At 40.2% G+C, this 282,282-nt stretch overlaps 6 protein-coding genes across 8 annotated transcripts; 2 read left to right on the top strand and 4 right to left on the bottom strand.

Annotated features, from left to right (window-relative positions):
- The first annotated feature begins 60,814 nt into the window (after positions 1-60,814).
- Positions 60,815-155,209, top strand: LOC128736410 (uncharacterized). Its single transcript, XM_053830893.1, has 16 exons — positions 60,815-61,109; positions 84,878-85,795; positions 96,832-96,968; positions 105,554-105,741; positions 105,823-106,286; positions 107,278-107,408; positions 114,265-114,465; positions 124,672-124,701; positions 152,495-152,686; positions 152,891-153,040; positions 153,123-153,358; positions 153,417-153,821; positions 153,887-154,301; positions 154,368-154,758; positions 154,826-155,039; positions 155,104-155,209. Exons 1-16 carry the CDS (start codon positions 60,815-60,817, stop codon positions 155,207-155,209), a joined length of 4,473 nt encoding a protein of 1,490 aa, XP_053686868.1.
- Positions 155,210-166,086: 10,877 nt separating this feature from the next.
- On the bottom strand, positions 166,087-168,800 carry LOC128736408 (arylalkylamine N-acetyltransferase-like 2). The gene is made up of 2 exons (XM_053830891.1): positions 168,166-168,800; positions 166,087-166,294 (listed from the first exon to the last, which is right to left on the bottom strand). The coding sequence occupies exons 1-2, from the start codon at positions 168,798-168,800 to the stop codon at positions 166,087-166,089; spliced, it is 843 nt and encodes a 280-aa protein (XP_053686866.1).
- Positions 168,801-179,539: 10,739 nt separating this feature from the next.
- Positions 179,540-182,326, bottom strand: LOC128735249 (zinc finger protein 569). The gene is made up of 5 exons (XM_053829744.1): positions 182,063-182,326; positions 180,793-182,002; positions 180,312-180,736; positions 180,146-180,253; positions 179,540-180,091 (listed from the first exon to the last, which is right to left on the bottom strand). The coding sequence occupies exons 1-5, from the start codon at positions 182,078-182,080 to the stop codon at positions 179,723-179,725; spliced, it is 2,130 nt and encodes a 709-aa protein (XP_053685719.1). The 5' UTR covers positions 182,081-182,326; the 3' UTR covers positions 179,540-179,722.
- A 4,598-nt stretch (positions 182,327-186,924) lies between these two features.
- On the top strand, positions 186,925-190,175 carry LOC128734541 (COP9 signalosome complex subunit 3). Its single transcript, XM_053828791.1, has 7 exons — positions 186,925-187,317; positions 187,377-187,531; positions 187,600-187,690; positions 187,758-188,488; positions 188,564-188,746; positions 189,171-189,250; positions 189,315-190,175. Exons 1-7 carry the CDS (start codon positions 187,263-187,265, stop codon positions 189,328-189,330), a joined length of 1,311 nt encoding a protein of 436 aa, XP_053684766.1. The 5' UTR covers positions 186,925-187,262; the 3' UTR covers positions 189,331-190,175.
- A 6,089-nt stretch (positions 190,176-196,264) lies between these two features.
- Positions 196,265-267,613, bottom strand: LOC128734130 (cAMP-dependent protein kinase type I regulatory subunit). 3 transcript variants are annotated; one of them, XM_053828160.1, is made up of 6 exons: positions 224,461-224,529; positions 223,012-223,530; positions 207,305-207,664; positions 199,393-199,612; positions 199,172-199,326; positions 196,265-199,043 (listed from the first exon to the last, which is right to left on the bottom strand). In XM_053828160.1, the coding sequence occupies exons 2-6, from the start codon at positions 223,021-223,023 to the stop codon at positions 198,822-198,824; spliced, it is 969 nt and encodes a 322-aa protein (XP_053684135.1). In that variant the 5' UTR covers positions 223,024-223,530; positions 224,461-224,529; the 3' UTR covers positions 196,265-198,821. The 3 variants fall into 3 exon arrangements, with proteins under 3 accessions (XP_053684135.1, XP_053684136.1, XP_053684133.1); XM_053828161.1 differs by lacking the exon at positions 224,461-224,529 and adding an exon at positions 224,071-224,085; XM_053828158.1 differs by lacking the exons at positions 223,012-223,530; positions 224,461-224,529 and adding an exon at positions 266,873-267,613.
- A 3,864-nt stretch (positions 267,614-271,477) lies between these two features.
- Positions 271,478-274,040, bottom strand: LOC128737137 (uncharacterized). The gene is made up of 2 exons (XM_053831701.1): positions 273,937-274,040; positions 271,478-273,824 (listed from the first exon to the last, which is right to left on the bottom strand). The coding sequence occupies exon 2, from the start codon at positions 273,816-273,818 to the stop codon at positions 271,782-271,784; it is 2,037 nt and encodes a 678-aa protein (XP_053687676.1). The 5' UTR covers positions 273,819-273,824; positions 273,937-274,040; the 3' UTR covers positions 271,478-271,781.
- Between the last annotated feature and the right edge of the window lie 8,242 nt (positions 274,041-282,282).

Here is a 282,282-nt window from a genome sequence, read left to right as displayed (position 1 = left end):
CCCTATATGTTTTTGGTTGAGACTTTGTTTTTTCAAAAGCAAAGTTTCTTGATTTTTTTACATTCGAGCGAATAAGCGAAACCTTGACTTTAAAATTCATTTAACCAGAACATAACTTTCTCCTCTCCCTTTAATAGAGGCTGAGGCATTGTTTGACATTATAATTTTCGTTTCTCAACAAATTTTCATAACAAACCTCCAGACACATTGTTCCGCTAATCGACTGCGGATTACGGATACGAGAATTTATTTCCCATTCACGAAAATTGTAACATGCTGGTAATATCATTAGGTTTTTGTGGATTTACTGTCCAAAGAAACCGATAATTATTGGTATTGTTTCAATCGGACATCCAAATAGTGGTAAAATTTCAATAAGAGTTGGATCATGTAAGAATAGTAAAGTAGGACCTTGTTTAGCGGCATTTGCGGATGGTGTACAGGAAATGGACAAAATCCAAAGTTTTTTCCGATTATTAACCAATATGCAATAGAACACAAAAATAGGAACATATAGTTACTTATTCAATCAAACATTATAATGGTAGGTATTTTGGAAGGGATAGAAAGTAATACGAGGAAAATTTGCTTTTTGTTGAGATTTAAAAGCTTAAATTTGATGAGTGATTCCTTAAACCAAACTGTAAACTTTCGGCGTATTTTGGTTCTACCAAGAGTCAGATTTTATGAGTGAATTTTTCCATGCCAATCATTTGCTTGCTAACAATCATGTTTACCCATATTTGAAGGTAATGATATATATTTGTGTTTAGACCGTTTGGAGTGCTGCGATAATATTGATATTCTCAGATATTATTCAAAAACCGAGAGGTGGGCAACAATAGGGTGGTGAACACAATTGGCAAACTACCCTATATTTGATCATTTTTTTGAAAGGCTATTTTGTCTCCGTCTTGTTTTATCAACTACAAAACAGGCACAGGCTTTTGTCAAATTGTAAGCAAATTTTCCCAATATCCTAAACAAAGCTCACCTGCAATTTTTTAGATATTGTTTCTGAATTGCCGAAGATTTTGCTAGTAATTTCATTGAAAAAATTTTAAGAAAGGAAAGATTTACACTGCTTTGATACTGAACAAGAGATCGTAATTCATATCTATCATTTGATAATGACATATCATTAGATAATAACATGGTAGTTAGCAGAATCAAAGGATAACATCAATTAATTTTTGTTTTCTTTCTTATCTTTTCAGGTATTCTACTAAGACGCTCAAATTTAAAACTAACATTTTAACTACTCTAAAAAATGGAAGGAATGGAATGGAAAAAAATGGAATGGAAGGATGGAATTGTCAAAAATTTTAGCCTTTCAAGTTCATTTTTAAATACACCACTTTTCGTTGAATATTGAACATATTGCAACACAATACGATGATATTGCAACACAAAATGATTCCAGGAATCGTCCACATTAATAAAATTCTGAAATTACCGTTCTGCTTTCCAAATGCTTTCTGCATTATTGCGGTACGGCTTGAATTTTCACACAAGGCTACAGGAGCGCCTATATAAAGACACGAACGAAAAGATTTGACCGAGCTTTGCATTTCAGCTTAAGCCCCAGTTTGGTTGCATCCCCCAGCCAGCAGCAGCAGCAGCAGCTATACCAGCTTCCGAACTGTTGCGAACAGTGTAGGTATAGAAAGATCCTGTGGGAAGAGGTAGAAGCTTTGGAATGTCCTGGATAGGAGCATCTGGGGTACGTGTACCTTTTTGTGGTTTTCCACCTGAAATGTTGAAACAAATTATACTTAGCTTCCAAGGTACGTTGAATCAAATTCCGAAAACTTCAATTAGTTCAAATAGCTACATTATTTAAAGTAAGCTGTTCACCAAAAAAATATTTGTACAATAAAAAGTCCAGCTACGCTAGTGGATAAATATAGTGTTCACATCATGTACAGTGTGACACAGAAACCTTCTTTTTCAGTTATTCTCTCTATCGGATAGCTTCTCCTCCTGGTCGATACAGCTTCATTACGGTTGCAGTGCAAATATCGACTGCATCTTAATACACTTTGTGAGCTGCTCGATTTCAGTTACACTCGGTGAAGAAAGCTGAATAAGGCAGACAAACGAAGTATTATAACTGCTGCCACGTTGAATCTAATTTCGGTGTGGTTTTGCAATACTTGTGTGCACTTCTTTCGTATTCTATAGATATTTGTTGCCCGTAGTCTCATATCATGTTCAAACAAATTATGGAAAATCTGATGCGATTCCAGTAAAACCAATATTGTATCTGGATTGCATGTAGTTCTATTTTGCTTCTGTATGGGTCTTACTTTGAAACCCGTGTTCAGTAAGCTTGTTTACTCGCAGTACACATTTGTGCATAACCGATCTCCGAACTACTAAATTAGTGCTTATAGATTTATGCATAAATTTTAACCATTTTTTATTTTTTATTAGAAAACGAAAAGTATAAAAGCTCACCTCAGCGATTGGCGAGAAAAACATATCATAGACACACACGTTTGACAAGCTTTCATAACCGAGTAAATTGATTGCGGTTTCCTCATACTAAACCACGTTGGTTCAGCAACTGCAAACTAACCGTATAAGGACAAGTTATTCTTTATGAGATGGAAAATTTCGCAATGCTATCTGAATGAAAATCAGTATTATTGCAGCAGCAGCTGCCGCTGAAACTGTTTGGACGAGTTTTGGATTAATAATCGACTTTCGAGCTTCCGAGCTGCGAACATTTGAGTGCGGTTTCCAGTCGGTCATCGGCAGCAGTGGAAGAATCTCAAATGCATCTTGGCACAGGCACGATGATAATCCTCGTTATGAATATTTATTGGTTTCGGACGTGGTTAAAACAGTGTTTATGCTTTCAGGTCGAGTTTGGGATTTATATCCCGAAGCTAGCGAGAAACAGTCTAGGTATTGGGCAATTTTTTGAGTTGCGAACTGGTAAGGTAAATTTATTTGCATACTGCTGTTTTTCCGAAATTAAAACGGATTATTTCTCGAATTGAGAGAACAATATGCGCAATTCCAGACCCGCCGGATATAGATATATACCGCTCTAGGCAGCTCACCGCATTTCTACCGACAAGTGAGGCTATATCGAGATGCAATTATTACGGTATTATGCAAGTGCAACAACTCTTACAGCAATCCTACCGATGACGCAGTTCCCGTTTCCATCTTTGTACCTTGCCCGCAGCAGAACTCCTCCAACAAGCTGCTGATTTACTACCAAAACGTGCGCGAACTTTGAACCTCGAAATTGATGATTTGTTTATTGCTTGAAGTGAACTTCGATATAATCGTTTTAGCGGAAACCTGGCTTGACGGGAAGATTCACGCGCAGCTATTGGTTGTATATTTTCCGTGTTTACAAGTGATCGTAACCAGCACAGCAGAACAACAGAAAAGCCAGTAGCGGTGGTGTGTTGATCGAGATGTCTAATAAACTAATAATCTAATAATGAACCCCGCATCTCCTTCGATTGTAACGTGTCAGATCTTCTGTTCTGTGCGCATTTCAAAGATCGCGCTGCCAAGGCACTTAACCTTCCTGTAGTGATTTTCGAACCCATAATCTTCTTCTATAATAAACAGGATACTCGACGAATACAAGGAAACCTTTGCAAAAACCCAAGAAGTTCTAGTAACTTGTCAACACTAAGAAAAACGAAGATGGCTTGTTTGTAAATCTGGTTCTGGATGATCGTAAAGCCAATAAAGGCAGCCTCTTTGCAATGCACTTCAAGGCAGGCTTTGAATCGTTTCCCAAATGTTCCTGTTGTTAGAAACTCTCCCAACGAAGTCATCGTCCTCAGCTTTCTTCATGTAATTGGGAAGATTGTCGAAACTGCTATCGGCAAACTAAAATATTCGTTAGTGGTCGGACCTGATGGTACACCGTCTTGCACCCTTGAAAAGTGTCCTACCATTGTCGCTAGACCTCTTTCACTATTGTCAAATGCTCCAATCCAGCAGTGTGAGTTTCCTACTCTATAGAAAGATTCAGTTGTACTCCCTGTACACAAGATAGATGATAAGTACAACGTTCAAAACTGTCGAAAGATTACATCCTTGTACTCCAGCTCTAAATTGCTCGAGATAATCGTGAACGTCGCTTTATTCGCTGGCACTCAATTTCAACACTACATTTCTTCAGATCAGCATTGGGTTTTCTCAAAACGTTCAGTCTCTACGAATTTTGTTGATTTCGTCTTGTTCTGCTTGCATTACACGAATGAAAGATTACAAATTGATGCAGTGTACACGGACCTGAAAGCAGAATTTTATCCGATGGATCACGGTATCCTCCTTGCAAGGCTTGAGAAGTTGGAAGTTTTTGCACCGTTCTGCAAGTTGCTACACTCATACCTAACACACCGTAGGCTGAGTGTGAAGATCGGGTCTGAGTTTTCCGATTCTTTCTGCAACATGTATATCGTACCACAAGGGAGCAACCCTGGATCACTGAACTTTTCTCTTTTTGTAATTGAGCTATCACTGTCCTGTCTCCGCGCTGTCGGTCTTTATATGCTGACGACGTAAACATCTTTAAAATAATTAAAACAGGCTCCCAATAAAGCCTATCGCTTTTAGTTACAACATGGCGAGACATTTGTTACAACGCATCTATTATAATCATTATCTTAATTTAGTCCTAGATAGCATACTAACCTTCCGTGTACATTATAACGACGTTATCATCAGAGCTAATACGCAACTTGGATTTATTTTTAAAATCGCTTAGGACTTCCGTGCCCCGAGACTCTTGAAAGAAGACGTCCCAACCCCGCCATTCTAAGTCAGTTGAACCTGTATGCTCCTGAGCTAGGAATTTTCTGCACCTGTAAGGACGGAATGAAAACTACAAACTGTACGACCGTATACAATTTATGGCAATGAGGTTCAACGGAGCCTACGAATGGTTCGACTTCCCCTTGACGGCTAAAAACTATTGAATGTATCTTCTGTCGTATGTACTTCCTACTTCTAGTAGCATAGCACCAAGGTGGCTCTTGTCGTATCAAGAATTGTTCTCCACTTGGTCCGGGTCTACTCGTTGCCAATTCGTGGAGCGCGTTGAGTCTCGACACATGCAAGTCGGCTTCAACCGGGTTGAGCCACATTGGACCTCTCTATTCCTGGTGTCGGTGGGGTTCTTGAAGGAAACAGGCCACTGCGCAGTCGTCCGGCATCCTTGCGACGTGACCGACTCGTGTTTCACACGCCTATAGTATTCTCTGCTTTCTGTTCGTTGATTATTATTCGTATTATTATCGATGGTGACCAGAGATCCCACTTCCAGTTCATCGGCAGCAATAGTCACTGTCTGTGGGAGGCGAACTTTGTTTCTCATGAGCCTCTTCCGCCCCTATAAAACCGGCCTGCTATTGCCCCGCGTATTCTTTTGTCATTGGGGATGGACTAAATCTGAGATGACACTTTGTAGGCAGCGTGGTAATTACAGCAATCTTACCAATCGCCCTTTTTGTAGATATGACAAGCCACACCTTTCATTCACCACACCGGTTATTTCTCCTCCACCCAAATCCTTAAAATTATCCAGTGAAGTGCCGTTGTTAGCCGTTCTTCGCCATATATGTAGAGTTCTGCCGGGTGTCGGCCCTTTCCGGCGGTTCTATTATTCTTCAGTTGATCGATTTTTTACCGGATCTCTTCCAGATTGAGAACCGGCATGCTGTTATCGTCTTAGGCACTCCTAGGTTTACTTCCGTTCCGTCTCCTTCTGTTATATCGCTGCTGAAATACCCATCGAAGTACTGCTTCCACCTGTCGACCTTTTCCCTCCTAGTCCCTACACATATCAGGTTTCGGTGTGTGTCCTTTACGAAATTGCGTCAGCATTCCATAGAGCTTGCGTGTCTCATTAGTCCGGAATAGTTGTTCCAGTTCCTCTCGATCTCTGTCCTCCTTCTGGCGCTTTTTCCTCCACCCGTTCTCGATGGTTGAAGAACCTAGCTCCACAGAGAAATGTAGATCTTCAACCAGTATGCGCGTGTAGTTCTCGGCAGCTCGCGGCTTACCTAATTACCGGATGTTGAACCGAGGAGGATAGCTTTGTTGCGGGTTTAATAATTAACGTCGGTAATTTTGAGTGCACATTTACTGCTACCAGGCAATGATCCGAGTCGATAACTGCAACCCATAGGAAGCATACATATATTGGTGATGCTACAGAAAAACCGGCCATTGATGAGAATATAGTCGATTTGGATCAATGTTTTTGTTGATCAGGGATCTTTGCGGGGAAAGAAAGTGCTTTTGATCTCTATGCCTCGGATGTTGATGCGCCGCTGCCCGTTATCGTTCGTGTCGGTGTGCAGGTTTTGGGGCCTGATCACTGGTCCATATATCACTTCTCTGCCGATCTGGGCATTCATATCTCCGATAACGAACAGGTGCCATTCGCTGCCTCCTGCTGCACATAGCCCACGGTGCTGTGACATATTTTTACCTTTCTTATTTCTCATAGTTAACAGTTGCGAAGTTCGTTGCGCGTTTGTTTCAGCGAAGCCTACTTCAATCTCAAGGCTGGAGTTACAATCAACCACGATGGAGTTCACCTCCGGGCAGGAGCAGCTGTAAGAAACCACACCGTAAATATCATTTAAAGTGTATTTGAATCGTTAGTTTAAGAAACCCCGCAAGCGCCATTTGACATGAGTCAATTTTCATGAGTTTTTGACAGTTTGAATCCTCGGGGATTCCTACATCTTCTCTCAAATTCTGGAAAAAGATTGGTTCCATAAACCTCTTTTATTTGGAGTTGAAAATATTTCGAGAAAAACAGTTTTTTGTTGTTTTCCTCCAATTGTGTCAAAAGCACACGTCGGGTTTCTCATTCAAACGGTTCATTTAGGAGTGACTCTAGAACCGCGCTTTCTTGATTCCAATCGGATCAAAGGAGTTACCGGCAGTACGTTGGTATGTTGCATTTCGGGTAACAGAAATTCTCGAGAATGGCAATGAGGGTATCCGACGCTGTCCGACGAAAATCCCTCAATCAATAGTAACAGTCGATGGTTTAAAGCTCCAACCCACCTATACCAGCCTCCGAATCTGTGGCTAAAGCAAGGAATACAGATTACGAACGCTTCGGAAGAATTACGGTCAGTTCTTGTTCAGCAACAAGACGTCACCAGCTAGCACCAACTCTTATATCAATGTACGAAAATTATCGTAAATATCTCTTAACAAAATCGAAATCGTAACTAAAGCTTGATAAAGTGGGACCAAGTTGACTTTCTATCGAATATAATGATAATAAGGCTTATTCGCGACAAAATCTGGACACCTCAATTTTTCAATAAAATAAATTTGCTAGAAGTTTAATCCATGAAACAATTTGATATCATTTATGTGTGTATTGATAATTATCAAACATATTAACATTAGTTATTTGGTCTGCATGAAAAATTGGTGAACTTTGGAGTTTACCCTTGACATGAGGGTCAGTGCAGACTTGTTGGCTACCAATTCAGCTGCGTTTATCCAAGATTTTCGAAATTTATCTATAGTTTTTGCTTGTTGTTTGTGCTGGGATAGCTCTCTCTTCACCAAAGCCCAATACCGCTCGATGGGGCGTAACTCTGGACAGTTAGGTGGATTCGCCGCCTTCGGTACAATATGGACTCCATTAGCATCATACCATTCCAAAACATCATTGGTGTAGTGACAGGATGCCAAATCCAGCCAAAACAGCGAGGATACATCATGGCTGTGTAGGAACGGTAACAATCGTTTCTGCAGGCATTCTGTGATAGTGATGTAACTTTTGCTTGCTCGACCACAGATACATATGGCCTGCCATACTAAATATTTTTTGGGGAGCTTGGCTTTCTTCTTTGTCCTAAAATGCTCTGCAATACCATTCCGTTTCATGGCAGTGTAAAAAGACATACCAGGAAGCTGTTTAAAGTCGTCTAGGACATACGTTTCTTCGCCCATTATAACGCATGGAAACTTCGTTAAATATTCGTGATAAAGCACACGAGCGCCTATTTTGGCCGGCGTATTTTGCTTATCATTACGGTTTGACACAGTCCTCACCTTGAAAGACTTCATGACTTGTCGTTGCTTAGAAGTGTGCACGAATGTTGGCGACAATTTTATTTTGCTAGCAATGGTACGTACAGAAAGATCTGGTCTCCTCCGTAATATTTGTTTTACCGTCGCATCCTTCTGGTGGTTCCTCAGATCCGTTTTTGTTCCACTTCCCTTCTTCCTAGCTGTTGTCAGGCGAGTATCGAACTATTTTAAAATACTATGAACTTGGAGGAAATCCCAGTTTTCTTAACGAGAGATCCGGATTTTCATTGCGACAGCACACAATTGCTTTTCGCACCTGCTCTTCTTTCGACGCCATTTTACGCTGAGCGCTTGTAATATAAACAAGTGTTATATTTTCAGAAAGAACAGACATTTTTATCTTTTATATTTATCTGGGTGACGAGTCAGTTTCTGAAAATTGAATGGTTTACGAAATGGAAAATTTTGAATGCACTTGGTTTCACTCAGTTGCTTAATCCAACCAAACATCCGGACAAACCTACCGAATCGTATGGCCACGAGGAGTTAACGACATCCAAAATCAATATATATTCAAAACGATCCAACAAGCAATTTATAAAAATAAAATAACTGTTCTTGCAAGTTTGCAACTTCCGAAACAAGTGGCCTAAACTCGAGCAACAAGCAAAATTCGCAAACTTTCTCGATTATTCTTCTGAAAAGCCATCCCGGAACAGTCTCTTGGTGGACTGGAAGCACCAAAAATTCAATCGCCAGTTTAGATGAGGCAGCGATTTCATGTTTCGGACATGAATTTTTTTTTAAAAAGGATGGTTCATCAGTAAAAAAAATGGCTCCGTTGCTTTTAGTAAGAGCCACTGCATACGTACAGCAATTCTCCTAAAAGCAAAGCCATGGGTATAAAATAAACGTCCTTCAAAACTTGACTTTCCTTTATCGACAAACTTCGCAGCCGGTTATTAGAGTACAGGAAAATTACGGGGCTAGTGCAAAGATCCTATTAACTCTGCCGCGGCATCGCCCAGTCGAGAATCGAACATACGACGACTGGTTTGTTAGGCCAGCATCGTACCCCGGACTAACTAGGTGGGCACGAAGCCGTGATCCTATGTCGGCATTATTTTGGGCCAGTGTTGATCAAGCAAGATTGAAGTAAAGCGCTGGATGGCATTGTTCATGGGACTGAGTCGTTCATAATCTCTCGAAAGAATCGTCTAAGATGACGATTTGACGATTCGGTGCACGGAGGGGTGTTCCCATTGAGTTTTCTTAGCAACCAGGGTACCAATTTTGCGGGTGCAAATTAGCAACTACAACAAGAATTGCGACAGATCAACAACAACTTGATAGCTAATTTTACTAACGAGAATACCCGCAGGCGATTTAACCCTCCGTCAGCACCGCATGTGGGAGGATGTTGGGAAAAAGTGGTCCGGTCAATAAAATATGCTCTTTCTGCCTTGTCCACTATTAGAAAGCTGAAATCTACCTATCACTGCTGGTTGAAGCTAAGTCCATAGTGAACTCCAGACCTCTACCCATCTGCCAATTGCTGCGTTCTAATTGCTTAGCATCTGTGGGGTTAACTTATAGCTTGCACGACAACTAATTGATAGCGATCAGAAATCAGTTCCATCTGGAATATTTGTCAACAGCTGTTGGATCAGTTTTGGTGCTGTTGGATACGGGAATACCTCCTCACTATTGCAAAGTGAACCAAGTGGTTCAGCGATTGTAGTCCAATCTAGGCAGGTGACTTTGTAGTAGTGGTCGACTGTGAAGTGAAGACGGCTACTAAAATATTCCACCGACCTTTAAAATCAATTGTATCCCTGATTTGTAAAACTAAAATTAAAATAACAGCAAATGTTAACCTGAAACGGAGGTTCGCTAAAAAAAACAGTCCCAAAAAACTTCGTTGGGTATACCAGCAGTTTTCCATACAATTTCAATCATATTTGGCTGATTTATTTTTTGATTGATTATTCACAGCGTCCTGTTAGACAGCTAGCCCCTGCTGATACAAACTCTCAGCAGGACGAAGTTTAATGAATGAAACGAATGTGAACGAAACGCTGCTAGCGCTGTAGGTATAACATGTCTTATTTATAACAGTTCGCCGGATGTGCGGTGCAAAATGCCAAACTCAATGCACATCTTTGCACGAATGTGGATCAGTAGTTCACCGCCAAACAATGGAACATCGGAAAACCATCAAGCCGGATGTGCAACCTGGAACGAAATGGTGTATCCATTCATATAAAGGAAAATAAATTTTCCCATAACTTTTCTACCTGCTCTTCTCGGTAGGAAATTTATGAGCTTTTCGCTCTGTTCAATTCACAAAATCGTTGCTCTGAATCCACTGTAAGTTGCAGGGTTTTATTTCTAAAGTCGGAAAGCTGTGGTAGGTGGCGAAAAACAAAAAGAATAGAAAAAAGAGCTGGGAAAAAGTTATTCCATACAGAGATGGTAACCCATTTCTGTCTTTGCTTGGTGTGTCAGCAGAGCAATACATACATGGCCACCCATAAGTTTGTACGGTAACCGAAAGGAATTGCGAATAATTTGGACAGGAACTTTCACGTGTGCCCTTGTTATGGTGTTCGACCCGTTTCCGGACCGGTGCATGTGCTACTAGAGATCATCAACAATAAGCCTGTGACTGCTCGGTTCGGTACGTATGCAAAACAAACGCAATGGTGTGGTAAATTGGAGATCATTCCGCTCCAACTGGTGCTCGCAAAAGGTCGAAACGAAATTCACAACTTTTCGAGTAAATTGGAACGTGCGATGTCGAACTTGCGTCCGGTCGGTGTTTGTCTTCGGTCCAAGACTGCCGGCAGCAGTGTAACTAACCAGAAAACCCTTTTCCGGTGAAATAATAAACTATTGGATCGAATCGGAATCGGGCTTCCCGCCGCCGGAGCGGAGGTTGGCAACTGCGGACGAACCGAACAGACCGGGGAAGAGTAGGTTTCGGTCCATGCCAAAACTGTATTTAGTGGAGGGGCAAGGGTTACGGTTCGATGCAAACTTTACCAGCTTCAATGAAATGAAAATTCTTGCTTTTAGAGCTAATTTAATTTGTGGGTAAGATTTTTGTTGTTTTAATTTCGAAAAACAAGCCGACGAGGCTGATTACCGGTTATGTACGGGTGGAATGGGTATGTACGGGAATCTGTTAGCATATGCTGGTGTGGTATTATTTGAATAAATAATGATGTTGAGACATTATGCCTTTACATCATGCAGGACGACCGTAAAGCAAGGTTTCCATGTTTTAATAAATTTATTAACTGAAAGCTTCCTGACACGCACATTCAATTACGCAAGCGGTGCCTTGATGTCGAATTACGTTACGATACATCAAGGTGCTATTCTACAAGGTTGAAGGTGACTTAACCAGTAAAAATGAATTATAATTATGCACAATAGAGTTGGGTTTCATTACTGAAAACTTTGCGATTTGAACTCTTACATTTACACTGCGGTAACAACTGTCGTAAAAGACATTGTCAAACTATTTAAATTTTAAGTGTGTCCAAAAAAATTTGGACAAAATAAGAATTTACGAGGTCAAATTTATGTTTGAGAATTGTGAACTGAAACTAATTCCTATCCTCGCTAAATTAAAAATAACTCAAGATGTAGTGTCATAACCTGTCTGACACGTTGTTAACAAATCTAATACTTTTAATTAACGCATTAATAGTCTATCAACAAAGCGCACCTCAATAATAACAAAGCGGAATACGTAAAATTACTTAATATTTGGTAAGAACAGAAAAACCTTACAAAATGGGTATGATGACCTTTAGAAACTCAAATTCTAGGCCTGACAACATTTTAAAATTGAATTTGGAAAACTTGTGACGCAGATTATTTGAGAAAATATAAGATCTTGCTGCAAAACACGTTAACACAATATCGATTATTCACTTTCAACATGATTGGCATCGACAAAAACATCACAGATAACATAAACATAAAAAAATAACTTTAGCTCCGGATTAATAACACACTCATTATATGAAAATAACAGACGATAAAAATAATATTAACAATGCGGATCGTAAAAGAAATACATCGTAAAGAAAATTCTACTTCCAACCCGTGGACAAAAGGTCCGCCGTGGTAGGTATTCAAACCGAAAAAAACGATTTTTCCCATCGTCGCCAGTCGCTTCTGCTCGAAAGTGGTAGCAAAGCGATAACATCCGAAAGTTTTCCCTTCGTGCAATTATCCAGATTATTTGCACACCAGATCCCTTCATTCTTAGGCTGCTGCTGCTGCTGCAGTAGTGGTAAGTAGCGGTAGAACAACAGTGAAGGGTCGGTCGGTTCGGCTCGGACCGGTCCGGTCCGGTCCCCGTTGGAAGATAACAAAACTTGTCAGCCCAGCCACTGTCTGGGGAAAGTTTAATTCCCGAATTTGCTCATCCGAATAACGGTTGCGAGAATAATTAAAAATAGATTAATGAGCTGTCCCTTCGTCTTCACGATGTTGCTCCAAGAAGGGACCACTTTATTTCAATAAATTGTTAAAACATTTTGCGGGATTATGTTTACGTAAATAATAGTAAGCTAGCATCGAACGACGTATGTCGGATTTCATGCGTCCATGCATTTAGAGGTGAAACACATGCAGCTAAGGTCAGCTGCTGGTGGGAACTTTTCTACTTGAATTCCATTCTGCCTGAGCCTAGCGGTAGGAGTATGAGAAGATCAAATTTCGAAATCGGCATGAAGCACTTAAGCTTAGGCAAGTAGACTGACATTTATTAATAGACTAGCTGACCCGACAAACTTCGTATTGCCACAAATTAGACTGTGTTGTACATAAATCGTAAATCTCGGATGACTTTTTGGATGTACCATTTCGCGAAAAAAATTTTCGTGGAAAGTACCATTTCGCAGGGGTGACCCAACTGAAGGAAAGTAATAGAGGTCAGTAGATCTAGGAAAATAAATAAACCTAGATAGAGGTGAACTCCACGGGCCGGCGCTTCCGACGGCAGGTCGCCGGCAACACCCGCGGCCTGCGGCCGTCTCGCTCTGAATCATCTAATGTTACTATTGATAGTTTTTGGTGGTCTTGTTATTGACTAATGTTTTATGAAATTTTTCGAGTTCGATTAGTTTAAGAGTTACGCAAAAATTTCTGTTTTATTTGTATGAGAGTCCTTGTCCCCCTACCACAAAGGTTAGGAGTTTCAAACCACCATAAAAAAAATCCTGCCTCCAATACCCCCCACATGCCAAATTTGGTTCCATTTGCTTGATTAGTTCTCTCGTTATGAGGATATTTGTATTTCATTTATATAGGAGCCCCCCCCCATCTCAAAGTGGGAAGGGGTCCTAATTCACCATAGAAAAAATTCTTGCCTCCAAAAACCTTCACATGCCAAATTTGGCTCCATTTGCTTGATTGGTTTTCGAGTCATGAGGAAATTTGTATTGCATTTGTATGGAAGCCCCCCCTCTTAAAGGGGAGAGGGGTCATAATTCCCCTTCTAAAGAGGGGAGAGGTCTCCATTCACCATAAAAAAATTCTTGTCTCCCAATTACCGAAAATCGGCAAAGAACACTTCGTGGTTTTGAGTGATTCTTATGTAAAAAATCTAAGGAATACGACGAAATTGAAATTTTTGAAATCAAATTGTACTCATTGAGAGAAAAATGCAGATTTAGTTTTTAAATCGAATTTAAAAATATTTGGCACCACTGCCGCTAAAAACTAATATTTTTTCGGATTCCTTGGACAATTCCCTTTGGAAACATGATAACATAGTCTTTCTAAACCTAGTATTTCCAGTGTTACAAACGAAAGAAAATAAGAGGATTTGACGAAAACGTGTCTTTTCGTTAAAAATGAAGGTACTCCCATTAATCGAGGGAACGTCCAATAGGCACCAAGCTTAGGATTTTTTCTTGCTGACCTGAAACGAACAATCTGACAAAATTTGGTTCAAATCCGAGAAGGTCGATTACAAGTTTGTACTTTTCTCGGTCACTTGACGTGGAATGACCCATATAACACTGCTTGGCTGAAGGCGGATCTATTCTTGATCCTACATTTAATTGACGATTTCAATTGACATTCAATTGGCAATTAACCCATGAAAACTGATTATACTTACTTACTTCAGTTGCGACGGTCCATCGATCCTGCGCGGAACGAGTTATGGTTCTCCGGTATTATCGGTCCCGGGCTGTCGGACTCCAATCTTCTCGAACACCAGCTGACCATGAGTCGTCCTCGACAGCGCTCAATGGTCCAAAAGGGCGAAAAGTGTTTTTTTCCTATCGTCTTTTGCAAAAGAACAAAAGTGCTGAAGACCTTAAATGCTAAAATGAAAGCATTTAAGGTCTTCAGCACTTTTGTTCGTATGAAAACCCCCCAAAATCTAAAATTGTCAATAGTTAGTCATCGCTTACTATAATAAAAATAAAAAAAATGCTTTTTTTGTGTTAGGAAATATAGACATAGTTTCTATCGGCAAAGTTGTAAATAATGATAAAATAAGCAACTTTACTGAAGAAATAAAATTTCTATCTCTGCCCAATGCAATGGTATAGAGCATTTTCATTGAAAGATTTGAACGAATTAGTTTCTCGTACTTAGCTTTTGCTAGTTGCATTTTACAAGAACACATTGTTCTAGGCAACTATTGAAGTACTCAAAACACACGTTCTCTGGGATATTTATCCGCTATGTTATCGCAGGTTCAAGCTTTATTTTCGCTTAACTTCACAAGCCTGTACGGTACAATGAGGCGAGCAGATATATGAAATCAGTGCTTCACTTTAAAGCTTAAGTCAAGTACTACAGAGTGAACCATACTCTTAAAGCACGCACACTTTTTAATCATTTGATGAAACACAAATAACAAGTGAAAAGCTTCTGTAAACTTCTAGAACATTGTATTTATTTATTTATTAAGTCGGCATCAACAGACTATAGTCCCAATGATGGATAAGTAGCTTAATCTAACACACACAGTCAAGAAATTACTATTACAAACACTAACAATTTTCTTAGTCGTCATTTGTTGAAAAAAACATAGAGATTGTAAGATTGTAAGCTCTGAAAATGAAAGAAACACAATTCGTTCTCAGAAAGTTCGATAAAGATAGAAGTAATTCAAAAAAACTAATAAAACAGGTGCTTTCCGTATTCTAATAAGGGTGGATGCGGACAAGCGGCATTTATACAAGTTTATAGTGCTTGATTTAAGCTTCAAGATGAAGTACTGATTTTATGTCTCCCCTAGCCCCATTCTACCCTATTGGCTCGTAAAGTTAGGGAAAAATAAAGCTTGAATAAGTGATAACTTTGTAAGGAAAGGTCTTAAAGGTTTGCAGCCTGTCGCAAAACATGTGTTTTAGGTCCTTCAATAATCGCCCAAACCAATATATTATTGTAAAATGCAATCAACACAAACTAAGTATGAAAAACTAAATTTTAAATAATTTTTAAATAAGGAAAATGCTTTAATGCTCTGCACTCAATAGAAATAGAAAGGTCATTTAGCAAAATTATTTGCCTTTATATTTTCGACACCTTTGCCGAAGAAACCATGTGTCAACCTACTAACGCAAAAAAGTGGACGTGTATGCTTGCTGTACTCTCAGTTGGGTGGATAGGGATAAGCGGCACCTATACAAGTTTGTAATACTCGACCTAAGCTTTAAGATGAAGCACTGATTTCGAAAATCCACTTTCCGCATTTTACCCTATAAGCTCGTGAAGCTTTAGAAATTCAAAGCTTGAATATACCATCCGACAGATTTACGGTCTTTTGCAAAAACGTGTGTTTTGAGTGCTTCGATAATTGCCTAGAACAATGTATTCTTGTAAAATGCAACTAACAAAAACAAAGTATGAAACACTAATTTTTATAGCGTTTTAAAGAATATGCACTATGATTCAGCACTCTATAGAGACAGACATTTTAATTCTTCAGCAAAGTTGCTTGTTTTTACATTTTTTACAACATTGCCGAAGAAGCTATGTCTATGTTTCCCAACACAAAAAAGTTAATATTTTTTGAAACGGTGGTTCTAAAATTGATGAAGGGTAAGGTAGGGTACAGTAATGAAAAGTTAGGGGCGCTAGACAAAAGACTGCACAACTCCCCTTATTAAGCTAGCAACATGGGTTGGGTTATTTTTAGACAAAAATTGTGCCTCTTCCTTCGGCATTTCAAGGTTAAGACTAAAAACACGAGGTCTGGTCTATTTCATAGGAACTTTCCCCGAAAACCTGCGCTGAGAATCGCGACTAACACGCTGACAGACGAACAGCGTCACACGCGGTACCTTGTAAGTCGCAAGGGCCTGCATAGTGGTTGTCCCGCCAGTAAAAACAAAGTTAGTTTAAATTTCTCGGTCGGTGCTTTCTACAGTAGACGAAGCTGCAATTCGTCACTCCGCGGGTTACATCGTTATCACATGTCACGAGCGTATCAAGGTATATGAATTCCTCAACTAACTCTATCGTTCCCCATCCAGCTCCTCCTTCGCACCAACACCGTTTGGACTCCCACGTTCCCTGTCAGTAACCATGTACTTCGCTTTGCCGGCGGTAATGGCAAGTCTCAATCTCACTGCTTCTCGTTTGAAAGGCATAAAGATCTCTTCCACTGCTCTACGGTTGATTCCGTTGATATCGAGCAGTGTTGCCACATGTACAGATTTATCTGGAAAAGTACAGATTTTTCCGATTTTTTTGGAACAGATTGTGTACGGTACAGATTACAGATTTTTGTCATGAAGTACAGATAGGTACAGATTTTTTTGGGAGTCAAAAATTCAACTCGAAATCCATAGAGGAGCACCTCCTGGCATGAATACAAACAAAACAAAACGCATCTGAGTTTAAGTTCAGTAGGAATATGTACAAACATCATCATATAGAAATAGGTAATTTGCAACTTATGTATTCTTTAAACTATTTTTCTATGTAGAAAATTTACTCAATGGTAGAAATCAAAAATAATAACGAATGGTACTCGCCTCCGGCAAAATGATCTAATATTACATCATTTTGAAACAGCCTAGTTTCAGCAAACTAACAAAACGAACTACACAGTAACGATTGCAAACAGAAGCAGAGTTAGTTTTCCTCGAAAAGTTGTGCTTTCGCCATTGTATTTTGTAATTTTCCCGATTTTACGGAAGTTGCATTCAGTTGCGTGTAACAATTTTCATCGAAACAGAAGAGAAACTTTTGCCTGCTCGTTAGCTCCGGGCGATGTCCATCGTCTGTTCTCGAATCAAATCGTGCTTTCCAAACATTCCATGTGCAATTGAATGCAGCGAATGTTTTCGGACCATTATCGTTACAAGCTTAATTTTCATCAGCTGACCGAGCCCTTTTCCCGGTTTCATTTCATCGGGAAAACTTTGTCTCAAAATGCTCCCTAGATAGTAGAGAAGCGCAGCCAAAAGGGGTTTGTAGTCCATTTGAGCATACCACTTTGTGTTACTCTGTTCTTCTATGATTCTTTAGAATTTGTTAAAATCAAATCGGGAACAGATACCTAATTTGTTCCTAATTTGAACGAGAACATTTCGAATGTGAATTTGTACAGCAAATTATTTACCGATACTGTATTTCATGTGGGTCAAGTTTTTCTGTCTTCGATTTAATCTCTACCAGATAAATCTACAACAAATCTACAAGCTGATAAACCATCCGTTTCGATGTGGCTCATGTTTATTTATTTTCTCCGTCTATTTGCTTCGACTGCATCAGTGAATTATTTACCCTTGGGGAAAATCCCCATGTGGTTTATCCTTCACTGTGTGCCTGTTCATGTTGCAAACATATATTTTCAGTTTGCTCTTGAAAACTTCCAATGCTCGTTCTGCAATGTGATTTCACATTGCAGCTAGGTATTGGCTGGAGGGAAAAACGGAAACAATAAAAAACAGTCAAAGTCGACCTAGAAACTGAGGTAAATAACTAAGGCTCGGTTACCAAAAAAAAATCCTCACCATCCGAATGAAACTACCAGCACGGAAGCATTAGGAAGCCTTGCTAGAAGCAAGTCCCATCGCACCGTCGATATAAGTCCCATGCTGTACAGAAGCGTTCGGGATATGAAGAAGAAAAGAAAGCGGGGTGAAAAACGAGGTATCTTCCAAACTGGAAAGCTGCACTGCATAAATTAGTCTTCGCTTGTTGAAAGGAACTTGACTCTGAGTCCGTTTCTTGCTCTTGACTGTTACTCGGGAATCACGCCGGTGATTCCTGAACAACCCACGCATGAAGAGAGCTGAGCCCGGAAAAATGTTGAGACAGTGGATTGTCGTTGTCATGAATATTCAAAGTCTTGCAAACTTCAAATTTTATTCTATCATTCTTAATTGGTCGACCTTCCGCTTGTCTAATAAAAAAAAAACCTGAAGCTCATGGCCATGAGAAGGATGCTGATAGTTGGGCAAACATGGGACAATACATACATTTTTCTTGCCATGTTTTCCATCTTGAAACTATGCACTAAAACTAAAACACCCTGTATGTACATAGCAATGCAGATGTATGTCTCGATGATATTTTTCTTTTCGTGCATCATCAGACCTTGCCTTTTCACGGCCAAGAGCAAGCAAGCAGCAACGTTGGCATGCATTAACGACGGGGTCGTTCTGTTTGCAAGGTTTCGACCCGGAGGCATACAGCAGCTTGCGTCCCGGGGTACTCATGATATTTCAACAGAAAAGCGACTTTTCTGCTGTAGACTTGACATTCAAAGTATACGGTGGCCGTGGCCGTACGGTGCCATTCGGACTGCATTCATAAGACTGGTGTTAATGCTTTCTAATGGCACATGAACTTGACGGTTGAATGGAATTGCAACATTAATGGATTATGTACACCATGAATTGATTTGAGTGCTTTCACCGTTCCATAGAAAATTTATGATGACGGGTTTCGTCGCGAAAGAATACTCGGTGACAAAATCGGGAGTAAGACACGGTCATATTAGTGACGCATTTCGTGAAGTAGATAAATCAATTTCGTATTACTTATTATTTTAAAGTTTTACGAGCACGGAAAATGGCAGATTCGATAAAATTGAAGGTAGAGATAGTTATGAAACATAATTAGATTAAAGTTTTATTCGAAGCTGACCCGCTTTTCATGCCTTGTTCGTATCATGGACATACAAATAGTTTTTTCAAAGTGTACCATTAATCGTATAGTCAACAATCGTAATTATGCTCCAGGTATTGTAAATGGAATAGTAAAATTCAAATCATGCGTCCGTGTCTAAATACACAAAACCATATTAGTTTACATACATTTCACAGTAAAACGCTGCATAAAAAGTTCACCAACTGGAGTAAACTCTCTACAACAAATTAAACGCAGGAGGACATTATTTAGAGCACCCAAGAAGAGAACAACAAATTCCGTAAAGACAGTAATGTCAGTAAAGTCAGTAATGCTCGTTGAAATGGGGCCTTAACTGACATAAGGTCTTTAAATATTATTATTTGTGTGCATGTTTTGAGTCTCTACTGCTCATATATTTGGTTTTCAACGGATTGATTTTAATCTCAATTTTCCTAGCTTTCACTGTTAGTTTGTCATAGTTTAGCACTGGAAGGGTATCACTCGTTCCAGAGCAGCTTTGACCAGCCACGTCGATTTATCCGTAGATCCGTTCTCGTGTATTATCTGCCACAGCCGTTCACGCTCAACTGTATCGTATGTTGCCCTGAAATCCACGGGCACGTTGTACCCCCGTCATCCTGAAAGATTTGTCAGCGAATGAAAATTTGATCCGTAGTAGCATGGGCCCCCATAAAGCCCGCCAGATACTGTCCTATGAAATTGCCTACTGTTAAGAATTTTTTCCCTGTATGGACTCATCACTGCGACCAGTACCGTTGATCTATTATGATATCGCTCGGGTGTTTGCTGTATAACATGCTCTGCATTGCTTTGCCGTAATCGCTAGTGAATAAATGATATGCTTTTTAAATTTTATGCGTGCTTGTGTGTAGTGGGGTTTACCCTTCCTTCAATACTAGATCTACTTTACCCACCTTGCTCCTCAATACCAGTACTGTCTCCAATTACAGCCATCCCTGGCGAGGCTGGCCTGTACATTTAACTATAAGAATGACTTTTTGCACTGTCAAGTGAGCTTTTATGGGGTTCATATAGAATTCAACATGAAGGAAGGGTAATCAGGGAGAATAAGCACATGCTAAAGTCACTTGACATCGAATGGCCTAATCCTACTAAGATTCAAACCCACAACCATTCACTTGTCAAAGCAGTCTCGGTAACCATGCGGCTAAGGAGCTCCCTTACTATTACTACTGAGGATATACGACATAACCAAATATGGGAAAGCATGTTCTAGAAAGCGACAATCGGTGAAATATCACCGTCATTGCAGCAATCTACCTGGCCGCTCTTTTTGTAGATGGGACAAGCCACACCTTCCCCTCCAACTATTTCACCAACTTCCACATACTGGAAATTATCCAATAAAATGCGTTTACAAGTGGTTCTTTACCATGTTTTGCCGCGAATAGATCCTTTCTAGTGTGTTCATCTAGCAGCTTTTCTAGCAAATTTTGCCCCAAACGTCGAAGCACCTTGCTTCATACAGAAAAATCCTGTGCCCGTAGGTATCGCAACCGACGGACTGTCTAGTTGCCGAATGTTTAGCCGAGGAAAACAATTTTGTTTTGATAGGTATCAATTCCGAGGACAGCTTTGATTGCAAAAATACCGCTACAAGGAAATGATCCAAGTTATCGTCCGTACCTCGTCGTCGTCATCGTCAGCAGCATGCAGCCAAAGTGACTCGTACGGATTCAAGAAGTCGTCTTCATCTAACTCGATCTTGGGACACTCATATCCAATTTCCTAGGTGTTCCAGAAGTCTTAAATCACTTTTGACCAGGTCGAGTAATCTTGCACGTTAAGTTACTTTGTTTATGGTTTCATTGCACTGTCGTCCGGGATCCTTACGACGTGTCAATCCCACCGTAGTCTGCCGACTTTCGCTATATGTACAAAGGGAATCTCTCCAAGCAGCACCTGTAGTTCGTGATTCATGCACCTCCGCCACTCTCCGCTTTAAGTTAGTACTCCGGCAAATATCGTACGCCGCACCTTCCACTCGAACACGGCAACGCGTATATCCTCCGTGAGCAGCATTACAGCTTCAAGTCCATAAAGAACTGCAGCCGGTCTAATACGCTGGTCTAATTCTTAACCGTGGTCACTAGCGATCCCAAATACACGAACTCATCTACCACTTCCAGCAACGTCAACGTCCGTGGGAAGCGCACGTTTGAGCCTCTTACTTTCATGAATTTGATCATCGACGCGTTAATTTTAAGCCCATTCCTCCAAGACTCCGCTTTCACTCTGACGTAGATAGCCTCCGCGGTCGCAAAGTTCCTAGCAATACTATCAAAGCTCTCTGCGAAACCTGGGAGTTGGCTACCTTTGATGAAAATCGTGCTCCTCGTTTCGTTGCCTCTCAACTCTCTGCGCCGTTGGAGACTCGAGAGTGCCCTCGAAACACGCACTTAGCACATCACTAGTTCCAGAGTAGCTATGATCAGCTGCGTCAGTTTGTTCGGGAAACCGTGTTCGTGCATTATCTACATAAGCTGATCTTGATCGACTGTATCGTACGCTGCTTTGAAGCCAATGAAAATTCTTCCGGTAGCTAATCCTCCTCCCAAATCCTAGAATTAACCTAGTGTAGAGCCATTGCCAGCGTTTCTTGGGCATGTTTACACGGAAAGAAATTTGATTCCGATGCCATGAATAAAATCATGAAATCATTAAGTTTAAACTGCTGTCAAATCATCATATTAGGCAGCACAAAATCATGAATTTGCGTTGTGTTGCACTGCAAGAAGCTCGTGATATCGTGATTATTAGTCATGGTATATTTTCATAAAACATAAGCTAGAAATCTGAAATCACGAGTCATTTTTCTCGTTTTGCAGATTAAATTTCTGTCCGTGTATAAAGCTCTGCTGGTGAGCGTCCCTTACCGACTGCTTTATTGATTTTCAGCAACCCAACATCTCGTTTGACCTCTTGGCGATCAAGTACTGGGACACTCACTTTATGATCAGATTTTCTGCCTCGTCCCTACACATGTCAGGTTTTGGTGCGTGGCCCTTACGAGTTAGATACACCTTCTCGTAAAATTTGCCGCCGCCGTCCATACGAAATAGTTGTTCTAATTCGTCACGATCTCTGTCCTCCTTCCGGCACTTTTTACTCCTCAGAATCATGGTTAACGTGAGTTTTGTGGCAATGAACTTGATGGATTTCACTAGTACCTGCATGTCATAGATGGAAGCTGGAACTCAAATTGACGCTGGCTATATAGATATTACGACCGCATTCGACACAGTAGATCATCGAATACTCTTTCACAAGCTCTCTAAACTCGGTGTATCTGGTAGACTGACTTCATGATTGAGCTCGTATCTTACAGACCTTATGACGTGTCAAGCTGGATTCCACAGATTCACGTGCATTCTGTAATACTTCTGGTGTTCCACAAGGCAGTAACCTGGGACCTTTGCTATTCGCCTTACACTTTAACGACATTACTATTTTGCTTGGTTCCCCCTCGTATATGGCTGCACCCTGGTATATGCCGACGATCTAAAGATCCATCTCGTTGTGAAATCTATCGCTGATTGCTACCGATTGCAAGCGCTGTTGGACACCTTTGCTGATTGGTGTAATAGAAACAAGCTCACAATAAGCAATGCCAAGTGTGTGGTTATAATATTCCATCGATGTAATACGCCCATCTCATTTGATTGCCGGATAAACGGAGCTATTCTCGGACGCGACGATCAGGTCAGCAATCTTGGAGTTCTGTTGGATAACAAGTTCTTGTTCGACCAACATTATATTTTGTCATCTCTAGAGCTTCGCAACAACTTGGGTTCATCAGAAATTTTCTCGAGACTTCACAGATCCCCATTGCTTGAAGACATTGCACTGCGCGTTGGTACGCCCAATACTTGAGAATACCCAGGCTTCATTCTCGGTTTTTTGCTCAGTAGATGCTCAATTGACTACAGCGCCACAACTAAACAGAAGTAGAAAAAGTAGTGTAAAGGGCGACTGTAGAGCTTATTATTATCTACACTATTGTTGAAGAAAGTATGGTTTATCTTTTGTATTTACGGCGCTATGGGGCTGCTACACCGTTGGCAGTTAAAAGAGCGCTCATTTGGCTACCAACGGGGTAGCAATCGCATAGCGCCGTAAATACAAAAGATAAAACCATTCTTTCTTCAACAGTAGTGTAGATAATAAAAATCTCTACAATCGCCTTTTACACTACTTTTTCTAATTCTGTTTAGTTGTGGCGCTGTAGTCAATTGAGCGTCTACTGAGCAAAAAACCGAGAATGAAGCCTGAGAATACCTGTGTCATCTGGAATCCTCGTAACCGGTGTTGGAAAGCCAGAATAGAATGTGTTCAACGAAGATTTGTTCGTACCGCCCTGAGACATCTACCCTGGCGTCTACCTAACTATCTTCCACGCTACGTAGACCGATGCCAGCTTTTATATTTGAAGACATTATTGAGTCGTCGAAGGATTCATCAAGCAACTTTTGTGGCCAAGCTCCTTAACAATGAACATATTGATTTCCGAGTTTCTCGTAGACAGCTTCGCTCATCGAATTTACTGACAACCAGGTTCCATTAGGGACCATGTACGGTTTTTATGAACCACTGACGTCATGCAACTGCACCTTCACGCTGGTCGAAGAATTATCTGACATTGGAGACGTTTCTTCACGCACCTTTAGTAGAAGACTGACAAAACCTAGGATGCTGCAATAGTTCCAAGCCTTTTTTTCCTCTCCACCGCTTGTTGGCATTCCCCATCAAACCAATCATTTCGTATACTCCGGGCCGGGGTTCGTCACCTAGGGTAGGGTTCTTCACCAAGGGTGCTAGAGGCCTCTCCGATAGCCGAACGTATTCGGCCACCGATCTTTTAACGCTTCTCTCCTTTGCTATAGATTTCCTGCAGAGCTACGACGCCGAGTTGGCTGGGTTCAAGCTGTTCGAGCAGCACCCGTACCCCGTAGGTTTTGATAAAAACGTGGACGATTTGAATCATTATTTGTTTGTCATGTGATCTCCAGGAGGGTTTGGTGATATTTTTGGGGAAATAGAAAGTGCTTTTGATCAGCAGGTCTCGTTGACGGTTTTCGTATTCCAAGCAGCAATTTAACTTTTATTACGTTCCCCTAGTGGTTCTCATAGCCAATTTCATAAAATCGCTACTAAAACTAGGAGCTGCATTAGGATCTTCTGATGACCGCTATAAAACTTCCTTTCGACCATGAGGCCCACTCCTCAGATGGTTTTTATAACCACTTGTCAGACCAGTAGGATTATTAAGCTCTTGCTGAAAGCAGCAATAAAACCGACTATGTTTTTCGCTGCTTAACGGCAACCACCATAATCTAATGAAGCTATTCGCTTTGTTCGACAAAACTACAAAGCATAAAGCATGCTGCGTAAAAAGCTAAATTGCCTAGACAGCTTTATTAACTTGAAAATACAGGGTTCTAGGAAGCTGAGTGCAAATATTTCAGGGAATGATAGAGGACCACATTTGACCAAAAAATCCTTCTACGCATATGTTCACATCTCAATCGTTACAGAATTATTGAACATTTTTAGTTTTCGGTTCTATTTTCCTTATATTAGTCGTGATACAAAAACTATGCTAGCTAGCTCAATTCTGTTACTTTCATTCGAAAACTGAGAAAATTTTGTATTGAAAATTTGTCACGAATTCACGACATTTAGTAACTTTTTAGAAACAAAAGGTTTTGAAATAGGTGTATCTCAAGGCGTTTTATCAACTTTCTTCTAAAAATGTGTGATAAAACTGATTGCTTTTATTTACCAATTTGAAACTCTGGTACCGTTCTACAATTCCTTTTTTGACGTGAAACGCCTATCTCTTTTAGTTTCGTTGCAATTTTATTTTAAACGTATCGTATTGGGTGTTGAATTAGTATCGGAAAACTGCACGAACTCATACATCACGCATAGCATACTAGATTACGGCATGCGACAAACATAATCTGACACGTATGAAAGCTTAACAATGTTTTTCATAAATTTAGGGTCCACTTTCACTTTTACTTACATAATTCTGCAAACCTCAAGCCCCTCTTGAAAGCGTCGGTCCGTTTTAGTAGACCTCCTTGAATTAGAATCATTGTGTAACAAAACGAGCACTTCTGGACTGCACTTCTGTGTGCACTGACTTGCATTAGTTAGCCAACGATCAAAAAATCTACAACCAGACTCCTGCTGGGCTGGCGTTGTTACATAATTAGCGAAGCCATAACTATTGTGAATATCCGCGAGTTCCACCGAAGAATACATTTTATTGCTGCAATCGTTTTCAGAAACGTCCCAGATAGACCCGAGAAGTCTGTTTCGTTATTGTTTTCCATATGCGTCAGGCCGTGTCCGTCGTATACGGTGATCTAGAGTGCTATGCGTGATGTATGAGTTCGTGCAATTTTCAGATACTAGTTCAACACTCAAAACCATATGTTTAAAATGAAATTGCAATAAAACTAAAAAAGATAAGCGTGTCATGTCAAAGAACGAATTGTAGAACGATACCTGAGATTTATATTGGTGAATGAAAGCAATTAATTTTATCACACGTTTTTAGGATAAATTTGATAAAAACGCCTTGAGAAACACCTATTTCGAAGCTTTTTACTTCTAAAAAGTTACTAAATTTCATGAAGTAGGCGGTTTACGAGCATTTTTAATACAAAATTTTCTCAGCTTTCAAATTATTGAAACAGAATCGAGCTAGCTTGTATAATTTTTGTACTAGAGCTAATTTAAAACAAACACTTGCGATTTGATGCGTAGAAGGATTTTTTTTCGTCAAATGTGGTCCACTATTACTCCCTGAAGTATCTGCACTAAGCTACCAAACACTCTGTATATAGCTGTGAGCAGAAAAAGTAAAGTTTTATTAACCTGTTTTATCACCCTGATCGATTTGATTTACAGCGACCATAATAAAGTATCCGAAAGAATATATGATAAAATTTACAGCAGTTTCCCTAGTTCGGTCGAATTTTTCGAATTAATACACATTCCTTACCATAGACTTCACTACTTCATTCCTTTTTTCTCGCTCTTTTTTGATATTTTTTTAAGTTGTCTGATTCAGTAAATTTTCAAAAAACAACTTAACCGAAGAGAAACTTGACAAAACATTACTTACGACTACAGAAAATGGATACCTGCTTTATTGTAAACTCATATTTTTGACGGATGCAACGAACATTACAGACCAAAACAAGCTCTAAATCAGAATATTACATTTTAATTAACACAGTATATGAGAAATAACTACATTATTTGATGCAGGTCAAACTGTAGTACCAAATATAAGCCCTTCCAGATACATCTATCTATAGCAGGTCCACATGCTAATAAACAACCAATTTCAAATTGCGAAACATGTTTATTTATTTTCTTCGCCTGTTTGCTTCGACTGCATCAGCTCCTGTTTGGCTGTCTGTATGAGAAAAACCCCCATGCGGGTGATCCGTTTCTCTCCGTGCTTATGCATAGGTATGTTTCGAATAGATAGGTACGAAGCACACCACTCACTGTGGTTGATTTCCCCCGTGGAAATAGATTGCTAAACGTGAACTTTTATGACAATTACCTATGTAGCTCTAAAAATGAAAAAAGAAACGGAAAAAGTTGATATCTTAAAAAATTGTTTCTCTAATTTCTGGGAATTGGAACTAATTTTCTCACGAATACTTAGTTGAATTCAAATTTTTTATTGATTTTTTAGATCCTAAAATGCCAAAATAAATTAATGTTCATTAGGTATACGATCATTTTAACAAATTGGCCATCTTATGTTCAGCTGTAACTGATTCGCCATTCGATTCTTCGTTCAGAAAATGTTCAAGAAAAGCAACTAATCGATTGTTAAGAAGAACGCCTACCTTATACAGTAATCATGCCACATGAAAGTTGGATTATTTCTTCATCCTAACCGGTAAATGGTTACATATTTGCAAATTATGTGGATGACTCTTCCTTTCTGTTGTCGAAAACAGCAGGCCAATCAATTGCAGATACAAAACCGAACTCCAGCAGCTAGATGAACAGGCAGTTCGCATAGGAAATGTATAAGATTTGGTCCACTGGAGAGCGCAGACCAGTGCCAGCGGGAGTACAATATAAATAGCTCTTACTTAGCATTTCCTTATTTTCCTCGAAAAGATACCACTACGGATAGTAAGGATGTCAGTAGCTCAAATAATTTAGGTAGCAGTGCAAATGCAGCAAATTATTCTGGCTTTTCTTATTGACAACCGCCCATAAGTTTTAATAACCCGCGAAGGAATTTTAATTTATTTTAATCATGATTTTTTTTATTATTTTTGAAAGAATAAACCTAATTTTAAAGACAGTCAAAACAAAATGTATTTGAATGTTACTATCAATTAAATTCAACGCGTATTTTCGACCTATTTCAAAACACACATTAATTTGCATAATGGAAAGTGGAATTTCAGCGTACTATCAGAGACGGGCTATCATTGATGAAAATTATTGTCCGCAATACTGTTGGGACTATCAGCAGCCAATAATTTGCCGCTCTTCAATCTATTCGAAAATCCTACGTGGACTGACACTGACAGCCGCTTTTATCAGCTTTGTCACCTAGTTGCTAATTGATCAGCAAAATTGATTCGTTTCAGATTGGTTCGCTTTCCTTGCGCCATTGCAGAGCGGACGTGAGTTGCTGTTCACACGGGACATAGAGCATTTTGATCGCCCACATGGCCATCGTATCCTGTATCGAATCCGGAATTTGTGTTGTACCCACAGCCGCGTTGTTGCTCTTCACACAGCGTGCACACTATAGGTACTGCGATGATGATTTTGAATCTCGTCGAATCATTCACAATTCAGGTTTATTTGATCTATATCAATCTACTGAATCGGTGTTTCTCTTCCCAGCATCATAGAGAGTTTTTGACGTCATCGTTTCATCTTGTATGTACACACAGGTGAATAAATCATTGTTTAGGACAAACTGAAACTATTACTGAAATCGAAAAACTCGTCTCCAGGAAATAGAGTTAAAATTTCAAAACTCCAATATTTAAAACAAATGATTGACTCTGATGACGAAAGCTGTTATCAACGTCACACTGCCCACTCATTGCTAAACGAATGGTTTCGGTTCGGTCTTCGCCCACCGACCTTGTCACAATTCTCAACACACTTCTTGCAATTATCCCGTCAGGTTGCTAGCTGGTGAGACCGCTATTTTCATAATTTCAAACCCTGCTGTTGTAGAGTGTACATGTTTCATAATTTGAAAACGCGAAATTACCATCCGAAAGCAGTGAAAACCTGGAACGCATAAATCCAAACGAATCACAACTCACGAGGTCACGAGACCGAGAGCGTGCCAGCGCAACCAATATGGCGCCACCACCGATCGACCGACCGGCTTCAAATCGCGATGCCTCAAGAATATAGTGTGTAGGACTTCAACACGTTCGGAAGGTTCGGAAGCACAACGAAGCGTGTAGGGCATAAATATCGGTACCTCTACGGTTCGCATTTGTGAGAAATGATTCCGCTTCGGTTCCTTGCGCCACGACTTCGATGCTTTAATTTTCCGTGCGTGGCTGCCGTGACAAAGTACCATTTGTTCTCGCCGACCTGATGAGTCTCGGTAGAGCCACGGCGGAAAGGATGATTTACAGAAATTTCGTATTCATGAGATGGTACATCGTCGCAGTGAAGTAAAGCTTCCCTACGGAATACCGGCTGCTTTCGAATGAAATTAGAAAATTACATCACAACTCGGCAATTTTTTCCTGGAGCTTCACCTACTTACTGCAGTTAATATCGTCTCCGTCGCTAAGCCACCAACGGAATGGAAAGTTAATATTTCCTCAATTTCACTCTGACGTACGGCTGTGATGACGTATTTTTTCCCAGAACCTGCTCACTTCCTGTCTGTGTCTGGGAGGATTTGCACTAAAATGTGAAGAAAAAATGCTATTCTCTTCTAATTGCTTCATCATGGCGGCGTACACGTGTTATGCGGTTTCCCCAGAATTCATTTTGAAGCCTCGTTCGTGGACAAATGTACTCATTAAGAAATGATACTGATTATATTCTATCTATGCTGAGTAGCGTAAAAGTTTTTGAATTTGAAAATTCTCCTTTTTAAATTTCTAGTTCTAGTTTGCCAGACAAACGGATTATTCCTACAATTGAGAAACTGGAAAACATTGAAAATTTGCTCTAAAATTGAATGTGGCGACTCCTTCCGATTTACAGAAAATTTTCTTTGGTCCTATGGAAGAATTTAACATCGCTCTCAATAGACGATTCATTTAGTTTTATGCACTTTTTTATTTCATTACTTTTCCATCTTTAAAATGATGTTGCTTTTTCAAACGTTTTTCAATATAACAACGTACATGCAATTGACAGCCATCCCGGATAAAATCAAGACCAGACTGTGTGTTCATCCTGTAGCGCGTAGCGGTACGAGGCTATCGCTTCTGTCAACTCCACCGCAGCAGCAGCAGCAGCAGCAGCAGCGGTGCAGATAAGCGATATGCCCGTTTAACGCTATTATCTGCGCGTTCATTACGAGAGAGAGCAAAAAGAAGCGGTTGTCCATGTGATAAAAATGCAAATTTAATATCCTGCAACACTTTTGCGGTGGTCGCCGGGCACAAAAGCTTCCTCGAGTATCCAACAATGTCGGTTGCCTTCCCCTCCCCCTCCCCCTCCCTTGCTTGTGTTCATGTTGTAATGCGCTGTTCAGGTCCTCCTACATTGACGCTTCCAACTATGCTGGCATTTTTTTTTTGTTTTTTTGTTGAGAGCACAGGAAAACTACACGATATGTACAACATTGCTCGCAGTAGGAGAGCTGTTATGCCAGGTTCAGTTATGTTCTGCATAATTGGTTGCCAGATCATTCTTATCATCTTATGAACTAAGATAATATGGAGTTTTTCACTGTCGAATACGGTTTATGAAAATTTCAAAAGTCTTAATAGTAATAACTTGCTGACAAAGTTGTGGGTACACTTTTAGCTAAGACAACCTTTGCCAAAATCACCATTCGCTGGTGGAAATTTCAACTCCCCACCCCCCCTTCTCACTGTATAAATTTGAACCAAAGACAATTTTGTTTTCATAACTTTTGCAACACATATTGAAAACCCTACGTCTCTCCATAGTTGGCATTCAAGAGATAACTGCGAATTCATTTATAGTATGTGTACTTAGTTTTGGATAAAAATAGTGTAAAATTTACTGAAATTGTCGTAACAATATCGTTTTACACTATTGACCCTTCATATTTGGGTTAATTTCTGCAGATTTTGGGTGTAAGCTCGCTAAGCTTACGCTTCAGACCTTGCAGGTTCATCAGCCCAATCATTTCCGGTTATACCAGAATGGTGAGAAATCTAAAGAAATCAGATGAATGGTTTGGGTATGGAAAGCGATGGCTGTTTTGGATTTTGAATTAGCCGCCCAAAGTGTTTTATAGCGGCAAGATAGGCTTGCCTATCAGTTCTTTCTGAAGCGCAAACTGAGCTTCGCACGTAATTGCAAAGATTTCAGCTTGATAAACGATGTGTCTGGTGAAAGTTGATTTCGCCGTTGCGCCTGTTGACCCACCCGGATAGTTCCGGGAGAAGTCGATGTATTCACCGACGCTTTGTGGAATTAGATCATGCCCGCTGCCATGTGGCATCGATGCCGATCTTGTGGTACTCCGTATGCCTCTAGTTCCACGTTGGTTGAAGCACTCTACGGCCTCGCTGATGATGATGCCAATAGGCATCATACCCGCTAAGTTGCAGATTGACGACGAGTCTCAAGCACATGAGACGATAGGTGCTTTCCAGCTTGGCTATATAGCTTTTCGGAACCTAACGTCGATGAGCACACCGGTCCGCCATACCTAAGTATGGACTGGACCACGTTGGCTAATAGCCTTCGCTTGCTGCCATATACCGCAGAGCTATTAGACATCATTTATTAATTTATTTATTAGGACAGGTGGCCTTGCCGGCAGCCCTCTTGCAGGCATAGTCGACGTGGCTCCCGAACTTGCACTTATCGTCGACCATGACTCCCAGAAGTTTTAAGGGCCGCGTCGATGAAATAGTGCAATCCCCGGCGCTGATATTTGCTTGCTGTACCGACTTGCGGTTGTTCACCACGACAACCTCCATTTTATGGTGCGCTAGCCCCAGTTTGCTGGATCGCATCCAATCTTTAACAATGCTTATAGAATGGGCAGCCGTCAACTCAACCTCTCTGATAGATTCACCGTAGACTTCCAAGGTGATGTCGCCGCAAAGCCAACTATCACCACCCTACCGGGAACGTTAGCTACCTCGTCATACATGACGTTCCACAACACCGGGCCCAGTAGGAACCTTGCGGAACCCCTGCGGTGATTGGAATGCACTTCTGACCCTCCTCCGTATTGTAGCATAGCACACAATTCTGAAAATAATTTTCCAGATTTCCAGACTGCCCGGCTTCGGTAGGACCAGGTTCTGTCGCTTCCATCTGTCCGGGAAGTGGCCATCTTCCAGGCATCTACTCATTACTGCTCCGAATAATTCGGGAGTCTCCAAAATAGCCGCTTTAATGGCGAAATTCGGGATTCCGTCTGGTCCCGGTGCCTTGCTCACCTTTAGGGATTTAGCGATTTCAATGAGTTCCTCATTCGTAACAGTCGCTTGCTCCCCAACCTCTAAGCCGCCGTCGCCCACGTTACTTTGGATGTTCGGTATGGAGGCTGACCATTCTACGCTATGGTCTGAGATACTAGAACGTCGGCCGTGGGACGACTCAGCGGCTTGAGGCCAGGGCCTTGGCTCGTGGCGCGGAAAGAGGCCCTCGATGATTCGCTCCAGCATTCAGCGATGGCCATCACGCCCTTGGTCTTTGCCGTTACGACCCTGTAGGCATCACCCCACGGGTTCGCATTAGCACTAGCACATAACCTTTCAAAGCAGGCTCGTTTACTAGCTTTTATCCCACTCTTAGGCGCTGCGCGTGCTACAACAAATGCTACTCGACATTCAGCCCTACCTTCGTCCGAACGAGCTCTTTGCATAATTCTGCTCGCACGGAAGCACGCTCCGCGGAGTTCCACAATTTCAGCAGTCCACCAGTAAGCCGGTGACCTCCCATACCTAGGTCGGCTTTTCCTAGGTATGGCAGCGTCACACGCTCGACGCTCGCGACATTACCTCAGTCACATGTCAGTATGATCAGCGTTCGGATCGGGCATACCGCGATCTCCGCACTCTCTTCGGATTGTTTCCACAAATACTTCGGGATCTAAGTATGATGTCTTCCATCCACGGGTGGTTGGAGTGTCAGCTCTACTCGCCGCCTGCCGCCTCGTTATCTGACCGACACCATAGCGGACCGCCTGATGGTCACTGTAAGTGTAGCCATTGTCTACCCTCCAGTCTCCTATCAGACCAGGACTGCCGAAAGTCACGTCGATGATAGACTTCGCACCGTTCCTACTGAAGGTACTTGTGTTGCCGACGTTGGCCAGATCTACGTTAAGCTTTGCCAGAGCCTCAAGCAGAATCCGACCCCTATGGTTCGTGTGACGACTTCCCCACTCTACCGCCCAAGCGTTAAGGTCTCCCGCCACAACCACCGGCCTTAAACCAGTCAGCACAACTGATACTCGATCTACTATCCGCGTAAACTGCACGATAGACCAACTCGGCGGAGCATAACAGCTGCAGTAGAACACTCCACCCACTTTGGCAACCGCAAATCCCTCGTCTGCAGTTGAAACAACCTCCTGAACCGGGAACCTGCATGTCGTCCATATAGCCGCCGTCCCAGACCTATCCGAGACCCAGTTGCCGTTTCCGGCAAGGACGCGATATGGATCCGAGATTATGGCAATGTCCATTGCTGACTCAGAAACTGCTTGGTGTAACAGCTGCTGAGCCGTGCTGCAGTGGTTCAGGTTGAGGTCGGCAAAAGCTTTCGAGTGGCAACAAAGCAAGAAGGTTTGTAGTGTATGTGTAGGTGAGTTATTACGGCCGGCTATTTTTAGTCACGCAGGTAAAGCAGTCTGCTCCGGATTATTTTTAACTGCCAGTTCTTGCCAAGCTGCAGTAGTGTGCATGCTATCCCAAAATGGCGACGTTGCGGCAATTGTGTGCGATGGCAGAAAAGTCTTGTCAGCTATGGCGTTACTCGCAGCAACAAAATGGTATCATGGGCCGACGAATAGGGCTTCAGTGGCTCAGCAATAGCCGGACAAAAAGTTGCCGGTGGTCTAGGTGGCGGAAAATGGCGTTGCGCTGGCCGACGTCAGAAATGTGACTCGCCGCAGCTACCGGCTATTCGCAAAACAGCCGATAGCTTCGAATCCGGCGTGGGTCAGCAGCGTTACGTTGCGGAACGTAACGAGCAAGGAACCACGATTCTGAGGAGTAAAAAGCGCCGAAAGGAGGGCAGAGATCGTGACGAATTAGAACAACTATTTCGAAATAATGGCACGCGCAAGTTTTACGAGAAAGTGAACCATACTCGTGAGAGCCACGCACCGAAATCTGACATGGAAGCAGTTCTTTGATGAACAGCAGTAGTGAAGTAGCGAAAGGAGGCGGAACGGAAATTAACTTGGGTATGTCTATGGATGACAGTAGTGTTCCAGCACTCGAGCTCCAAGCGGTCAAACGAGAAATCGTGTTGCTGAAGATCAATTAAGCAGCCGGAATGGGCGAAAGAGTAACTACCGGAAGAATTGATTGAAGGAGCGGTTTGTCGCATCTACAAAAAGGGTGATCGGCTCGACTACTGTAACTATCGTGAAATAACGCTAGTAAACGCCACACAGTGTTCCAGTTTCGACTTCTTTGCGACAGAATTCCTGCAGAGCTACGACGCCAAATTTGTAGGATTCAAGCTCCAGCTTCGAGAAGCACCCAGTCGCCACCTGCGAAATTCAACAGTCTGCATTTCCAAGTACCGAGTATCCATTCGTCGTCCATGTTTCGTCGCCTAGGTCTGTGCCAAAAATTCCATCGTGTTTGCTTGGTCAAACTACCAAGTCTCGTGATAGGGCTGCTACCTTAGCTTTAGTACAGAGACACCACGTTTCTAAAGTCAGCCGCCCGCTCTAGATCAGACGCTGTTGTGAGCCGCTCCTAGCTTGGTGTGCTGGATTAAGCAACGTAGAACCGTTCACCAATCGACGTCATTGATTGTTTTTCGTAGCTATTTTCAGCAAGTAACTCCACAGATGCTGTCCGAACAGGTACACAGCCCAAAGAGTTTACCGTTACCTTCATCATTCCAGAGAATATGTTTCCAGCGCTCCATCGTACGACTCGGTGTTCTCTTTAAAAATAATTAAATATTGGTTTAACGGGGTATTCGCTTCTCAAACAAAGGTAATCAGCTATGTACATCGCTGCTGCACCAATGCTTTTCGATGAAATATATTAGAGGATTTTTTACACTTGTTATAGCTTTGAAATATGCGCGATATCAGATAAGAGAAACTTTGATTTTGTTTCAAGCATAAAATCCAACACAAATCCGGGTAGAACGCTTTAGATAGAATACAAATGTCATTAGTTATAACTACACCATACGATCGTTCCATTCGAGCTCATCGCATGCGGTAGATACCTACTAACTTAAAAAGGATAACACAGCCAGCAGTATGAATCATGCTAGTACATATTAATATCCTTCTGAGTGTGAATGCTCGGAAAAGTTGAATCGTTTATCATATAGGTAGATAGATAGATACCTGCATGAATCCCTCCTACACAGTAGCACGAAGTGCGTTGGCGTGTCTGGTTAACTCATAGATACTTTACGAGTGCATTCCCTGCTGCCTGCCCGTATGGGGTTATTGCCTTCAGTCATACATTAAAGAAGTTTGTATTAACCCAGCAAGTAGCAGCAAAAAAAGCACTGAGGTACGTTGGCGTTTCGCGCTCGTGCTACATACATATTGTTTGACGGGAACAGAGCTCTTGTCTGATGCAGAAATGCGATTCGTAAAAGCGAAGCTCTCGAAAGCAGTGTGCCCAGATTCTCTGATGGAATCTAAAAGAAAAAAATTAATGAATAATAAGAAAATATTTGTGCAGAGCAAAAAATGGAGGTTCCAAATCCAAAAGCTTTGATAAAGAAAAAAAAAACAAAACCCATGTAAAAATCTAACAATTATGGCATTACTGCTAGAGTATTTTGGGAGAAAAAAGGTAAAAAGATACTCAGCACCTGTCTGGTATTATACCAGCATGTTATTACCTCTTCGTACAGACGAGACTACGCAGATGAAGAAGGGATGAAGAACATTTTCATTAGAAAATTGCGTCGGAGGGAATAACTTTAGCTGCAGTCGTTCAGTTAGTTCCAGTGAGTACTGAATGAGCAATAGGAAGGAGCACCATTTATTTTGACTAGTCTTTTTTAATAAATTATGAGGTATTTACTCAAAGAAAATCACACCATGGCGTGCTCAAATAAAAAGACCAATAAGTATTATAAGTATTGGTTCACTCAATTTGTACATTTTAATCTCTTTGTGAATAAGTTTAATCTTGAAACATGAGTTTCAATTTTTTCTAACAACCCACTCAAATCAAGCGAGAATTTTCGCAGACACAATTTGACCAAAGTACGGTTGCAATCCCTTTTACAAAAGGGCCAATTTTTATTGCCTTCCGCATATCCACTCCCACGTTCCGGACTTTCCAGTCCTTTCCTACCAACAGCCGATGGGATTTAGTACACCATTAGAACATTGCAGGGGGAGCAGGAAAAGTGCCTTCTTACAGTTTGATTCGAGCACCATTCTGCGTCAGTCCCGAATTATATGTTTACATATTCGGAGCAAATTGGCCTGACGCTGCAGACTTGGCAGCCAATATGTACGAATTCGTACTTATTCTCACCCCATACTTACGTGACCCCCCGAAAGTCGTTGCGGTCCTGCGTTCCATAGGATTGGAAAAAGAGTCCCACGTGACGTAGGTTGCGTACAGATGTTATTTTGTCGTAAACAAGCTGAAGCGAAATTTTCCACCACTCTGATACCTAGTAGCATTTGGTAAATCTCTGTGCTGTAAATGTGTTGGGAATGCCGGTAGCATTGGCGCAGGAAATGATTGCAGTAGATTCGTTAATGCTTAAGCTCAACGGATGTACCTACTTGTCGTCTTTTGGGCGCTTCTAAAGCCCATGTATAAAATATGCAAATATTAAACTCTAATAAAATACTAAATTTACTATACTCCAGTATGACACTATCAACGAAAATTTCATTCCAGCAGCGACAGCCTTCTGTTTCATCGACCTTCGAACGTAGCCCATCTGATAACAGCGAATTTTCCTATACAGTTGTGTAACCTTTTTAAAGCTTAACTTTTCACCCATTGAAATGGCTCCGAAAGATAAGAGCACGCAGCATCATTTCATAACTGCAGACTGACGGCACCCTTTTGCCGGGTCAAATCCATTCCGGGAAGGCCTTTATCTGCGATTCCTATCGACCCTGCGGATAATGTTTCCTTTAACATTTCTTTATGCAAAATGAATGTCATTTGTTTTTCCATTTGCGTTTGCTGATAAATATTTAATTATTCTTCTGAATTCTGAATTACGAATACATTTGCTGGGGAATAAACAATGTTGATGTACGTTGTCCTGTTTAAACAAACAATTTTGCAATTTGATCAGAGTAGAATTTTCTGTTTGATCGATTGACCCGCTCTATTACAAGTATCATGATAAATTGTTTCGCACCTGATTGGGATCATCTGCACTGTGCGTGCATGAATGAATGAATGACGGTTTTCTTTATCACGAATTCCCTCAGCCAACACTAAAAGCACACAATAGTTGGCACTCTACACCCGTTCACTGAAAGTTTCCTTCGATAAACTTCGTTGTGGTTGAGCTACTACGCCCAAGGAGATACGTGAGCTCAGCTACAATAGCGTAGCAACTTAATACTGCAGCATGTACACTGACATCTAGATACGTAGGTAGGTGCATCCGATAGGGAGCATTTGAAGACAGTCACCCACAGAACTAGACGAACCAAGTTGACGTGATTTATGAGCTGCCAGTTGGAGCGAAATGAGCCTGAAACCGAAATGAATTCGCTAATTTTACCGAGACATCAAACATTTAGCAGACTTCTGCAAGACGTTCATCCGTCTACTTCTGAAAGTAAAATAAATGCCAACGAACTTGGTTTCGCCATTATTTCCACTTCGTCGTGTGGCTTCGAATGAAACATGCCCTCCTTCCGGTCCGCGAACGTACGAATCCGATTTCCTGGAAACCATTCTTGATTATATCAACTTTTAATTTGGCCTAATTGATCCAACAGCTAGCATTCGTAATTTGGCCCCGCATGCTACGGAACAACGGACGGATTGCAGCTCAGCGAAAAGTTGCTCGTTTCATTCTTCGGGAAGTAAAACTCTTGCATTTGGACCACACCGACTTTGGCAGCCAACAATTGTAAGAACCCGTTACTTTCACAAAGTTGATTCGCTAATTTCGCGTTCGTAGTTCAAAGTTTTTTTTTTGTTTTTTTTTTCGAGCAAAACTTTGTTAACAGTCCGAAACATGCTTTTTATTCGAAATGTAGAAACACGCCATCTTGAAGAATAGGTTGTGCCACTTAGATGACAGTTAAATTGTGAGTGGTATATTTTTACCAAATTCAAATAGGTTACTGAATCAATTGAAATCAAGCTGGATTACAATGATGTTTATGCGCCATTACAAAAAACTTAACCTAACTTAAGATTCTATTGAAAAATTGATCAGTTCTTAATATTTCTTAACCGTATTAAACTTTTGCAAAGACCATTGTTTCAGTATTTCTTCTCAACTTAGCCTATTGCGGGAACTTTTCCACTAATACAGGGTGTTCAATAAGTACGAATACACTTTAAAAATGTGTTTAAAAAATGAAAATACAAGGTATTCTTTTCTGGGTAAATTTTAATTGAAGCAGGGTTTATTGAGAACCTTTACGACATATTTAGTGGTAGCATTTGAGATGTTTCTCAAACGAATCACACGCGGCACGCACCTGCTCCATGGGCATCTCGTCCCAGATCTTGGAAATGAGCTTCCTAAATTGGTCCATAGCGCTCATTTTATGTTCGCTCTGCTTGGCCAGCATGTACGACACATACACAAAGTCTTATCGAGAAAATCAGTCAAATTCTCCCGACACCACGCGTGGACGATATTCGTCGTGTGGGCCGGTGCGCCGTCCTGTTAAAAGACTTAATGATCTTTCTCGTAGAGGTCACGAAGTTCCGGGGCCCCAACCTTCTCCAGAACCTCGGTCTTATAGTACGCGGCGTTGATTTTCACATTTTTCTCGATAAACACCAGTGGAAGCTTCTCACACTTGGATACGGAGGCGGCGCTCTGGAACCGCGGGATGTTTATGTGGGACGGGGGGATGCTGGTCAACGTCGGCGCCCACAGCCGACCATTTTGGACATAGTGTGGTTGTTGCAAGACGAAGAGTTTCTAATCAGAAAACACGAACTCCTGACCAGCGTGCTGCGAAAGTATCAGTTTTGCTCTGCCCAGCCTCTTCTTCGTTGTAGCCTCCGTTACCCCGTGAACCTTGCGTTTCTTGTACGGCTTGCATCCCAGGTCCTTCGCCATGATGGTGTGGGCAGTCCCGATCGACACATCCAGGTCAATAGCGGTTTTCCGGATCTAGTGGTTCATTTTTCGACGAACCCGTTCCCTCACAACCTTGATGGCTGCTAGCGTCCTCGCCGAACGCGGCCGCTCGGATCTAGCACGGTCCTTGGCAGAGACCGTCTCCCGGTACCGACAGATGGTGTTGTAGATGAAATTCCGCTAGACACGGTGGGATTTGAACCGCCGAAATATGGCGCCGGGTAGCCGCTCACCTCTCGCAAACCACTTTACTACGTCATTGCGATTCTCCTTCATCACGCGCGGTAAATAAATAACAAATGACATCAAGTCGACACCTTGCGCGTCGGTTAGCCTATGTATAAAGCTAAAGCTGACACCAATACCAATACACAGAATGCACATGATACGCACTTACACATGAAAAGTCGTATTCGAACTTATTGAACACCCTGTATTGCCCATCATTGCTTAAGCAACCTGTTTTCCCACTTGTTCCACAGGCAAGTTCTATTTTCGCTTAATTCCCTACTCGTTGCTTGCAGTTCCACTCTTCATATTCTTCTTCATTTTACTCATCATAAACGAACAGTATTTCTTAGTCGATGTTAACTCCCGAGTATTGACCGGATTCCATTCTTTGGGGACGACAGTGACGCCATTGTTGTTGTATTATTGCTGTTTGTTAGAATTTGATTCGTGACAGCGTACTAACATGATCCAAAAAGGCAATTTATCTCATATTGCACCGGAAAAGATATTACACTCTTCTGAGGACCCTCGTAATAATAAATTCTAGAAGTTACCAAAGCAATACTGTTCAATCCACAGTTGCTTGTCAAACGGTAAACATTTTGGAGACCTCTTTTTTTACTTTACAGTCATGTCACTGTTACAGTCCTGATGGTTCTGATGGTCAAACGAGGTACAAAATTCTCGTCCAGGGTTTGTTCGTTAACGTCCCTGCCCTGTACACGCCCATAATGATGCAATCGTATTTCGTCTGGACATAAGGATTACAAAACGCTTTCGTTGACCACTTTGAGTTCCGTTTAAAAAAAATCGTCGCTTTCAAATAAGTTTTAGAATCAACTGCCTTTGGTTTGGTGTGAATTCCGGGTTTCGGGTTGATAATCAAGCACTCTTCGAACCATTTCAGGACAACACTCACCGTTAATAAAAAATAGACCATTGAAACGGCAAATGCCAGTTGCCTTCCTACATCTCTGAGCCTATTTTTAAAGAAAATCGTTCGACGAATTTTTAAGTTACGCCCTTTTGAAGTTTTAAAGAGCAGATTTCTCATATAAAGTAAACAAAATCTTCAATGGTTGTCTTGGTATTGATTGTGCTATATTTTTGATAATAAAATCATGTCCGGAACTGGTCATTCTGGTTCAAGGTATTTAATTTGACCCACATGGATCTATTTTTAAAGTTTTATTGGGATGTTAAGGTATCATAAGATGAGTTTTTGTTCATGTTCAAAACTGGTAATTTTTTAGGGACTCTCGGAGTCCCCCAAACATATTAAACATAACCAAACCCGACACTAGATAGCAGATTTAGTTTTCATTAATCTAGTTATTAAATTCTAGTGTGATTTAAGGTGTCGCACGATAAGTTTTTGTTCATGGACGAAACTGACCACTTGTCTGGGTGTTCCCGAAGCTCCTTGGAACTTGTCCAGATGTAACCAACGAGGTGCTAGATAGTCCATTGACCTAGTTTTTAAATTCTAGCGTAATTAGGAGTATCGAATGATAAGTTTTAGTGCATGTTTGATACTAGCTATTTCCTCCAGCGGTAACTTAATCCGGAACATTTCCAGTTAGTCCCAATACAGCGTAAAACTCCTAAAATGGTGGCCAATGGGCATATGTTGCATAAAAAATCAATACCGGCTGTGAATTACGTTCATTGTGAAAGCGTCATTGAAGATACTTTATATGATCAATCTGCCCATTAAAACTTCAAAAAGGCGTAACTCAAAAATTTGCCGAGCGATTTTTTAAGTTTTTTATTTAATTCCCTTTGGCCGGCCGCCAGCACAGCTAGGGCTATATGGGGCGATTTTTTTAACAATTAGCTCAGAGATGTAGGATGGCAATACAGACCAACTGGCATTTGCCGTTTCAATGGCCTATTTTATTTAAAAAAAAACGGTCTTTTGAACACCGTACTAGGGTACAGGAGGGTATTTCCAGCCCATTAAGCGGTAGCCTGAACAATATTCAGGAATTACGTTGAAACTATATTTATTCGAGACAAGATTTTTATACCAGTTGATAGTATAATATTTACTGAATATCGGCGTGTATTTTGGTCTTAATGAAATGCTACTGAATTTGAGTTATAGTCGCGAGAAATGATGAAGTCGCTGCGGCTAAATTGGGCCCATTTTCTATAGTGGTGTCTGTGTTTATTAAATCCGACCGGCCGAAGTAGCCTGCACAGGGATTAGATGCTTTGCAAAAACAGATCAAAAGAGACCGATGCAAAACGTTTCGGTATTGCCCACATTCCGGGCTCATTGAAGATAATTAGTTTTGCAGTGACAACAGCTTGCTGTTGGCGCTAATGTATCATTGAATCTTTCATATACATTAGCACCAGAAGCAAGTGCTTATCACTCAAATACTAGCTATGTCAACACAATAGAAGCTTTTCAGGCGTTTCAGGCGTCACATATCGGTAGTAGTATAAATAACGCACCATACGTTGGAATTAAAAACAAACTGCTGCTAATGGCTAGTGAATGAAAATTGATTTATATTTTCATATCAGAGGGGAATTTTTGTGTTCATCCATGATAAAAAGAAATAGAATTGTTCTGTGATATTCACAGCTATTTAGTTTCTAGAATAAGTAAACGCGATCATAATTGTGTGTTTTCCAAACCATCATCAACAGTTAATACGCGTAAGCGATTGCTACTGGTTTTTTCAGCCTGATTACGTGCCGGTGGAAAAACAGTGGTTTTCGTGTTTAGTGAATAAAATTTAGCAAATTACTTATATTTTTATGAAAATAGTTATAACACATTAAAGCTACATTCGTTTCAGTATTGTTACATAGCGACAAAGTTTTTATTTGGGAAAGCGCAGCAAAAAAAGGTAATGTATGCCGAATTTAGTAGCGTGCTGGGAATACCCTCCCGTACCCTACCTCGATTGCTATTTTATGTCTCAATGAAGAAGAAAGATTTTCCTGGAGTTGTGAAGGGCTTTTACACCGAAAAACTCGGCAACAAGGTTATGTTGTGGCAAGTTACTTATTTAATTCCGATTGGGAAGTATGGTGGGAAGTCTTTTGTTCTGGATGACGAAAGCTACTATCCTGTATCCTCTATCGAAGTCTCAGTTACCCGGAAACAATGGATTATTCACTAAAGATAAATTGACTGCTCTTTCAAAGGTAATATACAAGTTCAAGGACAAGTTTGAAAGATTTTGTTGTACATTCGATAACGGAATTTCGAAAGCGTGGTTTAAACCAAGCCGTTTGACCATCAACCAAGTACCGATAGACCGAAATTCGACAAATCTGCCTCACTGCCGTCCTAAGTCCTACCAAGAATCATTGCGGTCTATTAAGCTCCACAGTATACAAGGATAATTGGAAAGTCAAGGACACCAAGCAAGTCATCAACAGGATCAAAAACTGCATCAATGTGGTAATTGGAAAATCAATGTGGCAGCCGTCCAACGGTCGTGTTGCAATGTCATGACTAAGTTGCATTTAACTACGTTTGAAATAAATCAGTTTGAACAAAAATTTTCTGCTTGTTTTCCCCGACCCATTCTTTTCACTTTTTAGTAGACACCCGTTATTTAAGGCGGAACCGAAAGTGGCTAACGTTATTGTGTTAGTGCGACAAACACTGTACTGTACATCTCATGTGTTCGTCAAAAACCTAAACGTTTATTTGAATATTGTATCAGTATTGGTAATATATGTCAAATAGCGGAGCTTGCAAACATAAACAGCTGATCCGCAGCCAACCGCAGCCAACCGCACTGACTACAAACATCCCGAAAAAGGGTATGTTTTTTTTATCAAGGCATTCCGATTCAATCAAAATTAACAGCAGCAACTGAATAATGCGTAGGATCACTAGGATGTTTAATTAATCCGCTTGCATCGGATTGCGTTATTGATTCCTGCGTTTGCGTTTTGTTTGTTTACTCTTACTCTAAGCTCATCGATACGGCGAAAGTTGAAAGCTCGTTAAAAGCTCATTGATGTGACGAAAGTTTGATACTGTATTGCTGCTTTTCCGGAAATCGCTAGTTCAACGAAATATGTGCGCAACCAAATATATATTAACTAATTCCAGATTATACGTTTTATGAACACTTAATGATCTATATGACCAATTAAATTTATTTTCCATTAGCAATTATGTTTTGCTGAGCGTTTATTGAGACATAGCAGATCGATAAATTGAATTACAAGTTTTAGGAAATTATAACAGCGCTGGAAGCACTGATTACGTGCTCTGCCAATACAGATGCATTTTTAAGGCACAAAACAATACATGCTTCGAATGGTAGCCATTTACACAGCCATCTTTGAGCCACTTTCGGTTTCCCCTTAATCAATTTATATAGATTTCTATTTGACCAAATTTTGATCGTAATACCATTTGGCAACACATCTTGTTCTAGGCGATAGTGTTGGCGAGTCTTTCATCCCGTTAGTACTAGCATTCATTTCGAATTTCGCTTGTACTTGATAATAGCGGGTAGATTCTCAATGCTAGCAATTAGGACTGTCCTGCACTTTCTATTTCCATTTCACTTATATGATTCTACCGCTTCAGTTAAGCAAAATTTGGAAAAGTTAAATAAGGACAATTTGTAGAGCTTATCATTATCCACAATACGGTCGAATTAAGTATTGCTCCATCTTTTGTATTACGACTCACTCCGGTTTCCCACCCATCGGTGCACAAAGAGTCAATCAAGAAAATAAATATTTTTTCTTGATTGACCGACAGAACGCACTACCTATAACCAAAAATCCCACCGAAATTCCAATGCACCGACTCGACCGACCTTATTTCCTCGACATCTGATCTCTTCACCTGCCACAAAATGCTGCCACTGTCACAAAGTGGATAGAAAAATGTCATTCGTTGAACAAGTCCGCCCTGTCGTGGCCGTGCCCACGGCTGGGCTGCTGCTGTAGATTACAGTACAGTGAATGTTTTTTCGCATGTTTCAAGCTGTTCGGAAAACATGAAAACATCATTGTTTGCAAACCATCATCGCAAGCTGGTGATTGGCATTCCCGCTCTAGCGCTGTGTACGGCGATCGCTGCTGCACGCTGCACCGGGCACCTAGTAGGTACATGTTGGAACAATAAAAAAACTAAAGCCAGTGTCAACCCAGGCGTTGTTATGCAGCTATGCTACAGCAGTGTTCAGGGCAGTTTATTTAATAAAAATGTTATTTTTTATTAAAAAAGTTGTAGTCAGATATTTGATCCAAAGGATTCTTCGATATTTTCTTTTTTCTCTCGTTTTTCTCCACATTCAAAACAGATGACTCGTGACGCCGGTTTAACGTAGATGGACAGGGTTGGGACTTTTTCGACATGGTAACATTTTGATACGATAAGTTGGTTTTTAACTTTTATGTCCAATCAGGAGGAAAAATTAAATAATTTTAAAAAGTTTTACTGCATTTCATACCTTTGAAATAATTCCTGTCTTGTTTATAATATGATGATGCATGCAACTGAACTAAATACCGCAGACGTAATCCGAATGATGATTTATACCGCAACGAAATAACCGCTCGCAACTGTCACCGTCAGTTCCATTGCACATTCATATCGTTGGCCAAATATATAATCACACTTAGTGATATGGCTCAGCTTATGCCAGAATATGTTATTGCTAGCCTGTCTATCCTGGAGCTTCATCGTAAAAGTCGACCCTAACACCTGCTGTTCACTATTTTCATCATGTGCAAGTCAGTTTCGTTGGTGTTTTCGCAAGTATGGAATCCCATTTCAGGCCAGGCCACCAGCCAGTCGTGTGCTCGACGAGGTGAGTAACTTCTCACTTCGGAAACTATACGAGCATCGGGACGGCCGCCGCCGCAGGGTGTTGGGACTATCGGACGGCAAGACGGGATACTCTGCTGGCATGAAAAGAAGGGAAAATAACAAATCACTCTTCATCACATTTCTCCACAGACCATTGCACTTTCTGGGAACGATGCTTTAGAATGTGGCCAGCCAGCTGTTCCAGCCGAGGTAGTGCTGATGGAGCTTGTTGTGTTACGATGAAAAAGCCAAATGGATGATGCCTCGGTTACATACGTTCAGCGGCGGGCAAAAAAAGTTTACAACTATAAATGAATTCTGTTTAGGTTGCACGTATCCGATCTTAGCTTACTTTATCAATAGCCAATGTTAAGAGCTTACTGATTTCAAATCCTTTTAGATTTGAACTAAAGGAATGCAATCTAGTTTGTATGATGTGTTTCAGATTTTAATCTCGATTTAGTTGATAGTTTATTTTAAAAATCCACAGATTGCTTCACGCTGCGAATAGAGTTTGAACACGGTAAAACTCGGAAAATTACAAAATTTGGTAAAACTTTATCTTATTTCTATTCAAAGGATTTTAAGTACTGAATAAATGATTGCCAACATTTTGATTTAAATTATTTGGTTTTTATCTTCAATCCTATTTTGAAATTTAAATAATTCGGTTATTGGAACCATTGCACACACTTTTTACATTAAGCTTTGAAGTATTCTAAACTAACTGTTCCATTTTCTTCTATCTACAGGTAACATAATTGACAATCCAACCCTCACCCAACTGACGGTGAGTAAAAACTTTGAATAGTTTGAGCTGTACAATTGAATTGAAAATAAATCGGTTTCTGAAGAAATACATTCATGGTCTGCCTGTTTCTGTGACGAAGCAATTTTGCTAGTGACTTTCCTTTTATTGGCAACAAAAGAAAAACACCTACCGAATTGAATTCTCATGATAAAAAAAAAGTTCATTCGCTGTAGCGGTTTTTTATCGCTATTGACTGGAAAAACAAATTCCGAAGACTCTTTACCCATGTTTCTAACAAACTAGTTCGATTGCCCCTTCAGGAAAATCAAACAAAACCCGTCACAAGTGTCGTACGTTCTATCGTTTAACGAAGACAATTCAGCTTGAAGTGTTGACATTCCACACGGAGCTACCCAGCGGGTCTCCTTGAGTCAAAGTTTTATCCATTGAATCCCAATGGAGCACAACTTTCATCTGTGTTTTCACCATTCATAGAATGGTAAAGCACAGCGACGAAGCCGCTCAAGTTTGCTTTCGTCTACTACCCAGCGGCAAAGCAAATACCAAAACACACTGAATGTGAATGTGAAACTGTACTTACAAATAAGTAAACTTGGAGCCGAAAATGGCCTTAAACCAACGAGTATTGTTGTCACAGGAACGAGTTCTTGGGATTACACCCGAAGGCGAAATGTACATTCGGAATAAATTATCCCAGTTGCTGATGATAAAATAACCAGATTTGCAGATAAAGTTGTACCACTCGGTTTGAAAGATTAAATAATGAAAACTCCAATGAGGAAAAGTAGAACCTCGCTTTTTAATCAAAACTGTCTAATAAATATATGACGAATAAATATATGACGAATATTTGACGACTTTGTTTACTATATTGGGACACTTTGTGAAACCGAAAATAGAAGTGTAACGTTTGAATGAAAGATTTCAAATGGTAGTAGGTACAGTAGGATTTCCAATTTGGCAACAAATTGCGTGTCGCTTATGTTGCCAAAATCGAAACCGTGCCAAAATCGAGACCCTTTTTTGGTATGAAAAAATTGAGTGTTATTGTGTTAGAAATTGACTAAATATTATTAATCAACGATTGAATCCATTCAATCAAGAGCTATCTATGCGGTGCAAGTAAGTTTTTGGCTAGCTGCCGTAAGACGTAGTCCTACGACAATAAAAATATTATTGTTCGAAATGTTATTTAATTGCAAACTTTTTTTCATGAACACATTGAGGGAAACATTTTTTCGTCATTTAAAGCATGTATGCGGAAACTAACTGATATTTAAAAATATTTTTAGAAGCGAAATATTTTGTGTTGCCAAAAACGAATACTTTTGTTGCCAAAATCGGGACATGCCAAAATCGAACCATGCCAAAATTGAAATCCCTCCGTAGCTGCTAAACTATTGAACGAAACAGAACAATTTATATGTCGTAGGATAGATAAAAGAACCAGCAATTTTATGGAGGGCGTAAGAGGGGGGACTCCTATATAAATGAAATGCAAATTTCCTCAAAACTTGAGAACTGATCAAGCAAATGGAACCAAATTTTGCATGTGGGGGTTTCAGAAGGCAGAATTTTTTTCTATGATGAATTGAGACCCCTCCCCTCTGTAGGAGGGGGGCTCCCATACAAATAATATAAAATTTTATGTAGTCTGATAAAATCTATATTGGACAAACAAAGAGGAATTTTGGAATACGATTTAAGTAGTATATTTCAGAAGTAACAAAAGTGAGGGTAGAGCTATAGGAGAAAGAATTTTTTTTCTTGAAATTTTTAAAGAAAATCTATCTTAAGAGCCCAATAATCAGGTGGGTAGTAATTTTTCACCGAGAACAAATTTGATAGGATTACCAACGAATGGCCGAATCACAAAAGGCCGAAGTTGGCGCTGGCTACTTTTGCTGATGCTCGTTTCTTTAATTTCGATGCTTGCTCGCCTTCAATAACGATGTTGGATACCACACAGGACACTCTATCTCCTTATCCCAACCCACTGCGTGATTCGAAGGGCCTCGAGAATGCCCTTAAAACACGTACGTAGTACATCAACTTTGATCAGCCGCATCAATTTGTCCGGGAAACCGTGCTCGTGCATTATCTGCCATAGCTATTCGCGCTCGACTGTATCGTATGCTGCTCTGAAATCCACGAAAATATGATGCGTGGGCTCGCATTTCTGGAGGATTTATATCAGAGGGTGAATATTTGATATGGTTGGTAAATGGTTGGATAATACGTAAAACAGACCCCATTGTGGTCTTACTTACTTACTTATGTGTCCATGTCCGCCGGTCCGGCAGAACAAAGGGATGAAATCAGAGATCTCCACTGCTGACGGTTACCCGCCATGGCTTTTACCTGTCGCCAGGACAGGTTCTCGTCTACAGCCCGGATGTCGTTGGCTAAGCTCCGTCGCCATGAGCCTCTGGGTCTGCCGCTTCTACGCTGTCCTTGTGGATTCCAGTCGAGTGCTGCTCTGCAAACCTCATTCGCTCCTTTCCTCAAGGTGTGTCCGATCCACTTCCACCTACGCTCACGAATTTCTGTGGCTATCGGCCGTTGATGACACCGACGATGGAGTTCCTCATTGGATATCCAATTATCAGGCCACCAGGCACGAATAATATATCGCAGGCACCGGTTAATGAATACCTGCAGTTTTTGCGTTGTCTCCGCTGAGACGCACCACGTTTCGCAGGCATACAGCAGTACGAATTTAACGTTTGAATTAAAGATTCGGGTTTTCGTACGTAGAGTGATCTGGTTTGAGCGCCAAATATTTCGCAGACCTGCAAAGGCACCCCTGGCCTTCCTGATCCGTGTGGCTATATCAGTCTTGGTACCACCATCGGGCGTTGTTTGGCTACCAAGATATTGAAAGACGGCTACCATTGTGGTCCCTAGTCTCTTATCTAGCAACTCCTACCCCTACCTCCGCGTGGTACCAGCCGGAATACGAGCAATCTTAGCGGATATCGTGGTAACCAACCCCAGTGAAAACTAAGGTCGTATACCAACAGGGGAGGAGGCACAGTGTGTCTCGACATTGCAAGATGGCAGCCCCATCACGAGACTCGGTAACGTAAGCCGTAGTACGACTACCTATCTAAACCTAAAAAAAACTAACAAGAGTCAATAAATATCTTCTGGGAATATTTGGCATGGACCAAGGCGACGAAATAAGGACATGGAATGGAGACCTGGTACCTGGAACTTCAGATCGCTAAATTTTGATGGTGGCGGCAGGGTGCTGCTCGATCAGCTAGAACCCCGAAAGTTTGGCATCGTGGCACTGCAGGAGATCTGTCGCAAAGGCGAGAAGGTGTGGAGGATCCGTGGCGGCAAAGCCCGATTTTTCCAGAGTGGTGAACCGACCAACGAGCTGGAAACGGGGTTCGTAGTATTGGGCAAAATGCAGGATCGCGTAATGGACTGGAAAGCGATCAACGAGAGGATGTGCGTATTGAGGATAAAAGGCCGTTTCTTCAACTACACCATCATAAACGTGCATTGTCCACACGAAGGTAGACACATCGACGAGAAGGAAGGGTTCTATGCGCAGCTGGAGGCAACGTACGACAGCTGCTCACCACGGGACATCAAGATCGTCATCGGGGATATGAACTCCCAAATCGGCAGGGAAGTAATGTATAGGCCGGTGATCGGGCCCCATAGCGGATTCCCGAGGCTTGGTGATCAAAAGCACCTTCTTTCCCCACAAAGATGTCCACAAGGCCACCTGGAGATCACCTGACCAACGGACCTCGAACCAAATCGACCATATTCTCATCGAGGGCCGGTTTTTCTCCAACATCACCAACGTACTCTCCCTACGCTGTGCGGATATTGACTCTGACCACTACCTAGTAGCAGTACATGAGCGCTCAAAACTATCGACGGTTTATACCTCGCGACAAAGTCGCCCTCCTCGACTAAATATTCAGCAACTAGACAACCCGCGAACTGCCGAAAACTACGCGCGCGTACTGGATGAAGCTCTGCCTTCTTCTTTGGAGCTAGATGCTTCAACCCTCGAAAACGGATGGAGTAGGATACGCTCGGCCGTCAACGAGGCCGCAACCGCGGTGCTAGGTGTGGAAACCTCGAGTGCACGAAATGATTGGTTTGACGGCGAATGCCAAGAAGCGATAGAGAGGAATAAAAGAGCTTGGGAAAACTATCTGAGCATATCCACGAGAGAGAATTTGGCCAAGTATTGATGAGCGAGGTATGAGTTGACCACGATCCTGAGGAGGAAAAAGCACCAGAAGGAGGACAGAGATCGTGACGAGCTTGAACAACTATTCCGGGCTAATGACACTCGCAAGTTTTACGAGAAGGTGAACCAAACTCGCAAGGCCCACACACCAAAACCTGATCTGTGTAGGGACAAGGAAGGGGATCTAATCAGAAACGAGCGCGAGGTGGTCGACAGGAGGCAGCAGTTCTTCGATGAGCACCTCAACGGCGATATAGCAGGAGACGCATTAGAAGTTAACCTCGGAATACCTACAAACGACAACAGCGTACCGGCTCCCGATCTCGAAGAGATCCGACGAGAAATCGGTCTGCTGAAGAATAATAGAGCCGCCGGAAAGGACCGACTCCCGGCAGAACTCTACAAAAATGGCCAAGAACCGCTAGCAACGGCACTTCACTGGCTGATTTCAAGGATTGGGGAAGAAGAGTGGATGGAAGGCGTAGTCTCTTCCATCTACAAAAAAGGGCGACCGGCTAGACTTCAGTAACTACCACGGCATTACGCTGGTCAACGTAGCCTACAAGGTGTTCTCCCAGATCTCCCGTCTATCTCCAATAGCAAGATAATTCGTAGGGCAGTATCAGGCGGGTTTCATGGGGGCCCGTGCTACTACGGATCAAACTTTTACTCACCGACAAATCCTTCAGAAATGTCGAGAGTACAACGTGCCCACGCAACATATTTTCGTGGATTTCAGAGCAGCATACGATACCATTGAACAGCTATGGCAGATAATGCACGAGAACGGTTTCCCGGACAAACTGACGCTGCTGATCAAAGCTACTCGGGAACGAGTGATATGCTACGTGCGGATTTCGGGGACACTCTTAAGTCCTTTCGAATCGCGCAGAGGGTTACGACAAGAGGATGGACTGTCCTGTATGTTATTCAATATCGCTATTGAAGGTGTGATCCAGCGAGCGAGCATCGAAACGAGAGGAACGATCTTCAGCAAGAGTAGCCAGCTCCTAGCCTTTGCAGACGACCTCGACATCATTACTAGAAATCGTGTGACGGCGGAGGCAAGTTGAAAACCAAATATATGGTAGGAAGAGGCTCCCGAGAAAGTTGCCTAGCACGGACAGTGACTATTGACGGCGATGAACTGGAAGTGGTTGATGAGTTCGTACATTTGGGATCTCTGATGGACACCGCCGGCAATAATACGAGTAAGGAGATCCAACGACGCACTCAGGCTGGAAATCGAGCCTACTTTTCCCATACGCCGCCGCACAAAGCTGACGATGTACAAAACGCTAATCAGACCGGTAGTGCTCTACGGACTTGAGACAGTAACTTTACTTACGGAAGACATACGTTCACTTGCCGTTGTTGAACGAACGGTGTTGCGGACTATTTTTGGCGGAGTACAAACGGAAAGCGGAGGTGCGGAGACGTATGAATCACGAGCTACAGGCATTGATGAAGAAATTCCCTTCGTACACCTGGCGAAAGTTGGGAGACTACGGTGGGCCGGCCACGTCGCAAGGATGCCGGACGACTGTGTAGAGAAATCCGTTCTCTTCAAGAACCCCACCGACACCAGGAATAGAGGGGCTCAACTTGCAAGATGGCTCGAACAGGTTGAAGCCGACTTGCGTGTGTCGAGACGCGCAACGAATTGGCGACGAGTAACCCTGGACCGAGTACAATGGAGAGGAATTCTTGATACGGCAAGAGCCCGGTACCCGGTACCACAAACACAGATATTGAGTAGAAAATTCAATCAATTTTGGATACTTACTTGCTAATAATAATTAAATTGCACGTTGTGACAAATAACACAGTTTTGAGTTCCTACTATCAACTTGTTGGTTGATAAACCCCTTAGAATCTGAGTTAGTATAATGTTGAATCAATAAAGATACTTGATTACAATTATTTGCATACAGTATCGTTTAACAACTTTATTTAATAAGTTACGCTATGTGTTAGACTCCATCTGCTGTTTTTGACCAATTAAAGGCATACAAACAAAACAAATCGGGCCATCTCAACCAAATTTTATCCATCTCAAGGAATGTTATTTTTCTTATTCCATCCTTCACCGAAGTTTCCGCTTAGCATCACAAATTGATTCCAGCTACTTTGGAAAGCAGCCAGCTTAGAGCACTTGTCGCAGGAGTCGGCCACATAGGGCTACAACAACAACAGCACCCGGAGGAAAATTTCAATGAATAAATTACTCAAGCAATTAAGGTGTTTGCATTTATATTATGTTTTCCTGCTGAATGCATGTAGGGCGACTTGTGTCAGGTTAGCAAACTGTCGGTGGGACAGCACGTCTGAGTACTTGACAGTTAGGTACGAGAGTGGAAGGTTCCCACGGAAATCATCGTTGTTTGCTCTTTGGCATGCTTTCCTTGGAATGCACTTTATTCGTTGCCATGCTAAGACAACAGCGAAGTATAGGTACCGATTGAAAATTCAATTTTAAAGTTTTCGATTTTTTTTTCTCTGTTAGGTACCGCATCAAGTTTACACGATTTTAACACAAGCTTCATTGTGTACTTTTGTAGAATAGACAAACACCGTTTCCACCCCCGCAGCAAGCCGAATTAATAGCAGGTAAATTTTCCAGAAGTCACGCTCCTTCGTTGCCGCATAATGATCCAGCATAACCCGGTAATGAAAAACGACTAGATCCTATTAGTACACCACCCCCATCTAAGGTGATTTCCACTCCGATGCAAATTTCACTTGGATAACCACAGCAAGCGGAACGTGGGAGACTCCATTAAACCGGGTGTAAAACGTTTCGAGTGAACGCGACCGACCAGGGCCCGTAGACCGGTCCTGCCTTCACCTATCAAAAAACCTGCTGCAGCTCTTGCCACTGGTTTGAATCCATCAACATATTTTTACGCTATAGTTATGCAATAAAAGCGCTGTCGGTTTGCAGAAAGGAGGATTCTTTTATTCGCGTGAGTAACCCGGACTAACGTCCTTCGTCGTCTCTATCCTGCGACCGGTGGCAATGGCGGTAAGTTCGTTGTCACGGTACGTTCGATGGCGATGGCTGGCGGCGTGGTGTATTTCATGGTCGGCCAAGCATTGTGGAGGTTCCTTCGCTCGCCGGTCTGGATGTACGTACCGGACCGGTGCATGGTGTGGTGACTGGAGGATGATCCAGTTTTTTTACGCCAACAACGACGAGCCGTGTACATGGCCGTCGTCATTAGGAAGATGGTTGCGAGCTGATGAGCGGGCGTTGGGGGCTTAGTCGCTCATTAGTAACGCTGACGGATATATATGTAACGGCACGGCACGTGTGCTGGCAAGAATGTGTCGAAGCAGATAAAACACAATGCAGCATTATGCTGCTGGCTGGTGGCATAATCCAGTCAGATTTGACAGCAGCGTTAGGTTGCAATAATAATCAGGTTAACAGGACATTAATATTCCTAGCTTCATTGTTCCGATGCCGTGTTGCATCTTTTATCTACTGAAAGTACGATGGTCGGTGCAGCGTTTTATTGCTTTTAGAAATCAGCGAAACCATTCATCATGTGTGGGTGCGAATAATGATTGAATAAATTTTTACGTGACGGTTGAAGGATTACGCAATCAATGCGGTTTATTGTACGCAACTTCTTTTGTGTTTTGTATTGTATCAACACAGCCGCGGTTTGGTTTTTGTATTTATTTTAATGGCCACATTGAATAAAAACAAAAAAAGCACTATTACCAGTCGGTAGTTAAACCGTTTTTTTTTTTAAATTTTACTGACAGCAGCCAGTTGGGGTTACAGCAGCAATTAATAATCACAGTAACTATGTGAATCAAACTTTTTCAAATATTTAAACCTAACAATTAGGCTTGTTGGCTAATAACATAAAAATACATAATATCAAAGTTAAAACGTTATTGAACATTATATTATGCTTCAACTAAAGACAATACGTTTACTTGTATGGCAACTAGGTATAAAGCCTTGGGTGCCAGTTTTTTATGCTGATTAACAAAATAAAACATCAATTTTATTCTGACAAACATGTTTTAAACAAATTGGACACTTAATGGGATCTTCAGTAAACTGCCGCACAGTGAATCAATTTGTTTGGCACTTTGAGATGGTTTCAGAATACCCTAGATATTTTGAGGATTGATAAATTAGACGTAATAGAATTATAGCCGCTATGTTGCTAATGCTTCTGGGGATTCCCAGTTGGAAATGGCTATGATCTGACAAGTTCGAATCTCGACTGGGAGAAACTGATGGGAGAGTCAATTGAATAATGTAGCACTAGCCCCGAGATCGTCCTTTCAGTAAATGTTAATATATTTCGGGTAACTAATTTTTCGAGTTTTCCAATATTCCCATAAATTTTCCAATTTTCCTCGTCTTTAGGTATATGCATATTATACCGCTTAGAACTACGATATATCTGGCTACGTGGCTACTGTTACTTATGACCGTTTATTTCCATTAAAGATCAATTTAATTTTATTCTTTTAAGACTAGTTGCGTTAGAATATGCTAAAAATTAGTGGAGATAGAACCAAGCGTGTAACTTTTGTGGACTCGGAATTCGCGGCAGGATGTCCCGCAGGGGAAAGATTTGATCCGTTGTAGACCGACCCTCCATGAAGCCTGCCTGAGAACTTCCCGCGAATCTATTGGCTATTAGCGACAGTTGGTGGAAGATGACTTGGGATAGCAATTTGTAGGCGGCATACAGGATAGTGATCGCTCGGTAGTTCTCACAATCCAGCTTATCGCTTTTCTTGTAGATTGGGCAAATAACCCCGTCTATCCACTCCCTCGGTAGTCGTTCCGCAAATTTTAGGCCCTTTTCGTTCGTTTGCGTGTGTGCGCTGAGCCGTCCAACCACCACACCGGTTTAAATTCCTCCTTCGAACCAACTGAGTAATACAGTCCTCGATGATGATTTTTACATCATGTCTTTGACAGCGGTCGTCTTCGCACTCCAATTGCACGTAAAATTCGTATATGTCATCATCGGTACTTCCGAGGTGGGGGCTGTGTACGTTAATCATGCTAATATTGAAGAATCGGCCCTTGATTCTTAATCTGCACATTCGAGGGTTGATCGACCACCACCCTATCACCCGCTTATGCATCTCGCCCATCACTATAAAAGCTGCTCCCAACTCGTGTGTATTACTGCAGCTCTAGTAGAGCAGGTAAGAGCATCCCTACATGTACGTACCATCATTCCTTTCCAGCATAACTCCTGCAGCGCTACGATATTGAGCTTGCGGCTTTTCACTTCTTTAGAAAGCACGTGGGTACTTCCGAGGAAATTTAGAGATCGACAGTTACATGTTCCTAATTTTCAATCGTTAGTCCGTTTTCGTTGCCTGGGTCTTTGCCGATTGTTCCGATTAGAGTTAAGGCTTAAGGATAGGAGTTGCTGTGTAAGAGGCCGTGGACCAAGCGCGCAAGGCGTGCATTTACCATCATTTTTTATCATCTATTCATAGCATTTCCACTGGCTTTACGCCCTCTTATTGTTGTCTTTTCTTCGTGTTCTGGTTATTTTTTCATTACCTTTCATTACCTGGACCTTCAATTGGACCGCCACTCTCCGCTTTCAGTTTGTACTCCGCCAACTATCGTACGCAGTGCCTGAGCACACGGCTTCAAATCCATAAAGAACTACCGGTTTAATAACGGTTTAATTCATATATTGTCAGCTTCGTACGGCGGCGTTTGGTTTTTGATTGTAGCGTTTTGCGCAGGGTGAAGCACAGACTAACAGACGTAACACTGAAGCCTCATTCCATTGTCAATAAAAAAGAACATTTCAAATTTTCGCTTAAGCCAAGACTCAAACAACAGTCGCTGCGCGAGAAAGCCGCTCGCCTGCGCTGGTGCTGATGTCAGATAATATACAAGTAAATTTATAGCATTGCTAAATTTATAGCAACCTACTCTGCGTAGCGCGAAGACTGCACTATGTAGACTGTGTCAATGAAACGATGTTTTGTTAGAAAATTTGTTCGAAGTGTTACGTCTGTTAGTCTGTGGGTGAAGTAGGCCCGATTTCCCGTTTGGATGCACCGCTGGATTTTCTTGTGCCCTCGTTTCGATACCCACTCATCGAATTACCTCCTCGAGAGCGATGTTGCACAGCATGCAGGACAAACCGTCACCTTGTCTCAAACTTGGGCGCGTCTCGAATGGATTCGAGAGTGACCTATGAAAAACACCACTCGATCCTATGAAGCTCTGATCAGTCGATTCAGTTCATCCGCAAAACCATGTTTCTTGCATGAACTGCCATAACTGGTCTTTTTTTACGAGTAGGGAATCTGCCGAGCACCTTAGAAGATACGGTACTATCAGACACCTGAGAAGACAACTCAGGGAGTGGGGTTAGGTATCCCGACCCCCTAATGGGGCGTGAGGATCCAGACCCACTAAAACCCTACTGGAGTCTCCAGCCTCAATTCCCCCACCTTATCGGTATTACTTCAGGGAGGGGGTATTGCGCTTAACGCACTTTCTTAGATAACCACTGGACTATGGTAGTTAAGCTGTTTTGTAGCTCAAGTACAATCTTGGTAGCAGCCGCTTTGATCGCTACCCAGACGTTCGAACAGGAACACATCCTTTTGACTAAGTTATCCGGAGTAGTGTTCTGTCCGCTCACTGCCATCATGTTGCTTCTAGCGCCAGCGAAACGAGGACATATGAAGAAAGCATGTTCTGCAGTTTCCTCAACATCCACGCATTCGGGACACGGGGGGGGACTCCGCATGCTCAAAATTGTGCAGATACTGTCTAAAACAACCATACCCTGACAGAATCTTTGTCAGGTGGAAGTTGACTTCGCCGTCGCGCCTGTTGACCAACCCGGATAGTTCCGGGATAAGTCGATGCGATGTGTCCACCGGCCTTTTGTGGAATCAGACCATGCCCGCTGCCATGTGGTCATCGAGGCCAATTTTGCGGTACTCCGTATGCCTCTAGTTCCACGTTGGTTGAAGCACTCTACGTCCTCGCTGATGATGATGACAATAGGCATCATACCCGCTAAGACGCAGATTGCGTCATGTGACTTGAGAGTGCGATACGCACTCGCCACTCTCAAGCACATGAGGCGATAGGTACTTTCCAGCTTACCTAGGTAGCTTTTGGTTCCTAACGCTGATGACCACACCGGTCCGCCATACCTAAGTATGGACTGGACCACACTGGCAAATAGCCTTCGCTTGCTGCCATATACCGCAGAGCTATAAGACAACATACGAAACAATGCCGAAATAGCTGTGGAAGCCCTCTTGCAGGCATAGTCGACGTGGCTCCCGAACTTGAGCCTATCGTCGACCATGACTCCTAGGAGTTTTAAGGACCGCGTTGACGAAATAGTGCAGTCCCCGTCGCTGATATTTGCTTGGTCCACCGACTTGCGGTTGTTCACCAAGATAACCTCCGTTTTATGATACGCTAGCTTCAGTTTCCTGGAGCGCATCCAATCTTCGACAATGCTTATAGAGTGGGCAGCCGTTAACTCAACCTCTTTGATAGATTCACCGTAGACTTCCAAGGTGATGTCGTCCGCAAAGCCGTCAATCACCACCCCTACCGGAAACTTTAGCTTCAACACCTCGTTATACATGACGTTCCACAACACCGGGCCCTGTATGGAACCTTGCAGAACCCCTGCGGTGAATGGAACGCACTTCTGACCCTCCTCCGTATTGTAGCATAGCACACGATTCTGGAAATAATTTTCCAGAATCCTGTACAGCGGCACTGGCACTTGGACGTTCCGAAGCGTGTTGGCTATGGAGTCTCAACTAGCGCTATTAAATGCATTTCTCACGTTGAGCGTGACAACTACGCAATAGCGGATACCCATCCTCTTACGCTGGATTGCCACCTCAGCTGTCTTAGTGGCACACAAGATGGCATCCACCATAGATTTGCCTTTACGGAAGCCGAATCGGTTCCTTGACAGACCGTTTGTACCCTCCGTGTATGAGTCTGTTAAGAATAACCCTCTCTAGCACCTTGCAGGCAGATCAGCCTATATGACGAGAGGACACCCGGAGGTTTTCCCGGCTTCGGCAATAGGACTAGGTTCTGCCGCTTCCATCGGTCCGGAAAGTGGCCATCTTCCAGGCATCTACTCATTACTGCCCCGAATAATTCGGGAGCCTCCAAAATAGCCGCTTTAATGGCCAAATTCTGGATTCCGTCTGGTCCCGGCGCCTTGCTCACCTTTAGGGATTTAGCGATCTCAATCAGTTCCTCGTTCGTAACCGTCGCTTCCTCCCCGACCTCTAAACCGCCGTCGCCCACGTTATGGTCTGAGATACTAGAACGTCGGCCGTGGGAAAACTTAGCGGCCCGAGGCCAGGGCCTTGGCTCGTGGCGAGGAAAGAGGCCCTCGATGATCCGCTCCAGCATCTCTGGTGATCGCTCTGCGGGCGCCATCACGCCCTTTGGTCTTTGCCGTTACGACCCTGTAGGCATCACCCCACGGGTTCGTACTAGCACTAGCACATAACCTTTCAAAGCAGGCTCGTTTACTAGCTTTTATCCCACTCTTAAGCGCTGCGCGTGCAGTAACCAGTAAGCCAGTAAGCCGGCGACCTGGCATACCTAGGTCGGCCTTTGCTAGGTATGGTGGCGTCACACGCTCGTGATAGTACCTCAACCAAATGATCAGCGTTTGGATCGAGCATACCGCGATCACCGCACTCTCTCCGGATCGCTTCCACAAACACTTCGGGATCGAAGTATGATGTGTTCCATCCACGGGTGGTTGGAGTGTCGGCTCTACCTGCCACCTGCCGTGCCTGATGGTCACTGTGAGTGTTACCACTGTTTACTCTCCAGTCTCCTATCAGACTAGGACTGCCGAATGTCACGTCGATGATAGACTCCGCACCATTCCTACTGACGGTACTTACGGTGCCGACGTTGGCCAGATCTACGTTGAGCTTTGCCAGAGCCGCAAGCAGAATCCGACCCCTATGGTTCGTGCAACGACTTCCCCACTCTACCGCCCTAACTGGGCTCGATCGACTGAATCGTATGCAGCTTTGAAATCAATCAAGATATATTGCGGGACACGTTGTACTTCCGACATTTCTACAAGATCTGTCGGATGGTAAAATGTTGGTCCGCAGATGCGCGAGCCCCCATAAAGACCGCTTGGTAGTTCATTACGAAACCTTGACCCTCGATTATCTAATTTTCCGCTCTTTCCCCTTCACAGCTTGTCTCCCCTGAGATACTGTCAACACCATTGTTTTAATACTTTTTTCTACCGTTTCCTCCGTCGATTTTTTACAATACAAACTACCGGTATAAAATATTAATTCCAAAATTTACTTAAAACATATATCAAATCTGATTTTTCCTGGAAAAATTGATATTGACGCTAATTGCTATCCAAAAAATTGGGCCTTAATATGGGCTTAATGATATAAAATTCAATTAAAATCCTCAACACTCAAAATGAATCGCAACCAATTTCATTCCAAACTATTGCAGAAGAATTGTCCACAGTGAGTGCCTGCGTTCGCACTTTCCTTCGGATACACTCAATTAGAACAAATGGGAAATCGATTTTCCATGTCCTCTAAACCGCTGCACTATGGGCAAAAACGAGTCAATAAAAACGGACGCGATTCAGAAATACCCGGCCAGCTGATAAAATATAAGTGATCTTATTGTAAAATTGTTCGGTGAATCGCGTGGTGCATACCCCTTCCCTATTTGTTGTCGGTAAACATCCCATTTTACTCATTTTTCCCTATTTTTAAGAATATTTATTCTCGCTGAAATTGGAAAACCTAATTATTTTGTGAAAAGAGAGCTTTTTTGACTCAGTTTTACCCCGTAGTGCACTGGTTGGCGGTGCCATGCTTGTAAATATCACAGTGCAGCAAAATAAAAGCACGAGTGAAAGAAAATCGAAATGAATTGCGACAATTGAGTAGCTTTTGCTATGTACATACATATATGGGTTCATATATGGGGGCGGTGCACGCAAAGCGCCATTGCCGTTAGCAATTACGTACGTCTGGTTGGTTGCCGTTGGCCGTTAGCAGCAGCAGCAGCGTGGAGCTTTGGTAGTTCTAAACAAGAATATTCATACTACAGGCTGCGGAAGGTAAAGCGTAATTGATTGTAGTGACACGGTAAACGTGACACTATTTTGTTTCGCACGTTAAAAAATTTAAAAAATCCGAGTTTGGGTTCCCCAATTTTTTGGGAATCTTCCTGCGGCATTTTTTATTGCAATTAGGAGTCACAAAAATAAAATTTACATGAACAAGCGTCTGGAAAAAGTGTTGCTGCCTTTCCTGAAGCAACTCGGTTGTTCTGTGCTGTGTTGGCCGGATTTGGTATACTGCTATTGCTGGTGGTGTGCAAAAACAAGAACTAGCGTTGAGGAAATCAATTATCATTTGATTTTTTATAAATTGTTCCAATTTTTAATTCACTCAAAACACCTTAAAAGAATTTTAAAAAGCATTTTTTGTGTTTAAAATATTGTTTTCGCAACAATAAACTATTCGTTTTACCCATTCCCTCCCTTCAACAACAATCGTGTATAGTTTGATTCGTTGCTAGCTGTTTTATTCTTCATTGCTGCGTTTCACCAACTAAGCCAGCCTACCGTCCGAAGGCTTTTGCCTGCGCTTTACTGTCCTTTCATGTTTCGATAAACAAATATTCAATCGAAAATTGATTCATTTTATTTTGGTTCCATTGTCTACACTAGTTACTAGTTACCAGCTTCTGTGCATACCGACCGGGACCGAGAGGGTGGCGGACGGTGAAATTGAAATTGATTTTTACTGCCTTCCTCAATCGCGAAACAATTCAGCTTCGAACGGAAAAACCGTGGGCTAGTCAACGATGGCAAAAGTGGGCACCCGAACGGAATTTGTTTCGCCGAGCAAAGGTTATCGACCGGAAGAAAACAATACTTGGCTTTCAGGAAAATCGTCACGATTCATTAAGCAGAAGCGGATTACAATAGACCGTTCGTTCGGTTCAAGACGCTCACGGCCTGGCGGCGGCGGCGGCGGCGATAACGATGCCGCCTTTGGCCCGGAAATTGCAAGTTCTTTCGCGGAGCGCAAACGACCGCAGCGGATAACAGCACGTGCTTCCGAGCGAAAAAAGGCGCCACCGATCGCAACAAATGTTGGTAATTGTCGTCGAAGCACCGCACCACCGTCGGGCCGTTTGTAAATCCTTTCGCAGAAATGAGTGTTAATTAATTAAACGGATTTGGCTGTTTGCTTTTTCGTCCGAAACTATGCTGGGCATTCGGTTTGCTGGCATTAATTGATTGTCAAAATAAATAAACGTTTTCCAGAGTTCGTGGGCGTTGCAGAGGAACATAAAAAGTAGCGATTTTACTTGAGACTAAAGTGTGAGTTAGGCAATTACTTTGCTCCCTTTGCTGCAGAAGGTTTCCACTTAACTTCGCGCTAAAAGTAAATGTCTCAACTAAAATTTCGCGAATCTACTGGTTTGGTAACAAGGTCCGAACTACGAACCTATAAGTGTTGCTTCAATGACCCTCCTCAATCTTCCGAATGGCGGAAAATTAACACTATTTTTCCTTCACGTCTCATCCTGGAGATACTATAAACACGTTTGTTTCATTGCTTTCTTCTACAATTTCCTTCAACTATACTAGGTACTATAAAAAATCATAAAAAAATAAAACTAAAATTCAACAACGTTTAACCTCGTATTTGAATCAAATGTATAATCAATTTATAAGTGGATCTCGAAAATGGTTCAGAGCTGGCTGATGATTGAATTCCAGACACGAACAATGCTAAAACATTGACCTTACGAATAAATCTAGTAATTTCGTTTGTTTCAACCAAACTGCAAATAAAATTGATCCCTCACTCAAACATATCGATTTCACATTTTCCCGAACAGCCTCGAGCCTTATTGATATCAACAACTGTTTGCCAATGGTTTGTCATCAAGTTAATATCAACAGGACTGGCCAATGTTTGTTTCAACTGTGTTCATTATTTCAGCGCAGACTTCACCCTCCCCGTGGTTCGTACCAACCTTTATGATTGTAATCAAAATACTGCCGCCCTGTGATTGGCCGACCAGTCGGAAGCAAATTACACAAAATCAGCAGCTGCAACATCAGCCGGTCTACTTTCATCAAGCCTGGGTTATTCGCATTTACGATTCAAAACAACGCTGTTAGGCAAATAACAAACACACACACTCACACGACGACGGAATCACTTGGTAGCACAGATAGATAAGCAATCTGTGAAAGGTAAATGTAATTTAGTGGTCTCTGGAACTGCCTGCCGCGCTCCTGCCGTGAACAGCTAACGGTCCTTAATGGATGTAATCCGCAACATTCTCGTTACAACTATCATTAGGACCTGTCGGCACGTTTTGACTTACAGATAGCTCGGTGGATAATAAACGGGAAAATGTGGTTTACTAGCTTCTAACTTAATCGCTGTCCGTCGTCGTCCGTCTGAATTGCGAATTTCATTTAATGCAACGAAAAACTTCGCGCTTCCTCCGTGTACCGTTTCGATGGAGGCGGATGATTATTTAACCTGTTCTGGCTTGCTAAATAATTAACCGATGAAGCCAAACAATTTTCTTGCTCCATCCAAAACATCTTTCCCCCAAGTAATTAAACAACTATTTTAGCATGCCACTCACAACAAGTAATTTACGTAAACAACACCATCATGGCACGAAGAACAGACGTCGGATAGTGCTGTATTTATCGCTTTGCGTGCCTGGCGGTAATCAAGACTAATCGTCAGTCAACTCTGCCAGCACTATGATACCCGCAAAAACTTTTCCGCCAATAATCAATACGGATTGCTCGGTAGTGTCAGACGAGCGACGTCGGGAGGAGTTTGACATCGTCAACTAATACCGTTTATATTGCGATCGACACGATATTTAACCAAAATCTGCATTAAATTGCTATATTAAGCATATTCGAGCATGAAGTTTGCTCGTTTATTTGTATTGTATCCATAAGCGTTGTTCCGCATCCCGCAATCGTTTGCAATGCTAATGAACTTCACCAACAGCGACTTTTCCCCGGGATAAATCAACACAAAAGTGTCAATTCGTGATCGGGACCCACCGCGCCGTGCGTCGGCACTGATATGCAAACATGCGATGATTGTTATTGTTAACGTTATCCCGAAGTTAAGTAGAAAATTATGCAGCATTTGATATTGATAGCTATTTCACAATATACCGTAAGATTAAGTTTTTTAGTCAAAACCAAATTTCATACTAACTTGACGTTTTAAATGATAAATGCGATACCTATAATTTAAAAACTTGTTTATTTTAAAAAAGTACAAAAATATGAATGAATGGAGTTACCGAATGCTTTCAATTCATAGCTCGAATTATTAAAATCTTCATTCCATAAATCATACATTTAATAGCCGAACCAAAACAAAAAGCTAAAACTACAAAATTAGCATCTGATTCAATGAGTCCGAAACATTCGACAAACAAAGCAATGCAGTAAAATACATTCAACTGAATATTTGATGTTGAGCTCATATGGTAAATCAGTGGCATACAAATGCTAGCCAAAAATAAACAAATCGGAAAGATCATCATAATTTACCAAACTAGAGAATATTTATTTGGTTGACCATTGTTTGTTCTGCCACACACGCATACACAAACAGGCTCATTCTAGTTCCCGCGCAATTTGTTCGATTCAATTCATCGATTGTCCTCTGTTCAGCGTTTCAGTAACAACTGCGCTCATTTTTCGCCCGACGGGAAGTTTGATGCTCGTTTCATTGGAAACAGTTTGATCTGGCATTCACATCCACAAAAAGGCCGCCTGCCACACCGCACAGTTCTACCCACAATACTACGCACAATCATCGCGATTGTCACGGCTGATTAATGTGTTTAATTTCATTGATGAGATGCCCGAACGTGACACAACTTAAGCGTGCCGCCGCAAACAAGAAAGCATCGAACTCCGATTGAATAAATATAATCGTCGATGAAACTCGATAGGCTTTAACTTTTCAGCAGCAGTTTGTCAATCTGTGTTTACATGCTTTTGATTTTCCAATCAAAATCACGAGCAGGAAAACTGGGACAAATTTAATACACCAATCAGTGTGATTGGACAATAAAAAAGCTTAATGTGTTGGATGGAGTTATGGAATCCTGAAAAGTAGTAAAATACTTTGATCATTGAACAAGTGATTTACGCTACACGTAAACTTGTGATCCGATGTCACCTGCCATGCCATGTCTGCCAGATTAATAAAAAAAATGAAATTGAAATTTTAAAATACCTCCTATTTGAATCTACATATATAAAATAGCAGTTAAACATGCATGTCCTCCCAGATGGCCACGGGGTACGATGCTGAACAAATAAGCTAGTTGTCGTATGTTCAAATCTCCACTGGGAGAGGGTGTTAGTGTCAATAGAATCGTAGCAGTAGCCTCGCAATTGTCTTGTACTCAAACGGATAGCTGCGAAGTCAGTTGTATAAAAACAAAAGGTCAAAATTCGCTAACGGAATGTAGCTCCTATGTTTTGCTTTGCTTTATAACATGTACGTAAACAATAACAAGAATGTGTAATAAAATTTATGTGCAGAACCTTGGTAATAGTGTGATATTGAATTTTGAGGTCAAAATCGGTCGGAAAACTCACGTTTGAGTGAACGTAACAAGTTTCAGATTATAACGATAAAAAAATAAGAGATCGCCAATTTTCTTTCTTTTAAATTCGTTTCAGTTTAAATTAAGTCAATAAGTTTGTCTTCATATTTGACTAGCATACTTCCCAAACATTTACTTAATTTCTTCTCTACGATCAACTTATTACTCAATTATTTTCCAACTCGACTTGCCCTGTTTTCATATTGCTTGCTTATACTTACTTTAGCAGCCGAGAGCCGCGGTGGCTCTTGCCGTATCAAGAATTCCTCTCCATTGCACGGTGGTCCGGATTCGAAAAAGTGCGGACATTAGCAAATGAGAAGCTTAATAATAAAATATGGCGCATCTTTTTGCACTATTAGGGTGACCGTGAATTCACCCTAAGGGTGATACTATCTTTTGTTTTTTTAAATGATTTCAAAAAAAAAATTTTTTCTCCAAAAAGTTGCAGAACACACTAAAATAAGCAACTTTGCTGAATATAGTAACCATCTATCTCTTACCGGTTGCGAAATATAATGATGTGTTAAAAAGGAACACTTAAAAATCAATTATGCTCAATAACCTTGCGCACGATTTTTTTTGCTTTCGAATGTTGTATAAAGTTATAAAATATGCTAAAATACACATTTTTTCTAAAAGCTGTTTGTCGCTAGGACGCATATTTCATAAGTTATAAAAATAAATGAAAAATAAATAGCAATATTAAAAAAAAAAATTTCATTCGTGCAATCTTTTATTTTTATTTTTTTTTTACTTTAAATAACCCTCCACTATACCCCACACCAAAGAGCTCAAATGAGCTCCATGGTAATGGACGCAACTATCTCAACTGCGCAACTGCGCAGCAAACAAAATAAAAAAAAAACAAACTTAATAAACTAACATTAATGAGTTGAACTTCGCGCAAACCAGACAACCATTAGGTGAAAGTATTATATTTTATCTATAAAAAAATATTTCCATCAGGAGATCTCTAAAGGAAAAATGTGTTATATTTTGTTAAGGGGACATGAACGAGCAAAATTTTTGAAAAAATCATTATTTTATTATTTCAGATTTTGATTCTGCAGTCTTTTCCGCTTATTTTGGTACTACATTTGTAATGATCCGACCACGGGAAGTGGCCGAAAAACGATCATACACATAAGCATTCCAGTGCGGCGTGGAACAACTACGGCGGAATAAAACGCTCCTGGAAAACCACGATTTTCAAACTTTATGTACCTTTTTCTCAGAAACTACACAACGTATTGGAACAATTTTTTTTTTTTGTTTTGTTGGTAGCAGCTTGGCAAAGACTTTTACAACTTTTGAGTTTCGTAAACAAAACACAGCCAGAGAAAAAAGAAAAAGAAGAAAAATATATGCCTGAAAAAATAAAATTTTGTCTTTTTCTTCTTTTTTCTCTGGCTGTGTTTCGTTTACAAACCTCAAAAGTTATAAAAGTCTTTGCCAAGCTCCTACCAATAAAACAAAAAAAAGTTTGTTCCAATACGTTGTGTAGTTTCTGAGAAAACGGTACATAAAGTTTGAAAATCATGGTTTTCCAGGAGCGGCGTTTTATTCCGCCGTAGTTGTTCCACGCCGCAATGGAATGCTTATCTGTATGATCGTTTTTCGGCCACTTGCCGTGGTCGGATCATTACAAATTTAGTACCATATCATTGAAAGAAAAATGCAAATTTAGTTTTCAAATCGAAAATAACAATATTTGGAAGCACTGTTTCTCAAAACTGATATTTTTTTCGGATTCCTTGGATAATTTTCCTAGAAAATGCACAAGAAAGTTTGTTTCTAAACTTAATATCTTCGAAGATATAAGCAAAAGAATTTAGCAAAAATGGGGCTATTCATTAAAAAGAGGGGGGCTCCCATTAATCGAGGGGGGGTTCAATCGGCACCAAACTAGGGATTTGTGCTTTTTCGCCCAAAACGCACAATCTGACCAAATTTGGTTGAAATCCGTGAAGGTCGATTACAGGTGACTCGGACTCTTCGCGTGGAATGGCCCATATGCATCTTAGTGAAAACCAGTCTTCAAAGAAAATGTGTATTTTAGCATACTGAATAACTTTGTAGAACATTTGAAAGGAATAAAAAAAATCGCGTGCAAAGTTATTGAGCATAATCTATACCTATAAATATGGATTTCTGTCTGTCTGTCGGTATGTTCATTATAGAATCGAAAACTACTGAATTGATCGGTGTGAAAATTTGCATGTAGGGGTTTTTGAAACCGCGGACGGTTCTCATGATAGTTAGAGACCCCCCCCCACCGTTTTAAGAGGGGGCTCCCATCCCAAGTAACAATTTGAGTTTTAATGCACTCTTATTGCGGTTTTATGACCAATTTTGGTCACCAGAACCGTCATAAGTGTGTAATAAAACCAGCAATGTTCCTTGGGATACAAATGAAACACAAATTACTGCATAACTAGAGGACTACTAATCAAGCAATTGGAACCAAATTTGGCATGTTTTTGGAGGCAAGAATTTTTTCTATGGTGAATTGAGACCCCTCCCCTCTATAGAAAGGGAATTATGACCCCTCCCCCTTTTAAGAGGGACGGCTCCCATATAAATGAAATACAAATTTCCTCATAACACGAGGGCTAATCAAACAAATGGAACCAAATTTGGCATGTGAGCGATTTTGGAGTCTTGAATTTATTTTATGATGGTTAGTGACCTCTCATCCCTGTGATAAGATATAACTAAAGACAAATAAAACAGAAATGAATGATAGGTTTTGAGCGCTAATAGCTCAGCGGTTTTCCGATCGATTTTCAATATTCTTACACCAATCGTTCCGAAAATCTTCTAAGAATTGACCCAAATGAAGAAAAGTATAGATTCTTGATGTTGAACTATTGAAAAATTGAAAATAATGAACCTATCTTTTACCAGAATTCTCGCTTCGTGATTGGTTGTTGGAAATGACGTCATCAAAGTAGAAACGCGTTTTCACGCTTAGGCTTATAATTCAGGCAATTTTCAATAGATTTCCAAGATATTTACACCAATTGATCGGAAAATCGATTTGGAAAATATTGAAAGTATAGAAAACAATTGATTTTCAATCCGCGTCATTGAAAAATTAAAAATAACTCTAACTCGGTCGTACTAGAAATTGTCGCTTTGTGATTGGTTGGAATAATTTCCAATTATTATCTAACAAGTCTTGGTACAATTCAGGCATCACCCAGAAAGTTGATCGAAAGTTCCATTTAATTCTACTATAACAAAGTTACAAGAGAATTAAATGGAATCCTACCCTTTCTCGTTGACTGCCAATTGGCAGTCTGCAGTTCCCGGTCGGTCGTATTCATCGGCTGCTGAGGAAAGGAAAGTGTGCTGAGCGTGTGTTGGAGCTGGAGCACTCGTTTCGCTGCCGTGATGAAATATCTGGCTGCTGAAGGTCTGGAATTGGCAGGAAATATGCTGCTTGCGCAACAAAGTGACTAGAATCATCCCACGTCACTTGCAGCTGGCCACTTGGAGTGGTATTTCATCGTGACTCAGGACCATACACGAACAGCTTGGTTGATCGTACAGCTGCTGAGGCTCTCCGGTTGGTCCGTTGCAGCAAGCCGTACCTGGTTTGCGGTTATCGGTACTCCAATTTACCGAACAGAGAATTGCGTTAGTGCAAGTTTATTGCAAGCTGGAGTTTTGATAATCAAACCATCGTTCCTTTTAAGGGCCACACAACGATTGAAGAGTTTATTATATTTTCTTGCCCAGTTAATACCATAATAACACAGGCAACGAGGGAAAAATTAATTTTTCGCCATTGCGGACGACCAACAAATGACGGAAATAAGTTTTCTGTTCACGGGCGACATTTTCTGCGACTTCTAAAACGTCTGCAGCTTGTAAATGCTTTATTATCAGTGTTCTTTTGTAAGCCGCAGAAAAGTTGTGCAAAATTTTGAAAACTCGCGCTTACCGTCTACCGATTACCAGAGGAAAAGCGCTGTTCAACGCAGAAACAGATCATAAAAATTTGTTTACTGTTTGGTTTAGTTATTGACTTGGTTTCGTTTTAATAAAATAGATTCAATCAATTCATGGATGTAACTCCAAAATCGGTTGAGGATTCAATGTATACAATGTTACTACTTTGATAAACTTTACGTATGTAGCTTGTATACATGAAGAATCGTATTATTGCATGCATGGATACATCCTACTATCGCTACAAAGAGACTTACATAGTCCTACGTCACCTATGCGGTCGTGTCTTGTGCACAACCCCTCTGATTTTTTTCATTTCTTTTATAACTTATTAAATTTTCATCGGAAACTGTTGTGCTGTTGTATCGTTTAAAAGCTTGGCGATATGTTAACTAAGTGCAATACGGTATCGTTTCAAAACTGTAGAAGGAATACCATCCAGTCCAGCTGCGTACGAAGTCTTCAGTTTATTTAGTTTTTATTTATTTTTTATTAAACCTTATTTTCCATGCCCGTCCAGTTAGCTCCGGGGTACGATGCTGGCCTAACAAGCCAATCGTCGTGTCGCAGCCCTGTAATTGTCCTATACTCTAAACCCCGGCTGCGAAGTCTGTCGATAAAGAAGGGTCAAGTTCTAAAGGTCGTTTATACCCATGGTTTTGCTATTTACCTTATTTTTCAGCACGGTCATGAAAATGATTTTGTTAGAAAAACTTTAAATATGATAGAGATAGAGGATCCATATTTCGTCAGGAGCCATATTTCGCCAGTTTGATGAATCCAAAGTCTTTTTGCATATTTTTGGTAGACGTAAAAGAAATTATTTGACGAATTGGTAAAATTGAGGACATCAGAACCAAATCTCTCAAAGTTTGCGCTAAGTTGTTCATCTTGACCCCTTAGAAGATGTCAGAAAGTTTCGTAGTGATACACATTTCCTACATGATTTTATTAATATTTGAATATCAAAATGGGTACACGGGTACCACGTTGCCCACATTAGGGTTAAAAAACTTTTAATTCTTTAACTAGCTCAAATTTTTCCCTAAACATACACTTCACAGATTTGTTTATTTCGATTGTTAAGTACATACAATTAGTTCTGTATTTTAGTGAAACCATCTCCTGAGCACTAGGCAGGATTTTTATCATCCGTTGATAAAGGTAAATAAAAAATGTGGTTCGAGTAAGCGGATTGAATTGACACCCTGCTGCCAAACCCGTAAAAAAGCAAAACCTAGGTGTTACATGTGCTACATTCCTACAAACTTGACCTCCGGTTTTTATGCGACAGTTTTATACGACTTCGACAGTTGCAGGGCCACTTGCTACGATCCTATTGACTCCAACAGCCTCTCCCAGTCGAGATTCGAATATACGACGATTGACTTATTAGGCCAGCATCATACCTCGAGGGCAACAGGGAGGCAGTACCATCCCTTAAAATTTCATTCTTCAAGTGGAGGGGGACAAGGAATTTGATTTTGTAATTTTTATTTAAGTCGATCTTTGATTCTATTTTTAATTGAGTTGAAATTTTTTCATGGAGAGTTTTTCCGAAGAAACGAACATTTAATGCAATATCATTTCGAGTTATTTTCTCCCATACAAACGCTATTGCCCGAAGATAAACACATATACATTCATATTACATCATGATTGGATGCTTTACGCTATCGTTCGTTTTTTTTTTCTTCGAAATTTTGTTTAAGCTGCTACAGGACCTGCTGTTCGTCGTGCTGTTGACAGCAATAAATCGTTCAGGTTGAGGGGACAAATCAATTCAATTGCTTTATTGGTGTCGAACCGGATCGCAAAATATGTCAAGCATTCATAACTCTCCCGGGTGGTACCCGTGACATTCTGAATATGATAATTGTAGCGAAATTTTATTTTGAGCAATGTTGATTGAATTATGTTTGTAACGCAAAAATTATAAACTAAATTTAAAGCCTGTACTTTAAAAGATTTGGCATTGAAGCTAGTTTTTGAACCAAATTTTGCTAATTTCCAAAATTCCTTCTTCGTTTGCTTCCACAATCATCGGTTGTCAGTTTCCAGTTACGCATTCAATCGATCACGGGAGCACCTCATTTCGCCTATGTCAGTCCCATCAGAAACGGAAGGTGAACGGCACCAATTCTCAGCACATTCCCTCGACAGTTGTTGCGAAAACCGACACCGCGCGCTGCTTCAACTCGGTTTGTATACCCACATCCGCTCGATTTGTGTGGGAGAACACAACAACCTAATTCGATTCACCTAACGGTGGAAGAGAGCTCTGTTGTAAAAATCACTTTGCTCTTTGAAAGCCTCAATATTTAAAATATTTCTTTTGGCTGGTAAGCTGGCATTCAGATAAATCATATTTATAAGCATAATTTACTTTACCTTGAAAAATCCATGAAAACCTTTCTCATTTAACACTTTAACTAAATCACGCTTTTCAAACGTCTGTTTCCTATTCATATTTCAATGAACACAATCAATAGTGATTAACAAGCCCATTATCTTCCACAGAAGACAAATAGCGTGTAAATCGGCTCAGTCATCTCCGAGAGTCAAGCGTTCTTTTTATCACCATCTCATTCACCTAGGATTGCTCACTTCGCCGAACTGGGTTGAGTGGTATTAATTTCGTGTTTTTCAATCGATGCTCAAACCTTTGCTCTAGTAGGTACATAACAAAGATAAAAGAAAACTCTGCTGATGGTGCTCTGCTCCTCTAGCAAAATGGCGAGATAAAAAGAGTTTAAATCCACCGGGGGAACGGAGCTTGTTTGGCAGCGCCACTTTTATGCAAACACAGTCATCCAGTTATCGGTGGATCTCGTACACATTGAGCAGTCAGTCGCTTATTGAACCGAGCGCACTTGCTGCTACTCTATCCAGTGTGCAACATGGCTCCGTGTTCAGGACACGAGAGATGCGGCAATTGACACACTGAGAGTAGCTATTGGCTGGCGGGAAAAAAGCGAGATCCAAGGTATGAGTGGAATTTAAATTGAGTTTTAATTAAATTTTTAAACTTTTGCATATCGCCCCGCAGCCAGGCTTAAACGGCCAACAGAGAGGTAGGAAATGCTCGAGCTTCTGATGAAGGGAAAGCTGCGGAGAAAACAGCAGAGGATGTGCTATTAATTTCGATCCGTAGAGGGTCGTCAGGACACCCGGTTTAAGCGATGCAATCAGCTTACATTTAGGTGTTTGCTTGTTTATTTGTTTGAAAAGCGTTGTAAATTATATTATATCTCCCGGTAAAAATTGTACAGCGCCTCAGTTCGTAAAAACTGTTTTTTAACCTTTTTACGTACCCGATATGAAAATATAGATTACTTTTAGTCAGACTGTTGACTCTATTTTCACTGATTTTTATTACATTAGATGGGTTTTAATGACTATGTTCGTAAACCTAATCCGTTTTTAGACTATTGCCCTCAAAATGGAACTTAGAAACTGGTGGACAACGTTGTTTGCGAGTTTGATCTAACTCTAGTCTAACTGTCAATGTCCTGCTGAACTTAAGAATTGGTCTATTTGAGAACTCCAATATCGTTTCGGCAAAGATTGTGGACTGCTAGCAATTGTACCACTATTTCGAGGTATTAAAAATGTAATTCTAATTTTTTTACCATTTTCAACCAATTAAGTGCCAAAGTTACAATATTTGAAAATCTTGTGTCAATAGTGACCCCGTTTTAAGTAGAATAACTCAATTGTGACCACGTGTGCTACTTGGGTAATATATGTAATGGCCGAATCACAAATGACCGATTCACGGATGGCTGAATCACGAATGGCCGAATCACAAAAGGCCGAAGTTGGAGCTGGTTACTTTTGCTGATGCTCGTTCCTTTCATTTTCATGCCTGCTCGCCGAATGTGCCCTTCAATAACGATATTGAACACCGCACAGGACACTCTATCTCCTTATCACAACCTACTGCGTGATTCGAAGGGCCTCGAGAATGCCCCTAAAACATGTACGTAGCACATCAGCTTTGATCAGCCGCGTCAGTTTGTCCGGAAAACCGTGCTCGTGCATTATCTGCCATAGCTGTTCGCGCTCCACTGTATCGTATGCTGCTCTGAAATCCACGAAAATATTATGCGTCGGCTCGACATTTCTGGAGGATTCGTCAGAGAGTGAAGATTTGATCCGTAGTAGCTAATCTCTACCTGTTGGATTTAAATAGCTACACCCGAGAGTGCCTTTCTGATGTTCAGGCCATTTTTGAAGTCCCCCAGATCCAGCTTCCTTGGCAATGGTCAGTCTGGCCAACTGCACGTAACGGCACTAAGTGTACTATGTCTGCTGACAATTTAGAAAACCAGCTTTGCTACTATTAGAAAGACTAGGAAGGGGTAAGCTCTTCTTCGTTTACGTAGACTTTCCAAGATGAGACTAAAGCTATCTTCAAAAGGAATGAGTCATATCAATAAAGGGTAAATCTAGAAATAAATTATCCAAGAGTTTGCTAACTTTGATTTCTGTAAATTACCAACTGGAGCTGATGATTTTTCTCTTGCACATAACAATAAAATTTTATCCTTTTTAATGCAGTAAGAAAACAAAAACCTATTAAATATAAAAGAATAAATTATTTTTTATTGTTGCCAAACATTTTTGGGATCATAAAATTCTTTGATGAGTATGAGCTCGGTATTCTCACCTATACTTATTTAATCATAAACCTTCCAATAACATATTTATAGCGTATGTGCTTCCATTTTACGCTACCTTAATTTTTCAAGGTTAACAAAAATAGTTTACACTTCAGTCGTACAGCGGATGTATTGGTTTATTCAAGCTATAGAATAAAATATTTACGGAGTTGTTTGGGGTGTCTTCACCAGTCCTGTTTGTAGGTCGCAGTAAAACCAATTTTGCACCATTTCAATAACTGCCTATTCCATTCGTTTGGGTTGTTATTTACAGCCACGGTGGCGTACAAAATTTATTTGGCAGGCGTATTCGCACACACTGCCTATGCCTGTGCGCCAATATCCGGCACAAGAGTGAATCCAGTTGCAAATTAAAATTTAAGTTATTTGTGGTCTGATCGTTCGGGAGCTAAAACTTCATTTCCAAAATGGCCCTCTATCGATCAGGTGCAGTGGGGCAGCGTTTTCAGTGTGTATTGCGAATGGGCAGCGGGTTGGAAGCAATCCTGTTCCATAGAATTTGGTCATGCGATAGGTGGTATTTCCGGATAGATTTGAATGGCAGGACTGCTAGGGATCGGCAAAAAGGGGAATAATCTAACGGAGAGCAACATAATAAGATTAACGAGTGTTACTGGTTTTCAGATAAAATGAACAATAATCACATCTACTAATTCAGTTTTTGTTCAACGAAGAATGTAAATTGCTGGAACATTGTTAATTTTTTGACGGACAAGTAAAATCAAACAAAGTTTTGTTTAAAATTTTTATTAACTTTTTGTTGAGGAAAAGATTACAGACGTTCATAAAAAATGTTGTTAAAAAATTATGAGAGAGTCAAAAATAACGAATTGTAATTTTCTACCTGAATTGAAAAATTGGGGTACCCGTAGAGTATTAAAGTATAAGAAACACGGTTCGAGTCTAATTTAAATTAAGTAAAAAGCCAGCTTTACCACACCTCCTTTCGAGTTTATAGGCACTTCGTCCACAATAAACATCACATTGCCACATTTAAAAGCTTTTTCTACACGCGTCGAAAATCGCAATATTACTGGGCAATTTCTTCAACTGATTACACACGCTATTCCTGTTAGCTTTCATTTTCCACTTTCGTGATTTTCAAGTGTAGTTTTCATGCACCAATAAACAGGAACGCGCGATCCCGTTAGCGACGCGACAGACCGGGTGGTGGGTGCTGACTGAGGCCGAGTAAAACCGACATGTGTGCAATCAAAGCGCACGCTTTTTGATGGTGGCTGGCTACTTTCGGGGCTGTGAAAGAACTCCGCATAGATTCATGAGAGCTAACTTTTTACCTACTCCACTTTCAGTAAAAAAAAAAGTTTTTTCAATTTATTACCCCATCAACCAAGCTGCTGCGTGAGCACGACGAGGCCGGCCGCCTGGTTGGTGAAGGAAGAAAAATAACGAGAGAAAAAAAAACCTAAGGGAAAATGGAACTGTGCCTCCCACTGGCCATTAGATTTGGAATGGTTGAAGCAAAATTTATACTATTTGCTGCCAGATACCATCATCACAGTTTATTTTTCTCTTGATAGGGTCAGATTCTGGTACATGCTAGCTGCCAGCTAGGCATTTTTATGGAACCTGCGGTTCTGGTATGTTTTATTCAGGGCTGGCGCGAGTTTGGTACGAAAAAGCAACAAATTTTTTTCACCCTAGCTTACATTTCTTGATATTCCTGTCACTGTCTGCTGAGCTTGCTTACCGATGGAACCATAAAATATAACAGCAGCCACTTAAGATGCATAAGTCAAATAAGGAAAAATTATTAGAGTTTTGATTGGACTGTCTGCCAATTAGGTAAAGAATTCCATTCATTGTAAGACATAAATCCTTTTATATAATTTATTTCAAATGTTGATACCGTTCATTGGTGTTATAGGACTCCATTAAATGGAAATTTTCAAATCATTTTTAATGTTTTTTTTTAATTTGTAGCATTGCCTTACTTTTGCAAAATATTTATTAAAATTTGCCTCAATCAACTTTACTCAAATCTGTTCTTTCCGTTTTGTTAATTCATGTTTCATTATTATTGTGCACACTAAAAATTTTCTGAAAATTAAATAAAAACTCCGGGAAGAATAAGAGAGAGAGGAGAGAGAGCGAGAGAGAGAGCGAGAGAGAGAATACAGCAACTGCAAGAATGCAAGCAAAGAGAATTTACACAGAAAAAATCCAGACAGAAAGAATCCGGACCGTGGGAATTGACAGAGAGGTTTCAAACGGAGAGACAGCGAAAGAAAATCCAGATAGAGAGAATACAGAAAGGGCGGATCCTGACAAAAAGAACCGAAACAAGGAAAATTTTGACAATGCAACGCACAAAGGATATAGACCAAGAGAATCCAGACAATGAGAATTTAGGCAGAAAAAATGCAGATAGAGATAATCAAGACAGAGAGAATGCAGTCAGAGACAATGCAGACTGAGGGGATGTAGACGAAAAGCATCGAGCCAGGGAGAATCCAGTCAGAGAGAATCTAAAAACAGAAAGATTCCAGCCAGAGGGATCAAAGCAAAGCCTTGGGCTTAACCGTCTTTGGACATTACCCTTCTTTATCGACAGACTTCGCAGCCGGCTGTCAAAGTACAGGAAAATTACGGAGCCAGTGCAACGATCCTACTAACTCTATCTGGCAAGCACAGCCTAGCCTAGATTCGAACATACGACGCCTGGCTTGTTAGACCGGCATCGTACCTCGAAGCTAACTGGGCGGCCAGAGAAAACAGTGAAGGAGAATCCAAACAGGAAAAATCTAGACAGAGTTAATCCTGCCAAAAAAAAAACGCTCTGAGACTAAGAACATTCAAACCGAAAGAATACTGACAGAGAGAATCTGGACTGAGAAAATCCAGCCAGAGCGAATTCAGTCAGATAGAATCCAGCCACAGAGATTCCAGTTGGAGAAAATCCATACAGCGAGAATTCAGACAGTGACAGACTTAGAGAAACAACTTAAAGAGTATTTAATCAAGGAGAATCCAGAGCGGTTTCAGACAGCGAATTTAGAAACAATTCTATCTAATAGAGTCTAGACAGTGAGAATCAGAACTAAGACAACCATTTAAAACTTTGACATACTAGCTGATTGCCCGATCTTACTTGTCTCTCAGCCACTTGTACGTTTTACCTTTGTTATAGTATATAACAAAGGTTTAAAAATTGGTCGAAAAACACGAAGTTGATGCGAGGCCCGGAGGGCCGAATCACATATACCAATCGATAGAGCTCGATGAACTGAGCAATGTCTGTGTGTGTGTGTTTATGTATGTATGTGTGTGTGTGCGCTTAATTTTCTATCGCCTGTTTCTCGGAGATGGCTGAACCGATTCGTTTGGTTTAACTTTTGTTTGAAAGGTACTATTGCCTAGTATATCACTATTGAGTTGATTCGTGGTCCGACGTTTCGTTTTTAAGTTATAAGCAAAAATGTGAAAACTGCCTGACACGATTTTCTCCGGAACCACTTGACTGATTTCAACGATCTTAGTATCAAATGAAAGCTCTTGTTAACACTATTTTTTTTTAAGAAAGTTTTATTGAAAACAAAGAAGTAGTTTAAAAGTTATGCTTTTAAAACCTGTTTTGACAAGGTAATAATTATCGCCTGTTTCTTAGAGATGACTAAACCGATTTAGGCGCTATTAGTCTCATTTGAAAGGTAATATATCCGGATAGATCACTATTGATTTGTTTTTTGATTGGTCGTTTAATTTAAAAGTTATGAGCAATCGTATAAAACACATTAAAATTTACAATAATTTATAACGATTTCATCTAAGATAATTTATCTAGTTTAAATAATTTAGGCATCAAATTAGAGGTTTTCATGTTGCAAATATACCTACAAAATTTTAGAACAATTGGTTTAGCCGTTCAAAAGATATCAACACTCACGCCAATTTTTGTAACACGGTTACTCGCGCGCACAATAATCCCAAAACCAAAAAAACGTGAGCACTAGAATTATGACTGGGAAAACTTGATTTTAGGCTTATTGAACCTATGGAAAAGTTTCTTGAAATTGAAAGCTCTATCGTCTGGTAGAATTTAGATTTTGATTAATCCCCATAAAAGTGAAACAAAAAAAATATTTTTATTCAGTTTCAATATAACAGATTGATGTGTTCTGCCAAGTTTTAGAGCATATTGTTACAAAAAATTTTGCTGAAGACAGTAGCCAAATATCTCTTCAGCGAAAATAGAAAAATCTTATTTTTTGTACATGAATATATAATAGTAGTTTTTCTATTCTAGCTCTTTTTGTAATTGTTGTATGACTTTTTCACGTATATTTTTCACGTAGTTGTACAAATAGTAAAAATACACAACTTTGCTGAATATAGTATACCTATATGTTTGCTTGTTAAGGAACTGTAGAACTTTGATTATAAAAAATACCTTAATTTTGACCCCGAATTACTCGACTACGGATACATTTTAAATATTTTACATTTGCTGGTAGTTTTGCTGTATACAGACACCATTTTTCCATATGTAGAAACGAGAGAACATTCCAGTTGGGGCAAACTGCGGTACACCTCACATGCTGATTTCTTCGTTTCTGTGACGTCGGTTTATGCTGATCTATTTTCCCAACAATTTAAAGTATGAATGCATTGAATAATTATGATATTTTGTATGTTAGTTAAACAATGATTTGTAACTTTATAACAATATGGCATTCAAAAACCTACACGTGTTGTACAAAATACAACAGCGTGAGTAAACCGAAGGTTAATAAAAATTGATGAAATTTATTCAAGAAAACTTTATTGATGTGAATTAAATAGAATGACATTACAGAGAATTATGCATTGTTCAAAAACCTTTAAACTACCTTTACCTTTATTAAACATTTATTAGACCTTTATTAAAGAATAATATTTACTCTTACAACTTACTTTTACTTGTACTTACTCAAATTAGTAACAACTTACTTATAGTTACTCAGAAATTTCATGAAAAGAGGATCTATCAAAATTTATAAGTGCTCCTATGTTGTGCAAATTTTGTAAACTTATTCAATTTCCAAAAATGTTATGTAAACCAACGCACTACGTAACGTTAACCAATAGATGAATTATATTCCGAAGACGTGTCGATTTCTATCTCAAATAGCAAGTAAGAACGTATAACAAAGGTTCCTTTCACCACTAGGTGGATTAAATCGGGTTTTTACTTGTAACCAAAGATCGCATAATGCAAGAAACAAAACCCTTTTTCTTCATTTGAATGTGTCTACTCCCCAAACCACTTGTAAATCTATCTTCTTCTCCCTATTACCCGACACAAAGCATTTTTTACGTTTTTGAAATTCCCTCTTGTTAACTAGCACCAACTTGTATATCAATGAACGAAAATTTTCGTAAATATCTCTTAACAAAATCGTCAATAAACCTTGATAAAATGAGCCCAAGTTAATTTTCTAATGTGTATAATGATAATAACTGACATACTTACGATTTTCAGCAAAAAATCATATAGCATTACGAAGCGAATCGCGCTTGATCGGATATTATCGTATATAAATACTTGTATAGTCGTAACACTTATAATTATTCCTAATCACGCATATTCCCTCCAAAATAGTACGAATAAGCCAACCAAGTTTTATTAGCATGTATATCTGTACATAATGCTGATTTTTATCTTTTATATACATATAAAAATGCTAGCTGGGATACATTTACATTCACGTTTTTCGTTCCCTCCTTTCTGTCGGTTTCTTCCCAGTTAGTTCCTCCTTCTGTCACGTAGCTAATTATACGTCAATGTGCTCTAGGAAAATCCCTACAACAGAAACGAAACCCGGTGGAACCCCTATCTTTTCACACAGTCGCTTGGACAGCTACAATCGGTCTAATCTAAATGTAAACCTGTAACCCGTTTTACTTATTTGGATCTAACCCCTGGATAGGAACCCCTTCCCCTCTTTGTCAACCCCCCAGTGCTGATTCTCTTATGTCAAGGAATATGGTTTCCAAGCTTTATGAAGAACCGTCCAGGCGTTTCGGATTTATGGTATCCTCCCTGTTTGTCAGAAGGTTAGATCACTGCGACCATTATATTGATCCATTGTGATATTCCCCCTGTTAAGGACCCACCTTACGTCAATGCCCCAGTGCTAGTTCCCTTATGTCGAGGAATTTGTGTGACAAGTTTGTTTAAGAACTGTCTCGACGTTCTGGAGTTATGACGGAACATACAAACTCACGCTCACTTTTTTATGTATAGATAGATAGATTGTAATTTTGTAAGTATAACTGCCTGTGTTTTTCCGAAATTGAATTGCCATCATCTAATCCACGAAAAACGGTCACTGTCCCCACAAACTTACAGACGTAACACTGAAGCTTCATTCTTTCACCAACAAAAACGATAATTACAAATGTTCACTTGAGCCGAGATGCAAACAACAGTAGCTGTGCGAAAATGCCGTTCACTTACGCTAGCACTGGTATCACGAGTAAATTTACAGTACGGCTAAATTTATTGCGAAGACTGCACCTCGCTTTCGCTGTCTATTATTTCCTTCATCGTCTACTACACTAAATAATCCATAACACATAACACTAACCAATGTAACAATCTGAACAAATTCTAACGAAACATCGTTTCAATGATAATCCTAAGTCTCGTAAAAAACCAATTGCTCCACCAGGTGCAGTCTTCGTCTCGCTATGTATTTAGCTATCTATGCTATAAAATTACTCGTTTATTATCTGAGAGCAGCACCAGCGCACAGTGGGGAATCGCTGGCCAGCAGCCAAAAAATGAAAGTTCATTTCGACTCTCCGTTGTATTTTTCCTGTGATTCTATACTATTGAAATGTTCAAATCCAAAATTTTAGATCAATATGACAAAATTTGAATTTTCTATGAATCTTGAAAGTATGCTATCTCAGCATGTTTTAGCGTTTTTTTGAAAAATAACCCAATATTTCAAAACATGCTAGAGGTCTGATGGTAGCTCGGAATTCAACAGTGTCTAAGGAAAAGTTCTTCAAAAAATAGTGCTGAATAAAACCCATTAATTGAGTATGCAGTAATTTTATCATAGTATGCCACAATTTTAATTTTCATTAAAAAAGTGCCATATTTTCGCGTAAAACACGCTTAAAAGTTTTGAAGCCAAGGTTCGCTACTATTGACACTACCGGCAAAAGTTAGCGTAAAATATGAGCTTTCAAATGGATATAGTCTCATTTAGCGCAGAGTAGCGCAGAGCACAGATGTTACGCTTGTAAGGCTACTATATCAGAATTCAACAATATAGACAAAATGCAAACACTCAAAGTAAACGTAGGATATCTTAATTATGGGATATCTCCTTTACATGGTTGGATAAGCTGCTTCGAATGTATGGTCCATATTGCATATTGACTAGATTTTAGAGGTTGGAGGAAATCTGTAGGATACAGCGATAGTAATGACGGAAATACAGCTCGAAGATCTTATGCCAATCCGGGTATTCGTTCTGGAATCACGGGTATAGATATGAAATTAATTAAAAGGTTGAGAAATTTTCTTATAGCAAGTTCTTGAACACATTATTTCAGAAAAATTCGAAACTTATTTTTTGTATACCAAAAACCAGGGTATTGTCCTCATATAATACGTCCACTGCAATGCAAAGAATTTGAATTCGCGGTCATAAATGAATCTAGACAACTATATTGCTGATAGGACGAATGACAGAAGAAGCACAAAAAATAAGATTTTTTTTCAACAACTCGGGTCATTCGTGACTTCTGCGGGGTTGGGAATTGAACCACGGTCCTCAGTGTGAGAGGCGTGAATGCTAGCCACTACACCGGTATTGACCCTCACGAAAATAAGGTTATTGATTTATGCTAAAAGTAGTGATAAAAATTCAAGACAATATTTTACATGCAAAAATGAGTGTGAAAATACAAATCGTGATAGAATTATTCGTCTTCTTATTTCTCCGGATAAAGCTTATAGCTTCTTCGAAACGGAAAAATGTAATTAGAAAAATCTTTCTGAGAACGCTATATTACTATTGAAGACGAAACGTGAAACGAGTGATTCTGCAGAAGGAGAAGAGGAAGAAGAAGAAGAGAAAGAAGATGGTGATAAAAAAGATTAAGAAAACTAATAAGGGGAAAAGTTTTGATTTTTGATTAATTTTAACTTATATGGATTTTGTGTTGATTATTAAAGCTCATACTTGCTTTGTATTGTTTTATATAATGTTTTATCCTCTAAAAATCCGAACGGTACTCTCGCGCAACAAGCGTTGTTAAAATGTCGACTGAAGTGGAAGTTTGAAATATCGTTTTTATTGGCGATGAAATGATGCTTGAGTGTTGCGTCTGTTAGTCTGTGATAAAAGTATCACTACATTTGAAATAGAAAATTAAAACAATTAAGGCTAGCTAAATGCCGCGAGACTATTATAAATGAAGTAAACGATTTCCAATTGAAGCAAAGTTTTATCACAGATTAACTGACGTAATACTGGAGAAACATCATTTCGAATTTCTACTCCAGCCAAGACTCAAACAATAGTCGCTTCTCACGCATCGGTCGCCTGCACTGGCGCTGCTATCAGATAAAATACGAGTAAATTTATGGCATAGCCAAATTTATAGCAAACGTAGTGGGCGTAGTAGGCGTAGTGCGAAGACTGCATCAGTTGATGCTAGGTATTTTTTTGCAAATTTAGATTAATGCTTTATACGACGTTTTGCTAGAAAATTTGTTCGAAGTGTTACGTCTGTTAGTCTGTGGTTTTTTGTTCACTTTCAAGTAGTAATTTCAATTTTATTATACTTTTCAAGTGGTTTTTGACTCTAGATTTATAAAACTACTAGTAAAACTTAGAAATCCTCAAAATATTCTGACAGCAGCTATAAAATCGTAATACTGCTAAGTAGCCCACTCTTCAGCAGGTTCTATTACCGCTTTAACAATAAGATTACAAGCCCATGTAGTCTTATTATGCTTTGCTAAAAGCAGCAATTGAACCGATCATGTTACTTACCACAGTAAGCAAGCTAAACATTCAGTTGTTAACTTGAAAATATATAGCCGAGGTCTCAGGTCATCCTGATCGATTTGCTTTATAGGGACCATAAAAATATCCTAAAGAATAAATAATAAATTCAGCAGTTTCCGTAGTTGTGCAGTAGAGATGGTCGGGTATGAAAATTTGAATACCCGAACCCGACCCGTACCCGATTAGGAAAAAAAATAAAAACCCGTGCCCGACCCGAACCCGCAGGTTTATTTTTTTTGATACCCGAACCCGACCGCAACCCGTCGGGCACGGGTACGGGTCCGGATACCCGACAATCTTTAGTGTTAAACGAGGTCAATAGACCCGACCCGACCCGTACCCGGTTTCAAAACCAAACCCGTACCCGACCCGAACCCGCAAATTATTTTTTTTTTCAATACCCGAACCCGACCCGTACCCGGCGGGTACGGGTACGGGTGCGGGTTTCGGGTAAATTTTCCGCTACCCGACCATCTCTATTGTGCAGCATACGCGCAGTAAATTTTACAGTGATTATCGGAATGGCGCAACGGCAATTATTCCAGTTGCGAATTTGCAACCAATCTGTTCTTAACTTTCTAGTAGAAGTAGACTGAGTTTCAGGAGGACCCTATTCAGCAGATTTAAATATACCACACTCAAAATAATTTTCACGTCGAAATTACGTGAAAAGTTATGGGATTATTTTCCATCCAACTTTTCCCGTACTATTTAAGTGAATTTCACGTAATTTGCATTAGTATGCGTGCATTCACGTGGAAATCAGATAGATGTTATTGTATTTTCCAATAATGTTCAACTGAAAGTCACGTAACTCCCTGTAGAGAAATCGCGAATTCCGCGAATAAATTGTGCTATTAATTTTATTTGCTACAGATACGTATTTCGTATACGTATACGTGTCTGTTTTCTATGAACTATGAAGCCTGCAAGTCTTAGGTGAACTACGTATCCGCCGAGAATAAAGTAAGAATAAAATCTTCATTTATTTTATTTTCGTATGCTACTAAGCCGCTCATAAGAAAACTTCAGTAAATTTGTTGAGCAGGTCAGCTGTTCGAAACCAATTTCACAATCAATTACATTATACGTACTCTAAAACCAATTTTAAATTTCTCTCTCTCTCTCTCTCTCTCTCTCTCTCTATCTATCTATCTATCTACCTCTCTCCCCGCCTTCTCTCTCTCTCCCTCTTCTCTCTCTCTCTCGCTCTTTCTTTCTTTGTTTCTCTTTCTGTATCGGATGTAGAGTACTGAATACAGATACTGGCCACAGTAACTCAGTAACTCGCGAGTACTTGCCATCATTAAACCAGCGACAAACGTTTCACGTAATCAGTGAGTTTAATCACGTTGGTTTAATAATTTAATAATGCGAGTTATTGAGTGACATGGCCAAATAAATTGTACTATTAATTTTGTCTCTCAATTCAGTGCTCTTCATCCGACTAAAGAAATGACATTGGAGCTCAGTCACTCACCACCACCTGTCATCATTAAAACTAATTTGCTCATCAATGATTGTTGTGCGTGACTCTGTTCAATGTTGCTCGAAAAAGTACTCGCGAGCTACTGAGTTACCATGGCCAGTCTCTGTATTCAGTACTCTAGTCGGATGTCGGATCTTCTCCAAAAAGTGGAGAAAAAAATTTCTGTTGCAGTGCTTTGCTGCTTTGCTTTACCGCCGAATGAGAGTCAGTTTGGTTTCTTTTTTTGTCGGAGCGCTACCGAATGCATGCTCTCAAGATCACGGAGTAATTCGTTTCAGTCTATGTAATTGCCTGTCCAATATTCTCTTTGGGATACGGAGCAAATAGTCTCTTGTTCCGTTTGTGAAGAAAAGATTAGCTCTGCTAGTAGTTGTGCTCCTTCTGCACAACATGAGTAGTTGTAAGAGAAAACAGCATTCAGGCATCATTCGGAGGGAAAGCAAACGGCTGAAAACGAAAGCACTTGGTCGTTGTGAGCAGTAGATTGCTCTGTCTCTGTATGGTTAAGATGAGCAAAAGTAAGCCTGATTCTAAGCGGAGATGAAAATTTCTCTGGTTGTAATTTAAATATATACTTTACCCCTGCGAATTATATTGTTGGTACCTTTCAGCAGAGAAATGTTATCGCAAACGTAATAAATACTCTTAAAATCAATCTAAATACCCATTTTCCGTTCCAAAAACATTCCATTTAGCTCTCGCCTGTACTCGCTTCTGCGTACATAATTATATTTTCATTAAAATTCACATCCGTGCTGCGAAGCGATAACAATTTATAACTCAATCTGGAATACCGCCGAACGCAATCTCAGTAATTGTGTGAGTGTTACATTTGACTGAAATCTCCATCCACCTCCATCATGCTCACACGCAAAAGTGAAAACATCCCGAACGGGCTCGGCTCGTATGTCTAACCAAATAACCGTCGTACCATTATTCTCAATTGATTGTGAATTAATTTCACCAGTCATCTATTTCGCCTCATAGCTTTACACCATCACGATGCAAACAACGTGTTTTGGGCTCTATATTAATATGCTTCCACTTTTCCCCCGTTCTGCGCTTCTTTCAGATTCACCCTCCCGTCAGTCAGTCCCATCGGAACCATCGGCATCAACCGAAACAGTTGCGTCAGCCGATCCATCCGGTCTCGACGGTCTGCTATTGGCAGCATCGAGCCCTCCCGCTGCCATCACGCATCACAGTATTTACAGCGGCAGGACCACAGTGACATTTCGGAAGCGCTCTCGGCGAATGAGCAGTTTCCATCGACATCGTCATAAAAAGCAAACGCCCACCACTATCACCAGAGCACCAGAGTGTCGTCCCCTCGTCACCGTGGATCCCATCGAAAATACCGGAGGCAGTGACATAAACGCAAACACAATGCACAAAGGTAGTACCAGCACGGAAAGTGTACCAGCTCACTTCCGATGTTCCTTCTCCTACACCTCTGAAAGCCAACAAAACCTGAAAAATGACGAAGGTGGTAGTAATAGCGATAGTAGTAGCAGTAGTAACCAACAGCTCCACGGGCTTCCAGCTCATCGCAGCCATTCGCGGCAGCGGAATCCACTTGTAGCAAACACTGCCACAGCTTCCATCGTCACTAGTTGGAAGCATTGTTGCGGCTTGAGTCATGCGTTTGACAACCACCGGACCAGCAGGGGCTGGAGGGATTTTGTTCCACTTCCTACGACGACGGTGGGGACTGCAATGCTGATGCTACTATTGCTCACGTGCCGTATGGCAACGACCATGTCCGTGCTGGCAGTTCAGGCCGCGAAATCAGGTCAGCCACCAAGCAACGACGCAGGGCTGTCTACAGGATCCAGCAGCCCAGGACCGGTGGCTGCAGCTCAGAAGCAACGCCACCAGTGTGCCGTATCGGAACACACATGCAACAACGGACGTTGTGTGCCGCTGAACAAATATTGCAACAATGTAAACGACTGCGGGGACGGAAGCGATGAGCCGCGATTCTGCACGAGTAAGTACACACACTGGGTTGTAGCGTATACTTTGCTAAAAGAGTCAAATTCCACTGAAACGGAGAACGGATTAGTGCCATATTGAAGGGTTATGTGGTGGGAGATATAGAGTGATCCCCGCAAAGAATGTGTAACTGGAGCCGGAGAAGCGAACTGGTGAACAACGAACAATTTTAATTTCGAAAGCATTCCTTGGGACTGTTTATGAAAAGAAGGGGAAAATTCCAATCAACTGTCGTAATTAAAAAATAATCCATAAAATTTGAATTCTTGAAGCTTGAATGCTTCAATCTCTTGAATGCTGCAATTTACTGAGCCCGAGCTTTTGTTGTTCACTGACAAATAGAACACAAAGAGAATGCGAGGACTACAACTTTGGGTATGTTAGTACGGCTGACAATGTTTAACATGCTCTTCATTTTGATTACTGTGTACTCACACAATTTGCAAGTAGTGTTTCAAATCTGAAATTGGGGAATGAATAAAAATATTATTTGCTTTAACAAAATTGAAGCTCTTTGTATTTTTTTAATAAATGTTGATATTCCCATCAGTTTTAAGCTTCAGTTTTAAAAGAATTTCAATTACTTTTACTGGAGTTGGAGGACTACTTTACTGTACATATTGCTCATGGTTTTCCGCTAAACTCAGCAAAAAGGAAACAGAAATAACCGTGTCCGTGCAAAAAAAAGACCATGCGTCTCCATGGTCCAATTATCGCAATATTATTCGTTTAAAAAATTGAATGTCAAAATTAAAAATATATAAATTTATTATTTTATAATACAAATTTTTATATGTATTTGGATTTATTTGAATTTTGTAAAAGTTTTATTGCTGTATTACGCAATGTACTTAGATGATACAAGTCAAAACATACTCATGGCTAGGTATAAAACTATAATAAAACTGTTAATATAGCCAGTTTTTTGTGGTTGATTAGATTACCATCATAACACTAGTAGGTTGCGCCACCTTTCTTATAAACTCTTGAGAGTGGGGGGTAGCAATACAACGTAACGTACAAAATTGACAAACCGTAATAAATCTGTTAATTTTATAGTCCAAACAGATCTTCTGCTGTTATTATTAAGCATATAGTATTAGAATTTAACACCAAAAGCATCTTGATATATTCAAACATTTTTTTGCCCACACACAGAAAATCATTAACGCAAAGTGTAAATTGTAGAATGGAAGTTGTTATCAATCGGTATTTATGTGTTATAGGAAGCAACTAGAATGATTTTGCAAAAAATTGAAACTGTCTAATGGAATATATTTATTTTGCATAAGTAAGGCCATTGCAAATCATATTCAAAGTTTTTGTCACCCCCCCCCCCCCCTTGAAAATTGGCTTGAAAAATCGGGGGGGGGGGGGTCAAAAAAATAATTTGTAGGATATGAGTCAAATTTCTTTTTATAAAATCAATTGCCTGTGGTCTCTACAATCTGAAAAACTCGAAAAATGAGTCTCCGAGTTGAATTAACGCTTCTAGCACGAAACAGAAATGAAAATTCGAACAATGGAATTTCCGAAAATCGTCCAAAAAATTTTTCTTTCGTTTTTGTCTTTTTTCGTATATTTTTACATAGAAAATAATAACGTATATATTATAAGCAAGAATAGATTCGGTTTTCATGTTTAAACCTTAAATAAAAATTCTTAAAATCCATGTTTTTTTTGCTCGATTGAAAAATTCACTTTGTTTTTTTTTCGTCCCCCCCCCCTTTTCAGTGGCCGAACACCGGAAGGACAAAAACTTTATAAAATATTTGTAATGGCCTAACTGGTTTTTAAAACTGCAACATTTCCATGGCGCATTGATTTTATCCACCATGCACGATAAAATTTAATGCGCATATGCTGCACAACTTCGAAAACTGCTAAAAATTTATTATATATTCTGTCGGATAGGGAAGGAAAAACTGTCATTAACTATTGATAGTTATCAGTAAGCAATAATATCACTAAGTATCAGTAAGGTTTCGCTGTTATAAATGTTTACTGGTACAGTTACGTCGTCCCGTTGAAAAACTCTGTTAGGTTAAAGTCGGTTGTTGGTTATTGCGTACGATAGATGAAGATAACACAATATGTTATCGTCGTCAACAGTCTGCAACTGAGGTGTTTCGTGGTGTTTCAAACAGTCGTCTCTATTCAACTCGATCTTGGGCCACTCGTAGCTAATTTCTCAGTCATCTCAGAAGTCGCAAATCACTTTCGATTTGGACGAGCCATCTTGCACATCGAAGCCCCCTGTTCCCGAAGCCGGTGGGGTTGTTGAAGAGAACTATTTCCGTAGCACTGTCTTCCGGCATTCTTAAGACGTCCCGGCACACCGTAGCCTATCGACTTTCATCAGGTGCATAATGGGTATCTCTCCAAGCAGTGCAAGTAGCTCGTGATTCACACGTTTCTGCCACTCTCCGCTTTTAGTTTGTACTCCGCCAAACACGGCTTCAAGTCCATAAAGAACTATCACTCTAATAAAGGTTTCGTACATTGTCAGCTTGGTACGACAGTGTATGCTTCTTGACAGTAGCATTTAGCGAATGGGAAAGTAGGCTCGATTTTCCGTTTGAACGCGCCGCTGGATCTCGTTACTAGTGGTGTTGTCAGCGCTCACCAGCGATCCCAAATACATGAACTCATCTACCACTTCTAGTTCGCCGCCGTCAACGGTTACCGTCTGTGGGAGGCACGTGTTTGTTTCCTTTCAGCCTCTTCCTTTCATATATTTGGTCTTCGACGCATTTATTTTTAGCCCAATTCTCCTAGACTCCGCTTTCAGTCTGGCGTAAATTGCCTCCGCCGTCGCAAAGTTCCTGGATATGATATCGAAGTCATCTGCAAAGCCTAGCAGTTGGCTACCCTTGGTAAAAATCGTGCCTCTCGTTTTGATGCCCGCTCGTCGGATCACCGCCTCATGAGCGATGTTGAACAGCATGCTGGATAAGCCGTCATCTCGCTGTCAACCCTCGCCGTGTCTCGAAGGAACTCGAGCGTATCCCCGAGACGCGCGAAACACATCACTCGTTCCAATGTAACTTTAATCTGTCGCATCAGTTAATGCGGAAAACCGGTTTTGTGCATTATGTGCCATAGTTGGTCTCGATCGACTGTATCGTATGCTGCTCTGAAATCAGGAAAGATGTGATGCTTGAGCACGCCTACATTTTTGCAAGACCTGCCGGATGGAAATAATCTGGTCCGCAGTTGCGCGAGCACCCATGAAGCCCGCCTGGTAAATTATAATGAATAACCCGGTTATAAAATTACAATTTCCTATTTTTTTGTTTCAATGCCGTGATGGGTAAAATTACTTATAGTAACTGATAGTTATCAGTAACATACTGTAAACTACTGATAGTTATCAGTAACGATTTTTAATGATCATCAGAAGCTCAAAGTTTTAAGAAATTGGTCATGAAAACCATTAAAGGAACGTAATAAAACTTAAATGGCTTTTTACGGTGGAAGGAGATGGCAAAACACTTCGATGTACTGACGGTAAGCATATTACTCGAGCACCAATTTTTGAATCTGTCCACTAGGCGTTGCTTCTTGAAGATTTTTACATCATCGGCATCAAGAAACCAGCAGTCAAGTGACAGCAAAGCTGATAGTTCATTTACAAAAAAAGAAAAAAAAAACCCGATTTAATCCACCTAGTGGTGAAAGGAACCTTTGTTATACGGTCTTACTTGCTATTTGAGATAGAAATCGACACGTCTTCGGAACATAATTCATCTATTGGTTAACGTTACGTAGTTCGTTGGTTTTCATAAAATTGTTGGAAATTGAATAAGTGTTCACAATTTGAACAAAATAGGAGCACTTATAAAATTTTATAGATCCTTTTTTCATGAAATTACTGAGTAAGGGTAAGTTGGTTGTTACTAATTTGAGTAAGTGCAAGTAAAAGTAAGTTGTAAGAGGAAATATTATTATTTAACATATACATTGCCTAGTATAGGTCTAGTTTGTAGGTTTTTGACCTATGCATAAATTCCTGTAATGCCATTCTTTTTGATTGACAATTAATAAAGTTTTCTTAAATAAATTTCATCAATTTTTATTAACCTTCACGCTGTTGCATTTTGTACAACACGTGTAGGTTTTTGAATGCCATATTGTTATAAAGTTACAAATCGCTGTTTAACTAACGTATATTCTTCAATTAACTTGTTATGAGGAAAATGTCATAATTATTCAATGCATTAATGCTTTAAATTGTTGGGAAAATAGATCAGCATAAACTGACATCACAGAAACGAAGCAATCAGCATGTGAAGTGTACCGCAATTGATCCCAACTGGAATTTTCTCTCGTTTCTTCTTATGGAAAAATGGTGTCTGTATGCAGCAAAACTATCAGCAAATGTAAAATGTTTAAAATTTATCTGTTGGTAGTCGAGTAATTTGGAGTCAAAATCAAGGTATTTTTTATAATAAAAGTTCTACACAAACAAACATAGAGGTACACTATATTCAGCAAAGTTGTGTATTTTTACTATTTGTATAATTTTATAATACATGAAAAAGTCATACAACAATTACAAAAAGAGTTAAAATATAAAATACTGATTTTACAAATTCATAAACAATAAATAAGATTTTTCTATCTTCGCTGAATAGATAGAAGGTTACTGTGTTCAACAAAATTTCTTGTAATAATATGTTCTAAAACTTTGCAGAACACATCAATGTGTTATATTGAAACTGAAGAAAAATATTTTTTTTTATTTCACTTTTAGGGGGGTTAATCAAAATTTAAATTGCACCAGATGATAGAACTTTCAATTTCAAGAAATTCTTCCGAAGGTTTCATAAACCTAAAACCAAGTTTTTTCAGTCAAAACTCTAGTGCGCATGTCTTTTTGGCTTTGGGCCATTGTGCGCGCGAGTAACCGTATTACAAAGTTGGCGCGAGTGTTGGAGGGTTAATATCTTTTGATCGGCAAAACCGATTCTTCTAAAATTTTGCAGATATATTTGCAGCATTAAAATCTCTAATTTGATGCCAAAATAATTCAAACTAGATAAACTATCTTAGCTGAAATCGTTATAAATTATTGTAAATTTTAATGTGTTGTTTTCAATTGCTCATAACTTTCAAATTAAACGTCCAATCAAAAAACAAATCAATAGTGATCTATTAGGCTATGTTACCTTTCAAATGAGACTAAAAGCGCCTGAATCGGTTTAGCCATCTCTAAGAAACAGGCGATAATTATTACCTTGTCAAAACAGGTTTTTTAAGCATAACTTTTAAACTACTCGTTTGATTTCAATAAAATTTATCCGAAAAATTTAGCCTTAACAAGAGCTTTAATTCGATACTAAGATCGTTGAAATCGGTCATTTGGTTCCGGAGAAAATCGTGTCACGTAATTTTCACATTTTTGCTTATAACTTTCAAACGAAAAGTCGGACCATGAAACAATTCAATAGTGATGTACTAGGCAATAATACCTTTCAAACAAAAGTAATAGCGAACAAATCCGTTCAGCCATCTTCGAGAAACAGGCGATAGAAAAGTTGCGCCCCGCACATACATACACACATACACACACACACACACACACACAGACATTGCTCAGTTCGTCGAACCCTGTCGATTGGTATATGTGGCTCGGCCCTCCGGGCCTCGGATCAATTTCGTGTTTTTCGACCAATTCCTAAACCTTTGTTATAGTATAACAAAGGTAAAACAATGGTCTAAGGTTACTATCCTGTGGTACGCCAGAGATGTTGCTGAATGCATTGAACGACTTGGATGTTCACACTCAACCTACGGTATATTATGTACAAATGTAGCCGCTTGCAAGGTGGATATCGTGATCAACCCGATCAAACGCTGCTTTCAGATCGGTATACACTGCATCGATTTGCCCTCCTTTATTCATGTTCAGCAACTTTGTTTGTGCAGCACGTTCCTCACAATCATGTGAAGGATTTGTACCTTCTACGAAAGAAAACAACGAGATTCATAAAGATAAAGACTGATCGTTTTGGGAATAACCCATGCTAGTCTGAAGAGGCATAGTGTTGACAGCTAGCAAACAAACTGTCATTCACGATTACCTCAAGACTTTAGAGCTGGAGCGTAACGATCTAATCCATCAATAGTTTAAAACGTTGCGCTTGTTATCCTTTTTGTGTACAAAGAACATACAGCAGTCCCCCGAATAAGGCGATTCGAATAAGAACGTTTCCAATAAGAACGATCTCGAGTGATTCCATCAAGGCGGTGCAACATCTTATGGAAAGGACCTAATTGGTTTCAACATGGAGTAACTCGTGATTGTGACCGAAGGACCGTGTAGGACCGTGTTCACTTGATCAACAGGTTTTCGCTGGATTATAGTACAGCCAGAATTCGATAATTGGGCCACGACTATCGAGTCGTGTTCGTTAATTGGGCTGACTGACAGTTTCCTGAGGGGTACGTAAATTATTTTTGTCTCTGATTTTGAAAACTTTCGTGACTCGGAATACATATTGAAAACCTGGTTAAGTTTAAAATTGGAGTAAGTAAACATTTCGGTCTGCTGTTTTTGCATTCAAGTATGATGCTTGATAATCAACTGTTGGAATGACTAGTTTGTTTTTAAACAGACAATGGCTGTATCGTTGGGAAGAACAACAACAAAACGCAAATATACCACATTACCCCTAGCCAAAAAGTTAGGTGTAATCCGTGACGTTGAATCCAGTGGATTATGACATGAGCAACAATAAATACGATCTTGAATCGCATTTCTAGACCCCTCAAATGATTCATTTTAACAGTGAATTTTGACATTTCCGCCAAACTGGCGAACGCCCAATTAACGAACCACCAATTAGCGAATCTTTTCTGTATTTCGAAATAGTCTCACTACGCGGCGCTGCGTATATGTAATATTTTTATACAGGCTGTATCTTTCACTACTGGTTATTTCGACAGATACGGTCATGGGGAAGGCTATTCAGTGCTCAAGTTTTTCATGGGTCGGTGGAGCAACTCAGTTTGTTAGTGATATCCAGCTTTTCTGCTGGTTATGATTTCTTTTAAGGACGGAAAATGTGCTCTCGAATAGCTGTTGCGAAAGAATCTTCAAGCCAGTTTTCCATTGAAACCCACTCGAAGCCCACTTACGTTACTTACTTACTTAATCAGCTCTGCTGTACGAAGAAGTCGTCTCCATTCCACTCGATCCATGGCCGCAATTCGCCAGCCACGTAGTCTGCGTAGGGTCGGCAGGACGCCTTCCACTTGATCGATCCATCTTGCTTGCTGCGCGCACCACCGTCTCGTTATGAACCGGGCTGTCATCCGACATCCACACGACGTGCCCAGCACATCGCTGGCGACCGATTTTTGCGGTGTGAGCGATGGGTGGTTCCTTAAGCAGCTGATGATTCATGGTTCGTTCGCCTCCTCCACGTTCCATCGTCCATCTGCACTCCGCCGTAGATGGTCCGCAACACCTTCCATTCGAAAACACTAATGGCGCGCTAGTCCTCCACGAGCATGGTCCATGCCTCATGGCCGTAAAGGACTAGCGGTCTAATCAGCGTCTTGTAGATTATTTACTTCGTGCGGTGGCGAACTCGTTCGAACGTGAGGAGATTACCGTCTGAGTTCCGGCACATATTGGCCTGCGGCACATAGCCATAGCCACTTAAGTTCTTATAGTAAATCAGCAGCGAATTAGGAGAGCTGCGGATCAAACATAAAACTGGAAACGGGGACTGCATTATCGGTAGAATTATTATAAGAATTATCGCACTTGCCTGGTCTTGAATTTGGACGCGACGGCTGGTAGAAATGGCCCGACTGCGACGGGGAGATCGGGGGCTACCATAATACCGAGACCATTGCATCGAGGTACACCCTTGCCTTAGATGTCGGTGGAGTTATGGTCAACTGTTGCCTAGAGCAGCATGCTGCGTCAATTGGACATGACTTGGTAGAGAGATCAGCATGTGAGGGGACGCTTGGGTCACTGAAAACATAAAGCGTATCAGCAATTCCTCACTATTATACTCATATTTGCCAAGGTCTACGTTTTGTGGGCTTCTTTCTGCACAACCACACGCAAGACCGAGACAACTCATATGTGGTGGTAGGAAGAACTCGACTGTGGCGGGGGAGTAGAAGCCTCTAGGATGCTAGAAACATTGCGTCTCAGCATTCGAATCACCGACGATGGAGTAACGGTGATACTCGGAAAGCCAACAACAACCACATTTTCGAAGATCCTGGAGCTGTAATGGCGGCTAAGGTCGTTGCAGGAATTAATGTGATTTACCCCCAGTTATTTGCCCGAGTCCGAATTACCGCGCATTTCGTTTAACTCCTGCCATCAGATTTCGGCCTTAAGCTGCCTTTAGATTCCAATTTCCAACAGTTTTTTGGACCTTCTTCTGGTTTCGCTTGACAATAGCCCATTATTCCTCGATTAGGCAGAGCTCTGGCGTATTGAGAGGGCTCATGTCCTTTGGCATCACTTGCATGTTGTTGGCGACACATCACTCCATTGGCTTTGTGTCCTAATAGTAGGATGACAAATCCGGTCAAAATAGCACGGAAAAATCGTTATGCTTCAGGAAAGGCAGTGTACGTTTTTCCAGATACTCGGTCACGTAAAATTTTTCTTAGCAAACTCCAACAGTTCCATATGATTGAAAATGGCTGCCACCTTTTCCCTTTTGGTTGCCGTATAAAACTCCTGCCAGGCAAGCTGTTTGAAGTCTACCTTGACTTTGGTTTCGTCGTCCATCATCACGCAATCGAGAGAAAGTATTGTCCGCAACGTCATGTACAGCTTTCGGGATCGTATTTCGTCCGTATTGTTTTCTTTATTGTTTTGTTTACGAACCACTTTCTGCTTATAAGTCGGCAGTTTGGCTTGTTTTTCAACAGAAACAGAATGGTTGTAGACATTGTTGGTGACATCTCGGACGGAAAGGTTGGGGTTCGACTTGAAAGTCACTCTTCCTGTTATCGTTGCGGGTTCAGGCTTTCGATAGTACCTCCATTCAGACTTCCTGCCAATATTTTTATTACGTGATGCACCTGCACCTATACCTGTAAAATAAGGCGTGATCAGGTGCGGTTTGATTACACAATCTTTATTGTTGAATGCTGTCTTCAATTTCCGAATGTTTGCAGCATCATAATGATACGTTTTTTACAAAACTTAATTACCTTTGTGTGCTTAGGACTAAATAAATCGTACTTCCGGAGACATAGTCCGGTTATAAAATGCACACGCATAAACTTTTCTCTTTGTCTTCATGTGTTTTAAGATTGGCTCGGGGAACTGTTGCTACTTGAATGCCATTTTACGAATTGATTCAATTTGTAAACTGTAAATATCAGCATTTTTAAACTAAGAATAACAAAACAGTAAATAAATGTAAATAGGGATACGATTATAGCCCGTTATTTTTCGGACAAAGACACACCTACAGAATCGAGCCTTAAATAAATAGCTCACTTTTGGAAGAAAATTATAGTTTTTCCTCTGTAAGCAAAGCAAAAAAAGCTAGGAAGAAATGAAAATATGAAACCCAAAGAACGGCTCCGTCAGCCGAAATGGTGTGCCAGCTGTCTGGTATGCTGGCTGCTGGTGAAACGGTGGTATTTAAACGGAACGAATGTAATTTCATTTTTCCATCTCGTTACACTGTTTATTTAATAAATTACCTCAACCCTGCCGAAAGGAAGCTGCCAACAATGCGAAGCGCTGTGTTATGTTGCAAAGTTATACTGGCTTATTTTGCATCTGGCTACCTAGCTAGATCTCCGTACTCCGAAATGGCTAAAAAATACTACCAAGATTTTTATACCGTAAAGAGAAAAATAGTGCAGCATTAAGTTTGTTTTGGTACCCGAAATAATGGACGAACGCGACTAGCCTAGTCCGGCCATGGTTTTATTCAAAGCAGGAGGAACGAACAAAAAACTGGCAAATTTAAAAGTGTGCAAACATTTGCAACAACGATATACGCAGCATAAGAAAATGAGATTAAAGGGGAGGACAAATTTGTTTATTTATATTTAGCAACGAGATCCAGTCACTAATGTATGTATAAAAATTATATTAAAACCTACAAGAACTGTTAACAACATTGAAACCGAAAATTTAAATGCTCCTTGCTTTTTATTATGTTATTTTGTTTTTATTTCGATCATGTTAGTAAACTTCCGAACTATTCTACGTAAATAAATTAACCAAACCTACAGAAAAAAAAAACAATTTTCAGATAAATCCAAGATATTGTTTTACTTGCGAACTAAGTCAAAATAGGATATTAAAAGTGAGCATTAAAAAGCCGCAACCATTCATGCCAAAACCGTAAACGGGATAAATACTTGCAAAAGAAAATGTTCACAGTACCAACAAATCTGCACAGAATTCTCCTAGATCTCGGACTCTTTATACATTCTGTTGCATAATTTTCAATAACACAAACAATCCGGCCTTTTTTACGACCCAAGTCGCTACGATACACTCTATAGTAATCCGCACAGAACTATCGTAACACCACCACCCATCCACAGGGTGTCATAGTTTTTTATTGTTCCTCCTGTTGCTGTTTTAGGTGGAAATAATTCTCTACTTTCCGGCCATTTCAGCTGTTTCCTTCTTTGGGCTTGGGTCGGTTTTATTAATTCATCTGGCAGCTAAAGCTTGTATTTTTATGCGTTCCTTCTTGCCGTCGTCCTCAAATCCATTTTCAAGTGTGGCTTTACGGTGTGCTAGAAAAAAATAAAAAAAACAGAATAAGTTTTCCAGTTGATTTCGAGCAGCGAAACAATGGCCCTATCAGTCAGACGAAGCACAAAAGGTTGAAGCGTATAAATATGGCAAAGAACAGACATCTGAAGCAACGAAAATTTTTCGTGAGTTTTTGTTCATGAGCTTTTCGAGAAATTTGCAATTTATAATAAAAACTAATAAAAAACTCTCTTAATTTAATACATTTTTAATTAATTATTACGTCTCTAATATTTGTTATCTCATATTTATTCCAGGATGCAATCGAACATACTATGGTAATATTGGTTTGACGTACGACTTGGAACTGCATCGACCAAAAGAGGATCGTATTCCTTACGTTTGCATTCTGACGTTCACTGCCGCTGGTGGAAATCATGGCGATATTGTGCAGGTAATGCGATTTCAATATTATTTGAAGATATATCGTAAAAACTATGATCAAAATGTAATAGAATAAAAAAATACACGAAGCGAATGCTACAGTGACCGTAATGACCACATATTGCTAATAGTAAAATGACTAACCGTAACTTCTTTGCATGATTTGTTGTTAACGCAACTCGTCAATATCAAAATTTCATGAAAATTAAACGTTTTGAGCACGTTCACGATCTGCAGAATTTTGTAAAAGGAAAAAAAAATGTTTTTGCAATTGGAAGCTATATGTTCCATCGGTGGTGTAATTGATGACGCACTCGACCGTAGTTTGAGAGTTATGCGCTCCAGTGCCAAGATTAACACAAAGAAGCGCTTTTCATTTTGAACTTGGTTGATAACATAAAATATCGAAGAAATCAATTTCAAAAGTGAAAACTGAGTCGCAATTTAAACTTAGTACAGCCCGCAATAGAACCTGTAAATCGTTCTGTCTTTCTAAATCGATACACGTTTCTATTGCACTTTGTTTGTAAAATCAATTACCGCTTGTATCGAAAGCAAAAACTGCCATATGTACGGCTTCTCTTTTACGATATGCAGGAAACTACTGTAATTAAACCGTCTGATTGTAGAATTAATTCAAAACGAAAAGCACAGATAGCGAAACTGATAACGTGTTTCCTTAAATAGAATTACACATCTGCGTTTGCTGAAAGCAGTCCTTCGTGCACTAGGTACACATATGTGCATGCAATGCACCTACCAAGCATAGCACTCCGACGTAATGTATTTTATGAACGACATCGACATAAGTACCTACAGGTACACAAAGGCAAACCTATCAATATCGGTATAAACAGCACTCATGTAAGCCGCTTTCAACGAACAATCACTTGCCCTGGACATGAGCTTGAAATGAAGCACTTTAAACGGAATAATTCAATTAGGCAAAATGCAACAGTGCCGTTTAACGAATCTTCTTCAGCAGTGCGGTAGGCAGCAAGATTATCTGGGATGCAAGGGGATGGCAAGCAATCGGAAAAATAGATACGTACAGGGAGCTCCATGAAATCAAAGCTAAATTTAGAAATGGTAAATCCAGATTGGTATCTGTTAATGATTTTGGAGAGATTATTCATCTTAAGCTGATTACTGCTTATACAGATGAAAATTTTATCTGACATGTCCTATTTGTATAATAGGGCTATAAAAATAAATAGTGTACGCCTACAGGGAACATAGATTATAACAGGTGCACAGTTGGTTAGATTTTTCTAGGAATGGATAATTCCATCTCAATACCACCGGTTGTAATCTACGCGATTTCAAACGAAATCGGATAATTACTCATCCCTCCCCACATTCCATTTTCCCAAAGTTTAATACGGACTGATCAACCCCTCTTACAATGCCACGCTCAAATGTCAATTTTTCACGCTAAACCTTACTGATCTAGAAATATGCTTATAAATTTTTCACATTGATTTTTTGGTACGCAATCAAATTATTGCTTACTTTACTTTTTCAGCGATGATCTGATTTTAGAATCAATGCCTAATTTAAGCCTCCATGTCTGTCAGCCTTGGGCTGCCATATTGTCATTCTACGGGCCCTAAGCTGGTTACGTAATTCGTAGCAGTCCCTATTGGCATTGACGATTTTACTTCATGGCTCATGTACCAAGACAGGAAAATTCGTCGACCACTTCAAAATAATTACCACCACCGTTCCAACACCCGAAGGTCTACTTAGCTCAATACCACAGCTCTACCGTTAACACTGATGATGCCAATGTCATCCGTGAACCATAGGAACTTATACAGATTTCGTGCACGCCTGGCCTTTGAATGCACGCTCCAATGCAATGTTGAACAGCAAGTTCGATGGTCCGCCAACTGCTTCAAACCATCGAACATCACAAACGAGATCGATATCTAACCCGCTATTCTTTCACTTGTTTTGAACCATCAAGGGTAGCACCTATCAGTCTAATCAGTTTTGTTGAAAAACCATGCTCAGGCATAATACGCCACAGCTCATTTCGCTTGACTGAATCGTACGCCGCCTTGAAATCTATAAACAAATCGTGAGTCTTCAAGCTGAGTTCCCGGAATTTATCGTGGATCTGTCGCAAGGTCCGTCGTCGAAAACCACAACGTCATTTCCTGCAACGTCCTCAGTCTATAAAACAGAACGCGTTAGAGAATTTATCAGGCCCCCCTCCTTATTATTGAACATAACAGGAATTGACACGTTCATGATAGCGTTGACACGCTGAACGTTTTAAAGAACCTTCTCCTATCGTGCCTCTCGAGCAATACTTCACCTTCACAAGAACGCAATCGCAGTGTTTCTAACGACGTTGAAGCATCTTTCCGGCAGCTCTGGTATCTCGTTACACTCTGAAGTGTTACAGCCAGACGTGTGCATCAGCCAACATGTGAGCTCTGACTCAAATCCTCTCGTCACTCACTCGCCAGTATTCTGCGTCACTACCCTCACTGGAAGGGACTGCAGCAGTAGCTTCTAACACTTCTCACGCTGTATTTAGTACTGTTCCCATCGTGGATGTACTTGCACTGCTCTTAAGTTTTTTGAAAGTACTCTACATTTGAATACGTTTGATCCCCGGAAGGATCGCACGTCCGGTAAGTGCCCTAGTACGTAGTCGATCTGAGAGCAGACCTCTCTATTAGGATGTTTCCAGGTATGCTTCCGGATGTTCCGTCATACAAAATAAATGCTACAATTAGCCATTTCTCTGGCTGCAACAAAGTTAATTAACCTCAGTTCATTGTCGTTTGTGGTAGATTGGAGGCTTTTTCTACCAGTAACAGAGCAAAACAACTCTTCGTGTCTGACCTATGCACTTGTATCCCCGATGACTATCTTTATGGCATGTCCTGGGCACTCTCGATACGTCCTATCGAGAAACGCATAGAACTCATAAAGAAACTTCATCGGGTTTACAGTTAAAGAATTTGCCCTTAATCCTCGCGTCAGATTCTGTAGCTCTCTTGCCAGGATACTAGACTTGACATTCCAAGTAACGAGTTTCCAATAATCGTTGTCCATTTTCGTTCACCAGGGCCCACACCGATTATTGCTTTGTTGTTCGTTTCCTAAAATATTATATTATATTCCAGTTGGTCACGACGGTACGACACTGGTCTAACAAGCCAGTCGTCGCATGTTCGAATCTCGACTGGGAGAGGCTAAAAGATTTAATAGGATTGTACCACTAGCTCCGCAGTTGTTAATCCATTAAGCACCACACTTTTCCCAGCAGGGATAGAAAGTTGACACTTTCAGGAAAATTCTTTTTTAGGTCAACTAAGAAAAAGCCGGTGACATGTATTTTTAATTTTGACCATGTGTCTCGCAACGCTACGTTGCGAAAACGCAACGCTGGGCGTTAAGGGTACTTAACGGTACGGTTAAGGGTACACTTTTCTACCGTTAAATCAAACTTGGGATTTTTTTTTTTGGGATTTTGAGAATCAATAAAGATTAAATGAACGACTAAGAGTATTACATGTTATGTTTTATGATAGATATCGAAACATTTGGGTTGTAGACCATCTTTGCACTACCCAGCAAACATTTTCGTACCTATATCAAAGTAACAAATATGATATATGTACCGATATATATCTAGAAAAATCGCATTCGATGCACGAAACCAGCATATGCGTACTGTGACAGGAGGCGATATACATACTGCAAATTATATGAAAACAATTCACATTCATAAGTATTTGTATACGATGAAATCCGACTCAACATGATTAGTTCCACAATGCTATACAATTCTGTGACGAAAATCGTATGTGAATCAGTTACTATCATTTTGTACGAATAAATGTAAACTAGGGTGCGCTTTATGAAGCTTTATGTACGATTTCGGGTTTGTTTAGCGATATTTAAGATGATTTTCACACATTATTATACGATTTGTGGTTTGCTGGGTAGACGCATAGTATGCATTTTGAATGCTAAATTAAATTACTAAATTAAATTAAATTACTACCAACACGTTCCGGAAAGGTTGTAGCATTAAATTTGGATCCATGAAACTTTCGTTGCTGTCACTCAATTCCTCCAGATATTCCGGAGGCAAAATTACTTTAACGATTTTATTACGCTCTTATCACAACGGCTGCTCCATCTGCCATCAGTGTTTGAAGCTGCGAATTCTATGTTATGTAATTTTTTATAATGTTTCCGGGATATTTTGAACAAGCGATAAACAAGATTTACATTCTTTTGTTTACTAAAAAGCACCGACATCAAATAAAACACCACAGCGAACGAACGAAAACAAACGTTCCCGTTTCAAATTTTGAATATCGTTTCTTCCTAGCGTTGCGTTTTCGCAACGCAAAGCTTAAAACCTATTTTAAAATTACAAAAATAATCAAAATTATGAAACAAAGTTTTTTTTGGCAAGCAACCGATTCTTACTAACACTGATTAATAGGTCAGACGTTAATAGAGGTAAAATCGAGTTTCATGAGCATTTTTTCTTTAACTATCTGAAAAATATCAAAACCTGTTGCTTAGTCACAGTTGTAATTATGTGACATGTAACATCTGACCTTTGAGCAAAAACAGGTCGATTAGATTTTTTCCAATCTTTCTTTGTTTCTCAGGGTCCAAGTTAATATCTTAAACCGGGCCTTCTCTAGAATCGAATGAAAGTACGTTGCGTTTTCACAACGCTGGGAGGAAATGGGTTAATTCATCATAGCTGGCGAGACACCGCGTTTCATAAATCACTCTCGATCAGTCGCTGTTGTACGCCGCCCCTAACCTGAGATACATCCGCACACATGAAAAGGAAACGACGATCCACCATCAGGAACCATTCCTAACCTGTTTGTATTTACCAGCACTCAGCAGAAGCAATGAGTGCCTTCTTCTCTGCAATCAATTTATTAAAAGACATTTTTATTGTCGAAAAATGGCAAAACAGTGACGAAAGAAAAACAAAAAACGCAGAAAGAACGATAAAATGGCACCAAAAACGGCAAAAAGCTCGAAAAACGCCAAAAACAGACAGCAAAAAAATTATGAAATGGTGGAAAAGAGAAGAAAAAAAAGACAAAAATACGACAGAGATGACAAAAACAACAAATACGAAGAAATAATTACGAGAAAGAAATAATATAAAGACGAAAAAAAGATAATATAAAGACGAAATATAATATAAAGTGTAAAAGACAACATTAAGATGACGAAAACACGACGAAAGAATAACGAAACGACAGCAAATAGACGATAAAAAGACGACGAAGGGACAATGAAAAAGTGACGAGAAGGTGAAAGGATGATGATGATGAAAAGTTGACAAAAATACGGTGAAAAAACACCGAAGAATGCCAACGAAGCGACAAAAATTCCAATAAAAAATTACGCCAACACGTTATAAAGGACCATATGACAGCAAACCGCTGAAAAGAAACGATAAAAACGATGTGAAGATGCCAGCAGGATAAAATGTTCCTGCTACAGGATCACCACTACCAACAAATGATCGGATATATGCAGCACATCTTTCTGATATTCCTCAGGACAAACTGGCTGTTCAAAGGATCCAGAATGTTTCCAGGATGATAGTATGAGGATATTTCTTCAAAAATTTTAAGGCTCCATGACAGTTCATTGTTCCTGGTATTAAAATCAACACTGAATATTAAAACGATGATGTTTTGTAGAACCATTCGCGTCAAAAACATTACACGAATGCACCAAACTGCTTCCACCAAGATTCTGCGCCGTCTCACTAGGCAAAAGCTACAACAGTTTGGGGTGAGGACAATTTTCCGGATTTTATTTCTTCAAAAAAGTGACCTGCCTCTTCGCCTGGTTTGAATCCTCTCGACTTCTATGCATGAACTTGCATGCTAGGCAAACTAGGCAGTACCAGAGGATAGACTTTCAAGTAACATTTGGAGAAGATTTGGAATGAAATCCCTCACTATATCGTGAGTGCCAGCTGTAACGCTTTTTAACAACGATTGTGACTGGTAATGAAACCAAAGGAAGAAACTAATTTGGACTAATTTAAGGCAAATGTTATGGATGTACTTCACACGAAATACGTTCAAAATTAAAATTTATGTAAGCGTCTTATTTTTGTGGTCATTTCTGACAGTTACTACTACTCACCCTATGTTCACTTAATCCTACTTACTAAACTGAATACAGAGAATATATTTTCAAGAACAGAATTGTTATTTCATTTAAGAAAACTGCTTTTGAAATTCATAGAAGTAATGACGACGTATTTCCCCTTAAACGCTACTTTTACGTTTTAATCCTAATTTCCTAGCGATCCGACCTGGTTAAGTGGATGAAAGACAATTGTACTAATAAGCAATAAGTATTCAATTCAGAACAAACTGAACGCAATAAGACGCCACTTGTGCAAAATCATCGATGCCATTCTCCAGCTTTTCTCGGTCTTCCTTCTTCTGTTAGGGAGCTAAACCACTGCATCCAACTATTGTGGTAGGACCCGTTTTCCTCGGACAATTGACGTGGAATAATCCATATAGGTTCTGCTCACCACATATTCAAAATCCTCGTCGTATGCCTTACCAAACTATAGGAAAGGGGATAGAAGTGACCAAACTGCCAATGTATCAACTCTTTATGTGCCGGGTCGAAACTGTTGGAGATTCTCGTAAGAAAGATGCTGTTTAGCAAAGTGAAATCTTACATCTCTGTAGAACAACATGACCGTTTCCCCAAACGTTCAATCAACACGAACCTTCTGCAGTTCTGTTCATTTTGTCTTCGTCAAATTGATGCTGCTCAAGTTGATACCATTTATACGAAACTTAAAGCTGCATTTGACCGTATTGATGATTTAATTCTGCTTCGAAAACTGTATCACTTAGGACCTTCTGAAGCAAACTCTCAGTAAAGTTATGCTGTACTGAATCGTACAGTCATTGCAATCGATCAGGAGTTCTACAGGGAAGTAACTTAAGGTAATTACTGTTCCCTATATTCTATAACGACGTTTGTTTTGTGATACCTCCTCTCCTGGCTGCAAGCTATTGTATGCTGATCAGGGATGGAAAAAACTCGCTTCTAGCGGTCAAGATCATAGGAGCGATCAGATTAAGATTCATTGACATCACTACTTGTAAGCGACAAACACTTTGTCGCGATCCATATAGATTATGACAAACCTCATGTCAGATCATGTTCATTGCATGATTGCGTTGAGAAATATACCAGATACAGACGATTGGTTGTGTGCATCGTATGAATCGCAATACAAACAACATGTGTGACCTTTTTTCTCGCAGCTAGGTAAAATGTAACACTATGATCGACTGCTGAGACTGTTTAGAGAACAAAATCTTGTGATCAACGCCAAAGATTCACTGTTTGTCATGATCTGTACGAATCGTGATCTGTGCGTATGACGATAACTCACAGATTTTATCAAAATCACTGATCTTCCATCCCTGATGCTGATGATTTGAAACATTCCTCACTGTGCGATCTGCTGAAGATTGCAAGCAACTGCAAGATCAATATACAAAACACACTTATAGCTAGGTATATAATAAACCATAATAAAAGTGCTATTAAAGCAAATCTATTATTCTTGCTTTATATTACCACGATAAAACTAGTTAGCTGTATCACGTCTCTTATAAACTTATCATACGTGTGGCATAGCAATACAATATGGTGCACCGATCAAAATGAATCTTATTCAACGGAAAGTGCCGAAAATTGATTATTTATGGTCTACATAAAAAACTGCTTAAGATTTTTCAACTGATTCAATTAGATTTTTTTCATTGAAAACATTGAAATATTGAACTTGTTGAAAATGGCTCGTAAACAACAAACAAGTTCTCATAATTTATAATATAGACAACAATTTCAGTGGTTAATAGTTCAAAATCATTTCCGATCTCGTGACTACATCTTGCCAATGTATTAATCCTCAAATTTCATTGCTTTATAAACAATACCCCGATAAGCTGCGCCATAAATCACTGCAGTGAATGTTGCTTGGAAGAAGATGACTCAATAATTCCTTCCAGAATTGAAGTCACCTTCTTCCAAAGCCCAGCCGACTTCATTCAAATCAAGCAAAACCGTCTGCCATTGACAACATTCACGTAGCCAAACAATCGACCGGCCTGGCCAGCCAGTGAATTAAACTCCCGCACAGCTCTGTAGCGGGGCATTGACCAACTATCTACTCGATTTGCTCGCCTGGCGTGATGTATCGGAATGAGGGTACTTTGTTTGCTCAATCGACAGGGATGAAACCATCTCAATAGAGCAGCACTATGGCAGTCGTTTGTCGTTTGTCAATCGATTGCGGTGAGGCGTGGAACGTCGATTGATTGATGAGTTTGCCAATATCGAACAGTGGCTATAGTTTCCGAGCGTAGTCTTGCAAACAGACACCAGGGGAGACAGATGCTTTTAGATTTATTTTCAATGAGAAATAAATTGATTGTGGTCGTTGAGAACAAGTCTGCTTACTGGGTGCTGTCGTATTCAAAAGGTAAATATAATGAGGAGTAAATTACTTACCGTGTTCTTGTCGTTTCGCAGGTCACACTCGAGAGTTTCACTTTGGGTAAGTTCGTTTCCTACACGGACAATGGCTGTCCGGATGGATACCTACAAGTGGCAGAAGCGGCACGAACTCCGGTCGGGGGCATGTGGTGCGGCACGACCTGGGGACCGGCGATTTTCTATAGTGAAACCCGGTCACTTATTATGACTGTTAAATTGCTCAGGTAAAAGGCCTTTCAATTAGCTGAGAAAATCCTCAGCACATCACACACACACTAAAATGTTTCTTTCTCCACATACGACAGACTATCGCGGGATCAAAGCGGATACAATTTTGACTTCCGGATACAGTACAAAGTGTTATCGCGGGACAGCGCCGTCGTCCGGTACGGCGGCATCAAGCACGAACACATTCCGCCCTGGACCAACGTTACCTACATCCCCAATTATCCGATAATTGACGATTTCACCAACTCGACGGCACACTCAGAGCAACAGTATGGCAACTACGACAGCACCGGCACCAGCGGTGGCCAGCGCCAGCGTGGAACGGTCGAGTTAAGCTTCGATAACTCAACCGGAAGAGGTTCGTCCGCCTACCCATCGTCTTCGTACGGTCCCAGTCGAAGCGGAGGCGGCAGCAGTTCCAGCGGTGGTCTGTTCAACCAGAACCGAGAACGGCCGTATTCAATTAGGAATCTTACTTCGCTGGCATTCCCACCGATGAATGCCGGCCAGGAGAACTACACCGAACCCAAGTATTACCTAGGTAACGGATGAATGAATGGTTCGCTCGAAAATTGTGATTCAATTTCAGTGGCCCTGCTCTTGGGTGGTCCTTCAACGTCCTCGCGAAATGTTACAGAAATAGCACACAAAAAACTCTAACGGTTGCATTTTTTCCCCTCTCTCTCTCGATGGCTCTTATCTTATATTAGATCGCACAGAGTTTTCATGAATTCTTTTTTGATACTTGGCAAATTCCGGAAGCAAGAAATAAATCTGTATTGAAATAAATTTACTCAGCAGAATATCTGCTTAATGTAATAAATTAATGTCAGCTAGCGTACACTTCGTTGAATCAAAATTTAGGCTGTCTTTTTGTTGTTGAATAATAAGTAGAGTTTAAGAGCATTTTTAGCTTTATTTATTCCTTGTTGCCTACTCCTAAACATTTGTGCTAATGAAAAAATAAGTTACATAAGTTATTCACAAAAAATTATCCTTTCGAAATTATTACCTATATAACTCTAAGAAGCTCTTGCGTTCCAGTGGATAACAGCCTGAATTCCTATAGCAAAGCAAAATAGAGTCTTGCCTCCGGAACTTGGCCTTCTGTTTTTATTCGGCGGATTTCGCAGTCTGCAGTTCGAGTACAGGATAAAAGCGTTGTTGATCCTGTTGACGCTCACAGCCTCTTCCAATCGAAATTCGATTCGAACATACGACGTCTGACTTGTTAGAACAGTGTCGTATCTCGAGGCCAACTGGCAAGCGGACTATATGTGTATGATAATATGAGAACCAACATGTGCTCCTCATCTTGATAGCTACTAACCAAGCCACCCCAGTGCATGATGCTGCAGATAATTGAATAGAGTACTCTTCTCCATTGGATACAGTTGCACAGTCCCACCATCATCAGCATCCGTGTTCGTTTGCCGATGGCTTTGATGGGGCTGTCGGTGTATTCGAGTGCAGCAATAGACGACACTCATCTTGTTTCGTATCGCATTTTCTCTTTCAACCAATTGCAACAGGTGACCTGATGCCTGGAACGTACTGCTCCCGGATATTCACCAACTGTGATAAGAAAGCCTGCCGGTTACAATCGCCCAATTTTCCGGGCGTCTATCCGAGGAATTTGACCTGCTACTTTGCGGTGCGACAGGTGAGTGACATTCAGACTACCTAATAGATTCGTTCGGTAGGAAAGAGAGCGTTGATAATTTATTGCATAGCAACATGACGAAGCTATATTTTCAGTCCCAAATCCACTTATCTACATCCCAAACAATCTGTTCGATCCAGCTCACGTAGGAAGCAATTTTGGTGTAAATTGCCAGACTGTTGCCAAAACCACAGGCATCTTGCCCCCAGGAAATAATCCCTATCAGGTGATACAAGCAGCCCTTCTTTTCGATACGGACCTGAAGCGGTCCACCGGAATCTCCTCTGCAAGTATCCCTCCCGGCGCCACTACCTGCACAAATTTGACCATCGGTTACACCGTTAGACAGTTTCCCACTCTTCGGAAAGGCTTCGGCGCATATAGCCGAGTTGTAGATTTCCAGTGAGACTTTGTTTAACTTTCGGGCAGGATTCTCCACTGAAACAATAACATTTACCTCTTAATTTAGCAACTATCTAGCAGTTAACTCTATATTTTAACTTACGAAAGCCAAGCCGTCCAAATCCACTGGCGATAGCCGAGGTATGGTTCAACTTAACGGATGTCGCCAAACAAGCGGGCCTAATGTAGGTAGAAAAGCGCACATCGCGTTTCAACCTAATCAGCGCTATATCATGATACGCTCGGGTACTTTTATATTCTGGATGCCTTACAACCTCGTCAATGTCAAAATCTATTTGATGGTCATAATCGTTATCCAAATCATGCTCTCCTAATCGAACCACTACCGGTTTTCCTCTAAAATAACGGTGAATGATGATAATATTTTCATAAAACACAGCTAATTTACTGCGCAATAATACCTGGCACTGTCAGCACTACAATGGGCCGCAGTCACAACGTAGCGTTCGCTGATCAATGATCCTCCGCACAGAAATTGATAATCCTCGTCCTCGTCGTGATCCGAAAACCAGCCAATCAACGCTTGATGAGGAAATTCACCCTCCTCAGCCTCTACACCGCCAACAATGACGTCAATCGTTTTCGAGCATTGAAACACTTCCTGGAACACCGGAACTGGTCGGGCTATTAGCGGTATAATGGCCGTTTTCGTCACCGTTAATTTGCGATATTCTAAACATTCTGTCAAATAATTCCCCTTCGAATTAAGCACCGTTGTTCACTATTTTAAAATAATACTTACTCATTTCAGCTGTCCATTGTGCTGGAATTGAATTTGTTTACTATTTGAGTGCATCTATCTATCGTTCATAGAACCTACCTTCGATTTGTACTATGCACCATAACGTTACCAAGGCAAGCAGCATTTTTTTCACCATATTAACATTTCAACTTCGAATGATGATTGCTCCGCGACTTCAGTTCCACTTATGACGCCATGCTGTTTCGACGTCTTCATGTACGCTTCTTCCACGATACCTGTAGTAGGTAGAGTGAACCTGTAGAGTGCTGATTTGATTTATTTACATGTTTATCGAGTGTCTACACCTAATACTTCTCATCTCGTGTTTGACGGGGAACTAATAGACATATCGCAGCATGTACAAGCAGCAGGGCAGCAGACTTCCATCTAATTTCAAACTGGATGACACCGGTATCAGATCGCATTCAGAAGTAAAAATAGAAACGAAATTATTTTTTAGTGTTCAGGATATCCGTAAGTGTCTGATGATTTGCATGTTTTCTGACTTTGACTTCTGACTTATAGATTTTCGCTCATTTTTAAACTAATTTTGTTACGATCCAACCACTGGAAATAGCTGAAAAATCATACTCTTATGTATTCCAGTGACTTGTGAAACAAATTCGAAGTAAAAAGAAGCTGTTCCTATAAAATCTTGTTTTGCAATAACTGTTTTGCAATAAACTTCGGAAGCCAAACAACGTATTGGAACCAATTTTTATTGATCTGTTGTTAGATGTTTGAAGAAGACTTTTACAGCCTTTGAGTCTTGTAAACGAAACACAACTTCAGAAAAAAGAAAAAGACGACATTGAGGTAGTCGAAAAAAAATAAAATTTGAATAAATGTCGTCTACAAAAGTCTACCAACAAGACGAAATGTTGGTTCCAATGCGTTGTTTAGTTCAGACAAAAAGGTACATGAAGTTTGAAAACCCTAATTTTATAAGTGTCAGCTTCTTATTGTGTCGAACTAGTTCGACACAGATTTACCTCCCGTGCTCAGATCGTTACAAAATTAGTATCAAAATATGCAAAAAAAAATTTTTAGAATCGAAATATATACTTAAAATTGCGAACGTTTTTGTACACTACATACATATATTGGGGTGTACTAGGGTTAGAAGTACGAGAAATGAACATGTAACGAAAAGTGGTTACGATTTGCACGCTTATAACTCCAAAGAATCAAGTGGAATTAGAAATGATACTTAATTCCATTCAACTCATTGAAATCAAGAGGAAGGAAGAAAGCGTGGACCTCCCGTACCAAAAACTTCCCTTGAAGATATTGTTTAATTTACAGATTACATTATGCAGTATGCAGTAGTTGGGAGTATCTTTGCTAATAAAGGATACTCCGGACCCTCGGAGATGAACTTATGGTTTTTAGACCAAAAGCCAGGCTCTCTGCAAATAGATTAAATATACCAACTACAGAGTAGAAAAGAGGGTAACGCCTAGACAAGGTTTACTTTGTAGCCATTCCATTACCCTGCCACATATATAGTTTTAATAATCGTAATTATGATCCAAATAAAAATACACATTGTAAAAAAAAAACGATCTCACCAATATTTGCCGTTCCTTTCACCCCAGAACGACAGATGTACATACTTGCTATCAGATGAGCAGTATTTTTTCCATTTCATGCTGTTTCACGTCAGTCATTCCAAAAGACCTTCAATATGTATTCCCGGGTACCCTCATACGCTTATAGCACCATCACATACGGTCCGAGAATTAAACTTCCAGATTACCATCATACTCCGAACAAGCCATATGGCAGCTTCTTTGGTCGTTGCAGGACTTTTGGCAGAAAATTCTTCAAGAAAACCATCGATCACAAGGGCCGCAACCTGTGCTAATAACTCACATTGTAGTTTGACCGATAAATGTAATCCATGCAGGTCCTTGAACATCGTCTAGTAATGTTTTAAATTAATATAATAGGTAGCACACAACACAAATTTTTCAAAAAATATGCACAAATTTACATTAACGAAAAAAATTGACGTCCGGCTGTACGCGTTGCTTGCTTCGATCTTCTCTTTTCACTAAGTTAGAAAATAAAATAAAAATTGTTCGAGCCATTGAAATAAGCATAAATATAAGGCACTGTCAAGAATGAACGATTTCATTCCAGTTCCAGTCGCATATAAGCACGTGTTACGTGTTACGTCATAACAGTGGTGAATATAGATTTCGATGAATTTCCTAGATATAATTTTTGGTCGATGAGTCAGGTCACTAATTCAAGTTCACACTTAGTGTGTCTAAATGATTAGGTGCAGTTAAGCTGTCCAGCTTAATTTCGGAAAATTTATAGCCTGTAAATCATTGTGTTACTGATAACTGGCTAGAGTAGATGTAAAAAGAAAGCTGTGTCAAAAGTAAAATAAAGTGAATCGACGTTCGTCACAACAACAGGCTTTGGTTTCACAGGGCCTGTACGACAATATTCTTATACACTTGCGATTTCGTTTAATTGGAATATTCGAATCTAAAAAAAAGTACCAGAATCTTTACGTCTCAAAAGGTCAGGAATTATTTATTCTATAAAACCTTGACCAAGTTGATGTCTTGAAAGTAGATAATCTCGTAAAAGAGTACAACTTTCTGTTCTCTTGATGTCCTGAGAGTAAACCGTTAAAGAAAATAGAAACAGAAAACATCGAGGGGGTTGCTGCGCTATTTTCTTTAACGGTTTACTCTCAGGACACCAAGATTCAATTTATTCGAAACTAAAGACTTCTATGGTAATGTGGTAGACGGAATATTCGAGCGTGTGACGTGAACGTGTGTGACATGTGCAGAAATTTTCAGAATGGAGAACTTCATTCAAAGAATAGCGACGGAATTCTTTACATACTTTCGGTTGTATTGCTGTCCTGTCTAGTAGAAAAATAACTGAAAAGCGGAATGCCAAGCAAACTTATAAGATTCAGAAAACGATAATAATAACTCAGACTATATCTGGTCATTCTGAAAAATCTAAAACAGTAGGCACTACGAAAAAAATATAGGATTTGAGTATTAGTGCTGGATCATTTTTCAACCAATTCAGAAGATGTTTGCAACAATCCGCCAGATATTTTTCTCCAAATTGAACAATAGAGTAGGGCGGGGCATAAGTGCGATGTTTGAAGTTGTCATCAATTTTCGTGAGATATAAAGAAGGACAACAACATAATATATTTTATAGTGATGCAGCGACTCAATGTCTTTACATTCAACTATAAGTCATCTCACGAAAGTCACTCACTATAAGTCATGGTCTATAAGTCGATTCGGTTACATTTCATTTTCATTATATAGGGTACGGGAGGGTATTTTCAGCAGGTTTGGTTTCTAAATTCAGCCTATTTGCCTTTTCTTTCGCCAATAAAACTACTTTGCCGACATACAATTTTAATATGTTATAACTATTTTCTCAAGACTGTAAGTAATCTGCTATTCTTTATTCAAAGAACGTCAAAACCACCTGTTCTTCCACTAGAACTAGGCCACAGACCGAAAAAATAGATGCAATCGCTTAATGGGCTGTAAATACCCTCCCGTGCCCAATAAAAGATATAAAAGATTATTATAAATGTTACTATAAAATTGCTGGACATTTTATTTAGCCAACGACATATAAACAGTTATGTTTCATTCAGTAGTATAGTAGCTATTAGCATTTGAAATCTTTCATTCAAATGTTACACTTGTATTTTCGTCTTCACAAAGTCCTACCCGGTATAGTAAACAAGGAAGTAGTCCTACGTCAAAAGCGCCAGAAGGAGAAAAAAATCGCGAAGAATTAATACAAGTATTTCGAGCTCATGACATACGCAAGTTTTACGAGAAGGCAAACCAATCTCGAAAGAGCTACACACCGAAACCGAACATGTGTACGAACGAGGAACGCAATCTGATCTCCAAACGAGTGCGAGGTGGTCGACAGGTGAATTATAATAGTCCTTCGATGAACCTCAATGGGCGAAGTGGCAGGAAGAGGCGGGATGGAAGTTAACCCAGGAATGCCCGTTGAAGATAGTATCGGGCACTACTGATCTCTAAAAAGCTAAACGAGAAATCGGGTTGCGGAAGACCAACTAGGCCGCCGGTAAGGACCGCCTACCAGCAGAGCCACGAAACACTGATAGTGGTTCTACACTTGGTTCCTTCCAAGACTTGGGAAGAAAAGCCACCGGAAAAATATATGGAGGGGCAAAAAGGGTGATTGGCTCGACTGCTGCAACTATCGCTGGTTAACGCCTTCTACAAGGTACACGCTCAGATCCTGTTACGGTGGTCGTCACTGACAGTACAAGGCTTTGTAGGGGATTAATCCATGGCAGCTCGCGCCACTGCCGAACAAATTTCCACCTTCCAACAGATCTTCAGAGTTGGAGCCACCTATCGTCTGTCGACTCGGCGTGTTGAGGATAGACGAGGAACAGGGCTAGGTGTTCCTCTCCTATTCTCCTCTCCACCTTCTTCGTTTCTTTCTTTTTCGGCAGAGAGAGCCTGCTCGGTAAGAAATGGTCCACTGCATAAGTGACCGGCTTGATGCAGCAAGAGCAAATTAGAGTGGAGGGCGCCCTGGTACTCCACAGGCTCCGTTGCGGCAGAGAATTTATAGAACGTAATAGCCATGGATAACGGCTATTAAAACCATTCTCCTTTTAGGGGCTATGGACCCTTTGCTTTGGTTCTTAGTAGTCATACCTTCTACAAAGAACTGTCATTGCAGGCGGAGAGTTCACACTCAGCATTCGCATGACTGCCTCCTTCTCCTTCCCTGTCCGCATACGACCCTAGTTTTCACCAGTTGTCAGATTTTCACTAAGGAACGTATCCCGGATGGTACCACGAGGAGGTAGGGATAGAAGTTGCTGAATAAGAGGCTGTGGACCTCCGTGGAATCTGTTTTATAGCTGCATGTATAAAATAGCCGTAGACCGCGAGGTTCTGGAGCGCATTATTCAACCATTTACAATCCCAAGACACATGACCTTGGTACACGAAAGGAAAAGGCTCAAAGGAGACAAATGCGCAACGTCTGCGGACGGTAACCGTCAGATAACTTTACTTTATTGCTCCTATCTCACGATATTTGGATCTTGATATATATACACTTTCAATTTTTAATTCACAAAGGTAATATAAGCTAGTAAAACAACATATGTTAGTAGTTCACTTTGCCAAACCTCAACAAATTCGAAAGCATTGCGGAAAAACAACAAGAAGCCGCTGCGGAAATAAATGCTCACCGTGAGTTGTAAATTTCGAAAACTTGGTGCTCGAGCTGTTATTGTGCTACTACGCCATACGTACCACACGCATTTCCGACTGCAAAAAAAACCATTACGGCTCGTACCATAAAGTCCATCGAAGCTGTTCCCAGTGGTAATTCATTGCGATTGACATTATCACAATTTTCACAATTTGAGCCAATCTGTGGAAACAAGCCAAATCGACTTCTATGCCGTGTTGGTACAATCATGTTCGCAACTTGTCTATGATTTCCCGTCGCTGCGAGTTGGATTTACATATTCCCATTATCCCTGGTGTGTTGCCCTCTATCTATTTACCTTCCTCTTGCTCTCTTTCTTCCCCATTCGAACTTGTCCAGTTCGAATAGTTATTGTCTCGAAACGAGTGTAAAATTGCGCCAATTTAAAATTCGTTTTCCTTGCTTTCACAGCACGATGTCCCACCGGGCAAGCATGCCTTCATCGTCATCAGCCAGCCGAAAGGGAACCTCGTGTGGATTTCCAACGATGCCTCGGCTGTTATTGCCAGCGGTGGCGGCAGCGGAACAGGAGGTGGTGGCAGCGGCACGAGCAGCGATAAGGAAAAGTACAAACCTCGGCTGCACACCTGGAACGAGTGCGACAGTGTGCAGGTAAGTTGCGGATCTTTTCGGTTAATAGCCCGGATATACACAGAGAGAAGGACCTATTCCGGAAGGTTCGACTTGTCGCTGTCCGTTACTTTCCCAACCCCACAGACGGTCTTCGACCGAAGAGCGCTATTTAGCTTTTGCCGTATCCGTGCGGTGTAGACCCACAGCCCACAGCTCGATAGCGTCTACAGTTTCACGTGTTTTTGTTTTGTTTTAAATTAGTACAAACTTGCTCCATTATTAACGTAGTTATCCAACATATTTTCTGAGTTTGAATGCCATGCTTATCTTCAGTTGCCCTGTTAGTTAGCTTAATGTTTACTTGCGAAAGAAGGGAGCTTCACTATCAAGCCAAGCAAGCCGCACTCTTCAAATCGAGAAACCACCCACCTAACTTTGTGATAACACGAACTGCAACAATATGGAGATGCCAGCCACGTAATGTAATAAAAAGAGCTTAACTGTGAAATCGTTGTACCGTGTGTAAAACTGCCGAGTGTTAGGGTGTCCTTAATTTGAACAATGCTGTTTCACGTACTCAACTCCCATTCGTTTTCATATGGAGTCTGACAGGAAAAAATGAAATGTTTAGCTGTAGAGCTTCACCCTACGCAGGAAGATGTCGTTTCCTTCCAAACCACAGGTTTTAGGTACCCTCATGTTTTATCAGGCAAGCAGAAAACCGTCCGTACGAGCATAAGAAAGCCTAAAAGCTACCGCAAACAGCACACCAGCCGATTAGGGTTAAGCTCATAAGCAATTCTGGTCTCACATTTTCGGAACCATTGAATCAGTGTATGTGTGCCGGGAAAGTATTCGGGCTATGGGATGAAACACTTTCCACTTTTTCAAAGTAGAAAAAGCAGCAGAAGAAACGATTATATTGTTTCGAGATTTTGGTGCACAAAACCAATCGAATATCGAAGGGATTTTTACGTAAATAGTCTTTTCAAAAACAATATCTATTCCATTAAAATTTTATTTTATGTCAATTCAATCAAAACGATCAGATACACTCAGTGAAGACAACATGTCAAAAGCAATATTTTCAATTTTCGTTGCGAAACATCAGATATGTAATCACAAATGTAACATGTGCAGGTCCAACTCTGTATTAGCGCAGAGACAATTCCATGAAATGGATTTTGTGTAATTAAAACATCCAAATACAGATGCATTACTACGCTGCTGTATCAACTCCGGAAACAGACAAACTAATAATGCTAATGGTTTCGACTTAGTTGGAAGTACCCAGGCTGCAATAATTAATCGCCAGTCTGGACCAGGAAGGATATAGCAAGCACATTTGATTACATGTCATGATGAAAACCTAAATTGTACCTTCTATCCTGCACTCATATGCTCTTGATAATTATATCTTGATCTGACTACAATGGACCGAGCAAGTCGAGCAGATGCCGGCAGAGGATAGTTTCATCCTTCTTTGTGATGAGACTTCATCGGTACGTACTGTTAATGCAGAAAGAAGCCCAATGTGACGGTTCCAAAAGGATGCAGCTGACTTGTACATGTTGCGTTCTATCTTTCTACTCAAAACCATTTTTTTGGAATAGGTATTAGAAATATTTTGGAAACGAAGATAGTATCTGATGCGAAGTATGATTCATTGGATGAACTGGAAAATTTTTATATACTCAATTTTATTGGGTTGTGCATAGCATAAAACATTCGGGTACCAATCGAAAGAGCGTAGATGTGAGCGATTTTCTACGGACCTACGAATCAAATGCTCGTATTTACAGATTTTCATTTTACGGGACAGATTGAAAATTTCTTTCACTAATAAAAATTACAAGTACGCTCCACGCGGTGAATAATATCCCGATAAGTATCACGTTATTCAATAAGAGCCTATATGAAACTTCTAAAACATTTTTTTCTAAGAGATTGAGAGAAAAGAACAATAGGGAGGATTGCAGTGAATTAAAAATGCCAAAATGGTGTTGATGGCAAGATATTCATCACTTGTCGGATTTTGTTTTCTGACCGTAGCATATTCACAACAATAGTAATAATGATGTTTTTCTGGTTGGAGGACGGGAAAACGCTGGAATAGTTTGGTTTCTATTTCTCTGCATATTTTGCCAATTCCTGATATGATTTCTATAGTGCGAAAGAGCCACAAAATCCTTTACTACTATCATGCGCGTACGGTAGTTCATTATAACCTAGGAACTGTAATCCTTGTTTTATTTGTATTAATTATCTTTACTCTTTTTCTGTAATTTTCAAAAGCTGATTTGCATTTAAAACGTCAGGAAACACAGCAAAAATATAATGAAAAGATCACTAACATACGAAGAAAAGACAGCGAACAGATGAAGAAAAGGCGGCGTTCTTTTCCATATTTTTTTCAAAATAATAAACGTTAGTCATAATAGACGATAGGCATAATGGATGATAGGCATAATGGAGGTTAGGCATAATTTATACAACTTTGCTTTCTTAAATATACGCACCTGAGCCAATCATAGCTCCGTCAGAATACAATAAAAACCGGGGCCGCCGATTAAATCATTTGGCATAAGGCTGTTTGACATAACGTCATTGGCATTATCCCGTAAATATGTGTTATGATTTTTCTTTTACGTTGAAGGTGTTTTAAACACCATGCATTATGCCTTCCGCACATTATGCCTATCGTCCATTATGCCTTTCGTTATTTGACTCACCCTTTGCAATGCTTTTTTAAACTGACTCGATTGGACCTATTGCAAGCTAACGGTAAATTGCTTAACGCCCATTCCCAACTAACAATTCTACAGCCGTTTAGCTTTATTTAACGCTAACTAGTTTTCAAAAGTTGCAAAATTTTGATAACGCGTATACAGTATTCTCCCCAATAAGGACGCTAATAGAGACCGCGTTAATCGAAACCGTGTTAATGGAGTCTACGTAGCATATGGGAATTGATTTAATTGGTTCCAACATGGAATAAGTCGTGATCTTGACCGTATAGAAAGTTGGTGTCTTCGACAAAGTTGTTCAGCAGATCGAGGGCTTTTCGTTGGATTGTAGTATTTCGGAATTGCCTCACTACGTGGTGCTAGCGTATACGTAATATTTTTGTATAGGTTGTATCTTCCACTGCTGACTATCTAGAAAGTTGCGGTCTTCGGGAAGGTTGCTAAAATGACTATCACCTTCAAAATGGCATGAGAAATAGCGCAAAACTGACTCACTACGTGGCGCTAGTGTATATGTGATATGCTTAGACAGACTGTATCTTGCGCTGCTGACTATCTAGAAAGTTGCTGTCTTCGGGAAAGTTACTTAAATGACTGCTATCTTCAAGATGGTTTGGAAAATAATGCAGAATTGACTCAACGGACGGCGCTAGTGTATTTGTGATATTTTGTGTTTGCCATAAAACTCATGATTTTAGTAATGTACAAGAAATTGCTTTCTTCGGAAAGGTTGTTCAAGTGACAGTGGTTATTTAACTAGTAACTAGGCGAAAAAAAAACAAAGAGATTTTTTAATCACGCAAAAAATTGAGATTTTCAAGAATTTTTACTTGAAGTCTTATCGTGAAACCCGAATCCAGACTAACAGACGTAACACTTCGAATAAATTTTCTAACAAAACATTGTTTCAATGACACCCCCAAAATTTGGAAAAAACACTAGCATCATCTGGTGCAGTCTTCACACTACGCAAAGCAGTTCGTTATAAATTTAGCAATGCTATAAATTTACTTGTATATTATCTGACAACAGCGCCAGCGCAAGCGAGTGGCGTTCTCGCGCAGCGACTGTTGTTTGAGTCTTTGCTTAAGTGAATATTTGAAATGATCGTTTTTATTGGCGATGGAATGAGGCTTCAGTATTACGTCTGTTAGTCTGTGCCGAATCTATTCTTACTTTTCATGTATACGTTATTATTTTCCATGCAAAAAAACTTCCGAAATAGGGTCAAAATCGGAAGATTTTTTTTGCCGATTTTCGGAAATTACATTATTTGTACTTCCACTTTTGTTTCGTTCTACAAGCGTCAGCACTCCGTACACTCTTTTTTCGAATTCTTTAGGCTGCAAAACCCAGAGATCATTGATTTTATATAAAAAAAAATTACTCAGGTTTAACAAAAAAAATTTTTGCCCCCCGATTTTTAAAGCCAATTTTAAAGGGCGGGGGGACAAAAACTTTAGAAATAATTTGCAATGGCCTAAATGTTGCTATAGAATAAAATTGAGCGTTGTGCGTTGAGCGTTCAGCATTGCAAGGTACAGCCTGTATAAGAATACTACACATACGCGAGTGAGTTCTGCGCAATTTTCCATACCATCTTGAAGGTGTCAGTCATTTGAGCAACCTTCCCGAAGACCGCAACTTTCTAGATAGTCTGCAGCGTAAGATCCAGCCTGTATAAACAAGTTCTGCGCTATTTTTCATACCATCTTGAAGGTGTCAGTCATTTGAGCAACTTTCCCGAAGACCGCAACTTTCTAGATAGTCAGCAGCGCAAGACATAGCCCTACAGGCTAGAGTATTACATATACGTTAGCGCCATGTAGTGTGACAATTCCGCAATAATATAATCCAATGAAAACCCGTTGATGTACGTTGTTCAGTTGTTCAATTGTTCAGTGTCACCACAAGACACCAACCTTCTATACGGTCAAGATCACGAGTTATTCCATGTTGGAACCAATTAAGTCAATTCCCATGCTACGTAGACTCCGATAAAGACGTTTGACCGCGTTAATGGAATCACTCGAGACCGTCCTTATTGGAAACGTTCTTATTCGAAACCATGTTATTCGGCGAACTGCTGTATTTTGGCCACTTATTCCAGTATGTCCGATAAAGTTTAATGCGCATATGCTGCACAACTACGGAAACTGCTGAAAATTTATTATTTATTTTTTCGAATATTTTATTATGGTCGCAGTAAAACTTTCACTTATTTGCACACGGTTATATATTTTCAACTTGATGAAGCTATCTGGGTGATTTAACTTTTTACGCAGTAAACTTTATGCTTTATAGTTTAGTCGAACTCAGCGAATGCTTCATTAAATTATAGCGGTGGCCTTCAATCAGCGGAGAACATAATCGATTCTATTACTGCTTTTAGCAGAGCGTTATATACCTGCTTGAGTTTACCTACTGACTCTTCAAGAGGATATAAAAACCTTCTGAAGGGTGGGTCCCTTGGTCGGCAGGCAGTAATATAGCGGGCTTCAGAAAATTCTAGTGGTACTCATAGTTTTACTAGCGGCTTTATGAAATTGGTCGTGAAACCCACTAGAGGAACGGAATAAAACTTGAATCGCTGCTTGGGTTATGCCTACCGTACATTATGCCTTTCGTCCATTATGTCTAACATCAGTATGCCTAACGTTCGTATGCCTAATGGGGTAAACCCAGATAAAAATACGATGAAAAGTTTATGAAAGACGGCAAGAATAATCTGCCAAAACAGCGATAAAAGAAAAACGAAAAACAAGAAAAAGTTGTTTAAAAATTGTCAAAAAGGCGACAAAACATGACGAATATACGAGAGAAAGAGGACGAAATAACGACCAAAAGACAGACAAAGAACAACATCTTTCTTATCATGGTTACAAACAGCACGAAGCAAAAATGAAAAAAAGGTTACGAAATGACAAGTGCGAAACAAGGTCGGAAAACTACGAAAAGATGATAAGAAATTGAAAAATATGATAAAGTGACGATGAAAACACAGCAACAAAAAAGAAGTCAAAAACGGCAGAAAGCTGCGAGAAGAACAATGGAAAGATGACGAAAACGTAAAATGACGATGAAATGAAAAAAAAAGTTAAAAAAATACGACGAAAGGACGATGAAGAGATTACAAAAACACGAGAGAAAAACTACGAAAAGCCGCCGCAAATAGAAACGAAAAGACAACGGAAAAATGATGAAAAACTGTTGACAAGTAAGTGAAAAGAAAACGAAAAAAATTGAAGACGGCGATGAAAAGACAACGAAAAATGGCTAAAGAAGAAACAAAATATGTCAGAAAGGAAAATAAAAACGATGAGAAGAAATTATGGATAACGGAGAGACGAAAAACACGACAAACAGTAACAAGAAATACCAAAAAAGACTACACATGAGAACGTAAAGACGCGATCATGAGTAGCCACAAAGGAGATTAAAAAATGACAACAAATCGCTCAAAACAGACAAAAACCGATGTAAAGATGCCAGAAACGTTTAATGACTACGTTTCTGGCATCTGGCAAAACGAAAAACGGCTAACACACGTTATAATTATACCATCCTCATGTTTTGTTGTCTTGACATTTATAATAAGGTCAGGCATTAATTAATTAGTTATAAGTTATAACTACCTTTATAAGTAAATTGTACCTTGCAGCAATTTTACGAACCCTACGCAAATCCGTTTTTTAATAATTTTTATCCTGTACTTACTAAATACATTGAAAATATGCTTGTCTAGCAAGGAGGGGTGCAATGAAGAGGCAGTAATGAAGCATTGATGGTTCAAATTGCTAAATCGCAAACATGTGTGGCAAACGCAGAAAATAACCATGCTAATAATTTTCGCTTGGGACTCTAAATAGGTGGAAACTCCGCAATATAATTTTCCATTCTTACCGCGTCACGCTTTTTCTCCCCTGAGATACTGTCAACACCTTTGTTTCATTACTATCGTCTACTGTTTCCTGCGTCGATTGTAAAAAAAAAAACTATCTTTATAAAAGAAATGACAAGAAGTAAACAGGAAAAGGCGACAGAGTACATATAACAAAAACGAAAACGAAACCGAATGACTGGAAATGAAAGAAACAACACGGATGAAGAAAGACGAAAGAAAGATTGAGAACGAAAATGGAGAATAAGCGTCTTAAAGTATCATGAACCGATTTGGTTCAAAAACAGTCTCGACCTATTGGGGAACAGTGAGACAAAATAACACTTTCACACTTGTGTGTGGTTCTAGCTAATTTTGGTTATAACCAAAACGTCAGACATTTTTTTCCATTCAATCGTACTATTATCACAAATTCACAAAATATTCGCTTAGGAAATGAACCGTACACAAAAATATGACGCAGGTACGCGTGCAACTTTCAACCACAAACAAACAAACATAACACTCAATGTCACATTTTTCGCACGCTGTAGTAGTCATTTCAAATTAATTATTGGTTGGAAAAGTCTCCGTTTTAGTCACGGTGGCGCTTTTTGACGAAAGGAAGGGAATGCCCCATAAAAAATACTTGATATTTCGAGGGATACTCCTTTTGCTGTTTGATATTTGGCAATGTCGATCATAAATGGTGCTAGTGTTCGGACAAAATGTGTGATAAGATAATATTTGTTGATTTTACTTCCAAGAGTTATGTCTCTTTGTCTATGTTTCAACCTTCATCAGTGTTCAAGAAGGACTATGTGTTTGCTTGAAAGTTTCGGAAACAATTTTTATACAATTATCTGCTCGTGCACGTGGGAAACTACATACCCGCCCAAAGCATGGAATTTTACACAGTTTTACCTTTGTTCTTATGGATAATGGAGCGGAAAAATACCCCAGGGTAGTACTCTAGGACTTTTACTATGATAGCTATTGGTTATTTTTCAAAATTATGGTCATAAAATTCCTTTGGGCCTAAGGCTGTATTTGATTTTGCAGCCCACTCAGCCCCAAGGTACGACGCTAGTCTAAGAAATCAGTGGACATAAGATCGAATCTCGGCTGAGCGGTGTTGCTAGAGTCAGTATAATCGTAGCACTAACGTCTTAATTCTCCTGTACCCCAATGACCGGCTGCGAAGTCTGTCGATAAAAAAGAAAGGTTCAAGTCTTAAAGGTGTTAATACCCAAGGCTTTGCTTTGTTGTTTTGATTTATTAATAATTCAATAATTTTGAAAATTGCCCCTATATATTTGTGAAGAACCTAAAATTTGTAATGCTGAATTTGAAGTTACTTTTTCTCGTATTGCATTCTTTTAAGAAAGTTGCAAATTGCAACCTTCTTAAAAGAATTATAACTCATTTATTGACATAAGTATTTCTGATTTTGGATTTGTTTAAATTACCTTTCTGATTCAAACTTAGAACAGTCTCAAGCTTCGAACACTTCAGAATAAAATGCTAATATGAATATGACTAATATGATAAAATATTATGCCCTTTGTTTACCAGCGGATAGAGGACATTCTAACGAAATTTAAAAAAATATTTAAACTGAATTCAACTTTCCAAACACAATATCCTGCGAAAAATACATATTTCGAATGTTGTGGCCCAGCATTAAATTATTTTCATACTCAGCTAGCTTTATCTGCACCGAAAGTACTACCCCCGGATAATACGCTGCTAACGTTATCTTAACCTAGCAGAATAAAGTTTTTCTTATGAAACAATGGAGCAACATCGTCGTTAGGATCATTAATTAGCATCAATTTACTGAATGGTGCAACCAAACTTTGCATTTCCAGTTTAAGAGCTATTTTTAAATTATATTTTAAATAAGACAGAAAAATATTAATATTAAAGGAGAGAAATACTTTAATATCATATTTGGTTTAATACTAGGTATGTCAATAATCACTAAAAAAATTGAAGAAAAACTCCATAATAAAATATTTTCATTTTCACCAGACATAGTATATTTAGTTCGTAGAATTATAAAATTTCTGATTTAGTTTGAAAAAAAAACTAGGCCATTAAGGTGTCGTCTGCATAAAAGAGAACTACCAACACTACAGGCCATTTATTTCCGTTATCTCGCTTTGCCGCTCGTGTTGCAAACCTGAGTTTGGAGTAATCCGAAACGTGCCTGAAATTAAACATTCAGCAAAATCATGAACAAACAGTGCGCTTGCTTTTCCCTTTTCCACTATGTAGCTGCAAAATGAGCCACGTTGACTGCGACGGAGAGCGAGAAAGAAAGAGCCGGCAAGTGGAAGCCTAATTGCCTATTTTGCCAATTCTTCGAGCGTGCTGCTGGCTGGCTTTAGTGCTGCGACAACACAAGCCGACCGTCATATATTCGAGCTGCCACCATAACTGATGGAACAAAACGATGCACTTTTGCATCGAAAATTTTCTGTTCGACCTACTAACGTGCAGCCATCATTTACTGTTTACTGTTAAATCAGCAGCATAAAGTTGTGTAATGATTGCATTCATTGATCTGTGCTTGAAAAAGCAAAAAGATTAGTTTGTCAGCAATAATTTATGTAATCAATTAATTAACTGCAGCCGCACTTAATTGATTATTGAGCTACTACGCATGCTGAACAATTTATTCATGACTTTTACAAAATAAATAAAACAATTGTTGGGTTAGATAAATAATAATAGATAGATGATTAATAAATCATATTTAAACGTCTAATAATAATGTAAATTATTGTATCAATTCCCAGTGAAAAAGATATTTTGCTCTAATTTTAACGTATTTCTGGTCAAATTCGTTCCCAACGCTTAACAAATTATGGTTTATCGGTAGTCCAACAAATATTATTAGTTCAAGTTACAACGTGTCTTCACCGATAGTGAATTAATGGAGTGGCATGGTCATCAATAGTATTTCAAGAATATTTTTGTCGCAAATAAACAGCACATGATTTGTAATCGAATCTTTTTGCTTGAATAGCTAATTGGTTTCCAACGGTTAAGCTATCTAACTGTCTATTCCACATCCAACAAAAAGAAATAATTTGCATCTGAAATGGAACATGTTAGGATTCAAAAAATAATGGTATATTTGTAAGACGGTTACTTTATTCAAGTTGAGCGAGGCAGATAAAACACAATACTTCATAGCTCTCAAAAAAGCATATTAAAATGTTTCGGATTGAAATGGAAAGCATTTTGGCAAAAAAAATTGTCTCGTTATGGACATATAGCATAAACCTTGTTAACTAAAAATGTGTTGCATTCCGTCGAATCACATTTGATAAATCAAAAACCCAAAACATAAAATCAGCAGTTTGCATCGATATTTGAACCTTCCTTCTTCGTGCGTATCTTCGATCTTCATTTCATTTTTTATTATTCTTTATTGTTTAGTCGAAATAATAGATGTTGTAGAATCTAGATCGCGTTAAAATGAAACGCTTATTCAAATAAAATCCTTATGTATCCTTACATTGTATCGTTCGTTCTCTTCCATACCATCACCAACCGTACAAAATAAACCTTACGCCAACAATCAAACCTCCCAATAACATATAACAGGACAGTACGAATCCCAAGTGGAAATCGACGGTAAATTTCATTAGCTGTTTGTGTCTTATTTGTAAACTTTGCACACTGCCTTGCCTTCAAATGTTGTACTTCTTAGTATTAGACACTCACAATTAGACACTAGCAATTCGAAAATGTAGTGCCAAATTCTCTAGAAGGCTCTCTCTCTCTGCCGTGCACTTTTCTCATTAGCAACATTTTCATTCTAGAAGTCAATAACTCCTCCTCAATAATGTGCATCAAAAAACAAAGTTTCGTGTTTAATATTACTTAGCAGTCACTTTAGCTATCAATATTCATTTTTTCCTTCTCCTCCCATTACTTCACCCTCTGGGAATTAATCGTTTGGAGAGTAGCCACCGCACCCCTGTAGTACCACTTAAAACTACCGTAATAATAAATCCACTTGCCAATGATGGTTGCTCATTGAATTTTCAAGCGAAAAAAGTATAGATAAAATCGAATCCATATTGAAATTTTTACTATTGCCAATTGTGTGCTATACATGTGTGCACACACATCACAGGTAGGTAAACTATATCGACAGCAAAAAATGAACAAGAGTCGTAATAATGAAACACACAATCGAAATGGATGTTACCATCCTGCTGATGGTGGTGGTCAGCAGCAGCAGCAGCACAGGGGATTGCAGTCGAGTCGCGTGAAAATAATTTAGCTTTACCAATTGACTGTGCGATGCGCTGGGAACCGCGCGAGGATCAGCTTTTTTTCTGTTGCCACCCTATAGTGAATGAATTTTCTACCCACTGCCAATTCACCAATGGGTTTAACTGTTGATTGATTGTTACTGCCGTCATGAATCGTGTATGATCAATTAAAAAGTAATTTTCGGAATAAGCGGATTCGTAAACGAACGATGAAACATACGGAATTTAATCACTTGCTGTTGGTTTTTTGCAGCTATATTCATGTTTTTATGCGCTGTGAAATTTAGCCACTGGAAATATAAGTACATAGTTATATAGTTATACATTCTACTGAGCATTGAATAAATTGATAGCATTTTGTGACTACTATATCATCTGATGTACGGTGAGAGAATAAAAATAATCATGCGTCATACTTGCTAATTACCTAATTTTACGCTCTTTCCCGTTCACGCCTTGTTCCACTCTGTTTGGATTCTATAAACAACTGTGATTTCATTACTTTCTTCTACCGTTTCCTTTGTCTACTGGAAAGACTACCGTTATAAAAAAATATTTAATGCCTGACTCCATTATAAAAGGTCAAGACAACAAAACATGAGGTTGGTCTATTATTTTTAATCGCCTGTTGATCGCTACAGACACACTAACTCTCTTTATTGTGCATATTGCCAAATCACTTACATATGTGTAAGGTTTCATACTGAACACAGCAACACACTGTCCTTACCGTACGGGCATGTCAGGAAACACGCTTTTTTCAATGAGTGATTTTTTCATGTCAAACGCAAGACCCTCGTCTGTTTGTCTGTGGCATTACCCTTCGCTACTGTGGGCATTCCAGTGACTACAGTGCTTTAAGCGGCATTAACCCGCTTTTATGGAACTGCTTTTCGAATATTGTGCTATTTTATAGAAATTTAACGAAGAGCCCCCCGACAAACCCCACCACATCCTAAATAGCTAGGTGGATTCGCCTATTCGCTGTAGTTAGTACAAGCGAAAGGTCGTCAAAATAAACTATGCGTTCAGAGGCACATCGTAAACTGGTTTCACGTGCTTCGGTGCACGCACAGCAGCACTTACCTCTTTGTGAGGTTTACATTGCTCAACATAAAACAACCATGCAGCTTATACTGCAAAACCATGCTTCGCTATTTCAAAAACCACTATAATGCCGAAAGTATAAATTTTTCATTTATCTATTCACCAAAAGTTGGGCCTTCTAGCGTAATAACATTTGCAGTCAGTACACAATTGGGGGTCACATACAATGGTGGGTCATTTCAACTTTAGTTTAACTGCCGATTTTTATTTGCATATTACCTGTTGATAATCAAATTATTATTGCTTGGAATGAGTGATAATTTTATCAACCAATAAGCATAGCCATCAAACATAAATCGAAGAACCACTACCAAGCCATAATTGACTAAAAATTCGGACGGAAACAGATTTTGAAAACAAATCTCTCAGAACGGAAGTGAAAGGAGCGTTTGGTGAGAAGAATGATTACCTGGATGCTACTGGTAAATTGCGATATGACCCCAAAAATATATTGGGTCGTTCAATGGCAGGTGGGAATCTACACTCTCTCGGTTGGTATCCGAGTGTCTTTTGCAATTAAACTACCGCCGCACCTTTCTATTAAACAGTCTCATATTTGTCCCTCCAGTCATAAACATTACGTTTGACCGCAAAAGAGCGAGGAACAATTAAACCAGAAAAAATATACCCGTTGTCCCGTTGTGGTGAAACATTGAACGTGCCGCTTGCTTTGATGGTCAGCATTCTACTGCTCGATCGGTTCTATCACACTGCAGTTTATCCCTTTAAGCCCGACCCCTTACAATTGTGTAGGTGAGACATGACTACTTTTAAAAATTTTTCCTTTCCTTTCTAAACGTCGTACTTTTACATATATGGCGCCAATCTCTTGTGTAAACACCGTAACTCATAAAAAAATAGAAAATAGCTGAAAAGAAGTTTTCTTTTGTGTTTGGATTAATTATTGTCTAGTCTTCAAAATCTTGTGAAAACAGCAAAAAGTTTTATCTGTCGTATTTTCTTATTGGATCCGTATTTCGAAATTGCTTAGATAAAAAATTATTGGTAATAAGTATTTCTAATTGATGTAATTAAAAATTTACGCGAAATAACTTTTACAACTTACTTATGCACATTGTTTTTCATACCTACACAACTGTGTAGGTTCGGCCTTATTGCATACCTACTTTAACCTTTACGTTCCCGCCGGGACTTCAAAAATTAGTGTACTTGCCGTTACACTTTTGGCTCTATCTTTACTATTTTTTGATCGATTTTTATACAACTTGTCTTCAAAGAACCACCTTAGATTTACCTTCAATGAAAAAATATATTAGCAAATTTTGGATCCATTTTCCCAGAGATATTCCAGATCGCAGTGGGATTATTTTTTCACGTCATAAGTAATAGATAAAATAAAACGAAATTTGCTGCTGCCATCTCATTTTGAGTCAGTAAGAATGAATACATTATACTGTAGAGCATTCGTTCATGCTCCACACTACGGAACTTCCGTTTAGAGTACTACCAGAACCTAAAACTGGTCATTTATAAATTGTAAATTTATAAAGAAGTGTGGCAAATGATGCATTCAACTACGGGATTTTCTAAGACAAATTCTTGGATCAACATTTGAATGTTTTTAAGCCAATCTGGACGTTCCGGTATATCTGTTGTATTAAGGTTAGTTAAAACTTAACTTGCAAAAAGCTGCGCGTATTTCCATAGCCACGTAGCGACCGTTCCGCTGCTTCAGAAGCTGAAGTCTATGAGCCTCGAAGCGATAGTCTCGCTCTAAACTAAACGAGGTCAACTCTCTTCAATTCTGTGGACTTCTTTACACAAAATAATTAGGTTTTTCATGTTTTGTTTTTTCAAAGCCTAGCTTGGTATAGTCCAAAAAGGGTAAAAAATGTTAAAAATAGGGGAAAATGAGCAAAATGGGGCACTTCCGGATGACAAACAGGAAAGCGGTGGGCACCATGCGATTCTCCGGAAAATTTTACATAAGATCACCTACATTTTATCAGCCTGCAGGCCATATCCTATTTGCATCCGTTTTTTCGGCTCGTTTATGCCCATAGTGCAATGGTATAAGATAAGGCCGAACCCACACAATTGTGTAGGTTGCTAAATTTAGTAAACATTTATTGCAATGTGTAGAAAACACTGGTTTTGGTATCTTGAGCGATAAAAAAAATGTATATTGATCCAAAAACCAAAAATATCCTAACTAAAACCCTCCGTGCTTAAAGGGTTATAACCGTCTATCTTCTCGGTAGTAGTAGCAAAAGGACAATCATACAAAAATGCGTGTGCGGCAGTAGTTTAATTGAAAAAACACTCGGGTACCAAATGAGAGAGTGTGAATGGCCGTCCCACCTGCCATTGAACGACCCAGTTGGCTGCACTGTTTTGTTTGTTTACGTTAAGTTTGTTCATGACTGCCTGATAAACCGTCTTTTTGTAATGATTCATTTATTTATTTATTCATCTGGCCACCCAGGCCTTCGTGAATTGCATTGGATACGGAAAAGCCTCCTTGAGGTGATCATACCTCGACCGCTCTCAAGCGAGCATAAAACCCCTATCATCCCAAGTAACAATTTGGGTTTTATTACACTCTCATAATGGCATTTAATACCAAAATTGGTTATTAAAAACACCATAAGAGTATAATAAAACTCACATTTCTGCTCGGGATCTTAAACTATCAATACATAATACATGTTTACAAATATGTGTTGTAATATTTTGCTCATACACAATTTAACTTACGCTCTAGGGGTCAGTCCGTCAGGGTCAGGCGTAGTGGTTAACATTCACGCCGAGGACCCGGGTTCAAATCCCAACCCTGAAGAAGTCATGAAAGACCCAAGCTGTTAAAGTGACTATAATCTAAACAAAAAAAAACTTTCGCTCTAATTTAAAATTTGACGTTTAATATTTGACGATTACGATAACGGTACGATTTAATATTTGACGTTTAATAGGATTCCTACGTGCCAGCTTTAAATTACACAGGTCTGCACAAAAAAATTTTCCAGATGTATGAGATACTTTAGGTGAATTATATGTTTTTTGAGGTGCTGAATCCAAAACTGATTTTCGTTTCTCTCCATCACGTACAGATTTTTTGCAAATTATGCTTCTTAAATGGAAAAGTCATAAATTGGGTGGAAAAATTATTATCACAGATTCGTTACAAAGACCTTAAATAAGGTCTTTTTTGTTATTTTTGTAATTTTTACTTAATAAATACAGGAAAAATATTACTGTACTGAAATATGCTTTACTCAGGTACGCTAACTTACGCACATTTAACTGCAGTGCCTTATAGAAGTAAAATCTGTAAAAAGCATGTATGAAGCATTTGTATAACTGAATGTAATCTACAATTTTGCTGAATAGAGTAGTGTATTATTTTTTCCATTTATAATAGAAACGGCTTTTAAACCTTATTATATAAATAGAATGTTTGTTCGTGTTAAGGATAAAGTTGCAACACTATTACTGCGCAAATACAACAGATAATGGAGTACATGACTTTCACCGAATTCGCTTCTATAAGGCAATACAGTTGACTGAGCGCAATTGGGCGTATTTGAGCGCACCAAATCTGCTTTAAAATAATATTCTCCATAGTTTCTCCATCATATATGGTTTTCTTCCAAAACATGGGAGGGTTTACATTAATAAATACAATTCTGATGTAAAAATAATTTTTTTAATGTAAATTACATCCTGGATATTTCTGCTGCTTAACGTCTAAAACCAACTTTCAAGATTGTTCAACAAGTATTGTATGAAAACGTGACGTGAACAATTTTTATTATTTTTCTGAATTCAGTGAACAAAAATCTGTAAGAATCAGTTGAAAAATTCCATGCAGTTTTTTTGATGCAGACCTGTGTTATTTTTGATTTAATTTATTTAATTTAAGCGTTACGCATACTCTATTTTCGACTTTAGGGCAAAATTAAATGAAAATATTCAAAATAGAGTAGGCGTAACGGTGATCCAAAATAGATAAATCACCCTATGTATCTTCTTATAGCCAAGATATTCATATCTAGCAAGCGGCAGTGCTCAGCATATGATGGTAATTCCATTGGGTTTCTCCAAGGCAGATTACTTAACGCGTAACGCAGGAACCTTGCTTGAATAGTTTCGATCCTGTTTGACCAAATAGCTGTGTATGGGCTCCAAATGGCAACTGAAACTTCTAGTAGGGAACGAATAAGACAATAGTATAATGCTCGTAAACAGTACGGATGAGTGAATTCTTTGGTGAATTCTTCTTATGTCTAATTCCCCTAATTTCTATTCGCCTTTGCAAAAACATGGGAATAATGATTCTTGAAGGATATTTGATCTTCCAGAAGTACACCTAGAACCCTGACTACCGTTAATCTGGTGAATGGTTCCCCAGATATAAAATAATAGAATAAATAATGAATTTGGTTCTTTTTGCATGAGAAAGAAATCACAGAGCACTTGGACACTCAGGATAAGCAAATTTCAAGCACACCAATCTCTAAAGTCATTCAGATGTTGCTGAAGATCGATGCAACCAGCTGTCGAGCATACAACAAGATAAAGCTTCATTCAAATCGTCAGCATAAACTAAATATCGGCCTGATGGTATTATCTAAGAGACGTTGTTGAAAAATAATTAAAAAAAAAAAGAAATGGTCTCAGGTTACTCCTTTGTGGTGCGCCCGACAAGTTCGTGAAGCATTGTGATTCATGACCGCCTATTTTGACGGATAAAATGCGGCTAATAAGGTTTAATTTCAGTCATTCAATTATGTTGGAAGAGGTTCCAAGACGCTCAATTTTCGCCAATAGGATGAGGTGGTCTACGCGATCAAATGCTGCTTTGATATCTGTAGACACGGCACCTACTTGAACTCCGTTTTCCATAGCTCTAATGCTAAATTGTGCTAAATTTGTCGTAATTGATCTGCCTGGTAAAAATCCATGTTGGTCTGTTGGGATGTATGATTTCGCCTCTCGGAATAGAACTCCACCAATTAAAATTTCAAACAGATTTGAGCTCACACAAAGAGACGTAATTCCTCAAACAGGAACAAAGGAACAAATGTTCTGAATTCCTGAATTAGTCTTCTCGAGAAAATGTCTACTACGGCGTTAATATGTTATTTGATGGATTATTCCGGTAATTGTGTGAAAGCAATTCTTGCAGTCCAGACAAATCCGTCTTTGAAAAGTTGAACTCCTTTACCTCGGACATATCTTCATACAGTTCAGTCTCCACGAATTTCGTCGATTTCGTCTCGTTATTCTTGCGCAACATGAACGATGAGGTGTTAATTGATGCAGTGTACTCGGACCTGAAAGCAGTGTTTGATTTCCGCATCGTTCTGCAAGTGGCTATACTCGTACCTAACGCACCGTAGACTGAGTGTATGAAGATCCGAGTTTTCTGACTCGTTCTGTAAACTGTAACACCTCTGGCGTACCACAGGGGAGCAACCTTGGACCACTGCTTTTTCTGTTTTTATAAATGAACTATCAGCTCTCCTACCACCAGGCTGACGGTCTTTTTATACCGACGATGAAAAAAACTCTTTAATGTAAGTAAAATGGACTCCGATTACATGGAACTGCAACGTCTTGCCGACAAATTTGAAGGTTGGTGCTCAAACAGCGTGCTTACCGTCAGCATCTCAAAGTGCTTCGCCCTCTCCTTTCACCGTAAAAATAACCCTATAGCTTGTAAGCGATCTTGTAAGGTCTATTTTGGAATTCGAATCAGTGATCTGGTGCTCATATCAACAAATTTGGATCGCTAGAATCGAAGCAATACAGAAAAACTCGATTTAATCCACCTAGTGGCGAAAGGAACCTTTGTTATACGATCTTACTTGCTATTTGAGATAGAAACCGACACGTCTTCGGAGTATAATCCATCTATTAGTTAACGTTGCGTAGTGCGTTGGTTTACATAAAAATTTTGAAAATTGAATACGTTTACAAAATTTGAACAAAATATGACCACTTATATATTTTGATAGATCCTTTTTTCATGAAATTGCGTAATAAGGATAAGTAAGTTGTTAATAATTTGAGTAAGTGCAAGTAAAAGTAGGTTGTAAGAGCAAATATTATTCTTTAACATATACATTGCGTAGTAAAGGTCTAGTTTATAGATTTTTGAACTATGCATAATTTCCTGTAATGCCTATTTGATTCACACCAATAAAGTTTTCTAGAATAAATTTCATCAATTTTTATTAACCTTCGGTTACTCACGCTGTTGTATTATGTATTTTGAACGCCATATTGTTATAAAGTTACAAATCGTTGTTTAACTAACGTATATTCTTCAATTAACTTGTTATGAGCAAAATGTCATAATTATTCAATGCATTAATACTTTAAATAGTTGGGAAAATTGATTAGCATAAACTGACATTACAGAAATGAAGCAATCAGCATATGAGGTGTACCGGAATTGGCCTGGAATTTTCTCTCGTTTCTTCATATGGAAAAATGGTGTCTGTATGCATCAAAACAATCAGCAATAATGTAAAATGTTTAAAATGTATCCGTCTGTTGCTAGTCGAGTAATTCGGGGTCAAAATTAGGGTATTTTTTATAATCAAAGTTCTACAGTTCCTAAACAAGCAAACATAGAGGTATACTATATTCAGCAAAGTTGTGTATTTTTACTATTTGTGCAACTTTGTAATACATGAAAAAGTCATACAACAATTACGAAAAGAGCTAAAATAAAAAACTGATTTCACTAATTCATATACAATAAATAAGATTTTTCTAGCTTCGCTGAAGAGATAGGGGGTTACTGTCTTCAGCAAAATTTCTTGTAATAATAAACTCTAAAACTTTGCAGAATACATCAATGTGTTATATTGAAACTGAAGAACAATAATTTTTTTATTGCACTTTTAGGGGGATTAATCAAAATTTAAATTGCAGCAGACGATAGAACTATCAATTTCAAGAAATTCTTCCAAAGGTTCCATAAACCTAAAACCAAGTTTTCCCAGTCAAAACTCTAGTGCGCATGTCTTGTTGGCTTTGGGCCATTGTACGCGCGAATAACCGTATTACAAAAGTTGGCGCGAGTGTTGGAGGGTTAATATCTTTTGATCGGCAAAACCAATTCTACTGAAATTTTGCAGATATATTTGCAGCATTAAAATCTCTAATTTGATGTCAAAATAATTCAAACTAGATAAATCATCTTAGATGAAATGGTTATAAATTATTATAAATTTTAATGTGTTGTATTCAATTACTCATAACTTTCAAATTAAACATCCAATCAAAAAACAAATCAATAGTGATCTATTAGGCTATGTTACCTTTCAAATGAGACTAATAGCGCCTAAGTCGGTTTAGCCATCTCTAAGAAACAGGCGATAATTATTACCTTGTCAAAACAGGTTTTTTAAGCATAACTTTTAAACTGCTTGTTTGTTTTCAATAAAATTTACCCAAAAAATTTAGCGTTAACAAGAGCTTTCATTCGATACCAAGATCGTTGAAATCGGTCATTTTGTTCCGGAGAAAATCGTGTCACGTAATTTTTACTTTTTTACTTATAACTTTTAAACGAAATGTCGGACCTCGAAGCAATTCAATAGTGATATACTAAGCAATAATACCTTTCAAACGAAAGTAATAGCGAACAAATCGGTTCAGCCATCTCCGAGAAACAGGCGATAGAAAAGTTGCGCCCCGCACATACATACACACATACACACACACACACACACACACAGACATTGGTCAGTTCGTCGAACCCTGTCGATTGGTATATGTGGCTCGGCCCTCCGGGCCTCGGATCAATTTCGTGTTTTTCGACCGATTCCTAAACCTTTGTTATAGTATAACAAAGGTAAAAATGTCTACGGTATGCTTTGCGCAGTCTTACATGATGCGATCGCAGAAACCTTCTGCCATATGAGGAACGCTGCCGTTTGCTTAATTTGGAGACTCTTGAAAGAAGACGTGTCAACGCTCAAGCCACGTTCCTGGCTAGATTGCCATTGGGAGATATTGCCTGCCCCGCTCTTCTGAATCAACTGAATTTGTATGCTCCTGAACGACTCCTCAGAACTAGGTATTTCCTGCACCTGCAACGCCGGAATGCAAACTACGGACTGTACGACCCTACCCGATTCATGGCAATGCGGTTCAACGAACTCTACGGTTGGTTCGACTTCAACTTGACGGCTAATAACTTTCAAAGACGACTTTCTCGTAAATGATAAATTTGTAAAATTACAAATATTTTTGGCCTCGTACCGAAATTTCCCAGTTTCATCCGGTTTATCATTCTTCTCACCAAACGCTCCTTCACTTTGCAAAAAAAGGTTTACGTTGGACCGCGACAGAGTCAGCAACAGGTAAAACAGAAAAAACAGTACCGTTTGAGCTACAACCGTCCCAACCTATGATGGAGTGATTGTGATTGAACAGGCAGCAAATTGAATAAATGCAACAAAATTAGTTCCCGTTCTGTCAAGGGTTTGAAAAATGATCCATAAAATTAAATCCCCAGCGTTCTGAAGGCGAAAAAGCAAAGCAAAGTGCCGACTCCAGGAGTGGCATTAGATTGCTTTCCGAGAGCAAATTGAATTAAAGTCAACTGGTGCAAAACTTGTCGCTGCTGCAGTTTCCTTCCGTGCTACTTCCGGCAGCTCGTCATCTTGACTCGACCGAGGAAACAGACAGGACGGGAGTATATACAGACACAAAGAAAAGACAAACGACCAGTCGGATGGACGGACGATCGTACCGTTACAAAAGGCAGTAGTGGTGACGACGAGTGGGGATGAAATATGCATGAAAAGCTCACTTCAGACTTGCTGTGTTCTTTTTTTTTCACTCAAAGCTGACGTCAGGGGCCGGTGCAATAAAGCTTTAGATTGAATGAATAGAAGAAAACCAATAAACTCCCCTTCATTCTTCCGTGCGGACGGGCAAGTAGGCATGCCGGCATGCTCAAGATGACTGGCACTTGGAATGTCGTCTCGTAAATGAAAGACCATGGTTACTGCGTGAAGTGGCAAGACTTAAGCTGGTCATCGGCTTGGAAAGTGGTGTCGGCTGTGATGTGAGAGCAGCTGTAGGATGATTCTGTTTCCTAGGAAGGAAGCGGACTAAATCCCAATGCGGTGGGTGTGCTGTAGATATGGGCTAGAGCCATTATCTGTAATTATGATTTGCAGCATGTGGAAAAGGTTTATTACGGGATAGTTCATCCTAATGGTGAAATTTGAACATTTTGCTTGGAAATTAGAATTTAGTAATACAATACCGAAATATGTGACATATGTAGGTCCGATATTGTACCTACAAGTAACATTGTTTCGTTATAAAAGACTTCAAAAATTTTGAAATTGAAATTTCATTGCATTAATTCATCATGCAAAAATCAAAGCTTAACATTTCAACGCGGCTTACGAAATCCGTAATCCGGAAATGAGCAGAAAATATGGACGCTTCAATCCCTACTGTAACACACGTTACAGTATAAAACCTCGAAAGCACTTCTCTGGTTACGCTTTGATATATTCCGTGTATAAATTCTACCCAGCGAGTTAAGTGGAATAAATGGACCAATTTATTAATTAATTAACACAGATTAAATTGAGTTACAGGTGTTTCCGACTGCATGTATGCCGGGCATTGAACTGAAGCAATTATGGCAATAACGAAAACCGATTAATTAACGATGAGGTTTGTCGCTGGCGGTTGGGAAGAAAACAGTCGATTTGATTTACTGCTGGTTCGTTTAGCCGCAACGAAAATCTTACAGAAATTGAAAAAAAATCTGCACTGTGCCTCATATTTCTCATATAAAAATGCTTACTCTACATGATATGGGTCTATATGAGAGTAAGGCAATCCTTCACAGCAAATTCAAATTCACTCATGCTGCCTCGAAAAATCGACAGAGGGTTTTCATTTTTCCAAACAGTAAAGGTTTGATTGTAATTTTCAGATAGGTAAAAGTTCCATGAAGTTGCTTTGTATATTATAGAACGCGAAGGAAAATTTTTGTAACGTTGGCTTGGCTATTCGCAATCCTAAAACGTAGCTGGTTATAAAAATTACCGTAATAAACAACAACGTTTCAAGCCCACCAAACTGAACGGTAACGTTCATCGCTGCCTAACCCGCTCTGGAGTGTAGATGATTCGTCGGAATCACTGCAGCAAATTTAACCTGAACCTTTTCGTCCCATTCGATACCGAAACCGGAGCAGTTTTCCGCATTCATGCCGCGTTTGGGACATTTTTCATTGTTGGCTGCTTTCGACAGACAGGCAGGCACGCAGACAGGCAGATGCGTCCTGCCGTAGCCGTGGTCCGGCGTGTGGATGACGACGCGACGCAACGCACCATTTAGCGCAATTTTGTATTGTTCCTCGGCGTAATGACGTGCATACCGGTTGGATGGACGGTAGCTACGGTGGATTGCGATAAAAGCTATAACCTTTTGAGATAGCAGCAGCTTTAGCAGGAAAGAACAATAAAAACGATGCTGAATGCTAATTTATTCTACGGATAATAATCCATAAATCCTCGTGGGAAATAGTACCATGCGATCTGATGGTCAGTGTTCTTATCTCTCGCTTCGCTTTATTATTCTCGTTATGATAAACAAGCAATAAATTTAAGGAAATTTTCCAATTTTGAAGCATTTTGATGTGAAAACTAAGCTTGATCAATCTTTTAGAGAAAATGTTTAACCCCACATTTTTTAATGATTCTACCCGTAAATAAGTCGGATTTAGCTAAAGCTAGGTTGAAAATTCACAAAATGCCCTTAAAATGTACAAACTCAGATTTTGAGGTTTTTCAACCAAAAAATTGGTAGGAACTTGAAAGTGCGTTATTTGTCACAGAGAATAATTCAATTATCGGTAGCAAGTAGCCAAAATTGGTTGAATTTTTTACCCAAAACTTGAATTTGTACACTTCAAGGGCATTTGGAGTAGTTTCAACCTAGCTTTAGCTAAAACCGACCTATTTACGGATAGAATCATTTAAGAGTGCATAATATAATCAAATATTATGACTTACGACATACCATACTAGGAATAATGATTGTAGGACTTGACGTTGGGAGGCACAGATTCTGCCATCCCTTACTATCACACTGGGATTCCTGCTTTCAGAATTCCAAGGATTCCTATATCATAGCAACAGTAATTTCTTTATCGAATTATAGGTATTGCGGAGATTCCAACTGTTGGATTCTCATACAAGAATCGTGGCTCTATAAGTAGCACATTCTGTACGAATCTTCTGCAGAATTTTTCCACACGATTCCTATCCGAAAAATCCAAAGACTGTGCAAATCTTTTTTTGCATGACCGCCGGATTGTCAACTGAAAAAGAGAAAGAGACTGCAGGAGTTAAATATCGGCGGATTAGTCTATGTCTTATATTGATTCCACTAGCGTGCCCAGATAAAAAACAAAAAGGTTTGGGCAACCGAGATGTCAGAAAAATATTTTGGTTTGGAAAATCAGGTGACCGTAGGCCGGCGAAATTATTATTACTAATCACAAAAATACGGGCGATTCGATTGAAAACTCCGGATTTTCGGGTGCAACTGGATTGAATCCAGTAATTAAAGTTAAAAGTGAACTAGAAATTAATATTTTTTTTGAAACGATGATTCTACAATTGATGAAGGGACGGTAAGGGAAAGTAATGAAGAAGGATTTTTTCCGGGAATGAAGGGGAAGGGTGGAAAGTAAGGGGGTGGGGGGTAATAAGTAGCTATGCTTAACAAGTTGTCGTTGTGACTCCTATCTTTTGTCCAATGCTGGAAGGAAAAGATAGGAGTCACAACGACAACTTGTTAAGCATAGCTACTTATTACCCCCCACCCCCCTTACTTTCCACCCTTCCCCTTCATTCCCGGAAAAAATCCTTCTTCATTACTTTCCCTTACCGTCCCTTCATCAATTGTAGAATCATCGTTTCAAAAAAAAAATATTAATATATGCCTGACCGCATTTCAAGGTCATGACTAAAGTCACGAGTTTGGTCAATTAACTAGAAATTAGACTTCCAACTGGACTTGAAATTAAAATTGAAATTGGGCTTGAATTTGGAGTTGATATAGAGTATTAAATTTAATTTTTATAAATTTGATCTTGTTTTATTTCAAATTGAACTGAAAGTTGAATTTTAAACAGGACTTAAATTTGAAGTAATTACGATGTTTTAGTTGGAATTAGATATGAAATCGGACTTAAAAAAGGATTTAAAGAATTTATTCAAAATTAAAATTGAATTAGACTCTTGCCAATTAGACTTGAAATTCGAATTCAAATTGCACAAATTGGACTTGAAATCAGAGTTGAAAGTTGACCTAAAATTGGAGTTAAACTAGATTTGAAATTGGGTTATGCAATAGGACGTGAAATGAAGCTTGACACACTGGGTATTAAATTAGATATTTGAACATTTCACGAAATTAGACACGAAGTTTTACTTAAAATTAGGATCGACATATTTCATTTTATTCTCTCACGCATTTTATCTCTATTTTATTACTTGCTTTCTCATTTTTTATCGACAGTATAGCAGTCGGGTTACTTTTCTCTTGGGGAAAAATAAATGTTTAATGCGAAACTTTTGGCCTAATATTACTTGTCTTACGTCATATATGTTCAATAAACTAAACTAATATTTTGAATTTTTCGGTTTGCCAAATCTATATTTTTCGCATTAAACATCTATTTTTTTTTACTTATTTCCCTTTTTCCAGTCCCGTTTTTACACTTTTTGTGCCGTTTGTTCTTCTTTTCTGTATCGTTTTCTTGGTTTTTGCTTCTACTTTTCTTCTTTTAGCTTTCGTTTATCCTGTTTTGCACGTTTTCTTTTATTTCTGTCCCGTGTTTTCTATTTCATTGTTCCGTTTTTCTTCGTTTTTGTGTCCCATTTTTTCTTATTTTCAGTCCTGTTTTTCCACTCATGTTTTTATAATTTTCTTTCCCATTTTCTGTATTTTCTCTGCTCACTTACTTAATTGTGTGTGTGACACATATATAGGGGGAAGTCGGCTATGCTCGGACACTTCAGCTTTTTAAGATAAAACAAAAAAAAATCCGGCTTAATTACTTCTATTTACACTTTAATGTAGAGAGAAACAAGATTATAAGCAAAAAAATACAAAGTAATAAAATTTGCGCTGCAAGATTGATTTTGAAATTAGATAGTATTTTGAGTACAAATTAGCTTAAATCGAAAGCTGTCTTCTATGCTCGGACATGATATACTGATCTATTAACACCAGCATCAATAGAAGAAAAAGATCCTAGAACTCAAAAAATTAAGTTTTATCTTCAAAATCTTATATTTTCATGTCAAATTTAAACTGTTTCGAACAAATAACTTTATCAAGCCAACTTTCAGAAGTATTGCATCTTTTATTCATCAAAAACATTTGCAACTGCGCTTGTATGAAATTTACTCGACTCTCTTTGTTTTATTGGTTTGACAGTTCTCATTTGTTTACCTTTTGAAACAAAGACGTCAGAATTGGGACACTTTAAAATCTTGCAATTTACTATTGTTTCATGTTTTCCGAATATTTTTATCAATCTTTGTTTTTGAGGAATCTGTGTCCGGACATAGAGGCTGTCCGGCCATAGATGACTTCCCCCTATTCGAACAAAAATCATTTTATGCTTGCAGCGGCATATACAGTTAATACAATCAAACTAAGACCATATATGCATGCCATCATGTCTTAAGTCTTACTTGACGTAGTTTCATTTTCGTATTGTGTCTTGTACACTGTGTATACGTACTAGAGTTTGAGTTACGGTCGTTGATAATAAATAAACTCCGAAACGGTGCTACATGCGGCACTATTCGTGACCTCAAACACCTCGGCATAAACAGAGGATTTGCATACTATACAGCAAAAAGATTTGTCGAGAGGGGATTTGTTGAAAACCGTAAAAAAACGGAAGAAAACGAAGCGTTAGAACTGCAGAGGTCGAAAAGGTTCTTCGAGAGCGAATTCGTCGCAGTTGCGACCGGTCCGCACGGAAAATGGTAATTGAACTGAATATCAACCGGGAATCTCTTCGTCGAATTTTGAACACGGAACTGGAAGTGGATTAACGGAAGCAATAAAACAAAAACGGCAGGAAAGATGCAAACTGCTGCTCCATCGGCACGGTGATTCCGAAGTGATCTATTCTAATGATAAGTTATTTGTTCTTCAAACCCCGCATCACGCTCAAAATGATCGGTTGTGGTCGGTTTCGATCATGGACGTTCCAAAGCACAAACGAAATGTACCACAATACCAAAATTCATCAGCGGTCATGGTATGGGGAGGCATTTCAAAGAAAGGGAAACTTCTGCCTGTATTTATTGAAAAGGGTTTGAAAGTTAATGCAAAATACTATCTAGAAATGGTCTTAGAACAAAATATGAAGTCTTACGTTCGGGGAATGTATTATAAAGAATATTACTGCTTTCAACAGAATGGAGCTCCTGCCCACACTGCAAATCTTGTACAGACGTGGTGCAAAGCCAATCTGACGGATTTCATATCGAAAAAGGAATGGCGTCCAAGTTCTTCTGATTTGAACCTTTGGAGTTTTGTATATGGGGATACATGCAGCAGAAGCTCAAGGATTATAAAAGCCATAATTTGGATAAATTTAAGTTAGTTATCAACAAGATATGGGATGACATTCCAATGGAAGTAGTGCGTGTCGCATGTAACGACTTCAAAAAGCGTTTGAAGCGTGGTATACAGGCAAAAGGCCATTCAATAGAGCAATGATTGTTTGTTGCGTTCTCTATTTATGGGTAAACAACTTCTAAAACTAAAATTCGAAATAAAGTCTTTATTTACAAAAATATATGACTTTGTTTTTGTTCGAATATATATGTGTCACACTGTAGTTTTTCGTTTTCGTTTGTTTCACTCGTTTACACTCGTTTACCTTACGCTCGAGTTATACCTTTTTGTTTTGTCCGTTTTTCCTGTTTTTTTTTTTCTTTTTCTGTCCCATTTTCCCATCCCATGCCTAATTCCCATCCTTTTCCTTTTATATTCCACCTTTTTCGTTCCCGATTTTCGTCTTGTTTTACTCTTTACTGTTCTGTATGTTGTCATTTTTCTTCCGTTTTTTCTCATTTTCATGCCCGTTTTCTCCTTTTCCAGTCTCGTTTCTTGTTTTTTGTCCTATTTACTCCTTTTCTATTTCTTTTGTTTTCATCTGTTCCATTCATTTTGTTGTTAAGTCCTGGTTTTCGTCTTTTCTGTTGCGCTATATTTTTCATTTAATCCCGCTTGTCTTCCGTTTTTATTTTTTCTTCACATTTCAACACATTCCACTCTCGTTTCTCAGGTTTTTAACTTTTTCTTTTTCACTTTTTCTTCCCATTTTTTCTCCTTTTTTGTCCTATCTGTTGAAACGGGACCACTACCGTTATGAGGTCTTCAAATTTTGGAACTTTTGCACTTGATTGGGTGAAAATGGCTAAAAAACAAGAATTACACTTTTGATACCTCGAGCTAGTGTACCCCTTGTTCGCCAAGGGGCCCGACAGTTTCAAATATCAGAATGCATGCAAATTAGGGCTTAAACAGCCCAATCAGGACGAACTTGACAGAAAATTAGTTTAAGCTTTTACGTGAGATATTCGCTTTGTTTGGAAACTAAAATGGTTCGATTTTCTTTATGCAACCTTTAAATTTTTATTTGTTAGTTGGATTTGAAGGTCAAGTAAAACATTTTTAGTACTACACCAAATACTCGAATAAGTGCAAGGGCAAGATTGTATGCCGAGTTGTTTTGTGCTCGAATACACATAATATTGCACAATATTTTGGTCGTAAAAATGAATAAATCTCAATTAAACAGCATGCGTCAGAAAAAAGAACAGCTTTATTTACCGACCCAATAATTATTCTCTGCTATCTGTTTTCGATTTAAAATAGTCGATTAATTTCACCTTGTACATGCGAAATATGTTTATAAATTCTTGAATACAAAGCGTTACAACAATAAGGATAGTTGATAAACTGCAGGTCATTATTTGGCAGAAAAACGCTCTCATTCTGTATTCCAACGGATCTTAATTTCACTCGACTTATTTCGAACCGTTTGATTTTGCTGGCGGCATGCAGTTTTCCATTACTTTTCAGAATAAGGCTAAAAATCTTAAAATAGTTGCTTATTATGAGTAGCTAAAATGTCACAAGTTGCATTAGACTGAAAATGAACGACGGCTATTCTGAAAATTTTCCTATTCCTTTTCCTACATTTATGCGACAAGCTTAGATATCGAAACGTTGTCGCTGTTGAAAATCTTTACAAACGAAAAATATGACATCAATGTGCCTGAAAGATAGTCTCGAAGCCCTTTTTTATTGCCGTTCATAAAGCAGAAAGGCTATAATTGAATTTCCGACGGTCGCGTCTCGTGTGAATTTTATTTGATATTGATTTGAAATAAAAAATTTAATGATCCATTCTGTCTCTAAAGAGGGTTTTTGTTCTCAAAAAAATACAGTGACGACGAACACCGCGCTTTAAGTTTAGATCTAATCATAAGAAGATTGACTCTTGTTGCTTCATCCCTTCGTCTGCATCGAATACAGGGGAGGAGCGTGGTTGGGTGTAGCGAAGGGTCTATCTCAAAAATCACACTTTCTTGCAGGCAGACAAAAAAATGTAACGCTTTCAGAGTTTTCAACATAACTAAAATCAAATGCAAATTCTAAACTGAATTGGTGATTTTCTAATTTCCTTGTATGACCCAATGTTGGAAAAAAAACATATCTGTGCACTTGCTTCCTGAAAGAGCTTTTTAACATTATCCGTAACAGATTTTCCACTTGATGTGCCATATTTACTTTCTGCTTATTCGCTGCTGAAGCTCCAACGATATAAAGCTCATTCAATATGTATTTGAAATTGATGTAGCAGAAGAAAGTGTTTCGGCACAACGAGAAAAAGTGTGGAAATGTATTTAATTCACATCGCCCAAGCTGACATGATACAGACATTAGGGAAAGTTGTTATAGACTCCTTCAATATCGAGTGTGCGTTCAAGACATTGTTTTTCTATCAAGGTGATATATAATTCACATAAAAATCATCACCAATTTAAACGGCTCTTTCCAGCAAAATTATTTTTATTCAACATGACGGTAGGATTTGTACTTAAACAAGACTCACGGATTACATCCGTAAGTAGAGTCATCACGCTTATTCTCTTCTGTAAGAATGATGTACTATTTAGGTATGAAGCCCCTAGAAACTTTTCTACATGCGCAGGCAGTAGATAGAAATATTATGAATGCTATCTTTCCCCACAGTCCGGGTACGATCGATTTCATCAGACGTTTACACAGCAATCAATGCCAACACTATTTCACTGCAGTGTATGTTGTCAATTCTCCCAACCCGCGCTATCCTGGAAAATTGAATGCAAAAGACAATGAATCTATCAGTCCTTTTGTCACTTCTAAGCCCCAGTAATCAAATTATAGAAACTAATAGTGCAATCAGCTTTGTGTCACCCCTACTTGTAGACTGGTGCGTTAAATGTTGCTCTTGATGTCAGAGTCCTTGATGCCGTAAATTTAATTGGAAAATTTTATAGAGATAGTATATTGATGATGACATCAGAAATTCAATAACATTTGCGTGTATCACATCAAATTCAAGTTATGTGTCTACCTAGCGTTTATGTGAATAAATAAAACGAATAGGACTACAAATCTTGTTTAAAAAACTGCAATCATGTGCGAAAAATACACTTCAATTGTTGTTCTACTAAAATTACATACATATCTCTGTTAGTCTGTTAAAATGTTAGTACATCTGAACAGGATACTTATAAACCTTCTGCCATGCCTAATGTCTCTAACAGTTCCACCTCTTATGATTCAAAATTAGACCGTCATGTTTATTTATACCACAACACTACCCGGAAAGATAAGCTAAAAACATAAGCATAACAACTCAATTCAATTAATATTTTCACTAATTACCACGCGTCCCCACCACAAACTCATTTGCATGTGCTAGACAACGCTTCCAATCAAACAAAAATTCAACAGTAATTAACTCATCAGTTGCTGACACACGGGTATATTGTCACAAACAGACGTGGCATACATATTTACACTTTTTGTGATAAAACAATTTTTTGTCGAGCATCATTCCGATAGTTCGAAATTCGTGATTGTGATTTATTTCTCCTACTTTATCAAAATATAGGGTATGTTGCTGCTTCGTCGTAATTGGCTATTCCCGTCCTATCCAACACAAATTATTAAAAATATCAGCGATTTTTATCACACACACTGCAAAATTAGTTATGTACTATTTGTTGTAGTTTGTTGACTATCATATGCGATCAATCAAAGTGAGCTGAGTTCTATTTAAATGCTTTTTTCATTAAAGAATTCTCAGTGGCCAAATTTCCTACTTTTTTTTCGTGCGACGAAGAAGAAAATGTCGACTAATCGTTTCAATTTCCGTCATTCATAAAATGAAAACAACTCACACAACGCATTGTCGTTATTTTGCATCCGGGAAAACTTGCATGACCAGCAGAAATTTTGCAGAATAACATTTGTCATGCCGTCTTACACAAATACATGCGCGCTAGCTTCATAAATGTTATTGGGATTTTTAGTTCGGACGATGAAAAATTTTGATGGACGGATTTTAAACGGTACGACGAATTTAAGAAATAAAGTCAGTTGCGTAATTTCAATAAAATGCTTTACTAATCGCTTTTAAGTGAATTCAAAGTGCACGGATCGGAAAGTAACTGTGTTTGAGTCAAATTAGCACAAGAACTTTTGGGGTATTCATTAAATCCTCCTAAGAAATGATTAAAATTAGAGTGGCTTTCCTTACTACGACGGGAATTAGAAATAAACCCTACCTACATTTGTACTTTTTGCGAATGGGCTGCATTAAATAAGTCAAATGTATTCCAGTACTGCTTCAACTGATTTGCTCAGGGCATTATGTGTTTCAATTTCTAACAAAAGTTTGTTAGAAATTCTAGTAATGATAAAATGTCGTGAATTTTGAATTATACTCCAGACGTCTTCAAATGACTCAACGTGCCAAAAAAGTAATTTTTCATTTTTGTAAGTTATCCAATCAAAACATACTGAACATTTTATTCCGGTTACAGGATATTCGACCTGTATTATAGGTTAACAAATACTTGTATTATAACTTATTATTTACCGTATCATACTTGTTATGTCCATTCTGTGTCAGCTTGGTGGGTCTGACCCAGAGTAGATTTCAAATGTGTTTACGTTAAAAAAAAGCCTTGGGCTTGAACGTCGTTTCTAAGACTTGACCCTTCTTTATCGACAGACTGCACAGTCGGCCACTAGAGTACAGGACAGTTACGGGGCTAGTGCAACAATCTTACTGACTCTTACCATCTAGCAGCACCGCCTAGCCGAGATTCGAACATACCACGACTGGCTTGAAAAACTAGCATCGTACCTGGAAACCAACTAAGCGGTTGTGTTCACTTTCAGTGTGGCCCTAATTTTTAACCTATAAAAACATTTAAGCATGAAATGAGAAAATATCGTATAGCAGGAAAATGCAGAAATATCGTATGTAGGAATATCATGTTACAAAATATCATATTACACCTTCCCCGTCAGAGAGGATGGTATAACGGAGTGGAGACATCGTCGACGTCGTCAGTAGTTTAGAGCCGGAGTGGATCGTGCCGTTTCAAGCAGTCGTCTCCATTCAACTCGATCTTGGGCCACTTGTCGCCAATTTACTAGTCGTCTCAGAAGTCGCAAATTACTCTCGACATGGTCATGGAGCTATCTTGCACGTCGAACCTCTCTGTTCCTGGTGCCGGTGGGGTTGTTGAAGAAAACTGCTTTCGTCGCGCTGTCGTCCGGCATCCTTACGACGTATCCGGCCCATCGTAACCTACCGATTTTCGGTATTTCAGCTGCAGATTCGATAAAACTGTGTTTCAACTAGTCCCGTTGATCGCAATGGTCGTTGTGATGCGCGAAAATGAATCATGGAAGGCATGTTTGGAGTGTCAATTTCGCCATTGATAGTTTTTGCCACAAATATTGCTTTTTGCCGCCAAGTTTGCTCCGGGACACGATGCTGACCTAACAAGCCAGTCGTCGTATGTTCGAATCTCGACTGGGCGGTACCGCTAGTAGTTAATAGGATCTTTGCACTAGCCCCGTAATTTTCCTGTACTCTAATAACCGGCTGCGAAGTCTGTCGATAAAGAAGGGTCAAGTTCTGGAGGACGTTTATACCTATGGCTTTGCGTTGCTTTATTGCTTGTTGCATCTTGCGCCTGTATTCAAGGGTGTCCAAGTCAAGTAAACGACACCTATCAACGTAAGCAGGCAAGCTATCAGCATGTTGCCAGGGCAGTTGTCGCAAAATCGGACAATATCTTCGTTGCACACGTTCTATGATGGAACTTCCATCCGTAGGTTTCATGTTAGCTGTTTAGGAAACCAAACTAGACTACAATTCTTCAGTAGTGGACGTACTAGGGCGCAGCGCAATAATTTTAAACAGTGTGGATCCTTAAAGTTCCGACCAATTTTAAGGATGAAACCAAATTGTCGAGCTGCTTTGGAGACAACCGACTCACGATATAAATTAAACGTCAGTTTGGTGACCAGCGAAACGCCAAGGTCACTAACTCGGTCCACTCTGCGTAACCCAATATCATCGACAGTGTAACCAAAGGTGATCGGGTTTTTCATGCGGTGAAAACTCGTAACTTCACATTTGGCTATGCTTCCAATGAATTTCAATGTTCCGTTTGCACCAATCAGTGAGTAAATCAAGCAAATCTTGCAAGCGGTGGTAGTCTGTTTCAGATCATCGGAGTACACTAACTTGCAGCCAATACTCAGTAGCAACGAAACATCGTTAAAGAATAGCAAGAAAAGCAGAGATCCTATGTTACTTCCTTGAAGAACTCCATACTTATTGGTAAACACTGACGTAACACTGCTTTCCAGTTTTACACGATGTACCCTACCATTGCGGTAAAAGTTCAACCGTTCAACAGTCTGTTGGAAGGAACCGAGTCGAAACAGTTTCCGTAATAGTATTGCATGGTCAATTCGATCGAAAGCTGCTTTCAAGGCAGTATAGATAACATCAACTTGTTTCTTGCCCTCCATATGCGAGATGCACATCGATGTAAACTCCAACAAATTAGTAGTCCAACAAATAGATCTACCAGGCATGAAACCGTGCTGCACCGTTGAAATATAGTTCTTAGTGCGGGACAGTAGTACACCACATCAGGCTTCATTTTCTGTTTTTGCTCAGTAGATGCTCATTTGACTACAACGCCTCAATGAAACAAAATTCGAAAAAGTAGTATAAGGGGCCATTGTAGAGTAAATTATTGTCTATAATATTGCTGAAAAAAGTACAATTTCATCTTTTGTATTTACGGCGCTATGAGACTGATACCCCGTTGGTAGCAAAAAGAGCGCTCATTTGGCTACCCCGCTGGTAGCGCCTCCATAGCGCCGTAACTATAAAATATAAAACTATACTTTCTTCAACAATGTTATAGATAATAATTAAATCTACAATTGCCTTTAGACTACTTTTTCGAATTCTGTTTCTCTGAAGCACTGTAGTCAAATGAGCATGTACTGAGCGAAAAATCGAAAATGAAGCCTGCACCACTCACAATTATCTCGAACAGTTTAGACACTGCGGAAACGCTAGTGATTCCACAATAATTCCTTACGTTAAGGCGGTCGCAGGACTTATAAACTGGAAACATAGACGATTCCTTCCATATTTCGGGACATTTTCCTTGTTCGAATGACTTATTAAATAGAGTAAGGAGGGGTAAAAGTGCGATGCGGGTAAAAATGCGATTCAATAATTTATGAGTGCAGATTCCGAGTAAATTGACTACATTGACATGGATGGGTGACTACTGTGACAGCTTGAATCTAACGTAAACTTTGGTTACGAAGCAGCATAGTTGCTGAGTTATGCGCAAGTTATTTTAGGGCGGTTTTGATGCAATTTTTCGTTATGCGGCAAATACGATATCAACAGGAGGTTATTACTTGTTAAAAATTTGTAGCAGCATTTTACATCACTCACATATCTGTCTTGAAAATACGGCGAAAAGAATTTATATAATATATATCGCTATTCCGTAATTTAATCTAACCCCGTCAAGCGCATGGCGGGGTAAAAGTGCGATTCACGGACGGGGCAAAAGTGCGATTCATAGACGAGGCAAAAATGTATAGGCACTATACACTATTACCGCAGATGATTTATAGTTGAATATGAAGACGTTGAGTTACTGCCTCACTATAAAATATATTATGTTGTTATTATATCTCACGAAAATTGATGACAACTTCAAACATCGCATTTATGCCCCGCCCTGCTCTATAGAGTATAACGCAGCTATGCTGCGACTCAAAACTACAGCGGGAATCCTATCAGGTCCCATAGAGAACGAACGTTTTAGCTTTTTAGTGGCAGTTATAACCATATCGGTAGTTATGCTGAACAGACCCAAATCCACCAAATCAGCTGGAACATGCGCAGCCACAATTTCAGTATTATAGATAGAAGCTGTTTCATCAGCAAATACGGAAGCGAAGAATCTCACAAACAGCTCACAATAGTCAGAAGCTGAGTTGGAATCGACACCATCGTACCAGCGTTCAAAGGAATCGGAGAGGATTTGCGTTTGGAGCTGACAGAATTCCAAAAAAATTTCGGTTGCCTTTTAAGATCAGTTTCAATCAATATGCGCTAAGCATTCATTTAAATCAGCAAAGTTGAATAGACTTATCATTGGTTATCGACGGGAAGCGGCGGAGTGTCACAGCTATCCACCGTAAGTAAATTATCCGCAGAACAAAACACAAGATGCAAAATGCAACCAAAATGGTTACTCTGAGTATTTACTTGGGAGAAATTTAAAAAACCCATCCCGTCAATCAGAGACGTACTCGCACAAGGCCACTGGGAAGTGGAAGTGTTACGAATCTCATCAGTGGCTAATTCCTATTCAATGCGCGGCTAGTTGAAATTGCCACAAACTACAATTTATTTATTTGTTAATTTTACCGACAGATGAGATGTATGCATTGATAGCGTCGGCATTCCGACTTTTATCGGGTGGTAGATAAATGCAGGAAAGCAGTAGTGTTTTACCCCGGATGGTAGCACTTACACATACCTGCTCCAACCGGTTGCCACGCCATTATTGAATGTGCGAATATATAGATTTGCAAAGATCTGCATATTTTCGGATAGCCAAGCAGCTCTGAATGCGCTTAAAGCTTTTACATGTAAATCGAAGCTAGTGTGGGAATGCATTCTTTCTCTTAGAATTGGCCAGTAGGAACGAAGTAACTTTATACTGGGTGCCCGGTCATTGTGGTATTGAAGGAAACGAAAAAGCTTTCAGTCTAGTTAGAGAAGGTTCTGCATCAAATTTTATTGGTCCGGAACCATTTTGTGGAGTCCCGGAGTGTTCTCTAAGGACCGAAATAAGAACATAGGAAACGTCCATAGTAGAATCAAATTGGAACGCCATGGATACATCCAGACAGGCAAAAAGATTCATAAGACCAAGTGCAACAAAAGCCCGGATCTTATTAAATCTTAGTAAAAAAAACCTTCGGGTAATTACTGGTCTGTTGACTGGTCACTGCCCGAGCAGATATTACCTAAATAAAATTGGGAAAAATGACACTGCTCAATATCGTTTTTGCCAATTTGAAATGGAAAGTGCTGAACATATACTCTGCAACTGTGGAGCATAAATCAAAGAATGTCAATATTTAGAAAGGGATTATTAGGGAGCCCCACGAAATTTGGCAAAGCGATCCTGGCAGGGCTTTATAAAACGAGTCGAGCCTAACTGGGATCGTGTGCTATGTCAACCATTTGTCCTTCACACCTTAATTGTGACAGGATATTTGACCAGCACCAAATCAAATATGGGTCATACAACAATAGTCCTAATCAATGGACGCAGTTGTATTATGGCTCTACAGGAAAGGAAAAAATGGATCGTCTGCAATTCGTCGATAATTTTAAAGTCAATTCTATATTCTGATATGTATTTGATGTGATTAGTCATTAGTTTTTGATTTTTATTTGATTCATAGATTGATTAATAAGAATTAGCCAAAAGAATTGCATCCCTTCAATCTCTTCAAACAATTCTGAAAATTTTCCGGTTTTCTCGGACATCGCTTATTCCAAATATGCATCACTCTTGACATAAGCGTCATAGAACAAAAATTTTGATATGAAAATGTAAACAAATTTTCGTAGTAAATCAGAAAAAAATATCTGGAAACAGTGTTTAAAAAAAATTTCACTATGGTGAAAGGCCTTCAAAGAAAAGTTGGAAATTGGCTGAAAAATGAATGTAAGTAAAGTGAATTTCCAAAATTCGAATAAATTTGCAAGAAAATTTAAAGAAGTTTTCATGACACACTACTTAAGCCGAGTTTCAAAGTTTTAATATTGGAGAACAGCCGATAATCGAAGAAGGCTTATACAAAAAAATACGTTCTTAAGACTGTTTTGAAAGATTTGCTTAAAACTTACTGATCTCCATTTTTGGCTTGTGCTAGCGTCAAAACTACTGTATATAAAGATGGACTAATTCACCTCTAATCTGAATATCGATCGGAATGGTTCCATCCAGAATCAAACTGTATGTTATAGCCAGGCTTGTCATACACTTTTCGCTTCGATTTTGCTCTTTTGATTACTGCACCTCAGTGAAGCAAAATTTGAAAAAGTGGTGTATTGGGCATTTGTAGAATTAGTTATTATCTGCAATGTCGTTGAAGTAAGCATTGCTCTATCTTTTGTATTTACGACGCTATAAGGCTGCAATGCCGTTGGTAGCAAAAAGAGCGCTCTTTTTGCTCCCAACGGCATTGCAGCCCTACACCGGCGTAAATACTAAAGATAAAGCTTTACTTTCTTTAGTAATATTATAGATAATTATCAGCTCAACCGATGGCCCATACACCACTTTTTCAAATTCTGCTTCGCTGAGGTGCAGTAATCAAAAGAGCAGAATCGAAGCGAAAAGTGTATGCCAAGCCTGGTTATAGCACACATCGATCGGAATTCAGAATACGGTTTCTGATTAAAGTCATCGGCCCGATCGGAATGTAGAAACTAGGCGATTATTGGTGGTACCATTGGGAACATATGACAAATAGCCATAGAAAAAATGACCATACGTCCCCTCTTCCTTCGAAATCGACGTAGACACCATTAATCACAATTAGGTACCATGAACCTCTGCTTAATTACTAAATAATTTTCCTATAGCTATCTCACCATTCACAGACTTATAATAGTCAGGGTTTTAAATTATATAAATGGGTATCTACAAGTTTTCATGATAAAAGATGTAGTAAGAAAGTACCTCAATATCTATTTTTAACTTGCACATGAAATGTATAAAATAAGGATTTTAAATAATGGATTGCGTTTCACTGGTCCTATGTTGGTCCTTAGCTGGACTGTTATTTTCTGTTGTACAAAAGCTCGTACATTAATTCAAATTTAACTCATAAAAATTGTTTTTCTAATTCAACTGAAGAATGAATGTACGTATTAACTGTATCGTCTAAAACCATAAACGGTTCTTGTTCAAGCAACAGTGCCTCAACGAAATCATAAGAGCAATTTTTTCACTATTCTCATTTTAAAATAACTCAAACCCTGGAATTTAAAATTACAACTGACCTTAGAGAATCACCTCCCGATATCACTAGATCATCCCGCAACCGGTAGCTCCTGCTGTAAAAATCCTTTGTTATTGGAATCAAGCATGTGGAAAGAATTAGTTGATAGATTTCAATTTTAGTTGCCACCAAGCGCACATAAGTTAGTGAAACAAAAATCAAAATTAGCTCTCACTCAACTGAAAAATTAAAACCATTGGAAAGTAGCGAACGCTTATTGTTATAACCACCATTGCCTAACACAATGAGAATCTAATCTGACCGCTCATCCCCAGGACTATATCACCGTGTATGATGGCTACACAACCCGGGACCCCGTTATTCTGAAACTGTGCGGTGGCGGTGAAGCCATTCCACCATCCATCTCCAGCGGTCCAGAACTTTTGGTCGAATTCACAACATCCCCATATGGCACGTTTAGCAGTCCGGAAACCAGACGTCATTCGCTGCACGGCTTTCAGCTCGAGGTAAATGAAACCAATCGCTCTCTCTTTCCCGCGCAGGAGTCGGTCAGCTTTGGCATTTGGCCTGTTTTCTTAATTCTTCGAATTATGTCCTATTTCTTTCTTTTTTTCTTTTCACTGTTTTGCCTTCGGTTTTGCAATTTGAACAAAACGTGTTCGATCAAAATGCACCGTTTTCAACGCAACAACAATCACACAACCCTGCAGGTCTCGGTGAAGTTCGTCGACCTCCAGAGTCCAACGTACGCGAAAAGCAAACGCATCTGCGAATTCTGGCTACGAGGTACCGGTCACGGGGTCCTGCAGAATCCCCAGCACTCGTTAGCCCCGAACACCACCTGTCTCTATCACTTGCAAGTAGGGATCCACAATTTTTTCAAATAAAAATACAGTAGTTCGTAGTATGGCGTCAGCCGATAGTTACTAGCTTTTTTTCTAGGGTACTGAAGCACGATCCCTGGATGCGATCAACATTCCGCGCCGTTCGGGTGCTCTCTCCACTTCGCCAACACGGTTCAAGGTGTGGATTTCGGTGATGAAGTTCGAGCTGCAGCCCGAATTCGGAGCAACGGATGAGCAGCTGTTGCAGTACCAGACGAAGGAGGACTGTAGCGGAATGCTGCGCATTTGGGATGGTCCCCTGCGGGAAGTTCCCAGCTGCAAAGATGTTGACTGGTGAGTTCGCTGATTTTTTTGGCTGGATGACGAATATTAATTGCGTTGATTTTTATAGCGTAACAATCGACAAGGATGGTTACCAACGACCGACAATTCGTTTTGGTCAGAACAGTACCAACGTGATAGCACGGTTCTGCCGAGGGTCGATCCCTCGCTCGTGTGACCATGGGATGCTGAACGTGACTAATTCTCGGCCGTGCACGTTAACGGAAAGTTTTGTCTCGAGCAGCGACTTTGTAACGTTGGAACTTAAGACGACGGAATCCACGGTGCTACGACCGCTGCAGTTTTCATTGCGGTACGAATTCGTCGACTTCTTGCAGGACGGTCAACCGATCGGTAAGGAGAGCGACTGCAATCGGCGTTTTCTAAGCAGTCAGTTGGACAAAAAGGGACCGCATCCGGTGCGAAGTGTGCGTAACGTTTTCCTCTTCGGACGCGGTGGGGCAAAACATTTACAGTAAGTTGTTTTTGACGAAAATATTAGATCATTCGCAGGATTAAAATATTGTGATCAAATTGCAGTTGTGTATATCGATTTGAGGCCCAACGAGGGGAACGAGTGCGGGTGGAAGTGGTGCGCGCGATGACGGGCAATCGAACCTGCGACTCACGCGTTGATCCGGACATCAGACGATCCTACTGCTTTGGCAATCACAGTGCCCGAATAGAAATTTTCGAACGACCTTGGCATGAGTCAATTTTGTTCCCGAGAGGCTGCATTTGTAATTCGACGAATAAATCGTTTCTACCAATTGTATTCACATCCACCGGTCGGGAAGTGGAGATTCATTTTATCGCCGAAAATATGACCAGCGGTGATGATCCGGATTCGCTTAACTTTGAAGCGACGTTCGAGTTCGTCAAGGGACCACTGATGTGTAAAGACGTGAGAAGAAAGAATGCAATCACGGGCGTGGTGAGTCTATCCAGTGGAGAGGTAAGTAGTGTTAGTGTGAAAATGTGGTGTTCGTAAAACTGACGAATTGTTCTGTTAAACTCCCAGATGGAATGCCGCAACCGACCATGGCTGATCGAACCTTCGCACGACAAATATCTGTACATTCGCTTAAAGGGATTATTCCTGCGTAAAAACAATCCAGCCGCTCCGATGCGGTACAACGCTAGTCTTAGTACGGTAACTCCGATCCGGTGCAATACCAAAGCGCGTGTCGTAATCACCAACAGTGAGGGGGTCTCCGTGACCGCATGTCCTCTCCCGGACGACACAGCCCACCGTCACGTGGTGGAGGTGTTCAGTGCTGGTTGGTCTCGAACGCATCCATTCTTTGGACTGGAACCATCGAAAGTAATTTCTGTAGAATTCCTTCAACCAGATCATGGCGAATACTCATTCAGCTGGCTTGAGTTGTCCAAGAGACCATCTCCAAGTTACGGTAAAATCCACGTGACTTAAGTCGTAAAATCAAATGTTGATAGGTTGTATTCTTAATAATTTTGCAGCTATCGTAGCTGAAGAATGTCCGTACCAATGTCCAGATTTGAACGCCTGCGTAAATGCTTCCATCTGGTGTGACGGAATCGAACAGTGTCCCTCGGGTGAAGATGAATCCTTCACCAACTGTTCAGCTCTTCTTCGACTACCCGCCGAAATTCTAGCCGGCTTCAGTGTACTATTGTTGCTGATTTGCCTGGGACTGACCGCATACTTGTATCGGTAAAAAGATATATTCGAATCTAGTACTGCATACAAAATTTACTACTTCCTTCTTGTGTTTCAGAAAAATCAAACGAAACTGCCGGCGGACATCCGTTCTACAAACGCGCCTCAAATCGCTCAGTTCGATGGATACGGCGGTGTTCGACGAAAAGGAAGTGATTTGCTGACAAAACGACAATTCTGTACGGTACGTGGAGATCGACCGGGTCACCACGGTCTGACCACGCATCGTGCAGAATTGTGTACCGCTTTCACGACTGACGAGCCCAGCTGCTCCCATTCACACTACTTCAAACTACTCTGTACTCTGTTTTACCTTTCGCATAATCAGTAAGTTTTAGAAACGCAGGCGGAGAACGGAGAAAGTACACTAGCGAACTGCAATTATTTGAAAGAAGATTTCCAGCAGTAGCAATAGGGTCGCAAAAATCATACGAATAGATTTCAGAACACGTTGTTGAGACCGCAGGTATATAAGAGCGAACGGAAGAGACTAAACTGTCATTTTTGTACTACGTTTTAGTAATACTTTAATAAAAAAAAATATACTAATATTCCAAAAACACTAAACAATTAGAAACCTAGTGCGCGTTTGAAGGACAAAACAAAACTTAGCTGGAAACTAAAAGCGACGGCAAACTCCTACTAACGATCCTATCAAATTTCAGCAAAACAATGGGATAACTACCCCGTCTGAGTCCAATACTGCAAAAAGCTAATAACTACCAAATAAGTAGGATCAAAATCTTGCAAAACCAATGTTTTCTGGGAAAATTTTATGATAGACAAAACTCTAGACATTTCTCGACAAGTTGCATGCAAGCGATGAGCTTTTAGTACTACCACTAATCTACATACTAGAGAGCGTGAGCCAAGTGAGTGATAGAGACGAGCGATGGCCTCATTTCTAGAGGTCTCGAATCTCTACTTCGTTGCGAGGTGTAGCAAAAGAAATGTATTAAACAGCGAATCTACCAAAATCAAAATTAAATCTCAAATGAACTACCAAAAAGAGTCGGTTGAATAAAAATATAAATTTTTAGAAAATAAACTAGTATTTACTACATATATCCATTGAAAACAAGCGGTGAGAGAAAACCTAGTGAATTTTAATCATTCAGATAAATAAAGTTATAGTACATTTTGAAACCATGTGAAAAAAAACTTACGGACAAGCTTAGGAAGTTCAGGATTGTTGAATTGTTACTTATATCGGTTTTATATAAATGGACCAATGACTTATTAAACGAGAAGAGACGTTGAAACAGAAAGGTGTACACAAGTTTGGTTAGAACTACCAACAAAACCAAAATACTAGAACGAAATAAGATTGAGCCAAGTTTTCCAAGACTACCAAATGAAGAACATTATAGCACTAGCGAGTTATTAGAATATAATGTAAATCGAGAGAAAAAGAAGGTTAAAAGATACTACAATCACTCGCAATCAACTCTATATTCGAATTAATTGATTTTGTTTTTATATGCGAAAATATTTCGACTGTTTTTACGCGGAATCAGTTTTCTCGATCGTTTTTAAAAAAAATCGCCCAATCGCAGCATTTGAAAATCGCATTACATCACACCAACACGAATCAAATCTGTAAAACAAACGTCATTAACTACTGCCAGATGTCGCTGACTTGGTCACATCATAAACGCAAAAGGCAAACCCGAAACGAAACGAATATACATACAATTAATCTCCAGAAAGAGTGGTCACGTGTTCTGCGCATCTAAAGTGTTACTCTTTCCGTAATTGTAGGTTACAGGAATATCAAATTGGAATTAGCTAACATTTAGTGCTGTTCTATTTTTTAACTCTTCTATTCTAATACAACAGAACTCTTCTATTCTAATACAACAGAAGTAACTATCAGCTCAACCAAAAACACTACTATCAGTTGAACCAAATCAATCAATCGTCACGAACGAGGCCGGATTATCTCACTCGTTACTCTGACACAAGATCTTGAACCAAGGATGTCATCCATTAGGCTAATGAGTTTTGTCGGAAAACAAAACTGTTGAAGCATAATTCGCCACAATTCATTTCATTTAACTGAATCGTATGCCGCCTTGAAGTCTAAAAACAAATGAGGGGCCATCCATATACCACGTGGACAACTTAGAGGGGGGTGGGGGGTACGTGAATGTCCACGCTTGTCCACGGAAAGGGGGGAGGGGGTATAGAAAATGTCCACGTGGACAACCGACATTTTTTGCAATAAATAGAACTTTCATTTGTGCCTTTTGAATTAATTAAAATTAGGTCACGACGTGTATTGTATTTTGCCTTACAATCAAATGAAGCTCGCCACGAAAAAGAAAATCCATTGACAACGTATTTGAAAAATAACTCGTCTTCCTAAAATTTCACGAACCACAACGGAGAGGTCTTGTGATGTGTTAGTCAGCGACCAAGCTAAGGTACTCTGGTTGAACAGGGGTTGTAGCAGATGAATCTTCAAGCGAAGATCAAACTGGAACAGGCTTTTCTGTAGTCCATCATTTATTTGCAGTGGACAAGATCAGCATGGATGGAAGAACTAGATCTAGATAACATGCCTAGTTTAGCTTGCTTTTACGTAAGCTTTTTTCTTATTTTTTTATATTACAGAATAACGCAAATGAAAACAGAATTGAGCACAGAATTTCACATAAGAAAAAAAATGTCCACGTGGACAAACAATGGAGGGGTGTGGGGGTTGAATCGATGTCCACGCTTGTCCACGAAGGGGGAGGGGGGTGTTGAAAATTGACATTTTTGTGTCCACGTGGTATCTGAATGGCCCCTGATGAGTCTGATAGGTGGCCTGCGCCAACAGGAAGAACGAGATCGCGAAGCGATGGGAGAACTGTACCGTGCTAACGATAAAGGTAAAGGCAATGTGCCGCAGGCCGATATGTGTCGGGCGACTCAGACGGTAATCTTTTCACGAATGAACGTGAGGTGATCGAAAGGTGAAAGCAGTATTATGACGAGCACCTTAACAGCGATGTAGCTGAACATGAAGGTGACGATATGGCAATAGATCTTGGAGCACGTGCAGAAGACGACAGAATACCAGCCCCCGACCTCCAGGAGGTAGCAGAAGAGATCGGTCGGCTGAAGAACAATAAAGCGGCTGGGGCTGATCAGCTACCCGGCGAGCTGCTGAAATACGGTGGTGACGCACTGGCTATAGAGCGCTGCACTGGGTTATTGTCAAGATTTGGGAGGAGGAGCTACTACCGGAGGAGTGGACGGAACTACAAAAAGGACGACAAGTTGGATTGTTGTAATTACCGAGCAATCACACTGTTGAACGCCGCTTACAAGATACTCTCCCAACTTTTATGTCGTCGATTATCACCATTTGCAAAGGAGTTCGTGGGGCGATATCAACTCAGTGGGATTCATGGGTGCCCGTGCCACCACGGGTCAGATTTTCGCGCTTCGGCAAGTGTTGCAGAAATGTCGCGAATACAACGTGCCCACGCATCATTTATTCATCGACTTCAAAGCAGCGTATGACATGATCAATCGAGACCAGCAATGGCAGATTATGCACTACTACGGATTTCCGGATAAACTAACGCGATTGATCAAGGCGACGATGGATCGAGTAATGTGTGTTGTTCGAGTATCAGGGGCAGCCTCGAGTCCCTTTGAATCTCGAAGAGGGTTACGGCAAGGTGATGGGCTTTCATGTTTGCTGTTCAACATCGTTTTGGAGGGTGTGAAATGAAGAGCGGAGATAGACACGAGTGGCACGATATTCACGAAATCCGTCCAGCTTCTTGGTTTCGTTGACGACGTTGACATCATTACACGTACCTTTGAGAGGATGGCGGAAATGTACATCGGACTGAAAGCTGAAGCCAAACGGATTGGACTTGTCATTAATGTATCGAAAACAAAATACATGAAAGGAAGAGGTTCTAGAGAAGTAAATGCTGACCTCCCTCCCCGGATTCATTTAGACGGTGAGGAAATCAAGATGGTAGAAGAGTTCGTGTATCTGGGCTCACTGGTTACCGCAGACGACACCAGCAGAAATATTCAAAGACGCATTATAGTAGGAAATCGTGCCTACTTTGGACTCCGTAGGCCGCTGCGATCGAACAAAATTCGCCACCGCACGAAGTTACCAATCTACAAGACGCTGATCAGACCGGTAGTCCTTTACGGCCATGAAGCATGGACTATCCTCGTGGAGGACTTAGTGTTTTCGAACAGAAGGTGTTGCGCACCATCTACGACGGAGTGCAGATGGAAGACGGAACATGGAGGAGGTGAACGGACCATGAATTGCATTAGCTGCTTAGGAAACCACTCATCGCTCACATCGCAAAAATCGGTCACATGCGATGAGCTGGGCATGTCGTGAGGATGTCGGACGACAGCCCGGTTGAAACAGTTCTCAAAAATGATCCGTCTCGAACGAGAAGGCGGGGCGCGCAGCGGGTAAGATCGATCGATCAAGTGGAAGGCGACCTGCGAACCCTACGTAGACTACGTGGCTGGCGAATTGCGGCCATGGACCTAGTGGAATGGAGACGACTTCTTCAGAGGAAACTACGGCCTGGAACTGATTAAGTAAGTAAGTAAGTAAGTGAATCTGCAAGTTGAACTCTCGGAATTTGTCCAAGATATGTCACCAGGTCAAATGCGCACCGTTCGCGTTATGAACACCCGCCTCGCAAACCGCATTGGTTTCCTATAGCGACCTCAGTCTATGAAACAGGTATCTTTCAGTTTGTTACTCGCCTGGTCGACATCGATATTCCGAACGCTTCGTCCGGCGCGATTTTCGTTCGAATTTTCCAAAGACCAACTATATACTTGGCAATCGTTCCCCCAAAAGCTGGAAAATTTTGTATGCAGAGTTGAGGCTAGTTATACCCGATACCTTGCTGCATTCCAATCGAAGAGCCTTTTCATAGATAAGGTATATGAGCCCTTTTAACCAGTCCGCTCGGAGGCGGTCTAGCAAGCGTCGCCACCGTTCTAAGTGTATCATGTACAGAACGCTAACCAGACCTGTAATCCTCTCGAGCACGAGAAGAGGACAATGCTCAAAGAGGACTAGCAAACATTGGCCATTTGCGAACGTCGTGTGCTTAGGATCATCTTTGACAGGATATCTGGGAACGATGTGTGGAGGAGAAGGATGAACCATAATCTGGCGCATCTCTTCCACGAACCCAGTAACCAAAAAGTCGCTAAGGCTAAAAGGGTGCAATAGACCGGACATGTTGTGAGAATGCCGGACAACAACCCCGTAAAAATTGTGTTTGCCTCGAATCCGATAGGTACTAAACGCAAAGGTGCGCAGCGTGCTACGTAGTTAGACCAAATGGAGCAAGACCTAGGACCTAGGGACCTAGGAACCTAGATCCGCTGGTAGCTCCTGCTCAACTTATAAGATCCCGATGTATGCACAATATAGTTCCGCGATATGTTCCGCGAGAGGCCGCCAACTGCTTTATCGTGTTCAGCTTTGTGCCTGCTTTTTTCACCATCATCATCGATCATTATCTTATTTCTAACGATGACTCCATCTTCAACAGCACACCGAAATGTTTTTTTAAGCGACTGCTCCACCTCCGCAAAAGTCCGTTCCTATTTCTGGCATTTGTTACAACGATGGAATCCCTTTTCGGCAGCTCTCTACCATCTCGTTGTCTCTCCCTGCTCCAGCGTGTTACAATTGCCATCAATACGTGAGCTCTGCTCGGTTCTTTTCGTCAGTCACTCGCTGGCACTCTAAGTCAAATAACTCATTGGAACCGACTGCAGCAATGATAACCAATACTTTTCCCGCTGTTGTACGGATCGCATTCGCATTATGGATGGGCTTTCACTGCTCGTACGGGAGCCCTTCTCGTAGTCGTTTATAGATCCGTTCGTCTGTTTTCTGTAAGTAATCTGCAGCAACTACCTCAACTGATAACCACTGGATATTAAGCCTATTTTCCGCGTCAGTTTCAAACACGTTGAACACGTTGAATATCCCTGGGCACGAATTTTCCTTACTACGAGAAATGGAGGTTCGAGTCGAAGTTTGGTCTCTAGCAGGACCGTACGTCTTTGGCATCCAAAAAGTTGTCACACGGGGAGGGACGCTCCCGCGAGCATGAGACAAAAATTCAACAGATGAAAACGAAGTGGAGATTCTGGCCCGTCCTTGACGGCCTGCAAACAGGTTCGCGATTCAGCGCAAAAGTACTACGACAGACTATTCACGAAACCACCAGTGTACAAAAGAAATGCATCAATATTACAAAGGAAACGAAAGGAACGGCTAACTCTTAACTATTTTATTCATGTTCCCTCCCTCATGGCCACTTAAGTCTACTCTACTTATCTGTTTAAATGTTGGAGTGTGTGTTTGTGTATTCTGTGTGTCCCCTGGCGCTGGCCTCCGAGCTGCATTCGACGTCCAATCCTTCCGCAAGTGCACCCTGGGCACAACAGGCCTACGACGGTACATGGTTGACGTGCCATCTTCAGCATTCGTGCGTACTTGTGGCAAAAAATAATAGGCCTACATGGAATCGAAAGGGGTTTTTAACATGGCAACTAGCATCTCGGCTGTCTAATGCTTGCTTACCGATCCCATTTGTCTCGGTGGTAAGCTACTCCATGACTATGCTCATTTGCCTGAGCTCAAAATCCTCCCGTGCAGCTTTGCGTCGCTTGATCCAACTAACGAATATATGGACTATGTAATATGATAAGCACTAATCGTCTGCAGGCTCGTACCAACCTTATTGACGACACTAACATGCACAGGCCGGCGATTCCCAGCCTCACTGCACCCGAATAGAATCTTTCCTCCGCGGGGTTCACGTTCGATAGTGCACCGTTAACCCTATCAAGATAGCGAACTTGTCGCTCAAATGGTCACCGGAATATTAATTCCACAGAAGTCGTCTGTGCTGAGATTAACCTGTCCGATCGGTTCCGATCTATTGCGATCGGATAACGGCGCTGATAAGAGAGCGAGGGAGAGCGTGTGGGTGGCCTTGCTACTGATCAACACTGCTGTGACCGGCATGCGATGTTTTACCCCTTTCAAGAGCCCGTTTTTTAATTACTCCGAGAATGTAGATCGGCCTGGTGCGGCACAAGAGTTCGGTGGCTTATTGTTTGCAGCTTGGATGTCGGTTCTGTTGTGCTGTTGTTAGTGTACTGAGGTACAGTGGGGCAAAATTACTGTTGCATTTGTTCCTGTCTGGGGGGATAATAACCATTCCAAGGCAGCGGTACTAAACACTGTCGCACGCTGCCTTTGGAGCGGGTGACAAAGTATCGACCATCAACTAGAACGACTAGGTCATACTAAGAGCAGGCTTCTCCAACTATTTCCGATATTTCCAGGTATACTTCCGAATGTTCCATCGTACCTGCAAATGGACATCGATCTGGCTGCGGTGAAGTTAATTAGCATCAGGTCGTTGTTCATTTGTGTTAAGGTGGAGGTTTTCCCTACCAGTAACGGGACGACAAAACTTCTCACGTCGTACCTGTGTAACTTTATGCTATGGCTTGGACACCCTCCATACATCTTCTCGAGAAGCTCATCGAATTCTTTACGCTTTCTCTTTCTAAGCAACGCAAAGTCTAGGTACTACATTTCGATTTCGAACTTGACCTTCTATTGATTTTAATACGACAGGCTTCGCAGACAGCTGCAAGAGTACCTAGAGAACAATAGCGGAGTCTATTTAACGACCCTATTAACCTTACAGACTTTGTACTCTACCAAAGTATCGCCCGTGGCACTTGTTGCTAGATTATGGCGATTGCACGTGACATCTGTGAACAGTACCATAGCGTTCAGTACAGTCTAAACATTCTTCTATTCTTTCGCATCGTGACTCGACTTAGGCCAAAGCTGAAACCAGGCTGGTCAAATTCGTAACTTTGCCGTTTAAAACGTAAGAGATTAGCTGTGTTTCCGTATTCGGGATGCGCCCACCACAGTTGTCTATTAGAGCCAGTCATCGATACTTTCGATACATCGATACGATACTGCGCAATGCATTTCAACTGGACAGCATGACTTTTTCCTGGACGCTCAATTAGCGCAAATCTAGTGGAAATCAGTTCAATTTGTCTACAACATATCGAGGGTGGAGCGCAAGTTGTAACTGACATCGTGCCTACGCATCACATCTTTATGGTTTTCAATGCAGCATACGATACGGTTGATCGAGACCAGCTGTGGCAGATAATGCACCAACACGGTTTCCCGGGTAAACTGACTCGACTGATCAAGGCTACATGGGATCGAGTGGTGTGTTTCGTGCGTTTCGGATACGCTCTGGAGTGCTTCTGAGACACGGCGAGGGTTGAGACAAGGTGACGGCTTATCATGCAAACTGTTCAACATCGCTTTTGAGGGTGTGATGCGACGAGTTGCCATTGAAACGAGAGGCACGATTTTCACCAATGGTAACCAACTCCTAGGCTTTGCAAATGACTTTAATATCATAGCCAAAAACTTTGTGACGGCGGAGGCAATCTACGCTAGACTGAAAGCAGAGTCTAGGAGGAAGAAATAAATGCGTTGAAGACCAAATACATCAAAGGAACAAGCTCAAAGGAAACAAACGTGTGCCCTCTAGGGACAGTAACCGTTGACGGCGGCGAACTAGAAGTGGTGGATAAATTCATGTATTTGGGATTACTGGTGACCGCGGACAACAGCATTAGTAAGGAGATTTAGCCGCGCATTTAAGCAGAAAATTGAGCCAACTGTAGGGGAGTGTCATCGTGGTTGGGCCACGTTTTGGAATTCTCCCATAACTTTCGTTTCTAAGGGAATTTTGGAAATCTAAGTACATTGTTGCAAAGGTCTAAGAATAAGGTATATTTCCGGAAAGTTTTGAACTCATTGCTTGAAAAATAAAATAGTTATAGGCATTTACGTGAAGACAAAAAATGTTGTCATAGTCGGGCCATGTTGTACAGGTTGGGCCACCGCAGAAAATCTAAGACATACGTATTGAAATTCTATATAGAGACATGAAAAGAATGAATTCCGTGAACAACGGCTCATATAGGTACAAATACCCTATTTATAATTCCATTTTTGCGAAATTTTGGCGATCTTGTAAAATCAATATTGCTACAATCGCCTTTTCCGAAGTGTATAACTACAATGAAAAAAACAACAAAAATCTAAGTTTTTTATCGTATTAGTTTTGCTTTATTTCATCACATTTTACATGACTGACATTCTCTAGCGATTATTGCGCTTCTGCGCTTAAAATTATGGTGGCCCAACCATGACTACTCAAGTGGCCCGACCTTTACAAATAGCGCTTTTCTAGTATTTCACCTTCGCCTTCCCAAACACCTTACTGGAGGGGATTTTTCTATAGTCTTCGTGTGCAGCATAACACACTTCATACATTTTCAAAATTTATCTCGATAATTGCATTTCATGAATCATTTCTTGAAGAAAAGTTCATTGCGCCTGGAAAACTTTTTTTGTAAGATTTAGTCACTGAATTCAGTACGGGTGTTTTGAATACACGATTGAAACTCACAATATTGTGAAAAGTTTGCTATCACAGTAAGAAGTTTTACAATGATTGTATTATAGATATCATGAGTTACTAAAACTGTAAAATCGTGATGGCCCGATCATAACAGTGGACCGACGATAACGACAACACCCTTCCATTCGCAAAACGCTACGATCAAGAGGCATACGCCACCGTACGACACTGATAATGCACAAAACCCTTATTAGACCGATAGTTTTCTGTGGACTTGGAGCTGTTCACTGAGGATATGCACGCCCTTGCTGTGTTCGAACGGAAGGTACGACGGGCGATATTTAGCAGAGCGAAACTGAAAGCGGAGAGTGGCGGAGCTTGAAGAGATTCCCATCGTACATCTTGCGAAAGTCGGTAGGCTGCAGTGAGCTGGACACGTCGTAAGGATGCCGGACGAAAGTGCGACGAAAACAGTTCTCTTCAACAACTCCACGTGCACTAGGAACAAGGGGGCTCAGCATGCAAGATGGCTCGACCAGGTCGAAAGTGATTTACGGCTTCTGAGACGACTGGGAAATTGGCGACGAGTGGCTCAAGATCCAGTTGACGAACAGTCGCCTCCAGCTTGAAACAGCACGAGCTGCCCAAATTCTATGCTGCTGACGACGACGACGATTTTATTGTTTATACGTTGGAAATAGAAAATTCACTCTATCCATACTACCTATTGAAACATGTGCGAAATTTGTCAGTTTACAAACCATCCTCCTGGTAAATATTAACTTCCACTCTAGTTAGAAAACTAACTGTTCATCATAACTGTTTTAGTTGCCTTGAATAAAGAACATAAACATTTCACATAACAGTAGGAATAAAACATTTTTGAATTTGATGTTCATGATATCTCAACGACCTGTTTTAGTCCTAGAATTATACCCCGAGTCGCACGTGGAGCATATTGGCTATCCAATCCAGCTGTATCCAATACAGAAATATTCTCTCAACACTTGGTAACTACCGTTTTCCTTAGTGCACCGTTGAAGATAAGTTGAAATATTGTCTTTCAAATACCGGCTATTACCGTTTTTGTCCAAAAATGTCGTTGATTTAAGCGGCACTAAAAATGATTTCCGACTGGCGAAATAGCTCTGAGATCACAAACCTACGCCCCGAAAGATAAAGCTATGAACTTTATGATTCCTCCACAAAATTCAGGTTCTTTTGTTATCACACAGATCGAGCAAGTGATTCGGACACAAATATCTTGTCGGAGTAAAATTATGCGTTTCTTTTTTGCTATTTAATATATCGGATATCCCTTACTATGTTTTATGTCTATTATGTTTCAGGTCCACTTATGACCACCCAACAAACAATTTTTTCGAATAGTAGCTTGTTCAACCATTGTACAGCTAATTACTAAGTAACAAGCGTTTGATAAGCTGTTATTCAACAAAAATGTTTGTTGGGCATGGGCATAGCCCATTGCTTGAACTATTTCTCGAAAATGACCCGTCTTTTGCGTAAGTCGTTTTGCCTCTGTGCAATTACAACCCATTTTTCTTCTCGTCGCTTACAGTTCCACCCTTCTTCTTCAGTTTGCCCTTCACAATCGACCAGTATTCCTTAATCCTCGGGCTGAGTTCGGGCGTGTTAGGCGGATTCCACTCGTTGGGATTGGGACCCGCAGTGATGCCATTTTTGTTGCACAACTGTTTGGTTAAATTAGAATAGGGGTAGCACGCCAGGTTGGGCCTGAAAGGTAGGATTCTAAAGCTATTCTTTTTACTAAATTTCGTGGTCCATGATGATTTCAAAAGCTACAAAAGAATCAAAATTCTCAAATAAAACAGGAGCATTTTTCCAGGGTCTGCATTTTTTCGTGTTCAACCGTTAACTAGATAATATAAGTAAAATATATATTTTTCCCAATCAATTTTACTTTTACTACAATTATAATTCTACTTCAATAATTTCTTGGTCGAAGTCTAGAAAACTAATAAATTATTCACTACAAAACGAAGCTACTAACGACATCAAGCTTGTAACAAACCGCAAAAGTGACTTGTAACAAACTTTCCTTGCTTGCTATTTAAATATCAGTCTGTTGTTATTTTATTTCAAATCGGATGCAAAACTGTTATCGTACAAAGCGTAACACGTGACCCTCTCGATGCGAATTTCTAGCATAAACGTGCAATGATTTGGAGCTAGAATGTTTTACGATTTTATTGTTCTAAACATAACAAATTGTAACTGCCACCGGGTTTGTCACGAACTCAAAGACCTTTGTGATAGGTTTTTAAACACCAAAAACGGTGCAAATCTCTGTCCCTCCCAGTAATGTTGGCGATCGCGGTTGCAAAATCAGACGTCTTTGTTCGACGCAGTGTTCAAGTCATGAAATTGAAACTGCCACACTTTGTTTAGTTGATAAAGTTTAAACTTAATAGTTCGAAAAGTATCGAAACTCGCAATTATAATCAACGGTAGCGTCTATTCGGGCAGTTGATATTCAATTCAAATACGAAACCAAAGTTGTATTCAGACACTCGTTAAATAAAATGGTTCAGATTTAGTTAGCGTGGGCCATCACCATTTCCCAAGCGGCGCAAATGCTTCCCAGCATGATGATTAGAAAGAAAACGGACAATGTAAATATTAAATATGAAAAAATCACTAATTAATCGCTAATCCTGTTATGTTTCCATCCATCCAAGAAAAATGTCCACATGCATTGTATAACTCTTGTTTTCTTCGCCAGCTAGAAGCTGAACAGATCAGAGAAAACTAGGAGCAAAACTCGCTATTTACCCAGAGCAGCCACAGCAAAGCAGGACGACAAAGTGTATCAAGAAAGAAGAGACTATGACAATAAACGATTGCTAGGGAAAGTAAAGGACAGGAAAAAACACAGAGAGACATTTACATATATATATTTAAATTTGCAAACCCGCCAGCCAAGGAATTTCGCATCTCGTACAATAGTTTCGCTATCAAATCAGCTATAATCAGTCAAGCTCTGTCGTACTTCTGCGTTCCTCTGAGAAAAATAAAAGGCGGAGAAAAACAGTATGAATAGTTGTAAGCCCAGTTAAACGCGTTAAATCGTGGTAACATTAAATAGTTTACTCAAGATTCGGCTGTTTTGCATACTGCTACTACCGATCATCTGTAGTTTGTTGTGCTAACTGAGACGGACAACACCGGGAAACACTGCAGTGAGGTGGATGATGGATTACTACAATAGTTTATAATAGTAGGAAAAAAGGAAAGATAAATACGTTGATCAACAGCAAAGCGATTGAAAATTAAAAACTGAAATTTATTAGAGAAGATATAAAAAAAATATTATTGAAGAAATTTTGACAGTAATTAAAAAATAATGAAATGAAAGAAATAAAATCATCCATATCATTGAATTCGAGAGCGCAATTTGTTTGCTGATCCGAAAGTTCCTGTTTATAATCTGTGCTCAACCCTAGCTTCTAGCTTCTGTAACTAACACGGCTGGACATTATCGTTCAGAATGGGCCAGAGTCCCAGAATTATACCTTGAACATGATTAAACATAAAAAAATATTTTATTGCAACTGTCAACGAATCACTTCACTCGTTTAACAAACGTTTTTGCCTCTAAATGTGGCTCACGGCCCAGAAAAACTTGCTGTCCGGCACTATTTCGATAATCCTCGTAAGCTACGGTGTAAACGCACTCCATTCCCAGCTGTTGATAGAGTTTTGCCGAATATACACCGGTTGCATCGGAACTAACCACCTCGATACCGCTTTTAGCTGCCAGTTCAAACTGTTTCTCAATCAAACGCTTTCCAAGAGATTTTCCACGTGCCTCCGGATCGACTGCCAGTAAATGGATGTGGTAAGCTTTTGCCTTCGCAAACCGTTGACAGACTCTCGATCCACTCGCCATATGGGCTAGAAAACGTAAGATATCGGAAAATTTTTGCGTCTCGGTTTCCAACGCTAAGTCATGTAGCTTTTGCGCCTCATCAGGTTCGATGATTTCCCCCGCTGATAATCCAAGTATTTTCCCGCTTGGTTCTTCCACCGCCAGTACAACCCCTCCTGACTCGATGATAGAAAGTGAAAATGCCATATCGTCCTCCGTTGCATCGCTTCCACCGTAGTAGGTTCGTGTGACCGGTTCCTCCGGGTAGAAATATCTCTCCAATGCATTCCGAAAGTTTTCCCGGTCCGCTGGAACAGCCACTCGTACAACTAGACCTGGTTCAGCTTCCATTGCACCTTTCACGTGAACTGATTGACAGAAGCATGTAACCAGCGAGTGAGAATTACAACTGAAAACCGACAGCGAGTGCTGGCGTACACCGTAATAGTAGTGTCTAATTAACAATTCAGTAGCGCTGCTGCCTGCCCGATGGTGGGGAAATCACCAACTTTAAACGAGTGGTGAATCCACAATGTAGATTGTAATCAAAGTTCTAGCGCCTAACACGGGCTTTCATTCAAACGAAATGCTTATGTAAAAAACACCAACTTTTTTGCTCGAAAGATACCCTAATCTTTGTCTATATATTTGCATATCAAATAATTACCGTTTTTTCTGGCTCTATAATAATAATATATATCATGCCGTATCAGATAAATACTCTTGAGACAACAAAACTCATCTGAATGGCGGTTACGTAAGCAATCAGGGTACAGATTTATACCACTTGGGATTTTTTTATCACAATAGCAGTTAACACCGGAAAAAGTATTTAATTTGATCACTGTTTGCCCCTTTGGGCGCACAGCACCACCCGTCACTTTGTTCGGGAATTGTTATATTTTATTAAAAAAAATTTATAATAAAATTTCTCCAAAGACACCATGCTTGTAAAATTAGGCATTTGCACGCCTTGGCAAAAACAACTGTTTTTTATGGTTTCGTTCCATTGTGCATTTTTCAGTTTGCGACGGAAGCTGCCAACAATTCATCTTCATGCATGTTTCATTATCCATCTGGATAGTGACCCGGTTTGGCTGGTCGTTTGGTGAACGGCCTAATAATGTGTACCGTCGGTGCAGAGCAAGTTAGATGACCTCTCCGAGAGCTCCCAGGCAGTAGGTCTCACAGTCAATGTAGCGAAAACTAAGTCTATGGTAGTGAACAATGACAATTCCTCCAACTTCACAGTAGCGGGACAACAAGTTGAGCAGATAGACGCCTTTCAATATCTTGGTAGCCAAACAACGCCCGATGGTGGTATCAAGGCTGATATAGCCACACGGATCAGGAAGGCCAGGGGTGCCTTTGCAGGTCTGCGAAACATTTGGCGCTCAAACCAGATCGCTCTACGTACGAAAACCCGAATCTTTAATTCAAACGTTAAATCCGTACTGCTGTATGCCTGCGAAACGTGGTGCGTCTCAGCGGAGACAACGCAAAAACTGCAGGTATTCATTAACCGGTGCCTGCGATACATTATTCGTGCCTGGTAGTAGTAGGGGAAAGCCACCATCATTTCAAGGACTTGCCAATGTATGTGGGTAGAATTACAGTAGATCCAAATTTGATTATCAAATGAATTTCACACTAATGCTGTTACAGAAGGGCCAAAAGGGATTGGGCGGACCCACAAGCAGAGGCACTTGTGCGCATTCCGGGGTTATAAGAGTCGCCTTCCAGCATTAGGATCCTTCCATGTAATAATCAATTTCGCTATACCAACTTTAACCCACGTGATGATTTGTTTGTTTTGAATTGAGAAGTGCCATATTTGCTTCAGACCTTAAGGATTCAGGTTGGCAATCCACTCCGTCATCCAGCCTTCCACATTTATGATATCAATAATAATACTGTTAATATATGATATGATATTAAGATGAAATGTGGTATAAATGATAAAAATAGAACAATCTCACCAGCAGTCCTTCGTATGGAATAGAGTAGCGTCCTTTGGGTTCCATAAATGCTTCTTATTTAATTTTAATTTTTAAAAGTTAATTTAATTTTTCATTCTGGTATCCATGTGCAGTATTAAAACTCGTTTTGGCCAGTTTTTACTATATAGCAGGAGATGCTTCATAAGCTAAACGAAAAAAATAATTAAAATAACTTATTAGGCTTACCTATTAGCTAGGCCGTGTGGCTCCGCCGTCTGCCCAAAACCGCGGTTTTGAGACCAGGCAGCCGGGAACCACCCAGCAACGCACCTCCTAGCTTGGCTACTCAATAGAGCATTACCAGGTATGGCCACGTGGAGGCGCTAGGTAGGGGCTTGGGATGGCTAGAGCTATATTGGACGCTCATTTGCCTTCCCCATTTCATACCCGCGATACATTATTCGTGCCTGGTGGCCTGATAATTGTATATCCAATGAGGAACTCCATCGTCGGTGTCATCAACGGCCGATAGCCACAGAAAATCGTGAACGTAGATGGAAGTGGATCGGACACACCTTGAGGAAAGGAGCGAACGAGGTTTGCAGAGAAGCACTCGACTGGAATCCACAAGGACAGCGTAGAAGAGGCAGACCCAGAGGCTCATGGCGACGGAGCTTAGCCAACGACATCCGGGCTGTAGACGAGAACTTGTCCTGGCGACAGGTAAAAGCCATGGCGGGTTACCGTCAGCAGTGGATATCTCTGATTTCATCCCTTTGTTCTGCCGGACCGGCGGACATGGACACATAAGTTAGTAAGTAAGTCGGTGCCATAGGTATCTATAGGAATAAAAAAGACCTCAAAGTTGTCGTCAGCTCTTATCCAGCAGCTTCAACCCATATTCTTCGTTGTACCTAACCACCGTAGAAACTAAAGTAAGACAGGACAGGACAGGATGGTATTCATGCGAATACTGAGTATCAGCACGGGAATAGTCTTCCCAAGTAATAATATGAATTTTATTGCACTATATTGCGGTGTTCATGACCAATTTTGTTCATAATAGTGTAATAAACCAAAATTGTTACTTGGGTTGCCTGCCACGAGCATCTATCCTCATGTCAGGAGCGACTCGTGACGGCTTAAAATAGTGAACCCCCGCACTCCGATTTAGGAGCGGCTCACGACAACGTCTGATCCGAAGCGGGCGCCTTATTAAGGAACGTGTTATCTTGGCACCAAAGCTAAGATGGTGCCCCATCACGAGACTCAAAAGCGTGACCCTAGTAAGACAATATCCTTAAACAATGTTACTACCAAGACCAACAATTAAAAAAATTCGACTTGAAAAATTTGGCATGGACAAAAACGACGAAATAAGAACGGGATGATTATTACCTGGAACTGCAGATCGCTGAATTTCGAGCATAGGACAGTTGTTCATTACGGGACATAAAAATCGTCATCGGGGATATGAACGGCCAGGCCGGAGGAAAGCATTGTATAGGCCGGTGATTGGGCCTGTACACCGACACGAATGATAGCGGGATGCAGCTTCTTTGCAAGTCTGGTGATCAGAAGCACTTTCTTTCGCAGCAATGATGAAGAGCAACAAGTGAAAAGGGCCCATGTCCAAAATGTAAACAAACCGAGTGAGAGTTATTCCTTGCATAAGAAAAAAACCCTCACTCGGTTTGTTCACGTTTTAGACTTGGGCTCTTTTCAATTGTTAGTCTTCAGATATCCACGAAGCCACCAGGAGATCACCTGACCAATGAATTTTGAACCAAATATTCTCATTCTCATCGATTGCCAGTTTTTTTTAAACAACCAACATACGCATTTTACTGGGTACGGATATCGACTATCGACAGTATACACCTCGCGACCAAACCGTCCTCGGCTAATCATTCTGCAAAAACTATCTACTTGCTTACTTAATCAGCTCCAGGTCATGGTTTCCTCTGCTGTACGAAGAAGTCGTCTACATTCCACTCGGTCTATGGCCGCAATTCGCCAGCCACATAGTCTGCGTAGGGTCCGCAGGTTGCCTTCCACTTGATCGATCCATCTTGCTCGCTGCGCGCCCCGCCGTCTCGTTCCAGTCGGATCGTTATTGAGAAATTTTTTAACCGGGCTGTCGTCCGACATCCTCACGACGTGCCCAGTCCATCGCAGGCGACCTATTTTTGCGGTGTGAACGATGGGTGGTTCCCTAAGCAGCTGGGGCAATTCATGGTTCGTTCGTCTCCTCCACGTTCCGTTTTCCATCTGCACTCCACCGTAGATGGTGCGCAACACCTTCCTTTCGAAAACACTAAAGGCGCGTTGGTCCTCCACGAGCATAGTCCATGCCTCATGGCCGTAAAGGACTACCGGTTTAATCAGCGTCTTGTAGATTGTTAACTTCGTGCGGTGACGAATTTTGTTCGATCGCAGCGTCCTACGGAGTCCAAAGTAGGCACGATTTTCTACCATGATAGAACCATAGAACTCTTCTACCTCCTAGATTTCATCACCGAATAAATGAATCTGGGGGGAGGTCAGCATTCACTTCTCTAGAACCTCTTCCTTTCATGTATTTTGTTTTCGATACACTAATGACAAGTCCAATCCGTTTGGCTTCAGTTTTCAGTCCGATGTACGTTTCCACCATCCTCTCAAAGGTACGGACGGACTTCATGAATATCGTGCCACTCGTGTCTATCCCCACTCTTCTTATCACACCCTCCAAAGCGATGTTGAACAACAAACATGAAAACCCATCACCTTGCCGTAACCCTCTTCGAGATTCAAAGGGAATCGAGACTGCCCCTGATACTCGAACAACACACATTACTCGATCCATCGTTGCCTTGACCAATCACGTTAGTTTATCCGAAAATCCGTAGTAGTGCATAATCTGCCATAGCTGATCTCGATCGATCGTGTCATACGCCGATTTGAAGTCAATGAATAAATTATGTGTTTGCACGTCGTATTCGCGACATTTCTGCAACACTTGCCGAAGCGCGAAAATCTGATCCGTGGTGGCACGGGCACCCAGGAATCCCGCTTGATATTGCCCCATGAACTCCTTTGCAAATGGTGATAATCGACGACATAAAAGTTGGGAAAGTACCTTGTAGGCGGCGTTCAACAGTGTGATTGCGCGGTAATTACAACAATCCAACTTGTCGCCCTTTTTGTAGATCGGACACACGATGCCTTTCATCCACTCCTCCGGTAGCAGCTCCTCCTCCCAAATCTTGACAATGACCCAGTGCAGCGCTCTAGCCAGTGCGTCACCACCGTATTTCAGCAGCTATCCCGGTAGCTGATCAGCCCCAGTCGCTTTATTGTTCTTCAGCCGACAATGGAGGTCGGGAGCTGGTATTCTGTCGTCTTCTGCACGTTCTCCAAGATCTATTGCCATATCGTCACCTTCACGTTCAGCTGCTGTTAAGGTGCTCGTCATAATACTGCTTCCACTTCTTGATCACCTCACGTTCGTTCATGAGAAGATTACCGTCTGAGTCCCGACACATGACCTGCTGCACATAGCTTTTGCGCGAACGGTTTAATTTCTTCGTAGAACTTCCGTTTATTGTTAGCACGGTACAGTTCTTCCAACGCCTCGCAATCTCGTTCTTCCTGTTGGCGCTTTTTCCTCCGGAAGACCGAGTTTTGCCTGTTCCGTGCTTGTTTATATCGCTCCACATTCGCCCTCGTACGGTATTGCAGCATTCTCGCACATGCTGCATTCTTCTCCTGCACTAATTGCTCGCATTCGCCGTCGAGCCAATCGTTTTTTCGGTTCGGATTCATTGTACCTAGTGCCGCTACAGTAGTACTACCGATGGCGGTCTTAATGCCTTTCCAGCCATCTTCAAGAGTTGCTGCGCCAAGTTGCTCTTCCGTTGGTAGCGCTGCTTCCAGCTGCCGCGTGTCTTCCTGGGTAACTCTGGTGTCTCGTAGCTGCGCGATGTTGGGCCGCGGCGTACGACTTCGACGCGTGTTATACACCGTTTATAACATCAGAGAAAAATTTACCGTCGATTAGAATATGGTCAATTTGGTTTTCTATTCGTTGGTCTGGCGATCTCCAGGTGGCCTTGTGGATCTTTGCCGGGGAAGAAGGTACTTCGGACTACCATACCGCGGGAAGCTGCAAAATTTATTAATGCCACGCGCGTCCTGGCGAAGAATCAATCTCGTAAAGCTTAATATCTAATCTATTGATGGGAATCTCATTGGTGATATAACAGAAGGAGGTGTAACAGAAATTAATCTAAGGGAGTCACGAAGCTTAACTTTAAGAGCCATTTTCTCTTTGTCGTTTTTAGTAACATCCCATTTTTTGCAACAGATTTTCTTCCAGTGACAGCACAGGCTGCCAAACGGTCGTTCAGTGAAATCAGGAATAGAGGGACCCAAGGTGCTAGATGACTTGACCAGATTGAGACCGACTATCGAGTTTCGAAACGCTCAGCGAATTGGCGACGAGTAGCCCAGAACAGAGTGCAATTAAGATAAGTTCTTTGTACAGCAAGAGCCATGCCGTATCTATGCTACTAGAGAAGTAGAAGAGGAACAAGTATGTTTCATCATCCATGAACAAACATCCTCGGTATTTCAACTTCAAAATTGGTAACACAGCGCGCATTCCGGTCATTATATTCTACTCAACTAGACCCGTTTGGTTGCTTGGAGGCACGAACAGAACAACATCCTACATCCTAACATCCTCATTGACAGATTCTTACAATAGCACTACGGCTGGCGCCGTATTTTATGACGATATTCCGATACTCGGACGAATAACAAAGATTCACAGCCTCTGGGGTTCCTCGCATAGGAATCGTGGGAAGGAATTCTACAGAAGATTCGTACAGAATGCCTTGGCTTTAGAACCAGGATTTTTGTACGAGCATCCAACGGGCAAATCCCGGGATCAAATTTTTACTCTCCGACATATCCTCCAGAAAAGTTGGGAGTACAAGGTGCCCACGTATCATATTTTCGTGGATTTCAGGGAAAGATACGATACAGTTGAACACGCACAGCTATGGCAGATAATGCACGAGCACGGTTTTTCGGACAAACAGACGCGGCTGATCAAGGCTACCCTGGAGTGAGTGATGTGCTACGTGCGCGTTTCGGGGACATTCTCGAGTCCTTTCGAATCGCGCAGAGGATTGATGCAGGGGATGGACTATAGCGCCGGCAGTGGAGACTGGCGCCGGTAAGGGAGAGTGACGCCGGCGTATGAGCTGGAGCTATTACTTAGTGAGATTCTCATTATAAACCTGGCAAAAGACGGGCTATTGAGAGGCCGGCCACATCGCAAGAATACCAGACGACTATGAGTGAAATGTTTTCTTCAATAACCACGCCGTCACTAGAAATAGAGAGGCCGAACATGCTAGACGGCTCGACGAGGTTGAGACCGACTTGCGGGTGGCGAGACGCTCAACGAATTGGTGACGAGTAACCCAAGACTAAGTACAATGGAGACGCATTTATCAGCGTTAATTTGGCACTTGAAAAAAGCGAAGCCTTGCATATAAACGTCTTTAAGACTTGACCTTCCTTTATCGACAAACTTCGCAGCCGGTTATTAGAGTACAGGACAATTACGGGGCTAGTGCAACGGTCCTATTGACTCTAGCTAGCAACACCGCTCAACCATACGACGACTACCTTGTTAGACCAGCATCGTACATCGAAGCTAACTAGGCGATGTAATTTGACATTTAACTCATAAGAAACCGCACGCTGTCATTCACTGCAGTTCTAGATGAAGATATCAAATAGTGTTGTGAACCATTGCATAACGTAGCATAGACGACCTATCCTATCATGGGTGGCTGATACAGTGTGCCTGTAAGTACACTATACACCTGGCCATGTCCTTACGGTTGTGAAAATGGGTACGTTAGTAACACCTAAATTAAGAGGATGCGCAAAAAGTCACACAATCTTCACAGGTGTTCATATATCCAATCATATACGAAAATATAAAGTACCGAAATAAAACGTATGAATAATATTGAGTCAGATTATATGAATATAAGAATAAATTTGAATTTATCATTAAATGCACATAATAAATTTATATATAAGGATATATGGACAAAAATAGAACAACCTCACCTTTGAATTAAATATAATTGCGTCATTTGAGTTTCCATAAATACATCAAATATCCTTACTTACTTAGTTGCCTTACCATCGTATAATAAAACGTGGTGAACAAAGTTTCACCAATTTACACGCTTGTGGCCTACCGCTCTCCAATTCCTTGGACACTGCGTACTCTCCGCCATATCTCGTTCTACTCAATCTAACCATCTCGGTCGCTGTGCCCTTGGTCGGCATGTTCCTACTGGATTTGATGCGAATACCATATTTGCAGGGTAGTTGTCCGGCATTCTTGCAACATGCCCTACCCGTCGTATCCGTCCATCTTTAGCTATCTTTTGAATACTGGCTTCGCCATAAAGCTGTGCGAGTTCATGGTTCATCCTCCGCCTATAGACTCCGTTCTCCTGTACGTCGCCGAATATCGTCCTTAGCACTCGTTTTTCGAAAACTCCGAGCACTCGCAGGTCCTCTTCGAGCATTGTCCATTTTTCATGCCGTAGAGAACAATCGGTCTAATAAGCGTCTTATACAGGGGCACTTTGTACGGAGGCCTAGTCTGTTCGACCACAATGGCTTATGAAGTCCATAAGGACAACTTCTGCTGGAGTCACGGCATCAGCTTGACGAAGACCTCTGTCATTTGGATGAACTCGACAATCCACCCGAAATCCGAACACAGCACTGTGTACCGTCCATTGTAGATTGAATCTGTTTGATGAGCTTCCTAGGGAAACTGTTCTCGTCCACGATTTTTCATGCTCTTTTCGGTCGATAGTATAATATGCGGCTCTGACGTCAACAAATATATGATGCGTGGGAACTCTCTATTCCTGGCCTTTTTGGAGAATCTGCCGCAGTGTAAATAGTTGGTCCATTGTTGACCATTCTTTAACGAAACCGGCTTGAAATTAAAGAAAAGAAAACTTTCCGATTTAATTCCACTATTAATTTCACGATTAACTAAGAACTTCCACTAAGACGCACCAAAAACTTCAAAATTCGGCTTGATAAATTCCCACAAATCTGTTCATAATTGTTGATAGACGGCGGCAAATAATTTGTGACAGCACTTTGTAGGGGACAAAGAGAACAGTGATCTCACGATAGTTCTTGCAAACCAACTTACCACCCTTCTTGATGAATCGGGCAGAGAACCACATCTTTCCACTCCTCCGGTAGCTGTTCTATCTCCCAAATCCTAATAATTAGCCGGTATAGACAAGTGGCCGGCTTTTCTAATCCCATTTTAGTAAACTGCGCTCCGATGTTATCTTCCCCAGTCAATTCATTGCTCTTTAGCTGCATGCCTGCAGCTCTTCTTTGTTTGCCGCACTGTTGAAATTGGTTTTCCCATCGCCATTTAGATGTTCATCGAAGGCTGCTTTCAGTTTTCGATCACCTCACGATCGGCCGACAAAATATTGCCATTTTTATTCCGCAGCACAAAGCCTTTGTGGGATCCGTTCAGCGCCTGGCAGAACTTTCGCGGTTTCTGAGAACGATGCAGCCGCTTCAACTGCGCATACTGCTGCTCTTTCAGGTAGCGCTTCTTCATCTCGAAAGATTTCGTTTTGCTACATCTTCTTCTCTTTGCGTCTTTCCACATTCTGACGTGTGGCACTGCGCATCTTGGTCGCCCGAGCAGCGTTCTCCTCGTCCATCACCGTCCTATATTCATCATCAAATCCATCTAATATGCATGTACATTATTAAAAAAAACTTACGACCATTGTTACCACTGTACAGTAGGGATTTGATGAGCTGGAATGAAACCAATACTTAAAATAATATGTATTAGGCCCCTTATCTGCCAACTAGGCCGAGTGGATAACCCGTCGCCCAGAACCAATGTAAAGCACCTCAGCTAGTCAATCTTAAAGATAGAACACTCCGTGTATGATCGCGTGAAGGCGCTGGTTAGTAATTTGAATATCTAGATCTATGTTGAACGCTGCCGTACCGTTCGGAAACTTCGTATGTCCGCAGGTGCTCTTCGAATAAAGTCCATGTCTTATACCCAGAGGATAACCAGTATATGGATGCTCAGATTATTCGATTGCAAATGCTCGTGGCCTCCCAGTTGCCCTTTAGATACAACACTGGTCTAACAAGTCAGTCGTCCTCGATTAGGCGGAATGTAGCGTTAACATTTTGTCTTGGTTTTTTACTTGTGGAGTCCATAGTAAACATGACGGTTGTTGACGATAAAGTCGCACAATTTCTTCGCATTTCTCCGTCTCCTGGAGGCGCTACTTCTTTTGGAAGAGTCGGGTTTGCTACCTCCGTTGCTATATATCCGTTCCGTATTTCCATCTTGGTTTTTTGTGGTAAATAAGGTATACCGTCTCAGGTGTAACTTGCGGAATATAGCGTTTCATATTCAGCCGCCTGCTCCGAGACAGACGTTATTTGAGCTGCCCCTCAGAGGCTTAGATTCGCACCTCCTAGCTTAGCTCCATGATACATTTCCAGGCAGGGCCATCGATTGTCATCGTTTGACTTAGATCTTCGAGGAAGTGCTAGGTAGAGGCTTGAGAGCGCCAGAGCTGTATTTTACGGTAACGCTCCCCATTTCACACATTTCTATTTATATCGTTGCATATTCTAACAAACGTCTTTTTTAATATCTGCTGACATTCCTTGTCGTTACGTCGATTCAATTCCACACGGTTCACTGCTACGCTGTTAATGACTCTTATAACGGTACTCCAACAGGCCTCAAGAGGTGCTACGACTAGTTCACCCTCTTCTGACAGCGTGGCAATTCACTGACGCCGCCACTGATATTGCTGAGAAGTGCCAATCATCGATCAAAACGGTGCTTAACCTGCTCAATATGTGCGGTCCGATGCAATTTTTAGTTCAACCAACTGATCCTTTCGAGACTTCTAGTGAAAACGGATGAATACGAGGGATGCTTCATTTTTTTTCGAAAATGTCGAAAGGATATTGAGTTGCGGACTTCATCAAACTAGGTTTAACAAAATCGTGCAAATAATCCTACAGTAAGCTGTGTTAATTCTGTGTTAATGGAATTTCCACCGTTTCGTACAACCTACAGAAAATTGGTTTTGCACTAAAAACTAATCAATAAATAAAAACGAAAGGCCCTATTCACTTTTGAAGTGAACTATTATATCCACTGACAAAATGTCCGTATGGTTTGGGCTAACATAGCATGCAAAAAGCGAAGCCAATATCAAACGCTCATGTGGGAAACTGTGTTTCCTCCGAGTGAGCCACGGGGGCATTAATCACAGCCGGTATTGTAAAGCCACCAGCATCGTGAACAACCGAATCCGTACTTTCGATCGGGAGAAAACAGTCTGACGAACTTTCCGGAGCGTTCTTGGAACGCTTGGAAGAAACCGAATCATGCGAATCTTCGCTTCTGATCAGCCCTGCCTTATGATCGCTCTTGTGTCGGGTCAACAGTTCTACATTCACCGAACTAAAATTGCACATATCGCACTTGATCGTTTCGTACTCCTTTGGATGATTCAGTCGTATGTGGGTCTTCAGTGCACTGGCCTGTATGGTAAGCAAGCCGCAAAACTTGCATTCATACCACTTATCCTACAAGAAAAAGATATTTGAGTATTAATTTTCCTTTTAAAATATCAATTTTACCTTGCTGTGGCGCTTTTCGTGGTATTTGAGAGCACTAGGATCCGCTGTTCGAAACGGACATTCTTTACATTCCAAAGGTTTCTGTCCTGAATGCTGACGCATATGTATCTACGGAGTGGGTTCAACAAATAATAAAGTCGTAATAAATTTGAATTGATCAAGTTACCGTTAGAGTGACCTTTCGAGCCGATTTATAACCGCAAACACTGCATATAAAAGGTTTTATCTTGTGATGAACGGTTTTGATGTGTTTCGATAATACTTTCGAGGTGCTAAACATGTGCCCGCAGATATCGCACTTTCTTTCGGCATACCATGGTAATTTATCTGCTGGTTTCCCTTCGGCACCGATTGCCTCGTCATCTTCGTCTTCAGCATCAACATCTTGCTCTGCGTTTTCTCCAGCTAAAGCCGGCCCTGCATCTACCCCTCCGGAAGCAGCTGGCTTTTGCTTCTGGCGTTGCAGTTGCTGCTTCTTGTGAATATTTTCATGAACAAGCAGTTGAGATTTAGTGGCAAAAGATTTACTACATGACGAACACCCGAACGCCTTCACCGGACGATGCGTTTGAAGATGGCGATACACTTTCACTAGAAGGAAAATCAATACTACACTGAAACAAAGTTTTTAATATTTCTAAACTTACCTGCAAAATCGAACCGCATGTCACAAATAGGACACTTGAGCATGTTAGTATCCACCTGATGTTGTTTCCAAAGATGCTGTGAACATTCGCGCCACCGTGAAAATTCTATTCCACATTGATAACACTTAAAATTGTCCTTTTTTTCTTCTTTTCCAACTGCGCCCGGAGTCGGCCCTCCTGGGCCAATCAAACCAGGTTCGATATTATGACACTTGATGTGAATATCCCGTTTGGCACGAGTTTCGAACTTGTAGACACAGCCTTTCTGCGGGCACTTCAACTTTAACCCAGCCAATAGTTTAAGCTTGAGCGTTTTCAGTGTCATCGGCCCGAGGAACTCATTTAACTCAGCATCTTCGGAAAGATCATTTCCCTTCGAAACAATAGAAATTGATGTCTGCTGATTTTGTCCATGCTGTTGCTGTTGAACGTTACAGGGTTTTGGTGTTTCATTATCACAGACTGCTGAAGATGAGGAAATTACCGTCGATGACGTACTTGCGACCGATATTGTCGACTTGGGAGCTATCGACTGAACAGCGCAAACCTGCCCTGTTTGTGCAGCAACTTTTACAGAACCGTTATCCGAAGAACACGAACTGTCGCTAATGGCAAGCTTTTGCGAATCAACAAAGTCATCCTCCAACTTTCGTTTTACAGCAATACTAGATAAAGGATTCGGCTTGGAAGCTTCAGTTGTTTCGTTTGTTTTCGCCTCCACAAAACCATGGTCCCGAATCATGTGATCTCGTACGTCATTTCGAACTTCGAAGCATTTGCCACAAACTCCACATACAAACTTTTCATTTGCATTTGGGAGGGCTTGCACTTCCTCACGGGACATTTGCTTGTAGGATATTCTATTCCGACCAAAATGCATAATAAAGTGTTTAATGAAATCTTCGGCCGTATGGGTGAAAGTCGGACAGAATTTACATTTGAAGCATGCTCCTTGCAGAGGGCTTCGCAATTTAACGGACACTTGACCAGAAGAGCGAGAGGAAGTTGCCGGCACTATCAGTTGAATTTCTTCACCGGAAATTGCCGCCAGATCTGCAGAGCTCACTGTTGCTTGTGGTATACCTGAAAGGGATGAAGCGGATGCCGCCTGCTGCGAATCTTTTGAACCCACAGTTGGATCAGGTGGTGGTTCGCCCTCATCTTCCGACTCTTCTGGAGAGTAACTGATAAGGTCGTTTGGGTCGAAAGCCTTTTTGAATAAAAAAAAAAATGATAAGCAATATTTTATAAAAAGCCTAGTCGTACGTACAGCAACTCCGGATTCCATTGTTTGCTTGACCACTTCTTGATACAAGCCAAAACAACGATCACTCGGTTTTGGAGCTCATTGCAATGCCTTGCCAACTTCAGCCGTTTGTGGACAGCCCACAGGAAACTAACATTTTGACATGGTACACAAGGACAACATTACACAGACTTTAGATCTTAGCTAAGCAATGCAAGATTTATAACCAGTGATACGAAAACAATAATTGCCCGGAACAGAAACACCAAACTTTAATACCTATCGGATCTGGCTGACATATCTGGTCGGTCGGTCACGAAAAAACAGGTTGATAAGCACCAAAAGTAAAATTGAATCAGCAACATTGAAGAGATGCCAGCAAAATGTTGAAAACAACTGGAAAACTGAAATGAAACTGCTCGAAATCGGAATTATAAAAACGCATTGGCTGAGAAATAATTTGCTAATATCGCGGCTAAAAACTAAATCCATTTTAAGGAAATTTTTGCAAATCTACAGAAATTTAAAAACAAATCTGCAACAAATCAATGGTATCGGCATTTTATGGAAATTCGTCAAATTTGCACAGAGATTATAAACGCAAATTTTTTTGCAGCTAGAATAAATCCGGACACATCTGATATTCCGGACACACTGTTTTGTCGGAGTTTTTCGTTTCAACAGTAAGGTCGCACTTAAATAATACGTAACGCAGCAGGAGGTGGGAGTTTCTTTAACTTACGTTACATTGCAGATTGCATCAAAAACGCAAAATACAAGGAACTGCTTTTTACGCGCTATAATGGCGGACGCTATAAATTGTGTTCGTAATATGCGAACAATCTTTTTGACAACTCTGCATACATCAAATCTGTCACTCTTCGCTTGCAACACTACCGTGCTCTTTCTTTCGTTTACGCCAAAGAAGGAGGGCAAAAATGTGCGAAATGTAAACAAAACTATTGCTCTCCTTCTTTTGCGTAAACGATAGAAAGAGCAACACTGCCGTACAGGAGAAGAGTGCCCAGTTTTGATGTATGCAGAGTTGTCAAAAAGATTGTTCGCATATTACGAACGCAATTTATCCGGCTTTTTACGAGCCATAATGGCGGACGGCGTTCGTAATATTTGAGCAGCATTTTTGACATTTCCCTAGTACATCGCACGTTTTCTTTCCGTACATTCCTGTAGTTTTACCGTGAACGCGCGGAAAGCAAACGTGCGATGTATTTGGGAAATGTCAAAAATGCTGTTCAAATATTACGAACACGTCCGCCATTATGGGTTGTAAAAAGCTGGATAGCGTCCGACATTATAGCGCGTAAAAAGCGGGATTGGTTTTACTATAGTAACGTGAAAAACTTGATTGTTTCATGGTTTGCTGTGGTTTCCAGCAACACTTTTGCGCTTCCCTTGTGAATTTTTGTTTCTGCAGGTGCACGCATGAAATCAGCTAATCAGGAAGCTGCCTCTTTTTTGACAGCAAATTGGCTCTTTTGCGATATAACGTGTCATGTCCTGTCCTAGGTGCAAACAGTAGATGCAGAAAAAAAAGTGATAATAGATAATAGATACGTTTTGGGACGGTTGTTTTGTAATATATTGTGCTTCACGAGAAAATATTTCGTTTTCCAGCTTTATATAGTTGTGCGCAAAGGTAAATCATGTATTATTGACAGTGTAAGCACGTGTAAGTTTTCTATGTTTATGCTCTTATTCTTTGCTTAGATAACATTTGTTTTGTTCTATTACGTACAGACTTACAAACAACACAATATTGATTATACTGTACAAATCTATGCCTATAAAAATGTATTTCTATCTGCTCTATGTTCCTTATAGAATCGAAAACTACTAAACCGTGAGTCGCCCGGCTTTTCCGGACACTTTTCTTTCGGAGCAGACAAACAACGTTTTTAATCGCACTACTGACCAGACGGGCCAAATCGGGCTCCCCCGTTTTATTAAAAACAGTGGTACTTCTTACCCAACAAACATTTTTGTTTAAGAGTAGCTTGTCTAACAATTGTGTAACTAAAACCAATGAAACAAGCCCTTGATAAGCTACTATACAACAAAAATGTTCCTTGGGTACTTGCTTAAAACTGTTTCTATCCCTAAGGAAACTCCACCTTCTCGAGGTAGTTCCTTTCTATTCTGCCTAGCGGCAGAACTCACGCTTTTGGTGCCAGAAAAGGTTCTTACGATGGTTAGAGATCCCTCCCCCCACTAAGAGGGGGGGGGCTCCCATACAAATCTATGCCTATAAAACGGATTTCTGACTGCTCTATGTTCCGTATAAAATCGAAAACCACTGAACCGATCAGCGTGAAAATTTGCATATAGGGGTTTTTGGGGCCAAGGAAGGTTCTTATGATGGTTAGAGACCCCTCCCTCACTAAGAGGGGGGGCTCCCATACAAATGAAACACAAATTTCTGCATAACTTGAGAACTATTCAAGCAAATGGAACTAAACTCTACATTTTTTTCTATGGTGAATTGATACCCCGCCCCACTTTAGGAGGGGGGGACTCCTATACAAATGAAATACAAATTTCCTCATAACTCGAGAACTAAGCAAGCAAATGGAACCAAATTTGGCATGTGGGGGGTTTTGGAGGCAGGAATATTTTTAATGAAGGTTTGAGACCCCTCACTCCTGTGGTAGGGAGATAAGGACTCTCATACAAATAAAACAGAAATTTTTGCGTAACTCAAAAACTAATCGAACTCGAGAAATTTTAGACTCTTTCATAAAACATTAATCAATAACAAGACCACCAAATACTATCAATGGTAACATTAGATAATTCAGCGCGAGACGGCCACAGGCCGCGAGTGCTGCCGGCGACCTGCCGTCGGAAGCGCCGGCCACTGCGGGTGGCCCCCTCGTAGAGATCACCTCTATCTACACGGTAAAAAAATATCACGTTAAAGTGAAGTGATTTACCTTTGAATTAGCACTACTTGCCAAACATTGTAATTCGAAATGAAAATCTATTGAAAATGAGTCAATACAAAGTACGATGAAACCAACAGAAAATCACTTCAATTTCGACTGTGCTAATGTTTTGAATTTTGGAGTGTCAAATGAATTGAAAAAAAAATGCATGATAAAACTTAATTTGTTCGACAAGCTAATTTATTATATTATATTATATTATATTATATAATGTGTAATATAATTTACCATAATGAATGATATTAACATGTTATTCATGATCACCGATAATTGATGGGTTGCAGTTTGATTTCAGTTTCTACTGGGATGGCTAAATATTGTTGAACGCCACTGCGGGATTCATGTTCGTCTCCATCGGATTAATTCCGTATACTAAAAACATTTAATTTAATAATTTAGACTACAGAGATAAATTCACTCTACTCACGCTCCAGAATATCAGTGATTTCGAAGGAAAACATGGTTTAATCTGCTGGTTTTACGTCTTTCTGCTGACTACTATAAGTTGCACTTTTGTTTCGCCCTTTGACATTTACGAATTGCAAAACAAAATTCAATTTCAATGGATGAAAACAGTCATGTAGATGGTGTGTTCCATTAAATACTTTTCAACGGAAGATCTCTTTGTTAAAAAATAAAAATCTCTTGAAAATCAATGCTAAATCACTTCAATTTGCAGTGCGGCGAGACAAATTAAAGCAAATGCAAAAACACTTGAAATAAACGTGACGATTTTTTACCGTGTAGGTTTATTTATTTTCCTACACTCTTAAATGATTCTACCTGTAAATAGGTCGGATTTAGTTAAAGCTAGGTTGAAACTACTCAAAATGCCCTTAAAGTGTACAAACTCAAACTTTGGGTAAAAATTTCAACCAATTTTGGCTACTTGCTACCGATAATTGAATTATTCTCTATGACAAATAACGCAATTTTAAGTTCCTACTACCAATTTTTTGGTTGAAAAACTACTCAAAATCTGAGTTTGCACACTTTAAGGGCATTTTGAGTAGTTTCAACCTAACTTTAACTAAATCCGACCAATTTACAAGTAGAATCATTTAAGAGTGTAGATCTACCGACCTCTATTACTTTTCTCCAGTTGGGTCACTCCTGCGAAATGGTACTTTCTACGAAAAGATTTTCCGTGAAATGGTACATCCCGCGTAAGGTTTTTCGCGAAATGGTATTCTGCGAAACTCTATATTCAGCGTTATGGTCAACTGAGAACTGGTGTTCCGCAAAATGGTATTCGGCGAAATGGTTTGTAATGATGGCGAATATTTAAATGTTATCCGCAAGGGGTCGGACACTCAGCACATTGTACCGCGGCACTCCAGAGATATCAAGCGGCACACCTCCGGTTCAATTTTACATATGAAATGGGAGCACTGCCAGTTGTCAAAATCATCTCACACGGTTGCCAGATCCATCAGATTATAACGAATTTGACAAATCTTGCAGTTCGGCACTTTCGGTACAGCATCGGCAGCGGCACAGTTCGGCTCGTTTCAAATCGGCTAACATAAAAACGGCTGTGCCGAGTGACCGACCCTTGTTTCCCGTACTATTTACGTGAATTCAATGGAATTTGCATTAGTATGCGTGCATTTACGTGAAAATCAGATAGATGTTATTGTATTTGCCAATAATGTTTAACTAAAAGTCACGTAAATCCAGGCGTAAATCCCTGTAGAGAAATTACGGGATTTTTCACGTGGAAAGGACGTGTGAATTGTTTTGCGTGTTGGGTAAATCCAACCATTTTATAGATAAACTTATTTTAGGGTACATACCATTTGCATAAAATCTGGCAGCTCTTCCGATGACGTTCGTTTGTACTCCGACAGAATTGCTCGCGGTCGCGGATTTTTCGCGTTTACCGATTGTCACTTTTCGTCTCGTCAATTCTAGCCGCAGTCACCGCGATAGTGAATATAACGCCAGTAAAAAACAACATTATTGGTGGTTTTACCATTGCTGGTAAGCATAAAAATAGCTTGCGTGCTTTGTGGGATCGCCGTACGCAGCTTCGAACTGTGCACATTTATTGCCAAAACAAGCTATGCTAAAGAAAGTCGACACCTAAATTCTTCTTACTTCGCGTGCTCAACATTCGACACATTTGGGACGAAAAAGCCCTTTTGTTGTTGCGCTGCCTCTACCTTGGAAGCGGTGGCCTTGTGTCGCGGAAAAGAAAGAAACTTTAGACTTGCTACGAGGGAATAGCCTTCGGATCTGCTTGCAATCGCTGCCTGAAAATGGCATCACCGCTAGAGCACTACGTGAATCATGTCCGCACTATGAGCAGTGCCGGTGAGTTGTGGAAATTTAAATTTTCAAAGGTGCGGCTTAAAATTGAGTTTTATTTGCAGGAAGCTACCGGGAACTGGTGGAATACCTACTGGAATCGACAGAACTGTTGGCGAAAAACGGGAACATATTAGATAACGTATTGGAGACGCTTGACATTCAGCAGCATTCGCTGGGTGTGCTCTTTGTGCTGGTGATCAAATTTAGCGAACCTAATGTGAGTGATTTCACTTTCACCGACACTGGCACTGGCACGATTGTAAGTTGCTTTATTTTCTTTTTCAGAATCACGACGATGCAGAAAACGTGCTTCGGGTTGTGAGAGAGTTCATCACGCTGTGCAACGGAGAACAAGTCAGATTCGCTACACAACCATGTAAGTTTATATCCTGCTTGCAATTGTTGAGAATGTTCGAAGTTAAAGGGGTTTCTTTCCATAACAGATTTTGAGCTCTGCCACCAATTTACTTCAGCCTTGGTAAAAAATAAACAATATACGATCCAGGGCATTCAGGTGCTTGCGTTGGCAGTGGAAAAAATCAGATTATTTGACACTCAGCTCACCCCCGTCCACGCCGATTTGTGCCAGCTGTGTTTGTGCGCAAAAGTGTTCAGTCCGGCGTTGCGTTTCCTGGATATGGACATCACAGCTATCGCCAATACCGATGATAGCAACCACGATACCAAGTACTTCCTGCTGTATTACTACTACGGTGGAATGTTGTACACTGCTGTTAAAAACTACGAACGGGCACTGTACTTTTTTGAGGTAGCGGTTTCAACGCCGGCGTTGGCCATGTCACACATAATGCTGGAATCATACAAAAAGTACATCCTCGTTTCCCTGATATTGCACGGGAAGGTCGTTGCTATCCCGAAATATTCTTCCCAAGTCATCTCGCGGTTTATGAAACCTTTGAGTCATGCCTATCATGACCTCTCCAGCGCGTACAACAGTTCCAACAGTGACGAAGTGCGGCTGATCGTAAACAAATACCGGGACTCGTTCATTCGTGATACCAACATGGGCTTGGTTAAACAGGTCGTTTCTTCGTTGTACAAGAAGAACATCCAACGTCTCACGAAAACCTTTCTAACGCTGTCGCTGGCAGATGTTGCGAGCCGAGTGCAGCTATCGGGACCGGCCGAAGCAGAAAAGTACATCCTAAATATGGTGAGTTACGAGTCCTCTCCCAACTGTCATCAAATTATAGTAATCGTAATTGCTACAACAATTCTTTGCTTTCAGATTAAATCGGGAGAAATTTTTGCCTCGATCAACCAGAAAGATGGTATGGTCGTGTTTAAGGACGACCCGGAGAAGTACGACAGCCCGGATATGTTCAATAAGGTGCAGCATGAAATCAGTCGTGTAATGGACCTTAATAAGCAGATTCTCAAAATGGAAGAGGATATAATGCTCAATCCAGTGGTTCGTATCTAGCAATACTAGTGGTTATCATCGTGAACTCTGCCACTAGAGGCGTATCTGTTCCATGTTACAAAACACGAAAATGTGAAAGTGGCACTTATAGTTGAGACTATTTTTTCTAAAATTATTTAGTTTTGATGTTACTGTATGTCCCTCTTGGAGAAAATGTTTAAAATCAATTTTGTATAGAGCTTGAAAACCTTTTATATGAAATGATATATGCAGTGACACAAATATGCAAATTTTTTGAGTTTTTTCAGTATAAACACCATGTTTTCAATTCATATTTTAAAAATTTATTTCGAATTGCAACGTTAGACAACAAAATATCAAAAATGACCACATGTAACATGGGACAGCTATGCTTCCACCGGCTGAACTGTCGTTATTCATAACCTCGCTATCTTCCTATTTCTTTTTACAGTACATTAAGAAATCGATGGGCAATCAGGAAGACGACATTCTTAGTGGACAGCATGGCCAACATTCGAAGGCTTTTTCAGGGTAAATTAAATAGTTCAACTTTGGCAAAGGGTACGAGGCCTAATTGATTACACGATAATTTCAGTGATCCTGCCGAATAATGCAACCAGCGGGTGGAATCAACCCAATCGACTGACAACACCGCAAGCTAACAGTAGATACGTAGTTTAAAGCAAAGACCGACAAAACTACAACCATCAGAACGCTAAAAATATATCGGATCCCTCGATCTGCAGTGTAACCTGCAGTGCAGACCATATTACAATTTAGAAAGCAGCAATCACTCACACACAAACACATACGAACATTCATTTAGCAGAAAAAGCTAACTTTTTTTTGATTACAATACACGGCGAGCCATCGTTTAAAACAAAATATTCGGTTGTTGCTGTTGTGAAATTATTAAACTAAAAACAAGCTTGACGCTCGCTCGTTGAACAATAGACACCGGCCGGGCGCTCACAAAACAAAACAAAACAAAAAAATAACTAGCATGAAACACTAATACAATGCACTACTGTTGGAATCTGGATCCCCGAGCAGAATGAGCTTCAATGTGAAAAATAAAATGTTAAACGAAAGCTTTGTTACAAAATGAAAACAAAACAAGTAAAACAAGCCGTGTGAGTTTATTAAATCTAGTTTTTCGAACGTCACTAGGGAAACAAGCAGAAGTTGCAGTTCGATGTGAAGAAAGTAAGAAAAAACGAGCCAGTCTTTGCAGTGGGCACTTCGAATAGGTACGGATCGAGTCGTTGATTGATGCTTGATCTGAGAAATAGAATGCAGAGAATATAAAGCGCAAAGTATGTGAGGGAAAAAGTAGAGTGCGAGCGGTTAAGAAGTTTGTTCCTGAGTTTAGTGAAGAAAAAAAAAGAATTAGGAATGCGCAATCGAAATAAGAGTTTTTTTTTTCGAAGAATTCTCTCAATAAAATCTTGGAACATCTTGCAAAGGTTGTATTTTAAATCTGTTATCTGTTGTTTATTGTTGAATTATTCGACAGTCAGTACTAATTCCTACGACAAATTGTTAAACCTGTATTGACTAATTCTCATTAAAACGGGACCACTACCGATTGGTTGTGGACTGATGGGTTCATATACAAACAACCAAATGCCGTGAATTAGGAACAAACCTCGAGAATACTTAAACAATCATTCTTCTTTTGAACAAAAACCTTGTCGTAAGACGTAGTCCTACGTCAAAAAACAGATTTAGTCCAGCGATATCTAAAGATAACTAATAAGAGACGAAAGAGACAATAAAGAGGGTGTCCAAAGGACTTCTAGAGTGAAAATTTGGAACTTGAGGGTAACTTCAGCTTTCAGCCTACTGTACCGGAACACAAAAAAGCTAATGAAAATAAAAGAAGAAATATCTGGATTATTGGCAACGCCTTTAGCATGAAAACACGGCCACGAATCGGAACATGGAATATACAGACCCTTGCCCAGCAGAGCAAGCTGGCTCAACTTGCAAGGGAAGCTAGCCGCTTGAAGCTTGAAATCCTGGGGCTGAGAGAGGTCCGCTGGCCGGGTACTGACGAACACAAGGCACCACCCGGGCAAGTCTTGCTCTACTCTGGCATGCGAGGTGAAAAGGAGCTACTCGAAAAAGAGGAGTTGGATTTCTACTGAGCCCAGGGGCACATGCGACCCTGATGAAGTGAGAACCGATAAACGAGCGAATAATCGTTGCCAGATTCAGAACACGGGTTAGAAACCTTACAGCTATCCAGTGCTATGCGCCAACAGATGCTGCCGACCTGCAGGAGAAAGAGAGCTTTTACAGCCAGCTGAACAGCGTGGTTGAGAAAATCCCGAAGGGGGACATCCAAATTCACATGGGCGACTTCAACGCGAAGATTGGCTCAAACAACGCGGACCTTGAACGCGTCATGGGACGCCATGGCCTAGGAGAGATGAGCGAAAACGGAGAGCTGTTTACAGAATTCTATGGTAATAACAACATGGTCATTGGTAGATCGCTCTTTCCGCATAGACCAGTACATGAAGTCACGTGGGCTTCCCGCGACGGCCGAACCGAAAACCAAATCGACCACATCTGCATCAGCCGAAAATGGCGAAGGAGCCTTCTTGATGTACGCAACAAACGCAGCGCTTATATCGCATCCGACCATCATCTTGTTATCGCTGAAATACGTTTGCGCATCGCACGTGTTCAACCCAACGACGGGAGTTGGTTAGCGTTACGACGTCCGCCGATTGGAGAATTCTGAGGTGAAAAGGGCCTTTGTCGAACAACTTGAATCCGGAGCCTCGGAGTTGCCACCTGGTGGAACCGTCAAAGAGCAATGGACCGGCATTAAGAACGCCTTTATCACAACCAGTGATGAAAGCCTCGACAAAGCGCGCAGTGGACGGAGAGAGTGGATCCTGGATGAAACTTGGAGGAAGAACGCCGAACTGGAGAGGGCTGTTAAACGTGCTTGTAGGCGGGACAAGAGAGCCTGCACTAACTCCCTAGTCGAACAGGGGGAAACCGCCGCCGCCAACTGGTGGACTGGATGCTGGGCATATTGGTCAAAGCCCCTAAAAAAGGAGACCTAACTGAATGGAATGAATGGAAACTGGTGTGGCATCCCGTTGCTCTGTATTACTCTCAAAGTACTCTGTAAAATGATCCTTAACCGGATCCAGGAGAAGATCAACGCTATTCTACGGCGGCAGCAAGCTGGATTCCGTGCTGGTCGATCATGTGGAGACCATATAACAACGCTCCGCATCATATTGGAGCACTTACATACTTACTTAGGTGGCTTGCCGTCCTAAGACAAAGCCTGTTGAACAAAGTTTCTCCATGTAACTCGGTTGATGGCTACCGCTCTCCAAGCCCTCGAACACCAAGTACTATCCGCCAGATCTCGCTCCACCTGGTCTAACCATCTTGCTCGCTGCGCTCCTGGTCGTCTTGTTCCTACCGGATTTGAGGCGAACACCATCTTTGCAGGGTAGTTGTCCGGCATGCTTGCAACATGCCCTACCCATCGTATACGTCCAGCTTTAGCCACCTTCTGGATACTGGGTTCGCCATAGAGCTGTGCGAGTTCATGGTTCATCCTCCGCCTCCATACTCCGTTCTCCTGTACGCCGCCGAAGATCGTTCTTAGCACTCGTCGTTCGAAGACTCCGAGCACTCGCAGGTCCTCCTCGAGCATTGTCCATGTTTCATGCCCGTAGAGAACAACCGGTCTAATAAGCGTCTTGTACAGGATGCACTTTGTACGGGGACTTAGTCTGCTCGACCGCAATTGCTTGTGGAGCCCATAGTAAGCACGACTTCCGCTGATAATACGCCTCCGAATCTCACGGCTGGTATCATTGTCCGCCGTTACCAGTGAGCCAAGGTAGACAAATTCATCGACTACCTCAAACTCATCGCCGTCGATCAATATACTACTGCCCAAGCGGTGTCGTTCGGCCTCGGTTCCGCTGGCCAGCGTGTACTTTGTTTTAGACGTATTTATCTTTAACCCAATCTTTTCTGCTTCGCGCTTTAGTCTGGTGTACTGTTCAGCCACCGCCATAGATGTTCTGCTGATAATATCCATGTCCATGTCGGCAAAGCAGACGAATTGACTAGATTTGTTGAATATCGCGCCCCGCGTGTTGATATCCGCTCGGTTCATAATACCTTGTAGCGCTATGTTGAACAGCAGGCATGAAAGATCATCACCTTGGCGAAGCCCTCTGTGTAATTAGAATGAACTTGACAATCCACCCGAAATCCGAATCTTTTCCAGCTGACTTGGTGTTCTTTAGCAGCATGATGGCCTTCTTAACTTCGCCTATCGTTGGGGCTGGCACCTCTTCTTCGTTTGTTGCACCGTCGAAATCCCTTTCCCCGCCGCCATGGTTCTCCGCCTGGGCACCTTTCAGGTGTTCGTCAGGTGCTGCTTCCACCTATCGGTCACTTCACGATCGTCCATCAGAATACTGCCAGTTTTATTCCGACACATTTCGGCTCGCGGCGCAAAGCCTTTGTGGGATCCGTTCAGTTTCTGGTAGAACTTTCGCGTTTCCTGAGAACGATGCAGCCGCTCCAACTCTGCATATTCCTGCTCTTCCAGGTAGCGCTTTTTCTCCCGAGAATTGGGTTTCGCTGCATATTCTTCTGTTTGTGTCTTTCCACGTTCTGACGTGTGGCAGTGTGCATCTAGGCCGCCCGCGCAGTGTTCTCTTCATCCATCACCCTCCTACATTCAACGTCAAACCAATCGTTCCGCTGATTCCGGGCCACATACCTGATGGAGGTCTCCGCTACACTGCTGATGGCTGTTTTGATAGTGTTCGAACAGTCCTCGAGAGGGGCTTCGTCCACCCCGTCCTCTTCCGGCAGCACAGCTTCGAGTGAATGCGCGTAGTTTGCGACGACGTCTGGCTGCTTCAGCCGCGCGAGATCTAACCGAGGCTGGCGTCGGTACCGAATGTTGTTCACAACGGAGAGTCTTGGGCGCATTTTAACCATCACTAGGTAGTGGTCCGAGTCAACGTTAGCGCTTCGATAGGATCTGACGTCGATAATGGCTGAGAAGTGCCGACTGTCGATCAAAACGTGGTCGATCTGTGATTCTGTCTGATTCGGTGACCTCAGGTGTACTTGTGATGGATTCTGTGCTGGAGAAAGGTACCACGTGCGGCCATGTTCTTGGAGGCGGCAAAGTCGATAAGTCTTAGGCCCATTTCATTGGTCCGCTGGTGTGCACTGAACCTTCCAATCACCGGTTTGTATTCCTCCTCCTGGCCGACCTGAGCATTGAAATCCCCGATGTCGATTTTGATATCATGTTTTGGGCAGCGGTCGTATTCACTCTCCAACTGCGCGTAGAATTCATCCTTGTCGTCATCGGTACTTCTGAAGTAAGGGCTGTGCACGTTGATGATGCTTATATTGAAGAATTGGCCCTTGATTTTCAACCTGCACATTCGAGGATTGATAGGCCACCACCCAATCACCCGTTTCCGCATCTCGGCCATCACTATGAAAGCTGAACCCAGCTCGTGTGTGTTGCCGCAGCTCTGGTAGATGGTATGTCCATCTCTGAACGTACGTACCGTTGAGCTCTTCCAGCACACCTTCTGCAGCGCTACGACGTCGAACTTGCGGCTCTTCAATACGTCGGAGAGCACTCGAGTGCTCCCTTGGAAGTTGAGAGATCGGCAGTTCCACGTCCCGAGTTTCCAATCCATAGTCCTTTTTCGTCGCGTAGGTTTATTCCGATTGTTCCAGTAAGAATTTCCTTGTTCGTCGTTCCGTGCTTCAGTATTTTTCGTGGTGACGGCTTGCAAAGCCTGCTACTCCACCCCCTGTTTCGCCGGAGGGCCAACGAAGCTCGAAAGAGCCCTCCTTTCCAGTCAGCATACGACCTTGGCTTCCACCAGGGTTGCTTACCCGATCTCCACCAAAGTTGTTCGTATCCCAAACACCTGAAATTTCAACCTTTATCACAAGCGAGAAACTCACATATGAATTTCTCTCGCTATTATACGCGATGTTTCTGTTGCTATGCGATGTGAACCAAATTCAGCTGTGAGCATTTTGTTTAATTCTTCCACAGCTGGCATTTCATGCAACGAACCAGAGTGCAAAAGAGAATCTACCGTCAGAAAAAACATCAGCAACGAGAAATGCAGCACACATTCATGAATTAAGATGGCAAACATATTGGCGAAATTTACGTTTTTCCTTCGCGAGAATCGACATTGTATTAACTAGAAAGTAACAAGCCTAATAAGAATTAAATAAACATGTAATTTAAATGTGCGTTTTAGTTTAAGTTTGCGATTTATTTAGAGATTCATTCCCTCATGCTCACTCACAGCTACGTATCGCACGAGAGAGAACGGGAAGAAATACGTGTGAGTTTTGTGATTCTTGCTATGAAAACAGAAAAACTCACGCGTGATTTTTTATGCATAGGATCAAGCTGACATGATTCACAGTTGATTTTGATTTTTGATGAGTTTTGAGATTTTGGGTTTTTAACATCACTGCTTGACACACAATTTTCGATTAGAGACCACTACTCCTATATTATTGCAAAGGTTAATCGTAATCTTGGATTCATTTTCCGGATTTCTAAGGAATTCAACGATCCGTACTGTCGAAGGGCTCTGTACTTCTCGCTTGTGCGGTCAATACTTGAAACGGCAGCCGTAGTGTGGAGTTCATATCACGATGTGTAGATCCATAGGATAGAAGCAGACCAAACTCGTGTTTTAGTCTTTGGCCTTGAAATGCGGTCAGGCATTAATATTTTTTTTTGAAAAGGTAATTTTACAATTGATGGAGGGACGGGAACCAAGCTATAATCAAAGATTATAACCGGACCCACAACACCCGCCAGGGCATGTGGTTCGCTGGTACCTATGTACCTCTGAACCGCAGAGGCGCTGGACAAAAGGAGATTGCGTAACCCCCTTGTTAAAGTAGCGACGTATGTGGTTGGGTTATTTTTAGACACAAATTGTGCCTCTTCCTCCGTCTACAGTAAATAACCACCGACCGAAAAGTTTAAATCTAACTTGTTTTTATTGGCAGGACGACGACACTAAGCAGGCCCTTGCGACTTAAAAGGTACTGCGCGTGACGCTGTTCGTCTGTCAGCGTGTTAGCCGCGATTCTCAGCGCGGATTTTCAGAGAAAGGCTCGGTTCCTATGAAATAGACCAAACTCGTGTTTTTGTCTTTGACCTTGAAATGCGGTCAGGCATTAATATTAATATTTTTTTGAAACGGTGGTTCTACAATTGATGAAATTTATTGATTTCACACTATTATGTAAGTCATGTCGAGTATCATTTTGTTCGACTGGTTTATTTCGGTATTATAAAAACCAAGACCGAGGTGTGATTCTCTCGAGTAACTCGACTGACTGCTCAGTGAAGGAAACTTACTCAACTTATAAAATACAACCAACTCAACTCGAATAATATGGCCCTACGATGTTGTATAGATAAACAATCGATAGTGTAGGACATTTCACATTTTAATGTAACAGCTACGATAATGATCTCTTCCATGTTTATTAGTTTCGGTACGTATTTGCTTAGAACCTAAGATACAAATGAAACTGTTTTTTCTTTAAATATAGAACTTTTTGCCATTTTTCAAATGATTTTTCTAACATAAAAAAAGTTTTTTGAAACAAACCAAACAGAGCTAACTGTACCAACCAAATGCGGATTTGCCTTTGCTACTGCTGTTGAATTTGAGTTTTTGTTTTGTATTTGTAAACTACTCGCTAGTCGAAGTTTTATATAAGGGAACATGTACAGATTACACGTAACAGTTAGATAAACATATCTGAAAAAATCAAGAAAAAGTTTTTTTTTCTCTATATACCACTACGCCGAAGTCATTCTACAAGATACAACAGTGTCTTAATTTCTAACACTACTGTATTACTTGGCATGAAATGGGCAGATAACTCTGCTATGTAATTGGAAATTTCGTATATTTAAGCTAGGGAACACAATTTAGGATGTTTTAATATCCAAAACAAATATTCCTAACATGCTTCAGCGGGGGGAAAATATGAAAAAGAAAAGTAATTTTCCGACCAAGATATGTGAGAACGTCACCTTCCATCGATCCGAAACATATAAAATAAAAATTCAGCGCAACAGAGTAACGAAGCAAATCTAACGAATCAACGACTTCACTTGACATTAACTATAGGGTAGGTAGGTAAAGTTGGCTATCTGTGTGTGTGTATCTCTGAAAAGGTCCAGCCTTTTTTCTGCCTTTGCATCGCCGGTGCCGACGACGAGTCAACACTTTCTTCCGCTTCTTCTTCGCTTTACTTTGCGTTGCTAAAAATAGTGATGAAGTTCAACATCATTTTATAAGAACATATTTTTTTGGGTTAGTAAATATAAAGTAGATGTTAAAATTTCTTGCTTGCTCTACTAGTCGATTTTCGCTACAGTATATAGTTTATGTTAGTCTGTATATAGATAAATGTAGTTGAAATCAGTACGCATATAAAAGCAAGAAGATTCCAGCTTGTATTTAAAAGTTGTGATCGTTTTTTTTTGTATTATATTTTTAATCCTATCTTTGCGTGCAAGATCTTGTTCACATGCACAGGATTTGTCATTTAAACGGCATTGATATACATTGATAGAAAGAAGAGAGATTGGTGTGCAGGGATTCTGATCGAATTGTGCAAAATTACAACTTTTCCGAATTTATTACCAAAACGGTAGAACATATCCATTCTCACGCGGGACCAAGGACATTGTAATAAATTAGGCTAACGGTAGAAAATATATCCGGACCATGTCTTACTTTACCAAACATGAAATTACAGTTATGCATTAAGTGTGCCGAAACAACAGTACCCATCCATTTTGTCACACATTGAACAATTAAAACGGAGAACTTATCATCTAGGCGCACCTACATTCTGTGGGCCACAATTCGTCCACTCACACTTTAATCCTAAAAACGTCGTCCAACATCCTAATTTGACGGCAACATTTGCCAGTGAATATACTTTGCTGGATACCTGCATGCTTGAGTACGAGTGTCGTCGTGTTTGCTCATGCGGTGTTTTCGTAGTGTGTAATTTTAAACAAAAATTTCCCTAATAAAGTTGGCATTTGCTAACAGCATCTGGCTTTGATAATTTCTCCGTAGAGCGTCTCGATTGAAACATTCACTCACTCACTAGAAGTCCCAATCGAACACTTTATCCTTTCACAATTGTTCTCTTCATCCCGCCGCTTTTACCTTGTAATTAGTAATTTTTTTTCGTACGCACCATTTAATTTGCTGGAATATTGTTCTATGTAATTACCCCTGTTCTGTGGCTTTATTGTTCAACGCTTTCAACGTCTCAAAAGCCGGGTTAGTATTCGTTTCAAGTTTCTTTGCGCATAGCGGACATCAACTTTTGTTTTTTTTGTTTACGTTCTTGTCATAGTACGAACAGTAGAGCTATAGATATTCTTTTTTTGCAACGCTCTGGTTGTTATTTGATGATTTGATGATCATTTATCTCAATGTTGATTCAATGTAATTTCATGCAGTTGCTCGAGCTACAGTAATTTTATTATATATAGATTTGTTCTTTCTGTTTTTTTTTTCAATACATATATAATCCAAATTTACACTAATAAATGTTACAATGAGAATAAGACAACTGCTGTAGAGACGCGGCTTATTATGTGTTTTTAAGTGTACCTCTTCTTAGTCGCTGAACTGCGAAATATTTTGTTTAATATTAATAACATATGCTACTCGACTAAATGGTTGAAATAAATGAAAAAATTAAATATTACTTTAAATGTGTGCTATTATTTTATCTAAATATAGAGCATTAAGTGTTAAGTAAATGTTGTGGCAGAGCACATATTTTGTCAAAACTATCATATGCAGAAAAAAACCTATTCCGTTAATTATTTGAGAGACAATATATCAACAAAAATTGTGTGCTAACATATAAATTATAGAGTTTTGTTTATTTACTGCTTCGCTGTTATTTCCTTTAATTACTCATACAGTTTCAGTTTGTAGTTTTTTTTTCTTCTTTCATTTGTATGTTTGCTCGTGTGATTGGATATTTAGACCGATAGCGACACGAAGCTGTTGTACTGTGTGATGTTTCGTTTGAGAATATCCGCGCATAGGCCGAGCACCCGTTCGAAGCGAGCACGATCCAATTTGACACACTTCAGCGGTCCCCGCGCAATGACAGTAGCTGCTCGCGGACGATCCAACAGCAGGGCAATCTCTCCAAAATAGTCACTCGGACCCAAACGACCAACTTCGGCGGGTTCTTCTTTCTGCAAAATCGAAACAAAGTTCCACTTTAAATGCCTCATAGTTTTATGATGGACAAAAATTGATTAACACTGTACAACGTTCGCTATAAAACTTTTTTAATAAATAATTAATCAATCTTTTGACCAACCTCGTCTCGCTTTTGTCGCACGGTGGCACAGCCCTCAACAATGATATAGAAATCGTTTCCTGGTTCGCCCTGTTTCACGATCGTTTCGCCATCTTCGAATGTAACCGGTTCCAGTGCATCCGCTACGGTGAGTCGTTCCCATTTATCTAAGCTCTCTGCAATGGTTGTTAATTAAAAAACTATTAAATCATAGACCAAAATAAGATTTCGTCAAATCTTACCCAGGATAGAAACCCGCGACAAAAATTCCTCGTACATTTTCCGCTTTCGAATGGTGGAGCCCATCAGAATTCGTCGGTAGCTGTCCCGGTCGATACCCCACAACTTGACGTCGGTTTTGGCACGTACCGTAGCGGCTCGTGGTGTTCCGTAGATCAGCGCCAACTCACCGAAACTGCCACCCTCACCAATCGTCGTCACTTGCTCGTTATTTACAAAAACCTGCAAAGTGAAAAGAGTAGATACTCAATGTAAGGTTGTTTTTGGAAGTAGTCCTTTTTCAGATTTCAAAAATTATTTATCTGCAAAAGAACCCTGAATTATCTCACACGTCATTTTCGCTGAAACACATCAATCACGATGCTTGTAGCAGGTTGTAAACCAGTCTAACTACCCAAACAATTATTCAATCATGCTTTACTTTAAACGCCCCAATATATGCTAACAGTAATTAATTATATTCGCTTGTTTGCTTGAACTCCGCCTCCTCCCCAGGGAATCAGAAAAATGCGGAGAAAATGTATTTAGATTTCTAGACATTTTAACGGTGTTTACAATGCCTGATTGACCTATTCAACAAACCATAAACAAACAAGCCCGACATGCATCAACCTTCCAGCAGATACAAACATTAGGGTGCTTGATGAGTTGGAAATAACCTTTCTCCCGGAATGGGGAGCGAAACTTTGACAGCTTTAGACGCGATCCTGCTGGCTGGTTGGCTGGCTGGCTGTCTATAGAGGTAGAGGCAAATCGATCAATCAATGCGCCAACCGTGTTTTACCCGACATGACCAGGGGGATTGCTTTCAACGCGCGCGTCTCCCACGGTGGTTGTTTGCATTGGAATCGGGATAGATTTTTTTTTTAAATAACGGCCGCTGCAACGCCGAACGGCTGGCCACCCAATGCATGCGGAGGGAATCATTAGAATTTATTGCAGAAAATTGGAGAAATTTGCTACGCACTCGCTTTAGCGTGTGCAAGTAGTAAAAGCTCATTAATGTCAAGTTTTATATGTTGTTTAAGGAAAAAGGTTCTGTTTCTCTTTCATTATAGGGATTTCTGGAAAGAAAACCGATGTACAAGATGCTAGGAGACAAAAGACAGGCGTAAGGTTAGCCACTTAGCTTGTTTTATAATAAGTGTATGTTATGTATGTTACAAAATAGTCAAAGCGTCAGAAGCAGCAATTATTTATTGCACAGATTGACAGACCCTAGATAAATTTCAGAAGTACCACTTGCAGACTTATCATCTGTTTGTGGATTTCAAGGCGGCGTATGAATCAATTGCCGGCAAAACGGCGATTTCCACCAAACTTGGCACGCATATTCCTTGATATAAAGGAATAATTAGCATTGGGGGGTTGATAAAAATGGGGGGAGGCCATAACTCCGAAACGCCTGGACGGTTTTTCATCAAACTTGGCACACATGTTCCTTGACAAAAGAGAAACAGCACTGGTGGGTTAACAAAAAGGAGGGGTGGAGGTTCCCTAACAGGAAGGCGGAGGGTCCCTAATAGGGCGGGAGGCATAATTCCGAAACGCCTTGACCGTTGTTTATCAAACTTGGCATTCATGTTCCTTGACATAAGGGAATCAGAATTGAAGGGGTTGACAAAAGGAGGGGGGGGGGGTTCATAACAGGGTGAGGCCCCGAAATGTTTGCACGGTTCTCCTATAAGTGAAAAGGTTGCTAAAGAAGAAGAGGGGAGTAACAACAAAAAAAATCAGAATACGAAATACTAATCTGCAATGCTCGCAGCTGTGGATTTGCCATGTGTAATTATGCACCGAATCAAAGTGACCTGTATAAAAAGTGTTCGAACAGTAGTGCAAAGTATTGTTGGACGACCCAATTTGAGTTACAGGGGCAATCAGTCAAACAGTGTGGAGTTGATCCTAGAACACCACGTTTTTCTCATGGTCAGCTTTATATGGCATGTTTCAGATTTCAGGATAGGACGCAGTAAGCAAATCAAAACAAAGCCTAGGTACTACATTCCGTTATCGAAACTTGACCTCCGGTTTTTATACGACAGACTTCGCAACCAGCTGTTAGGGTACAGGACAATTGCAGCGCCAGTTACTACGATCCTATTGACTCTAACAACCTCTCTCAGCCGGAGTTCGAACATACGCATAGGACGCAGTACTAAACTAATAAATAAATAAAAAGTTGTGTTCAGAAAAATACAATAACAAAACTAGACATTTCCTATAGGTGGGGTGGCCATTGTTAAAAGAGGAACATGGAAACAGGAAAAATGTCTTTGTTTCTCTTTTTTATAGGGTTTTATTGGGATTTCCGTAAAGAAAACAGATGTGCAAGTGACCGGGTAGACAAAGGAGGGGAAGCTGGCAAATGGGGAGGAACGCCCAAAAGCGGAAAAAGCGTTATATTTTTGCATTATAAGCATTTCGGTTACAATAACTGATGTACAAGTGGCTGTGAGACAAAGGCGCCCCGTGTAAGATCGGACACTCAGCTAGTGAGATAAAGAGATCTAGAATCATCGTAATAGAGGATTGCAACGATTTTTGTCGGAAATTTGAAATAATTTTGTTGGACGTAGCTTCTAGGCTTTCAACACCAGCAGTAAGTCTATGTAATTCTAAGGTAGTAAACCAAGGAGGACGCTTCAAAATCATTTTCAAATTTAATTCTGAATCTTCTCTTCTTCCTTGTAATACAACTTCACAAAATCGGAACGGCATATAACATTGTCGGTCTAAAAATTTGTTTGTAAATCAATAGTTTTTTTCCAGACAAAGTCTAGAATTTTTGTTTATGAGAGAATATAAACATCTCATAGGCTGGTAAATGGCTGGGTAATGCGTAACACCGGTACCTCGCGTACCCCACAGTGGTCATTAGCCTTTTTCTTATCCAGCAACTCCTGTCCCTACTTTCTCGTGGTACCAGCTGGAATACGAGCAACCTTGGAGGTCGGGTAACCAACCCCGGTGGATGCTAAGGTCGTATACTGACAGGGAAGGAGGCACTCATGAATCTGCTGAGTGTTGGCAAAAGGAACAGATTTGCCAGTCGTGAGCGTCTTATTCCGGGTTAGGGGCGGCTCACGACGGTGGTTCCGTGCCAGGTATGCGGCTGTATCCCAGGTTAGGGGCGGCATACAACAGCGACTGATCCGGAGCGGGCGGCTGACTTATGAAACGCTGTGTCTCGCCAGCTATACCCAAGGCAGCAGCCCTGTCCGCGAGACTAGCCCCGCGAGCTTCGCAGCCCCAGTAAAGCGGTATGCTTAAGAAACTAGGAGAAATTCAGGAAAAAAACTACAACCGGATAATCGGTATGGACCCAGGCATAAGAAAAAGGACAACGATTATTGGAAACTTGGTACTTGGAATGTCAGGAACCTACTTGAACCGGCGCGCGCGGTTATCCTGGCAAGAGAGCTGCAGAAGATGAAGATCGAGGTTGCAGCCATCCAAGAAGTACGATTGCCGAAGACGGGAGAACGCGAATTCCGCGCAGTAGACCCTATTGCGGGCACGACATTCAAGTATCACATCTACTACAGGTGTCATTAGGTGGAGGCCCATCAATGACAGTCTATAGGTGTCGAGAATTAAGGACAAATTCTTCAACTACAGTCCTATTGTGTACACACCGACGAACGACAAACCCGATGATGTAAAAGAGGCGCTCTATGATCTTCTCGACATGGCATATGGAGAGTCCCCAAGACATGACATAAAGATAGTCATCGGGGATACAAATGCACGTGAAGAGTTCTTTCGTCCCATTATTGGCAGAGAAAACTTCCATTCTACCACAAACGACAATGGCCTGAGGCTAATTAATCCTGCTGTAGTACCCATTTTGCACGATGGAACATTCGGAAACACACCTGGAAACACCCTAATGGAGAGGCCTGCTCTCAGAACGACCACGTTCTTGTTGATGGCCGGCACTTTTCTGATGTCGCAGACGTGTGATCCTTCCGGGGACCAAACGTCGACTCGGACCACTATCTCGTAGTAAACAAGATCCTCGCCCGGTTGTCCAACGTATTCAAATCGAAACCAACGAGGAAGATACGACTGAACATTCGGCGGTTATCAGCGGAAGGAGTTGCAGCAGAGTACTCCCGGAAGACTGATGAGCGGATCGGTGAACATCTCGGAGGGAACCTGAACGAACAGTAGAGGCACATCTACGACGCGATCTGACTTCAACGCGAGAAGTGTTGGGTACTACTGCTGTAGCCACCTCCAGTGAGTGGTTTGACGCAGAGTGACTGATGAGAAGAACCGAGCCAGAAGTCACATATTGGTTGCAACTGTGACACGCCAGAGCAGAGAGAGATACCGAGATGCTAGAGCTGCCGAAAAGGGACTTCACCGTCGTTAGAAACGTCAGCACTGGGATCGCGTTCTTGTGGAGGCGGAGAATTGCTTCCAGAGGCACGATACGAGAAGCTTCTTTAATATGATCAACGGAATCAGGGAACCGGACCGTGCCAACTCCTGTTATGTGCAATGATAAGGAGGGGAACCTGATTACCGAAAGATCGGAGGTGGCTAGGCGTAGGAAATAACATTTCGATGCTTTGTTGAATGGTGAACAAGATGGAGCGCTTAACAGAAACAGGATAACGATTGAGGATGATGGATAAGCTGTGGATCCACCAACTTTGGACGAAGTTAGAAAAGCAGCGAGAGAGCTGAAAAACGGCGAAGCAGCTGGAAAGGACAGCATCCCCGTCGAACTTTTGAAAGTCGGTTGTATTGTGCAATCCATCAGGTTATACTAAAAGTATGGACTGGGGAGGAGTTACCTACGGACTGGTTGGAATGTCGACTCGACTCGAATGCAGCAATTATCGACGTATTACTCTCCTCAATTCTGCATACAAAATTCTCTCCCGCATCCTGTTTTTCAGACTCAGGCCGTTGCAGAAAACCTTTGTTGGCGAATACCAGTGCGGTTTTCGAGAGGGACGCTCCACGACGGACCAAATGTTCCTCTTGCGACAGATCCTCGATAAATTCCGGGAAATCAACTTGCAGATTCTCCATTTGTTTATAGACTTCAAGGCGGCGTACGATTCAGGTAAACGAAATGGGCTGTGGCGGATTATGCTTGAACATGGTTTTCCAACAAAACTGATTGAGCTAATACGTGCTACCCTTCATGGTTCAAAATCAAGCGTCAGGATAGCGGGTGAAACATCGGACTCGTTTGTGACGTTAGATAGTTTGAAGTTAGGTTTGAAGCAATCATCACGAAATCTCATATGCTCCTAGGGTTCGCGGACGACACTGATATCACCGGTGTTAACCGTAAAGCTGTGGAAGAACCGTACATGTATCTTAACGAGAAAGCTGCGAGGATAGGGCTTATCGTAAATTCTACCAAAACAAAGTATATGGTGGCTGGTAAAGGTGGCGTGGTAGCCCTTCGGGTGTTGAAACTGTGGTGGTGATAGATGGAGATACTTTTGAAGCGGTCGACGAATTTGTTTACCTTGGTACGTTGTGGTACGGTTGTCAGATGTCGACAACGATGTAAGCCATGAAGTAAAAAGGCGGATAGCGGCTGCCAACAGGGCCTTCTACGGATTACGTAGCCAGCTGAGGTCCCGTAGCCTAACTCAGTACAAAACTCACGCTCTATAAAACTAAACTAATCTAATTCTCCCGGTGGTACTCTACGGTCACGAAGCGTGGACGTTGAAAGAGAGTGACCGACGAGCTCTTGGCGGTTTCGAGCGTAAGATCCTGCGATCAATTCTTGGCGGCATATTAGACGAAGGAGTGTGGCGCAGGCGCATGAATCATGAAATATACCAAGTATACAAAGATGCGGATATTGTGATGCGATTAAAATACGGCAGGCTACAATGGGCTGGCCACGTAGCGAGAATGTCGGATGAGCTACCAGCGAAAACAATATTTAGCAGAGAACCCGACAGAGGCCGACGACTTCGAGGCAGACCCCGTACCCATTGAATGAGCGCTGTTGACGATGATGCTAGAACAGCGGGTGTTAGGGGCGACTGGAGAGCGGCAGCCCAAGACCGAGTATTGTGGGGACGGCTCCTGAATTCGGCCTGGATTAGATAAACGGATTGTCGCCGAAAAAGTAAGTAGGTATAAACATCTCATATATTTATTACATTTTGCATTACATTTTTTAAAAGTGAGTTTTTTTGTCATAATTTAATCCCAAATATTTAATTTGGTCTAACTCAAATTTTGGTCTAAATCAAAGCAGCTCCATTCATTTTGATAATGTCATTATTATTTGGCTTGAGGGACAAAGCTCTTGGCTTATGAGGAAAAATAGTTTATTGCATTGGGAGAAATTTTCCATTTTTGCAAGTATTTGGAGAAAATATCCAAAATATCCCACGGACAGTGACTATTGACAGGGATGCAATTTGCTCTTTGCTTAAATAATTCAGGTTTCGTTGTCGTTCAAATTTGGGTGACTCATTCTACTTGTAATAGATTTAAGGAAGTTATGTACTAACCCTCAATATTACCTTCCGGTTAAATAGTTACTTGTACCGCACCTTTCCAATGATGTATGATCGCATATAAATATTATTACCTTAAAATGATTTGCTTTGTATGTTTTTTTCTTCGCTGAGCCCTGTGTCTGTCGTGCATGTGAATTTGGTGTTTTGTATGCTTGATCGTCCGAGGTAAGTTTCTAGGATGTGAGTCTCCTCTAGTACTCTAAAAGTGCAGTTCGGACTATAGAGGGTTGCTGTTGCTTACAAACCTTGCTCGATGATTTTGCTGGTAGGCATCGACAACATTGGCTCGTAAACAACATCGTGAAGTGTGAGGATATGACATTTTACCGTATTTGCAAGCCAGTTGAGTTTTATTTAATTATCATGAGAGAGACTAAAGAGAGGCAACCATGAAATAACCTCGCTCTTCTTCTGGATTCTAGTGTCACATTTTATCGCCACACCGCCTTGACATGGGAAGCAACACGTCAGCTTGGCTGTATTCGAAATCGTCAGCTTGGAGTTCGAATATTTGAGATCTCTGGTCTGGTCTGGTCGCCGACAATAATACGAGTGAGGAGATCCAACAACGCATTCAAGCTGGAAATCGAGCCTACTTTTCCCTCTGCAAGACGCTGACGATATACAAAACGCTAATCAAACCGGTGGTCCTCAACAGACTTAAGACAGTAACTTTGCTTACGAAAGACATGCGTGCATTTTCCGTTTTTGAACGAAAGGTGTTGTGGACTATTTTAGGCGGAGTACAATCGCAAAGCGGAAAGTGCCGGAGGCGTATGAATCATGAGCTACAGGCACTGCTTGGAGAGATTCCCATCGTCCACCTGGCGAAAGTTGGGAGACTACGGTGGGCCGGCCACGTCGCAAGGATACCGGGCGACTGTGCAGTGAAATCCGTTCTCTGCAAGAACCCTTCCGGCACCAAGAATAAAGGGGCCCTACATGCCAAATGGCTCGATCAAATTGAAGCCGACTTGTTTGTGTCGAGACGCGCAAAGAATTGGCGATGAGTACCCCAGGACCGAGTACAATGGAGAGGAATTCTCGATAAGGTAAGAGCCACCCTGGCTCTCGGCTACTAAAATATGTATAGGCGTTAGCTTGGCTTCATCTCCAAAACTATCCTAAATTTTAAGGACCCACATTGCCCACCTTTTGTTTCTTTAACTCATAATCCAGTTTAGGTAAATAATTTGCCTAAGCTCTACAACTCAGAAATCACATCGGGCCCATATTTGATTGAGGTTTTAAAGCATTGCAGAGTGATTTGAAATTCTTCTTTTAACCAAGTCAAGAAACGATGACAACAATGGTGTAATCAATGAACCCAGGCAATCAATTGAACGATTAAACCTAATGTTTGTACATTATTCTCATTATCTTCAAAATCGCAACTTACCTCCACCTCACCAATGTCGATAACGTAAAAGTTATCTCCTTCATCACCCTGCTGGATGATCGATTCGCCCGGAAGAAAATTGCACGGAAACATGGCATCGAAAATATCCGACCGCTCGTTCTCGTCTAGGTGGGAGAAAAGTACATTCTTGGCGATCGCCTTCGACAGCGCAGCCATCGTTTTGTAGTCCTTCGGGACGACCTTTTTCACGTAGCTCGTGGCGTCCTCTTCGCTAACCGGTTCGGCTGAGATTCCACCGCGCCGCCGAACCGGCGGAACGGCCGTTTGTGGCATCGGACTGAGATCGTCTAGATCATCCGGGCTGGCGGCCTGCTTGCTGGCGTCCAATTTTGCTTGCTCCTGTAAATGAAGAAAAAAAAATGCGGATTCATTAGCAATTGTAATAAGCCGGAAAGCTATGAATCAAATCTATAAAAAGCATCTTATTATACGAAGTGCGACATATTCGTTTGTCGCTGTAACTGCTGTAACAGCGTCGTAACGAAGTTTCCATCCATACCACGGTGCCTGAGGTTAGCGTTAGTTACCACATCGCGTCGCGTGGCTTTCGAAATGAAGCGTGAACCACAAAAGCCACAAATTATCCAGCACAAATTGGAAGGATACATATTGACAACAATGACTGCCACGGGAGAAAGTTTATATAAATGTATTTCCGTTGATGGGTCTGTATGTGCCTTGCCGATGCGATGATAGTTACAGATAGTGCGGTGTTCTATTTGTAAAAGCGGTAATCTATTTTTTCCACTCTATCAGAAGATAGCAAAAAAGAATCGAAAACCTGGCATTGGGGAGTACATCTTGTGGAAAATAAAATCCATGTGAGAGAACACAAAATGTACGAAAACACTACGAATAATAATTTTCTGTTTGGCTTTCTGCCAAATTTAATGATATTCTATATTTACACAGCATCTCAAAAAAAACGATAAATATTTAATTTCTCAATCGACACATCTTAAATAAAATTAGATATTTTTTATCACAAAAACGATGGAAAACCAAGAAAGTAATGTGTGTAACAAAAAAGTGTCTTTTCATCTTATTTTGAACACAGACCTTAGTTGGTCCTTCACATTAACTACAGATTACAAAATACGATTTTCCTACAGACATTGTGGAAATGGTTTGTGTCGAAATCCAATTAAATTCAAACGCTGCTTAAAATTAATCAATATTATTTCAAATAAGTGCTATATTAACTTAACAAACGCTCGAGAATACTGAAATCAACGCCAAACGTCGTTGAATTTGATTTGTTATGAGCAAAATAAATAAATACTCAAATAACTCTCTCGTTGTTATCATCGCTAAATTATGCATGGAAATAATAGAATCTCAACGCCACAGCAAAGCACTCTGTCATACAGTAAATTCAGCGGCGGTAGGTACCACAAGAAAAACCTTCCTTGCACTACTTCCGCCTGGATGCTATAAACTTTCACTGCTGAGGGGTTTCCAAACGCGAACACTTTACTGTTGATGGCAGCAGACAATGTGTATAAAGGGCACCGGAGTACTTCCTACTTCCATCCGGTGCCGCGGTTGGGCGGTACGAAGCAAGATGGTATGCAGGTAGGTACGTACCATCGCTTTCGCGGAAAACGTACATAATGAACCAGTTGGCGATGGTCCCATCGAAACCATTTTTCTTCCCATAACACCGAGGAAAGGACGGCGATGACATATGATTCGCTACCATATAGGTATGCGGTAAGCTGATTCACATTTGATGAAAAAAAGTCTCTTTTATTTTTTGAACAATTTTGCAGCCAAATGTTGGGATGTAGAACACAATTACGATTTCAGCTAGCACTGGGGCAGTGTAGAACTCAATTTTTTCTACCAATATTCGAACACAAGATGGCTGATATCCCATGAAACAGTCGGGAGAAAAAAATAACATGCCACAGCTTTAAAATTTGAACCAGGCTAACATCCACGCCACTAACTAACTACAAACAGCCGTGCGCTAGCGACAACGTCACTGTCACTCATTTAACTACACTACATATATCTCTGATTAAACTTTGAACAATTTAGCTGGGAATAGTATCATCTGTTTGCAGTTTTTTTGCTAAATGGTAATCAGCTAACCGTAAATGGCTTGTACAATTAGTTTAAATTATGGAAACGCGCGATTTCTAATTGTTTGAGGCTCATATCCAACCGCAGAGTAAACTAATTTGAATATAATATATCGATATACAGAAAACGGGTGTGAAACAATGGGAACTCTTGTGAAGGATGTTCGATTTCCCGCCAGTAAGTATATGTAGAGCTATAAATTATATGCTGAGAGTTGTTTGCAGATTATTGATATTCAACAGGAGGTTTAATTCTCTTTTTGCCATATACAATAAGGTGCAAACTGTTGTACGAAAGCAATATGCCATAGAAACGATGAACGGTAGATGAACCTGATGGCAAGGAACTTCCAGTTCAGTGAAATGGAAGCACTGGGAAATTGAATATAAACTTTATCTCCGGACAAACACAAGGGTGCCATAATGGGGTGCACTCTATATAAAGGATTCACGTTCACAAACGGGGCGATTGGGAGCAAAAAGATGTGTCGGTTAAAAGCTACTCATTAGGGAGGAAGCATGCAATCGTTCACAACCTATGTGATTAAGTGGCAAAATTGTTGCAACTTTTCTAATCAGTTGTTAAGAAGTCTGATATTATCACTGAATTTCTGGGGTATTCCTATTGATGCGCAAAATCACACATCTGCTGTTTAATCGATCCCGGTAGCAGATACTTTTCCGAGTTTTTCAACCCGACTTGAAGCACGAGCACGAAACGGGAAGATATAACCATAAAGAGAAAGTTAAATGGAATTTTTTATTAATCACAGTTTGTTCTGTGTGATCGGAATATATCATTTCAGAAATTGCCTTGGTAGCACCACTCTTCGTAGGATTATTAATGATCCGGAAGACGTGATATTTTTTTAAAGAAGATATCTGCTCAGTAATTAGCTAGAGGTTATCCTTCACCTTCACCTATGGCAATTAGAGAAAAAGGTCATAAGACATTTAAGACATAAGACAAGGTGATAGAACCTACCAATGCTTTATTATTATACAATCATAACCAGATGACCTGTCATTCGGACTAGCACACACACACTCACACACTTCACGCCGCTTCCGGCAGCTGTCTCTGCCGGATAACATGCTTAATTGAACGCAATACGTCACATGCATCGAACAGTTCTAGCAATTATGTTCACATCCTTAGTTGCTTTCAAATGCTATTGTTGAATAGCTCTATCTTTACATTTCAAGTGTCATACCAGTCTGCTTCCTTGACTGCTTACTTGCTTGCTTGCTTGCTGGCTTCCATGCATGCATACCGGGGGAGCATTGGTGCCATACCATACCCATCATACAGCATTCACTGCATGAGTACTAGGTATTGCACTCAGAACCTCCAACGGAGTAGGTTAGTAGTGCACATTCACAACATCTATTTGCCAGCTGCTGAAAGTACTACTTCACCGTGACTTCATAGCCTATCGCAATTGAAACTTCAAGTTGAAAGTGGATAGCGGGATAAGCTTGCGGAAATAGTTGCTTTGCTACCATTGTATATGAATAATCATAAAAAATCACGTATCGGCTGGTATATGGCAAGTGAGCCGGTTTGAGACGTTTTCATGCACTTTGCAGAATGATATTGTTTTGGTAGCTATGTTTTTGAGCATGTCAAGATTAAAATAGACACTAAATATACAACTCATGAAGTAAGCAAAATAATTACAAAATATTTTTGCACGTTTGCAATATTTTTTTTGAAAAAAATTCTTCTTAATATAAGAAAAGAGAAATCGGAGAAAATTGTAAAAAATACACGTAATTTGTAAGCCTAAAATCAAATGATGTACCAAAATTTGGATGCTTCAATGATAACTAAACTTATACTGATAACGAGACGAAGGCTTTGCAGGATATGACTTAGAATCAGACTTCATTTGCTCAGTATTACAATCCGTTTTCGGAGCCTGGTATTCGGTTTTTAGTCGACAGACTTTGCAGTTAGTTGTTAGAGTGCAGAACACCTGCGGATCTAGTAACATGGACCCTTTGACTCCAACAGTAGAAGGGTGTCCGGAATCTAATTGAATCATTTTTTAATGACTGTAACTTTTTACCCTCTGAGTATATTGTGCTAAAATTTGGAGTACAATTAGTTCCAATGGGCATTGTTGTTGCAGCTGTGTAATTTTCGTGAAGTTGGAGTCCGGAGTTGCAGCGAGGCAAGCAAAATTTGCGAACGTGCATCGAAGATTTGGATCTTTCTCAACGAGTCATCGGCAAGAAGCTGGGAATGGTACAATCTATAGTAAGTCGTGTTATGAACCGGTACAAGGAGCGTTTAAACTTCAGGACAGAAGTGACCAAAATAGATCTCCGAATGTAAAGAAACACGAGCAGGTAATTCAAGCTTTCAAGAGGAATCCAGACAGCTTTGTTAGAGATGTGACGAAAAACTGAATTTAAGAATTTAATCCACCGAACGCACCGAACGCACTTTTCTAGTCGCTCCTTCCGTCTTATTCAATCTTATTTATCCAACCGATCTCAAGTTGTTTCAGTCAATGGGATTAACTCTCGTTCTGTTAATATAACATCTGGAGTACCTCAGGGCTCCATATTGGGTCCATTACTATTTTCACTGTATATTAACGACTTACCGACTTACCGGCAAGTTTTGTAAAATACATATGTACGCTGATGATGTCCAAATATATTTATGCGCTATTGATTCTCGTATTGAAGAGATGGTGAGACTCTTGAATCACGATTTACAAAGGATTAATAGTTGGTCACTAGGTAACCTATTAACTATTAATGTTGAAAAAACTAAGGTGATGTTTATTTCTAGGAATAGGAATCGTAATCTGTTACCGACCATATATCTTGGCCCGAGCACTGTTGACTATATTGACAAGTGTTCTAACCTCGGTTTCATTCTAACCTCTGATCTCGATTGGGACAGTCACCTTTACACTATGTGCTCCAAGGTGTACAATGTTCTAAGGCACCTATGGCTAACGTCTAGTATGCCTAAATCTGATGTGAAACTGAAACTATTCAAATCATTAATTTTTCCACACTTTATTTACGGTGCCGAGTTCCTCTTGAATGTTTCCGCAAGAGCTTTCAATAAATTACGCGTTGCACTGAATAGCTATGTCAGGTACGTTTATAATCTTAGTAGGTATTCCCGAGTTAGCCACCTCCAAAAGCACTTACTTGGATGTCCATTTGAAGAGTTTTATAAGAGTTTTTCCTCAATATTTAAAAAATAAGTTACATGCGTTTCGAAGCTCTCAAACAAGAAATTTTTTAATTCCGCAGTACAATACAGCGCATTACAGCAATACTACATTTGTTACGGGCATTGCTTATTGGAATCTACTTCCAAACGAAATTAAAAACAGTAACACATTCATAATATTTCGGCGAGATTGCATGGCCTGGTTCAATAGAGAATATCAGCAAAATTAAAATTAGTTTTTATGTATAAAGTGTACAAATAGGAAGAACTGATTTAAAAACTAGTTGTAGTAATTTAAAAGGTTTACCTTACTCTGCAACAATTAAAGATAATAAAGATAAATACCTTTGAAACAGCGGTCTCTTGAAAAGTACTGGACTGTCATAAAGGAAGCACTTTGAAAACATGAAGGAAGTAAAATCGGAAGAAGATATGAAGAAAAACGTCACAATAAAGTTGATCCAAAGTTTTAAGTCAAGTCTTAAAGACGTGTTTAATAGTATTTAATTTAATTTAATATCCAATATTCATATTTTGTTCCAAACCTGTGTTGGTTCAGTAAAATCAAATAACTCTTCAGTTATTTCGAAGGTCCTAATACAAGCGGTAATAGGTAACCAAACCAAAAACAGAGTGTAGCAATCCAGTTGAACGAAGGGTACTTTACCGAGTAGACTGCATCGAAATCGCATCGAAATCGAACCGTATCCTGGGTGGTAGGTTAGCAGGCTTTCGCCAAGGCAGATCAGGCAGTCGGACGAATCTTTTCTGGACACGTTCAATTCACAAATTATACGACAACTGATGTGGAAACCGAACCAAGTTGCAATTTTCCAGTAATGGGTGAATTAAGGAGCAATAAGTTCAAGCAGCGTGGGTCCTTAAAATCTCGGGTATTTTTGGAGATGAAGCCAAGCTGTGGCTTTCGATATCAAGGCGACGTGGTGTAGGTGATACGTGAGCTTAGAATCCAGAAGAACACCGATGGCAATTACATGGCCGACTGGCTATAAAATACGGTGAAATGTATTAACCTCACATTTTCCACTAAACTTGATGTTTTCGTCAAGAGTAACTTTTCAAAAGGGTGTATTCAGAAATGAGCTTTTGTTTGAATTTGGTCTATCCAGATGATTATAATGGACGATGGACGAAAAGTCCAATCGACTCAATTTAAAAAAGCATTACATATAGGGTGAATCGGATTATCATCGAATGGCCGAAACTCAATTGGACGGAATAACAAATGGCATAGTAGATCTAGTGGAACCACCAAGGGGTTTCCAGTAAGGCGTATAAGTGCGTAGCAACCAGAGATTACTTTTGTAATCATTTACGAATTAATTAGGTAATCAATGGTAATCTGTAGAGTAATCAATGATAATCTTAAGTAATCATTGGTAATCATGATTAATTTATAGTAATCACAAGAGATTGATTACTGTTAATCAGAGGTAATCAGTAAAGTAATCAAAAGTAACTTTTTTCTACGGTGCGTAGTAATCGTTGCTATTGGAAACCCCTTGGGAACCACAAATGATTGAAACGCGAATGGCCGAATCGAATGTTATAGAAAGTATTCGCGGTCGTTGACTTGCTCAAATGTTGGGTATATATTGTCCTGACTCGCTACCGCTAGTTCGGACTCAACTAAGGAATAATCCCTACTAGTCAGTAAACCTAGGAGAATGCATGCACCCAAGTAGAGTTAGTTTTCGGTGAGGTTCAGCCAAGATTTGGCCTTTCGTGGTTCGACCAAATAAGAGTTACAATTTCGGTCTTTTGTGACAGTTGTTGAAATTCGGCCATTATTACTAACGTCCACTATGCTTACCGTCCATTATGTCTAAAGTCCGTATGCCTATCGTTCGAATGCCAGCATTTACATGCTAAAGTTTTGTTAAATAAGTAGGTAAATTATGCGATATATAAAAGACTAGTCTGCCCATAAATGAAGAATTGACTAAAATGCCACGGACATGAAATTCGCCTTCCCGCTCTTACGCCCCCACTTTAAAAAAATTTTCATTACTTTCCCCTACCGCCCCTCCATCAATTGTAGACCGTTTCAAAAAATATTAATACTTTAGTCTGTAAAGAGGTAAAGAGATCCTGTTACGCCGGCTGTCACCGATAGCACAAGGTTTCGTAGGGAATTATCAGGCGGGTTTCATGGGGGCTCGCGCAACTACGGACCAAATGTTTACTATCCGACAGATCTTGCAGAAATGTCGGGAGTACAACGTGCCCACACATCACATCTTTATCGATTTCAAAGCAGCATACGATACAGTCGATCGAGACAAGCTATGGCAGATAATGCACGAATACGGTTTTCCGGACAAACTGACGCGACTGATCAGAGCTACATTGGATCGAGTGATGTGTTTCGTACGCATCTCTGGGACACTCTCGAGTCCCTTCGAGACGCGACGAGGGTTGAGACAAGGTGACGGTCTATCCTGCATGCTGTTCAACATCGCTCTTGAGGGGGTGATCCGACGAGCGGGCATTGAAACGAGAGGCACGATTTTTACCAAGAGTAGCCAACTTCTAGGCTTTGCAGATGACTTCGATATCATAGCCAGGAACTTTGCGACGGCGGAGGCAATCTACGCCAGACTGAAAGCGGAGTCTAGGAGAATTGGGCTAAAAATAAATGCGTCGAAGACCAAATACATGAAAGGAAGAGGCTCAAAGGAAACAAATGCGCGCCTCCCACGGACGGTAACCGTTGACGGCGACGAACTAGAAGTGGTAGAAGAGTTCGTGTATTTGGGATCGCTGGTGACCGCGGACAACAACACTAGTAAGGAGATCCAGCGGCGCATCCAAGCGGGAAATCGGGCCTACTTTGCCCTTCGTAAAACGCTACGATCAGGAAGCATACGCCGCCGCACGAAGCTAACAATGTACAAAACCATTATTAGACCGGTAGTTCTTTATGGACTTGAAGCCGTGACGCTGCTTACGGAGGACATACGCGCCCTTGCCGTGTTTGAGCGGAAAGTGCTGCGGACGATATTTGGCGGAGTACAAACTGAAAGCGGAGAGTGGCGGAGGCGTATGAATCACGAGCTACAGGCACTGCTTGGGGAGACTCCCATCGTACAAGTTAGCAGGCTACGGTGGGCCGGACACGTCGTAAGGATGCCGGACGACAGTGCGACGAAAACGGTCCTCTTCAACAACCCCACCGGCACCAGGAACAGGGGGGCCCAACGTGCACGATGGCTCGACCAGGTCGAAAGCGATTTGCGACTTCTGAGACGACTAGGAAATTGGCGACGAGTGGCCCAAGACCGAGTTGAATGGAGACGAGTGCTTGAAACCAGCGATGCCAGATCAGCGGTTTTCCCGCTAGATTTAGCGGGATTTCAAGTCGGACAGCGGGACTTTTCAACCAAACAGCGGCTAGCGGGAATCTAGCGGTTTTCTTAAATAACTCAGCGGGATTTTAGCGGGATCTCGAGTTAGCAATATTTGGTAGGCAAGAAGAATGCTGAAAGAAAGGTTGTCAGCAAAACACTTCGTTTAGTGACATTCTAATATCTGCTCATGCATTGGCAGATGGTTCAGTATATTCTGTTGATTAGAAAACTCCGTGGTTTTTACCTAGAATGGGATGAGTTCTGACAAATACTCATTAGAACTTTCTGAAAAAGTAGACCACCAAACCAATCCGTTTTGTGTATTCCTAATTTTTCCACAAACTAATACGTTGTCAATGGCAAAATCCAACTGATTCATGAATTGGAAACAAAAGAACACTTATGTATCTATATACATCATAGTTTCCTATATACCGCAGCATTTGTGTGATAACAGATCCAAAATAAATCGGTACATCAGGCTTGCCATACACTTTATCCCTTCGATTTTGCTCTTTTGATTACTGCATCTCAGCCAAGCAAAATTTGAACAAGTGATGTATGGGGCTTTTGAAGCATTAGTTATTATCTACAATACTGTTGAAGTGCTATGCCTATTACTATGCCTTTTGTATTTATGGCGCTATAAGGCTGCCCTCTTGGTAGCAAAAAGTGTGCTCTTTTTGCCACCAACGGAATTACAGTCCTACAGCGTCGTAAATATTAAAGATAAAACTTTACTTTCTTCGGCAATATTGTAGATAATTAATAGCTCTACAAATGCCCTATACACCACTTTTTCAAATTCTACTTGGCTGAGGCGCAGTAATCAGAAGAGCAAAATCGAAGCGAAAAGTGTATGCCAAGCTGAGAACATTTTTCCTAAAACAAAACATCAGCGAGAACAAAGAGCCGATGCGCTTTACAGATATTTTTGATTTTTGGGTACTTATAAAGATTGAAACATATCTTCTTTTGTCACCAAAACCCATAACCATTTGCCAGCGTTGCTGAAATTTTGCATGATTTTTGTCGTAGCTAGACACAGAAAAAGAATTTGTACTCAAAGCTTTTTTCAAAATTTTCGCATGTGTTCTTAGACTCCTTAATCTTATAATTCTTGCGAAATTTCGTATTTCATTATATGAGGGATAACAAGATATTTCTTTTTCTGTTTCCTGAAGCCAAAAACCTCGTCAAAATGAATGCAGCAAATTTGCATAATGTTCATTTAATCGCAACGGCTCAATTTCAGCAGATCATCTTAATTTCAAATACAAGCCTACACTGAAACGAATATTTTTTATTTTTTAATCTGCACCAAAAACGAAAGAATAATGACTTTTGATTCAGCGGGATTTCTAGCGGGAAATAGACTCTAGACAGCGGGATTTCAGCGGGAAATCAAACTCTGGGCAGCGGGAAAATAGGTAATCGACCTGGTAACACTGCTTGAAACAGCACGAGCCCCTCTATGCTGCTGAAGAAGAAGAAGAAGTAAAGAGGTTTTACTCGATAATGGCAACCTATTTAATGTGCATGTCACCAGTTATAGGTACATGCTGGAGCCATGCCATTGAATTGAAACAGCGATACATGTGGTCAAATTCCCTTCGGGAAACATTTTCAACATAGTACAATTATTACACTTTCGACGTTACAATTATTTTATGCTAGTGAGTCTTCGAAATGGTTTTAAACGATTTAAAACAGTACGGAGGCACAAGTGAGGACAAAGTACACGACGGAACAACTAATCCGTGCACCCCAAAGAAGTTGCCAGCGAAGAATCAGGTTCAAGCCCTTGAAACTAGAAGGTAGTAGCAGCTACTACATACCGTCGATAATGGGAGCTGCGAATACTACCATCTAGGCTGTCGTGGCAATGAAAAAATGGGTGCATATTATCATTTCAATTTTGGATAAAATGGTGCATTGGCCCGTTTGTAATTTATGGGCAGTTGTAGGCCACATAATTATTTGTTTTGAAAAAAAATTCATCAATTTCTGAGATGATCAATTTTGGCAAATCGATTTTTAGTTTTCGAAATGCTTTTTTTCAGCGTAGGTTTTTTGTTATATTTCAGTATTTTTTATGAAATCTATTTTTTTCTATTTTCTATTTTTTTCTTATCTATTTTTTATTAGAATTTGTGAAACATTTTCAGTCAAAGAACTGTTGGGGCCGCATGAATAAAACAAATTGCTTGTCGTTTCGTGTGTAATTTTTATGAAAAAAATAAAGCACTCTTTTATTTTTAGGGCTTGAAAATAAAAATCAGACAACGGAAACAATAAGTAGGGTACGGGAGGGTATTCCCTTCACGCTACTAATTTCGGCATACATTACCTTTTTTGGCTACACTTTCCCAAATAAAAACTTTGCCGCTATATAACAATACTGAAACGAATGTAGCACTCATAGGCTTTAATCTGTTATAACTATTTTCATAAAAATGTAAGTAATTTGCTAAATTTTATTCAATAAACATCAAAACCACTGTTTTTCCACTAGCACGTAACCAGGCTGAAAAAACCAGCAGCAGCAGCTTACGCGTATCCGCTCTTGATGATGGTTTGGAAAACACACAATTATGATCACGTTTACTTATTCTAGAAACTAAATAGCTGTGAATATGCTGTCACAGAACAATTCTACTTCTTTATATCACGGAAGAACACAAAAATTCGCCTCTGATATGAAAATATAATTCCATTTTCATTCGCTACCCATTAGCAGCATTTTGTTTTTAATTCCAGCATATGGTGCGTTATTTACACTACTACCGATATGTGAGGCCTGAAACGTCTGAAAAGCTTCTATCGTGTTGACATAGCTAGTGTTTGAGTGATAACCACTTGCTTCTGGGGCTAATGTATACGAACGATTCAATGATACACTAGCACCAGCAGCAAGCTGTTGTCACTGCAAAACTAATTATCTTCAATGAGCCCGGAATGTAGGCAATAGCGACACGTCATCCATCGGTCCTCTTTTGATCTGTTTTTGAAAAGCATCAAATCTGTGTGCATCATATTTCGGCCGGTCGGATTTAAAAAACACAGACACCACTATAGAAAATGGGCTCAATTTAGCCGCAGCGACTTCATCATTTCTCGCGACTATAACTCAAGTTCAGTACCGTTTCATTAAAACCAAAATACATGCCGATATTCAGTAAATAATATTCTATCAACTGGTATAAAAATCTTGTCTCGAATAAATAAAGTTTCAACGTAATTCCTGAATATTATTCAGGCTACCGTTTAATGGGCTGGTAATACCCACCCGTACCCTACTTCCTGAATGATATAGTCCCTAAGTTGATAAACGTTTCCTCTTACCAACGCAAATATGTAGACATATAGCACTCTTTAGACTAAGAAGGTTAAACATAATTTTATACAAATTGATTTTTTTTGTCTGAATGTTCACTACTTTGTATTGCTTTAGCGTTTTTAAAAACGAATGGACCAAACCCAAACGGGAGATTATTCAATATTATTCATCACACTTTAAAACCATTGCGATTAAACTTACGAGTGGTAATCCACGGTACTGTATTTTTCGATTCGTTTAAATGATCAACTTTAACGAACTGCCGAGGAGTGAGGAAAAAATTTCTATATAAACATATAAGTAAGACAAGTTTATCAATTTAGTAACACTTCATCAAGTGTTTATACTACCGTATAATCAATGAACACACTAAAAGCATTAGGAGCTAAGTTTCGAAAGGATTCACCTGCCTTATTTAAACAATTTAAAATTGGGTAAAAATCCATCTAATTGACAGTCACCTTCTGTTCTTGCCAGTGCTTTAGTTCCTCTTTATTGTGCGATTTGACATTCCGCAAAAAGGTTCCGTAGCAGTTGTGAGCGAGCTTTAGCACTCTCGAACCCAGTGCAGATTGACTAACTTTGTTTGATCTAAATGCCGCTACGAAAGAATGCAATCGCAGGCTATGTACATTGCATCGTTGCAATTAGCACTTTAAATGTTGCTTGATTATCAGAGAAAATGCAAATATTTGCATGTTTATATCTTATTCTCAAGCAAATAACCAGACATTTAATTATTGCAAAATTGACTATAATTTCATTGGAACTGATATTTTCGTTCCAGGGCCATTCATCCCAGCACCAGTGTTCGAATCGCTGAAAAATATCGTTGGAACTAGATGAACCATCTGCCAATCCCAATACTTTGTAAGGAGTAGTCCTCAAAATTAGCCATTCAATTTTGATTCATTTACAGTATCGTCTCAGCCGAGCAAAATTTGACAAAGTTATATATGTATGAGACATTTGTAGAACTAGTTATTATCTACAATTGCTCAATAAAGTTTTACTGTATCTTTTGTAGTTACGGTGCTAAAATGCTAGTAGCTCATTACTAGCTAAGTGAACGTTCACTTTTGGTAAATTTCCGATAGAGGAATATGATAGTTTGTCTTATGATGCCAGATACTCAAAGTTATGGCGTACGTATTTTTTACGGAATCACATTTAACAAAAGCAATAACAGAGAGTGATAACATTCACTATCGACAGAATAGATTCCTGTAGAAAATATCTGGAAACATGAGCTTGTCTTATGGCGGTCGGCTGCTGAAAAACACGGTAATGTCCCAATGTCAGAACTTTTAATGCATGTATTTTATGCAAGATGTTATTCAACGGAAACAAACTGTGAAATTCATTGCCAATACAATGGTTTCAGTGGAGTGTGACCAAGTAATCAAGTTTATCCCATGGTGATTATGTGCATGATATTTGCGGGGTCTTGCCGGGATGAATCCTGATTTATTTTATTCCAAGGATATTCTCACAGAAGGAAGCGACTCGTCGTTTTTAACAAACAACGAATCCTAAAAAGAATTCATTCTCCTTCTACAGCTAGAATTATGAGAACATTTTGTCTGGGGTTAAATGCATAATACAACTGAGAGTAGCAGCTTTCGTACTGACAGCCGCTGTAAATATAATGAAGACTTGCGTCTGTGATTCATATGGATTGATATACGATTACGAATGACGTAGGCGATGTTTGGGTAACCTGTTCGAACTACTGATAAAAAATCGTTGAAAAAGATTTTACGTGCATACACCAGTGAACTAAATAACATAGATATCACATGTTCAGTAGCTGTGTAGAGGAAACTTTTTTTTTACGTTTTCTTTTTCATTCTTGAAAACGACAATGCTGATAGCGTCACGCATATCTGTGATAAAGGCGAACGAACATGGATCGCAAAAAAAAACAAACCACCAGCTGACACCTTTTACATAACCAGCAAAAAAATTTCAATCCACCAACTGTCTGCTTTGTCTTTCCTTATATGACATAATCCGTTTATTTTTCGGTGTAAAGTTTTTCCGCTGTTGCTGTTAAACTTTTTTCTTATTTTTTGGGCAAACACGTGGAGAATTATATACCTATATATAGAAGATACTCGCATTTCGTTCTACGAGAGGTGACAGGGAATTTGGTATTTCTGTTTGGTTGTGATCTTGAACAAAAAAAGTCCTCCTTGTGTCGTACCACTTGTGTCGCTAGGAATGAATGACAGGAAGCAATTTAGTATTTAGAAATTCATTTTGAAATGCAAGTTTAAAACAAATTGCCAGAGTTGTTTTATTCCTCTGTTAAAATTTAAAACTCTTTTCCTTTTCTTTTACCAGGAACCATAGGAAAATGCTTCCAATGCTTGAGGCTTGCTCCAACTATAAGAAAAATAAATTCACAAAGAGGCAAGCGCCTATTGTCATACCAAACTACCATCACCTATATAAATATTTGAAGATAAACATTTTTATTCATAAGTTTTATGCTTTTCCTCAAAATTTGCACTATATCAGCCGTACGTGCCCATGTCTACGAGTAATCCGGGTCTGGTACGACCTATGCTGCTGTATATAATGTAGCAATAATCCCAGTAGAAAACCAAACTTTACGAGCAGGTTTGTATTAGATTATAAGCAGATACTTTGTTACGCTGATAGCTGCAAATTATGTTCGTTACACGCCCACATCTAAGTGAATTGGGGACCTGGTGCCCAAAAACACACACCTGCCATGGCTATATTCGGTATCTCTCTATGGCCTATTCATTGCGGTGTTGCTGCCCTTGCCGTCCGATAACCATTTTTAGCCGCTGAAGCATGTTTTTGGAAAGATAGGTAGCTATTGTGCATGTCGAAACGTGACGACCGGCTCCGGCGATGACGGGAAGCAGCCAATAATATGATCTGCTGTGTCGGTGCGTAAACCGACGAACGAATAAGATCGCAATTGATATGTCGTCTTGGCTTGTCGAATTCATAGTCGTCGAATGGCCGAATAGCCGCAGCGCACGACGCAACCAGTTGTCAAGTTAAAGTGGACCGTCTGTTAGACCGACAGGTTTTTTGCTGATCGCAAGGTTTTGCGATCGAATGAATTGGATACGACAAAATGTCTGCTTTACTGTTCAAATAAAGTTTTAATCTGATGTAAATATGTTGCTGACACAGCCAAATTTACTTTCCTGACCCTGAAGCAAAATCCACAAACGTAGAAGAGTGATGCAATAATCAGATTGAATTTTCGTTTCAAAGTTATACGAATATGAACTGTTTTTACTAATAATGGAGTCACTCGGTTATCTGTGAACAATGCAGTCTTTTTTATAACTTAGTTTTTCAGGAACATGAAGCTTTACATGATGTTACTGATCCACATTACCCTTACACGGAAAACTACTCAATGGTTGTAATAAAAACAACATCTCAAAACACCGTACTTCTCCATTAACGGTGCCAGAGTGTTCGAGCAAAATACATTGACATTATAGCGATTGTAGGCACATCAATTGATATCAACCGCGACGAATTATTAAACTCAACGATATGGATAACACCCGTCAGCAAGGGGCACACACAGTCGAGTGTCTCCAATCAGACACAGTAATTTAGTCTCATTCAAAAATAAATAAATCACCATTGAAAATATGCTTATGTATTTATCTAGGCATCAATCTAACCTGCTCACTCATTTCGGCCCAAACGTTATTTTTCTGCAAACGTGAGGGACACTACTGGACTGGATTTCTTATTCGCCCGCGAAAATTCCACTCAGTCTATTGGCTCCTTCGAGCGGGGGACGGGCGGTCGGACTGCTGACACAGCTGTTCTCGTGCAGTGACGTCTCCGAATAAAACTGCAAACTCACACTCGCGGGGCAATAAACGGTCACTATTTTCACACAGTTCTGCCTTCAACTTTACCGCTTTGACACAGGCGAGAGAAATGCAGCGTGCGTACTATCCTGCTAACAAACGGAAATTTGCTTTTCACGCCTAGCAAGCAGCTGTTGGTTTTTCTTCACAGTGACTTTTCGCCGTATTTTGGCTACACACTTTCATGGAAAACCATCACGAAATGATGTTTCTTTTTCGGTTTCGCTCTCCTTCTCGGCTACGACTGTTGTTTTGCACTATTCACTTGTGGGTAATTTTGACGAATCCGACAGAACGGATCTATTTATAGTATCCAAATGCGATCTGAAACGGACGAAGGTGAGTCGTTCGCCGCCGGTCAAAGAGGATTCCTTTCTTTGGATCGAAAAACTACTTAGAAAACGATAGTGTTTATTGTACCAAAATCAAACTCAGAATAGGCGCTTTTCGGTTAAGTCGAGTCGATTTTAGTGTGTTGCTTAACGAGACGAAAGAAAAAATACGTGTCTAACGCTGATAACATAAGCAGTAAAATTTTATTATTTTATTATGTACCATTATGTAATGGCATGTGATAAAACATGTTTTGTTAAATTTGTATGGGTATGAAGCAATCAATTAAAATGTGTTATAACCTTCATTATTTTCTATTCTTTAAATATTACGTTTGATCTACGCGCCTTCAACTGAAAGAATAATATTCTATATTTCCACCCTGAGTAAGGAATCCTCAATTTGAAAGTTATTAATCGTTAACACTCAAATTAATCAAAAAACTATTGGGTTATCCTCGATGTTGGAAGCCGAAAACTATCCATTCCTCTTGAAAAAAACACTACTTAATATTTTTCCACCAAAGGTCACCTGCAATCGAGCGAAATTATTTCACGTTCGTTACTTTTCGATCGAGTCGGACGGACGGACAACTAATTAAGTTAGTGGAAGCACAGCACCCACAACGTGCGTTTCTTCTATTCTTCACTCAACAAAGCTACACCTTCTTCTTATCGACGGCACACCAATTTAGGCGGTAATTTACTATTTAAATTACCCGCAACTTTGGGTTGCTGCGGCGGAAAAACGGAAAAACAAATATTGGTTTTCATTAATTCTCTTATTTCCGTTGACTATTGTAATAAATTTTTAAGCACGGCAAAACAAAAACCTTGCCGCGAGTAACAATCTCGTTAGAACAGCTTATGAATAGATAAAATTTTAAATCGTGAGAATAAAACTTGGCAAAAAAGCACTAACGATGATATCCTGGAGTTCCGGAGAGCACGCCTCAACACGCTTGCTACCGCCAAGAAACGCGCCAGTCGACTGAAAAGTGTTGCACTCGAGAAAAGGAATGGTGATATATGTCTCAGACTTTGGGCTGTTGCTTCTATGTAGAGCGAATGTAACAGTTTGAATCACGCTATGCCGCTGCTGCTTGGTTGGAGTATATCTCCTGCCGCGAGGGTGGTACTATAAGCTGGTTATGTTCCACATACACACGTTGTGATTTCTTTTTCCTATGCTTTTCAAGGATTCTAGGGTATTAGTGCGTTTATTACAAAGTATGTAGGTGATGTTTTATGGAAGATTTCCCGCCATAAAACACACAGCCAGACACAATATAAACTGCACCCGTACACACGTATTGCGCCACTTTCTCCACTTTTCATCACTGGTTGGTTTATTTACTGTTTAAGTTTATCTAGACGTATTTAGATTTTAATGCGCTATTTTAAAACAGATTTCCTTTTCCAAATTTCATTAGAATTACTAAAAACTGTTCAGACACGAATGCACTAAAAGGTGTAGAATCTCTTCAACAGACAAGCAAACAACATTAAAAATGGTTGCCTCAAACGCAGTGAAAAATTATAAGACAACTGCATTGTAGCCCGGTGCTACGCTACTAATACTATAAATTTGGGGAATCGTCCCGAATATGGAAAATGCATTTTCTCCGTCTGCTAAGCATCCTGCTAGACTTATCAAGAACAATTCTCGTATATTTTCTCCATACAGCGGGTCTTAACCCACCCTACGGAAACGCAGAAATTTCCTCACCTACTCTATTTCCCTAGGCGAGTTCTCCAATCGCCTTCTCCTATTCTGCCGACCGGTAAATTACACTCCGAGCATGAGTTCCTTATTCGTTATTTTTCTTGCGCAAGTTTATTCGCAAGCTCATGCCTAAGCAGAGAGTGAAAAATTTATAAGCAAAGTTAGTTAGGCGGAGAGCGTTGCTCGCACTCGCACCAGCACCTAGCTCTTTAGCGTTCATTGCGGCTAACTCTAGAACTCGCAGTGGTGCTTTTTCTTTTCTCTGATTTTGTTCAAATTTCCTTGATTATTCCAGGTTTTTCCAGGTAATTTCAAATTCCCTGACAATTCTAGGTTTTCCAGGTTTTCCCAGGTAGTTGCCAGCCCGAGTGACAATACAATGATGCCTTACGGTTGGCCTCGGACATAAGTGGAAGTTCGAACAATGCGATAATCTAAACTGGTATCAAAGTCTCTTTCGATTTTGTCTTTTTTGGAAGGTTTTCGCATAGAGAGGAATAACAGCAATATAACCAGAGCGCACGCTGCTTGTAGCTGCTATATGCTTCAGTATGATTCGTGTGTCTCCGTGTTTTCGTGGACAAAACACACGTGGTATTTGTAGAATCTAGTATCTGTAGCAGGCAGCATGTACGTGTTTGAATTTCAATTTCCACTTCTGTTCTGTACTCGAAGTACTGGCCTGAGTCTGTCGTCGTATGCTCGAATCCAGCAAGAAGAGACTGCTAAAATCCAATCGAAAGTAGAAGTCGGATGAAAGTAGAAGATTAAGTCCAAGAGAACGGTATGCAGTACTGAGACCTTGATTTGCTTTAATCATAGCGCACGGTTGTACGTATTAAATTTACCAAGAGCAGCAATTTACAAACTGAAAGTTAATTTAGAAGAGCAGAAAGGTGCAGAAAGTCTTGCTGTTTCCCCTGGTAAACTTTTTATCAAAAAAAAAAATCTAGATATTTTTTTCGCTTGTTAGCTTTTTACGAGCTACGTTGGATCGAGTGATGTGTTTCGTATGCATCTCTGGGACACTCGAGTCCCTTCGAGACGCGGCGAGGATTGAGACAAGGTGACGGTTTATCCTGCATGCTGTTCAACATCGCTCTTGAGGGGGTGATCCGACGAGCGGCATCGAAACGATTATTAGACTGGTAGATCTTTATGGACTTGAAGCCGTGACGCTGCTTACGGAGGACATACGCGCCCTTGCCGTGTTTGAGTGGAAAGTGCTGCGGACGATATTTGGCGGAGTACAAACTGAAAGCGGAGAGTGGCTTAGGCGTATGAATCACGAGCTACAGGCACTGCTTTGAGATCGTACATCTAGCGAAAGTTAGCAGGCTACGGTGGGCCGGACACGTCGTAAGCATGCCGACAGACAGTGCGACGAAAATAGTCCTCTTCAACAACCCCGCCGGCACCAGGAACACGGGGGCCCAACGTGCACGATGGATCGACCACGTTGAAAGCTATTTGCAATTTCTGAGACGACTAGGAAATTGGCGACGAGTGGCCCAAGACCGAGTTGAATAGAGACGAGTGCTTAAAACAGCACGAGCCACCCCGGCTCTAGGCTGAGGAAGAAGAAGAAGTCATGTGAAAAATGAAAAATTGCACGAACTGAACAATCTTGACGTTAGGCTAAAAATGTATTGAAAATATTGACTAACGAAGGTGAGAGACGAAATCGCAGCTCTCAATTTCCGGTTAAGCCTGTTCGTTAACCAATTACACCACTATGCTGTCTGATATTCCGTAGTTAAATATCAAGTTTTGTTGCGCTCACCCAACATTGTTCATCTCCACACAATTACTTTTAATAAAGTATTTTTTATTGTTCCTGAGACAGGTTCGAGCGAATAAATCACTCGATTCTCTTGGACAATCACCTACAAAAATTCATTCAGAGCCGGGAGGCTCTTATCGTATCAAGAATTCCTCTTCACTGTACTCGGTTTTGGGCTACTCGTCGTCAATTCGATGAGCGTCTCGACACACAAATCGGCTTAAACATGGTCTAACCATCTAGCACATTGGGCCCCTCTACTTATGATGCTGGTGGGGTTCTTGAAGACTAAACAGTCGTCCTGCATCCTTACGACGCGTCCGGCGCACCGTAGTCTTCAAACTTTCGCCAGGTGACCGAATGAGAATCTCTCTAAGTAGTGCTTGCAACTCGTGGTACATACGCCTACGCCACTTTCCGCCATCCGATTGTACTACACCAAAATTAGGACCCTCTCAGGCCCTTGGGGATCTCATATATTGGTTTACCTTTAAACCAAGGCAGGCTGGATAAAAGAATACTCCATAACCCCTTATTAACCATGCGACGTATTTCGAACTCCACCAATACTGGCGAGTTGAGTTATTTTTTAGACACAAATTGTTCCTCTTCCTCCGTCTATAGCCAAATTGTGCCTCTTTCTCGACTATCGTCAAACCACCAACCGAGAAGTTTAATTTAACCAGTTTACTAACCGGGACGACGAAAGGTGGTGGAGGAGACTCCAGTTCCTTTATCCAGTTTGATGTGGTTCAAAGGTCAATACCTGCGATCTACAAGGGCCTGGGGAGGAGAAGTGGGTTCAAATCCGGTAATAACTAGCTTCGATTATAGTTTGGTTTGATCCGCGGGTCCCCAATTTGGATAAAAGTTGCGACACACAACTTCTTACGCGTTGCTTCAATGATCCTCCCTTATCTAATTTTCGGCTCTTTGATTCGAAGTTTTTCTACTACCCTTCCTTCAATTGTATCAAAAATAAGTTTCAAAAGTGTCAAGTGTTCCGATTTTTACGAAATTTCAAAAGAACGCTTCGTTCCCGTTTTGGTCCCATAAAAAACCGGACTCTCAAATTTCGTTTCGATCGCACTCCGGGCTGGAGCTTCCGGATTTCACCCGGTCCGAAGTTGATCACTACAAGAAGGGGTAGGTTCCAATAAGGAAAGGCTTTGCTTCTCGTTCTTTATGGAGATTTCTAGCAAGAAGATTGAACAATCAGCTTGTAGAGTAAGGAGGGGTAAAGTGCGATGGGGGTAAAAGTGCAATTCAATGATTTATCGGTGCAGATTCCGGGTAAATTGACTAATCTAACGTAAACTTTGGTTGCTTACGAAGCATAGTTGCTGAGTTATGTGAAAATGTTATTTTAGGGCGGTTTTGATGTAATTTTTCGTTAGACGGCAAATACGATATAGACAGGAGGATATTACTTGTTGAAAATTTGTAGCAGCGTTTTACATCACTCACATATCTGTTTTGAAAATACGGTGAAAAGAATTCACAAAATATATTTCGCTTTTCTATAATTTAATCAAACTCCGTCAAGCGCCTAGCGGGGTAAAAGTGCGATTCACGGACGAGGTAAAAGTGCGATTCATGGACGAGGCAAAAATGTGTGCTTCACAGATGTTGACCGAAGGAAAACAATGTTTTTCCGCTGATGAAACAAAAATCTGCCGGAGACTGCAATACACCAGCGCAGACTGAAGATAATATGGTTTTGTTGGCTACTGCTGTGCTAATTTCATGGATTCGAGCTTCGCACTTTTTCCCCGCGGTATTCGTACTTTTGCCCCGCTAGTGGGGTAAAAGTGCGAACCAGCACTTAATCAGAAGAATAAAGAATTTATTTGGCATAACACTATTATTCCAGATGATTTATAGTTGAATGTGAAGACATTGAGTTAAAATTTCAAAATTAATGCATATTAAAAATTCGATAATTTATGAAACAATTTACTGAAAGTAAAACGAATTTTGGTTTTTATGGCAATAGAATTGCACATCTACTTGTTAGTGACTGAAGTTTTTGAAGCGTCTTAGCAGAATACGAAAATCCAATTAAATTCTACTATGTATATTTATTCTTGACAGATACGTATTTCGCCTACGACTTGCAGGCTTCATCAGTTCATAGTTCGAAAACAGACACTGAAGAAGCCTGCAAGTCGTAGAATTGAATTGGAAAGTTTTCTTTTTTATTTAATTTCAAGTACTTTTTAGTGCTCAGATTTTTAGGACTACCCCAGTGGCAGCACAGTCCGGCCGTAGGAGCTCCTTCGCCGCAATGCCAATATTAAAATATCTTTCTTTCTTTACTCTGTACACAACACCACCACCGCGTTTGCTGTCGTCACATTCGCGTATCGTTCAATAGCACACGTACGACCGACCGACCGACAGCAGCGCGTTAGAAAACACAAGCAGAGAGTACCTATGCGGGAGAAAGAGAGCGCCTAAGTGTCGCGCATGTCGTAGCTTCCACTAACCGACGACAGGTACTTACTTGTTATGGTGGGTCGAAAAAGTCCACTTTTGTTTTTGCTTCTACCAAAGGAAAAGCCGACTATGTTGTTCTACATATGTGCGATGCTCTAGTGCGAGCGACTCGTATCTGAAGATGGAGGGAATGGTGGGGTTTACCGACTGGCAGATAGTTTTTCTTAAATATTTGCCGGTCAAAAAAGTTTTGCAATATTTTTTTCCGGATCCCAATTAGATAGATATAATTCAATTACCTATTTTAAAAAGCGATTAAATTTGAAGACTTGAGTTGCATGATAATCTAGTGTTAGGTATACAATTTTTTTATCAACAACTTTTTGACCAACAGCACCGCAAACCCAATATAATGTTTTTATCTTAAAACTCATCAAATCTTTTATGATAAAAAATTTATTTCTTTTTGTTCTTTGCCATTATTTGCGCTCCAAGACATTACACATATTCAAATTATTCTTGCGTTGCCCATCGTTGCTCGTCAATATTAGATTAAATTTACTATTAATTTAAAAATATTATCAATATACTGTTCGCTTCACAAAAACGTTGTGGAAGAATTTTGAAAATTGCGACAGTGGTATTAAAAAGAACAATCCGTACAGGATGTATTCTAAATTCTTCTAGACCAATGTAAGGACCGTCATAAGCAAACAGCAAGTTTGCTTCATAAATTATTTTTGGATGAGAGGACAACGCGAACTTTGCAATTTATGACAAAGATTAATTGGGCCAGTTGCCCGCGGGATGTACAAGGATAAGGTGGTTATAATACGGACAAGCATTCCTCCCGGCAGCGTCTCCATTCTGTCGCCTCATTTTTCTTTTGAAGTAGCCTATGTATAATGAGCCTTAGTTCTATTATTTTTCTCTTCCTTCTCATTCGAATTCTCATCTCGCGGCTTATGTATTTTAAACACGGGCACGCTAAGGTAAGAACCATGAACTGAACTCAATTGCGAACAAAAAATTAAATAATGCACTTAAAAACCTGTCATTTTATCTTCCAGAAACCATCTAATTGAACCATACCCTGTTTTATGGTAGCCTAGATAAGAAGTTAAAATAGTTGAATACCAGCAGCGACTAGCTCCAGTAACTTATTTACATATACATATACATACAACTAATCGGAGAAGTCGTAATCTATTTTACCTCAACATTTTGGAACAAACGACTTACCTAGAAAGAAACGAAGAAAAAATGCCATTATTAGTAACACATGTCAAACATACGTTTAATTGGATGTATAATCGAATATAGAATTGCCTAATTATAGTTATGCATAACAAAGTTTCCATAGTTTCAATTAACTCACCAAAGGAAGCGTTAACATAATTGATTCGGAAGTGTCGTTCACCAGGAAGTAAGTTAATGAACTTCTCTTTTTCTTTTCTTCCAAGAATTTCTCTCAATCGGATACGTAACTCACTAAGTTAGTACAGCTGTTGATTCGTCTTTTAAATCAATTTTACTTTTTAAATCACTCCTGTTTCATTTCCTGTTCGCGGAGATTCGCCGGGAGAGGATGTAGTTAATTGTAAGTTAACAGTCAAACTTAGCATAATTCTTACTGTACGAGATTGATACAATGTCCCGTATGCATTTTCATTACAAGCAACCGACGTGAAACCATCATTATTAATCAACAGGCCAACGACAAGCGTTGGTAAATTTTCAGCAAACACGCAACGATTTCAACGACGACGGGTAGGAACTACTGATAGCCAACGAGCAATAACAATTTTCCAGCGGAATCGAATGGCCCTCCTAGCGCAAACGTGACTGTGAATAACATTACTTCCAGAAAAGGCGAGGCTTGCGACCTTTGCCATCACCCATACGGGGGAAAATTGGAGGAAATGCGGAGGAGTGACTCCTTATCGAGCGCGCCCTGCAAGGTACAAAGTAACCGTACCGGCATTGAAAAGCGGAAGTGGGTGTTTGCGAACGAATGAACGAAAGTCTAGCACCTGATAATAACAATATTGCTCGAGTGATAAAGGTGTGGCAGTTTATGTAAATTCATTGGAATACGTTTTAGGAAGCTAGGTAAAATTTGAATTAAATTACTTGAACGACTGCGCGTCTCCACTAGGACTGACTTTAAATTGGGTCGAGCAGTATTTAGGTTATTTAATCCATTCAAACCACACACCAGGAACGTCCATTTGTTTATCACCTTCAAAAAAAATTTATGTGAGTATGATATAGAAAAAAAAAATAGAAAAAGAAGATTCATATGAAAAAATACTCACTTTCGCAGCGCCGGAAAATAAATTATTAAAAACATAATTCACTTCAATATAAAAAAGGAACTACACGTCATATAAAAGTGGTGAATGGAATGATGGAATTTATGCGTTCACAGGAAACACGACTGGTGCTATTATTGAAATCCCTTTCCTCTCTTTTTGGTCCTCATATAGGTACCAATAATCAAATTAATTTATTATTATTAATTTATTATATTATTTAAAGAGAATGGATTATTTCAATTTATCACCATAGCGTTTTAATAAACAAGGTGAGTACAACTTTGTGAAAACATCAGTTTTTTTTATTCTATATTAGAGAGGTTTTCAGCCTACGGCTGGTTCGCCTCTTAAAACATCAGTTATAATAACACTGGTATTTAGTTGATTATACGAGCTAATACCATCTGACTTCAGTAAGAGTAAATTTCGTTTTCAGCAAAAAAAGAAAAAAAAAACAAATTTCACTTTCGAAACCGTTGGAAAATTCTTTTAAACTTGCCCAATCTTATTGGATTCTGCGGGATTCTGGCAATGATGATGCCATTGCAATTTTCCTATCCTAAAAACCCACATTCCAGGAAATCATAACTTATTGATTGATTATTGACAACCACATGTTGCGTTTTTGTACTGCTTTTTGTACGGTTAATAATGGGATGAATAGAGCCCTATATTTTTTCAATGGAAGAACGATGATTCGCCAAGTGGATATTTTGTAAATTCCAGAATAGTAGAATAAAATTGAAAAGAATTCCTTTTACCCATACTCGCGCTAGCTGTATAACAATTATGCCTTCTGATTCGAACTAAATATTATATTTCTTGAATTTACATGCATTTCGCACATGGAACAGTAGGCTCAAGTTGATGCAATCTATTCCAATTTAAGAGCGGTGTTCGATCGAATAGATCAGACATGGAGTTAAATAAAGTTTACTGAATAGTTGAGATCGTAAGTTCTTCTACCGTGCATGGGAAACTCAATTCCTGCAGTTCTACTAAGTTTACCACAAGGGAGTAATATGGGGCCTCAGCTATTTACACTATTTTTCAACAATGTTGTCTTATCATTGGATCTTGGTATAAAATTAATGCTGGAATCTTTTAGACGTGGGGCACTTTCGAATTCATGGCATTTTAATCATTATATCAAACGGAATACTTTCTAAGGATGAAGCAAGGGTAAAAACGACTTGGTAGCAAAGTCACCGAGTGTGCTTAGACAACCGAGTGGTAGTGGTAACAACATTATATTGCAAGAAAAACTAGAGCAAATGGAGATTTTTCAAAATTATCATAAAGGTTTGGGCCGAAAGATCTGGGTATGATGAAGTGGGGAAGGCAGCTGAGAAGAAGCGTCAAACATAGCTCTAGCCATCCCAAGTCCCTACCTCGTGCCTCCACGTGGCCATACCCAGTAATACTCGAAAATGAGTAGCTAAGCTAGCTAAGCATTCGGTGAATGATTTTAAGGGGGCATAGTACTTTTTTAATTCTAAAAAATCGAAATTTTTTTTATTGTTTATATCAAAAGATTAACATTTTTAGCATATGTGTTTGAAGTCGTTTGGATGAATTCCAAAAATTGACAAAGTTACAGCTATTTGTAATGCGCGTGTCTGGAGCGATTACACAGTGAATAAAAACTTCAGCGCCGTTTTTCTCGAAACCAGGTTTTGAAAGTCGGTACCATAAATATCTCAAGAACGGCTCAAGCAATTCTCATGATTCTTCTTTTGTTTCAAAGCCAATCAAATTATCTAGTGTTTGACCCATCCTTTTTTGGATATTGTAATTTGTGTATTTTTTATAATGGTTTAAAGTCAATTTTTTCGACTAAAAACCTTAATTTTATGTTTGAATATCCGCCATTTTGTTATGCGTTCGAATTTCAAAAAAAGGATGGGTCAGACACGAGATAATTTAATATACTTTCATGTCGTTTTGGAACTTTTCATTTCGGATAAGCCCTCGAGCGCCAATCCATGGTACCGCAATTCATGTTTTTTTCGAATGATCATGTTCAAGGAGTCGTAGGGGAGGGGGGAAGAGGTTTCCATATGTAAACAAAATTGTAAATATTAGTATAAAATACAATGTTTACAATGCAAAAAACCCGAATCGATTCGCCTTTCGCATTATCAAGAAAAAAATATTTGAATTAAGGCCAAAAATATGGTGTAAAAAGTACTATGCCCCCTTAATTCACTATACTACCGCTACTGACATAACAGTCCCATTTTCTGTGGAGTTCCCTATATAAATGGAACTGATATTATATATTTTATCTCATTTCTAATTATATACGAATCGACATCTTCGGTAAGAACATACCATAAGGGTTGAAGGTCCGAAAGTATATATTCCGGAATGCGCTGCAAGTAAGCAGTCATTCTTCATGGGTCTTTGGACTCTCAGTAGAGCTGACACTTTCTATAAGCTGAAACTAAGATGACTGCAGCGACGAAGCATCACTGCGGTCAGCTATTTTTCATAACAGTGGAAGATAGATCAACACGAAAAAGTTTGGGTCGAGCAATCTTAGAATTTTATGGAATTTCGCAAGTGGGCATAGTTTATAGACTTATCAAAAAAAAACTACAAGGTATACAACCCTAAGGGTTGTACGAAAGGGTGACATAGGACTATATCAGATCACTATATCAAAGACTAACTGTATTTCTGGCATATGTATGTTTATAAGAATCTGTGAGTGCCATTGTTTAAGTAAATGTTGGAAAGAAAAGAGCGAAATATTCAGATTCAATTCAATGATTAAATTGAATGATTGAGATTGAATGCAATGATGGCTTTGAAAATATGTGGACGGGGGTTCATAAGTACAACGCCTGCAACCATTGAAATATAGATTTCTTTTAAAAATCACTTGTGTGCATCATAAAGGTTGAAATAGTAATGAATGACCAGTCTACAGATTATTGTATAAGATATGATTGTGCGTAACTTGACATGTTTCAATAATCTTACTTTAACTCGCTTGTGGCCTTTAAAAGGGCCGTTGGTTACAAATAACTTTAAAGCCAAAGCACGTTCATCGCGAATATGACGCGCCATTCAAATATCCTTCTCTTTTGACATGAATGTCAACAGGTTAGCGGCGTCGATTCACTGTCTTTTTCTCCGAGGAGGTTTTACTAATTTACTTTCACAGCTTATCGCTTGTTACATAGCAGAAAATGTGGCACATACGCAAAAATTTCTGTTTTTTTTGTATGAGAATCCTTATCTTCCCACCACCGGGATGAGGGGTCTCAAACAAAATAAATCAAAATAAATTCATGCCTCCAAAAACACCCACATGCCAAATTTGGCTTCACTTGCTTGATTAGTTGTCGAGTTATGAGGAAATTTGTATTTCATTTGCATAGGAGCTCCCCTGTTAAAAGACGGATGGGTCCCAGTACACCATAGAAAAAATTTCTGCCTTCTAAAATCTCCACATGAAAAATTTGGTTCCATTTGCATGATTAATTCTAGAGTTATGAAGAAATTGGTATTTCATTTGTATGGAAGCCCCCCCGCCCTCTTAGAAGGGGAAGCGATCTCAGTCCACCATAGAAAAAATTCTTACTTCCAAAAACCCCCACGTGCCAAATTGGGTTCCTTTTACTTGATTAATTCTCGAGTTATGAGAAAATTTGCATATTATTTGTATGGGAGTTCCCCCTTCTAAAAAGGGGAGGGGTCTCCTTAGAAAACATTCTTGCCTTCTGAACCCCCCACATGCCAAATTTGATTCCATTTGGTGATTAGTTTGAGATTTAAGAGGAAATTTGTCTTTCATCTGTATGGGAAACCCCCCCCCCCCCTCCTCTTAGAAGGAGAAAGGGTCGCAGTACACCATAAAAAAAATCCTGCCTTCTGAAACCCCCACATGCCAGATTTGGTTCCATTTGCTTGATTAGTTCTCAAGTTTTGAGGAAATTTGTGTTTTATTTGTATAGGAGCTCCCCCTCTTACGCCCTCCGTAAAATTGCACCCTTACCCCTCCAAAGCACTGCTGATCATTTTATCTATCCAACGACACATAAATTGTTCAGTTTCGTTCAATAGTTTAGTAGTCTTTCATTCAAACGTTACACTTCTATTTTCGTTTTCACAAAGTGCTACCCAGTCTCAGTATAGTAAACAAAGACGTAGTCCTACGTCAAAAATATAATAAAAACAATATTTAAAAAAACCTTTTCATTTTCTTAGAACACTATAAAAGAAATTTTCTTTCTCGGACATCGATAATTTCAAAAGTTTATACCTTTTAAACCAATGCATGCATGTATGCATCTCAATTTTACATTGGAATTGTATGATGATTAGAGTATGTCAAAACAAAGTGAACAATAAATTGTTTTGCAGTCGCGCGTGTCCTCATATACAACTCATGACTGTAAATTATAAAGCAATATAGATGATTGCAATATTAAGTTATATCTTAATCATATATTCAGGAGTATTAAGTTGCGTGTTATAAAAACCGCTGTATAATGCAAGATAGATATGCAAGATAGAATTGCAAATAATCGTCCAACTTTTCGCACGTATATTACCTCCACCTTGGTACTTATATGTTGTTATCTGGCGAGAAATATAACTTTTGCATTCAGATAAAATGTCATATTTCTTAGTTGCAATCGAGATATACAAACCAAATTGTTCACTGGGAAAACTCTAAAGAAAAGTCGGAAATATTATGTTCTATTTTCTGGAAAAGTTATAAAATCTTTTTTTCTTGTCTATCAAGAAAATTTTTAGTGACGAAAATCTCACAATAGCGTTATATGTAAAACCTAAAATTTTCAAGAAAATCGGAAAATTTCCCTTAGAGTTTTCTAGGGAAATAGGAGAGCTAGATGTTCGTATGCATAATTTCGTGCAATTCTGAGACCCAATAATGATTTTGAAAAATGCTCAAATCATTGATCGTTATTTCGATGCTCTTTTGGCATAAAATCGACTCCATTATCATTGTACCATTGTGGCAAGTTGTTCAAATGGTTAGTTCTGGCTAAAACATAGCTAGATAGAACATCATGAAACTTAATAAAGACCAAGATCCATTTGCTGAGGTACCCCCCTCAAATAGTTCCGAATTCAATGTTATCTATATATATAAAAGTGAGCGTGAGTATGTTTGTATGTTTGTATGTTCCACCATAATTCCAGAACGCATTGACCGATCTTCACCAAACTTGGCACACATGTTCCTTGATATAAGATAATCAACACTGGGGGGTGCCCCCTTGATAAAGGGGGGGGGGGGGCGAGGGTTCGTAACAGGGGGGGGAGAGGCCATAACTCCGAAATGCCAGGACGGTTATTCATCAAACTTGGCACAATTCTGGCTTTAGTTTTCAAAAGATCGCATAATCAACCCTTTTGCATGCATTATGCGACTAAAGCCAGAATTGTTCCATGACATAAGAGAATCAGCACTGGAAGGTTAACAAAAACGAGGGGGGAGGTTCTCTGACAGGAGAGAGGGTCCCCAATAGGGGGGAGGCCATAACTCCGAAACGCCTTGACCGTTCTTTATCAAACTTGGCACACATGTTCCTTGACATCAGGGAATCAGCACCGGGGGTTGACAAAGGGGGGTGGGACTAATAGGGGGGGAGACGATAACTCCGAAACGCCTTGACCATTCTTTATCAAACTTTCATACATGTTTCTTGATATAAGGGAATCAGAATTAAAGGGGTTGACAAAAGAGGGGGAGTAACAGGGGGAAGACTCCGAAATGTTTGGACGGTTCCTTCTTAAGTGACGGTAGGACAAAAGAGGGAGCTGATGACAGGAGGTTGCTGACAGGAAGGGGGAGTAACGCCCACTTGACTGCAACAATTTGTCCGTACAACAAAAAAAATCAAAATACGAAACACTAAACGGCTTTGCTCATAGCTGTAGATTTGTCAAGTGTAATTATGCGCTGAATCAAAGTGACCCGTATAAAAAGTGTTCGACCATTAGTGCTAAGTGTTGCTGGCCGACTCTATTTGAGTCACAGGGGCAATCATTCAAACAGCGTGGAGTTGATCTGAGAACACCATGTTTTTCCCATGGTCAACTTTATGTGGCATGTTCCAGGGTGGGCTCGGCTAATAATTTGTGCATACTTGCTCCTGGTGGTGAAACTAAAAACATTGTTTACAAACAAGTTTGTCTTAAAGTGAGATGAAAGGAATGACAGGTTTTATGTATCCATGGAAGAAACACTGTTGCACTGCACGGGCCGGGTAGACAAAAGAGGGGGAGCTGACAAATGGGAAGGAACGTCCAAAAGAGAAGCAAGCGTTATATTTTTGCATTATAAGCATTTCGGTTACAATAACTGATGTACAAGTGACTGTGAGACAAAGGCGCCCCGAGTAAGATCAGGCACTCAGCTAGTCTATCATAAAAACGCAGGTTTTTGCTACAGGAACAGATCCATTAATATTTTTTTTTTTTTTGAAACGATGATTCTACTATTGATGAAGGGATGGTAAGGGAAAGTAATGAAGAAGGATTTTTTCGGGAATGAAGGGGAAGGGTGGAAAGGAAGGGGGGTAATAGGTAGCTATGGTTAACTAGTTGTCGTTGTGACTCCTATCTTTTGTCCAATGCTGGAAGGTGCATGGGTCGAACCAAGCTGTAATCAGAGATTATAACTGGATTTGAACCCACAACACCTGCCAGGGCGTGTCGCTCACTGGTACCCGTGTACCTTTGAACCACAGAGGCGCTGGACCATTGCCATCCATTGCCAAATCATGATTCTTTTGCTAACTTTGCTAACTTAACAGATCCATTGCCAAATCATGATTCTTTTGCTAACTTTTTCGCGAAAACAAGTTTGAATCTGCTAGGAACCTTGCCACGAGCAGGAGTCTTAAAAAATTTGACTCTCGGGACTCGGGTGAAATAGACTTTAAGACGTATAAGTTGAGCAAGACACATACATCGCGTTTTATCAGTATCTGGTCGTACAGTTTACAATCCCGGATTTCGGCCAATAAATGTTTGTTGTTTTGGAGGCTTCGGTTGGGGGCTCCTGAGTTGACGCTGATAAATTTTGATGGTCACTGTGCATATTTTTTTTCCTTTCTCCTTTTGAAAGATGAATAAGTATCTTAGAAACACGTTAGTTTTAAACTAAAGTCCAAAAATAGATTATTAAGAAAAGTAGTTTTCTTACCAAGAAATACTGTGTAAAAATTGTCTGCATGTTTTTCACAGGTAACCATGCGATCCCCATTGTTTACATTGGTGATAAAGGTGAATGGAGGTCTTGCGAATATATCAAATTTTCAAATTTTTCTAATAGAAGAAAAACTCTTGTCAACGACGTCTAGTGCTTTTTTCTCTCTTTTTTTTATTTTACATATTTTATCACAAGCAACCATAATTTATCATTGAAGTACGCAGTACTGCTGAGTAACTTTCAAATACCCGTGGCGTACGTAAAAATAAACAGGCATATTTATTATCCTTTCAGTGCTCTCAATTTCAGCATACGTTCTTACCTCAGGAACGTTACATGCCAAAAAAGGTTGTTTCGCATCGTAATGTGACATTTAGCCTTTCAACAACTTTTCATCATTTATCCATGTTTTCTAAGCTGGCTTCATCACTTCACATTCATCAACGAAAACGAATTCTCATTTTGCAAAAGGCTCATATAAATATGAGTAGGTACCACTGCTTAGGTATCATATTTTCAATGTTAATGAGTAGATCTAGAAGTTTTATTTTTCCTAATATGAGAGCAGGAGTTTCATTACGAAACTTTTCCACTTTGAAGTATAGTCAAAAATAGCACACTACGAAAAGCTTCTAAAGCATTGATTGTTGAAGTTGGAAAATAAAACGAACTAATGAACACACTTGACTCCTACAACAATAAAAAACAATTGTTTACTTTAGTTTTCAACTCAAGCTGCCTGGAAAATAATACGCCATAACTCCATCGATTGTCATTACGGGTGACGAACTGTGTTTTTCGTTTCCGCCCAAAAGCCAACAAGGATTTTCAGCAAATTAATCAAATTACCACGCGTGGGAACCTTGTGGAGCGGTTTGCTCTATTGAGGCTAGAACCATATAAAATACACATTATACAAACGGTTCGCCGTCGTCCGCATGAATTGCGTGCACAAGCAGCTTTTCACCTTTCGTGAGAATATTTCATGCACAGCAGCCGGTTCGTTCGGCGTCCAGCGGAAGGCAGGTTTCTACGGGCTAGTACCTTCGGTCGATGAAAAGGATGCCGTAGCCGGGAAAGTGAATTATGCATACTCGATTACGGCGTTATTGTTGCGGGTTATTTTTAACTTATTTGCCATCATTAGCCCTGGTCACGCTACTTTCACTTGTCACTTCGGTGCTCCGAGGTAACGTATCACGTCGTGTGAATTGCCCGATAAAGGGTGCTGCGGGCAATTACAGAAACTATTCCGTTTTTCTGGACTACACCGATTGTTGAATCGTTCGGTGCGGGTTTGACGGCTGTTTGATTTTTGTAACGCTACCCGATGGTCTGGATAAAATCGTAGTATCAAAATTTATCAAAATTATCGCACAGGTTTGATCCGAAGGGTCGCAGAATTTGAGCACTATGTTTTATCCTTAAATTACGGGGAAGTTGTGCCGTAGTTAATAGCCAGTTCAAGAGCTTAACTCAGAAACAAAAAGAAAATATTTTATATTGAAAATCGATATCATCATGAGGCAAAATTGACAATTTGCTATTTCTTTAGTGAAATCGATAATGAAAGATAAAATTTACTCCTTGAATAATTTCTCAATGAGCAAAAATCTAGGAACACATCTCGAAAAATGATGGTTCCATAAACATTAAATACACGATGTGATGTTTCCGTCAGTGTTTACGGAATTCAATGAAATAGGTATTAATATCAAATTGTATATTTAGTACAGATCCCGATTACGATTTATTGACTGTATTAGGTGCCGTACAGTATATGATTTTATTCCCAAAAACAACGCTGTCAACTCGAACACAAATGGTAATCGTGACCAATATTTACCATTACCAATATTTAATTATGAAATTATTATCGCCAACTGATAGGCATTGGACACTTACATGCCAGCGCTTAGACCGTCGAGTAAATTAAATTACTCCAACAGAATAACCCCTCTTTACGATCAACATAAAGCAATCCAGAACAGCACACAACAGCAACAAAGAAGAACGGTTTACGTCTTATCTGTGCTTTTCGTGGCTATAGCCACCAAATCCACCAGTCAGGATATTAGCTTCCACTGGTTTAAGCACCTCGTAGCTTCACATAACTGAGTTAAACCACACGGTGATTGTTCCCAGAATGGGATAATGGATAGGACTGACTGTTTGGGGCAATCACTTTATGGGAAAGAAAATCTAATTCTTTCATTTTCTCCACATCTCTAACATTTTTCTTAAAAGGCATACACTCACAACGTAAGGCACAAGCACAAACCGCCTACAACCGATTGGGGAACAATCAGTTCAATCAGTATCCAATGGAGATTAGCAGAGAGCCGCTCTGTCACATTTAGAACGAAACCTACCGTGATGGCGGCGATGTGCACAGGATATGTGCCAGCTTACCGGTAATCTGTTATCAACCGCTCGGGATGGCCTTTGTCATCTGCCGGTTGGGTACTACTAGCTGGAAGTAGCTGAATCTTTTTTTTTCTTTTCATTCTAATACCTGAAGCACATTGGCATCTTATATTTTCATTCACCGGACAACTGGATCCGGTAAAGTTTCGATTGTATGTGTAAATCAACAAAGATATTTCGGTAGGGAAGCTTAACCCCTTCCTAGCTTGTGAAATTTATGTCGAATCCAGTGCTTAACCGACCCATCAAGGAAAAAACGAAAACGATATTTCCATCGAAAATTGCCAAATCTAAATAATTGAAAACTTCAACCTGAAAACAGGCCAGCTGTGAAAGTTTTATTTATTGTTCTGGAACGACAACGAGTTGAGGAGGCGTTCGGAACAGTGCACTGCACTGTTTTTTCTACTTTTATATGGAAGAGCGAAAGTTGCAAGAGGGGGTTGAAACTAATTTAAAATTCATTTTACATTCCGGGAAAATTTGGCAATCAATCAAAATTTCAAGGAATTTCAAAGAAATTCAAAGATCAATTGCTAATTCCACTGCAGTTTCTATTATACTCACCAGACTGGTTCAAAAAAAATTACTAATTGTACATTATAAAATATCGTTGATTCGTTTTTGACTGCAAAAGGGACCTGGGAACTAGAAATTCTGCATATGACGCCTAAAGTGCCCCTTCTGAATTGGTACCAAAGTTACCGGTTTTTTATATTTTTGCTAACAACCTTTGATTTTTTATATAACACATGAAAAACTTAGGTCGGTATAAGTTTTGATCTTTGAAACACAAATTTAAAAAAATAAGGTAGCCATAATCCTATGGATACGCATAAGTATTTTGTTTTACTTTATAGAAATGAAAAAACACCACGCGTTTCCATTGCATTATCGAAACTTTATTTCTTTGAAAATTTGAAACTAAAAATCGGACATTGCTAAATGATACTGAAATCAATAAAATAGGTTTAGCTTACAAGAGTTGCTGATAGAATAGTTTAGAAAGACAGCAATAAACAGATTGCCCCATTCCTAATTCGTTCTGGTAAGCAGAAGAATCTAGTGAAACCAAGAAAATCAACAAATCCAAGGAAAAAGACAAGCTTTGACAACACGTAAACTAACAAACAATGCAGTCGAACAAGCAATGTCATATTTAACAATTATGATAAGGTCCGTGCCCGCCCACTTACTTCGGGGTACGATGCTGACCTAACAAGCCAGTCGTCGTATGTTCGAATCTCGGCTGGGAGGTGCAGCTATAGAGTCAGTAGAATCGAAGCACTTGCTTTCATTTTAGCATTTTGAGTTAGTCATCGTTTACTATAATAATAATAAAAAAATAACTTTTTTGTTTTAGGAAATATAGACATAGTTTCTTCGGTGAAATTGTAAAAAACTAAAACAAGTAAAACTGAAAAACAGTAAAACTTCTATCTCTATAGAGGTATACCGAGTGCAAAACTGTAGAGTATTTTCCTTGATAGTTCTTTCAAAATTAGTTTTTCATGCAAATCTTTTGTTAGTTGCATTTTACAAGAATACACTGTTTGCAGAAGACTGCACCACAGGTGCCGCTTGTTGTTTTATGTTTCGCGTTCGCTGTAGGCTCAATGCAAGTTCACTTTTTGTATTAGTAGATAGAGACATGGTTTCTTCAGTAAAGTTGTAGGTTAGGTTACCGAGTTTCCTTTGAAAGCAAATGGTCGTGGGTTCGAATCCTAGTAGAATTAGGCCATTCGATGTCAAAGTGACTTTAGCATAGGTTTATTCTCAGGCCCCTCATCATCCTTCCTTCATGGTTAATTCTATATTATCTCGATGAGGCCTATTGTCAGTGCAAAAAGGACTTTTATAGTTAAATGCACTGGTAAGCTGCGCCAGGGTTGGCAGTAATTGGGGACGGTGCTATCATGTGGAACGAGGTGAGTAAAGTAGAGAAAGCATTGAAGGAAGGGTAAACCCAATTACACACAAGCACGCATGAAACTTAATAAGCATATCGCTCATTCAATGGCGGTTATAGCACAAAAAATGCAGTGCGGGTCATACTGCAAACAACCGGGCGATATCATACTAGCCGGGTGCTCAACGATACTGGTCGCAGTGTCCATACTGGAAAAGAATTGCTTAGCTTATGTTTGAAGTATTTTACAAGAGTATGTGGTGATTATTAAAAGACTTAAAACACATGTTTTGGCAGAAGGCCGCAACTCTCTAGGACCTTTCCGTTCAAAGTTATCGCTTATTCAAGCTTTATTTTTCCTTAACTTCACGAGCCAATAGGGTAGAATAGGGCAAGTGGAGACACGAAATCAGTGCTTGAAGCTTATATCACATATTATAAATTTGTTTTGGAGCCGCTTGTCCCCATCCACCCTTATTAGAATACGAAAAGCATATGTCTTAACAGTTATTTTGAACTGCTTCAATCTTTATCAAGCTTTCTGTGAACGTTTCTTTCGTTTTCAGAGCTTAGAATGTTCTAGAAGTTTATGGAAGCTATAAATTCACTTGTTTTTTTGTATTTAATCAAATAGTTTCAAAGTGTGCGTGCTTTAAGATTATGACGCACGCAAAACACACTCTTGCTGTGCTCTCATATGGGGGGTTGGGGACAAGCGGCACCTATACAAGTTTGTAGTATTCGACCCAAGCTTTAGGGTGAAGCACTGATTTCATAAATCCACTTGACCCATTTTACACACCCCAAATATAGCGCATCTTTCTGCACTACTAGAGTGACCGTTAATCCATCTACCTATAAGGGTGATAAAAACTTTTATTTTTTTAAATACGGCTAAAAATTTTTTTGCAGAACATACTGAAATAAGCAACTTTGCGGCATACAGTAATTATCTCTCTCTTACTGGTTGCGATATATAATTATTTGTTTTAAAAAACTTAAAAATCAATTATGCTCAATAACTTTTTACGCGATTTTTTCATAGCTTCCAAAGGTTCTACAAAGTTACTCAGTATGTTAAAATACACATTTTTCCAAAAAACTGTTTTTCATTAGGACGCATATTTAATAAGTTACCAAATAAATAAACAAAATCTCACTATTCATCAAAAAAATTCTTCAATTTCCGGTAACTTCGCGCAAACCAAGCAACTTTCACAGGAAAATTAGTGTGGTTTATATATTTTGGACAGGCGTTACGCTTACTCTATTTTGGACTTATACGGCAAAATCCAATGGAAAATGTCCAAAATAAAAGAGGCCTAACGCTTGTCCAAAATACACAAGTCATCCTATATAGTTTTTTGCCTAGCAAACGATTTGGTTTGTATATCTCGATTGCAACTGAAAAATACGAAATCATATCTGAACGAAAAAGTTATATTTCACACCACATAAGAACAAATAAGTACCAAAGTGGAGACAATGTACGTGTAAAAATATTGATAATCATTTGTAATTCTATCTTGCATTTTATACAGCGGTTTTTAGAACACGCAACTTAATACTTCTGAGTATATGATTAAGATATAACTTAATATTGCAATCATCTATACTGCTTTATAATTCTCAGTCTCAGGATTTTTTATAAATTAATTAAATTTGTGGTTAGAGAAAAAACAGGAAATTCGAGTTGAGTTTGTAATGTTTAAATATTAGGATATATCAAGAGCAACATGTGAAAAGGGCCTATGTGCAAATAAGGGATTCTCTTCGTGTCTCCTCTCTTGCGTTTACCACGGCGACATGAATGCATTCCAATGAAATTTTTCGTTACCAATAGCTAGCATATAACGCCAGCAACCGTTTCATGCAGAATTAATCCGTTCAAATGCAGTTGCATCGCCGTGATAAGCGGAAGAGAGGAGACAAGAAGAGAATCTCTCATTTGCTCATAGGCCCTTTTTACATGTTGCTCTTGATATAATCTATACAAAAAATATGTTTCTTGATTTAAGAGCAATACTCTTAGAATTTATAGAATAGAAGAAAGTATAGAATTTATTTAGATTTACTGACAAGAGGCAAACCAAACGATTGAACAGAAGCCTGTAAACTGTCAGATCCATCTAGAGCCAATATTCTCTTTCACCTCCTTGCAAAACAGGTAAAAAGGTCCACTTCAATGACACTAGAACTGGATTATAAAAGATGCATAGGATTTTAATTTTTATTATTGGGTGATTCTTAAAGATTTTTGTCTGTTTAATTCAGAAGAAATAATAGAAAAAGTCGATCACGTTACGTTTTCTCGTTAAAGGTTGGCAGTGTTCGGGTCTGAATATGATTAAAATTCGTTAGGAATAATATTAACATGAAACAATTCATTGATTTTTTCATCACAATTGTGATAAGCAGGAATTTTGCCATGTCGATGATGTATAATGATTGTGCTGGTAACCTACTAACTGGCAAAACGGTGGTATCAGCCGGATGGAAAGAGCACTTGCAAACGCTATTGAATGGAGAGGTAAACACGGAGATTAGTAGGAGCAGGATAAGAATTGCGAGCGATGACCAAGCTGTAGAATCACCAACAGAGGAGAAAGATAAAAAGGTAGTTGGTGAGTTGAAAATTCCTAAAGTCTAATTCCTAAAGATAGTCTCTAAACAATACAGGATGGAAGAACAAATGCTGGAGAAGTGGTTTGATGGCCTCATTTGCCTTTTGTTTAAAAACGGTCCCCGTATGATCAGACGCTTAGTCTGCGTCAATTACTAGACAAGTTCCGGCAATACAACTTGCAGACTCATCATATGTTTGTAGACTTTAAGGCGGCGTACGATTGACTCAAGCGAAATGAGCTGTGGCAGATAATGCTCGAACATGGTTTGCCGACGAAACTAGTTAAACTGATTCATGCAAAACTGGATGTGTTAAAATCATGCGTCCGATTAGCTATAGAGACTTCAGCCGCTTTCATGACGTTGGATGAATTGTAGCTAGCTGTAGAACCTGCTATTCAATATTGCATTGGAAAACCGATAATGGACCGTCAATCGCCACTAAAATAAAATAAGTCAGAGATTTCTGAATTTAGTATTTTTATACTACCGAAAGCAAAGTTTTTTATCTTCTTTATTTTGAACAGAGTATATAAAAAATTAACTCGACTATCCGTAGGCTTCAATTACTCACAGAGAAAAACAAAACACGAAAGATTTTTTCTCACTTTTTGGAACTGAATCAATAGTTGTAAACGTGCTTTGAAAATGGCCTTCAACAAACAATATAGCCCACAGCAATTCTTTTAATAACAAATCGACTCGATTATCTGCAGGATTCGGTTATCTAAGGTAAATATCTGAAGATTTATCTTAGATGTTATCCAAGGATTCAAAAGAGTTTTTGCGAGAAAAAGCAGTATCGATTTTTTTTTCTTTTCCGATTACAATCATTTTTTAAAATCGTAATCCACCCTTTGTCGTAGCAGGAGTCAAGAAAGAAAAAAAATCCTTTATCATTAAATATTTAACATGAATATTGAATACAATGAATGAAAGCGAAACAAGTGTACCGCCACTGGTAACAGCTGTTGTTCACATCACGTGAAAAGGTGCTGCATAGCACGGAAACCTGAGCCACCAAAAACAGATCAACAATCCGCAAAGGGAACCCTTCCCTCTATGCTATGCAGCCATATTGGCGCCAAGCCGATAACCTAGCAAAGCTAGACTCGAAATTACAAGCCATATGTAGGCATCACGATGAGGGAAAAACGGGAAAGCTCAATGGATTCGTGTGTCCAAAGGCAAACGGAAACGTATTTTTCGATCCTATCACCCCTTTTCCTTTTGGCTTAGTGAAGCTTGACCGTAACCTATTTCAATCTTTTTTCTTTCTACCCTTTATCCGGGAGCTGTAGCCGTCGGTTTTTGCGGCGGCAGAAACACACTGGAAAGGTTGCTTCTATTCTTACATTTACGGTACCGCAATCGCGTGTGAACTATATTTGGAATGAGATGATGAATAATGCATATAAGCAAAGCTGTAACAAGCTTTTTAATTTATTATTAACTTTTCTGTACCTTTTAAATATCATGCAAGTTTTATCAGGATGAAAAACAATTGGGAGATACCTTTGTACTGTTTCACTGCTTTGAGTATTGCAGAAAAAATCCAGTTCAAATCTTACAATATGAATTAAGGGACTAAAACCATACTTATATAACTGCCATTTTCCTTCACATAAAGGATAGTAGATTTGATAGACAATCACTAAAAAATAAATCTCAATGTTTCGGCAAAAACGATTAGTTCTGTTTGCTTTCGATCCCATTTCACGCCAACAGTAAAAGGTTGGGAAAAATCATTTCCCGAGCACACAAACCCATCCATCCAATACACACTTCTTCCGATGTCATGTCACCCGATTAAGTATAGACATACGTGCAAAAACTACCGACACCGAAGGACCAATCAACAATATTATTGTTCCATGTTTTGAATCAAGCACATTGGTTTATGTGCCCTGCCACATGATGCCATACAAGTACCGTATTGTTTACAGCATGGCAAATCGCCTATACTACGGAATATGAGAAGATGTTACAACACGACAGTAGAAATTTCCGCCCCACAATGGAAGGGAAATGACGTTTTGTCAACGCAGAATGGAAGCGGATCCACCAATCTGGGAAATATATATATTGATGTCCCACTCAATATTAATCGTCCTGAGGCAAGGTCGTTTGCGAAGCGGCAACAACAACATTTTGCTTTTACTTTAATGTATTATTTTAAGGTTCAGTCGTTAGGGATTTAATGTTGTAATTTGTTTCATGTTACAATTGATGATTGCCAGGTGTTACACTGCAGCTGCACAACCGAATTCACTTTTTTTTTATTCTTACCACTCCGAAATAACCAACCTATATTCGCAAACTCAAACTGAAAACTGAACGCGAGAGTAATCCTTGCCATTGCTAACAAGCGTCGATCTGCTCAGTGCTCTCAACAAATCCCGATACGTAGTGTTTCGCTTTTCCACTTTTCCGCGTTAATCGCCACTCCTGTAAGATCGGTCCAGTGGCATGCATTGGGATGCGATGAAGATTCACACACATAATCATGCTGTCAGGCAAGCGAAAACGCATGCCTCCCCGCATTGCTCCCATCATCGGCAGCGGATCCTTCCGTGCGGGTGGAATTCGCTCATACCATCCCAAGCATAGACGACGACCACCACCCATCCTACGTTCATCTGCAGATCGTGACGTCAATCGGTCACCATCAAAGTGCCAAGATATTCTCCAACATGCACAGCATTTCACGCACATTGGTACATAATTCCGAAACCGGTCGCACATTGGAGAAATATCAGGAGTGGTAAAAATTATGTCAGTTTTTAATGTTTAGTTTCTAATTCGAAACATCCAAGACAAGGGAAACTAAATAGAAATTTAAATCTTTGTTTTCCATTTTGGGCGAGCGACAGAAAACTTTCGATCACAGTATATTTGTTTCCTCTTATAGATTCAGCCGCTTTCCAAACACACTACCACTATTATCCGAAAAAATTTCACCCTCCACTGTGTATATAATATCCGGTGATGATGGTTTACATTCTCTTGAGAGAGCTTTCAATGTCGCCCCGTGGAAATAGAGCAAGCACGTGCAGAAGTACATACATAAGTGCAATTCACGCGACGGTTGGCGATTGGATCAAAACCACCATCCTTCGGAAGAGCTTATTGTTCCTACCTCTCTCACAATCGTGTAGAAATTTACCATGATGACAGACTGCGGCAAAGTAAATAATTAATCACGAAACGAAAGCTCCCTTTCCATCACTTTCTGAAAGCACTAGCATGTGTCTCTTGATGTGTCTCAGTTTTCAGACTGTATATAGGCGACGAAGAAAAAGAGCTTAACTTTACAAAGTACTGAAAGCTTCCCGGAAGCTTCTATTTCTCGCTGAAAAGCACATGTCTCAAGCCAGGGTCAAGTTCAAGAGAGAACTGCGTAGTACATAGAACTTTCCTGTGTGGTTCAAATGAGAGAAAAATCACGGTCGGATAAACAGAGAGTGTGCGTCTAACAGTGTCGGTCAAAATAAAATCAAAATTATTATTGAGCACCTCCACCTGAAACAGGGAACTGACGAAACATGCACCTTCCACAGATATTGGCACCGTGTTGACTCAAAAATCATTTAAAAAAAGCACATTTATTTTCATGAATACAGTACCAGTTCGAGCTTAACACGGTTCGTTTTTGCCTAGCTTAGTCCAGTCTAGCTTAGATTGCCTCCGCCGTCGGCAAGTACCTGGCTATGCTATCAGTCATCTGCGAAATCTAGGGGTTGGCTACTTTTACCGAAAATCGTGCCTCTCGTTTCGATGTCCGTTCGTCGGATCACCCCCTCAAGAGCGATGTTGAATAGCATGCAGGACAAGTCGTCACCTTGTCACAACCCCCGTCGTGCCTCGAACAGACTCAAGTTTCCCCGAGATGTGCACGAAACACAACACTCGATCCAATCTTATCGAGCTCCAATCAATCGTGTCAGCATGTCCAGAAAACCGTAGCAGGTCTCGTTCGACTATATCGTATGCTGCTTTGAACACAATAAAGATCTGATGCGTGGCCTCATATCTTTCGTACCCACAACCTGCCTTCGAGAAGAGAGGCTCGTGAGACGTTCGCATAAGCTGTACTTTAAATGTACATGTATTAGTTTCAACAATAAGGTGAGCTCCGATGCTAACCGAAATCAAAATAGTTGCGATTCTAGCCAAAAAACACGAAAACATAGCGTTCCTTCAAGGGTTTAGTTTGTGTTACAGAACGAACAACGCACTTAAACAGTAGATATGTGAAAATATACGGAATTTTCTACCAATATGCACTACTCGTTGTCACACTTTTTCTGCATTGGGGAACAGTGAGACAAAATGATACCTTCACCTTGCACAATGGTGTCGAATCGCAATAACGTGATTATTATTGATTGCGCACAAAATGCGTAAATTTTTAAGAGTGGTGTCTTTAGAGAAGTTTATTACCAATTAAATTTAAATCCACTTGTTATGGTGGTACACGATTGTTTTTTAAATACACGAAAAAAATTATCTTAAGAGAAGATGTAGAATATGAGTAACTTTACTAAATATAATAAGTACCTATCAGTGTTGCGAAGCCCGGACTCGTATGGTCTCACACACACGAAGACTCCAGAACTTAAGACTGGGCATAGAAGGAGACTCGCGAGATGATGCTACTAACGCCATCTCTTATCCCAAGGGGGTTACTACTGTTTATAAGCGTTAGTGATCGCAACCATCTGAAAGAATGTATGCGTGTGATGTTGATGTACGATGTCATACAATGATGTCAGTATGGTTGTGATGCTAGAGTGATGGCACATATACAACTTAAAGTTACCACCATCATCCATAAAGGGCGTACTGACCCTGTCCGTCGAGATTTGACAGAGTGTCAGAGGGGTACTGTTAGCCACGGTTCTCGCTCTCGCTCGTCATTGCAACCCGAGTAGCTAATACCGATCGCTCGCCCACCGGCCCACGCACTTTTACCCGCGTGTATAAGATGATAATGAAGAGGAAAAAAAACAAGTAATGCAAAATGTCTACCCAGTATGCCGCACCTGCTCGTGGGCTGTTGACTGCTCAAGAGTTGTTGGCCTCGTGAGCGGGCTGTGCAGAAAGACGCTGCGTGGCTGTGCGCCGGCGAATATGTAGGTATGTATGCGCACTGCACCTGCGGTTGTTTGTCGTGCGCTTGCGTCAGTGGAGTAAGCGTTGGATGCTTCTCATACTCGCTCGCGTGGGTGTAGGCATCGTTTGCTTCTCGCTCATTTTGCAACATTGCTATCTTCTCTTACTGGTTGCGAAATATTATTTGTTTAAAAAGAGCATTTAAAAATAAATTCTCACTGCGATAAAACTAAATCTTGACGTGGTGTAGGGCTTATTAAACTAATCAGTAAATGAACAGCGGTTATGTTTACTTCTTAATGTGGATATATATCAAAATACTTTTCATTTCAAGTGAGACTCAGGGTAAAAGTTTACCAAATTTGATTGCTGTGTTTTTCATAAAGTGCTTTTTTCATTTAAGAATAAGAATGTTTATCGGGCTTATCCCTATTTATCACAGCTAACACAAATATCTCCGAAAAATGTAGGATTTATTCGATCGCCCGGGTGCTTAGGGTTTGCTAGGGGATGTAAGCGGGATACCAGATCCGTTTTGGACGCCGAAAGTGCTAAGGAAGTTAAGTCAATTTTTATACTTTATTACATCCCAAGTAACAATTTGGGTTTTATTGCAATCTTATGATAGCATTTAAGACCAAAATTGGTCATTAAAACCGCCATAAGAGTAGAATAAAACTCACATTGTTGCCTGGGATTTAATTCACAATAATAATATTTATAGCGGTCAGTTTGTGGGGTTGGTGACGGATTCCCGTTATAAATACTGCGCATTAGCTCTTTGGTCTCGAGGGTTGGGAGGCGGATGCGACTGTATGGTTTAAAGCTTCTGTCGAATATTGCGAACACCCAGGTCGTGCCGCTCTCAATTTACTTTGTAGACCATTCTGGGGTTATCGCACAAATGCTAGGGGGAGGAAAGATTAAATTTGTTATATGGGTCGAGTCCTGATTAGTTAAGAATTACTGATGGTGCGAGATTTATCTTCCTATTGGTTCATTGTTTGTGTTGGAAAATTGATGGTGGGTGCGCGGTTGAGGACCACTGGTATTAGGGGGGGGGCAGACGAGATCTCCACTTCTTTACTATACTACATTTTACAACTCAAGGTGTTATACAAAATGCAAAGCATATTTACATCCTTGACTTTTCCTCTCGTCATCGTCATCATCACTATATTTAACCGTTATGTGTTCGACAGGGTACCCGGGTACCTTTTCAGCTTTCAAAGTACGAAATTCTAAAGTTTTCTTTGATCAAGGATACTGAAACTCTGTGACATCTAAGAACTAGTTAAATTGCAACTTTTCATAAAATAAGTTTTCATGTAGCACTTAAGGGGGTGGAATGGGGGGGCTTCGATTTTTTTACCCCTTAAGTACTCGACAAGGGTACCCGGGTACCCACAAATTGAAACGCTTGTAACTTTGGCAATTTTTGACCGATTCGGACACTTTTACCACCAAAAGATTCAGGAACTTATCCACTTCCAGTGTGGTTATAACAGAACCGGAAGTGGTTCATCTGCTTCCCGGAAATCCGGCAGTCCGAGGATGTGTTCCGGAATTAAAGCACTTTTTATATTTTTGGATGTAATTATAGTAATATGGGTGTCCAAAGTTCTTCCAATTACTCCGAAAGGTCATTCTTCATTGTTTTAAAACAATACAATGATATATCCTCGGAATGGCCATGCTGCGACAAGTGCCCGTGGGACCTCCTGTGGCCATAGAACTGTTTGGTTTGCAACACTGGCAATATGGGTGTCTAAATTCATAAAATTACTCCAGAAGGTCATTTTTCATTATTTTGATTCTATCTGATGATTTTGCCACGGCATGGCCATTTCGGAACATATTCCCGTGGGGCTTCACAGTTGTCCAAAACCAAAAATATGTGCGCATTAGAATTTTGAGTGGGAAAACTTGATTTTAGGTTGATGGAACCTTTGGGAAAGTTTCTTGAAATTAAAAGTTCTATCGTATGGTGAAATTCAAATTTTGAATAATCCCCCTAAAAGTGAAATAAAAAATTTATTTTTCTGCAGCTTCAATATAACACATTGATGAGTTCTGCAAAGTTTTAGACCATATTATTACAAGAAATTTTGCTAAAGGCCGTAACCTTCTATCTCTTCAGCGAAGATAGAAAAATCCTATTTCTTAGATGTGAATCGTCAAAATCAGTTTTTCTATTTTAGCTTTTTTTGTAGTTGTATGACTTTTTCAGGTTTTATAAAGTTGTACAAATAGTAAAAATACACAACTTTGCAGAATGTAGTATACCTCTATCTTTGCTTGTTTAGCAGCTGTAAAACTTTTGTTTTAATAAATACCCTAATTCTGACCCCGAATTACTCAACTATGCGCAAACAGATACAAATTACATTACATGAATCTGAAACTAAATAAAAAACTACAAAAAGTCAGGAAGTTTCATTTGTATCCGTCTGCGCATAATCGCGTAATTGGGGATCAAAATTAGGGTATTTTTTATATCAAACGTTTTACAGTTCCTAAACAAGCAAAGGTAGAGGTATACTACATTTGGCAAAGTTGTGTATCTTTGCTATTTGTACAACTTTATAAAACTTGAAAAAGTCATACAACTACAAAAGAAGCTAAAATAGAAAAACTGATTTTGACGATTCACATCTAAGAAACAGGATTTTTCTATCTTCGCTGAAGAGATAGAAGGTTACGATCTTCAGCAAAATTTCTTGTAATAATATGCTCTAAAACTTTGCAGAACTCATCAATGTGTTATATTGAAGCTGCAGAAAAATAAATTTTTAATTTCACTTTTAGGGGGATTATTCAAAATTTGAATTTCACCATACGATAGAACTTTTAATTTCAAGAAACTCTCCCAAAGGTTCCATAAACCTAAAATCAAGTTTTCCCACTCAAAACTCTAATGCGCACATATTTTTGGTTTTGGACAACTGTGAAGCCCCACGGGAATATGTTCCGGAATGGCCATGCCGTGGCAAAATCATCAGATAGAATCAAAATAATGAAAAGTTACCGTCTGGAGTAATTTCATGAATTTAGACACCCATATTGCCAGTGTTGCAAACCAAACAGTTTTATGGCCCCAGGAGGTCCCACGGGAACTTGTCGCAGAATGGCCATTCCGAGGATATATCATTGTATTCTTTTAAAACAATGAAGAATGGCCTTTCGGAGTAATTGGAAGAACTTTGGACACCCATATTACTATAATTACATCCAAAAATATAAAAAGTGCTTTAATTCCGGAACACATCCTCGGACTGCCGGATTTCCGGGAACCAGATGAACCACTTCCGGCTCTGTTTAACCACACTGGAAGTGTATAAGTTTCTGAATCTTTTGGTGGTAAAAGTGTCCGAATCGGTCAAAAATTGCCAAAGTTACAAGCGTTTCAATTTGTGGGTACCCGGGTACCCTTGTCGAGCACTTAAAGGTGTTTTTTTTTGTCGAACACATAACGGTTAAAATATGATATTCCGACCTTTGGAAGAGAGATCTCAGAGTCGCCATAAAGCATTCAAGATCCATTATATTGTTCCGGAAAATGAAATTTGTGAACCTACATCATATGGTCGGTGTTAAGTAAGACCGAACCAAGTGACAAAACTCTGATTTCGAGAAAAACGCATTCAACGTTTGCTTCTCTGTATGGTTTATGCCTATCAATCGTTAGAAATCATCTCATAACTCTGGCTGTTGGCAACATCTATGTAGTCTGATTAGAGTAAAATGTAGATTAGAAAATACTTGTTCGTTTGGTGCCATTAACTCATTTTTTTTAATTTTGCGACTTGGTTCGGTCTGATGTAACACCGACCATATAATCGTATGAGAAAAATTTATTTATTTTGAAGATATTTTTCAACAAAAGTCATTTTGGGGGGGGGGGGGGGAGGGTCAAAGAGAATTTTATTGCAATCATTTTCAGCTGATTTTCAACAGCAAACCGCATGTTTATTGCAAATTAAATTTACTACATAGCATCATATAGCAATGAGAAAAAAATGACAATCGAATTGTTTGCTAATAGCACTATTTCAATATTTTTCATAAAACATTCCTATTGGGAACAGTGAGACCAACAAACGGGGGTAACACCGAGACAATGCTCTTGCCAATGGTTTTTTTTTAATTTTTTTGTGTTAAATTGTAAATCAATCCATATGAGTAGACTGTAAATGAATTTGGACGTGTAAGTTGAAAGTCCTTTATAGTCCTTTATATACAGTAGATGTAGATGTGCAAAATAATCGGAATTTTCAACCATACCCAACAATAATATATCCGTTATACACACAATAAACAGCACGACCTCTAAGCTATTCTTTATAACACAAAAATATAGTTTAAATTTAATTGAAATATATGTGTCTCAGTATTCAATATCCAGAAGAAATTCTAAAATACTGCAGAGTACTTGTATTATTCTCAATAAAAATTAAAATGAATCGAAGATACCGTATTTTGGTCGGTTTTTCGAGATATTCAAATATAATACCCATGCGAAAAATATGACGTTTTTAAAAATGATTCCTGGGTCAAAATGATGCCAATATTTGTGAAACGTGTTTTTTCCTATAAATATAGCAAAAATTTAATCCATATCAGATACCTTCACTTCAGAATCCGACCGTTTGGGAAGATTCACGTGGAATCGCTCCATTACGTGTTAGTACTTAACCCACAAGATCAACACCAATCCGACCTGCTAAGATGCTTACCCTCCTGAGCAAACCTGTAACGAATAGTGTCTCGGAGCATGCATCGTTAATGAAGATTGCAATTAGCAAAAGTTGTACTGGAACAAGAATAAACATCATTAAACGTAATGTTCTATTACCAGCACCGAAACGCTTCTTTGGTTGATGTAATGAAAACCAAACACCGAAAGCTGCATCACAATGAATTGTGAACAATGGTCGCAATTATATCGCCCAGTAGAAAACAAAGCCAGAAGGATTGTTGAAAAATGTTGAATCCATCGTTCTATTTTAATGGCTCTAAAATTCTGAACCATAAAAACATTTATTGAAAAGTAACAGTTATTTTGGGACCATTTTGCTCAGCAAATGGCGATTCAATTGGATGCCAGAAGCATTCAAGAAAACAGCTGCACTAAAATATTAATGACAGAAGGTAGCAGCAAGCCTCCCAATCATCGTGTGTTCGCAACTCGACCGGGAGAGGTGGTAAGAGCATCAACATGATGCTAGCACGAGCCCCGCAATTGTCCTGTACTTTAACAACTGTCTGCGAAATCCTTCAAATAAAAATGAGAATGTTAGCAACCAAGAATTTGCATTTTTTGCTCAGGTATCATCTTCATATTGCTGGCAAAGAAAATTTTCTTTCATCATCAAGATAAATTGCTCAACGATATAAAGCCAAATCAATACGATAGCATTAGCACTGAGTAGCCCACTAGGTCTTGCGGTACGATACTGGTATGATAACAAGCCAGTCGTCGCACGTTCCAAACTCGGCTGGAAAATGCTGGTTAAAATCAATAAGATCGTAGTGCTACCCACGCAATTATTCTGCAGCACATTCAGAGCTGCTGCAAAGTACTTTCAAACAGAAAGCTGTTCCAACAGACATCGTTTTCATTTATGAAAATAATGGATTATAAAGATTATTGCTTGTTGTTCGCCTCAAATAAACCATTCACGAAACCACAAAAGTACTTTTAATACCCCATTCAACTAAGTTATTCAACTAAGCATTACCTGTTGACGAAGCTTAGCATGGTCCAGTTCGGTTTGAAGATTTTCTTCAACATTCTGTTTCGTCCAACTGGTCCCTATAGTATCCCTTTCAAAATGATGCACTTTCCGCCGAAAGGGACCAGCGTTCGGTTTCTCCGGGAGCAAGTCAGCTTCGCCTTCTGGATCGTTCTTCTGCTGTGCATCCGGACGGTTTCTCTCTTTTCGCCAGGATTTCCTCACAAAACTGGCGGCCCGAATCACAGATCTCAAACGAGAAACGGGCCGTTCGGTTGTCTTGCCATCTTCTGCTGCTGTTTGGCGCTGCTGCCGTTGCACCTTGGGAGTCGCATTAAAGGCGGCACCCCAGCGAGCAACCAGTTGATTTCCCATGTGTACGGTTTGCCTCCGACCAGCGAGTCACAAATTGTCTTAATTAGTCCTCGAGACCATTAAGAAACAAACTACTTAATTTGACGAAGAAGGATTGTCCTTTAATGACCACTGTCAATTTAATGCGCAACCGTTAATTAACACTGATAAATTATTCTTATGCTAAATTATAGAAAAGAAGCCCGTATGGCTAGGTAAATCCCCCGAGAAAACTTTTGACGTAGTGACTGATTACAATCTAACACTATACTGCGGGTGCCTTTGTGGGGGATGCACGAATCTTTCTCTTCGACGCAGAATTTATCATACTATCATGTTTACTTTCTCTTCGCTTATCACAGGTGCGGTGCTGATAACGGTTTATCCACATAATTGTGATAAACTAATGAGTTGGAGAAGATAAATTCACGCGACATTATTAGAATTTAGTACGGCTGCACTGCTTATTGGGCAAAATTTTAGCAATTATCGAATGATATGCAGAAGCTGCAATTAACTGGAAATATGATGCTCGAAAATAATTTGTAGGTAAGAAGGTCGAAAGCCTTCTGGCATATATTTTGATATAAAGCCGCCAATCGATGGCGAACAGAAACTGGCCTTGCAGCAGGCCATAAACGCCATAAGGTATGCTATCGGCTAATCAACCGCAGCTGTCGTTGTTCGCCAAATCTTATCAGTTCGAATCGATATTCAAACCAGTCCTCCTGCAATGCGGGTAGGGTACCGAATATTCATTATTTGATATTTTATCAGCAAAACATAGGGAACACATGAAATATTCTAGTTTTATTAAACAATGAATCATTGTTTTATTAAAAAATCACGATACAATTGAGATAACTTGCTATTGAGTTATGTCTGTTTTACTCTAACCGGATATTTAATTTTTTTTTATTTTTAGACTCACAGCATATAATTAAACGATAATACGTTCGATTACTTTTTTATTTTCAAGGAAATCAAAGATATCCAAAAATCGAAATCGCTAACTTGTTTTCATGAATTGATAAGAAGCATTTTTGTTTCATTTTTTACATGCCCAGAAAATAGAAAGTTTCTGCACAGAGCAGCCACGTAGGCAGAAGGGGGGGGCCGGGGGCCCAATTTTGATTTTAACTGTTTTATGTGCATATTTTTGCGTTTAGAACTACAATATGTTAAATGTATTGTGATGTATTATATTTATAAGCAGAAAGATATGCATATAATGAATTAGGAGCCAAGATAGGGCTCCTGGCCCCCACCTCTGGCTACGTGACTGGCACAGAGCTTTCTGCACTTGTGATTTTATCAATTTGGGCAAATCTTTTTTGAATTGTCCAACACTATCCACTGGTTTCATGTATTTTGTCAGCGCGTCAAAAACCGAAAAGTTCCGACAGTTTGGTTGGTTCATGTCTTTCGTTACACATGTAAGTTACATTGTTCGCTTCATACCACTTTAGCGCATCCATAAGAGCAGGAAGCGAGATCACCAAACTGTTATGCTGTTTGATCGACGATAGCAACTTTTTTTTGCAAACACTCTTTCACGTAGGTTTTTTTATTCATTGTGTCTGTTCTCTGTTAGAATGAGTTCAATTCAGCTTCATGTGATTCTTCTGCAACTGATAAAATTTCTCTACATGTTTCGAAAAGACACTTTGTGTTACGCTACCGTTTATACCGGACTTGTTATTGTTAGTGCAATTATTTTCCTTTTTTTCGGATTATCCAACTGGTCGCTTAATAGCGTATAAAACTCTGTGCTGGGCCCTTTCGTGGTGTCAACAAAGTGTCAGGGAAACCTCAAACATCAGTTCTACCTGACGAGACAGGCAATGTCGCCCACTAAAACACAGACAGAACCCCAAGCATAGCCGCCACGTCTATGCCCGCAGGCGGAGGCGTTCCGGCCCTGTGCGGACTTCACGAACTAACTTTCTTAAGATTTCTCTGCCAAAGGCCGGAATGTCATATTTTAAATAAAATGATGATGATGATGATGATGATGATGATAATGATTATGATGATGAGAAGAAAAATGATAGATCGAACTTATAAATCAGCTTTACCCTGGACATTTTGTACTACTTGAGTTGTAAAATGTAGTATAGTGAAGAAGTAGATTCGCCAGCTCCACCAAACAACGGTCACTATCACTGTCGCCCACTATCAATTTTCCAACACAAACTGCCACAAACGAACCAAAAGGAAAACAAATTTTGGACCGTTAGTGGCTATCAACTTATCAGGGCAATTTTTCATCTTACATCTCCCAGCATTTGAGCACTGTTTCAAGACAGGGCTACAAAGCAAACAGAGCGCAGCACGAATTGGACGTTCGCGGTAGCCGACAAAAGCTTTAAAATATAGAGTCGCACCCGCCTTCCAACCCTCGAGTCCAAATAGCCAGTGCGGAGTATCTATAACGGATCTCCGTCACCAAACCTCAAAAACCGACCATTAAAAATATTATTGTGAATTAAATGTATAACAATTGACTTGATTTTCCTATCTACTACCTTAGCACCTCTATTATTACCCGTAATAATTGTAGAATGCTCCTTCAGCATGCAACCCATTACTGACCTTAAGGCCCCGGCCGACTCAATCAAACCGGCAATTTTTGGAGATGTTTGTGACAGCTGTGATAGATAGGGATGTGCCCCAGAAACATTAATCTATTAATTATCAGAGATCCCCTTACTGGCTTTATTCTTAAACGGAATAAAAGCACTTTCTGAACAACGCAACAATCACATTTGGTTAATTTTTACCCCGAGTCCCACTTGAAATCATAAAAGTATTTTGCTATATATCCACATTCAGAAGTAAACGTGGCCGCTGTTCATTTACTGATTAGTTAAAAAGCCCTACACCACGTCAAGGTTCAGTTTTATCGTAGGGAAGAAAAAACGCTTTGTGTTACGCTGCCGTTTATAACGGACTTGTTAATGCAAATATTATAACTATTATTATAACAACGTCATCTTTGCCTCGCGACTGGAAAATCGCTCGTATTGATCCAATCGCAAAAACTGATAATCCTTCTTCTGAAGTTGATTATCGTCCAATCAGCATTCTTCCTGCTGTATCTAAAAGCTTCGAGAGACTAATTGTGAAACAGCTGAATGACTATTTAGTGTAAAACAGTTTATTGTGTCTTTCCAGTCAGGATATGGCAAACATTGCAGCACAACCTCAGCAAGTCAGCACTCATCAAAACCGAAAATGATATCCGTTGCGCCTTGGATTGAAAACTTATCACAATCATTGTACTTCTTGATTTCAGCAAAGCTTTCGATTCCATTAATCACTCACTGCTATGTAAAAAATTAAAAAAAAAATCTTCAAAATATTCCACCACGTTGCGGAGCAGTACAGAATGGAACTCGAACGACATAAAAAATCTTGCACAAACACCTGGAAAATCCAGAGTAGTCTGAAATAAAGTTGGCTAAAGATCTAATTCAAATTCAAAGTCAAATTCAACAGCGTGTAATGGGTTAAGAGAAGGCCTAGATGTGGAAAGGCAACCAAGTACTTTCAAGCAAACTGAAACTAGGGATTGAGAGCTGAGGAGAAACATATTGAGGAGCGTTAAGTCTAATCCTGACATTTCCATACGGGACATGGCTAGAAGGCACGAGGCCAACTATCAAACCACGCGGAATATGCTTTCTCGAAAAGATCATAGGTGTTACAGTGCCAGCAAACATTCAATTCGGCAGAATTTGGTAGCCAAGAAGCTAGGCGTTTGTTCGAGCAAATTTTGACGAAATTGAACGGTTGATTTTAAAAGACGACGAAACTTACGTGAAAATGCATTTCAAGCAACTTGCCGGTCAAAAATTTTACATTGCAGCTGGGCGTAGCGATGTACCAGGCGAACATAAGTGTGTGTTTGCTGATAAATTCGCAAAGAAGACCACAATCTGACAAGAAATATGTAGCTGTGGACTGAAGACTGAACCTTTCATCACTTCCTCAACAATGACGTTAAGCGTATACATGGAAGAATGCATGAAAAAACGGATTATGCCATTCATTCGTAAATTTAAAAGTAATGTTATATTCTGACCTGATTCGGATTACCTAAGAATGGCCGAAATAACAAATGGCATAATATAACTAATGGCCGAATCACGAATAGCAAAATCACAAAAGACCGAAACACGAATGGCCGAACGTCATATTCGGCCGACAATATTCACGGTCTTCAACCTGCACAAATGTTGGGTACATGCTGTCCTCGTTCGGACTTAACTAAGGGATAATCCCTACTAGTCAGTAAACCTAGGAAAATGCATGCACCTGAATAGAAGTGGTTTCTGCAGCGGGGCTTTTTTCGTAACTTCTAATGTAATGTAAATATTTTGGTTTATAAATGGACAAATAGTCCTTATCCGTCGCCGTCAGCTATATAAAAACCGACCAATTTTATAGCCAGAACACATACTGCAGAATGGTTTTTTACTGCTTGGATGGCACATCCATACACATCTTTTGTAATGTGGAAGGATTACGAGCAGATATCTTTCGATAATAGTTGGATACAAGGAGATTCCATTTCATCTGACTTTAATTTCGTGTACATATTTCCATCCATGTCTTTCAATCCAAGGCTCTTTGCGTTACAAATATCTTACAGATTTGTTTAAATTGTTTGCCTGTTTTGCTGTTTCTGGAAGCTGGTTGAACAAACTGTAACCCTTATAAAATAATGAGTTTTGCGTGCACGATTTTCGGAAATTCAGCAGTCTGAGATCTTCAGCATGTCTTGTGTGGTAGCGGTGCACATCTCTTCCGTACACTATCGTGTTTGTCAGGTATTGAGGTGCCATTCCTTTTGTCACACGATACACAAAAACCAACGTATTAAACTCGACTCGCTGCTCTATAGACATCCACTGCAAACAATTTAACATAAACATCCTTGGCGTTAGTCGATCACAACACAGAATCAAACGCATAACTTTGTTCTGGAGAATCTGCATTCGTTTCATCTATTGCTTTGATGCAAAAAACAGGACTGTAGCACAATAGTCGAAGTGGGGGGCGATGATTGATTTATAACTCAGTATCTTTGCATTTGTAGTCAAGAAACGATTAATTCTACACAGCACACCAAACTTTCGAGCAGCCTTACGGATCGTGTAATTAATATGCTCATTGAAATTTAGTTTTTCGTCAATCATCACTCCAAGATATTTCACAACCTGTACTTGCTGAACCACTTCTGCCTCAATTCGGACTTGTCTATCTCCGTCATTCTGCAACCGTTTAGTAACTACCATACATTTTGTTTTAGCAATGTTCAACTTTAGTTTTTTCCATTTCAACCATTCAGAGAAGTTACTCAATTCATTGTTCATCACATTGCAACACTCATCGTAACTGTTAGCTGTTACAAACAGTACCGTATCGCCCGCAAAAAGATTAACTTCTACCCTCTCCAAAATTTGTTTCACATCGTTTATGCATAAAATAAACAACAACGATGCAAGCACACTACCCCGAGGAACTCCAAGGTTTACTGGAGCTTCTGGAGACCCACATCCCTTGTACTTCGTTACTTGTACGCGATTTTCTAGATAACTTTGAAACCACTTCAGTACAGTTCCGCGAATACCAGAACGTTTCTGAGCTTCCACTAGCTTCGTCCAATCAATTGTTTCGAAGGCACGTTTGAGATCAACAAAAACTGCTAAGACTATCTTGTCTTGTTCTATGCATTGTTTCCACTTCAATAATAAATTTAACGCAGATTCGCACGAATGGTTCTTCCGGAAACCAGCAATGAACCAGTACGTTCTACATAGGCCACCAATTGCTCTTTCACAATCGTCTCATAACACCTTCTCGTACAGCGGTAACAAGTTTATCGGTCTACAATCTTCTGGTTTCGTCGAGTTCGCGATTTTCGATATCGGAATCACCGCCGTTTTCTTCCACGGATCTGGAAATACCCCACACTTGAGAGAACCATTCACAATTCGCAGTATTTGATTTGCTCATCAAACAAAAAAACGCATCCACCATCACGCGTTTCGTAATGTTAACTACGCCGGCACAGTCCTTCATAGATGAAACTGTTTCTTTCAGTTTTGTCATGCATGATCGGTTGAAACTCAACAAAACAGGTCTCTGGTAACACATTCTCATTTGCTGGTTCGGTAGTTGGCAAGGGAATCCTGTCATGGATTTTTTTCAACATTTTAGCTGTTTCAGCATCAGAACGTTCTACATCAAAGATAATTTCCGCTGAAGCATCTCCTCCTGGTTTTATCTACGATTTAAGACCCTTCCATAGTTTCTTAGAATCTCCACTGCATCTCTCAATTTCACGTTGAACTGATTTGTTTTTAGAAACTTGGAGCTCTCGGACGGAGCAACAATCTCTGTGAGTCGTCCTACAGCGGACATAAGTGAGGCGCACAGTTGCTTGGAAGCATCATCCACCGGATAAGTGATCCTCGTTAGTGTCTAGTCAGCCCGCAGGAATGGTTGGTTACTAGCAGCATGTTTTTCCAAATATTTCAATTTCAGAACATTTCGAATAGAAGTAATTCTTCATCATTGGTCAAATACTAACTTGCACCGCCTTCTAAAACGAAAGTGTCGCTGAGGCACTTCTTGACAATGTTTACTGTAATGATTCCATCCTCCCCCTACTTACTTACTTTTACCAGCAGAAAGCCGGGTGTATTTCTTGCCATATCAAGAATTTTCTTCCACCGTACTCGGTTCTGGGCTCGTCACTAATTCGTTGAGCGTTTCGACACACGCAAGACGGCTTCTTGAAGAGGACGGATTTCACTGAACAGTCATCCGGTATCCTTGCGACGTGGCCGGCCAATCGTAGTCTCCAGACTTTCGCCAGGTGCACGATTGGAATCTCTCCAAGTAGTGCCTGCAATTCGTAGTTCATACGCTTACGCCACTCTCCGTCTGTACTACATCAAAATTAGCCCGCAGCACCTTTTGTTCAAAAACGGCAAGTGACGTATGTCTGCTGTAAGCAAAGTTACAATCTCAAGTCCCTAGAGAACTACCGGTCTGAATACCGTTTTTCACATCGTCAGCTTTGTGCGGCGGCGTATGCTCTTTCGGAAGTATCTTACGGAAGGAATAGTAGACTCGAATCTCCCTACTCGTATTATTATCAACGGTGACCGCAGATTCCAAGGTTTCTAGTGATGGTGTCGAGGTCGTCTGGGCTAGGAGTAGGCTACTGGCGCACAGTGTGGAAAAACATAAACCGCAAAAAAAATTATCATCTGAGGAGAAATTACCTATAGTGCAACGAAAAACTAGACCGCTATCAGCTTAATTAAAGAGAGACACGTCCAACTGCGCGAATTGTGACGCTATTGAAACTCAGCGTGCACGCATTTCAACCACTGTGACGCTACGTATTCACAGAATCATCAACCCTAGCTAGAATTCAATCTTTCAAGACTCTACAATTCCGAGAACTGCAAACTGTAAATCAACCAAACACCATGAGAAAATATTAAAAATACTTATTAGGTATATTATGTTCATAAATGAATCACCTCAATCAAGTCAGGATGTAGCGAATATAATATACAACTTGATAAAATTTAACAATAAAGAGGCTTATAAAAAAGATCGTTCCACGCCAGATCACACCATCAATAGCGATCTTGAATAACGTACACGACAGTCCATCCCCTTGCCGCAACCCTTTGCGCTATTCGAAATGACTGTAACGTTAACGTGTAACGTTAGAAGATACCCAATAAACGGACTAGGCCTAGTTACTTTAAGTAACAAAAAAGCAGAAAGTACATTCTTACATTTATTTCTACATATACACTCTGCGGTAATCAGTAGGGACAAATATAAACAGTTTGATAATGAATAATTAATCAGTACCAGATGTACCAGACTCGATGTATCAGTACCAGACTAGACCTTTAATCTACCATTCTTTGCTGTACGAATTACACGTGACACTTAATCTATTTCAACGTTGGTATGTCTTCCTCTTTATAAATGTTTGAGATTCATGCTTAGCCCATTTCTATTTGAAATTGAACAAAAGAAGAACGCATTGAAACTTTCATAGGAAAAGAATCTGTTCAAAGACTTTACCTGAGGAAGCTCCAAAGCTTGTTTCTTTCATCTATTTTTTACAACGCAATTCAGACACAATGCCATTCAAATTCAAAGCATAGCCATTTCGAGCATATTCAACACAAGCTCTGGGCTCTAATATGAAATGTAACAATTAACACCATCAACTGGCAATATTGGCGCATCCAATTAACTCTTGAACTTGCCAGTTCTATCAACGGCACAATGCCAAAGGCAGATGCGTCACCACACGTATGTACTGCTTGGAGGTACAATGTGGCAAGTGTTCATGGTCATGATTTATTATGATTAAATTAGAATAATTTTAGAAGAAAATTAAATGCTTTCATTTCACGGTGCCAAAAATGTTTCAAAATAGTTGACTGGGCATAGAACGAAAGATTTATACCTGCTAAGTTGTAGAAACTCTACCCACTGCACTCTTTCGCAAAGAACAAGATTCGGTTGCCTTAACGAGAGAAGAAAAGTGAACAAGGTGCAGTTGAACGAAATCACTTTTCTTGATGGCCCAGTAGTTCCCTGTGTAACTGATAAGGCAACAACTCGCTGCATGATCAATACATATTATTGCACGACGGTAAACTGTGTCGTTCGTTCCTGTACTGCACAAAATATTCGTTTGCTTCTACGGCAAGACGAATATTTTTAATTTCATTGTCGTTGATGACGTGACCAATGGCTGTGCCTTGAAGATATGGTTCTGATCGGAAAATGTTCCGTTTATCTTCATTAGCTCGGGTACACATAGACCTAGTTTGACCGCGAGTTCCACTATGGGGATGATATATTTTCTGTTTTGAACCAAGAGCTCTTCAGAATGCTATATTTAGAGGTACTTGAAAATCAATCGGTTGTATTCCCATTCCGATTCACGACAAATAGACATGCACATTATAAGTTTATATTTTTTAAACAAAGCTGAGTATCAATAACTATTCAGCAAAGCATTTTTTGTTTTCAAATATAATACTGCAGATACTGTTCGACTAGAAGATTAGTGCAAAGTTGCTAGCTTAAACAGCACCTGTTCCTTGAGTAATGTGTGCATAAACCCAAAGTAAGAGACGTTATTCAGTTTTTTGAGCCTTTTCATGTACTAATTTAATATTTGCGCATTGATGGACAGGCATATGAATAGCCTAACAACCAGGAAATTTTGAATTCATATTTACAGTCTGTCTACCCATTAAAGGATCAGAACCCGGAAAACATATTGTAACCCATTCAAATTATTATTCTGAATATAAAACAAATAAATAATGTAACTTTTAGAACTTAGTATTGTACGATATTTCAAACGGTCGCGATAAATAACGGTTAGCGAAAATTTGTTGTTTTCCAGCATTATTGTTAAATTGCAAATTCTTGCATATCTATCTCCCAGAATCTCTGTATATTTGGTTCCAAATCTACTGCTGAAATTTTGAAACCGGATAAATGTTTTGAAGAGCAACTTAATTCGATATTCAAGTGTCCGAATTTCGATTCTCCATCCTAGTCAATTTTTTTTTCGTAAAGAGCCCTTCCTGTCTGCAATTCAGATCCGATAAAATTCAATCGACAAACGAGACTTACCCGTTCGAGCTTCTGGAAATACTGCCGCAGGAATGATATCGGATTCTCCGGACGGGCGACGCACAGCTGCACGATGCAATCCTTGAGAACTCGCTGGATACGATGCGTTTGGATGTACGCCTCGCACTCGCGTAGGCTTTGCTCCTCCTCCAGCAGAGACGCCATAATCGCAGCTGTGATTTCGTGGTTCCTTCTCCCGCTGGTGCTGCAGCTGGAATCTAGAGCTAGATTCGTCGGGGGTTTGTGCAACTGTCGGGCAATTTTTGAGCGATTTTGTGGGTAAACCCTTTGTTAGTTTATACGAGTGAAGGTAAACAATGATAAATCAAGTTTTGCTAAAACGAATGTATACGCTTTCACTTTGATTTGCGAATAATTAAATGCCTCCAACTGTATTGATTTTGACAAGCACTATAAAAACACTTCTCGACACTATACTTATGAACACGGTTTAATTCGAAAAACCATACAAAATTGCCTATAAATTGAAAAAACACCCTTGTTTCTCGATACCAGATTGCAAAGAAAATATTTTTTGCACTATGTACGTGGGTTGCGTTACTTCCGTTTACGATCACTTTGATTGATGCGCTTATACGTAGATGAACGACACACAGCTTGCTCCCGGATCGCTGTGCGATTGATCAATGGTGATGTTTTGTTGTTTTCACTTGTGGGCGAATAGCGAATTTCTCTCGATGACAAAAGAAACTGAATGTCGTACTTAAAAGCGTGCTACTGCAAGCATCACACGCCTAGCTAGCTGGGCTGGGATAGTGACGATTTCGCGAACAGAAAAAAGAATAATCTCGTTCTCGTAAATGAAACTTCACTTTTTACATTGGTGTGCGTGAATCCGTGGATCGAAAATTGCGTGCTGTCACTAGAACAGTGCTGCCATATAAAATGATTTGCTACACCGATAAAAATCGACACGGCGTTACCAAAAGGTCTTACACATGAATTTCGACGTCGGTGCAAACCAGCGGGGTGCTATCCCTATCTTAACGAACGGTGTTTGACAGTCGACTTAACAAAGGGCGCTATTGCAGGAAAAGCGCCCGTCTGACAGGTAAATTTGCTGCCAACCTTGTCGAAATGTGCTGAGATCTTGGCAACAAAAACATGGCTCCCATCGCAAGCCCCTGCACAGAACAGATTAACAGGCTCGAAGGAAGTAATCGATTTTTTTGTGTGTGAAATTTGTCGGTAGCGCCCTCCAGAAATAGTTTGCCTAACGCATAAACAAATACACTGAAGTCGCTTTTTACGCGGTTTTTTATACGCGGTTTTTTTTTTACGCGACTATTTTTACGCGGTTTTCGGAATTTACGCGGTTTTTTACGCGGTTTTCGGAATTTACGCGGTTTTTTGTTACGCGGTTTTCGGAATTTACGTGGATGTGCTCAAAACGTCTATTTTTTCGCGTAGTGTTGAAATCCACAAAGTTTTTTTTACGCGAAATTTTGGTTTTTTTTTACGCGGTTTTCGGAATTTACGCGGTTTTGATTTACGCGGGACGTATCCTGTGCGTAAAAAGCGACTTTAGTGTACATATAGAGCTTGCTAATTTGCGCTTGTGTTGGTGGTTTGTTTTCCCCCAGTTTGAAAAACGTCATGGAAAAACCAACAGCAGCAGCAACAAATTGTGTGTACGTATACGCGGCATAGTGTGCGTACGGTAGCTGTCAGCAAGCTCTTCACACTCAATTGGATTGCACAGTTATAAAGTGCAACTTTCAAAACTGTGATGAAAAGTGTGCTACTGATAATATCGCTGGTAACCTTATATCGATAATACCATTAAGCTTTATCGTTACGGAAGAATATCGAAAATTGGAGGGTTTAAAGGTGGGAATGCTACAAATGTTTGTTGATACTATCGAAACTAGTGTGATAACGATAATATCGTCAAGCTGCATTGTTAGAAATTACTAGCGATTTGTGACTCATACGTGGCAAAATTCTTTTTTTACTGATGTTATCATAAATGTTATGTTAATTACCATTATTATTATTGTAGCTATTTGACTATTTTTGTTTGAAACGGTATCCGTCAAATCATCGATAAATACCTCCGATGTATCGATAGCTGTTTTGAGTGTTATTTCCCATCGTTAATTGACGGAAATACTTGACGGTGATTGACAGACAATGTAAGTCAATTTAGTTTGGCGATTCGTAGGATAACTGTTGTAATTTTAACAGTTTTTCGTTTGAATTTTTACACAGGGAATCGCAAAAATTTTGTTCTAGCTTGGATGTCTGTTCTTTGTGATCCCGCGTCAAATCCCATGATTCGTTTTCCGAACTGTAAACTAGCCTGCCAGTAGAATCAATATATATATATATAGAATGCCAGTGTCGCTGTTTTACTACGGGACTCATTGTGGGTAAACATGATGCTAACAATCTGTATCAAGTCTGTGAATCGGGAACTTCATTGTCAAAGTTGCTCATTGTTATTTATCTGTTCTTTATCTGTGCGCTCGTTGGTGCTGTCATCAGTGCGCTAATCGCTGTGTTTTCATGCCAGTGAAATGTTTAAAAACGTTCTTTTTCTTTTCGTCCGGATGAATTGAATCCCACAACGGCGCCCTTTTGCACCGATTTTTTCAGAAATTTGCAGTAAGCGAAGTTTCCAATCACATTACTTGGCAGCCATATTTGAAATTTTAAACTGGTTGGTTGTCAAAGTTTGACAATGAGATTCCTTTTTGATGAATCTCAGACACACACACATATGCATATATACTGTAAATACATTATCTGAACAAGTGTGATGTTTACCACGCGCACTGCAGCGACACTGGCATTCTATACCGTGGACCCCCGTTTGTTTGACCGTTTTTAATCTGAACACTTTTTAATTTGAACCCCGCTGGTTTGCACGATGTGCAAATTAAAAATGGTTCAAATGTCATTCTCAACATGGCATCATTTGGCTTCGCAGACAATGCACATAAACACGATTTGTTTGTACTGATCTAGCGTGTTTAATCCTAGTTTAATCAGTTTCACATTTCGTTCCCCAACGATTAAGATAGAAATCCGATCGGAGAATAACATATTCGCTGCTTGCAACTACCAACTAAACGAGACTAAATCAAACCACCAAAACAATAACGAAGAGCAGGGCGGCCAGTTCATACAAGTTTCAGCGTATCTAAGGTTGCTAGTTGTTCAAATTAAAAACGAACCCCGTTAGTTTGCATGAGGAATCGTTCAAACGAACGGGGGTCCACTGTATAACGTTTAAGTACGTTATTTTTAGTGATCAAAATTAACGATATTTTCGATACAAGGGCGATATTTTTCGAAACCTTTCGAACCAACACGATCCCGCGAATACAACGCATATTCGCAGTGAGTCAGGTAACACAGTATAGTTTTGTTCGAAATAGTATCCGTCAAATCATCGATAAATAGCCCCGTAATATCGATAGTTATCTCAAGTGTTATTGTCAATTGCAAGGAAAATTGTACCATCCAAAGTGCGATATCGCTCATAAAAGTGCTATTTTGCATTAAACCGTTTCGGTATCTTCAGCGCACTTATTGCTTGGAAGGTAACGAAAAGGTGCGCCGAAGATACCGAAACGATTTAATGCAAAATAGCACTTTTATGAGCGATATCGCACTTTGGATGGTACAATTTTCCTTGCAATTGACAATATATTGCGGCGGTTATGAAAAATCCGCATGCAGCGGCGGTGATAACGCGCTCAGGAGATAACCGCGAGATAAACGCAATATTAAAATTTAGGTTTTATGGTTTGCAGTTCTACAAAATAACAGTTTTGTAGCATGGTTTTGATGAAAAACAATTGATTTAGTAAATTTTCATGTATTAAATTGCAGAAATCTGCTCTGCGGTGATCTTTTGATGGTTTGGTTCAACAGTCAAGATAACCGCGATGTGAGGATGTTTCTTGCAATCTGCAATACTACGCAAGAATTTATGCCGTCGCCTTTACGGACGGTTTGCGTCTTAGGAGACCTTGCCGATATAAAAAGCGCCGAAAGTTATGCCCTTTGTTATATCAAATGCCAAGTCGACAATATTTTTTAGGGTTGGGGTGACCGGGACCGCCCAGTCAAAGGTTGGGGTTTATTCCGTAGCTCTGGATTCTGCGAGGCGAGTGTCTCGTGACGCTCGTGACACGCCAAATTTAAATCGCTGCGCTCCCGTTCCCGTTTTGTTCAGTGGTATGGTCGTATTAGTTGAGTCGATTCGAATGACAGTTTCAAAACGATGCGACGATTTCCCATGATGTGATCCCTGTGATCCGAACCGAACACGAAAGTAAATGCGTTTGGATCGTGAAGTCACTCGCTTCGCAGAATAGACCGTTTGTCTATACAAAATGTTATAGAATTGTTTTAACTATAAACAACAGAAGAATCAAACAGTTACGCATCTACGAATTAGTGAATTCTAATTGAACAAAATTATTTTCTGAATTTCGATCGCAGAGTTTCGGAAGAGCAACTCATTTCAATGGCACAAATAGGAAACGTTACAGTCCGTATTCCGTTTGAATCGCGAAAAATAGTATGAGTAAAATTAACAACCTTTTTCACTTTTAGTTTTTATTGCAGGCATTTAGTCTGTTCCTATTTTTAGGGACTGATGTTACTATACATTTAAGCAGAGTGCAATATAAATAGTTAACATTAGTGAGGATCTATTAAAAATTGTTCTTTGACAACGTGCATCATTTAAAACTATAGGCTTTCCGTTGATTTGACTAGATCTACGTCCACAAAAGTGCTTCTTACAAACATCGAGATCCATAATATGACTGTAAATCTAAACTCTAAATACGAGAATATTTCTCATTCTGACTAAGCATGAGATCACACATTATTTCTTACAGATTCCCGCCCGGTTTACTTATTGGTTCGTTTAGTTTTTTATCGAGTCGACAGTATTATAAAGTTTCGGGAGCTCAGACTCAAGTCGCAATAGTTGAACGAACGTTTTAAGTTTCATACTGGAACGTTCTCCTGCTTCTGGTTCGGTTTTAACGAATGTAGAATAATAGGAGACTAGTTCCTGGGAGCCGTCATTATCTAAATCAGCGATTAGTAAAGAATTTTCCTGATAATTTAGGTCCGGCTGACAAACGACATCAGCAGCATCTTTTACATTCTCGCGGCAGAACTGAATTACATTGGATTGACTGGTATTTTCGATTTTAATATCGGTGGAATTAAAGACGATAAGTTTGACCATTTCCTTGAGGTATCGCATCCTAGTTTTATAAATACCTGGGCGCAAGGTTTGATTTACGCTGCGGCGCATCTTTTCCGAATATTCCGATTCGGTTTTATCGTCCGGCAGTACCCAGGTTTGTTTTTTCACCAGAAGCCGTGAAAAAGGATTGGGTGTAGGGGACTCACGCTTTTCGCGATTGCTCCGATTGTCCGGTTCCTCTTGGCTCCATTCCCAAAACTTTATAACGAATCCGTAGGTAGTGGAGCGATTATCAGCTGCAAAATTATTGAAGCTCAACCGAACGGGTTGCATACCATACAATTGTTTGCCGGATATATCCCACAATAGTTTACCACTAGCCTTTTCGGTCAATAATACTGAAGCTGTACAATTTTCGGGGCATCTGCCTCGATTTTCGATTACTAACTGTTTACCACCAACATACGTAATGGTTCTTTGCTTTTCTGTGTTCTTTCTTTGGCCGTAAAATTTATGTTGAGAGAAGCTCTTCTGCTTTTTAATTTTTTTCATATCAAGTGCCTTTCGTTTAATCAGCTTGTATAATTCAGCTAGCGGTTTAGATCGCTGCTGTTCTGATTTCTCCCGAACACAGTTATACATTACATTGTAGTCTGCATCTATCATTAGTTTATGAACATAAATGCATTCCTTCACAATGAAGGAATCGCCTATTAGCTGTCCTTTTCGTCCGGATATCATCACAAACTTATTGTGCTTCGTTTCCCCAAAGCTCGTAATAAAAAACAAATCATTCACGCCATCACCATCAACATCTGGAATTACTAAGGGGAAATCCAAAAGATCATTTTGTTTTAGGATATTTTTCCTATCATATATCGGCGAGTGCCAGATCCATTCGCCCGATAACGGGTTGATGCATTCCAACTGACCGTACTCATCCATGACAAGGCAATCCGGTGCACCGCTTAAATCTGCATCGATTAACGTGCAGTCAATGCTTTTCGGTTCATTGACCATCTGATCGTACCAGGCCACTTTTCCACTGCTACCTATCAAGGATATTATCCCGTTTCTTCTTTTGTACGAATCTTCAAACTCCGGAAATAGTTTGTCGCCACGATACATCAACACCAGATTCTTACTCTTTCCTCGAACTCCTTCTACAACGTTAATCACTCCTTTTAGTTCTATTTTTTCGTAATTTTTGATCCAGTTTTGTGTCTTTGCTCGCTCAGTTCCAGCTGGACAGGCCATTTCGTCGGAACAAGGAATGACCCACAAGAATATAATCAATGACAGGAAACAAACCGCTAGCGAAGCTACGAAACAACACTTTCTTGGAAGTGACATTTTTCTCTCCGTAGTGGAGCCTGCCTCTTGCAGAATTGCAACATTATCTGCATGAAATACTCCGTTGGCATCTTCAACATCGCTGGGACTGGGTAGCCCGTTATACAAATTATTACAAATAGTACTGCCATTTTCACCACAGACTACAAAGTTTCGCGGCGGCCCCGCTACCAGAATTCCAGCTCCATTGAGGGAAGGAACGAACTGCATTTTTCCTTTTCCGCTGCTGCCATTCATGGTGACCAGTGTCTTCCCGAATCGAACGCTAGAATACTGCTGCTGGGGCGCGGGCTGTATTATGGTACTGTGCAGATCCTCTTCGCTTTCGGAATCCGTGATCGTCGTCTGCGGAATAGGAGCGTAAATTCCACCAGAGGAGTCACTATTCGGCATAACGCGCTGAAATAGAATATTTTTAATCGAATCATAACAAACAAAGAAGTGGATTTTCAATGCAGTATTTAAAGCGGTCAACTAATCGATAAAACCATTCGCTACTAATTTTACCAACCTTTCGCAGTTATAGCCCAGAGAAACTATGAACAATTATGTAAATGGTTTTGCACAAGCGAGTAACATATTTTCAAGCATGGTGGTTAGATTTGTTAGATTTAATCCATAATATTCGGGATTTCAAGTGTTGATTTCAGTGAACGGAACGGAGTAGAAGTAATCGAACTAGAAAGAACATCTGAAATTCAATAATATTTAAAAAAAAGTGACATTTTGATTTGACATCTTTTTATTAGAGTGCCTATGTATAGAGTGGCGAGATGTTACGAATGAAAAAAAATATTTATTGTTATAAACACCAATGTTAAATTCTAATTGAAAATATTCTACTAAATTTTAACTGATATACCTAAATACCTTTGATTTAAATACAATTTTGTTTGAAAACAGCCATAAACCGCATAAAGTAAAAACAATTCAAAGAATATCCGATAAGGATATAACTGGCAGCTCTGGTCAAATATCGATATCGATCCTTCAGACGCAAACGCAACCAGACGTTTTGCGTTCTCATGTTTCTTCGTTTTCTTTCGCAAAGTATCGAGACGAGAACTGTCAAAGCCAAGATAAATTTTATAAACACACTTTATTCCAAAAAGGTAAGCATTTTTGTCTGGATTAAGAAAATCTTTAAAACTTGCTATTCATGTCATTGTTGAAGTTTATTCGGCGCTATAGTGTTGTTATAATCTTTCCATCGCTGTCGATTGGAAGCATTGCTGCGGATTATAACTATACGAGAAAGTGGAAGCGGATAGCCAATAATACACAGTAATGTTCGGAATTACGAAACAGTACTGGCTGATGGTCTTTCCCTTGACCGGATTTGCTTTTGGTTGGTTTTTGGATAACAAAGAAACCGAGCGGATGACCATGTTCCGGGACAAAAGTGCTCTGTATGGAAGGATCCTGAAAGAAGGAGAACAGCCTTCGTGGCCGTAATTGTTCGATAGTGCGACAATAAAGAGCTTAATCTGTATGTATATTTCGTTTTTCTCTCTTCCCCAGTGGCATTCCGAAAATGTACTAAGTCTAATGTTTGCACTGAATTTATAAAGAATTGCTCGAATAAACGCCGGTATAACGGCAAAAAACCTGCGTCCGCTCGATTAGTACAAGTCTTATTAGGAAATGTGCAAAACAAAATAAGCATAATGCAATTCTATTACATAACTTTTTCGTATAAAGAATTTTCAGTTTTTCGACTTTTATTACTTTTTGCATTTACTAATCAAGTTATGTTGTATTTACCTTATGAGGGAGTAAAAGTGTTTGTTTTATGAATAACTACCATATGCAAATTTGGCTGTCCAGGTCCAGGGATTTGATTCAGAGTTGTTAGCGTATCATTTTCCCCAGTTCATTTTTCACAAAAAAAAACACTCATTTACTCCCTCACAGGGAATTTTCCAGAGTCCGGGCAAAATACTGTTACCGTTTTGTTTTCATATATGTATAATATTCTGCTAATGGACGGTGTGACCAGAGAATTAACACTTAAAACGTTCGAAAAGTCAGACTTTCGTTACTGGTTAACCTTGATGTTATAGTTATGTCTATTAGACAGTTTGGCGAGAAGTTAGGATCGGTTGTCAGATAATTTTTTTACTTGCGCGCCACAAGGAAGTCACCTAGGTCCCCAGCTTTCTATACCAAACATAACCAAACAAAAAGAAGATAAATTTTTATTCTTTCAACCATCTTTTTTTCCTCAAGTTGCGTTTCGTTTGCAACTCAAAATTTATTAGCCTTTTCTAAACTCAAACCAACAAAACAAAAAAAACGAGTTGTTTCAATACGTTGTCTGTTTTCCGAGAAAAAATGTACATCGTGTGGCGATCATTATGAGCCCGCAGTGATGTTAGCTCTTGTCAAAGCGCAAATAAGATAAAGGTGTCAGTTAGCTGGTATTTTCTCAGTCCACACTCTGGTAGGTGACTTCCCGTCCGTCTGCATATGCACGCACGTCTGGCTAAAAGTAAATTTAGACGCATAGAACAACCGCCTCGATTCTACATTCCAATCGGCCGCGTTTCGATCAGAAACGTCCCGATCGACGTGTGTTATATAGCATACGTTGTATTCCGATCGAAACGCAATTTCTGATCGGATCCGGGACCGATGGCTGGCAAAGGGTGAATATGTGCATTCCATAACCTCTGTTCGCTAACTCCTATTCCTACCTCCACGCGGTCCCGGCTGGGATACGCCCAGGAGAAGATCGACGCTACTCTCCGGCGGCAGCAAGCTGGATTCCGTGCTGGCCGATCATGTGTAGACCATATCACAACGCTCCGCATTATATTGGAGCAGATCAACGAATTCCAGGACTCTCTTCTACTAGTGTTCGTTGACTTCGAAAAGACGTTCGACCGACTCAATCACGAAAACATCTGGGGCGCATTTAGGCGTAGAGGAGTTCCAGATAAGCTAGTCCATCTCATCAAGGCTCAGTACGAGGCGTTCTCGTGCAAGGTTTTGCACGACGGCGTCTTGTCCGACCCCATAAGGGTTACTGCTGGCGTGAGACAGGGCTGCATTTTATCACCGCTTCTGTTTCTCATCGTTATGGATGAGATATTAGTTGGAGCAATTGACAGTAGACTAAATCAAGGATTGTCTTGGAATCCTCTGACGATGGAGCAGCTAAATGACCTCGACCTTGCTGACGACTTTGTCTTGCTCGCACAACGTCGAAAAGATATGCAGAGCAAGTTAGATGAGCTCTCCGAGAGCTCCCAGGCAGCAGGTCTCACAGTCAATGTTGCAAAAACTAAGTCTATGGTAGTGAACACTGACGATTCCACCAACTTCACAGTAGTGACAACAAGTTGAGCAAGCAGTCGCCTTTCAATATCTTGGTAGCCAGACAACGCCCGATGGTGGTACCAAGACTGATATAGCTACACGGATCAGGGAGGCCAGGGGTGCCTTTGCAGGTCTGCGAAACATTTGGCGCTCAAACCAGATCACTCTACGTTGTAACCGTTGGGTTACAAGTATAAGTTGTGGCATTCGCCACAACAATGTAACCAATAACTTGCTGCGCGAATTAATCCGTTCCCTACGTCTCCGTCCCGACAGGAGCAAATTAACGCTGAATTGAATAGAATGTTAAAGGCCAAAATCATCGAAAAATCCTACAGCGACTGGGCACTTCGCCTTGTTCCGGTGGACAAATTCGATGGGACGGTACGACTTTGTTTAGACGCACGAAAGTTGAACGAACGAACCGTCAGAGATTGTTACCCTCTCCCACATGCGGACCGAATGCTTAGCCGATTGGGAGCTGCTGAATTTATTTCGACTATTGACCTGTCGCAGGCTTTCCTGCAAATCCCTTTGCACCCTAGATCACGAAAATTCACGGCCTTTCCAGTATTAGGCCAAGGTTTATTTCAGTTTACTCGAATGCCATTCGGCTTGGTAAACAGCCCGGCCACACTATCGCGTCTAATGGACCGGGTGCTCGGCGGGAGAGAACTTGAACCGAACGTGTTCGTATATTTAGATGACATAATTATCGTCAGTAACACGTTCGAGGAACACATGGCACTCTTAGGCGAGGTCGCAGACCATCTGAGGGCAGCAAACCTTTCGATTAATATCGCAAAATCACGTTTTTGTGTACTGGAAGTAGCTTATCTGGGATATATTCTAGGTCAAGGGGGACTTAAACCAAATCCGGACCGTGTATCGGTCATCGTCAACTACGAACGTCCCAGATCTTTACGAGCACTCCGAAGATTTTTGGGAATGTGCAATTATTACCGAAGGTTCTTAGTGAATTACAGCGTGGTGACACAACCTTTAACCGATTTACTCAGAAACAAACCAAAAACGGTTCACTGGAATGACCAAGCTGAATCCGCATTTGTACAAATTAAAAATTTGCTAATTAGTGCCCCCATTCTGACGAACCCAGATTTCCGCCGGCCCTTTGCGATTCACTGCGATGCGAGTGATATTGCGATAGCCGGAATTCTCGCGCAATCGTATAATGGTATAGAAAAACCTGTTGCGTACTTTTCACAAAAATTATGGGCCCTATTCTGTAAGTCACGTCGAGCAACTCGGCTCGACTCAGTCACTGTCGAGTGTCGAGTGCAAGAAGAACGGGCAGCATAGCGGCTCAATGCACGACCAAAACAAAGCTAGCTCAGGCGTCACTTGCTAACCGTTTAGTCACTAGCTTTTTGGCGGTGGACTCAGTCGAGCTACTCGACAAAATCGGGTCGCGTGTGACTTACATAGGGCTCTATTCTGTAAGTCACGTCGAGTGTCACTTTGCTCGACTAGTCGACTTTTGGTATTATGTAAGTCACACGCGACCCGATTTTGTCGAGTAACTCGACTGAGTCCACCGCCAAAAAGCTAGTGACTAAACGGTTAGCAAGTGACGCCTGAGCTAGCTTTGTTTTGGTTGTGCATTGAGCCGCTATGCTGCCCGTTCTTCTTGCACTCGACACTCGACAGTGACTGAGTCGAGCCGAGTTGCTCGACGTGACTTACAGAATAGGGCCCATATAGTATTTCATCCGCAGTTATTTGACTACTTATAAATATCGAACTGTCGGTTTAAGCTCCATACTTAGTTTACTTCAGTGGCGACGGTCCGTTATCGATCCTGCGCCGAATGAGTTATGGTCCTTCAGTACTCAATCCTGGGCTACCTTTCTTCAAACCCCTCGAACACCAGCTGAACGTGCATCATCGATAGCGCACATCTATCAGTGCGATGTCTACTCCGAAGTCTACGGCCTCTTCTTGATTCTATGCTTAAAATAATTTTGGTTACTCTTTCGTCGGGCATTCTAGACACGTGACCAGCCCAGCGCAGACTGTCAACTGTACTATCTTCATTATAACAGCATATTTACATTCATAATAGATCATTTTGCGATGACGTCATTTTGCCGTCAAATGACACCACTTGGTGCTTTGTTTACATGTTTTTTGTCACATCCAGCAGTTTCGATTTAAAATTTCGTGAAGGATTACTGCATCAGTTGCTTTAAAATGCATGTAAGGTGCTTTCTCTTAAATAAAAACTATAATTTTGTATCATTATCTGCCGGACAAAGATAGAAAACTTAATTCAAACTTTAACACCATGTAAACAAACCACCAAGTGCTGTCAAAAAAGTGTGGTTAGGAGCTCCCGTGTAATGATCTATACAGCTCGTGGTTCATGCGTCTGCGCTACACGCCATTTTGGATTTTGCAATATTACGCTAAAACCCGAAGCATTCGTCGATCAGCTTCTTTTAGCGTCCATGATTCATGTCCGTAAAGGGCCACCGAAAGGATTATTCGCAGCTGCAATTAGTCGTTTTATTTTGCGACTTACATCGTTGTCACATATCACGAGCATACCAAAATATATTCAGTTCCTCTTCGACACCAACACCATTTGGATTTCCGCGCCATGTACTTCGTTTTGGCGGTGTTAATGGTAAGTCCCAATTTCTCAATAAATGACCTAAAGGTTTCTTTCGCTGCTCTTCTTTTGATTTCGGTGATATCGACGTCATCCGCAAAATCAAAAAGCACGTGAGGTCTCATTTGCTATTCTGACTCATAATTTTTACTCATCCAGCGTCACACGAATCAACGTAACTAGTTCTGTGGGAAAACCATGTCCTAGCGTTAACTGTCACAGCTCATTTCGTTTTACTGAATCGTATGCCGCCTTGAAATCCATAAAAACATGATGAATCTGCAAGTTGTACTCCCGGAACTCGTCAGTTACTAGACGCAGGGTAAATATCTGATCCATCGTGAAGCGACCCTCATGAAAACCAGCTTGATACTCGCCGACGAAGAACTCAGCTAACGGACTCAGCCACACACGATAGGGACAGCACCTTATAGGCAAAATTGAGCAACGTAATGTCTCGATAGTTTTTACTCTCAAGTCGATGTCCGTTTTTTAAATTATGGGAAATGAGGCCAATCAACCACTACTCCGAGATTTGTTTTCCTCCCATATTCTGTTCGTGACAATGCGGTGGCGAATTGTTTCGTACAGCTGCTCGCTCCTCGCTTTTAGAAGTTCAGCCAGGCTAGCATCCTTTACCGTTTTTCAGCTCACTGATTGCTCTTTTGACCTCCTCCTGTGTTGATGGCTCCACAGTTTTGCCGTCGCTCAAAACTCTTATCCTGTACCTGCTGATCTTCGTGTTTACTTCTCTATTCAACAGCGTCTGGAAATACTTTTCCACCTGGCTGCTACCGTCGTTTTGACAGTAAGCAGGTTGCCAGCACTATCATTGCACATCACAGGCATGGCAAAATTCTTGCACCTGACCGTTTTGTAGAAACTCCGTGTGTCGTTGCTGGCGAACCTCTCCTCTGGACTGGCGAGCACGTGCTCTTCGTACTGACATTTTTAGACGGTGGGTTCTTTCTTCCGCAGCTCTACCAGGACGAACCAAAAAGATTCGCGCAGAGTTTCGGGCCTTCCTCACATCGGAATCGTGTGAAGAAATTCTGCAGAGGATTCGCACAGAATACCTTGCTTATAGAAGCAGAATTCTTATAGGAAAATCCAGGAGTTTAATCCCAGGGATAGCTACAACTCGGCACGGAATCGCCTGCACTATGGACTGTTTTGTTCTGATTTGAAGACGCAGTAAGCTACTCATATATATTGAACTGTTTACATCCCATCATTTATAAAATCAGCTTATTTGATACTTGCAATTTTGCATGTTATTAACCCTATAACATAAAATCTGCAGAAATATAAATGGGTGATAGATGAGGAAAACGTCGCATTGCTGGCAAAGATGCACAGTGGCGCTTATCAGAATGTGAAAAGTTCTCTTCCGGGTTCGCTGAAGCACGGTCAATAAAGAATCAAATATTCACGCTGCGGCAGATCCTCCAAAAATTTCATGAATACAGAATTCTACGCACAATTATTTCACTGATTTCAAAGTTGCGCATGATTCCATCGACCGTAAAATCATGGCCATTCTAACCTCGCAGTGGACTTTATCAACGTGATGGTCCCTCATGTGGGCTGTTCAACATGCCGTTACAGGATGTTATTAAAGGAGCATGTAGTAGATACGGCATGAACTGGTAAAAAGTCAGTATGATAAAATTAAAATATGATTGACCACAATTTAGAGTGTACAATTAGACTACTCGAAATTTTAGATTAGGTTGAGAGCGTTCGCGCAGTATCAGGGACCTAAGCTGAGTCAGACTGAGATAGCGCGACATCGAAAATTGTTGAGTAAGGGAGTAAGAGACATTCTATAAGGGAAACAAATACTCATTCTCAATTAGCGATTCAGTCTGTTGGATATATTAGCCGATATAGGTCGCGTGTGTGACTTGCTCCTGAAGTGGGAGAATGGAAGTCGCGACATTGGCGCAGTTGGCAGGATGCTCCACCTCGGTAAGTTTAAATCAAATTATGAAGCCCGTACTTCCGAAATAGGTATCCATAGTAGGCGAAGCGAAGCAGATGCACCTGCAAATAGTGAGAGTTATGCTTCAGAGATATTTACGTAGAATAGGCAAGAGCAAAAATATATGGCAAAACAAAAATGGCGGCAAAAAAAATGAACTGTATAATGGGATATTGCGAAAAAAAGTGAAGGCAAAAAAAACATGAGCAAGCAAAAAAAAAAAGATGGTACTCAGGCGAAAAAAAACTGCGCAAAGATGGTACAGAATATGATTAAAAATTGTGAAAAAATGGAGGCTAAAAAAAGTTATTACGCAAGGAAAAATAAAGATGGTATTCAGAAAAAAAGGAGCAACCAAAAAAAATGGCGCTCAGTCAAGAAAAAAATCGCGCAGAGATGGTATATCTATAGAATATGGTTGGATATGGCGAAAAAAAAGCGAGGCAAAGAAAACTGAATGTACAAGGAAAAATAAAGGTGGGATTCAGTCAAAAAAAAAATGAATAACCCGGCAAAAAGAATGGCATTTAGTGAAAAAAAAAAGATTGTTAAAAGAATCCGTTAGTATTTATAGAAAAAAAAGTTGCATTTCTTGAGATGAGAAAAAAAATATGATGGCATCTAATAGTAAAAAAAATGCATGAACAGGTTGAAGAATGTCGTACGTATGGCTAAAAAAAAAATAAAATAAGATAAAAATTAGCATTTCTTGAGAAAAAAATGATGAGCTTGGAAAACTCGAGTCAAAGTGGAAAAACTTAGCGGTTTGTTGATTTACAATTTTGCAGCAATAATCGTAGGTGAATGCTGCTGGATGTATGCTTTTCAACGATGTCAACATGTTTGTGATGTCACGATGATGGCACATACATAAACTATAAGGTTTTGCAAGGTGACGTCACGAATGAACCGGATTGAAC

This window comes from Sabethes cyaneus, chromosome 2 (assembly GCF_943734655.1).
Source record: "Sabethes cyaneus chromosome 2, idSabCyanKW18_F2, whole genome shotgun sequence".
Classification (NCBI taxonomy): Eukaryota; Metazoa; Arthropoda; class Insecta; order Diptera; family Culicidae; genus Sabethes; species Sabethes cyaneus.
The sequence above is the reverse complement of the archived record's forward strand: the minus strand, read 5'-3'. Positions and strand labels throughout refer to the sequence as shown.

Coding starts and splice junctions, on each gene's coding strand:
- LOC128736410 (XM_053830893.1), top strand. CDS start 60,815: ATGGCAAAAGTGGGCACCCGAACGGAATTTGTTTCGCCGAGCAAAGGT. Junction 85,796..96,831: donor TGAGCCGCGATTCTGCACGA/GTAAGTACACAC, acceptor TATTTATTCCAG/GATGCAATCGAACATACTAT. Junction 106,287..107,277: donor CGAACCCAAGTATTACCTAG/GTAACGGATGAA, acceptor CAATTGCAACAG/GTGACCTGATGCCTGGAACG.
- LOC128736408 (XM_053830891.1), bottom strand. CDS start 168,800: ATGGAAGCTGAACCAGGTCTAGTTGTACGAGTGGCTGTTCCAGCGGAC. Junction 166,295..168,165: donor CCACATTTAGAGGCAAAAAC/GTTTGTTAAACG, acceptor CCTACCTTTCAG/GCCCAACCTGGCGTGCTACC.
- LOC128735249 (XM_053829744.1), bottom strand. Junction 180,254..180,311: donor CTCGAAAGGTCACTCTAACG/GTAACTTGATCA, acceptor CCCACTCCGTAG/ATACATATGCGTCAGCATTC. Junction 180,092..180,145: donor ACGAAAAGCGCCACAGCAAG/GTAAAATTGATA, acceptor TTTTTCTTGTAG/GATAAGTGGTATGAATGCAA.
- LOC128734541 (XM_053828791.1), top strand. CDS start 187,263: ATGGCATCACCGCTAGAGCACTACGTGAATCATGTCCGCACTATGAGC. Junction 187,532..187,599: donor TCAAATTTAGCGAACCTAAT/GTGAGTGATTTC, acceptor TTTCTTTTTCAG/AATCACGACGATGCAGAAAA. Junction 187,691..187,757: donor CAGATTCGCTACACAACCAT/GTAAGTTTATAT, acceptor TTTCCATAACAG/ATTTTGAGCTCTGCCACCAA.
- LOC128734130 (XM_053828158.1), bottom strand. CDS start 267,037: ATGGCGTCTCTGCTGGAGGAGGAGCAAAGCCTACGCGAGTGCGAGGCG. Junction 207,665..266,872: donor ATTTCCAGAAGCTCGAACGG/GTAAGTCTCGTT, acceptor CTTCATTTACAG/GAGCAAGCAAAATTGGACGC. Junction 199,327..199,392: donor GTCGCGGGTTTCTATCCTGG/GTAAGATTTGAC, acceptor CAACCATTGCAG/AGAGCTTAGATAAATGGGAA.
- LOC128737137 (XM_053831701.1), bottom strand. CDS start 273,818: ATGCCGAATAGTGACTCCTCTGGTGGAATTTACGCTCCTATTCCGCAG.